The sequence below is a fragment of the Diplotaxodon limnothrissa genome, linkage group LG9 (assembly GCF_057381915.1).
Source record: "Diplotaxodon limnothrissa isolate DT_005_m linkage group LG9, D_limnothrissa_male_GT1.1, whole genome shotgun sequence".
NCBI classification, from domain to species: Eukaryota; Metazoa; Chordata; class Actinopteri; order Cichliformes; family Cichlidae; genus Diplotaxodon; species Diplotaxodon limnothrissa.
In genome coordinates, this window is record NC_140604.1 from 14,633,899 (window position 1) to 14,922,256 (window position 288,358).

At 41.4% G+C, this 288,358-nt stretch overlaps 8 protein-coding genes, 1 long non-coding RNA gene and 1 pseudogene across 14 annotated transcripts in view; 2 read left to right on the forward strand and 8 right to left on the reverse strand.

Annotated features, from left to right (window-relative positions):
- The window catches only part of LOC146625337 (uncharacterized), a 25,255-nt gene extending 25,119 nt beyond the window's left edge, over positions 1 to 136 (reverse strand). The window contains exon 1 of the mRNA XM_085362776.1: positions 119 to 136. Coding sequence (XP_085218902.1) covers positions 119 to 136 — 18 coding nt within the window. The remainder of the gene's footprint in view (positions 1 to 118) is intronic.
- Positions 137 to 19,001: 18,865 nt separating this feature from the next.
- Positions 19,002 to 188,048, reverse strand: LOC146625338 (uncharacterized). 3 transcript variants are annotated; one of them, XM_085362772.1, is made up of 6 exons: positions 83,805 to 83,880; positions 80,947 to 81,052; positions 79,395 to 79,991; positions 55,582 to 56,178; positions 21,430 to 22,026; positions 19,002 to 21,104 (listed from the first exon to the last, which is right to left on the reverse strand). In XM_085362772.1, the coding sequence occupies exons 2-6, from the start codon at positions 80,962 to 80,964 to the stop codon at positions 20,412 to 20,414; spliced, it is 2,502 nt and encodes an 833-aa protein (XP_085218898.1). In that variant the 5' UTR covers positions 80,965 to 81,052; positions 83,805 to 83,880; the 3' UTR covers positions 19,002 to 20,411. The 3 variants fall into 3 exon arrangements, with proteins under 3 accessions (XP_085218898.1, XP_085218900.1, XP_085218899.1); XM_085362773.1 differs by lacking the exons at positions 19,002 to 21,104; positions 21,430 to 22,026; positions 55,582 to 56,178; positions 80,947 to 81,052; positions 83,805 to 83,880 and adding exons at positions 76,964 to 79,069; positions 126,413 to 126,805; positions 181,409 to 181,771; positions 187,920 to 188,048 and having other exon boundaries at positions 79,395 to 79,907; XM_085362774.1 differs by lacking the exons at positions 79,395 to 79,991; positions 80,947 to 81,052; positions 83,805 to 83,880 and adding an exon at positions 57,584 to 57,601.
- On the reverse strand, positions 27,383 to 35,767 carry LOC146625339 (uncharacterized). Of its 3 annotated transcripts, XM_085362779.1 has the most exons (5): positions 29,845 to 30,320; positions 29,419 to 29,510; positions 28,846 to 29,040; positions 28,681 to 28,757; positions 27,383 to 28,424 (listed from the first exon to the last, which is right to left on the reverse strand). In XM_085362779.1, exons 1-5 carry the CDS (start codon positions 29,993 to 29,995, stop codon positions 27,785 to 27,787), a joined length of 1,155 nt encoding a protein of 384 aa, XP_085218905.1. In that variant the 5' UTR covers positions 29,996 to 30,320; the 3' UTR covers positions 27,383 to 27,784. The 3 variants fall into 3 exon arrangements, with proteins under 3 accessions (XP_085218905.1, XP_085218904.1, XP_085218903.1); XM_085362778.1 differs by lacking the exons at positions 29,419 to 29,510; positions 29,845 to 30,320 and adding an exon at positions 32,416 to 35,767 and having other exon boundaries at positions 27,384 to 28,424; XM_085362777.1 differs by lacking the exon at positions 29,419 to 29,510 and having other exon boundaries at positions 27,384 to 28,424; positions 29,845 to 29,932.
- Positions 37,544 to 42,233, forward strand: LOC146625340 (uncharacterized). 2 transcript variants are annotated; one of them, XR_014906505.1, is made up of 4 exons: positions 37,544 to 37,832; positions 40,465 to 41,235; positions 41,351 to 41,467; positions 41,691 to 42,233. It is a non-coding gene; the product is annotated as an uncharacterized LOC146625340 (long non-coding RNA). The 2 variants fall into 2 exon arrangements; XR_014906504.1 differs by having other exon boundaries at positions 40,465 to 41,467.
- LOC146625341 (uncharacterized) lies at positions 83,033 to 94,478 on the reverse strand. The gene is made up of 5 exons (XM_085363224.1): positions 94,311 to 94,478; positions 92,445 to 92,480; positions 91,716 to 92,243; positions 91,208 to 91,394; positions 83,033 to 83,037 (listed from the first exon to the last, which is right to left on the reverse strand). Exons 1-5 carry the CDS (start codon positions 94,326 to 94,328, stop codon positions 83,033 to 83,035), a joined length of 774 nt encoding a protein of 257 aa, XP_085219350.1. The 5' UTR covers positions 94,329 to 94,478.
- Positions 99,761 to 101,625, forward strand: LOC146625342 (E3 SUMO-protein ligase ZBED1-like; annotated as a pseudogene).
- On the reverse strand, positions 169,374 to 178,755 carry LOC146625343 (uncharacterized). Its single transcript, XM_085363225.1, has 4 exons — positions 178,729 to 178,755; positions 178,434 to 178,487; positions 177,759 to 178,026; positions 169,374 to 172,336 (listed from the first exon to the last, which is right to left on the reverse strand). Exons 1-4 carry the CDS (start codon positions 178,753 to 178,755, stop codon positions 170,295 to 170,297), a joined length of 2,391 nt encoding a protein of 796 aa, XP_085219351.1. The 3' UTR covers positions 169,374 to 170,294.
- Positions 188,049 to 205,491: 17,443 nt separating the features above from the next.
- On the reverse strand, positions 205,492 to 210,816 carry LOC146625344 (uncharacterized). The gene is made up of 2 exons (XM_085362164.1): positions 210,450 to 210,816; positions 205,492 to 207,930 (listed from the first exon to the last, which is right to left on the reverse strand). Exons 1-2 carry the CDS (start codon positions 210,814 to 210,816, stop codon positions 205,889 to 205,891), a joined length of 2,409 nt encoding a protein of 802 aa, XP_085218290.1. The 3' UTR covers positions 205,492 to 205,888.
- A 3,240-nt stretch (positions 210,817 to 214,056) lies between these two features.
- On the reverse strand, positions 214,057 to 216,934 carry LOC146625345 (uncharacterized). Its single transcript, XM_085362781.1, has 3 exons — positions 216,677 to 216,934; positions 215,377 to 215,978; positions 214,057 to 214,466 (listed from the first exon to the last, which is right to left on the reverse strand). The coding sequence occupies exons 1-3, from the start codon at positions 216,692 to 216,694 to the stop codon at positions 214,196 to 214,198; spliced, it is 891 nt and encodes a 296-aa protein (XP_085218907.1). The 5' UTR covers positions 216,695 to 216,934; the 3' UTR covers positions 214,057 to 214,195.
- A 34,970-nt stretch (positions 216,935 to 251,904) lies between these two features.
- On the reverse strand, positions 251,905 to 263,425 carry LOC146625346 (uncharacterized). Its single transcript, XM_085362165.1, has 4 exons — positions 263,393 to 263,425; positions 262,147 to 262,719; positions 261,549 to 262,062; positions 251,905 to 254,873 (listed from the first exon to the last, which is right to left on the reverse strand). Exons 1-4 carry the CDS (start codon positions 263,423 to 263,425, stop codon positions 252,826 to 252,828), a joined length of 3,168 nt encoding a protein of 1,055 aa, XP_085218291.1. The 3' UTR covers positions 251,905 to 252,825.
- Positions 263,426 to 288,358: the final 24,933 nt, after the last annotated feature.

The following is a 288,358-nucleotide window of genomic DNA, read 5'->3' on the forward strand; positions in this document are numbered from 1 at the left end:
CAGTTGTAAAGTATTTTGTCTAGTGTCAATTATATCGTCAGTTGTATTGTTATCGCAAATTTTCAAATGTATATCGTGATAAATATTTTTGGTCATATCGCCCTGCTCTGTCTGTCACCTTCTGTGTTGAGCTCATTGTTTCCTCTGTAGTGGCTGAGCTGAGTCCAAGTAGCTGAAAATGTTCCTCTGCTGCTCCGTCAGACTCTTCTCCTGCTGATCAGCTGGGACACAAAACAGATCTTTGTTAGGCTCCACACTGCACTGAAGAGTCAAAGTGTCTCATATGTTCATCTGACAAAAAAACAAATTTTTGCTTCCCGAGGTGGGCAAACAGACACAAAAGGTTTGAGCACCGATACCAAATTTAGCAGTATGCAGACCAGTAGCAGGAGAGACTGAGGCCTGTTATTGGAATCAAATGCCCAGTGAGCCGACACAACGATTTGCACAAGACAAAGACAGCTGTGTTTTATCCTGGAATACATTTATTTTACATTTTCTTGAAATGTTTTTCATTGTAGCACTTTTACCTCACACTAGGAGTGCAACGATACACAAAATTCACAGTTCAGTCGGTTCGATACTTTGGTGTCACGGTTCAATATTTTTTTAGAGACAAAAATTTTCATGCCTTTTTAATTTGTCATTTATTAAAATTATAAATATATATTTTAACTCAAAAGTACAGTTTTTAAATTTAATGTTGCTGAAACAACAAAAAATAAATAAATAAATCTGATTGAGGAATCACTCATCTTTGGAAAGAGAGTTTATTACAGAGAAATGGCTCTTTCCAAAATAAAAGCTATACTATACTCTTCTTCTGGCTATATTCTCAGCAGCATATTAAACATATCAGGTCCCTATAAGGAGAATCATGTGCTAACAGCTGTCTAAATCACTCTGTAAAGTTTGTGGCATGCGTGCTTGTTGTTTTTGTCTGCTTCCACTTGTCTTTGCACTAGGATGATGTCGGCATAAATGTGTAGTCATATTCATTGTGTTCCCACTAGTGCTGTCAGCGTTAATCTCGTTAAAATGACGTTAACGCCACAAATCTCCCTTAACGAGTTACCATGGATCGCCCCGTGCGTGGGGCTGGACGGCGTCAACACATTAACAAGCTAACTGCGCTAACACACTAGTTCCCACCAATTGAGCATTGCGTGGCACAGCCGACATACTGTTTTACTTTTGTCCATGACGCGCTTACCATCAGGGTCATGCTTCACATGAAAATCAAGACAGTTCCAAACACCAGATCTGAATGAGGGTGGGGGAGCTTCAATTTCGGGTAGCATTGAGGCAGTTGCCATGTTGCAACGAGCTTAGCTTCTGTCTTGCTAGCTTGCGCTACGCTCAGTGGATCTGCACTCGACAGTGCAGCCTAGGCGTAGTAGTCGAACGCAGATGCACTGAGCGCTCAACACTAGGGATGGGTATCGTTTAGGTTTTATCCGATACCGGTGCCAAACCGGTACTTTTGAAACCGTGCCGGTGCTTAAACGGTGCTCAAACCGGTGCTTAAAGAATGGAGAACACAAAATTGGTCCAAAAACCTCTCATGTTCAGCTGTTTTTTGTAAAAAGATAACAATTTTAGCCTTTTCTACAGCTATGAGGCATATATGGTATCACACTTGGCTGGAAGCAGTGCTTAAACAATGAAGGAAAAAAAACAAAAAAAAACAAAAACAAAAAAAAAACAAACACACAAACTTTGTCCAAAAACCTCTCATGTTTAACTGTTTTCCACTTTTTCTTTGGTCATTTTAGCCTTTTTGGCCAGGGTGAAGGGAGTATCTGCCATCAAACAAGAAGACAGCCGCATGTAGCTATGATGATGTTTGCTAGTTCACCTTACATGCATTAATGTAATAACGTGGTTAGCCTACTCAACGTGAATTACACACGAACAACATTAAGCTACTCATGCTGAGAACGGCTGCTGCTGCTGCCATCATCTCGAAATATATATATTCTTCCGTGTAAGATGGTGCCGGTGTGCATGGCTCGCCGTCCACGGTTGTCGGATCCACTTTTGCTCTGCGTGTTTCTATTGTTTTCGTCACTTTTATTGAACAACGCTGACTCTCTATTGACCTACGATCGTGAAGCTCTGTTAAATATTCGATTTGCCACAGAGAATTTGGGAAGGACTAACGCTGATGGACAGGACTTTTTTCTACCTCTGCTACTATCTGGAGTACCGCATCACCTGGATTACACCCCTACCACATCTCATAAGAGGAAGCGCTTTAAACGTCGGGGAAAACGTAGCGGGCTACTCGTGAAACTGAAATCATATTTGGCTCTTTCATCTGGCAGTAACAGATTAGTTTCCGAATGCACTCTGACTGAATTCAGACCTTTGCACTGGCGTTTTGTCTCCTGTCGCTTCCTGGAACCTATTGGCACCTGGCTGGTACCTGTTGTCGGCTTGGCTGAAGAGATTCAGCATTCCCGCCTTCTCTTACCTCATCTTCGCTGCGGTGGAGCGAATTCGCGGAATCTTCGGCAACTGAAACAGGTTCCCTGGATGGCTGTCACCGGTCTGACGGACCCTACCAGGTTTGCCCTTGTAATGAAGTTGATTTACCGTTGTTTTTTTGTCATTGATATTTGATCTATTTGTAGTCGACCAGGTGACAACAACAACGTCGAGAAAACATCTATTTATAGTTGACCATCATTCGGCGCTGGCCACCATCAAAAAGCCATCGATCTGTAGTTGAGCGTTAAATTGCATTGCAACTGAGCGCGTATAAAGTACCGGAGAAAGTAGATTTATTGTTCTTTTGTTATCAATGACTTTTGGTCTAGTGCACCAGCTTTAAAAAATCGTGTCGACATGCAATTTATGTATAGTTGACCGGGAAATTAAAGCAGCGATCACTTGGACTATTCTGCAGCACCCCTATCACATTGGTACATCCCTCCAGGTAACCATTGTCTTGTACAGTAGAGGAGGACATTAGATTTACTCTCAGCGGAATTGACCGGAGAAGGCATCAGTTCATGCACTGCACTGGCCTGCACCACGATTAGTATAAGGTAAGAATGAATGAATTTTTTTCTATTCGTTATTTCCACGGTTGCATTTGAATAACAGCAAAAAAAAGAAAGAAAAAAAAGAAAGAAAAAAAAACTCGTTAATGTACAGTTTCGGACAAAATGTGGGAGCCTGAAACTGTGTCTACTTTCATCTTACAATCTGGCAACAAATAAATTGCACTGCAAACAAAGTCTATCAACAAAGAAAACATTTTCGTTTCATACTTTGCTGTTATAATCCCTTACAAAGCTAGCTTTAACGCGTCGAGGATTCCTTTGTTCTTGCCATCGCCTCGACGCTTGACCCAGACTTTCGCTCTGTAGTTGCTTTTTAGCATAGTACTACAAAAAAATTAAATCTGTGATATATAATTGATAAACGTAAAGGTAACTGTATAAATGTGTTCAATGACTTTGTTACTTTTAATGATTGGAGAGCACCCGCTTCAATTCGCACTCAATTCAAACTTTACGTTGCACGCTCACCTAACTTGTGTTTGCACCTTTTGTCCACACGTAAACTGCGTTTTCGTTAACTGAAAACTGAGATTTTTAAAGAAGTGTTAAGGTTCAAATATTGATGAAGGAGAGTACAAACAACCATGGTCCAGAAGATCTTGGTCAAAACAATTGATTTTAATGAATACACGCGTGGGAAGACCAGTGCCTGTTCGCAGACAGGAACGGTTCTCCGACTTAATCAAAGCATACACAGATTTTTATAGCATCAGGGTTTGAATTAATGACGCCCCTTCATACGTCACAGACAGAATATATACATACGTCAAATCAAAAGCACAATGACTTTTAACACGGTTTAAAAGAACGTTGTCTTCTATCTCGTCTGGAACACGAGCCCCACATCCTGCCAGACGCTGTTCCTCTTTCTTGCAGAGACAACAAGAAACTGTTCCTCTTTCCAGAGACAAACATGACCAACTTCTCACCTATAAATGAGTCTAACTAATGTGTGTGCGTATATGTGTATGTCACCTCTTGCCTACTAACGCTCACTAACTGTATGTGTGTCTCGCCCTTAAATGCTCTCTCATCTCACCCGTTGCACTTCTGACCTTTCACCAGAACAGAGGCTCATCCTTATGTGTAACTAGACTTGTAGTCAAGACCGCCTAATCCGAGACCAAGACAAGACCAAGACCAGAGGGTATCGAGACCAAGACAAGACCAAGACCAGAGGGTATCGAGACCAAGACAAGACCAAGAACAAGTTGAGACGAGACCAAGACCGAGACCGAGTCAAGACGAGACCAAGACCAAGACCGAGACCGAGACAAAAAAAGTCTTTAAACTGCAGCCAGATGCTATTCTATGCAGGACACCTTAAACTAGTTTTTTTTAATTAAGCAGCAAGGCAGAACAAAGTCGGGCCTGTATCAAGACACAGGGACTAAACCCCAATTCAACCAGACCCAGAACTGATCCGGAATTAAAACAGGACTACAACAGTTCAAAATCAGGGCCCTATTTCAGGAAGCCGGTTTAGAAAACTCAGAGTGAAAAACGATACTCAGGGTTGAGTAACCCCGAACTGTCCAACTCGGAATATTCGGTTTCAGAAAGGCTGATAACAATTAGTTCAATCAACGCGGAGTTGCTTTAACCTCGAGTTAAGCGCGCGCACGAGGATACATAAAGCCCTGATTAGTGAAGCACAGATTAAGCGAGTCACCATGGAGACGGAGGGAAAGAAGGCGCGGTCAACGTACCTTACAGCGCTTGAGGCCGAAATTCTGATGGCAGCATATGCCGATAACATGCAAATTTTGCAGGAAAAAAGTAACACAGCCACAGCTGCAAAAGAAAGGGAGCATGCATGGCAAAACATAGCCGACAGAGTCAATGCGTGAGTGTTAATTTAAACATTGATCTAGGGATTTCCACCCATTTAACACGTTATTTTATTATATTTTATTTTATTTTTTATCTCATACATTTTATTTTGTGATGTGATGTGAGCGCAGGTGCAACCCAACAGGCCCCAAACGTGCCTGGCAGCAAGTAAAAATGAAATATAAAAATATAGTCCAAACAGGTAAGGTGTAATTGTATTATGAGCCACAGTGCTTGGTCTGTTTGTCCGATGTAAATCAATTGCAGTTAGAGGCTACATTAATTTTCTTTCTGTAAGCACTTATTGAAATTATCTGAGCACATTACAAGTACATATTTGATTACTCTGTATGCTCAAATGTGACCCGTTATAGCCAACAGAAAAAAAGCGGAGGCCCGAAAAACAGGTGGGGGTCCTCCACCACCACCACTCACAGAGGCTGAGCAGTTGGCTTCCACATTTGTGATAATGGGAACACCACAAACAAGTACAGGAGACGTTTCAGTGCAACTGTAACATTCCTGACTGCCCGACAGACGGTAGCCTTGGAAACGTGCTCAGCGTCACCAATATTATACAGAAAGCTCCCGTTTGCAAAAAACCGAAGTGCAATACAAATAATATGTACAGAACTGAGAGAATGTCCGCGATGTGTCACATGAGCAATATTAGGCCTGAGGATGTTATTCAAATGAATTATAGATTGTGCTGACAAACGGTGACGTTCACACAGAAAATCATCAGGAAATGATAAAATGTCCAAACGCGCTCTAATCACTCTCTCCCAGCGGAGAGCTCTGCGGAGAATTTGGGCTTCAACATCTACTGGCTCTTCAAGGAAGGAGCACGCCATGTCTGACACTTCCTACAGTCAGGTTTCCGACACAGAGGCGGAGAACGTCAGGGTTAGTTGAAGTAAACCTGCTAGGGGGCAGGTTAGCTTCACGGAGTGTGTCGTCATAGTAACTCACTCAGGATTAATCTAAACTCGCTTTGTGAAACCGATAACCCAGAGTTTTCGTTAACTCAGGGTATACTTACTCAGAGTTTGCACTAAACCGGCTTCCTGAAATAGGGCCCAGGACTACTGAGGACTTAACCAAGACAGAACCAGAATCAGAACTAGATGATAGTAGCACTAAAAATCATCATAGACCTGCACTACACTTATTTTTTAATTCTACCAAAGTACAATATTTAGATTGAGAAAAGTTTATATAATTATTTAGCCTTGTTGTGCAAACAAGCCTGCATAACTTAATAAATATAGAATTTGAAAAGTAACAAATGGTATCTAAAAAGAAACACTAGGTACTAGATACATGTTCTGATGAGTTTTGGCAAACAACCATTTGACTAACATGTGTGTCTCACCTGCTCTTGTTCCATCTCTGTTCTGTCGTCATTCTCTCTCTCCCTCTCTGCTCCTCTCTCTCCCTCTCTGTTCCTCTCTCTCCCTCTCTGCTCCTCTCTCTCCCTCTCTGCTCCTCTCTCTCCCTCTCTGTTCCTCTCTCTCCCTCTCTGTTCCTCTCTCTCCCTCTCTGTTCCTCTCTCTCCCTCTTTGTGCTGACAAGCCAAACACCAACATCATCAAATATACAGTTGAAACCACATATTTATGTACTCTTCAGATAAAAACACAAACACTTTTTTAATTGTAACATCAAATCAGACTAAATGTTTATTTTTTTAGATTGATAAATATAAAAAACATATTTGTTAACTTTAAGAGTAAAGAGAGAAACTATCTGTATTTCTTAATTGCAAATGGCACCAAATTGTATTCAAAATTGAGCCACACTTATGGAGCTCCACGATTCTTTTCCTGGTGTTTTGGTTGACATCTCTTGATTTTCCCATGTCACAAAAACAGGCTCTGTGTTTTGCCTTATATGCATCCACAGCTGTGCCACCAATTTACTCACATGGACTCTACTAACCTATCAGAAGCTTCTTCAGCTCAGAATCGAATCGTCTGGAGTTTTCTTATTAATTAACAATAAACTTAGTGTATATGTACTCCTAAATTTCATGAAAGTGATTAAAATAGACAGCTCCCTCTTTTTATTCTGACATTTAACTAATTCAAAAGATATTTCAACATTTATTTATCTAAAACAAAAGTTTACTCTAAATTGATGTTTAACAGTAAAAAAAGTTTTTATGTTTTCTCCATAAAGTGTATGTAAATATCTGGTTTCAACTGTGAATATACTGCTGTGTATTGAAATTCCTCTTGTTTTGCATAGATATACTGAACAACATCCAAAGCACAATATATAAAATAACATCTACCTGAGTTTTTTCTTTGAAAGAAGCTCCTTATGTCCATTGTTGTGTTCATCAGTACACAATTGAAACCGATTTAGAGAGTTTGTTTAGCCGTGGAGGGAAACAACTGAAAATATGAAATGTAAGCTAAGACTCTCTAAAAAATCAGCATTGCTGTTCGGCTTTTTATTTATCCATTTGTTGATTCACTCGAAGAGCAAGTAACGCAACCAAGTGATCAGTTTGATATCAATCTTTTGTGATACACCGTCATATTTACATTATTAGTTCAGTACGAATGATTTGCTTTGGTACCTGGTCAAACTTAAGCTCTCCTCTGTCTGCAGCAAACTCGCAGGCAGCAGCTTCTCCCCCCTCGCTCACATGGGTGCTGTGCTCAGTCGCCTAGTGCCTGAGCTCGGATCATACCAAAATTAGGGGGAATTTACGACGGTGCGCTCTGTGCTTCGTGTGTTGTTTTTGTTTTATACAGTTGTCAGTCAGGCATCTAACTAAAAAAATTACACTCCAAAAGACCCCATGCTTCTGAAAAAATGACACGGGCTTAAGCCCAGTAAGCCACCCCCCCCCACTCCGCTGATGGTTGACTCCAAATCTTCCGAACACTATGTCGATTTGAGAACGCAAGACCGAAACAGCGAGACCAAGACCAAGACAAAAGTCCGCCGAGACCAAGACGAGACCAAGACCACGTAAAAGTGGTCTCGAGACATCCAACTCTATGTGTAACAACCTAACTGAAACTATATGTACTATATTGAATAAATGTTCTAATCAAGAACCTCTACTAAAAGCTTAATAAAAGAATATAAAAGTATACCAGACAATTTGAATAACCTAGTAATTCAAATAGCCTCGTCTAACCAGCTCCTCAGAATAACTTGTTTCATTTCTGCAAAGCCTGCAACTTCCTGTCAGCCTGCAACTTAGTCTTTCTGAAAGACACACACACTGTTTAAACATCTGAATGCAATATCAATACTGTCAATTATATTATTAATGCAATGGTAATGATGATGATTATTTAACAATAGCAGTAAAATAATTTCCCTGATCTCCACAGAAGCCTGCTAGGGTGGATATTTTCGAAAACTCCGTTTTAGCATTTACGTGTGGACGAGGAAAACGGAGAAAACGCAGCGTCAAAGGTGTGCGCCTATTTTGACGTCACACTGTGCGCCACGTTTTTGTCTTGGTGCCATGAATTCCTACAATGGCAGACTTAGACAAAATACTGTTAATTTTACTATCTTCAGTGTTTAAATGCTTACATATGCACACGCAGTTACTGTCCCTTCACACATAGGACTCGGTTCAGCTTCTATGAGCCGTCTTTGTATCTAGTTTTCCCTCCTTATTGACATTGTGCCCTATTTTTCCTCTTTTTTTCAGATCTGATTTGGTAACTACCATCCACTTAACAAAAATTAACTTTTTCTAAACAGCCCTCACCACTCCGCAGTCTTCCCCCCAGCCCACTGACAGCGAGCATCATAATGCCCCGCCCAGCTTCCGGCACCTTTCGCCACTCTGGCAGGACACACAAAATGACACAGCTTTGCGATCTCCCCAGCATGAAGAGTCTGATGTCGAGGACTTCCCTATAGATGGTATGCTTTTCAAATTGTTTTAAAGCTGAATCACAATGTCATTGTGCTCTTATCTTCAAAGCACAAATTTATACTCCTGAATGTCATCTTGTTGTGATTTTTTTCTGTAGAGTCCAGAGACTCTGTGAGGCCACTATTACAAGGCAAGTTTGAAAATCTTGGAATTTCAGATTTTACATGGTATAAATGGTAAATGGCCTGTATTTGTACAGCGCTTTAACTAGTCCCTAAGGACCCCAAAGCGCTTTACACATTCAGTCATCCACCCATTCACACACAATTCACACACTGGTGATGGCAGCTACATATACAAATATCAAATATATGTGACAGGCAAAAACTAGCAAACACTTTTAGCAGTTAGAACAACTTATACTTGAATGCAGAATGTTACACCATCATTTATGGATATATTAGTTTTTCGCCTCTCACTGCTTAAGCCATTAATCTTTCTAGAATTGTTCTTTGAAACAGATGCGACCTCACAAAAGATGTTAACTATGCTGTCAGACCGGACCAGAGCAGTTAATGAACTCCGTGAGGAGGTCAGAGCCATCCGCCATCCCTGCTGCAATGAATCGGTAGATGCTGGGGTACTGCCTCTGGATTTGCCCTTGCACAACATTGAGGAGCTAAACAATGCAGAGGCAGCTCTTAGATCACAAGAGGCAAATAAGGCAATGGTAAGTATATAAAGGTTATGTACACTTTGTAACTATAAAGTGTAATAGCTGTCAGATGTGATTTAAATACATAACGACGGCATGTTGATTATACACACAAGCACTTGCATACACATTTAAGACACGAGACACGCTAATTACATCTCTTAAAATGTGTCTATAGGTGAGACGCTTTGCCTTGATTGGAGGGACCACACTGGAGGTGCGAGTCCGCTGTGTAATGGCTTATGCCATTACAAACGAGCCTCGGTACTCAACTGGGCAGGGAAAAAAACCAAGGACCAGACAAAGCAAAAAAGGGCATTTAAAGATACCAAACATGCATCTGCACAGCGCTGTAAGTTTTACCGTTTATTGTAGTTTTATGAGCCTAAAGTGAACAATAAAGGGATCAATTGATCTGCTGGGTGTGTTTCACATTTCCTGTCCAGTTTTTGCTATATTACTTTGTCTTTCTTAATAACAAGACTTTCATGTCCGGTTAATCTGGAGATGGAGTCTTTGGTCTTCAGCTTGTTTAGTCCTCAGGTTGTAGTTTGTACAGCCCGAAGACCCCCATGTTTATTTTGTTTTAAAGGATACACGACACACCATGCTAAGACTTATCACTTTTTCCGCTCATAGCTCTTTGGGAATCAAATGCGGCAGTTTGCAGATTTACGCCTGGTAACTTTCATGTTTATCAGCCTAGGAGTTTACATACTTTCTCCCCGCTGAAGACAGTTAACAAGAGCTTATTCATGTGCTCTAATTCACTTTTTTTGTTTGTGTGTGTATTTTTGTCCTAGATGGCCTGACGCAGCAGTTAGGGGCAAACTCTATGTCCGAGTTTGTCTTTGCACAAGCAGTCCAAAAATGGCTCCGATACGCCCCAGATCGTATGGGTGGCGCAGGACGCACATCATCCATCCGCATCCTGGAGTAAAAATTACAAACTTATGTGAAACTACTGAAAAAAAGAAAAAAGCCGGTCCTGCTATGGGCTGAACCATTTGTTACTGATGGAGGGGGGGGGGGGGGGGGGGGGACACTATGCAATATATTCAGTTTTAACATTTATATTCACAGCTGACTGTAACTACGCTCAAACTGTTAATGCTATCTTATTTTAATAAACAACACTTTCATATGCAAAACTGGGGTGGCACTTGGGGTGGCAAGGGATCATTTTAGGGTGGCCCTTGCCACCCTTCTAGATCCGCTCCCACAATGCATTGCGGCGTGACGTCAGCTTCAAAGCCCTATACCGATGCTTGAGAGCGCGCGTGTGATGCAAGTATGTGTAGAGTGTTGAGCGCGTGATCAGTGGTGAGAAAAACAAATCACGAAACGTGACCTTTCTTTACTCGTGGCTCACTTGCACTTCTAATCTGTTCGTTTGCACACTTACACACACACAGCAGCTGTTTCCTGTTTTGCTACACTCTGGAGAGCCTCGCCTTTAACGGTCTCCTCTCACAGAGAGCAACAGAAAACTTCATTCAGAAAACTTCGAAAAACTCGAGATTGACTGAACTCAGTTCAAAGTTACCTTGACACTTACCTTTAGATGTGAGAGGTAGCGATGGTCCGCTTGAAGCTGACGCTCCGGTGCGTGTGTGAAAAAGATCAACACGCTGCTTCAGAAGCACTTTGTCGAGGCTTGATTCGTTTGGCCAGAGTCACGTGATTAGTGACGTCTGAAGCTTCATTTAGAACGTACTTTTTTACTGAACTTTATTGAACACACAATAAGTATACAACATACAAATAGATGAAGTTTAAGAAAGAACAGAACATGAACATACAAAACCGGGGGTAAAAAAAATAATTATATGAGTACGTGAGTCTCTTTTAAATGTTACCATATAGTGACTGGCTGGGTAACATTTATGAAGAATTTTATATGAGATTTCCTTCACCTTGTTTACAATTAGATATTTATGGGATCATCCAGACGGTCTTCCAGGTGATATCTGGAACATGTTGGTTCCAGTAAGATATTATATATATGGGAGAGACACGATATCTTCTTGGAATAAACTACGTATTCTCTTATTGCTGTTACCAAGTTCCTGTGAAAAGCAGATTTTTCCCACTGCTGACTCAGCTGGATCAGGGAGAGTGACTGAGGTAGATATTGAACTGTCAGTGTTTTTATATAACATTAAAGTACCTGAGGGTATGGCACCAAGCACCATTGAGAATTCCCAAACACTGATGGGAAAATTATATAGTGTAAGGAATTCATTGTAAGTAAGTCGTACTCCCTCTTTATTAACCAGCTGAGCCACCAATAGGATCCCATTTTGGACCCAAGTTTCCAGGAAAAGTGATTTGTTTTGAAATAAAATATCTCTGTTGTTCCAGATGAGTTATATGTGTGGTGAGAAGTTGTGTTTATAAATGAGGGTCCACGCTAAGAGGACCTGCTTATGGTTTTTCCATATAAAATTAAAGAGCATGCGGTCGATGTCTTTACTAATTTTCACGACAGCGTGTACCAGTTCCCACGAATATCCAACAACCTCGCACAGCCATTGAAGTGGAGTGGACCAACATTCCACAGGCCACAATTGACAATCTGATAGACTCCATGCGACGATGTGTTGCACTGCATGAGGCAAATGGTGGTCACACCAGATACTGACCGGTTCTGGGTCCCCAGACCCCCAATAGCGCAAAAAACTGCACATTCCAGGGTGGCCTTTTGTTGTGGGCAGTCTGAGGTACACCTGTGCACTACTCATGATGTCAGATCAGCATCCTGATGTGGCACACCTGTGAGGTGGGATGGATTATCTCAATATGGCAGATGTGCCCACTACCACACATTTGGACTGATTTGTGACCACTGTTTGGGAGGGATGGTTATATTGTGTATCTGGAATGAATTTTAGGTCTCTACATCCATCCCATGGGGAATGGGAGCAGTAACAAAGGTGTTGCGTTTATATTTTTGTTGAGTGTAGATCTAAAACCAGTCTAATGTTATTAGAAATGTGTCTGTTTCTCATAAAGCCTGATTGTGTCTCATCGATAATTGTATCCAAAAACTCTTTAATTCTGTTAGTAAGTACTAAAGCCATAATCTCATAATCATTATTGAGCAGACAGACGGGTCTCCAACTATCAATAAGAAGTAAGTCTTTGTTTGGCTTTGGAATAAGTGTTATGAGACCCTGAGTAAGAGTAGGAGGGAGGGTGTTATTCTCTATACTTTCTATGAAAACCTGCAGTAAGAACGGAGCCAGGAGATTAGAAAATGATGTATAAAACTCTGCAGTTAAACCATCTGTGCCGGGAGATTTGTTGGCCTTAAGTGCAGAAATAGAATTACAAACTTCCTCCACAGTCAGAGGGCTGTCACAGAGACTTCTATCTTCCACAACAATAGTTTTTAGGTTTTTAATATTATTGAGAAACAGTGTTGAGACATCCTCATTATAGTTTGAGTGGTACAGTTTAGTATAGAATTTGGCACAGAAATGTGAAATTTCTCTAGGATTGTCAGAGACAGTGCCATTAATATTTAGTTGGTTTTGGATCTGTATTTTTCAGCCTGAAAAAGCAGAATTTTGTTCTCCCTCCTCCAGCCACCTCTTCCTGGATCTTACAAAAGCACCCTCAGCCTTGCATCGATATATATTAGCGTATTGTCTGTCTTGTTTTAATATTGGTTTAAAATGGAGCACTGTAACAAAAAATAATTTCCCCCAGGGATCAATAAAGTATTCTGATTCTGATTCTGATTCTGATATAAACCGTCCAATTTATTTTGAAGGTCTAGTAAAGTTAATTTATCTTCCTCTGAGATTTCTTCTGGGGATTTCTGGTAATAAGAGGCAATTTTGCTGATCACTTCTTCCTCTTCAGCTTTCCTTGATTTAATAATTTGACTCCCATATCTTCTCAAGAATTTGCATGCTTCAAATTTAAAAAGTTCCCAATTGGTACAAAAGGACTTCTCTCTGTTAGCTTTATTCCATAATGAGCCATTAATTTTATGTTTTTGTCTGATTTTAGATCAATTGTGTCAGTACAGTATGTCAAAATGAGAACATGACTGTAAATTCAGACATGTGAGGTTGTGCTGAAAAGAATGATGCCAAACAAGGCAAAGTAAATCGTTTGTAAAGGTGAAATATGGAGGTAAAATCAAAAGTAGTTAAAAATGGCCAATTATCCCCTGGAGCCCAGAGGGTTAAACGTTTTTTTAAAGTAACGCTATAGTTACTTTTCAAGTAATTCATTACTTTCAGAATCTTGTAACTCAGTTACTAACTAAGTGACTTATTTGAAGAAGTATCTAGTAACTATAATTAATTACTTTTTCAAAATAACTCGCCAACACTGTTTATAAGGAAGTGAATCATTCGCAGGATTTGTGGAGTGTTCTGATGGTGAGAGATAGCAAACCACAGATCGTTCTATTGAGAGATATGGAGCCAGAGAGGCAGAGGAGAGGTTCTGTCGTGTGGGAGTATTTTCAGTATTTTGGTCAGTTTTGGTTGGGTTTGCCAGTTTTGTGTTCTTGTTATTTGTTTTTTTGTGTTTATTTTATCTAAAAATGTAAAAACCTTAAATTGTCAAAACTCTGCTTTTCATAATATAAATATCATGAAATAACTTTACAAAGACTTCCATTTGACTGTTTACATTTAATGTAATAAAAAAATATTTTTAAAGTAATCTCAAATGTTATTCTACAAATGTGCAGCAACTTAATGTGTTTATTCTTTTTAGCTTATAGTCTGTGGAACCCAGGACGACCAGATACCTGCATCTCTACCAGTTTCTGTGCACTCCAGCCTTCTTTTTACAGCACAGTGTTAACTTTATGACCTTTCACAGCACCTCTGGAATCTGGATGGCCGACACCTGACAATCAGGATGAACCGTGTGTTTGGCTGATGTTTGTTTTTCTTTAAGAGTGTTTGTAAAGCACAGCACAGACAGACATGCGAATCGATCAAACTTTTCTACAAAACGTTATACCAGTCCGGGTCAGGAAGGGCGATATAGCACGGACCCGTCAGATGACTACGCCGGATGGAAACATAACCGGAAGCGTCCCAGGGACTTTCCCTTTGACCTTCATCCTGGAACCGACCTTTGACACTTGGATGTTGGCTTAATTTTTACCCAAAGAGAAGTTTGACCCTAACAAAAAAACACGATACTGTGATACTTTGATGTTTTTTTCAAATAATTTGGAGCGAGATTTATGTGACTGTTCATCTAAAATCCAGCAGAGAGTGAAAATACAAGAGCTGCTGCAATCCTCTGCATTAATGATCTCTGTTTCTCTCTTTCTGTGTGTGCATGTGTGTGTGTGCATGTGTGTGTGTGTGCATGTGTGTGTGTGTGTGTGCGTGTGTGCTCACAGAGGGGAGGTCACAACAGGAGTTCCCTGAGTTGACACGTATGAAGCATAAAGTCAGTTTGGAGCAGTTGGTAAACACAGAAGTACATCCAATCTTGACTAAATTTCTTGTTTATCTACTTCATGCACATTGCACGCACAAGAATCCAAATCTCTGTATCACAATGATTTCATTAAAGCCTTATTATTTTATGGGGGCAATATCACATATTACCGTAGATCATTAATAGGGAACAAAAAAGAAGGATCACATCGGCAATGTTGCTGCGAGACAGAAGTCTTGACACGTACTTATAACTTAAACCACAAAAAACTCAGTTACAGCTGGTAAGATTTGTGGTATATACCAGACTATCACAGTCTGCATCTTTACAGGGTTGTTTTCTGCTTTTGTTCACTCCTAGTGTGATTAAAAAACAACAAACACAGAGCCCACTAACTATTAGCCGCTTTCCCCCCTAAACAGTCAGTTGACTGAGAGAAATGCAATCCATTATTGTGAACGCTGAAGGAGATGTGCTCCAAGGTCAAACTTATATTTCCTTAACTTACATCCTATGTTCTGTTTAATTCCGGCATCCCTTCATGGCTTGATGGAAAAAATTGGTTAAACCATTGCTCAACTTATGTCTGAATGATGGCAGATAATTCTGATGAAACTGACCCCGTAAGAACTTTGCAGCTGAGTCGAGGGCTCGTGGAAATAAGGTCAGGAAGTGTCCGGCGTGACTGCGCGTGCGGGCGTCTGACAGACACACTAGTGCAACTCAGAGTGTGAGCAGCAACTCCTGTATACTAAACATAAGAAAAGTAATTTGTAGTGCTTCTCTTTTTTTAAACCGAGATTCCAGGGATCATGCTTATATGGTTTTCTTTTATTCAAAAACAGGTTAGTTTAGCGATCGTGTAACTGTGTCCTTGACCTTTTTACCGGCTTGAGAAGTTGGTTCCCTGGTGCAGATATCTGGGATGGTTCAAACGCCGAGTCTCCAAATGCAAACAAAAGGTTATTTTACACGTTATTTCTTAAATGTGTATAAATGGGATGATGACGATAAAAGTAATAAACAATAAATGTAAATCTGTTTTTTTAACTTTGCAGACTCATTTACCCACTCCAGTGACAGCGATAAAAAAAAAGATCATGACTTTAAAGAGATTATGAACAAAATGCATTACATTTTGTTTTTTGCTACATTAACAACTTTTCCAACTCTGATTCTCTGCAGGACCAACACGGACACCAGTTTAGACTGAAATCCAGTTCCGACGGCACACGCAACATGTTCAAGCTTGCACGGAGGCATCTTTCTTTCAGCTTAACGAGTGAACCGTCAGCTCGTTCAAACACACGTTAAAGTCCGTTTGGCTCGACACCACCGAACAGAGGCAGCAATATAACATAGCTAACATTAACAGTGCAGTGAATCCTGCTTGTGCCGTGATATTCAGGACTGCAAACCGAGCAGCATCACTGACTTTCAGCTTGTTGTGTTTGTGGATATATGACTGACTTTAATTATCCATAAAATCATCACATTCTGTGTAAGATTAAGGTCGACTATTGAACAGCGAATATTTTAAAGGCTTTAAAACCAAGTCAGTACAAACATCACTAATGTCACATAACTTTGCCGACATGTGGCCAACAGTAATGCTTTAATGTTCTTCATTATTAAACATTTGCACATAAATAAGTGACATAGTATTCAGTAAGGCGAGTTTATTTATATAGCACAATTCAACAACAAGGTCATTCAAAGTGCTTTACAGAGACATTAAAAAACAAAAATAAAAAGCATGATTTAAAATTGATTAAAAAGAATTTAAGCTTAAAAGTGTGGATTTGGTGCTTTATTCTATAAAGACACATCTCCTGGATGCACTGGTACGCATCTTCAGTGATGTATCCTAGGGTCATCAGGTGTTTCGGGTCTCTCTCTTTTGGCCACAGCTTGTATGATGTTGGAGACATCCTCATCAAACTTCTGCCACTCGCTCTGGCTGCTGGCTGGGGGCCACTTAATCCGCTGTTGTGGAACTACACTGCTTGGATTGGAAGAGTCCTGTGCATGGAGGGACTGGGCTCTGTGGGGTGCCTCCTGGCCGGGCTCCTCCTGCGTCTCACCAGGTTCAGGACCTGTGCGTTGCACCTCACTCTCCCGCTCCAAACATTTCATTCTAGCCTGATGGACATTTAGGCCACGCTGGTTCTTGCACAGCTTGCCGCAGATACATGTCTTACTCGTAGTCCTTTCCATTGCATTAGTCGTTAACCTTAAGTCCGTCCGATTGGAGACCTCATCCTCCCCCCCCTCTCGGGGTCTCCTGGGGGTATCTTTCTTTAGGGCTTTCCATAGCTTTTTGGGTGCTTTCTCGCGAAAACTGCAGACCGGGATGCTAGCCCACCCTGCCCCTGGAGCCGTCTTTCCGAGCTGTCATCTGTCTCTCCAGTCGTCACCAAACTTTCTTGGTTGTCACCTAGACTCTTCCTAGGCGTCACTGGCTCAGCCAGAGTTTAACTATAAAGACACATCTCCTGGATGCACTGGTACGCATCTTCAGTGATGTATCCTAGGGTCATCAGGTGTTTCGGGTCTCACAACATCATACACCCTCGCCCAGGCGACCCAGCCGGGGGTGATCAGGCCCCGACTTGCGTACCAGTAGCTACCCACGGATCAGCCCTCTTAATCCACAGCCACCTTGTGGCTTTCTCTGCCGCTTCACTCACAGCCTGGATGGCCCTCTTCTTGGCTGCCCCAGCCACGCCCAGCCGGCCTAGGACTTTGCAGAGTGATCGTCCTGCAAAGCCCCTACAACCCACTTCTATGGGCTCATAGAAAGTCTTCCAGCCCCTTCCCCTGCACTCTTGCACTAGTTCCTGGTACTTTCCTCGTTTCCTTTCATTAGCCTCCTCAATCCGCTCTTCCCAGGGCACTGTGAGTTCCAGCATGATCAGCTGTTTTGAGGCCTCAGAAATAATTATCAAGTCTGGCCGGAGTGATGTTTTTGCAATGTTCTGAGGGAACTTTAGTTGTTTACCCAGGTCAGCCTGTAGCTGCCAATCAGAGGCTGTGTTGAGGAGGCCAGTTGTCAAATGTGGGCGCACCTGGGGTTTCTCTCCAGCCTTAATAAAAGAGATTGCCTTCCTCGGAGCATGATGATGCTTGCTGGTGCTGATTGCTGAGGCAATCTTTTCAGCAACTACTCTGAGCACCTGGTCGTGCCGCCAACGATACCGACCATCGGCCAGGGCCCTTGGGCAGCCGTAAGCATAAACCTGCTCGGGAGCAGTACTGTACTGTACTGTACTTCCTCAGGAGGCTGAGGTCTTTTAACATCTGCAGGAAGCTCCTGAGGATGTTTTACCAGTCGGTGGTTGCTGGAGTACTTTTCTATGCTGTGGTGTGCTGGGGGAGCAGCACAGCAAGGACTCATCCAGGCTGGAGAAACTGATCAGGAAGGCTAGCTCTGTGGTCGGCATGAAGCTGGACACTCTGGTGACAGTGGCAGAGAAAAGGACATTAAAGAAACTGATGGACATTATGGAAAATGCCAGGCATCCTCAGCACACGGCCATAAACAATCAGAAGAGTCTGTTCAGTGACAGGTTGCTTCTCCCAAAGACAAGAACTAACAGACTTAAAAACTCCTTTGTCCCACACGCCATCAAACTTTTTAACTCCTCTCTGGAGGGGAGAGGGAGGGGAAACAGGAGGACAAAGGTGGGGGGAACAACTAAGCTGTAGTGCCTCTTCACCTCACTGTGCAATACCTTTTGTGCAATACTTTTGTAAATAGTCAACGGTGCAATAGACTCAATACTTGAAATGTGCAATTCACTTGTATTTTTATTTTTATTCCTATTTATTCTATTTATCCCCTTCGTATATTTTATTTATATTGTCTCTGTATTTATATATATGTGTGTGTGTATAACTCTGTAACTTCTGTCGGTGCTGTGCTTTTTTGGAAATCGAATTTCCCAGAGGAACCCACCCGAGGGATTAATAAAGTTCTATCTTATCTTATCTCTTACTTTATGTAAACAGGATTAGATCGCGGCCATGCAGGTATGTCCGCTTCATTTATACGAAAGCAACAGCGATATTCCACCACTGTTTCACCATAAATAAATAACATCAATGTAACTAAAGATAATGCAGCACTTGATCCTTTTATTGATTTCACACAGATACATACAGGTCATTTCCTAAAAAAGGGAAATGTACTATTAACATTCTATTACGTGTATGTGATTATTACAGATGTAATTCATATTTCAGAGTAGTAATTGTAAATCACTCCGTGTAATCAAGATGAGAGACCACGGCTATAAAAGCGAAGGTGGATTTGGGAAGCCTGTCGCAGCCATGTCCTGTCCGTATACGCAACCAACCCATTGAGGAAGGTGCAAGATTGATAAGGAGAGTCCTCAGAATTCAGCGTATATTGCGGGACAGACAGGATCCTTCAGCTCAGCGTGACAGTGTGCTCATTGAGAGATATCGATATTCCCGTGAGGGTATTATTTACCTAACCAACTTGTTGACAAGGGGGTGCAGGACCACCACCTGTCTTTTTTTGCTCTGCCCTTTTCTTGGTTGCTGTTATGAACAAACTAACAGACTATTACAGGGTCTCTTTCCAAGAGACGAAAAGCAATATAAGAGATAAATATTACCATTCTGTAGAATACTCCTGTATTTCACTTTTATTTGTTCGCATGTTCTAGTGGGTCCTGTTGTGGCTCTAATGTGTAAGGGGATATAATATAACATATTATAATACAATATAATGCCATATAATATTGGATAATATAGTGTAATATAATAAATCTACCCTACCGCCTACTGGTGTTGGCCAGAGGGGCCGATGGCGCGATATGGCAGCCTGGCTTCTGTCAGTCTGCCCCAGGGCAGCTGTGGCTACAACCGTAGCTGCCTCCACCAGTGTGTGAATGTGAGAGTGACTGAATAGTGGCATTGTAAAGCGCTTTGGGTGCCTTGGAAAGCGCTATATAAATCCAATCTATTATTATTATTATTATTATTATTAAATCACCTACGAGTTTAATTTGTCAGCAACTTTCTGCCAGGCCTCTCTCCTTGCTTTTGCAGCCTTTGCAGTGTTCCCTTGCGTTTTAATTAAACTCTGAAACTCCTGAAATCCCTCAATCAAGAGTTCTTGCTCTGCTGCCGAACAATACTGAGCGCGCTCCTTCGACATTTTCGCTGACCACTCAGCGGGTTGCCGATCAATGTTTCTACTATCGATGCGTAGCCCCTTTTACGACACCCAGTGATGTCACATTACTGCGTCCAGCTGTACTAATCGTCAACGGCAGGTGTGTTCGGGGAACCGGATTAGCGAGCTCACGGTTAGCGCGATGGTTTGGTCTTGGATGTGTCATTTGATCTTGGATGTAGTGAGCGACGTACGAAGAACGGGCCCCTGGACAGAGAAAAAAGGACAAAACTGACTCAGTAAAACGACAGAAAATAAGATCCCATGTAAATCTGTATTATGTAGAAGTTCAGCCCAGCAACCAGTTCAGTTCAACACAAGTTTAAATGATTCTATCTGAACTCTGTGGAGCCTGATCTCAAGCTTTTTGAGTCTGACACTGAAACCAGAGGATCTTTCTGTCTCTTCAGATTCACTGTGATCCAGTGATGGGAGTGATTTCAGCCCTGAGTGATCACGCTGATGTTTGCACAGAGCAGACAATGAGGTGAATGTTTGGGCACATTGGTAACAGTGAAACAGTTTATTAGTAACGTGGGATCGTTTGTGTGTGGAGTATGAACTGAGATTCCTGAAGCTCTTGTCACACTGGTCACAGCTGTAGTTTCCTTCCATGTGTGTACGTTCATGAGAGTTACGACCATTTGACTGTGAGAAGCTTTTGTCACAGTGTCTGCACTTGTATGGTTTCTCTCCTGTGTGGACTCGTTTGTGTCTTTTAAGCTCCCTTGCAGTGGTGAAGGATGACCCACACTGATCACAGAGGTGCTTTTTAACCCCACTGTGAATCAGTTCATGTTGTTTTAACTCAGTTGGTGTGGTGAAGCTTCTCCCACATTCTTTGCAGTATTTCAGTTTGTCTCCAGTGTGTCTACGTTGATGTCTTTTTAGGGTGGCTTGCTGACTGAAAGTTTTTCCACAAAGGTCACAACGAAAGTCTTTCCCACCACCACAGTGATGACAGGGTTGAGAACTGGATCCATCTGTGTCGCTCTGCTTCTAAACAAAGACACAAAGACAGTGTAAGTCAGTCCTTCAACATTTTTATCCTGAACGTCGCCTGAAATAAAGAGCATCTCTGCAGACGTCCAATTACATTTGACTGTTTCAGTTAACACACTCAGTTTACTGGGCTGCAATAACTACAATACTACCACCATAATACTACAGTAATACTAAAATCACAACTGACATGAAAATCTGAATAATCACTCAGAGCTGCTTTTCCATGCAGTAGAATTGCTAACATGCTAACACAGTTTAATGAGCAGAGTTGTTCCAAACAGTCAGGCTAAAATGACAAGATAACAATATAAATACATACCTCACAGTAACTGCACTTGTAGAGTCTCTTTCTGGTGTGGATCTGTTGGTGTCGTCTCAGGTCATGTGGAGATTTAAAAGTCTTCTCACACAGGTCACATTTATAAGGTCTCTCCTCAGTGTGGGTAAACATGTGTTGTTTTAACTGTGCATCTGTTGTAAACTCTTTGCCACACTGTTCACAGCAGTACACATCATGTCTGGTGTGAATGCGTAGGTGTATATTTCTGTGCTCTTGCCGGCTGAAAGTTTTTCCACAGATGTCACAGCTGTATGCCTTAATTCCAGAGTGGGTAACTAGATGCTTCTGTAAGCTCCTACTGTGAGTAAAAGCTCTGCCACACTGATCACAGCTGTACGCTTTAACTCCACTGTGGATGAGTTGGTGTTGTTTTAGGGAATCCTTCCAGGAAAAAGACTTTCCACACAAGTCACAGCTGAACGGTCTCTCTCCAGTGTGGATGACCTGATGCTGTTTTAGATTAGCCTTCAAAGTAAAATCCTTCCCACACTCGTCACAGGTGTGTTTTTTCTCTCCCTTTCTTCTGTGAGGTTTGTCGGCCTCCTGAGAGCGCTGACTTCTCGCTCCATGTTGGTCCTGCAGTGACAGAGATACAAACAGAGGCAGTGAGTGAAATGCAGTCGTGGAACAAACTCAACCTTCAAACTCCCTCCATTAACACTAGTTTTAAACCTGAAGGTGGAGTGTGGCACCAAACACCTTAAAGGTCTCTTATCCCCACCTGCTGGTAGTTCTAACACATTACATCCAACCTGCTGTTAAAAATAATTCATGACTGTTCAAACACTAAAATCATGCCCATTCCTGCTGATTGCACGCGCACATGCACACACACTTTTATATTATTTTATAATATAAAAATGTGTGCGTTTCCTATTACATATTTCTTTAATTTTTATAGATTTATACATAATTATTCAGTGATATTAAATCGTATTTTTGTTTATTCAAAAAGAACCCCATTAGCTTCCACAACAGATGTTGCTCATCTTCCGTCAAATACTATCACATAAAATATTATACAATAAAGTGGATTCAAAATATCAACATGATTTGGCTCTTACATCCACAGTGAAGTTTCACAATTGTTAAAATATAAGCAATCAATAATAACAATAATAATAATATCAATAACATTCAGGCACATTACACAAATTTCAAAAACAAATCATCTCTTACAATATTTACAACAACTAAAAGCTCAAAAACGGATCCCAACAAATTGGCGCTTTCACGAGTACGTTTGCTGATAGTAACACCATGTGATTCAGCTAATAACACAGGGATTTCATCATTTGTGAAGCCAGGCTGAAAACACTCAGCAATCTGTGCATTCACGACTGGATGTAATACCGGTAGCTTAGCTGTAGCATTTGTAGCTGAGGGCTTCAGCTTCCGGGTAATGAGGAAATGACGAGGAAATTACTGATTGGCAGCGCTAACTCGAAATTTCGAGTTAATAAATCGAAATTTCGGGTTAATACACTCAACAAAAATATAAATGCAACACCTTTGTTACTGCTCCCATTCCCCATGGGATGGACGTAGAGACCTAAAATTCATTCCAGATACACAATATAACCATCCCTCCCAAACAGTGGTCACAAATCAGTCCAAATGTGTGGTAGTGGGCACATCTGCTATATTGAGATAATCCATCCCACCTCACAGGTGTGCCACATCAGGATGCTGATCTGACATCATGAGTAGTGCACAGGTGTACCTCAGACTGCCCACAACAAAAGGCCACCCTGGAATGTGCAGTTTTGTCTCACAGCAAAATGCCACAGATGCCACAAGCAATGAGGGAGCATGCAATTGGCATGCTGACAGCAGGAATGTCAACCAGATCTTTCGCCCGTGCATTGAATGTTCATTTCTCAACCATAAGCCGTCTCCACAGGCGTTTCAGAGAATATGGCAGCACATCCAACCGGCCTCACAACCGCAGACCTCATGTAACCACACCAGCCCAGGACCTCCACATCCAGCAGGTTCACCTCCAAGATCGTCTGAGACCAGCCACCCAGACAGCTGCTGGAACAATTGGTTTGCACAACCAAACAATTTCTGCACAAACTGTCAGAAACCGTCTCAGGGACGCTCAACTGCATGCCCGTCGTCCTCATCGGGGTCTTGACCTGACTCCAGCTCGTCGCCGTAACAGACTTGTGTGGGCAAATGCTCACATTCGATGGCGTCTGGCACGTTGGAGAGGTGTGCGCTTCACGGATGAATCATGGTTCACATTGTTCAGGGCAGATGGCAGCTGAGAATGTCCCAGTTCTTGCATGGCCAGCATACTCACCGGACATGTCACCCATTGAGCATGTTCGGGATGTGCTTGACCGGCGTATACAACAGCGTGTACCAGTTCCCACGAATATCCAACAACCTCGCACAGCCATTGAAGTGGAGTGGACCAACATTCCACAGGCCACAATTGACAATCTGATAGACTCCATGCGACGATGTGTTGCACTGCATGAGGCAAATGGTGGTCACACCAGATACTGACCGGTTCTGGGTCCCCAGACCCCCAATAGCGCAAAAAACTGCACATTCCAGGGTGGCCTTTTGTTGTGGGCAGTCTGAGGTACACCTGTGCACTACTCATGATGTCAGATCAGCATCCTGATGTGGCACACCTGTGAGGTGGGATGGATTATCTCAATATAGCAGATGTGCCCACTACCACACATTTGGACTGATTTGTGACCACTGTTTGGGAGGGATGGTTATATTGTGTATCTGGAATGAATTTTAGGTCTCTACGTCCATCCCATGGGGAATGGGAGCAGTAACAAAGGTGTTGCGTTTATATTTTTGTTGAGTGTATGTCGAAATTTCAAGTTAATATGTCGAAATTTCGAGAAATTAACTCGAAATTTTGAGTTATGGATCCTTTTTTTTTTTTTTTTTTTTTTTAGTGGCGGAAACGGGCTTCCATAGTTAAGTGTTCATTGAAGTTCTGAATAGTTTGAATAATTCTCTAATGTTATAAGGCAATTTATTCCACTTAAACGTTGCTCTAAAAGTTACTTTTAACTCGAGCATTTACTAAATTGCAGTTTGTTGAAAACTGTGTAATATGATTATGTATTTCATCTGGATACTGCAGCTGAGCAGAAATAAATGTGGTGTGTTTAACAGAATTGCTTTCTTTATAAATACAAGTAGGGCTGCTCAATTAATCGCATTTTAATCACAATTACGATCTGGGCTTTCAGCGATCATTAAAAATGACTGAGCCGATTATTAGCACCTCCCTCGTGCTTTACTCTCGCGCTGCTCCGTGTGGCAAATCGAGCGCACTTCTCTGCATTTCGAACAGACGTCACAACAATTAAGAGGACCGAGGGAAGCTCGGAAAGTTAAGCAGAGCTTATTTGGAAAGAAGAGTGACTGCCGTTGGTTGAAAAGAGAGGTAAAAAAAATAAAACTTCAGTGGTGTGGAAACATTATGGGTTCGCGGAGTCAGACGTGGATCAAGTAGACAGTGTGTAAACTTTGCTACGGTGTCGTAGCTGCACCACAGAGCAACACTGCAAAGTTCACTAAACATAGATGTTTACATTTTTCATTTATTTTTTATATTGCAAACATTTGCGCTGTTATCAGTATTTGCACACTATTTTATATTATTTTTTTAAAGTCATTATTCAATACATTGTTATTGTTAACCCTTTAAAGCCGGTCAGAGCAGCACGCTCCGTTTTGCGTAACTATTTTTAAATCCCTGTAGAACCTGAACCGCGTAAGCTAGCGCAATAATTTTTTTTGCATATGAAACCGGAGGAGTTGTACTTACATCTTATGCCATCAGCTTGTCCTCTGTCACGGTTTCCTTCCACATATAGCTTTGCAAAAATTGCATAAAAAGCACTTGCAGGAACAAAAACATAATATTCCAGAAACACGCTTTGCCGATCCAATCAGCTGTTCATAACACTTCCCACATTGAACAAGACGTCAACGCAAACTATCGCATGTACGTCATTTCCTGCCCGAAACAGGAAGTGACGTCATTTTCGCGGAAAATGAAGTTTTTTACTTGTAGGCCTTAAAAGCCAATACTGATGTTTTTATAAGTCATGTTTAACTCTATACTTTTCTGAATAGTTGCTGGGATGCTTAAAACTCGAATTGCACTGCTTTAAATAGTTTATTTTGATGCACAAGCTGTTTTCTTTGCAAATAGACTACTTGCACTAGGGCATGTGACGTATTTCCGTTTCCAAATAGTACCGCTTGTGCGTTTCCGGTACGTTTGCTTATCTATCGGTAGCTATGCTAATGTCGCTTCAGAATGAGTATAAAAAGGAAAGTATTTAAAACAGAACATTTTCAAAAACAGGAGAAGAAATACTCCGAGCATTGCTGTGTCCCACTTTGATCAGCTTCAGCCAAATTTAATGGCATACTAAGTTTTCATGCCTTTCCGACCCATTCCGACTTGAGAAGACAATGGCCGGTAAACATACGCCGGGATCATTTCACGATCACCTCTCACACCAGGGTCTGCTGCAGACACTTTGCCAGTGATCAACTCATAGAGCCAACAACCCTCGATGGTCGAAGGAGGCTTATTAAAGGTGCTGTACCAACACTTTTTGAGTGGAATGGCTATAAAGTTGAACCACCGCGGCGTAGTGTTTGGGAGAGAACGGAGCGACGCCCTGAACTAGTTCCTCCTGACGATCAAGAAGAGCAAAGTCTTACAAGAGATCATGACTACTGCTCAGTCCCTGAGCCGTCTGCATTGGACATATCTGCATCAGCTGCAGAAGACCTGTCCAAAGACGTGGAGACTCTGAGGAAGGAAATACAGGAGTTACGTGTCCAGCGAGAATTTGGGTTACAGCGTTTTGCTGGCTCCGACACTGACATCCGATTCTATACCAGGTACACCTAAGTTCTATTCAAGCTAACTGTTTAAAATATACCAAGGTCACCATCAGTTAAATTTCGAAAGTTTTTCCAGTCTTAATGAAAACAAAATAGATATTTACTTTTCATCTCTAATCTGTATGCTGGTTCGGTTAGTGACAAGGAACTATTCAAACAATCAGGCATTGCTGAGAAGTTGACTGAAGACATGGCAGTGATGGTAGATAAGGGCTTCCTAATCACTGATTGTTGTAAATGCAAAGTGTACTGCCCACCTTTTCTATCTAAGCAGAAGCAGATGCCAGCATACCAGGTTAAGGAGACGCAGGCCATAGCCAGACTCAGGGTACATGTGGAGCGAGTCATTAGGAGGATCAAACAGAACAAACTTTTTGATAGCATCATTACCATGTCACATGTTTATAATATCAACCAACTGTTTGCAGTGGCATGTATGCTGTCAAATTACCAGAACACAGCATTAGTTAAAAAATGGGTTAAGTGAGACCAGATGGATTTTTCCCAAGACACCAGTGCCAGTAACTTATGGAAAATGACCTGCAGCTGAGGCCACTACAGTTGCATTTCTTCCTTCTCAGCTGACAATACTTGATTACAGAACTGGTACTTGAGTGCTGATAGTTGAGTTTCAGTTATTGATAATTCAAATTCATTGCAAATGTTTAATGTTAATAATACTGTTTAATTATATTACTATATTACTATTCAGATTCAACAAAACTGTTTATCAAAATTATAAAGTAAATCACTAAATCGCTTTAAAATCATAAGTGACATTGAGCTTTTGGAACATCAAAAATACCATTTGTCATTTTCTACAGTTCAGTTGTGTTATTGTCTAAATGTATATCAGTATGCTAGGCATGGAGTTTTAAATACTTACCATGTAAATAAGTTCTGCACAAATTCAACGTTTTAATGTGTGTTTTTAAAAATTAAATTGATGCCATTGCTTAAATAACAGTTTATTGATGTCACATAAAAGTAACATGTAACAACAAAAGAATTCATGAAATATATTGAAAATAAAACATCAGTTATTTTGTTCCAGCCAGCCTGAAGGATCTGTTTTTCTTTTTGCTATGTTTTCACTGTTCATTTTTTCAAACACAGGTATCTTGGCATATATATGTAAAAAAAGAAATAGTCTGCCTTTTCTCTGATTGCATTGTGCACATCTGTATCCATGTATATTCTTTGCACTAGGTAGTCCTCTTGTGCCCACACAACAAAGTCACACCACTGCATCCCACTGATGAGCAGTTGTCCTTGCACTTGCCAGTAATATGCGTGGCTCTTTTTTAGTTTAGGGGTACCACATTCCATCTGCACATATTTGCAGTCAATAAAGTTTTGTACATTGGGACATTTGAATTCGACGAAGCCAAACTGGGGGTATTCATTGGGGTCAAAAACAACACCATCAGGAGATGCAGCAAGCAATGGGGTGAATGACCAGACCACAGGGTGAGTAGTTAACATTCATTAGCCTACTATACTCTGCTGCTATTGCAGGCTCCATCTCAGTTCCTCTCCTCATGTCTGCTGTCTGCCTTGTTCCCTTCAATATACGCTCTGCTAGTGACTCGGCCGAGCTCTGGCCTCTGACGTGACACACCTCCCGAAACCTAGAGGCAGTCACTCTGGGCCTGCGGAGCTGATGCCACTCAGACGAAGAGCTTTGCTCACGTGTAGCTTCCTCTATTTTGTGAGCCATTTCCAGAGTTACAGACAAGCTTTTCAGATGCAGAAGCTCTTCTTCTGAGCACACAAACACACAATCTGATGGCAAGATGTCATACCCCTCCAGAGGCAAGTGCGGTGTTGGTGGTGCATCGCGGTGTAGTGTGATGTACCGGGTTGTCAAAACCGGCTGCTGATATGACAGAACACTGCCCTCCTGCACCAGCCCAAAGGCACTTTCCACAAGGGGCTTGTCAGGTCTCATGTTCATTGTGGTCACAAGTGGCCTGTCCTCAATATTAAATTTTGCATATGCCTCCGTTATTCTGAACAAGCAGGGATCTGGTAACGGACCCACCATGCCTCTGTAGAAGCCACTCCTAAAGAAAACATCAATGACAATAATGTAAAGGAGAAGGTTATTATACTGAACAACAACTAAACTAAAAACTAAAAGGTGTAAAACAGTGGTGCATAAGTTAGAGACTGGGATGTATATGTACATGACTGAGTTAGCCGTCTTCAGAAAGTGTAATGTTGTATGTAAATTAATACCTATTCTGACACATGTATGTATGAAAAAAATAGCAACATACATTTGTAACACGTGAAACCAAATTTTACAAATGTAATTACCGTACTCCAGTCTGGGCCATCCTATTTGGTACCGGCTTAGTGAAGACCATGGAGTTGATGGGTCCTGGCTTCACACCCTAACAGAAGACACATTTACTATGGATGGTGTTGCTGTTCATATGTAAACATGGACTAATTCAAAAACTTTAACCTCATTTAAATTACCACTGTCCGTGGCTTGTGCCATTGCTGTTCAGATTCCGTGCAGCTATGCACAGGGGGGACAACCGGCACTCTGAGTTGTGAGTAGTGTGCTGTTTGGAAGAGCAGTGCCACTGTGTGATTGCACATAACAGCGCCTGCCACACAGGAGCACTGGCTATGTGTCAGTATCACTGGCGATGAATCCAGAAGCTTAATCTAAGAAGAAAGAACGAAAATTAAAAATGTAACATCTTCATGGAAGAGCCGAACAGGAACATAGTTCAGTGTTATGGTTACGCACCCTCCTGAATGCTTAGTGTTTCCTTCTCTTCCTATTAAAACAACTTAACCATGCTTGATAACTGTAATAACTTAGATTGTGTATATTTGCAGTATTAACTTGTTGTCAAATGTTTCTGATCACCCAAACACACGTTGATTTAACTATCTGACTAGTCAAATTAGGAGTGATAAAGCAGGGAGACAAGGAAAACATTCAAGTTGATGGGCCTTTAGGAATGAACTTAACTAATGCTTAAATGAACTGAACCCCACTGAACGGGGATTAACAACTTTGCACAGCTTCCTGCCTACACTTAGTCTGTGTGGTGCCTCACTCTTCCTCATTGACCTGTAGCACAGGGCTCTCACACCGACCTCCCCTGACAACCTGTCTTTATTGGACACTGAATAAAGATACAAGTACCATTAGCATTATTTCTGTATTACTCATTTCAGCATGTCTTAAACATATATATTTTACACTTAGCAAGAGTAGCATTAGGTAGTTAACTACCTCCATAGTTAGCCAACTACCTAACGCCATTATAACAGTGTCTAACTACAAAAGTGACATTAGTTAAGAAAACCTCAACTATAGTTTAGGACGACATAAAACACCGTTTAAGAAAACATGTAATGTAGAGAACTGACATCAAATGAAGGACATAGCGGAGTAACGTAGTGTTTGCATTTGACGTTAGCTAGCGTTTCTTTGTCGGTTAATTTACGTTTTCTTACCTTCGTAGTTGTGTATATATGATGCAGCATATAACTTAAATCCTTTATCTAATTTGCTAGCGGGGGTAGTCGTCACTCTGCAAATCCGATGAACATCGGTGATGTTCAATTTTGGGAGCTCTTGTAGGCAGCGAGTGTAGAACGTCGCCATGGTTTAACCGCACCGGAAGCACTGGGGCAGGACTACATAGAACGCGGAAGTGTTAGTGCAAGTAGTCCATTTGCATCATAGGATTGTTTTTGTTTTTCCTGCAGTATATAAAAATTGCTGTATCTCCAAAATAAAACTATGAAGACACTCAAAATAAATTTCCTGTTGTAAACTATTTTTTGCAACTTTTTTGTATTTAAAGTTTTGAGGGATAAGCTTCTTAAATTTCTCCAAGTAGAAATATATGTAACAAAACAAAAACGATTTTCAATTTTATTTGTAGTTTATTGCACTTTTTTGCAATTAATGTAGTTACTATGGACTTAATGCATACATGTTATTAAAATATGGGCTATAACAGTTGTATTGATGTATAGCAACTTGAAATGCTCCCACAAATGGCACTACAACATGTAAAAAAAAAAAAATATAAGCTCTGGCGGACTTGGTTCTATGGTAGGTCTTCAAGGGTTAAATAAATATCGTCAAATAATCGAGATCTCAATTTCAGTGAAAATAATCGTGATTATCATTTTTGCCATAATCGAGCAGCCCTAAATACAAGTAAGCCATAGAATATTTTAGTCTGTACAGGAAGCCAAGAAAGTTGATTATGCATTTTATCAATATTATTATAGCATGAACATCTTAACACTAATCTGGACGCCTTATTCTGGACTAACAGAAGTCTGTTAAGATCTGTCTTATTAGCTGCTGACCAAATGATTGAACAATACTCCAGATGAGACATTACTAGTGTATTAATGACATCTTTCATAATTGAAGAACTGATACACAAAGAGCATTTCATAGCCATAGCTATGCCATGTCCCATTTTCTTAATACCAGCGTCGATGTGCTGAGACCATGAAAGGTGGTGATTTATGGTAACGCCGAGTAGTTTCATCTGGGTGACGTGTTCTAACACTGGCTATGGAAAGACTCAGTTGTGGGCTGTTGACTAATCTGCTTCTAATTAACAGATTTGGATTTAGATACATTTAAAATCATGTTGTTTTTACTTATCCAGTCAAACACATTCAGCAAATTTTGTTGTGACACGTTGGTCAATTCAGAATTGTCACTGGCTGAATAAAACATGGTGGAATCATTGGCATACCCAAGATTAAGTCAAGACATATTGCAGATCGTCAGTGAAAACTGAATAGAGAAGTGGAGCGAGGCAGCTGCCTTGGGGTAAACCGCAGTTCATAACTGAGAAATAACCATTACAATAAACCTTCTGCTATCTTCTGTCCAAATAACTTTTTTTTCCAGCACAAAGCAGCTGGTGAAAATCCATAACATTTTAGTTTATCAATCAAAAGATCAAAATTTATCAAATCAAATGCAAGAAAAATGTCTGATTGTAACCTAAGGGGTTTTTTTACATTAAGAAAAAGGCACCAAACATCAAACCAAATTAAGCCTAAACAGTAACACATGAAAGTAGAGCAGGTCGATATGACCAAAAATATTTATCACGATATACATTTGGAAATTTGCGATAACGATATAACTGACGATATAATTGACACTAGACAAAATACTTTACAACTCCACAACTTTATTAGTGCAAAAAATCCATCAATGTATTTTCACTTAAACAAGCAGCTGTTTTTTATGTGCATTAAAGTTATATAAAAATTTAACAGTGCAAATGCAAATTGCTTGCTGACAGTTTAACCAAAAGGAATTTCCAGTGGAAATTGGCTGACATTTGCATTGTTAAATTTTTATATAATTTTAATACACATAAAAAACAGCTGCTTGTTTATGGGCTCAAAATGTGGTCATAAATATTTTGTACTTGTAAAAAAGAATTTGTGTGTGCGTAAAAAAGATTTGTGTGCGCGTAAAAAAGATTTGTGTGTGCGTAAAAAAGATTTGTGTGTGCGTAAAAAAGATTTGTGTGCGGACTTAGAAAAAAAACCCCTGCAAGTTACAAGTGCGGATTTTGACCCTATTTTTCTTCCTTTCATCTGATTGTTACATTTGTGATTGACATGACATTGACCAATCAGATGAAAGGAAGAAAAATAGGGTCAAAATCCGCACTTGTAACTTGCAGGGGTTTTTTTTCTAAGTCCGCACACAAATCTTTTTTACGCACACACAAATCTTTTTTACGCACACACAAATCTTTTTTACACATACAAATCTTTTTTACGCACACACAAATCTTTTTTACACATACAAATCTTTTTTACAAGTACAAAATATTTATGACCACATTTTGAGCCCATACTTGTTTAAGTGCAAATACATTGATGGGGTTTTTTTTTGCACTAATAAAGTTGTGGAGTTGTAAAGTATTTTGTCTTGCATCAATTATATCGTCAGTTATATTGTTATCGCAAATTTTCAAATGTATATCGTGATAAATATTTTTGGTCATATTGCCCTGCTCTGTCTGTCACCTTCTGTGTTGAGCTCATTGTTTTCTCTGTAGTGGCTGAGCTGAGTCCAAGTAGCTGAAAATGTTCCTCTGCTGCTCCGTCAGACTCTTCTCCTCCTGCTGATCAGCTGGGACACAAAGCAGATCTTTGTTAGGCTCCACACTGCACTGAAGAGTCAAAGTGTCTCATATGTTCATCTGACAACAAAAAACAAAAGAATTTTGCTTCCCCAAGTGGGCAAACAGACACAAAAGGTTTGAGCACCGATACCAAATTTAGCAGTATGGCAGACCAGTAGCAGGAGAGACTGAGGCCTGTTATTAGAATCAAATGCCCAGTGGGCCGACACACCGATTTGCAACGATACGACTCTTGGTGGCGCTGTCACTTGGTGTTCGCTCGCTCTGCGGTAGAGTATCACTTCCTGTTCCTGCTCAAACACAGTGGTGTTTCTGAGTAGTTTATTTGCTTAGCAATTTAATTAACAACTTTTAAATACATTCTTTTTCATAGTATAATCTTCACGTGCTTCATCCGAAGCACACTTTCTGTGTACTCACTACCTAATTTATAGCCAAAGTATTCACTCACTTTCTCTGTACTGTTTCGCTAGCTTAGCTCGTAGCCGACTCGTTAGCACCATGGCTACTTCACCTGTCCCTCCTGCACTTTCTTGCTCATTGTGTCAGATGTTTAGTTACTCCTCGGCCTCCTTTAGCACTAATGATATCTGTAACAAATGTAGCATATTTGCAGCGCTGGAGGCCAGGATTACTGAATTGGAGACTCGGCTTCGCACCCTTCATTCACCCATAGCTAGTCAGGCCCCTGTAGCTGGTGCAGCCGAAGATAGCGTAGGCCCCGCTAGCTGTTCCCCGGCAGACCCCAAGCAGCTGGGGAAAGAGGGCGGCTGGGTGACGGTGAGGAGGAAGCATAGTCCTAAACAGAAGCTCCAGGTACACCACCAACCCGTTCATGTGTCTAACCGTTTTTCCCCACTCGGCGACACACCCGCCGGGGGTTGAACTCTGGTAATTGGTGATTCTGTTCTCAGACATGTGAAGCTAGAGACACCAGCAACCATAGTCAATTGTCTTCCAGGGGCCAGAGCAGGCGACATTGAAGGAAATTTAAAACTGCTGGCTAAGGGTAAACATAAATTCAGTAAGATCATAATTCACATCAGCAGTAATGACACCCGGTTACACCAATCGGAGGTCACTAAAATCAATATTGAATCGGTGTGCAACTTTGCCAAAACAATGTCGGACTCTGTAGTTTTCTCTGGTCCCCTCCCCAATCAGACCAGGAGTGACATGTTTAGCCACATGTTCTCCTTAAATTGTTGGCTGTCTGAGTGGTGTCCCAGAAATGATGTGGGCTTCATAGATAATTGGCAAACCTTCTGGAGGAAACCTGATCTTGTTAGGAGAGACGGCATCCATCCCACTTTGGATGGAGCAGCTCTCATTTCTAGAAATATGGACAAATTTATTAAACCCCCCAAAATATGACTATCCAGAGTTGGGACCAGGAAGCAGAGTTGCAGTCTTACACGCCTCCCTGCAACTTCTCTCCTCCTGCTACCCCCCCAAAAACCCATCTCCATAGAGACTGTGTCAGCTTCCAAAAAGACAAAAACAAACTAAAAACCAGCAACAAACAACTTAAACATAAACAATCACAAAGAAAGAACAATACAGTATCCACCTCTGAACCAAAGAGTAAAACAGTGAAATGTGGATTATTAAATATTAGGTCTCTCTCCTCCAAGTCTCTGTTAGTACATGACTTAATAATTGATCAACAAATTGATTTACTCTGCCTTACAGAAACCTGGTTGCAGCAGGATGATTATGTTAGTTTAAATAAATCAACACCCCCGAGTCATTCTAACTACCAGAAATCTCGAAGCACAGGCCGAGGGGGCGGTGTGGCAGCAATTTTTCACACTAGCCTATTAATTAATGAAAGACCAAGACAGACTTTTAATTCATTTGAAAGCCTGATGCTTAACATTGTCCACCCCAGCTGTAAAACCAGTCTTACTTGTTATCATCTATCGTCCACCTGGGCCTTACACAGAGTTTGTCTGACTTCTCAGACTTTACATCTAATTTAGTTCTGAGCTCAGATAAAAATAATTATTGTGGGTGATTTTAACATCCATGTAGATGCTAAAAATTACAGCCTCAGCATGGCATTTAATCTGTTATTAGACTCAATTGGCTTCTCTCAAAATGTAAAAGAAGCCACCCACCACTTTAATCACACTCTAGATCTTGTTTTAACATATGGCATAGAAACTGAACATTTAACAGTGTTTCCTGAAAACCCTCTCCTGTCTGATCATTTCCTGATAACATTTACATTTACAATAATTGATTAGACAGCGGTGGAGAGTAGACTTTATCAAAGTAGATGTCTTTCTGAAAGCGCTGTAACTAAGTTTAAGAATATAATCCACCCACTGTTATCATCTTCAATGCCCTGTACCAACATAGAGCAGAGCAGCTATCTGAACGCTACCCCCAACAGAGGTCGATTAACTGCAGGAATGTCTTAAAGACATAAAGACCTGGATGGCCGCTAACTTTCTGCTTCTTAATTCAGATAAAACTGAGGTTATTGTACTCGGCCCTGAAAAGCTTAGAAATATGGTATCTAACCAGATTCTTACTCTGGATGGCATTACCTTGGCCTCCAGTAACGCTGTGAGGAACCTTGGAGTCATTTTTGACCAGGACATGTCCTTCAATGCACATATTAAACAAATATGCAAGACTGCGTTCTTCCATTTGCGCAACATCTCTAAAATTAGAAATATCCTGTCTCAGAGTGACGCTGAAAAACTAGTTCATGCATTTATTACTTCCAGGCTGAACGACTGTAATTCATTATTATCAGGATGTCCAAAAAACTCACTGAAAAGCCTTCAGCTACAGAACAATGGAGATTTCCGTTATATGGTAACGCCTGCAACTCACGTGACGCCCAGAATTGTACAATACGGATGCTCGAGAGCGCGCGTGTGATGCAAGTATGTGTAGAGTGTTGAGCGCGTGATCAGTGTTGAGAAAAACAACTCACGAAACTTGACCTTTCTTTACTCGTGGCTCAATTCCACTTCTAATCTATTCGTTTGCACACTTACACACCCAGCAGCTGTTTCCTGTTTTGCTACACTCTGGAGAGCCTCGCCTTTAACGGTCTCCTCTCACAGAGAGCAACAGAAAACTTCATTCAGAAAACTTCGAAAAACTCGAGATTGACTGAACTCAGTTCAAAGTTACCTTGACACTTACCTTTAGATGTGAGAGGTAGCGATGGTCCGCTTGAAGCTGACGCTCCGGTGCGTGTGTCAGAAAGATTAACTGCTTCAGAAGCACTGTGTCGAGGCTTGATTCGTTTGGCCAGAGTCACGTGATTAGTGACGTCTGAAGCTTCATTTAGAACGTACTTTTTTACTGAACTTTATTGAAACACAATAAGTATACAACATACAAACACATGAAGTTTAAGAAAGAACAGAACATGAACATACAAAACCAGGGGTAAAAAAAATTATTATATGAGTACGTGCAAAAATCAACATATATAAATATTGCTCCTTTTTGTTGGTTGAGTCTGATATTGATTGTATGTACAATTCCATATCCTTATAAAAAAGCAGAAATATGGTGTTTTATTAATAAACTTACATTTATGGATAGAACATTTAGCTAAACGTATTAAGAAATGTATTATAAAAAACATTTATCATTCTTCCTGGTGAACTTAAAGAAACAGAATAAAAACATTTTCCCATCATTAAGAAAACTCCCTTAAAATATGGACAATAACAAAACTGTTAAATTCTTCCAGAATCTCTGTGTAGAGGAACAGTACCAAAAAAGATGTGCTACAGTTTCTGGATGATGCCCACAGAAAGTTCAATTAGTATTTATGTCTCTTTTAAATGTTACCATATAGTGACTGGCTGGGTAACATTTATGAAGAATTTTATATGAGATTTCCTTCACCTTGTTTACAATTAGATATTTATGGGCTCATCCTGACTGTCTTCCAGGTGATATCTGGAACATGTTGGTTCCAGTAAGATATTATATATATGGGAGAGACACGATATCTTCTTGGAATAAACTACGTATTCTCTTATTGCTGTTACCAAGTTCCTGTGAAAAGCAGATTTTTCCCACTGCTGACTCAGCTGGATCAGGGAGAGTGACTGAGGTAGATATTGAACTGTCAGTGTTTTTATATAACATTAAAGTACCTGAGGGTATGGCACCAAGCACCATTGAGAATTCCCAAACACTTACGGGAAATTATATAGTGTAAGGGATTCATTGTAAGTAAGTCGTACTCCCTCTTTATTAACCAGCTGAGCCACCAATAGGATCCCATTTTGGACCCAAGTTTCCAGGAAAAGTGATAATAAAAGAAATAAAATATCTCTGTTGTTCCAGGTGAGTTATATGTGTGGTGAGAAGTTGTGTTTATAAATGAGGGTCCACGCTAAGAGGACCTGCTTATGGTTTTTCCATATAAAATTAAAGAGCATGCGGTCGATGTCTTTACTAATTTTCTTATCCAGATGTAAGGAGAGAGCAGCATATGCCAGTCGGGATATCCCTTCAGCTTTAGTAATTAAAACTCTACCTTTCAGAGATAAATCCCTTTGCAGCCACTGGTTGAACTTTTTTTTGTGTTTCTTTTGTCAAGAAAAACATGTTATTTTACTGTCACTGTGTTATCATTTACATGCACTGTCATTATTTCATCATTACTTCATTAGTCTGTATTACTTATCATCAGCTTATCATCAGTTTATCATGTATCATTTATCAGTTATTTCAGAGCACGCAGAATAAAACACATTCTAGAAAGCAACCAGCTTGGCTGCAGGTCCAGGCAGGCCCAGGTCAGATAAGGATAGTCAACTCTCTTTGGCCTGAACCCACAATTTCACAAAACTACACACTCTACACACTATTGGTTAGGTTCCCAGGAAACATGAGTGGAAACATCTGGTATTAATTCTGGGAAAGTCTTGTTGTTCTGAACATAGAGGAGGTCTGGGAATTGTCCTGACGTCATTAAAGGCTATAAAGCTTTCTGTAAAGAGCAGAAAGGAGAAGACGAAAGATCAAGGCTTCCCCGCACACTGTACGTGTACTGTGTGTGTGTAATAAAACACTTTTTGAACACCTCCGAGGACTCTGTCTGCGCTCCCTGCGGAGGGAGATGGAGCCTGATGTTTTGCAGTGTCTATTTTCACCATTTATAGGTGTTTTAATAAAATATTTTGTGTTGACCCACTCTGGACTTTCAGTCGTAGGTCTCTTCCTCAAAATTCGAACCGCGACACTTTGTATAATCGGAGTGAAGTTTGATGAGCATCTTGACTTTTGGTCTTGGGATATTAACAGTCCTGGGTATGTGACTTCTTTTTTAACAGAAATGTTACAGATAGCATTTGCAGTGCAGCCTTTAATTGCTAGTAATTCACATTTTTTAGATTTAGACATAAACCAGATGCCTCAGAGAAATAAATCACTAATAACACTAAGGGCTGGACGGATTTGATTTGCATTCTTCAAGAAGAGTGGTGTCATCAGCTTGCTGGCTGATGATGAGCTCCTTATCAGCTATGGTGATTCCTTGTATAACAGGTCAAATCTCGGGGTGGAGCCGTTAGTCATTTTAATTGAGCTATTGCCATTTGTGTACAAGGTTTTGAAGCTTTACAGAAAAATGCTAAATTTTTCCAAAGAGTGGAACATAAATTGATGTTCAATTGTATCAAAAGCCTTTTAAAAATCCAGGAAGAGAATGAAGCTATTGTCAGATACCAAATCAGAGTAATCAAGTAGATCTAAAACCAGTCTAATGTCATTAGAAATGTATCTATTTCTTATAAAGCCTGATTGTGTCTCATCGATAATTGTGTCCAAGAACTCTTTAATTCTGTTAGTAAGTACTAAAGCCATAATCTCATAGTCATTATTGAGCAGACAGACGGGTCTCCAACTATCAATAAGAAGTAAGTCTTTGTTTGGCTTTGGAATAAGTGTTATGAGACCCTGAGTAAGAGTAGGAGGGAGGGTGTTATTCTCCATACTTTCTATGAAAGAAAACCTGCAGTAAGAACGCAGCCAGGAGATTAGTAAATGATTTATAAAACTCTGCAGTTGAACCATCTGTGCCAGGAGATTTGTTGGCCTTAAGTGCAGAAATAGAATTACAAACTTCCTCCACAGTCAGAGGGCTGTCACAGAGACTTCTATCTTCCACAACAATAGTTTTTAGGTTTTTAATATTATTGAGAAACAGTGTTGAGACATCCTCATTATAGTTTGAGTTGTACAGTTTAGTATAGAATTTGGCACAGAAATGTGAAATTTCTCTAGGATTGTCAAAGACAGTGCCATTAATATTTAGTTGGTTTTGGATCTGTATTTTTCAAGCCTGAAAAAGCAGAATTTTGTTCTCCCTCCTCCAGCCACCTCTTCCTGGATCTTACAAAAGCACCCTCAGCCTTGCATCGACAAACTGTTGCATATGATTTTAAAATTGTCAATTAATATTTGCATGTAAAATTATGAAATGTGATTCATTAAACATGTTTGTGGTTGTTACAGTAAAATATATAACTTTTTCTACTCGGATTTTATGTTTTTGTCTGATTTTAGATCAATTGTGTCAGTACAGTATGTCAAAATGAGAACATGACTGTAAATTCAGACATGTGAGGTTGTGCTGAAAAGAATGATGCCAAACAAGGCAAAGTAAATCGTTTGTAAAGGTGAAATATGGAGGTAAAATCAAAAGTAGTTAAAATTGGCCAATTATCCCCTGGAGCCCAGAGGGTTAAACGTTTTTTTAAAGTAACGCTATAGTTACTTTTCAAGTAATTCATTACTTTCAGAATCTTGTAACTCAGTTACTAACTAAGTGACTTATTTGAAGAAGTATCTAGTAACTATAATTAATTACTTTTTCAAAATAACTTGCCAACACTGTTTATAAGGAAGTGAGTCATTCGCAGGATTTGTGGAGTGTTCTGATGGTGAGAGATAGCAAACCACAGATCGTTCTATTGAGAGATATGGAGCCAGAGAGGCAGAGGAGAGGTTCTGTCGTGTGGGAGTATTTTCAGTAGATTTTGGTCAGTTTTGGTTGGGTTTGCCAGTTTTGTGTTCTTGTTATTTGTTTTTTTGTGTTTATTTTATCTAAAAATGTAAAAACCTTAAATTGTCAAAAATCTGCTTTTCATAATATAAATATCATGATATAACTTTAGAAAGACTTCCATTTGACTGTTTACATTTAATGTAATAAAAAAATATTTTTAAAGTAATCTTAAATGTTATTCTACAAATGTGCAGCAATTTAATGTGTTTATTCTTTTTAGCTTATAGTCTGTGGAACCCAGGACGACCAGATACCTGCATCTCTACCAGTTTCTGTGCACTCCAGCCTTCTTTTTACAGCACAGTGTTAACTTTATGACCTTTCACAGCACCTCTGGAATCTGGATGGCCGACACCTGACAATCAGGATGAACCGTGTGTTTGGCTGATGTTTGTTTTTCTTTAAGAGTGTTTGTAAAGCACAGCACAGACAGACATGCGAATCGATCAAACTTTTCTACAAAACGTTATACCAGTCCGGGTCAGGAAGGGCGATATAGCACGGACCCGTCAGATGACTACGCCGGATGGAAACATAACCGGAAGCGTCCCAGGGACTTTCCCTTTGACCTTCATCCTGGAACCGACCTTTGACACTTGGATGTTGGCTTAATTTTTACCCAAAGAGAAGTTTGACCCTAACAAAAAAACACGATACTGTGATACTTTGATGTTTTTTTCAAATAATTTGGAGCGAGATTTATGTGACTGTTCATCTAAAATCCAGCAGAGAGTGAAAATACAAGAGCTGCTGCAATCCTCTGCATTAATGATCTCTGTTTCTCTCTTTCTGTGTGTGCATGTGTGTGTGTGCATGTGTGTGTGTGCGTGCGTGCGTGCGTGCGTGTGTGTGTGTGTGCGTGTGTGCTCACAGAGGGGAGGTCACAACAGGAGTTCCCTGAGTTGACACGTATGAAGCATAAAGTCAGTTTGGAGCAGTTGGTAAACACAGAAGTACATCCAATCTTGACTAAATTTCTTGTTTATCTACTTCATGCACATTGCACGCACAAGAATCCAAATCTCTGTATCACAATGATTTCATTAAAGCCTTATTATTTTATGGGGGCAATATCACATATTACCGTAGATCATTAATAGGGAACAAAAAAGAAGGATCACATCGGCAATGTTGCTGGGAGACAGAAGTCTTGACACGTACTTATAACTTAAACCACAAAAAACTCAGTTACAGCTGGTAAGATTTGTGGTATAAACCAGACTATCACAGTCTGCATCTTTACAGGGTTGTTTTCTGCTTTTGTTCACTCCTAGTGTGATTAAAAAACAACAAACACAGAGCCCACTAACTATTAGCCGCTTTCCCCCCTAAACAGTCAGTTGACTGAGAGAAATGCAATCCATTATTGTGAACGCTGAAGGAGATGTGCTCCAAGGTCAAACTTATATTTCCTTAACTTACATCCTATGTTCTGTTTAATTCCGGCATCCCTTCATGGCTTGATGGAAAAAATTGGTTAAACCATTGCTCAACTTATGTCTGAATGATGGCAGATAATTCTGATGAAACTGACCCCGTAAGAACTTTGCAGCTGAGTCGAGGGCTCGTGGAAATAAGGTCAGGAAGTGTCCGGTGTGACTGCGCGTGCGGGCGTCTGACAGACACACTAGTGCAACTCAGAGTGTGAGCAGCAACTCCTGTATACTAAACATAAGAAAAGTAATTTGTAGTGCTTCTCTTTTTTTAAACCGAGATTCCAGGGATCATGCTTATATGGTTTTCTTTTATTCAAAAACAGGTTAGTTTAGCGATCGTGTAACTGTGTCCTTGACCTTTTTACCGGCTTGAGAAGTTGGTTCCCTGGTGCAGATATCTGGGATGGTTCAAACGCCGAGTCTCCAAAGGCAAACAAAAGGTTATTTTACACGTTATTTCTTAAATGTGTATAAATGGGATGATGACGATAAAAGTAATAAACAATAAATGTAAATCTGTTTTTTTAACTTTTCAGACTCATTTACCCACTCCAGTGACAGCGATAAAAAAAAAGATCATGACTTTAAAGAGATTATGAACAAAATGCATTACATTTTGGTTTTTGCTACATTAACAACTTTTCCAACTCTGATTCTCTGCAGGACCAACACGGACACCAGTTTAGACTGAAATCCAGTTCCGACGGCACACGCAACATGTTCAAGCTTGCACGGAGGCATCTTTCTTTCAGCTTAACGAGTGAACCGTCAGCTCGTTCAAACACACGTTAAAGTCCGTTTGGCTCGACACCACCGAACAGAGGCAGCAATATAACATAGCTAACATTAACAGTGCAGTGAATCCTGCTTGTGCCGTGATATTCAGGACTGCAAACCGAGCAGCATCACTGACTTTCAGCTTGTTGTGTTTGTGGATATATGACTGACTTTAATTATCCATAAAATCATCACATTCTCTGTAAGATTAAGGTCGACTATTGAACAGCGAATATTTTAAAGGCTTTAAAACCAAGTCAGTACAAACATCACTAATGTCACATAACTCTGCCGACATGTGGCCAACAGTAATGCTTTAATGTTCTTCATTATTAAACATTTGCACATAAATAAGTGACATAGTATTCAGTAAGGCGAGTTTATTTATATAGCACAATTCAACAACAAGGTCATTCAAAGTGCTTTACAGAGACATTAAAAAACAAAAATAAAAAGCATGATTTAAAATTGATTAAAAAGAATTTAAGCTTAAAAGTGTGGATTTGGTGCTTTATTCTATAAAGACACATCTCCTGGATGCACTGGTACGCATCTTCAGTGATGTATCCTAGGGTCATCAGGTGTTTCGGGTCTCTCTCTTTTGGCCACAGCTTGTATGATGTTGGAGACATCCTCATCAAACTTCTGCCACTCGCTCTGGCTGCTGGCTGGGGGCCACTTAATCCGCTGTTGTGGAACTACACTGCTTGGATTGGAAGAGTCCTGTGCATGGAGGGACTGGGCTCTGTGGGGTGCCTCCTGGCCGGGCTCCTCCTGCGTCTCACCAGGTTCAGGACCTGTGCGTTGCACCTCACTCTCCCGCTCCAAACATTTCATTCTAGCCTGATGGACATTTAGGCCACGCTGGTTCTTGCACAGCTTGCCGCAGATACATGTCTTACTCGTAGTCCTTTCCATTGCATTAGTCGTTAACCTTAAGTCCGTCCGATTGGAGACCTCATCCTCCCCCCCTCTCGGGGTCTCCTGGGGGTATCTTTCTTTAGGGCTTTCCATAGCTTTTTGGGTGCTTTCTCGCGAAAACTGCAGACCGGGATGCTAGCCCACCCTGCCCCTGGAGCCGTCTTTCCGAGCTGTCATCTGTCTCTCCAGCCGTCACCAAACTTTCTTGGTTGTCACCTAGACTCTTCCTAGGCGTCACTGGCTCAGCCAGAGTTTAACTATAAAGACACATCTCCTGGATGCACTGGTACGCATCTTCAGTGATGTATCCTAGGGTCATCAGGTGTTTCGGGTCTCACAACATCATACACCCTCGCCCAGGCGACCCAGCCGGGGGTGATCAGGCCCCGACTTGCGTACCAGTAGCTACCCACGGATCAGCCCTCTTAATCCACAGCCACCTTGTGGCTTTCTCTGCCGCTTCACTCACAGCCTGGATGGCCCTCTTCTTGGCTGCCCCAGCCACGCCCAGCCGGCCTAGGACTTTGCAGAGTGATCGTCCTGCAAAGCCCCTACAACCCACTTCTATGGGCTCATAGAAAGTCTTCCAGCCCCTTCCCCTGCACTCTTGCACTAGTTCCTGGTACTTTCCTCGTTTCCTTTCATTAGCCTCCTCAATCCGCTCTTCCCAGGGCACTGTGAGTTCCAGCATGATCAGCTGTTTTGAGGCCTCAGAAATAATTATCAAGTCTGGCCGGAGTGATGTTTTTGCAATGTTCTGAGGGAACTTTAGTTGTTTACCCAGGTCAGCCTGTAGCTGCCAATCAGAGGCTGTGTTGAGAAGGCCAGTTGTCAAATGTGGGCGCACCTGGGGTTTCTCTCCAGCCTTAATAAAAGAGATTGCCTTCCTCGGAGCATGATGATGCTTGCTGGTGCTGATTGCTGAGGCAATCTTTTCAGCAACTACTCTGAGCACCTGGTCGTGCCGCCAACGATACCGACCATCGGCCAGGGCCCTTGGGCAGCTGCTAAGGAGGTGTTCTAGGGTCCCTCTTCCAGAGCACAGGGGACAGGCAGGTGTCTCGCGCTTTCCCCACAGATGGAGGTTTGCTGGGCTTGGCAGAGTGTCGTATACTGCCTGCACTAGGAATCGGATCCGGTGGAAGTCTGCCTGCATGATGTTTGCCCAGGTGACCTTGCGCTGCAAGGTGCCCTCCCACCTTGTCCATGCTCCCTGCCGCTCAAGGCCTACAGCTCTGCTTACTCGCTCCTCCTCCACACCTGCTCGGACCTCTTCCTGGAGTAGCTGGTGTCTCTCCTTTCCCTGTGCCCTGCTGACCTGGGCCTTTGGGACGTACCCCAAGCCTGCTCCCCCTGTTGCTAAGACCCCCATTAGTGTTTTCTGCCTTAGGCGTGACTCCGCCACCTCAACTGCCTTCTCAGCCTTCCACTTTCTTCCTGTCCTTACCTCAATGCCTGCTGATGCCACCTTGCAGTCTTTAGAATCTCTGTACTGTAGGGCTTCTCGTGTGCGAGCCACCTTGAACTCTTCTGTGAGACCACTGAAGGGTAACTGCACGCTGTTGCTTGTCCCATACAAGGCAGCGCTGGTGAGACTGCGGGGAAGTCCCAGCCACTTACGAAGAAAGCCACTGATCTTTCTTTCAAGGGATTCCACAGTAGTTATTGGAACTGTATAGACAAGCAAGGGCCACAGGATTCGGGGCAGGATGGAATGCTGGTAGATCCAGGCTTTAAATCTTCCAGGCAAGCCGGACTTATCCACCTTAATAAGCCACGCTCCCAGCTCCTCATTTGCCTTCTGAATAGCAGTAGAGTCTTTCAGGCTGGAGTCAAAGAGTTTCCCCAAGCTCTTAACTGGTTGTTCCGTTATGGATGGAATAATGGTTCCTGAAATTGAGAACCGGAACTTGTCCGTCACCTTGCCCTTCTTCAGTACCATCGATCTTGACTTGGAAGGTTTAAAACTCATCCTTGCCCATGAGATGAGTCTCTCAAGACCTTGCAAGATCCACCTACACCCGGGAACTGATGATGTTGTAATGGTGAGGTCATCCATATAGGCTCTGATAGGGGGCTGACGAACACCTGACCTTGTTAACGGCCCTCTGCACTCCACCTCCGCAGCCTTTACCACCATGTTCATTGCCAGGGCAAAGAGCGTAACTGAGATGGTACAGCCTGTTATTATACCTTTTTGGAGTCGGTGCCAGTCTGAAGTAACTGCCCTAGAAGTGACCCTAAGCCTGAAATTGGCGTAATAGTCCAGGATTAGGTCCTTGATCTTGCTGGGGACATGGTGGAGGTGCAAAGCATGCTCAACCAGTTTGTGTGGGATCGACCCATACGCATTAGTTAGGTCCAGCCACAATACAGCTAGGTCGCCTCTCTTCTCATGTGCTTCTCTTATAAGGTGTGTAACTACACCTTATAAGAGGTGTAGTTCAAATGCAATTCAAATGCAATTCAAAATGTAATTCAAATGCAGCTGAGAACAGGTGAGTCTTCAACCTGGATTTAAATAAACTGAGTGTTTCAGCTGATCTGAGGTTTCTGGGAGTTTGTTCCAGATATATGGAGCATAAAATCTGAATGCAGCTTCTCCGTGTCTGGTTCTGACTCTGGGAACTGATAAAAAAAAACGGATTCAGGTGACCTGAGGGATCTGGAAGGTTCATACTGGGTCAGGAGGTCACTGATGTATCTTGGTCCTAAACCATTCAGAGCTTTATAGACCAGCATCAGAACTTCAAAGTCTATCCTCTGACGGACAGGCAGCCAGAGTAAAGACCTCAGAGCTGGACTGATGTGGTCCACTTGTTTGGTCTTAGTGAGGACTCGAGCAGCAGAGTTCTGAATGAGCTGCAGTTGTCTGACTGATTTTTTTAGGTAGACCTGTAAAGATGCTGTTACAATAATCAAGCCTACTAAAGATGAATGCATGGACTAGTTTTTCCAGGTCCTGTTGAGACATCATAACAGTACTTACTTTTAAACGTTTACACTTTGGCTGCTCCGCTTCCACCGTTTTTTTCGGCAAAATTATCCACACCCACCGCCACGCTATGCAATCTGGGATATGTTGGGCCACGAAGTCTACACCGACACATCCTTAGAATTCAGGGAAATGAAGGACACATTTGAGGGCTGCATTTCGAGCAGCCTTCGAATTGGGACAGCCTTCGTCGCGTTGCTGTGACGTAATCGGCCTTAAAACGCGGCCTTTAAGGCTGCAGACCCTGAATTGGGATACAGACCAGGAGTGACATGTTTAGCCACATGTTCTCCTTAAGTTGCTGGTTGTCTGAGTGGTGTCCAAGAAACGATGTGGGCTTCATAGATAATTGGCAAATCTTCTGGAGGAAACCTGGTCTTGTTAGGAGAGACGGCATCCATCCCACTTTGGATGGAGCAGCTCTCATTTCTAGAAATATGGACACATTTATTAAACCCCCTAAAATATGACTATCCAGAGCTGGGACCAGGAAGCAGAGTTGCAGTCTTACACGCCTCTCTGCAGCTTCTCTCCTCCTGAAACGACAGCTTCAACACATAATCTGTTATTAGACTATTAAATATTTCACTTTAATGTTGCAACTACCCAGTCACTTCTGTCTTTAAACAAAATAATATTTTCCAGTTACAGAAATTATGAAATCCAAACTAAAGTGTTACTGTTGCTATATGCATTTACTATAAATAATCAGAATCAGAATCAGAATCAGAAAGGGTTTTATTGCCAAATGTTGAGCAGGTTTACAACATTAGGAAATTGCTGCGGTGCTTCAGTGCAAACATACTGTCATAAAAATATAAAAATAAGAATAAGAATTAAAAGTGCTAAGTGGATAGATACATGATATATACATGAGTGCAGGTGGTGATCGGTGCCAAACATGGAATGATGCAGTGAACACAGCGTAGGGTCATGTGTTAGTGGTGGGAACAGTCGTACGTTTATTGTTCATGTGTCCGACAGCAGAGGGGAAGAAACTGTTCTTATGGCGAGAGGTTCTGGTGCGAATGGACCGGAGCCTCCTGCCTGAGGGGAGCAGGTCAAACAGACTGTGTCCAGGGTGAGAAGGGTCAGCTGAGATCCGAGCTGCACGCCGCAGTGTCCTGGAGGTGTACAGGTCCTGCAGAGATGGGAGTCTGCAGCCAATCACCTTCTCAGCAGAGCGCACAACACGCTGCAGTCTCTGTTTGTCCCTGATAGTGGCTCCAGCGTACCACACGGTGATGGAGGAGGTGAGGATGGACTCGATGATTGCGGTGTAGAACTGCATCATCGTCCGTGTTGGCAGGTTGAATTTCTTCAGCTGCCTCAGGAAGTACATCCTGTGCTGGGCTTTCTTAATGACGGAAGTGATGGTGGGCTCCCACTTCAGGTCCTGGGTGATGGTGGTACCCAGGAAGCGGAACGAGTCCACAGAGGTGATGGGGGTGTCAGTCAGGATGATGGGGGGGAGTGGGGCTGTGTGCTTCCTGAAGTCCACAATAATCTCCACTGTCTTCTGGGCATTCAGCACCAGGTTGTTGTGGCTGCACCAGGACACCAGACGTTCAACCTCCCTCCTGTAGGCAGACTCATCCCCGTCAGAGATGAGTCCAATAACGGTGGTGTCATCTGCAAACTTGATTAGCTTGACAGACTGGTGGGTGGAGGTGCAGCAGTTAGTATACAGGGAGAAGAGCAGAGGAGAAAGAACACAGCCCTGAGGGGAGCCGGTGCTGATGGTCCGGGAGTCCGAGACATTCTTTCCCAGCCTCACGTGCTGCTTCCTGTCCGTCAGGAAGTCAGTGATCCACCGGCAGATGGGATCAGGCACATTCATCTGGGAAAGCTTGTCTCGGAGATGGTCTGGAAGGATGGTGTTGAAGGCAGAGCTGAAGTCCACAAACAGGATCCTGGCGTAGGTTCCTGGGGAGTCCAGATGCTGCAGGATGAAGTGTAGAGCCATGTTGATGGCGTCATCTACAGACCTGTTGGCTCGATGATGGTGCTGACATGAAGGAAGAGAAAGTTACAGGTTGCATCCTTTGAGTTTGTCTCTGTGCCTTTGGGCGATTTTTATGACAGATGTTTCTGTTCAATTCTTAAATCAACTTTTCAAAACACAAACACTATTTTAAAGCTTTTAAAGAGTAAAATATTAATGATAATTATAATAACAGTAATAAAAACAAAAGCTCTCAGATCCATCAAACCAAGCAGCAGAGAGAACGACAAGTGAAGATAAAACTTTAACCTTGTAGACTTCATTATGTTCCAGCTGCTCTACAGACGCTGTGACCTCGAACTTAAGCAGGTCGTAAAGTATGTGCTGCTCAATAACTTCATAATTACACCCTGTGTAATTATGAAGTTATGAATTATGAAGAGCAAAGATATCCTCTAAATCAGCGTAGCACATGTGCAGCTGCTGGGATTCACTTAAGCATTCAGCTCGTCGCTGTTGCAGGTTTTTCTCTCGCTGTTCTGGCTCACAGCGCTGCAAGCACAAAAATAAATATCCCCAAAGGTGTGAAAGGGAGCTAATTAGTAAGAGTATTGTTACTCTCCCCAGGAGTAGTCCAGCAGTAGAAATCAGTCCAATGACAAGGTGTGTAACATCTAGCAGGGTGACAGAAAAACCCAGGGTAACTTCCAAGGACCTCAACGTCTCTCTCACATTGCGTTTTTTAAACATGTTTCCATTTGTCACTTCAGTCTTTACTCTGAAATACAGGAAGAGAAATCATGGCTGAAACAACTTCTCATGAAACCAGGGGTGTGGTCCAACAGTCAGTTTGGTGAGGAACAGGGGTGTCACTAGGTTTTAAGGACAGGGGGGGCTTAACCCCCAAGAGATGTACACGACATGAACGAACGTAGTGAATGAGCACAAAATTTCACAAACAGAAAACAAAGACTGAGAAATTGTTTTCCTACTTTTTTGGACAGATTAAACATCCTAGGCCACCAATAGATCTATTGTTTTATTTCAGTCTGCTTTATAATACAGTACAACAAAAAAACAGAGGAAATGTGTTTGCTGCATCAATAACAAGAAAAAAAACTGAAAATAAAAAAGTACATTTTTCTGGCTGCAATCACCAGTTACTTGGTGGGTGGAAGCATCAAAGAATGACGTCTGTTTTTAAGAGTGGCAAATCGGTCAATCACTCTGTTGTGACTCAGATGCTGAATCGTGTCTTTTTCAATAGACATGACTGCAAGACTGTGAAGTCTTTTCTGACCCATTGTTTGACGCAGCCAGGAGTGCAGCCGACGCAGTGCACTAAAGGACCGTTCGCACGAGCAGCTGCTGACAGGCACTGTTAGGGCAACTTGGATGGTTGCCTTCAGAGAGGGAAACATGTCTGAATCAAGGAGGTTGTACACAGACAACATATTTTTGGGTGGACATCCAGCCTCTGTTTTCCGGGTAAGAAAGTTTCTGGCCACCAGAACCTCCTCTTTTTTCAGGTCAAGTCTGTAGTGCTTTGCAAGTTCATTCAAGTGTGGTTCACTCAAGAAGTTCTCAGATTCAGGACTACATGCCTGGACACCTTTTAGCAGCCCTGCATCTACACTGCAAAATCTTTGATCAAGCTCGCCAACCATCCGATCCACACAAGGGAAAAGTAACTCTCTTTTCAATGTGTCTGAGTTGTTCAATTCAGTGCGTGAACCCACAGTTGCCTCCAGGACAAAATCCTCCATTTTCCTCTGTTTGTGCCTTGTCTTGGCACCTGGTTCAGGGATACTGTGGGTGTTACACAGGGCCTTGGTTTTCTCATACAGCTCTGTAGCAAATGCATCTGAGTGTTTGCCCTTAAGTGTGTCACACACAGCTTGTTTGCAGATAAAAGCTTCTGCCAGGTCTAAAGTCTCTTTCTGCAGGAATTTGTGGAGTCCTTCGGTTACAGACAGAATCGACTAAAACATCAGTAGTGCATAGACTGCTGAGAACTTGTAGAGCTTTGCTCTGAGACCAACAGCTATGGGGGATCCAATTGCAGATAGGCACTCCAAAATGGCAGGCAATGTCTCAAGAACTGCACTGATTGATCGCAACTGACATGCCCAGCGAGTGTTTGAAAGTTGCACAAGCTCAGTTTTTGTCAATCCAAGCTTTGCCTGAGTCTCCATGAACTTATGATGATTGACTAGGGAGGTGCTGAAGAAAGAATACACACACTCCAACAAGCTGAAAAGCTCCACAGCCTCTGGGACAGCCTTGCAAGTATTGCACAAAACCAGGTTGAGTTGATGAGCATAACAATGCACATAGATAGCCTCAGGATGAAGCCTTCTAAAATGTGCTTGTACACATGTAGTAGAATGAGTTGCTGCAGCTGCTTCATCATTTTCCCTCTCTTGGCCTGTTTGCTCTCCTCTCTCTGTAATAACTTGATCTTCCTCTGCCTCTCGATCCATTTGCTGCAGCTCCTCTGTCTCTCCTTGCTCTCTCTGACTTGAACTTGCCTGTTGACCTTTTTCTCCCTCAGCCTCCCCTTCTGCCTCACCCTTCAAGATACATTAAAACATACTGAATTGTAATGTAAATTGCTAATATCATGACTTCTGTTGCTTCCAAATATTTTGAAGTTACAAACATTATATTTTGAGCACGCATGTGACTAAAATGGTTGCAATTTAAAGCCCTGAAAAATATTACTAAATTACTTGAATTGAAGTAATATTAAAATAGAACTCTCAAAAATATGTGAGTCAGGCTAATTTGACTTATATATATCTCTCTCTCTTTGCTCTCTCCACTTTCTAACCTTGACTCTCCTAAATAAAAGCTCAAGTTAAACAGGTCTTATATGTTGTACCGTGACTGAAATGTTTCATATTTCATATCCATATTGAGTCCCATAAAATTCTAATCAGACTGTCTGCATCACAAATGACTCCATCCTTTGACTCACCTCTCCAGCAGACGTCTCTCCCCTCTGCCTCTCTGTGCTCCTCTGCCCTGACTCCTACAGGTTAATGGGGATGGAGTGATTATTATTATTTCCACTGATGATAACCATACCACAGCTCGATTTTTCAGAGCTAAAACGAGTGACAGAAATTAACATTATGCTAAGAATTTAACTTAGTGCGCTAGCCAGGTTTTTATTTATCAAAATGGGGAGCACCTGGTTCATTATTTACATGGGACTCCGCTGTTAGCTGGAGCTAACTAATTGTTACTACCAGCCAGTGATGAAGACTTACTTTCTTGAAAAACTTGCGTATATCCATGATTTCTTGCCGTTTGCCACATGTACGCTAGTGTGTCCGCAGGTGTATACGAGCGGAGTGTAAAGTAGCAGTGAAAACGAGGACTGGATTTTCAGTCATGTGGATGTCCCCTGTGAACAACTGGAACGGATTGGATAACGAAGCACTGACGCTACCTTAACAATGTAAAGCGAAAGGGACCAACCGAGTTATGATCATATTTGTGTGAATAGCGACAGGTTTATATTATTATTTCTTTAGACTCATATTCCTGCATCTTTATATTGAATTTGTCTGCAAGTTCTGTAAAAAAACAAAAATCGAATAAGTTTAAAAAAAAAACAAAAAAACCCCGCCAAATTATTTAGGGGGGCTTAAGAATATTTTAGGGAGGCTTCAGCACCCCTAAAATAGGCCTAACGACGCCACTGGTGAGGAAGGTTCCTAACTGAGAGAAGTGACCCAGAAGTATCTGTGTAGCAGCCACAATGAATCGAGATCATGAGCTTTATTAACTGATCCAAGTCTCTTCTTTCATCTTCTGTATTATTCAGTTTGCATTGGTAATGCCCATTATTGTAATGCTTTTTTAAGATGAGCAAAACTTTATTTTACTTTGGGTTAGCTGGGATAAGTGATGGATGGAGGGAATTTTACTTCAGCCACAGAAATCCTAAACAGGAAGGAGGAGCAGAGTTACAGTGGATCACTATCCAGCAGGGAAACAAGATTTATTTCAATTTCTTGGCAAAGAGTGAGATTTACGCAGTGGGCAAATTAGAGAGATGACACCATCAGATCCCGAGCCCTCCATGTGTTAATCAAGACACTGCTGCTGTGCTACATCCATAAATAATGAATAAATTAGGAGCTAAAGCTAAAAGGACAGTTTATTTGTACCATCTTCATGTGAACACATTCAAGAACATCACAGATGAAAGAAACATTAAAAACTTCCACACTACACAAAGCTAGAAAAATAGTTTCTTCCTATATGTAGAAAAAACAGAAACATCGAACACCTCCAAGACTCTCTTTGAAAGAACTAAAAACCTTTATTCTCATGGTCCAATCATGAGTGAACTCCCCGATGAAGCCTTGTGTGCTAAAACATGTCAGAGTTTGAAAGGTTAAACATGAGTTTCCAAAACGTTTTGCTGGAGAACAATGAACTATTTGACTGAGTTTCAATTATTTACAGACGAGCAAAACCAGGGGTCCGTTCTTCGTACCTCGCTAAGTAAGTTAGCTGGATTTGATTGTTGACGATTTCACGTGATCCTGGATCGTTCGGTTCCCCGAAGCTCATCCGGGACTTGCTGTCATAGCAGCAGGGCCGTAAGCATAAACCTGCTCGGGAGCAGTACTGTACTGTACTGTACTTCCTCAGGAGGCTGAGGTCTTTTAACATCTGCAGGAAGCTCCTGAGGATGTTTTACCAGTCGGTGGTTGCTGGAGTACTTTTCTATGCTGTGGTGTGCTGGGGGAGCAGCACAGCAAGGACTCATCCAGGCTGGAGAAACTGATCAGGAGGGCTAGCTCTGTGGTCGGCATGAAGCTGGACACTCTGGTGACAGTGGCAGAGAAAAGGACATTAAAGAAACTGATGGACATTATGGACAATGCCAGGCATCCTCTGCACACGGCCATAAACAATCAGAAGAGTCTGTTCAGTGACAGGTTGCTTCTCCCAAAGACAAGAACTAACAGACTTAAAAACTCCTTTGTCCCACACGCCATCAAACTGTTTAACTCCTCTCTGGAGGGGAGAGGGAGGAGAAACAGGAGGACAAAGGTGGGGGGAACAACTAAGCTGTAGTGCCTCTTCACCTCACTGTGCAATACCTTTTGTGCAATACTTTTGTAAATAGTCAACGGTGCAATAGACTCAATACTTGAAATGTGCAATTCACTTGTATTTTTATTTTTATTCCTATTTATTCTATTTATCCCCTTTGTATATTTTATTTATATTGTCTCTGTATTTATATATATGTGTGTGTGTATAACTCTGTAACTTCTGTCGGTGCTGTGCTTTTTTGGAAATCGAATTTCCCAGAGGAACCCACCCGAGGGATTAATAAAGTTCTATCTTATCTTATCTTATCTCTTACTTTATGTAAACAGGATTAGATCGCGGCCATGCAGGTATGTCCGCTTCATTTATACGAAAGCAACAGCGATATTCCACCACTGTTTCACCATAAATAAATAACATCAATGTAACTAAAGACAATGCAGCACTTGATCCTTTTATTGATTTCACACAGATACATACAGGTCATTTCCTAAAAAAGGGAAATGTACTATTAACATTCTATTACGTGTATGTGATTATTACAGATGTAATTCATATTTCACAGTAGTAATTGTAAATCACTCCGTGTAATCAAGATGAGAGACCACGGCTATAAAAGCGAAGGTGGATTTGGGAAGCCTGTCGCAGCCATGTCCTGTCCGTATACGCAACCAACCCATTGAGGAAGGTGCAAGATTGATAAGGAGAGTCCTCAGAATTCAGCGTATATTGCGGGACAGACAGGATCCTTCAGCTCAGCGTGACACTGTGCTCATTGAGAGATATCGATATTCCCGTGAGGGTATTATTTACCTAACCAACTTGTTGACAAGGGGGTGCAGGACCACCACCTGTCTTTTTTTGCTCTGCCCTTTTCTTGGTTGCTGTTATGAACAAACTAACAGACTATTACAGGGTCTCTTTCCAAGAGACGAAAAGCAATATAAGAGATAAATATTACCATTCTGTAGAATACTCCTGTATTTCACTTTTATTTGTTCCCATGTTCTAGTGGGTCCTGTTCTGGCTCTAATGTGTAAGGGGATATAATATAACATATTATAATATAATGTAATATAATATTGGATAATATAGTGTAATATAATAAATCTACCCTACCGCCTACTGGTGTTGGCCGGAGGGGCCGATGGCGCGATATGGCAGCCTGGCTTCTGTCAGTCTGCCCCAGAGCAGCTGTGGCTACAACTGTAGCTGCTTCCACCAGTGTGTGAATGTGAGAGTGACTGAATAGTGGCATTGTAAAGCGCTTTGGGTGCCTTGGAAAGCGCTATATAAATCCAATCTATTATTATTATTATTATTAAATCACCTACGAGTTTAATTTGTCAGCAACTTTCTGCCAGCCCTCTCTCCTTGCTTTTGCAGCCTTTGCAGTGTTTCCTTGCGTTTTAATTAAACTCTGAAACTCCTGAAATCCCTCAATCAAGAGTTCTTGCTCTGCTGCCGAACAATACTGAGCGCGCTCCTTCGACATTTTCGCTGACCAATCAGGGGGTTGCCGATCAATGTTTCTACTATCGATGCGTAGCCCCTTTTACGACACCCAGTGATGTCACATTACTGCGTCCAGCTGTACTAATCGTCAACGGCAGGTGTGTTCGGGGAACCGGATTAGCGAGCTCACGGTTAGCGCGATGGTTTGGTCTTGGATGTGTCATTTGATCTTGGATGTAGTGAGCGACGTACGAAGAACGGGCCCCTGGACAGAGAAAAAAGGACAAAACTGACTCAGTAAAACGACAGAAAATAAGATCTCATGTAAATCTGTATTATGTAGAAGTTCAGCCCAGCAACCAGTTCAGTTCAACACAAGTTTAAATGATTCTATCTGAACTCTGTGGAGCCTGATCTCAAGCTTTTTGAGTCTGACACTGAAACCAGAGGATCTTTCTGTCTCTTCAGATTCACTGTGATCCAGTGATGGGAGTGATTTCAGCCCTGAGTGATCACGCTGATGTTTGCACAGAGCAGACAATGAGGTGAATGTTTGGGCACATTGGTAACAGTGAAACAGTTTATTAGTAACGTGGGATCGTTTGTGTTTGGAGTATGAACTGAGATTCCTGAAGCTCTTGTCACACTGGTCACAGCTGTAGTTTCCTTCCATGTGTGTACGTTCATGATTGTTACGACCATTTGACTGTGAGAAGCTTTTGTCACAGTGTCTGCACTTGTATGGTTTCTCTCCTGTGTGGACTCGTTTGTGTGATTTAAGCTCCCATGCAGTGGTGAAGGATGACCCACACTGATCACAGAGGTGCTTTTTAACCCCACTGTGAATCAGTTCATGTTGTTTTAACTCAGTTGATGTGGGGAAGCTACTCCCACATTCTTTGCAGTATTGCAGTTTGTCTCCAGTGTGTCTACGTTGATGTCTTTTTAGGGTGGCTTGCTGACTGAAAGTTTTTCCACAAAGGTCACAACGAAAATCTTTCCCACCACCACAGTGATGACAGGGTTGAGAACTGGATCCATCTGTGTCGCTCTGCTTCTAAACAAAGACACAAAGACAGTGTAAGTCAGTCCTTCAACACTTTTATCCTGAACGTCGCCTGAAATAAAGAGCATCTCTGCAGACGTCCAATTACATTTGACTGTTTCAGTTAACACACTCAGTTTACTGGGCTGCAATAACTACAATACTACCACCATAATACTACAGTAATACTAAAATCATAACTGACATGAAAATCTGAATAATCACTCAGAGCTGCTTTTCCATGCAGTAGAATTGCTAACATGCTAACACAGTTTAATGAGCAGAGTTGTTCCAAACAGTCAGGCTAAAATGACAAGATAACAATATAAATACATACCTCACAGTAACTGCACTTGTAGAGTCTCTTTCTGGTGTGGATCTGTTGGTGTCGTCTCAGGTAATGTGGAGCTTTAAAAGTCTTCTCACACAGGTCACATTTATAACGTCTCTCCTCAGTGTGGATAAACATGTGTTGTTGTAACTGTGAGCCTGTTGTAAACTCTTTGCCACACTGTTCACAGCAGTACACATCATGTCTGGTGTGAATGCGTATGTGTGTATTTCGGGTCTCTATGTGGCTGAAAGTTTTTCCACAGATGTCACAGCTGTATGCCTTAATTCCAGAGTGGGTAACTAGATGCCTCTGTAAGTGGCTACTGTGAGTAAAAGCTCTGCCACACTGATCACAGCTGTACGCTTTAACTCCACTGTGGATGAGATGGTGTTGTTTTAGGGATTCCTTCCAGGAAAAAGACTTTCCACACAAGTCACAGCTGAACGGTCTCTCTCCAGTGTGGATGAGCTGATGCTGTTTTAGATTAGCCTTCAAAGTAAAACCCTTCCCACACTCGTCACAGGTGTGTTTTTTCTCTCCCTTTCTTCTGTGAGGTTTGTCGGCCTCCTGAGAGCGCTGACTTCTCGCTCCATGTTGGTCCTGCAGTGACAGAGATACAAACAGAGGCAGTGAGTGAAATGCAGTCGTGGAACAAACTCAACCTTCAAACTCCCTCCATTAACACTAGTTTTAAACCTGAAGGTGGAGTGTGGCACCAAACACCTTAAAGGTCTCTTATCCCCACCTGCTGGTAGTTCTAACACATTACATCCAACCTGCTGTTAAAAATAATTCATGACTGTTCAAACACTAAAATCATGCCCATCCCTCCTGATTGCACGCGCACATGCACACACACTTTTATATTATTTTATAATTTATATTATAGTGTAGTTTCCTATTACATATTTCTTTAATTTTTATAGATTTATACATAATTATTCAGTGATATTAAATCGTATTTTTGTTTATTTAAAAAGAACCCCATTAGCTTCCACAACAGATGTTGCTCATCTTCCGTCAAATACAATCACATAAAATATTATACAATAAAGTGGATTCAAGATATCCGCATAATTTGGCTCTTACATCCACAGTGAGGTTTCACAATTGTTAAAATATAAGCAATCAATAATAACAATATAATAATAATATCAATAACATTCAGGCACATTACACAAATTTCAAAAACAAATCATCTCTTACAATATTTACAACAACTAAAAGCTCTGTGAATCGGCTTTTAAGTATGGGAGCCCGTTTCCGCCACTAAATAAAAACAAAACAGCTAGTATCCATAAGATGAAATTTTGAGAAATATAACTCGAAATTTTGAGAAAAGTAACTCGAAACTTCGAGTTAGCTCTGCCAATCAAAAATATAGGTGAATGAGGTCGCTTTCTTGTTACCCGGAAGCACATGGCAGAGGAACGTGCACTCAAAAACGGATCCCAACAAATTGGCGCTTTCGCGAGTACGTTTGCTGATAGTAACACCATGTGATTCAGCTAATAACACAGGGATTTCATCATTTGTGAAGCCAGGCTGAAAACACTCAGCAATCTGTGCATTCACGACTGGATGTACTACCGTTAGCTTAGTTGTAACATTTGTAGCTGAGGGCTTCAGCTTCCGGGTAACGAGGAAATGACGTCATTCACATAGATTACTGATTGGCATCACTAACTCGAAATTTAACAGTGCAAATGCAAATTGCTTGCTGAGAGTTTAACCAAAAGGATTTTCCAGAGGAAATTGGCTGACATTTGCTCCAAGGCATTTGTATTTGCACTGTTACATTTTTATATAACTTTAATACACATAAAAAACAGCTGCTTGTTTAAGTAAAAATACATTGATGGGTTTTTTTGCACTAATAAAGTTGTGCAGTTGTAAAGTATTTTGTCTAGTGTCAATTATATCGTCAGTTGTATTGTTATCGCAAATTTTCAAATGTATATCGTGATAAATATTTTTGGTCATATCGCCCTGCTCTGTCTGTCACCTTCTGTGTTGAGCTCATTGTTTCCTCTGTAGTGGCTGAGCTGAGTCCAAGTAGCTGAAAATGTTCCTCTGCTGCTCCGTCAGACTCTTCTCCTGCTGATCAGCTGGGACACAAAACAGATCTTTGTTAGGCTCCACACTGCACTGAAGAGTCAAAGTGTCTCATATGTTCATCTGACAAAAAAACAAATTTTTGCTTCCCGAGGTGGGCAAACAGACACAAAAGGTTTGAGCACCGATACCAAATTTAGCAGTATGCAGACCAGTAGCAGGAGAGACTGAGGCCTGTTATTGGAATCAAATGCCCAGTGAGCCGACACAACGATTTGCACAAGACAAAGACAGCTGTGTTTTATCCTGGAATACATTTATTTTACATTTTCTTGAAATGTTTTTCATTGTAGCACTTTTACCTCACACTAGGAGTGCAACGATACACAAAATTCACAGTTCAGTCGGTTCGATACTTTGGTGTCACGGTTCAATATTTTTTTAGAGACAAAAATTTTCATGCCTTTTTAATTTGTCATTTATTAAAATTATAAATATATATTTTAACTCAAAAGTACAGTTTTTAAATTTAATGTTGCTGAAACAACAAAAAATAAATAAATAAATCTGATTGAGGAATCACTCATCTTTGGAAAGAGAGTTTATTACAGAGAAATGGCTCTTTCCAAAATAAAAGCTATACTATACTCTTCTTCTGGCTATATTCTCAGCAGCATATTAAACATATCAGGTCCCTATAAGGAGAATCATGTGCTAACAGCTGTCTAAATCACTCTGTAAAGTTTGTGGCATGCGTGCTTGTTGTTTTTGTCTGCTTCCACTTGTCTTTGCACTAGGATGATGTCGGCATAAATGTGTAGTCATATTCATTGTGTTCCCACTAGTGCTGTCAGCGTTAATCTCGTTAAAATGACGTTAACGCCACAAATCTCCCTTAACGAGTTACCATGGATCGCCCCGTGTGTGGGGCTGGACGGCGTCAACACATTAACAAGCTAACTGCGCTAACACACTAGTTCCCACCAATTGAGCATTGCGTGGCACAGCCGACATACTGTTTTACTTTTGTCCATGACGCGCTTACCATCAGGGTCATGCTTCACATGAAAATCAAGACAGTTCCAAACACCAGATCTGAATGAGGGTGGGGGAGCTTCAATTTCGGGTAGCATTGAGGCAGTTGCCATGTTGCAACGAGCTTAGCTTCTGTCTTGCTAGCTTGCGCTACGCTCAGTGGATCTGCACTCGACAGTGCAGCCTAGGCGTAGTAGTCGAACGCAGATGCACTGAGCGCTCAACACTAGGGATGGGTATCGTTTAGGTTTTATCCGATACCGGTGCCAAACCGGTACTTTTGAAACCGTGCCGGTGCTTAAACGGTGCTCAAACCGGTGCTTAAAGAATGGAGAACACAAAATTGGTCCAAAAACCTCTCATGTTCAGCTGTTTTTTGTAAAAAGATAACAATTTTAGCCTTTTCTACAGCTATGAGGCATATATGGTATCACACTTGGCTGGAAGCAGTGCTTAAACAATGAAGGAAAAAAAACAAAAAAACAAAAAACAAAAAAAAAACAAACACACAAACTTTGTCCAAAAACCTCTCATGTTTAACTGTTTTCCACTTTTTCTTTGGTCATTTTAGCCTTTTTGGCCAGGGTGAAGGGAGTATCTGCCATCAAACAAGAAGACAGCCGCATGTAGCTATGATGATGTTTGCTAGTTCACCTTACATGCATTAATGTAATAACGTGGTTAGCCTACTCAACGTGAATTACACACGAACAACATTAAGCTACTCATGCTGAGAAGAACGGCTGCTGCTGCTGCCATCATCTCGAAATATATATATTCTTCCGTGTAAGATGGTGCCGGTGTGCATGGCTCGCCGTCCACGGTTGTCGGATCCACTTTTGCTCTGCGTGTTTCTATTGTTTTCGTCACTTTTATTGAACAACGCTGACTCTCTATTGACCTACGATCGTGAAGCTCTGTTAAATATTCGATTTGCCACAGAGAATTTGGGAAGGACTAACGCTGATGGACAGGACTTTTTTCTACCTCTGCTACTATCTGGAGTACCGCATCACCTGGATTACACCCCTACCACATCTCATAAGAGGAAGCGCTTTAAACGTCGGGGAAAACGTAGCGGGCTACTCGTGAAACTGAAATCATATTTGGCTCTTTCATCTGGCAGTAACAGATTAGTTTCCGAATGCACTCTGACTGAATTCAGACCTTTGCACTGGCGTTTTGTCTCCTGTCGCTTCCTGGAACCTATTGGCACCTGGCTGGTACCTGTTGTCGGCTTGGCTGAAGAGATTCAGCATTACCGCCTTCTCTTACCTCATCTTCGCTGCGGTGGAGCGAATTCGCGGAATCTTCGGCAACTGAAACAGGTTCCCTGGATGGCTGTCACCGGTCTGACGGACCCTACCAGGTTTGCCCTTGTAATGAAGTTGATTTACCGTTGTTTTTTTGTCATTGATATTTGATCTATTTGTAGTCGACCAGGTGACAACAACAACGTCGAGAAAACATCTATTTATAGTTGACCATCATTCGGCGCTGGCCACCATCAAAAAGCCATCGATCTGTAGTTGAGCGTTAAATTGCATTGCAACTGAGCGCGTATAAAGTACCGGAGAAAGTAGATTTATTGTTCTTTTGTTATCAATGACTTTTGGTCTAGTGCACCAGCTTTAAAAAATCGTGTCGACATGCAATTTATGTATAGTTGACCGGGAAATTAAAGCAGCGATCACTTGGACTATTCTGCAGCACCCCTATCACATTGGTACATCCCTCCAGGTAACCATTGTCTTGTACAGTAGAGGAGGACATTAGATTTACTCTCAGCGGAATTGACCGGAGAAGGCATCAGTTCATGCACTGCACTGGCCTGCACCACGATTAGTATAAGGTAAGAATGAATGAATTTTTTTCTATTCGTTATTTCCACGGTTGCATTTGAATAACAGCAAAAAAAAGAAAGAAAAAAAAGGAAAAAAAAACTCGTTAATGTACAGTTTCGGACAAAATGTGGGAGCCTGAAACTGTGTCTACTTTCATCTTACAATCTGGCAACAAATAAATTGCACTGCAAACAAAGTCTATCAACAAAGAAAACATTTTCGTTTCATACTTTGCTGTTATAATCCCTTACAAAGCTAGCTTTAACGCGTCGAGGATTCCTTTGTTCTTGCCATCGCCTCGGCGCTTGACCCAGACTTTCGCTCTGTAGTTGCTTTTTAGCATAGTACTACAAAAAAATTAAATCTGTGATATATAATTGATAAACGTAAAGGTAACTGTATAAATGTGTTCAATGACTTTGTTACTTTTAATGATTGGAGAGCACCCGCTTCAATTCGCACTCAATTCAAACTTTACGTTGCACGCTCACCTAACTTGTGTTTGCACCTTTTGTCCACACGTAAACTGCGTTTTCGTTAACTGAAAACTGAGATTTTTAAAGAAGTGTTAAGGTTCAAATATTGATGAAGGAGAGTACAAACAACCATGGTCCAGAAGATCTTGGTCAAAACAATTGATTTTAATGAATACACGCGTGGGAAGACCAGTGCCTGTTCGCAGACAGGAACGGTTCTCCGACTTAATCAAAGCATACACAGATTTTTATAGCATCAGGGTTTGAATTAATGACGCCCCTTCATACGTCACAGACAGAATATATACATACGTCAAATCAAAAGCACAATGACTTTTAACACGGTTTAAAAGAACGTTGTCTTCTATCTCGTCTGGAACACGAGCCCCACATCCTGCCAGACGCTGTTCCTCTTTCTTGCAGAGACAACAAGAAACTGTTCCTCTTTCCAGAGACAAACATGACCAACTTCTCACCTATAAATGAGTCTAACTAATGTGTGTGCGTATATGTGTATGTCACCTCTTGCCTACTAACGCTCACTAACTGTATGTGTGTCTCGCCCTTAAATGCTCTCTCATCTCACCCGTTGCACTTCTGACCTTTCACCAGAACAGAGGCTCATCCTTATGTGTAACTAGACTTGTAGTCAAGACCGCCTAATCCGAGACCAAGACAAGACCAAGACCAGGGGGGTATCGAGACCAAGACAAGACCAAGACCAGAGGGTATCGAGACCAAGACAAGACCAAGAACAAGTTGAGACGAGACCAAGACCGAGACCGAGTCAAGACGAGACCAAGACCAAGACCGAGACCGAGACAAAAAAAGTCTTTAAACTGCAGCCAGATGCTATTCTATGCAGGACACCTTAAACTAGTTTTTTTAATTAAGCAGCAAGGCAGAACAAAGTCGGGCCTGTATCAAGACACAGGGACTAAACCCCAATTCAACCAGACCCAGAACTGATCCGGAATTAAAACAGGACTACAACAGTTCAAAATCAGGGCCCTATTTCAGGAAGCCGGTTTAGAAAACTCAGAGTGAAAAACGATACTCAGGGTTGAGTAACCCCGAACTGTCCAACTCGGAATATTCGGTTTCAGAAAGGCTGATAACAATTAGTTCAATCAACGCGGAGTTGCTTTAACCTCGAGTTAAGCGCGCGCACGAGGATACATAAAGCCCTGATTAGTGGAGCACAGATTAAGCGAGTCACCATGGAGACGGAGGGAAAGAAGGCGCGGTCAACGTACCTTACAGCGCTTGAGGCCGAAATTCTGATGGCAGCATATGCCGATAACATGCAAATTTTGCAGGAAAAAAGTAACACAGCCTCAGCTGCAAAACAAAGGGAGCATGCATGGCAAAACATAGCTGACAGAGTCAATGCGTGAGTGTTAATTTAAACATTGATCTAGGGATTTCCACCCATTTAACACGTTATTTTATTATATTTTATTTTATTTTTTATCTCATACATTTTATTTTGTGATGTGATGTGAGCGCAGGTGCAACCCAACAGGCCCCAAACGTGCCTGGCAGCAAGTAAAAATGAAATATAAAAATATAGTCCAAACAGGTAAGGTGTAATTGTATTATGAGCCATAGTGCTTGGTCTGTTTGTCCGATGTAAATCAATTGCAGTTAGAGGCTACATTAATTTTCTTTCTGTAAGCACTTATTGAAATTATCTGAGCACATTACAAGTACATATTTGATTACTCTGTATGCTCAAATGTGACCCGTTATAGCCAACAGAAAAAAAGCGGAGGCCCGAAAAACAGGTGGGGGTCCTCCACCACCACCACTCACAGAGGCTGAGCAGTTGGCTTCCACATTTGTGATAATGGGAACACCACAAACAAGTACAGGAGACGTTTCAGTGCAACTGTAACATTCCTGACTGCCCGACAGACGGTAGCCTTGGAAACGTGCTCAGCGTCACCAATATTATACAGAAAGCTCCCGTTTGCAAAAAACCGAAGTGCAATACAAATAATATGTACAGAACTGAGAGAATGTCCGCGATGTGTCACATGAGCAATATTAGGCCTGAGGATGTTATTCAAATAAATTATAGATTGTGCTGACAAACGGTGACGTTCACACAGAAAATCATCAGGAAATGATAAAATGTCCAAACGCGCTCTAATCACTCTCTCCCAGCGGAGAGCTCTGCGGAGAATTTGGGCTTCAACATCTACTGGCTCTTCAAGGAAGGAGCACGCCATGTCTGACACTTCCTACAGTCAGGTTTCCGACACAGAGGCGGAGAACGTCAGGGTTAGTTGAAGTAAACCTGCTAGGGGGCAGGTTAGCTTCACGAAGTGTGTCGTCATAGTAACTCACTCAGGATTAATCTAAACTCGCTTTGTGAAACCGATAACCCAGAGTTTTCGTTAACTCAGGGTATACTTACTCAGAGTTTGCACTAAACCGGCTTCCTGAAATAGGGCCCAGGACTACTGAGGACTTAACCAAGACAGAACCAGAATCAGAACTAGATGATAGTAGCACTAAAAATCATCATAGACCTGCACTACACTTATTTTTTAATTCTACCAAAGTACAATATTTAGATTGAGAAAAGTTTATATAATTATTTAGCCTTGTTGTGCAAACAAGCTGCATAACTTAATAAATATAGAATTTGAAAAGTAACAAATGGTATCTAAAAAGAAACACTAGGTACTAGATACATGTTCTGATGAGTTTTGGCAAACAACCATTTGACTAACATGTGTGTCTCACCTGCTCTTGTTCCATCTCTGTTCTGTCGTCATTCTCTCTCTCCCTCTCTGCTCCTCTCTCTCCCTCTCTGCTCCTCTCTCTCCCTCTCTGCTCCTCTCTCTCCCTCTCTGCTCCTCTCTCTCCCTCTCTGCTCCTCTCTCTCCCTCTCTGTTCCTCTCTCCCTCTTTGTGCTGACAAGCCAAACACCAACATCATCAAATATACAGTTGAAACCACATATTTATGTACTCTTCAGATAAAAACACAAACACTTTTTTAATTGTAACATCAAATCAGACTAAATGTTTATTTTTTAGATTGATAAATATAAAAAACATATTTGTTAACTTTAAGAGTAAAGAGAGAAACTATCTGTATTTCTTAATTGCAAATGGCACCAAATTGTATTCAAAATTGAGCCACATTTATGGAGCTCCACGATTCTTTTCCTGGTGTTTTGGTTGACATCTCTTGATTTTCCCATGTCACAGAAACAGGCTGTGTTTTGCCTTATATGCATCCACAGCTGTGCCACCAATTTACTCACATGGACTCTACTAACCTATCAGAAGCTTCTTCAGCTCAGAATCGAATCGTCTGGAGTTTTCTTATTAATTAACAATAAACTTAGTGTATATGTACTCCTAAATTTCATGAAAGTGATTAAAATAGACAGCTCCCTCTTTTTATTCTGACATTTAACTAATTCAAAAGATATTTCAACATTTATTTATCTAAAACAAAAGTTTACTCTAAATTGATGTTTAACAGTAAAAAAAGTTTTTATGTTTTCTCCATAAAGTGTAAATATCTGGTTTCAACTGTGAATATACTGCTGTGTATTGAAATTCCTCTTGTTTTGCATAGATATACTGAACAACATCCAAAGCACAATATATAAAATAACATCTACCTGAGTTTTTTCTTTGAAAGAAGCTCCTTATGTCCATTGTTGTGTTCATCAGTACACAACTGAAACCGATTTAGAGAGTTTGTTTAGCCGTGGAGGGAAACAACTGAAAATATGAAATGTAAGCTAAGACTCTCTAAAAAAATCAGCATTGCTGTTCGGCTTTTTATTTATCCATTTGTTGATTCACTCGAAGAGCAAGTAACGCAACCAAGTGATCAGTTTGATATCAATCTTTTGTGATACACCGTCATATTTACATTATTAGTTCAGTACGAATGATTTGCTTTGGTACCTGGTCAAACTTAAGCTCTCCTCTGTCTGCAGCAAACTCGCAGGCAGCAGCTTCTCCCCCCTCGCTCACATGGGTGCTGTGCTCAGTCGCCTAGTGCCTGAGCTCGGATCATACCAAAATTAGGGGGAATTTACGACGGTGCGCTCTGTGCTTCGTGTGTTGTTTTTGTTTTATACAGTTGTCAGTCAGGCATCTAACTAAAAAAATTACACTCCAAAAGACCCCATGCTTCTGAAAAAATGACACGGGCTTAAGCCCAGTAAGCCACCCCCCCCACTCCGCTGATGGTTGACTCCAAATCTTCCGAACACTATGTCGATTTGAGAACGCAAGACCGAAACAGCGAGACCAAGACCAAGACAAAAGTCCGCCGAGACCAAGACGAGACCAAGACCACGTAAAAGTGGTCTCGAGACATCCAACTCTATGTGTAACAACCTAACTGAAACTATATGTACTATATTGAATAAATGTTCTAATCAAGAACCTCTACTAAAAGCTTAATAAAAGAATATAAAAGTATACCAGACAATTTGAATAACCTAGTAATTCAAATAGCCTCGTCTAACCAGCTCCTCAGAATAACTTGTTTCATTTCTGCAAAGCCTGCAACTTCCTGTCAGCCTGCAACTTAGTCTTTCTGAAAGACACACACACTGTTTAAACATCTGAATGCAATATCAATACTGTCAATTATATTATTAATGCAATGGTAATGATGATGATTATTTAACAATAGCAGTAAAATAATTTCCCTGATCTCCACAGAAGCCTGCTAGGGTGGATATTTTCGAAAACTCCGTTTTAGCATTTACGTGTGGACGAGGAAAACGGAGAAAACGCAGCGTCAAAGGTGTGCGCCTATTTTGACGTCACACTGTGCGCCACGTTTTTGTCTTGGTGCCATGAATTCCTACAATGGCAGACTTAGACAAAATACTGTTAATTTTACTATCTTCAGTGTTTAAATGCTTACATATGCACACGCAGTTACTGTCCCTTCACACATAGGACTCGGTTCAGCTTCTATGAGCCGTCTTTGTATCTAGTTTTCCCTCCTTATTGACATTGTGCCCTATTTTTCCTCTTTTTTTCAGATCTGATTTGGTAACTACCATCCACTTAACAAAAATTAACTTTTTCTAAACAGCCCTCACCACTCCGCAGTCTTCCCCCCAGCCCACTGACAGCGAGCATCATAATGCCCCGCCCAGCTTCCGGCACCTTTCGCCACTCTGGCAGGACACACAAAATGACACAGCTTTGCGATCTCCCCAGCATGCAGAGTCTGATGTCGAGGACTTCCCTATAGATGGTATGCTTTTCAAATTGTTTTAAAGCTGAATCACAATGTCATTGTGCTCTTATCTTCAAAGCACAAATTTATACTCCTGAATGTCATCTTGTTGTGATTTTTTTCTGTAGAGTCCAGAGACTCTGTGAGGCCACTATTACAAGGCAAGTTTGAAAATCTTGGAATTTCAGATTTTACATTGTATAAATGGTAAATGGCCTGTATTTGTACAGCGCTTTAACTAGTCCCTAAGGACCCCAAAGCGCTTTACACATTCAGTCATCCACCCATTCACACACAATTCACACACTGGTGATGGCAGCTACATATACAAATATCAAATATATGTGACAGGCAAAAACTAGCAAACACTTTTAGCAGTTAGAACAACTTATACTTGAATGCAGAATGTTACACCATCATTTATGGATATATTAGTTTTTCGCCTCTCACTGCTTAAGCCATTAATCTTTCTAGAATTGTTCTTTGAAACAGATGCGACCTCACAAAAGATGTTAACTATGCTGTCAGACCGGACCAGAGCAGTTAATGAACTCCGTGAGGAGGTCAGAGCCATCCGCCATCCCTGCTGCAATGAATCGGTAGATGCTGGGGTACCGCCTCTGGATTTGCCCTTGCACAACATTGAGGAGCTAAACAATGCAGAGGCAGCTCTTAGATCACAAGAGGCAAATAAGGCAATGGTAAGTATATAAAGGTTATGTACACTTTGTAACTATAAAGTGTAATAGCTGTCAGATGTGATTTAAATACATAACGACGGCATGTTGATTATACACACAAGCACTTGCATACACATTTAAGACACGAGACACGCTAATTACATCTCTTAAAATGTGTCTATAGGTGAGACGCTTTGCCTTGATTGGAGGGACCACACTGGAGGTGCGAGTCCGCTGTGTAATGGCTTATGCCATTACAAACGAGCCTCGGTACTCAACTGGGCAGGGAAAAAAACCAAGGACCAGACAAAGCAAAAAAGGGCATTTAAAGATACCAAACATGCATCTGCACAGCGCTGTAAGTTTTACCGTTTATTGTAGTTTTATGAGCCTAAAGTGAACAATAAAGGGATCAATTGATCTGCTGGGTGTGTTTCACATTTCCTGTCCAGTTTTTGTTATATTACTTTGTCTTTCTTAATAACAAGACTTTCATGTCCGGTTAATCTGGAGATGGAGTCTTTGGTCTTCAGCTTGTTTAGTCCTCAGGTTGTAGTTTGTACAGCCCGAGGACCCCCATGTTTATTTTGTTTTAAAGGATACACGACACACCATGCTAAGACTTATCACTTTTTCCGCTCATAGCTCTTTGGGAATCAAATGCGGCAGTTTGCAGATTTACGCCTGGTAACTTTCATGTTTATCAGCCTAGGAGTTTACATACTTTCTCCCCGCTGAAGACAGTTAACAAGAGCTTATTCATGTGCTCTAATTCACTTTTTTTGTTTGTGTGTGTATTTTTGTCCTAGATGGCCTGACGCAGCAGTTAGGGGCAAACTCTATGTCCGAGTTTGTCTTTGCACAAGCAGTCCAAAAATGGCTCCGATACGCCCCAGATCGTATGGGTGGCGCAGGACGCACATCATCCATCCGCATCCTGGAGTATGGTCCTGCTATGGGCTGAACCATTTGTTACTGATGGAGGGGGGGGGGGACACTATGCAATGTATTCAGTTTTAACATTTATATTCACAGCTGACTGTAACTACGCTCAAACTGTTAATGCTATCTTATTTTAATAAACAACACTTTCATATGCAAAACTGGGGTGGCACTTGGGGTGGCAAGGGATCATTTTAGGGTGGCACTTGCCACCCTTCTAGATCCGCTCCCACAATGCATTGCGGCGTGACGTCAGCTTCAAAGCCCTATACCGATGCTTGAGAGCGCGCGTGTGATGCAAGTATGTGTAGAGTGTTGAGCGCGTGATCAGTGGTGAGAAAAACAAATCACGAAACGTGACCTTTCTTTACTCGTGGCTCACTTGCACTTCTAATATATTCGTTTGCACACTTACACACACACAGCTGAGGTTTCCTGTTTTGCTACACTCTGGAGAGCCCCGTCTTTAACGGTCTCCTCTCACAGAGAGCAACAGAAAACTTCATTCAGAAAACTTCGAAAAACTCGAGATTGACTGAACTCAGTTCAAAGTTACCTTGACACTTACCTTTAGATGTGAGAGGTAGCGATGGTCCGCTTGAAGCTGACGCTCCGGTGCGTGTGTGAAAAAGATCAACACGCTGCTTCAGAAGCACTTTGTCAAGGCTTGATTCGTTTGGCCAGAGTCACGTGATTAGTGACGTCTGAAGCGTCATTTAGAACGTACTTTTTTACTGAACTTTATTGAAACACAATAAGTATACAACATACAAATAGATGAAGTTTAAGAAAGAACAGAACATGAACATACAAAACCGGGGGTAAAAAAAAATAATTATATGAGTACGTGAGTCTCTTTTAAATGTTACCATATAGTGACTGGCTGGGTAACATTTATGAAGAATTTTACATGAGATCTCCTTCACCTTGTTTACAATTAGATATTTATGGGATCATCCAGACGGTCTTCCAGGTGATATCTGGAACATGTCGGTTCCAGTAAGATATTATATATATGGGAGAGACACGATATATTCTTGGAATAAATTACGTATTCTCTTATTGCTGTTACCAAGTTCCTGTGAAAAGCAGATTTTTCCCACTGCTGACTCAGCTGGATCAGAGAGAGTGACAGAGGTAGATATTGACCTGTCAGTGTTTTTATATAACATTAAAGTACCTGAGGGTATGGCACCAAGCACCATTGAGAATTCCCAAACACTTACGGGAAATTATATAGTGTAAGGAATTCATTGTAAGTAAGTCGTACTCCCTCTTTATTAACCAGCTGAGCCACCAATAGGATCCCATTTTGGACCCAAGTTTCCAGGAAAAGTGATTTATTTTGAAATAAAATATCTCTGTTGTTCCAGATGAGTTATATGTGTGGTGAGAAGTTGTGTTTATAAATGAGGGTCCACGCTAAGAGGACCTGCTTATGGTTTTTCCATATAAAATTAAAGAGCATGCGGTCGATGTCTTTACTAATTTTCACGACAGCGTGTACCAGTTCCCACGAATATCCAACAACCTCGCACAGCCATTGAAGTGGAGTGGACCAACATTCCACAGGCCACAATTGACAATCTGATAGACTCCATGCGACGATGTGTTGCACTGCATGAGGCAAATGGTGGTCACACCAGATACTGACCGGTTCTGGGTCCCCAGACCCCCAATAGCGCAAAAAACTGCACATTCCAGGGTGGCCTTTTGTTGTGGGCAGTCTGAGGTACACCTGTGCACTACTCATGATGTCAGATCAGCATCCTGATGTGGCACACCTGTGAGGTTGGATGGATTATCTCAATATGGCAGATGTGCCCACTACCACACATTTGGACTGATTTGTGACCACTGTTTGGGAGGGATGGTTATATTGTGTATCTGGAATGAATTTTAGGTCTCTACGTCCATCCCATGGGGAATGGGAGCAGTAACAAAGGTGTTGCGTTTATATTTTTGTTGAGTGTAGATCCAAAACCAGTCTAATGTTATTAGAAATGTGTCTATTTCTCATAAAGCCTGATTGTGTCTCATCGATAATTGTATCCAAAAACTCTTTAATTCTGTTAGTAAGTACTAAAGCCATAATCTCATAGTCATTATTGAGCAGACAGACGGGTCTCCAATTATCAATAAGAAGTAAGTCTTTGTTTGGCTTTGGAATAAGTGTTATGAGACCCTGAGTAAGAGTAGGAGGGAGGGTGTTATTCTCTATACTTTCTATGAAAACCTGCAGTAAGAACGCAGCCAGGAGATTAGAAAATGATGTATAAAACTCTGCAGTTGAACCATCTGTGCCAGGAGATTTGTTGGCCTTAAGTGCAGAAATAGAATTACAAACTTCCTCCACAGTCAGAGGGCTGTCACAGAGACTTCTATCTTCCACAACAATAGTTTTTAGGTTTTTAATATTATTGAGAAACAGTGTTGAGACATCCTCATCATAGTTTGAGTTGTACAGTTTAGTATAGAATTTGGCACAGAAATGTGAAATTTCTCTAGGATTGTCAGAGACAGTGCCATTAATATTTAGTTGGTTTTGGATCTGTATTTTTCAAGCCTGAAAAAGCAGAATTTTGTTCTCCCTCCTCCAGCCACCTCTTCCTGGATCTTACAAAAGCACCCTCAGCCTTGCATCGATATATATTAGCGTATTGTCTGTCTTGTTTTAATATTGGTTTAAAATGGAGCACTGTAACAAAAAATAATTTCCCCCAGGGATCAATAAAGTATTCTGATTCTGATTCTGATTCTGATATAAACCGTCCAATTTATTTTGAAGGTCTAGTAAAGTTAATTTATCTTCCTCTGAGATTTCTTCTGGGGATTTCTGGTAATAAGAGGCAATTTTGCTGATCACTTCTTCCTCTTCAGCTTTCCTTGATTTAATAATTTGACTCCCATATCTTCTCAAGAATTTGCATGCTTCAAATTTAAAAAGTTCCCAATTGGTACAAAAGGACTTCTCTGTGTTAGCTTTATTCCATAATGAGCCATTAATTTATTAATCTACATTCTAACCATTTTATCTTTTAGTAAGGAGTTATTCATTATTTCTTCTAAGGAGTCAAGTAATTTATCATTTTCAGATTTATTATTGTAACCATATATATTTGCTGTAATGAAAGTACTGTTATTGTGTCTAATTATTGAACAAAGGTAGTGTCTAGTAGTAGCGACTGCTGTCTCCAGGTAGAAACAGCAGTGATACACCTGCTGCTGTCAGACCTGCAGGTATCAGGCTGTGATGTTTTCCTTTATAGTGGACAGAAATATTTGGAGTGGCACAAATAATTTGTGTGGCATCTTATTGAATGCAGAACAGCTGATTGTTCTGTAAATTGTTTGAAATGGTTATAAAAAAGGGGTAAAAGGTAAATGGCTGCAAAAACTTTGTTGTTTGCAAAACTTTTGCATATGATTTTAAAATTGTCAATTAATATTTGCATGTAAAATTATGAAATGTGATTCATTAAACATGTTTGTGGTTGTTACAGTAAAATATATAACTTTTTCTACTCGGATTTTATGTTTTTGTCTGATTTTAGATCAATTGTGTCAGTACAGTATGTCAAAATGAGAACATGACTGTAAATTCAGACATGTGAGGTTGTGCTGAAAAGAATGATGCCAAACAAGGCAAAGTAAATCGTTTGTAAAGGTGAAATATGGAGGTAAAATCAAAAGTAGTTAAAATTGGCCAATTATCCCCTGGTGCCCAGAGGGTTAAACGTTTTTTTAAAGTAACGCTATAGTTACTTTTCAAGTAATTCATTACTTTCAGAATCTTGTAACTCAGTTACTAACTAAGTGACTTATTTGAAGAAGTATCTAGTAACTATAATTAATTACTTTTTCAAAATAACTTGCCAACACTGTTTATAAGGAAGTGAGTCATTCGCAGGATTTGTGGAGCGTTCTGATGGTGAGAGATAGCAAACCACAGATCGTTCTATTGAGAGATATGGAGCCAGAGAGGCAGAGGAGAGGTTCTGTCGTGTGGGAGTATTTTCAGTAGATTTTGGTCAGTTTTGGTTGGGTTTGCCAGCTTTGTGTTCTTGTTATTTGTTTTTTTGTGTTTATTTTATCTAAAAATGTAAAAACCTTAAATTGTCAAAAATCTGCTTTTCATAATATAAATATCATGATATAACTTTAGAAAGACTTCCATTTGACTCTTTACATTTAATGTAATAAAAAAATATTTTTAAAGTAATCTTAAATGTTATTCTACAAATGTGCAGCAATTTAATGTGTTTATTCTTTTTAGCTTATAGTCTGTGGAACCCAGGACAACCAGATACCTGCATCTCTACCAGTTTCGGTGCACTCCAGCCTTCTTTTTACAGCACAGTGTTAACTTTATGACCTTTCACAGCACCTCTGGAATCTGGATGGCCGACACCTGACAATCAGGATGAACCGTGTGTTTGGCTGATGTTTGTTTTTCTTTAAGAGTGTTTGTAAAGCACAGCACAGACAGACATGCGAATCGATCAAACTTTTCTACAAAACGTTATACCAGTCCGGGTCAGGAAGGGCGATATAGCACGGACCCGTCAGATGACTACGCCGGATGGAAACATAACCGGAAGCGTCCCAGGGACTTTCCCTTTGACCTTCATCCTGGAACCGACCTTTGACACTTGGATGTTGGCTTAATTTTTACCCAAAGAGAAGTTTGACCCTAACAAAAAAACACGATACTGTGATACTTTGATGTTTTTTTCAAATAATTTGGAGCGAGATTTATGTGACTGTTCATCTAAAATCCAGCAGAGAGTGAAAATACAAGAGCTGCTGCAATCCTCTGCATTAATGATCTCTGTTTCTCTCTTTCTGTGTGTGCATGTGTGTGTGTGCATGTGTGTGTGTGTGTGTGTGTGTGTGTGTGTGTGTGTGTGTGTGTGTGCATGTGTGTGTGTGCGTGCGTGCGTGCGTGTGTGTGTGCGTGTGTGCTCACAGAGGGGAGGTCACAACAGGAGTTCCCTGAGTTGACACGTATGAAGCATAAAGTCAGTTTGGAGCAGTTGGTAAACACAGAAGTACATCCAATCTTGACTAAATTTCTTGTTTATCTACTTCATGCACATTGCACGCACAAGAATCCAAATCTCTGTATCACAATGATTTCATTAAAGCCTTATTATTTTATGGGGGCAATATCACATATTACCGTAGATCATTAATAGGGAACAAAAAAGAAGGATCACATCGGCAATGTTGCTGGGAGACAGAAGTCTTGACACGTACTTATAACTTAAACCACAAAAAACTCAGTTACAGCTGGTAAGATTTGTGGTATAAACCAGACTATCACAGTCTGCATCTTTACAGGGTTGTTTTCTGCTTTTGTTCACTCCTAGTGTGATTAAAAAACAACAAACACAGAGCCCACTAACTATTAGCCGCTTTCCCCCCTAAACAGTCAGTTGACTGAGAGAAATGCAATCCATTATTGTGAACGCTGAAGGAGATGTGCTCCAAGGTCAAACTTATATTTCCTTAACTTACATCCTATGTTCTGTTTAATTCCGGCATCCCTTCATGGCTTGATGGAAAAAATTGGTTAAACCATTGCTCAACTTATGTCTGAATGATGGCAGATAATTCTGATGAAACTGACCCCGTAAGAACTTTGCAGCTGAGTCGAGGGCTCGTGGAAATAAGGTCAGGAAGTGTCCGGCGTGACTGCGCGTGCGGGCGTCTGACAGACACACTAGTGCAACTCAGAGTGTGAGCAGCAACTCCTGTATACTAAACATAAGAAAAGTAATTTGTAGTGCTTCTCTTTTTTTAAACCGAGATTCCAGGGATCATGCTTATATGGTTTTCTTTTATTCAAAAACAGGTTAGTTTAGCGATCGTGTAACTGTGTCCTTGACCTTTTTACCGGCTTGAGAAGTTGGTTCCCTGGTGCAGATATCTGGGATGGTTCAAACGCCGAGTCTCCAAATGCAAACAAAAGGTTATTTTACACGTTATTTCTTAAATGTGTATAAATGGGATGATGACGATAAAAGTAATAAACAATAAATGTAAATCTGTTTTTTTAACTTTGCAGACTCATTTACCCACTCCAGTGACAGCGATAAAAAAAAAGATCATGACTTTAAAGAGATTATGAACAAAATGCATTACATTTTGTTTTTTGCTACATTAACAACTTTTCCAACTCTGATTCTCTGCAGGACCAACACGGACACCAGTTTAGACTGAAATCCAGTTCCGACGGCACACGCAACATGTTCAAGCTTGCACGGAGGCATCTTTCTTTCAGCTTAACGAGTGAACCGTCAGCTCGTTCAAACACACGTTAAAGTCCGTTTGGCTCGACACCACCGAACAGAGGCAGCAATATAACATAGCTAACATTAACAGTGCAGTGAATCCTGCTTGTGCCGTGATATTCAGGACTGCAAACCGAGCAGCATCACTGACTTTCAGCTTGTTGTGTTTGTGGATATATGACTGACTTTAATTATCCATAAAATCATCACATTCTCTGTAAGATTAAGGTCGACTATTGAACAGCGAATATTTTAAAGGCTTTAAAACCAAGTCAGTACAAACATCACTAATGTCACATAACTCTGCCGACATGTGGCCAACAGTAATGCTTTAATGTTCTTCATTATTAAACATTTGCACATAAATAAGTGACATAGTATTCAGTAAGGCGAGTTTATTTATATAGCACAATTCAACAACAAGGTCATTCAAAGTGCTTTACAGAGACATTAAAAAACAAAAATAAAAAGCATGATTTAAAATTGATTAAAAAGAATTTAAGCTTAAAAGTGTGGATTTGGTGCTTTATTCTATAAAGACACATCTCCTGGATGCACTGGTACGCATCTTCAGTGATGTATCCTAGGGTCATCAGGTGTTTCGGGTCTCTCTCTTTTGGCCACAGCTTGTATGATGTTGGAGACATCCTCATCAAACTTCTGCCACTCGCTCTGGCTGCTGGCTGGGGGCCACTTAATCCGCTGTTGTGGAACTACACTGCTTGGATTGGAAGAGTCCTGTGCATGGAGGGACTGGGCTCTGTGGGGTGCCTCCTGGCCGGGCTCCTCCTGCGTCTCACCAGGTTCAGGACCTGTGCGTTGCACCTCACTCTCCCGCTCCAAACATTTCATTCTAGCCTGATGGACATTTAGGCCACGCTGGTTCTTGCACAGCTTGCCGCAGATACATGTCTTACTCGTAGTCCTTTCCATTGCATTAGTCGTTAACCTTAAGTCCGTCCGATTGGAGACCTCATCCTCCCCCCCTCTCGGGGTCTCCTGGGGGTATCTTTCTTTAGGGCTTTCCATAGCTTTTTGGGTGCTTTCTCGCGAAAACTGCAGACCGGGATGCTAGCCCACCCTGCCCCTGGAGCCGTCTTTCCGAGCTGTCATCTGTCTCTCCAGTCGTCACCAAACTTTCTTGGTTGTCACCTAGACTCTTCCTAGGCGTCACTGGCTCAGCCAGAGTTTAACTATAAAGACACATCTCCTGGATGCACTGGTACGCATCTTCAGTGATGTATCCTAGGGTCATCAGGTGTTTCGGGTCTCACAACATCATACACCCTCGCCCAGGCGACCCAGCCGGGGGTGATCAGGCCCCGACTTGCGTACCAGTAGCTACCCACGGATCAGCCCTCTTAATCCACAGCCACCTTGTGGCTTTCTCTGCCGCTTCACTCACAGCCTGGATGGCCCTCTTCTTGGCTGCCCCAGCCACGCCCAGCCGGCCTAGGACTTTGCAGAGTGATCGTCCTGCAAAGCCCCTACAACCCACTTCTATGGGCTCATAGAAAGTCTTCCAGCCCCTTCCCCTGCACTCTTGCACTAGTTCCTGGTACTTTCCTCGTTTCCTTTCATTAGCCTCCTCAATCCGCTCTTCCCAGGGCACTGTGAGTTCCAGCATGATCAGCTGTTTTGAGGCCTCAGAAATAATTATCAAGTCTGGCCGGAGTGATGTTTTTGCAATGTTCTGAGGGAACTTTAGTTGTTTACCCAGGTCAGCCTGTAGCTGCCAATCAGAGGCTGTGTTGAGAAGGCCAGTTGTCAAATGTGGGCGCACCTGGGGTTTCTCTCCAGCCTTAATAAAAGAGATTGCCTTCCTCGGAGCATGATGATGCTTGCTGGTGCTGATTGCTGAGGCAATCTTTTCAGCAACTACTCTGAGCACCTGGTCGTGCCGCCAACGATACCGACCATCGGCCAGGGCCCTTGGGCAGCCGTAAGCATAAACCTGCTCGGGAGCCGTACTGTACTGTACTGTACTTCCTAAGGAGGCTGAGGTCTTTTAACATCTGCAGGAAGCTCCTGAGGATGTTTTACCAGTCGGTGGTTGCTGGAGTACTTTTCTATGCTGTGGTGTGCTGGGGGAGCAGCACAGCAAGGACTCATCCAGGCTGGAGAAACTGATCAGGAAGGCTAGCTCTGTGGTCGGCATGAAGCTGGACACTCTGGTGACAGTGGCAGAGAAAAGGACATTAAAGAAACTGATGGACATTATGGACAATGCCAGGCATCCTCTGCACACGGCCATAAACAATCAGAAGAGTCTGTTCAGTGACAGGTTGCTTCTCCCAAAGACAAGAACTAACAGACTTAAAAACTCCTTTGTCCCACACGCCATCAGACTGTTTAACTCCTCTCTGGAGGGGAGAGGGAGGGGAAACAGGAGGACAAAGGTGGGGGGAACAACTAAGCTGTAGTGCCTCTTCACCTCACTGTGCAATACCTTTTGTGCAATACTTTTGTAAATAGTCAACGGTGCAATAGACTCAATACTTGAAATGTGCAATTCACTTGTATTTTTATTTTTATTCCTATTTATTCTATTTATCCCCTTCGTATATTTTATTTATATTGTCTCTGTATTTATATATATGTGTGTGTGTATAACTCTGTAACTTCTGTCGGTGCTGTGCTTTTTTGGAAATCGAATTTCCCAGAGGAACCCACCCGAGGGATTAATAAAGTTCTATCTTATCTTATCTTATCTCTTACTTTATGTAAACAGGATTAGATCGCGGCCATGCAGGTATGTCCGCTTCATTTATACGAAAGCAACAGCGATATTCCACCACTGTTTCACCATAAATAAATAACATCAATGTAACTAAAGATAATGCAGCACTTGATCCTTTTATTGATTTCACACAGATACATACAGGTCATTTCCTAAAAAAGGGAAATGTACTATTAACATTCTATTACGTGTATGTGATTATTACAGATGTAATTCATATTTCAGAGTAGTAATTGTAAATTACTTCGTGTAATCAAGATGAGAGACCACGGCTATAAAAGCGAAGGTGGATTTGGGAAGTCTGTCGCAGCCATGTCCTGTCCGTATACGCAACCAACCCATTGAGGAAGGTGCAAGATTGATAAGGAGAGTCCTCAGAATTCAGCGTATATTGCGGGATAGACAGGATCCTTCAGCTCAGCGTGACAGTGTGCTCATTGAGAGATATCGATATTCCCATGAGGGTATTATTTACCTAACCAACTTGTTGACAAGGGGGTGCAGGACCACCACCTGTCTTTTTTTGCTCTGCCCTTTTCTTGGTTGCTGTTATGAACAAACTAACAGACTATTACAGGGTCTCTTTCCAAGAGACGAAAAGCAATATAAGAGATAAATATTACCATTCTGTAGAATATTCCTATATTTCACTTTTATTTGTTCCCATGTTCTAGTGGGTCCTGTTGTGGCTCTAATGTGTAAGGGGATATAATATAACATATTATAATACAATATAATGCCATATAATATTGGATAATATCGTGTCATATGATAGATCTACCCTACCGCCTACTGGTGTTGGCCAGAGGGGCCGATGGCGCGATATGGCAGCCTGGCTTCTGTCAGTCTGTCCCAGAGCAGCTGTGGCTACAACCGTAGCTGCTTCCACCAGTGTGTGAATGTGAGAGTGACTGAATAGTGGCATTGTAAAGCGCTTTGGGTGCCTTGGAAAGCGCTATATAAATCCAATCTATTATTATTATTATTATTATTATTATTAAATCACCTACGAGTTTAATTTGTCAGCAACTTTCTGCCAGCCCTCTCTCCTTGCTTTTGCAGCCTTTGCAGTGTTCCCTTGCGTTTTAATTAAACTCTGAAACTCCTGAAATCCCTCAATCAAGAGTTCTTGCTCTGCTGCCGAACAATACTGAGCGCGCTCCTTCGACATTTTCGCTGACCAATCAGCGGGTTGCCGATCAATGTTTCTACTATCGATGCGTAGCCCCTTTTACGACACCCAGTGATGTCACATTACTGCGTCCAGCTGTACTAATCGTCAACGGCAGGTGTGTTCGGGGAACCGGATTAGCGCGCTCACGGTTAGCGCGATGGTTTGGTCTTGGATGTGTCATTTGATCTTGGATGTAGTGAGCGACGTACGAAGAGCGGGCCCCTGGACAGAGAAAAAAGGACAAAACTGACTCAGTAAAACGACAGAAAATAAGATCCCATGTAAATCTGTATTATGTAGAAGTTCAGCCCAGCAACCAGTTCAGTTCAACACAAGTTTAAATGATTCTATCTGAACTCTGTGGAGCCTGATCTCAAGCTTTTTGAGTCTGACACTGAAACCAGAGGATCTTTCTGTCTCTTCAGATTCACTGTGATCCAGTGATGGGAGTGATTTCAGCCCTGAGTGATCACGCTGATGTTTGCACAGAGCAGACAATGAGGTGAATGTTTGGGCACATTGGTAACAGTGAAACAGTTTATTAGTAACGTGGGATCGTTTGTGTGTGGAGTATGAACTGAGATTCCTGAAGCTCTTGTCACACTGGTCACAGCTGTAGTTTCCTTCCATGTGTGTACGTTCATGATAGTTACGACCATTTGACTGTGAGAAGCTTTTGTCACAGTGTCTGCACTTGTATGGTTTCTCTCCTGTGTGGACTCGTTTGTGTCTTTTAAGCTCCCTTGTAGTGGTGAAGGATGACCCACACTGATCACAGAGGTGCTTTTTAACCCCACTGTGAATCAGTTCATGTTGTTTTAACTCAGTTGGTGTGGTGAAGCTTCTCCCACATTCTTTGCAGTATTTCAGTTTGTCTCCAGTGTGTCTACGTTGATGTCTTTTTAGGGTGGCTTGCTGACTGAAAGTTTTTCCACAAAGGTCACAACGAAAGTCTTTCCCACCACCACAGTGATGACAGGGTTGAGAACTGGATCCATCTGTGTCGCTCTGCTTCTAAACAAAGACACAAAGACAGTGTAAGTCAGTCCTTCAACATTTTTATCCTGAACGTCGCCTGAAATAAAGAGCATCTCTGCAGACGTCCAATTACATTTGACTGTTTCAGTTAACACACTCAGTTTACTGGGCTGCAATAACTACAATACTACCACCATAATACTACAGTAATACTAAAATCATAACTGACATGAAAATCTGAATAATCACTCAGAGCTGCTTTTCCATGCAGTAGAATTACTAACATGCTAACACAGTTTAATGAGCAGAGTTGTTCCAAACAGTCAGGCTAAAATGACAAGATAACAATATAAATACATACCTCACAGTAACTGCACTTGTAGAGTCTCTTTCTGGTGTGGATCTGTTGGTGTCGTCTCAGGTCATGTGGAGATTTAAAAGTCTTCTCACACAGGTCACATTTATAAGGTCTCTCCTCAGTGTGGGTAAACATGTGTTGTTTTAACTGTGCATCTGTTGTAAACTCTTTGCCACACTGTTCACAGCAGTACACATCATGTCTGGTGTGAATGCGTAGGTGTATATTTCTGTGCTCTTGCCGGCTGAAAGTTTTTCCACAGATGTCACAGCTGTATGCCTTAATTCCAGAGTGGGTAACTAGATGCTTCTGTAAGCTCCTACTGTGAGTAAAAGCTCTGCCACACTGATCACAGCTGTACGCTTTAACTCCACTGTGGATGAGATGGTGTTGTTTTAGGGAATCCTTCCAGGAAAAAGACTTTCCACACAAGTCACAGCTGAATGGTTTCTCTCCAGTGTGGATGACCTGATGCTGTTTTAGATTAGCCTTCAAAGTAAAATCCTTCCCACACTCGTCACAGGTGTGTTTTTTCTCTCCCTTTCTTCTGTGAGGTTTGTCTGCCTCCTGAGAGCGCTGACTTCTCGCTCCATGTTGGTCCTGCAGTGACAGAGATACAAACAGAGGCAGTGAGTGAAATGCAGTCGTGGAACAAACTCAACCTTCAAACTCCCTCCATTAACACTAGTTTTAAACCTGAAGGTGGAGTGTGGCACCAAACACCTTAAAGGTCTCTTATCCCCACCTGCTGGTAGTTCTAACACATTACATCCAACCTGCTGTTAAAAATAATTCATGACTGTTCAAACACTAAAATCATGCCCATTCCTCCTGATCGTACACACACACACACACACACACACACACACACACACACACACACTTACTTTTTCTAGATTTATACATAACCATTCAGTGATAATAAATCCTATGTTTGTCTTATTAGCTGCTGACAAAATGATTGAACAATACTGGTTTTTTTTTACATTAAGGAAAAGGCACCAAACATCAAACCAATTTAAGCCTAAACAGTAACACATGAAAGTAGAGCAGGGCGATATGACCAAAAATATTTATCACGATATACATTTGAAAATTTGTGATAACAATATAACTGACGATGTAATTGACGCGAGACAAAATACTTTACAACTCCACAACTTTATTAGTGCAAAACACCCATCAATATATTTTCACTTAAACAAGCAGCTGTTTTTTATGTGCATTAAAGTTATATAAAAATTTAACAGTGCAAATGCAAATTGCTTGCTGAGAGTTTAACCAAAAGGATTTTCCAGAGGAAATTGGCCGACATTTGCTCCAAGGCATTTGTATTTTCACTGTTAAATTTTTATATAACTTTAATGCACATAAAAAACAGCTGCTTGTTTAAGTGAAAATACATTGATGGGGTTTTTTTGCACTGATAAAGTCGTGGAGTTGTAAAGTATTTTGTCTAGTGTCAGTTTTATCGTCAGCTATATTGTTATCGCAAATTTTCAAATGTATATCGTGATAAACATTTTTGGTCATATCGCCCTGCTCTGTCTGTCACCTTCTGTGTTGAGCTCATTGTTTCCTCTGTAGTGGCTGAGCTGAGTCCAAGTAGCTGAAAATGTTCCTCTGCTGCTCCGTCAGACTCTTCTCCTCCTGCTGATCAGCTGGGACACAAAACAGATCTTTGTTAGGCTCCACACTGCACTGAAGAGTCAAAGTGTCTCATATGTTCAACAAATTTTTGCTTCCCGAGGTGTGCAAACAGACACAAAAGGTTTGAGCACCGATACCAAATTTAGCAGTATGCAGACCAGTAGCAGGAGAGACTGAGGCCTGTTATTAGAATCAAATGCCCAGTGGGCCGACACACCGATTTGCAGCGTTAAGACAAAGACAGCTGTGTTTTATCCTGGAATACATTTATTTTACATTTTCTTGAAATTTTTTCATTATAGCACTTTTACCTCCAACTAGGGGTGCAACGATACACAAAATTAACAGTTCAGTTCTGTTCGATACTTTGGTGTCACGGTTCGATATTTTTTCGATACAAAAAAAAAAGTTCATGCCTTTTTAATTAGTCATTTATTAACATTATAAATATATATTTTAACTCAAAAGTACAGTTTTTAAATTTAATGTTGATGAAACAACAAAAATAAATAAATAAATAAATAAATCTGATTGAGGAATCCCTCATCTTTGGAAAAGAGAGTTTATTACAGAGAAATGGCTCTTTCCAATAAAAGCTATTCTATACGCTTCTTCTGGGCTATACTCTCAGCAGCATATTAAACATATCAGGTCCCCATAAGGAGAATCATGTGCTAACGGCTGCCTAAATGACTCTGGTAACGTTTGTGGCATGTGTGCTTGTTGTTTTTGTCTGCTTCCACTTGTCTTTGCACTAGGATGATGTCGGCATAAATGTGTAGTCATATTCATTGTGTTCCCACTAGTGCTGTCAGCGTTAAACTCGTTAAAATGACGTTAACGCCATAACGCTGCAAATCTCCCTTAACGAGTTACCATGGATCGTGTGCGTGGGGCTGGACGGCATCAACATGTTAACGAGCTAACTGCGCTAACGCACTAGTTCCCACCAATTGAGCATTGCGTGGCACATCGGACATACTGTTTTACTTTTGTCCATGACGCGCTTACCATCAGGGTCATGCTTCACATGAACATCACGATAGTTTCAAACGCCAGATCTGAATGAAGGTGGGGGAGGTTCAATTTCGGGTAGCGTTGAGGCAGTTGCCATATTGCAACGAGCTTGGCTTCTGTCTTGCTAGCTTGCACTGCGCTCAGTGGATCTGCACTCGACAGTGCAGCCTAGGCGGGGTAGTCGAACGCAGATCTACTGAGCGCTCAACACAGACAGCATCGTTGGAAGAAAAGTTGATAAAACAAATAAAAGATTTTGTATTGTTCGATACATATGCATACCGAACCGAAAGCACTTTATCGAACGTATTTGTTTGTTTTGTTTTTTTAAAAACACAATCCCTTCACCTCTTCTACATTCTTATGTTTCTCCCAGAGCAGATCTGAGGGGCAGCCCCTCAGTCATACACATATACTTTTAATCTCACCCTTAAGGGGTGGTCCCCAGGAGTTTCACAGCATGGTTTAGAACAGTGGTTCTCAAACTGTGGTACACATACCACTAGTAGTACTTAGTCTCTCTCTGGTGGTACACGGAAAATCTCAATTTTTTTTTTAAAGACTAAACAATATGTAATTGTGGAGGTATGCAAAGATGACACAAGCATTCCTGGGGCTCTTCTGGGAGAGAGGGTGGACCAGAAAACGTCTCCCCGAGCATGAGTCCTCTATAAAGAGCAGCTTATTGCCAGTGGTTGCGGCCACTCCTGCAAGTGAGTAGTAACCCTTTGCAGCCAGCAACAGTGAATTGGTGAAGCCAGCTGTCGGAGGAAGACTTGAGTGAAGAGGAATCCGCCTTCATCTGTCTCTAGCAAGGACAGTGTGCTCTACATGAGCTCAAGAGCAATACCGTCACCCAGACCCGAGAGAGAGGGGTTTCTCGGTCCGAGGGAGTAGCGCCGTAGACGTGGACAAAATTGTTGGTACCCTTCAGTCAATGAAAGAAGAACTGACCAGGGTGTCACTGCAGTTTGTCACACTGCGCACGCGCAAACACAAATGTCAGCGAAAAAGACGGCACAGCACATGTGTGATCTGGACACAAGCGATGGGAGCACAACTTGTAGAACTTTGGAAAGCTCATTCGAGCCTTTTCGATGTGGCCTCACAAAATTATCACGACCACAACAACCGTGAAAATAGTTGGATCTACACTGCTGCTCAATCACAGCTGCCTGATCAATGTTTTTCATTAGCAATTTAGCAAAGTTGATGGTGGTGGTGTGTCTGTGTGAGTGAAAGACAGAGAGGGAGAGCGAGCGACAGAATTTCCGTTATAACCTTCATTTTATGGACGCACAGTGTGAGCACTCAGGTCGCATCAGAGCATCGGGCCGTATAGTGTGAGACCCTGCACCGTGACCTATGAACTTCTAACCCCTGCGAATCAACGTACAGTTTGAGTAGGAGCTGAATCGCGCGACTGAAAAAAATCGCAGTGTCTGCCCAGCATTAGCCCACGTATACTACGCGATGCACGACGCACGACGAAGGCCAAAATCGGGCCGATCGCCAAAACGGTCGCACGACTCAAAAATCGGCTCAAAATGGGCCAAAAATCGCACAGTGTAAGCCCAGCATAAGCCCAGCATTACACACACCCAGCTGTGGTTTCCTGTTTTGCTACACTCTGGAGAGCCTCGCCTTTAACGGTCTTCTCTCACAGAGAGCAACAGAAAGCGTCCTTCAGAAAACTTCGATAAACTCAAGATTGACTGAACAGTTCAAAGTTACCTTGACACTTACCTTTAGATGTGAGAGGTAGTGATGTGTCGAAGCTTCGAAGCGTGTCGAGTAATCTCGGGGGAATTTTTGTGACGCGCGTATCGAGGCTCGCTTTGATTACGTATGCAGTGACGTTCGAGGCCTCGTGGGCAGTCCGTACCACGTGACTGATTCAGGAACTGGCTCGCCGGTTCGCGCCAGATTCGAAATAAAATGGGCAGCAAAACACAGCTGATTCCCTCATCACGCTGTGTTGTGGAATTGGATTACCTACGTGCTACACAGTCACTTGAGCATTTCTTCTTCGATGGAACCAGCAAGGAAGAGATTTTTTTTCTCTTCTAATAAAGTATGCACACAGTAATAAATATCACAAATGATAAGTACCATAATATAAATAAACAACACTACAGATCCTATAATGTCTTTTAGTTTATTAAAAAGTGGAGCGCCACAAGTTTGTGTCATTATCCAGATGTACATAAGCATGATTACACAGTTACTAGGGGTGGGTTTTGATTATCGATTAAAATCGATTCTAGCTTGGATAACGTGATATTGATTCATTAAAATCCTGAATCGATTTTTAATATAAATTTATTTTGCCCCAAACGCCAGAATCTCAGGTTAAACCTCACTAAATTTCAACAACCACCAAACAGCTAAAACAGTAAATGACAGCAGATACACGTAGGCTATTATGCACAAAGACGTAAACACAAAGCGCGGACCCGCCGACACATCAGAATCAGTGAGATGTGGCCTTTCTCACCCGACGGCACGGACACGGTTAGGGCCGAAATCCGACAGCTCGCTGGTTCTGATCTGTCGGCGGGCCTTGTGTTTTACGCCCTTTTTGCGCTGATTCTGAAGCTGTAGGTTTTACCTCTCCAAACAATATTGACTGAACCAGCAGCAAAAGAAGATCCAAACTACGCTTCACATAAACATAGCCATGAATTCCCTCTGACTTTTGCTATTTTGCTTCCACCACGATAAAATCACACTTCATGCACAGCTCGTGGTCTCTCTCTGTACTCCAAGAACAGTTTCCCGTCTAAAAATCAGTTTTCTGCATTATTCGCTTGCTTGTTATGCACAAGTCTACCGTTGTTTACAGCGCTGTCGGTCGCTGTTTTTTTCCCTTTTACTTACTTCCAAAAAGAAAACCTAATTTCTGCTGTTCAGTAGGCTACTGAACAAATGTAAACTTTTTAAAATTATGCAAAATGCAAAACGCTTAGCCGTGTCTCTAAACCTCTGTAACTTTTCTCTGCTTCACTTCAGCAGCATCAGGTAATGTTCATATGTTGATTAATGGTTTTCTTTCGTTTTTGATCTACTGCAGAATATTTTTATAAAATCGTTTTTCTGTTTTAGCCTCAGCTACTTTGATACAAAGGCATCTGCTGTGATGCTTACACCTTTGATAAAGTCTCGCAAATCTCATCTTTCTTTTTATAGATATAAAAATATGGAAATGTACTGATCCGTGATCTGAATTATAACATTTCTGACTGTCTGAGGAAAAATTTACCCAGATCGGATTGAATCGATTCTAGAAATCAGTGACGATACCCAGCTCTAACAGTTACACAATCATACCAAAACTCTGTCCTGATAGGTTCCACTTTCTCTTTTGTATCAGACATACTGAGACAATATTCGGGATAAATAATCATGAAAACAATTTATTTATTCAGTTTACACGTCACATCATTATAATCACAGAGCTTGTGTCACTTGAATCGTCCACTTGATGGCGAAGTAGAGCAAATGAATCATCACAATGCTTCGAACCATGAGTCGACCAGTTGGATGAAAGCTTCAGTTCATCACGAGGCTTTATATCACCATCACTAGTATTTTGGTCCTAAACCATTCAGAGCTTTATAGACCAGCATCAGAACTTCAAAGTCTATCCTCTGACGGACAGGCAGCCAGAGTAAAGACCTCAGAGCTGGACTGATGTGGTCCACTTTTTTGGTCTTAGTGAGGACTCGAGCAGCAGAGTTCTGAATGAGCTGCAGTTGTCTGACTGATTTTTTAGGTAGACCTGTAAAGATGCTGTTACAGTAATCAAGCCTACTAAAAATGAATGCATGGACTAGTTTTTCCAGGTCCTGTTGAGACATCATAACAGTACTTACTTTTAAACGTTTACTCTTTGGCCGCTCAGCTTCCACCGTTTTTTTCGGCAAAATTATCCACATCGACCGCCGCGCTATGCAATCTGGGATATGTTGGGCCACGAAGTCTACACCGACACATCTTTAAAATTCAGGGAAATGAAGGACACATTTGAGGGCCGCATTTCGAGCAGCCTTTGAATTGGAACAGCCTTCGTCGCGTTGCTGTGACGTAATCAGCCTTAAAATGCGGCCTTTAAGGCTGCAGACCCTGAATTGGGATAAAGCCCAGGGGCCCGTTCTTCGTACGTCGCTCACTACATCCAAGATCAAATGACACATCCAAGACCAAACCATCGCGCTAACCGTGAGCTCGCTAATCCGGTTCCCCGAACACACCTGCTGTTGACGATTAGTACAGCTGGACGCAGTAATGTGACATCACTGGGTGTCGTAAAAGGGGCTACGCATCGATAGTGGAAACATTGATCGGCAACCCTCTGATTGGTCGGCGAAAATGTCGACGGAGCGCGCTCGGCTCGGTATTTTTCGGCAGCAGAGCAAGAACTCTTGATTGAGGGATTTCAGGAGTTTCAGAGTTTAATCAGAACGCAAGGGAACACTGCAAAGGCTGCAAAAGCAAGGAGAGAGGGCTGGCAGAAAGTTGCTGACAAATTAAACTCGTAAGTAATTTAATAATAACAATAATAATGGATTGGATTTATATAGCGCTTTTCAAGGCACCCAAAGCGCTTTACAATGCCACTATTCAGTCACTCTCACATTCACACACTGGTGGAAGCAGCTACAGTTGTAGCCACAGCTGCCCTGGGGCAGACTGACAGAAGCCAGGCTGCCATATCGCGCCATCGGCCCCTCTGGCCAACACCAGTAGGCGGTAGGGTAGATTTATTATATTACACTATATTATCCAATATTATATTACATTATATTATAATATGTTATATTATATCCCCTTTCACATTAGAGCCACAACAGGACCCACTAGAACATGGGAAGAGGTAAAAGTGAAATATAAGAATATTCTACAGAATGGTAATATTTATCACTTATATTGCTTTTCGTTTCTTGGAAAGAGACCCTGAAATAATCTGTTTGTTTATAACAGCAACCAAGAAAAGGGCAGAGCAAAAAAAGACAGGTGGTGGTCCTGCACCCCCTCGTCAACAAGTTGGTTAAGTAAATAATACCCTCACGGGAATATCGATATCTCTCAATGAGCACACTGTCGCGCTGAGCTGAAGGATCCTGTCTATCCCGCAATATACGCTGAATTCTGAGGACTCTCCTTATCAATCTTGCACCTTCCTCAATGGGTGGCTCGCGTATACGGACAGGACATGGCTGCGACAGACTTCCCAAATCCACCTTCGCTTTTATAGCCGTGGTCTCTCATCTTGATTACACGAAGTAATTTACAATTGCTACTCTGAAATATGAATTACATCTGTAATAATCACATACATGTAATAGAATGTTAATAGTACATTTCCCTTTTTTAGGAAATGACCTGTATGTATCTGTGTGAAATCAATAAATGGATCAAGTGCTGCATTGTCTTTAGTTGATGTTATTTATTTATGGTGAAACAGTGGTGGAATATCGCTGTTGCTTTCGTATAAATGAAGCGGACATACCTGCATGGCCGCGATCTAATCCTGTTTACATAAAGTAAGCCTGCTCCCGAGCAGGTTTACGCTTACGGCCCTGCTGCTATGACAGCAAGTCCCGGATGAGCTTCGGGGAACCGAACGATCCAAGATCACGTGAAATCGTCAACAATCAAATCCAGCTAGCCTACTTAGCGAGGTACGAAGAACGGGCCCCAGGAGTGACATGCTTAGCCACATGTTCTCCTTAAGTTGCTGGCTGGCTGAGTGGTGTCCAAGAAACGATGTGGGCTTCATAGATAATTGGCAAACCTTCTGGAGGAAACCTGGTCTTGTTAGGAGAGACGGCATCCATCCCACTTTGGATGGAGCAGCTCTCATTTCTAGAAATATGGACACATTTATTAAACCCCCTAAAATATGACTATCCAGAGCTGGGACCAGGAAGCAGAGTTGCAGTCTTACACGCCTCTCTGCAGCTTCTCTCCTCCTGAAACGACAGCTTCAACACAGCATTTAAGCTGTTGTTAGACTATTAAATATTTCACTTTAATGTTGCAACTACGCACTCACTTCTGTCTTTAAACAAAATATTTTCCAGTTACAGAAATCATGAAATCCAAACTAAAGTGTTACTGTTGCTATATGCATTTACTATAAATAATCGATGATGGTGCTGACATGAAGGAAGAGAAAGTTACAGGTTGCATCCTTTGAGTTTGTCTCTGTGCCTTTGGGCGATTTTTATGACAGATGTTTCTGTTCAATTCTTAAATCAACTTTTCAAAACACAAACACTATTTTAAAGCTTTTAAAGATATTAATGATAATTATAATAACAGTAATAAAAACAAAAGCTCTCAGATCCATCAAACCAAGCAGCAGAGAGAACAAGTGAAGATAAAACTTTAACCTTGTAGACTTCATTATGTTCCAGCTGCTCTACAGACGCTGTGACCTCGAACTTAAGCAGGTCGTAAAGTATGTGCAGCTCAATAACTTCATAATTACACCCTGTGTAATTATGAAGTTATGAATTATGAAGAGCAAAGATATCCTCTAAATCAGCGTTGCACATGTGCAGCTGCTGGGATTCACTTAAGCATTCGGCTCGTCGCTGTTGCAGATTTTTCTCTCGCTGTTCTGGCTCACAGCGCTGCAAGCACAAAAATAAATATCCCCAAAGGTGTGAAAGGGAGCTAATTAGTAAGAGTATTGTTAATCTCCCCAGGAGTAGTCCAGCAGTAGAAATCAGTCCAATAACAAGGTGTGTAACATCTAGCAGGGTGACAGAAAAACCCAGGGTAACTTCCAAGGACCTCAACGTCTCTCTCACATTGCGTTTTTTAAACATGTTTCCATTTGTCACTTCAGTCTTTACTCTGAAATACAGGAAGAGAAATCATGGCTGAAACAACTTCTCATGAAACCAGGGGTGTGGTCCAACAGTCAGTTTTGGTGAGGAAGGCTCCTAACTGAGAGAAGTGACCCAGAAGTATCTGTGTAGCAGCCACAATGAATCAAGATCATGAGCTTTATTAACTGATCCAAGTCTCTTCTTTCATCTTCTGTATTATTCAGTTTGCATTGGTAATGCCCATTATTGTAATGCTTTGTTAGTTCAGTTCAGTTCAGTTCATTTTTATTTCAAACATTTCAAACATGTGCCTTCACAATCATTACAAAATATCATTCCATTATTTGTTTGAAAAGGAGTAGGCTGAAGTATTTACTTATTTGTCCCTACCCCCTCAAGTTTTACCTCTCATTCATTTAATTTTTTTTGTCTTAAATTAAACAAACAACATATGAAACATATGAAGTAAAACAAAACATAACATACATAAATCAAAACAAGAAATTAGCAAGCCCCACCACAGTATAGTTTCTTTCATATGAAAAATACAAAATGTGTATATTTGCAGATACACAAGTTATGGAAAAACAACAAACCAAAACAAAACAAAATAACAAAAAAGAACCGCAACACCATTACCAGCAACATTACCGTCCTGGGTTAACCCCGTTTTCTTCATTCTTATACTTATTTAAAATTAGGTTTTTATATTTTACTTTAAACTGTTTTATGTTTTGACTGTCTTTTATTTCTTCTGTTAGACTGTTCCATAATTTAACTCCTGCAACTGAGATAGACATAGTTCTTAAAGTTGTTCTAGCACTTTGTATTCTTAAATTCCATTTCCCTCTTAAGTTATACCCACCTTCTCTTTCTATGAACAATTTACAGATTTCTTTGGGAAGCAATTTATTTCTTACTTTATACATTATCTGCGCTGTTTTAAGCTTCACCAAGTCTTGGAATTTGATAGCTTGCATTTTGACAAAGAGTGCATTTGTATGGTCCCTGTACCCTACATTATTTATTAATCTAATGGCCCTTTTCTGTATTATAGTTATTGTTTGTATGTTACTTTTTTAAGATGAGCAAAACTTTATTTTACTTTGGGTTAGATGGGATGAGTGATGGATGGAGGGAATTTTACTTCAGTCACAGAAATCCTAAACAGGAAGGAGGAGCAGAGTTACAGTGGATCACTATCCAGCAGGGAAACAAGATTTATTTCAATTTCTTGGGCAAAGAGTGAGATTTACGCAGTGGGCAAATTAGGGAGATGACACCATCAGATCCCGAGCCCTCCATGTGTTAATCAAGAAACTGCTGCTGTGCTACATCCATAAATAATGAATAAATTAGGAGCAGAAGCTAAAAGGACAGTTTATTTGTACCATCTTCATGTCAACACATTCAAGAACATCACAGATGAAAGAAACATTAAAAACTTCCACACTACATAAAGCAAGAAAAATAGTTTCTTCCTTTCTGTAGAAAAAACAGAAACATCAAACACCTCCAAGACTCTCTTTGAAAGAACTAAAAACCTTTATTCTCATGGTCCAATCATGAGTGAACTCCCCGATGAAGCCTTGTGTGCTAAAACATGTCAGAGTTTAAAGGTTAAACATGAGTTTCCAAAACGTTTTGCTGGAGAACAATGAACTATTTGACTGAGTTTCAATTATTTACAGACGAGCAAAACCAGGACAGAGAAAAAAGGACAAAACTGACTCAGTAAAACGACAGAAAATAAGATCCCATGTAAATCTGTATTATGTAGAAGTTCAGCCCAGCAACCAGTTCAGTTCAACACAAGTTTAAATGATTCTATCTGAACTCTGTGGAGCCTGATCTCAAGCTTTTTGAGTCTGACACTGAAACCAGAGGATCTTTCTGTCTCTTCAGATTCACTGTGATCCAGTGATGGGAGTGATTTCAGCCCTGAGTGATCACGCTGATGTTTGCACAGAGCAGATAATTTAGTGAATGTTTGGGCACATTGGTAACAGTGAAACAGTTTATTAGTAACGTGGGATCGTTTGTGTGTGGAGTATGAACTGAGATTCCTGAAGCTCTTGTCACACTGGTCACAGCTGTAGTTTCCTTCCATGTGTGTACGTTCATGATTGTTACGATTACCTGAATCTGAGAAGCTTCTGTCACAGTGTCTGCACTTGTATGGTTTCTCTCCTGTGTGGACTCGTTTGTGTCTTTTAAGCTTAAATGCAGTGGTGAAGGATGACCCACACTGATCACAGAGGTGCTTTTTAACCCCACTGTGAATCAGTTCATGTGTTTTTAATCCACCTGATGTGGGGAAGCTTCTCCCACATTCTTTGCAGTATTTCAGTTTGTCTCCAGTGTGTCTACGTTGATGTCTTTTTAGGTCAGCTTGGCAACTGAAAGTTTTTCCACAGAGGTCACAACGAAAGTCTTTCCCACCACCACAGTGATGACAGGGTTGAGAACTGGATCCATCTGTGTCGCTTTGCTTCTAAACAAAGACACAAAGACAGTGTAAGTCAGTCCTTCAACACTTTTATCCTGAACGTCGCCTGAAATAAAGAGCATCTCTGCAGACGTCCAATTACATTTGACTGTTTCAACACACTCAGTTTACTGGGCTGCAATAACTACAATACTACCACCATAATACTACAGTAATACTAAAATCATAACTGACATGAAAATCTGAATAATCACTCAGAGCTGCTTTTCCATGCAGTAGAATTGCTAACATGCTAACACAGTTTAATGAGCAGAGTTGTTCCAAACAGTCAGGCTAAAATGACAAGATAACAATATAAATACATACCTCACAGTAACTGCACTTGTTGAGTCTCTTTCTGGTGTGGATCTGTTGGTGTAGTCTCAGGTAATGTGGAGCTTTAAAAGTCTTCTCACACAGGTCACATTTATAAGGTCGTCCCTCAGTGTGGATAAACATGTGTCGTTTTAACTGTGTGTCTGTAGCAAAGTATTTGCCACACTGTTCACAGCAGTACACATCATGTCTGGTGTGAATGCGTAGGTGTCTATTTAGGAACCCTCTCTGGCTGAAAGTTTTTCCACAGATGTCACAGCTGTATGCCTTAATTCCAGAGTGGGTAACTAGATGACTCTGTAAGTTGCTACTGCAATTAAAAGCTCTGCCACACTGATCACAGCTGTACGCTTTAACTCCACTGTGGATGAGTTGGTGTCTTTTTAGGTAACGCTTCAAGGAAAAAGACTTTCCACACAAGTCACAGCTGAACAGTCTCTCTCCAGTGTGAATGACCTGATGCTGTTTTAGTTTATCCTTCCTAGCAAACTCCTTCCCACACTCGTCACAGCTGTATGCCTTAATTCCAGAGTGGGTAAGTAGATGATTCTGTAAGTTCCAACTGTGAGTAAAAGCTCTGCCACACTGATCACAGCTGAACGGTCTCTCTCCAGTGTGGATGACCTGATGACGTTTTAGATTAGCCTTCAAAGTAAAATCCTTCCCACACTCGTCACAGGTGTGTTTTTTCTCTCCCTTTCTTCTGTGAGGTTTGTCGGCCTCCTGAGAGCGCTGACTTCTCGCTCCATGTTGGTCCTGCAGTGACAGAGATACAAACAGAGGCAGTGAGTGAAATGCAGTCGTGGAACAAACTCAACCTTCAAACTCCCTCCATTAACACTAGTTTTAAACCTGAAGGTGGAGTGTGGCACCAAACACCTTAAAGGTCTCTTATCCCCACCTGCTGGTAGTTCTAACACATTACATCCAACCTGCTGTTAAAAATAATTCATGACTGTTCAAACACTAAAATCATGCCCATCCCTCCTGATTGTACACACACACACACACACACACACACACACACACACACACACACACACACACATAAACAGACGCAAACTTTTATATTATTTTATAATTTATTTTATAGTGTTGTTTCCTATTACATATTTCTATAATTTGTATAGATTTATACATAATTATTCAGCGATAATAAATCTTATGTTTGTTTATTCAAAAAGAACCCCATTAGCTTCCATGTTGCTCGTCTTCCGTCAAATACAATCACATAAAATATTATACAATAAAGTGGATTCAAAATATCCACATGATTTGGCTCTTACATCCACAGTGAAGTTTCACAATTGTTAAAATATAAGCAATCAATAATAATAATAATATCAATAACATTGAGGCACATTACACAATTTTAAAAAACAAACCATCTCTTACAATATTTACAACAACTAAAAGCTCTTTAAATCAGCTTTTAAATGTTCATTGAAGTTTTGAATAGTTTGAATAATTCTCTAATTTTATAAGGCAATTTATTCCACTTAAAAGTTGCTCTAAATATAACAGTTTTACAAAAAGTTACTTTTAACTCGAGCATTTACTAAATTGCAGTTTGTTGAAAACTGTGTAATATCATTATGTATTTCATCTGGATACTGCAGCTGAGCAGAAATAAATGTGGTGTGTTTAAGAGAATTGCTTTCTTTATAAATACAAGTAAGCCATAGAATATTTTAGTCTGTACAGGAAGCCAAGAAAGTTGATTATGCATTTTATCAATATTATTATAGCATGAACATCTTAATACTAATCTGGACGCTTTATTCTGGACTAACTGAAGTCTGTTAAGATCTGTCTTATTAGCTGCTGACCAAATGATTGAACAATACTCCAGATGAGACATTACTAGTGCATTAATGACATCTTTCATAACTGAAGAAGTGATACACAAAGAGCATTTCATAGCCATAGCTATGCCTTGTCCCATTTTCTTAATAACAGAGTCGATGTGCTGAGACCATGAAAGGTGGTGATTTATGGTAACTTCTTATGAGCACCTGCAATCGTTCTGGTGCTGTGACATAAAAACAAACGCTGACCCGAGACTCTGGCACACAGTTTTGCCTCTTTTGCTCATTTTAATGTGTGATTAGTGCACAATCAGGGTGCCTTTCATGTAGGGCTGGGCTATATCATACCGTTGACGGTAATACCGGTATAATGTTGGGCAACGATAAGAAAATGAAATATCACGATAGAATATGGGTAAAACGCGCATGCGCAGTGCTTTTGTTTTCATACGCACATGGAGGAAAAAACATGGCGGTGACGGAGAATTAGATGGGTGAAAGCGGATCGTTGAATGAAACAGATGAACCAGAATTGGTTTGTAAAAATGCTTCAACTTCAGTGGTGTGGAACTGGTTTAGCTTTCGTACGTCAGATACACAACAAACTCTATTTGTGGTAGGACATGCTAGCAGGCCGTCGTTATTACCGTGTTTTTTGTGGAGTTGTAAAGTATTTTGTCTAGTGTCAATTATATCATCTGCTACATCGTTATCGCAAATTTTCAAACGTATATCGTGATAAATATTTTTGGTCATATCGCCCTGCTCTGTCTGTCACCTTCTGTGTTGAGCTCATTGTTTTCTCTGTAGTGGCTGAGCTGAGTCCAAGTAGCTGAAAATGTTCCTCTGCTGCTCCGTCAGACTCTTCTCCTCCTGCTGATCAGCTGGGACACAAAACAGATCTTTGTTAGGCTCCACACTGCACTGAAGAGTCAAAGTGTCTCATATGTTCATCTGACAAGTAAAAGAACACATTTGTTTCCCGAGGTGGGAAACTTATTGGAAACAAACACAAAAGGCTTGAGCACCGATACCTGGCATTGCTGGCATTGCATCTTTCAATGCCAGCAATGGCAGGTATCAGTGCTCAAGCAAAGACAACTAACCTCCACCACTATTTTTTCATACGGGCAACCGCCCGTATCAAAAACCGCTACTGTGTGTGTCACAAGTTAATCTGGCTGTAGGCTATGGTACTTGGCCAGAGGTTGCGCTGGTTGACTTGACTCCATTTGAGTGCACAAAAAGTAAATTGCACGCTTTAGTTGTGAAGCGAAATTGAAAATCGCCCGTATCAAAAACCGCTACTGCCTATACTACTGTGCTTTGATGTCGCTCGTAAAGGTGAAACGTTTGAGAACCACTGCTACAGAACAATGGAGATTTCCGTTATATGGTAAAGCCTGCAACTCACGTGATGCCCAGAATTGTACAATCCGATTGTTAAGTGATGACGGGACGAATCCTACTTCCGGGCCTAAAGTAGTCTGCGTTTAATATGGCTTTTGTGTTGTTAACATGTTTAATTAGATTAGATTAGATTAGATAGAACTTTATTAATCCCTCGGGTGGGTTCCTCTGGGACATTCGATTTCCAAAAAAAGCACAGCACCGACAGAAGTTACAGAGTTACAGAATATTATATATATATACACACACACACACACACACACACACACACACACACACACACACACATATATATAAATACAGAGACAATATAAATAAAATATACGAAGGTATACGAATATACGAATGTTATGTATTTTCTTCTATTTGATCTCAAAAAGCTCCTAAAACATTCAGTGATCACTGTTGACCTCCCTCGGCTTTTATTACCGCTAATCATTTATTTAAGCTCAGTTTTTAAAACCTTAGGATGTAACTACAGCCCAGCCCATACAGCAGTATATGAATGACTAACCTCGTATTGTGGATGGATTAGGGCTGGGCGATATATCGAGTTTTTAAAAAATATCGATATATTTTCATACGAGATATAAGATGTGACAATATTGTTTATATCGATATAGTCTATGTTATGTTATAATTATACTTGTGGAGCCGCAGGTTTGCCTCTCTTTCGTCCACTTTTGTCTCTACGCAATGTTACTCTGCCTTGCCTCTCATTCACTGAACACAACTCCGCCTCCCTCATTGCTTCACCTGCAGGCAATGACAAGATGAAAGCGGAAAATCTCCGTTAGCGAGTTACCGTGCGTGGGGCTGGACGGCGTCAACGTGTTAGCGAGCTAACCGCGCTAGCGAGCTAACCGCGCTAACGACATGCAGCCCGGAGGGGCTGCACGGCCTAAAATCCTTTCATTTTCTCAAAAATCGTCAGTGCGCCTTATGTATGAATTCTGGTTGTGCTTACTGACCGCGAACCGATTTTATGTGGTACACAGCGCTCAGCAATCTGTCAAAAAATGTTTTAATATGACTTTGCTAAGCTACGGAGCTGCACCGCTTGATGGATTGTCGGAGGATTACGGCTACCGGGGAGGAGCCTCGCGGAGTGATACGTACTGTGTGTGTATAAGGACCACAAATGGCACCTGTTCAGAGACGTGGTGCAGCTGTGAAATCTGTCTCTTTGTTATTATGCTCAGCGTCTATTAGTTTACATTTTGACTGCACAATTGTGAGTTTTTTGTTATGCACAAAAACAACATTGTTTTCTTTTATTTATGGACCATGATTATTTAATAAATGCTGATAATTTATTTTTAAGTAATTTCTTCATGTACATCTACGCTGTATGTAAATAAAAGTGCCCGTGTGACATCTGGGACACAGTGTGACTAAGAACTCTCTTTTTGTTCTCAACTTATGGCTTTAAAAAAAATATCAAGATATATATCTTATATCGCCATCCAGCTAAAAAATATCGAGATATGAATTTTGGGTCATATCGCCCAGCCCTAGGATGGATTATCTCAGTTGTTCTCCTGGCTGAAGTTTGGTCGTTTTACAGCATCCTGCCATGCGATTACATTTGTTCCTGACCACCGAGTACACTCACATTAACTTTTATCGAGTGGAAAAAAAGTTAGCTTGTTTATATTATGCTAACATGGCTGTGTTGCTAGCGGTCACGTAGCACATCATTATATACCAGCTAGCCAAACTTCAGTAACCCTACAAACGTCACTGCTGTTAATTTTCCTGTCTTCATTTATGCTGGAAGTGATAGCAGAGCTGTACGTTTTAATTTGTTTCCAAAACCCCGCAGTCAGGACATACTGGATTTAGATAGAAGCTAGCGAGCTAACTCCCTGCTAACTTCTAACTAGTGATGTGACGTTCTGTATCGAGGCTTTGAAGCGTGTGTCGAGTAATGGAGGGGGCGTTTCCGCGAAGCGCGTTGTCACTACCCGATCCGTAATAAACACTAGAGAATCAAAAAACCTAAAAGACAAAATTGATGGCATGTCCAAAACACTAAATCATTGGTTGACGAGAGATATTACAATTTTTGGACACAATCTATTATCCAAATCAGAGGGCGTCTCAAAGATGGTTTATCCAGCATACTCACTATACATTACCCTATACCCTAACTCTATAATCTATCAATTCATTTGGCGCAATAAAACACATTACATTAAAAAATCACAACTTGTCAAAGATTACGCTAAAGGTGGTATAAAGTCAATTGATTTTCAATCAATGGTTGGAGTATTTAAAATAAACTGGATAAAAGCCTTCCTCTTGAAACCTGACTCCATATGGTTCCATATCCCAAAAAATATTTTCAAAAAGATGGGAGGGTTGGATTTTCTCCTGAAATGTGATTTTGATATATTGAAGTTGCCTGTGAAACTGTCAGAATATCATAAGCAGGTCTTGTCTTATTGGAAGATGGTGTTTGCCCATAACTTTTCACCACATTGCTCCACCTTGTGGAATAACAGAACAATTACAATTAATAAGAAGTCATTGTTTATTAAAGAGTGGTTTGAAAAAAACATAATCTTTATAACAGACTTACTTGATGAAAGGGGTCAGTTTCTCTCAGTGGGTGTTTTTAATGCTAAGTTTAACATTCAGTGTTCCCTTAGAGAATATGACAAGGTTTGTAAGGCAATCCCCTTACCTCTGTTGAGTTTGATTCAAGGTTATTTGTATTACTCTAAGGCACAAATTAGTCTACCTTCTTTACATCTAAACCAGATTCCTTTGACGGATAAAAACTGTAATAATAAAACCATGAACAAGATATTTAAAAACAAATTATTTCACGACTTTAACAGTAACACAAAACTAAAAGGGAGTAATGTTAAAATAACGAACAAATATACGCACTTTTTAAAATGGCCTATCCCCCCCAAAGTCAAAGAAATGCAATTTAAAATAATTAATGGATATTACCCAGCAGCTGAAATGCTTAAAAAAAGGTTTGGGTTTGAGGTAGAGCCATGTGGATTTTGTTCACAAAATGCGGAAAGTATTGATCATTTGTTTTTTTCCTGCTCAGTAACAACTGACTTCTGGCAAGATCTAGTAGACTGGTTGAGTATAAGAATAGATGGGATGACCCCACTGACTCTAACACAAGTTTTATTTAATAATGGTGATCCATCTAAGGAACTGTCCATGCTACACAAGGTGGTGATAATTATGGGCAAATACCACATACACAAATGCAAATGGCAAAGTAAAAGACCTTCCCTAACTGTACTGAAAATTGAATTAAAATCTTTTTTGTCATCTTTAGAATTACTGAGGGATTCATGTAAAGAGGCTGCTTTGATATGCGACAATGGGACTCAATCTCTATCCTTTTAATGATTGTTTTTTGGTGTACTAAGTAAGCCACATGTATGTTAAAGTGTTCGCAGAAAGGAAACTGTTATATGTCATAAAAATGGCCTTCATATATTTATGTATATGTATATATGTGTTTTGTTTTTGTTTTGTTTTTTTTGTTTTTGTTTTGTTTTTTTTTCGTTTGGTTTCTTATTCAACCTTTTCGAGATGTTGTTGCACAAATGTTGTCTCCCAACGAGAGATTGTAATATGTGCATAAATTTAATTAAAGTATTAAAAAACAAAAAATAAAATAAAAATAAAATAAAAATAAAATAAAAAAAGAGAAAAAAACAACAAAAAAAAAAAACTACCCGATCCGTACCGGAAACCCGATCGGTACCCCGCATGCGCGAAAGGTTTCTACTTCCGGTCGTAGCGTTTTACGATAGTTATGGGTCAGAGTATCTGTTAAGATGTTAAGAATAACAAGTATATCTTAAAATGTTTGCAATAATGAAGCATTTCAGTACAATGTAGACAAAAACGAAAAATAAAAAGAAAGTTACGGATCAGGACTCCCCGATCCTTACTGCGCGTGTGTAAAGTCTGACCGTACAAATCGGGTCAACCCGATCCGTACCGCGCATGTGCAGATGTTTTCTTCTTCTTCTGTTCGTTTAATGGCAGTTTACTCCCCAGTGTACGAGGATACCGCCACCTGCTGACGGAGCGAATAAACCCTATTATAAACTGAATTATCGTCATTACAAACGTGTGTTAAATTTGATTTAGTGATAGTCGAGTGTGTTTATGCTTGTCTGTGAGGAGAGGATTGTTGGAATAGTGATGATGATGTGCGCTATCACTGTCAATTGTCAGTAAACACTTAATCTGGCTGATGAATCTACACGTGAGATATTACAAAGTCTGCATTATTAACTCTGTAATTAGGCGCCATTCTTCTTATTTTACGGCGCTGTTGCTCAATCGGGGGACACTCTCTGTTGAGGAGAAAAGCATGAATTTCTTTGTATACGAATTATCCATTGTTTAAATGTCCCGGGCAGTCGAAAAGGAGGCAGAGCTGTTGAGAAATGCTATGAGCTAACTGGGCGCTAACCGTATCATTCAAATATATTGAATGTCACAATGTTGGCAAAGAGAGGAAGTGACGTAAGATTTGCGCATGCGGGGTACCGATCGGGTTTCCGGTACGGATCGGGTAGTGACACGCGTATCGAGGCTTGCTTCATTTATGGAAGGAGCTGAAAATGATGACGTCCGAAGCCTCGCTGCCCGGCTGTACCACGTGACTGGTTCAGGAAGCGGCTCGAACTTTGCCGCGAGCTATGACAGCGATATAAACCCCTCAGACCCCATTCAAAATGTGGGCGTTTGATGGAGAGTTGCGGTTAGTGAGAGTTAGAGACAGTTTAGAGGTTTAGGAGAGTGAGGAGAGAAAGTCAGGAGAGAATGGAGCCAGCTACAAAGAGAAGGATATCCTCCCCTGTGTGGGAACATTTTGAGCTTATATCTCCCAACAAGGTATGTAAATTTCCACAGAAGATGTATTTTCATAATACTGATGGTGCAATAAAAAATATGTTAAGCTGTCTGTACTTTTGTACAAGGTGAAGTGTTTGCTATGTGCCAGGGAGCTGGGATATAACAACAACACCTCATCCATGCTTAGGCACTACAGAGCTTTGCATGAGAATAAGGGGGACACCGATTGTGGAGCAAGACCAGGTGAGCCATCAAATCCAATGATAATATAGCATGCAGTAATGTTACTAAATGATATAACAATATTATACAACTGTTATAAGTTACGTGTGTGATATTTATATTTGTGCTTTATCTTTATTGTCTTTCCTCAGGAGAACAATCTCAAATAGATGAAGACCTGGTTAGCACGGTGATTGAGGACTCCCAGCCATTTAGCATTGTGGAGGACAAAGGATTCAAAAGATTTGTTAAGTCATTAAATCCTAGCTATGTTCTCCCCACTAAAAAGGTCATAAAAGCAGTGAAGATTTCGTTTCTACAGAGTTAAATGTGAACAGGCAGGACTGAGGCTCAAAGCCTCAGTGTGTAGCTACACTACACACTGCTTCACAGCCACGTCGTACTTTAGAACAAAATGTTTTTACTTTCCTTTAGGCCCTGAAAGTCATGGTGGAGGCCAGGTACCAGGAGATGAAGGAGAAAGCTAAGGCCAGCGTTGAGAAGGCAGCAGCTGTGAGTCTGACATCAGATATGTGGACCTCCATCAACACAGAGGCCTATCTTGCAGTCACCTGCCATTTTGTTGATGAGTCCAGCACATTAAACACCGTTGTTTTAGGAGTGTAATATTTTCCTAATGCACACACTGCAGAAAACATTGCACAGGTGAAAGGCTCACTCATGGCAGAATGGGCAATTACTGACAAAGTCACATGCCTAGTAACAGATGGGGCTGCCAATATGGGGGCTTGTGCAAGGGAGCTAAGACTTAAACATGCCATATGCATAGCTCACACCCTGAACTTACTGGTGAAGAAGGCCCTTGACCAGACCCCTGAGCTCTCTGACATCCGAGCCAAGTCCAGGAAGATCATGGGATATTTCAGGAGCAGTACCTCTGCAAAGGTAAGTTCTTAAGTGGCCTATGTCATCTGAGGAATTTGGTATAATTTCAGCGTGTCTGGTTGTCCTAGCACCATTTAACGATGCAACCACTGAGCTCTCTCAGGAAAAAAGGGTGTCTGGGTCAAAGGTCATACCTTTGCTCACTATGCTGGATCATTGCCTCAATGAACAAATGGAAAAACCACCATCCATTGGATCTTCCCTGGCTCAGAAGCTTAGGATGCTATTGAGAGAGAAGCTAGATAAAATACAGACCATGAGCATTATGTTCCTTGCGACACTGCTGGACCCAAGGTTCAGAAAACTCGGGTTTCTCAGCCCTGCAAGAGCTAGCGAAGCAGAAAAAAGACTGAAAGCAGAATGTGCTTCTGTAATGAGGGCCTCCACCACCTCTTCCTCCGCACCACCACCACAGCCATCAACGTCACAATCTGTTGAGGCTGTTTCCCACGGTACCATTGTTATTGCATTTTAGTTGCATTTATAGAAACTGAATGTTGGGTTTTCCACTGTATCTATTATTGTATGATCTACTGTACAATATAATGCGCCGTGAGGCGACTGTTGTTATTTGGCACTATAGACATAACATTGAATTGAAAATTGAATTGGTAGTATCTCATAAGACTCTCCTTTTTGTTTAGGTAACAACTTGCGGCGTCGCCTGGATGAGAGTGTCAGGCAGACACAGACACAAAATGTGACAGCAGACGCAAATATTGAGGTCCAACGGTACATGATGGAGCCAAATATTGGAAGGCTGGAGGACCCCCTTAAATACTGGGAGAGACAGAAATATGTCTACCCTCACTTATATAAGTTAGCACTGACATACCTGTGTACCCCTGCCTCATCTGTGCCCTGTGAGCGAGTGTTTTCAAAGGCAGGGGAAATATTGTCCAGAAAAAGAAATCGCCTACGACCTGCCACAGTGGAGAAACTGTTGTTTTTAAATAAAAACCAATGATGTGTCCCCTAAACACTAATCACTGTCCTTGCCTCAATGTTACAAAAGCACAACCACTGTCCACACCTCACCTCACAGCATATGATCATTTCCATTTTAGGCATTTCCAAATAATCATTTTCCATACTGCCAGCATAAATATACACAGTATACTGCCATCCCTACAATATAGATGTTTTACACACTCCTTTTGTTGTTGACATTTACAGGCTGTGTGCAAAATGCCACACTCTTCAAATTCATGCCAACTAATATTTTTACATCCAGTAGGTGTCCTGCTAGAGCAAATGAAGCTTCAAGAAACTTCGCGTTGGGGTGAACCAATTGGATGAAAAGCTTCAGTGCTTCATGAGGCTTCATCTGCCCATCACTACTTCTAACTCCGTTAAATGTCATAAATTCCGTTTTTATGGATGCCTGGATGTTAAACTCAATTGTTACACCTGGTGGAGCAGAACGCTGATCATTTTATTAAAGATGAAAGACTTAAGACAGTTTTTCAACTCTCAGTAATGCCACAGTGATCGTTTGATATATGGACCTGCAGCGGAGTTTAGGTCCAGACACGGCTAGTGACGTCAGACTGAAAAACCGGATACTGATGCTCGAGAGCGCGCGTGTGATGCAAGTATGTGTAGAGTGTTGAGCGCGTGATCAGTGTTGAGAAAAACAACTCACGAAACTTGACCTTTCTTTACTCGTGGCTCACTTGCACTTCTAATATATTCGTTTGCACACTTACACACACCCAGCTGTGGTTTCCTGTTTTGCTACACTCTGGAGAGCCTCGTCTTTAACGGTCTCCTCTCACAGAGAGCAACAGAAAACTTCATTCAGAAAACTTCGAAAAACTCGAGATTGACTGAACTCAGTTCAAAGTTACCTTGACACTTACCTTTAGATGTGAGAGGTAGCGATGGTCCGCTTGAAGCTGACGCTCCGGTGCGTGTGTGAAAAAGACCAACACTAGTGATGTGCGAATCACTCAGGACTCGCTCACCCCCTCCCTCGTGGCTCACAGCTTCTTCTTCTTCCTGGTTGGCAACCAATGTTAAGGCGCATTACCGCCCCCTGGCTCACAGCGCAGTGGACATTTAGATGAGAAAATATATATTTGACACACTTAAGGAAAATACTAATAAAATACAAATAAACAAAATAAATGTTTATTAAGCAATTTTGATAAGAAATTGCTTAATTTTAGAAATATTTTTGCTCTTTGTTCTCTATAAAATAGTTGGGTTTTTTTTGGTTTTTTTAATCATTCATCTTAGCAGTGGGATTTACATGAAAAGGGAAACAAATTAAGTTTGAGTGAAAATGTAAAATTTTTGCACTCTCTGGTCAACTGACTCAGTGAATCAAATGACTCAACACATCCGATTCACTTTGATGAGTGACTCATTAACACTCGATTCAGTAAAAAGAATCAAATTTAGCATCACTAATCAACACGCTGCTTCAGAAGCACTGTGTGCAGGCTTGATTCGTTTGGCTAGAGTCACGTGTTTAGTGACGTCTGAAGCTTCATTTAGAATGTACTTTTTTTTTTTTAATTGAACTTTATTGAACACACAATAAGTATACAACATACAAACAGATGAAGTTTACGAAAGAACAGAACATGAACATACAAATCAGGGGTAAATAAATTATCATATGAGTACACGAAAAAATCAGCATATATAAATATTGTTCTGTGAGCCTTTTTGTTGGTTGAGTCTGATATTGATTGTATGTACTATTCCATATCCTTATAAAAAGGCAGAAATATGGTGTTTTATTAATAAACTTACATTTATGGATAAAAAATTTAGCTAAAAGTATGAAAAAATTTATTATAAAAAACATTTATCATTCTTCCTGGAGAACTTAAAGAAAAAGAATAGAACATTTTCCCATCATTAAGAAAACTCCCTTAAAATATGGACAATAACAAAACTGTTAAATTCCTTCCAGAATCTCTGTGTAGAGGAACAGTACCAAAAAGGATGTGTCACAGTTTCTGGATGATCCCCACAGAAAGTTCAATTAGTATTTATGTGTCTTTTAAATGTTACCATATAGTGACTGGCTGGGTAACATTTATGAAGAATTTTACATGAGATCTCCTTCACCTTGTTTACAATTAGATATTTATGGGATCATCCAGTCTGTCTTCCAGGTGATATCTGGAACATGTCGGTTCCAGTAAGATATTATATATATGGGAGAGACACGATATCTTCTTGGAATAAACTACGTATTCTCTTATTGCTGTTACCAAGTTCCTGTGAAAAGCAGATTTTTCCCACTGCTGACTCAGCTGGATCAGGGAGAGTGACTGAGGTAGATATTGACCTGTCAGTGTTTTTATATAACATTAAAGTACCTGAGGGTATGGCACCAAGCACCATGGAGAATTCCCAAACGCTGCTTGGAAAATTATATAGTGTAAGGGATTCATTGTAAGTAAGTCGTACTCCCCCTTTATTAACCAGCTGAGCCACCAATAGGATCCCATTTTGGATCCAGGTTTCCAGGAAAAGTGATAATAAAAGAAATAAAATATCTCTGTTGTTATGGTTTTTCCATATAAAATTAAAGAGCATGCGGTCAATGTCTTTACTAATCTTCTTATCCAGATGTAAGGAGAGAGCAGCATATGCCAGTTGGAATATCCCTTCAGCTTTAATAATTAACACTCTACCTTTCAGAGATAAATTCCTTTGCAGCCACTGGTTGAACTTTTTTCATGTTTTTTGTAGAGATGGACCGATCCGATATTACGTATCGGTATCGGTCCGATACTGACCTAAATTACTGGATCGGATATCGGAGAAAAATAAAAAATGTAATCCGATCCATTAAATATCACGAAAGCACCTCACAAAACTTGCAACACGCCGTAACTCACCTCAGAACGTTAGCACGTCGGAGCAGTATGCATCACGTGATAGAGCGGCTGTGGCATGCGGGACCTGTCGGTGGTCTGGATAGCATGTGGAGCTTCGCTAGCAACCTGGCATTTCATCTCCGACAAAGTTATCCCCGAGAGAAGTAAAGCAAGTGTGTAAGTCCATCTCTGAATGTTTGTAAAGCATTCCTGCGTTAAGCTTAACGAGCGACTGCCTCTCGCTCTCCGGCTGCTACTTCAATCGTGAAACTGCTTAAATGATCAGCTGATCGGCTTTTCTGTTGCGAGTCTGTCTCTCTTGTTTGTTTTTGGCCCACTTTGCACCAGAAAGAGGAAACCAGCGGCTGAACAACAGCAGCACGTTTAAGCTTGATCAGCTGTTGTTAGAATTTATTTAATATTTCTTTCTACACCAGGATCTTTTTCTACGTAGCTGACGCTGGTAACTGTGCAGGGGCGGATCTAGCAAAGTTTAGCCAGGGGGGCCGATAGGGCATGAACAGGGAAAAGGGGGCACAAAGACATACTTTTCTTTCTTATTCTCATTTAAAATGTCTAGCTTTTAATAAATAATTATCTGACACACAAAGTTTTAATTTGATGTAAAATGAATAGAAGTCAATTACTGTATATAGTGACTATTAAGTCTAATATATATACCCTAGTAAGCTATAGTACTTTTTCCTTTGTGAAGGTACCATCTGTGCAGTCTGCAATTTTGTTGAAGAAAGATGTTGAATCTATTTAATATTTCTTGAAAAATAATTGATTTCTGTGCATTTTTTTCACACTGCATCAAATTAAGGTTGATTACGTCGATTAAGCATCATGAGGTGGAGCGTGAGGGGTGGTTCCCTATTTTTTATTTATTTATTTTTGTTGTTGCTGGGAGTTGGAACCCTATTAGTTAGGTTGCTTAATATTTACGCTAAGTACTCTTTAAAATACCAGAATAGGGAGGATGGTGTAGGTTTAAGTTTATTAGATTGATCAGTGTTGCTGAACTATGAAATATTTTTTTTGTATACAGGTATAACAGAATAGCTTTAGTGTAGTTGTTGTTTTAAACTTGAGTATGAACTTGCAGACTTGCAAAATGCAGCAAGATATTTTAAAAAACAGTTTTGTTGATTAAAAAACACTATATCGGATTCATATCGGTATCGGCAGATATCCAAATTTATGATATCGGTATCGGTATCGGACATAAAAAAGTGGTATCGTGCCATCTCTAGTTTTTTGTATAATCGGATTGAAGTTTGACGAGCATCTTGACTTTTGGTCTTTGGATATTAACAGTCCTGGGTATGTGACTTCTTGTTTAACAAGATGGCGCCGGTGAGGTCGGCTGCCGTCACGACTGCTCCGACCACCTTTTCTTTGTCTTTGTTTTTTAAGTTAGTTTTCAGCGTTTCTAAATCGGCAAAATCATCACCATTGGATACATTAGGTATGACAGAGACACTCTTGTTTCTATTGGTATAACAATGTACTCACAATTCGAAGTTTTTGACTCCGGATCCGAGCTGGCCGAGTGAGATCTTGAGGGAGAACAAAGGACGGCCTCGAGGGAAACGAGCCGGCGTCAGGAACAGGCTGAGAGCTCGTGCACACCGCACACCTCTGCCTAGCATCCTGCTCGCCAACGTCCAGTCACTGGAGAACAAGCTTGATGACCTCGGGGCCAGGATAGAGAGACATTTGGGACTGCAATCTCCTCTGCTTCATCGAGACATGGCTGAAGCCAGCCGGCCAAGTTCTTCTCGGTTCACTGCATGGACAGGACACGGGACTCGGGGAAGTCAAGGGGAGGCGGCGTGTGTTTAATGGTGAACAACAATTGGTGCAACAGTGCAAACGCTGTTCCTCTCACACGCTCCTGCACACCAAATCTGGAACTACTGTCCATCATGTGTCGTACTTTTTATCTACCTCGAGAATTTACATCTGTCATTATAAGTCCCGTTTATATTCCACCACAAGCGGACACGGTCACCGCCTTATGCGAGCTGTATGAGGCATTCACACAGCACCAGACACAACACTGGGATGCTGCGCTTATTGTGATGGGGGACTTTAATAGCGCCAACCTCAAACGCGCAGCGCCGAACTTTTATCAACACATCACCTGCCCCACCAGAGGTGAAATGACACTGGACCACTGCTACACTACGGTCAAGGACGGCTAAAAGGCACAATCCCGCCCTCCGTTTGGCAAATCCGATCACGCCGCCATCTTCCTCATGCCAAAATACAAACAAAGGCTGAAACAGGAAGTTCCGGTTCAGAGGAAGGTCGCGCGCTGAACGGATCAATCGGTGGCCGCGTTACAGGACGCACTCGATGACGCAGACTGGGGCATGTTCAGAAACAGCTCCGACGATGACGTCAACGTGTTTACGGAAGCGGTTGTGGGATTCATCGGGAAACTAGCGGATGATACCGTGGAGACAAAGACTATCACAACGTTTCCCAACCAGAAGCCGTGGGTGGATAAAACCATCCGCGACGCTCTGAGATCCCGCACCGCTGCCTACAACACGGGACTCACGACGGGGGACATGGACCCGTACAAAGCCGCGTCATATAACGTGCGGAGGGCGGTGAAAGAGGCGAAGCAGCGCTACGGGAGGAAACTAGAGTCACAACTCCAACAGAGTGACTCTAGGAGCCTGTGGCAGGGACTAAGGACAATAACGGATTATAAAGCACCAACAACCGGTATGACGAACGCGGCCGTGACTGCAGCTAAGGACTCCAACGATGCTAGTGCTAGCGGCGCTAATAACTGCAGACAGGAAGATACTGCCAGCACCGGAAACGTGCTCGTCATCTCCGAGCATGAAGTAAGGAGAGCCTTCAAGAGAGTGAACACCAGGAAAGCAGCAGGACCAGACGGCATCCCAGGTCGTATCCTCAGAGACTGCGCATACCAGCTAGCTCCTGTGTTCACTGAGATATTCAACATCTCTTTATCTCAGTCGGTGATCCCCACATGCTTCAAAGAGTCCATCGTTGTTCCTGTCCCGAAGAAACCCCACCCTGCTTCTCTCAATGACTATCGCCCTGTAGCCCTCACCTCAGTAGTGATGAAGTGCTTTGAACGCCTGGTCAGAGACTTCATCATTTCTTCACTACCAGACACACTGGACCCACTACAGTTCGCTTACCGTCCAAATCGTTCCACAGACGATGCCATCTCTCATCTCCTCCACACATCACTCACTCACTTGGACACTAGAAGGGGGAATTATGTTAAAATGCTCTTCATAGCTCTGCATTTAATACCATAATTCCCTCCACACTCACCACCAAGCTGGAGCATCTGGGACTCAGCTCATCTATGTGTCTGTGGATCTCCAACTTCCTAACTGGCAGACCACAGGCAGTAAGGATGGGCGGACATGTCTCAGCCTCCACCACTCTCAGCACTGGAGCCCCCCAGGGGTGTGTTCTGAGCCCCCTGCTGTACTCTCTGTACACATATGACTGTGTGGCCACTACCAGCTACACCACCATCATCAAGTTTGCTGACGACACCGTCGTGGTGGGCCTGATCTCTGATAACAACGAGACGGCCTACCTGAAGGAGATTAGGAATCTGGAGAACTGGTGCCAGAGGAACAACCTCCTTCTAAACGTCAGTAAGACAAAGGAGCTGATAGTGGACTTCAGCACTAAGCAGGAGAGGAACTACCAGACCCCCGTCATCAACGAGTGCCCAGTGGAGAGAGTGGACAGCTTCAAATACCTCGGAGTTCACATCACACAGGACCTGTCATGTTCCTGTCACATCAACACCGTGGTGAAAAAGGCCCGACAGCGTCTCTACCACCTCAGACGCTTGAGAGGCTTCCAACTGCCCTCCAAGGTGCTCGGGAACTTTTACTCCTGCACCATAGAGAACATCCTGACGGGAAACATCTTAACCTGGTTCGGGAACAGCACCATGCAGGACAGACGAGCTCTACAGAGGGTTGTGCGGTCAGCTGAGCGCAACATCCGCTCCGAGCTCCCTGACCTGCACTCAATCTACAGCAGGCGGTGCTGGACCAAGGCCAGGAAGATCGTGAAGGACCTCAGCCATCCCAACAACAGACTGTTCTCTCTGTTGAGGTCAGGAAAGTGATTCCGCTCCCTGAAGACCAACACAGAGAGACTGAGGAGGAGCTTCTTCCCGCAGGTGATACGGTCTCTCAATCACACCACCACACAGTACTGACCCACACATGGTTCTTACACACACTGGACATTCTGGACATTGTTTTCACTTCATCACTTAAATCACTTTAAGCATATTTGCACTGCACAAGACACTAAATAATGTGGTTTGCACAACACTGGTCATTATATTCTTCATTTCCAGTTAATACTTGTACAGCTGCTGTTATTGTGTATATGATATTTATATTTCTTCATACATTCTTATATATTTCTATACTGTGTATTGTGTATTTTGTTGTACAGTTAGGCTACGTTCACACTGCAGGCGAAAGCGCATCAAATCCGATTTTTTTGACCCTATGCGACCCATATCGATCATGCTATGACAGTGTGAACGCCACAAATCCGATATTTTCAAATCCGATCTGGGTCACTTTCGTATGTGGTACTGAATCCGATACATATCAGATGTTTTAGAAAGCGACTGCTGTGTGAACGATCAAGTCGCATTAAATCCGTCTTTTACGTCACCGACAAGAGACAGATGCCAATTATCACCTCCAGAAAGGCGCCCGAGAAGACATCGCGAACGCTTCCTGTCCACCCAGTGTAGATGTCAGTGAAACTATTGGGAAGACGACGTGAACATTTTATTTATACTGTATAATCTGCAGATTCTGACAGAAATCTGCATAGCCTTTGAAGCACCGCTCCTCTCTAAAACAGCAATAAGGATCATTATTAGGCCATATGTAAATAACAAAATAACTTAAAGCAAAAATTGGGAAACGTAAAGTCTGAAGTCTTTATATTAATGGCCATCAGTCAAACAATACTGTTTGCTCTGGGTCTAAACAGAGCGCGTTGTGTGTGACGCCTTCTTTTGCGCATGCGGGCCGCTTTGAGGGTTCACACTAGAGCGCGTTTGCTGTCGCATTTTAGTTGTAGTGTGAACGAGCAGACAGAAAAATCAGATTTGATCAAAAAATCGGAATTGAGCATTAAGACCTGCAGTGTGAATGTAGCCTTATTTTATTTTCAACTTTAATTTATATATTTTATCTTATTCCTTCCTAGTTAAATTTACCCTTTTTAATTTTCATATTTATTTCCTATCTTATTCATGGCCTTTTCTTTTTTTTCTTTAGGTCACGAGCAGTTGTCTAAGCATTTCACTGCATATCGTACTGTGTATGACTGTGTACGTGACAAATAAAATTTTTATTTGAATTTGAACAGAAATGTTACAGATAGCATTTGCAGTGCAGTCTTTTATTGCTAGTAATTCATATTTTTTTAGATTTAGACATAAACCAGATGCCTCAGAGAAATCACTAATAACACTACGGGCTGGACGGATTTGATTTGCATTCTTCAAGAAGAGTGTGGTGTCATCAGGTAGCTGGCTGATGACAGCAAGCTCCTTATCAGCTATGGTGATTCCTTGTATAACAGGGGTTGTGGATAGGCGTAGCTTTGGGTCACGTGGCGTCGGTAGTAATAGTGATTGCTATATCACCTGTTCACGGCCCGAGGGAAATTTTGTGAATGAGTGGGTGATGGGGGAAGTCGACTTTTGCTGACCGCTCAAGCTCAGAATGTTTTTGATCACTGTTTTTCTACGGATTTTAAGGATTTGATAACAAATAAAGGAGTTTTAACCTGGAACTTTGACTTACGTTTTAAACAGCGGGCGCGTCAACATTATTCCCCTATTCAGCTGCTCGGCGACTCAAAGGCTTGACAGTCGCCAATCAGTCGTCAATATTTGTCAGCAAAATGTGCGACGGCAATGGAGCCTCCTGCAATCAGCACTGAATAAACGCCGACGCGAGCTCACACACCGCCGCCACTACACCCATAAAATCGGCTAGTCTGACAGATAAGGAGAAGACGACGGTGGTATGTAAACGGTGTTTTTGTGCTCCGTGTTGTCTGTTTAAACGCAGTTTGGATTCTGACCATATGAAGATGTTTTTGTGAAACGCCCACCGCTACGTTTGCTGTTGGATTTGGTGTGTGTGTGTGCTTTGATTCGAAGCATCATGTCGAGGTGTGTGACCTGCAGAAGGTTTCATGGAGCTGCAGGCCAGCAGCAGATGGCTGAATTGCCTGAAAGCAGAGTGACCCCTGAGAAACCCCCATTTAGCTTTGTTGGAGTAGACTATTTTGGTCCATTTGAAGTGAAGCGTGGGAGAAGTCTTGTAAAGCGGTATGGTGTTATTTTTACTTGTTTGGTATTTAGAGCAGTACATATTGAGGTTGCCTCATCTCTTGACACTGACTCTTTCATTAACGCCTTACGACGTTTCATCACTAGATGAGGTCAGGTACAAGAACTGCGCTCAGACAATGGGACTAACTTTGTGGGCGCAGAGCGCGAGCTGAGACGAGCTATGGAACAGTGGAATCAGGAAAAGATCTCTGATGCTGTGTCTTTGAAGGGAGTGAAATGGATCTTTAATCCTCCAACTGGATCGCATCATGGCGGAGCATGGGAGCGGTTGATTCGTTCTGTCAGAAAGGTCCTTAATTCCACTCTCCAAACACAGCATTTGGACGAGGAAGGGCTCCAAACTGCTCTTTGTGAAGTGGAGTCAATCCTCAACAGTAGACCCATTACGCTGGAATCCACCGATCCAAATGATTTGGAAGCCTTAACACCAAACCATCTCCTTCTTCTCAACTCCAACCCGTCTTTACCACCTGGCCTGTTCCGGAGGGACGATCTCTACGCACGTAAACGATGGAGGCAAGTTCAATATATATCTGACCGGTTTTGGAAAAGATGGACTAAAGAGTACTTGCCACAACTTCAGCAACACCAGAAATGGGGAAGGATTAAACGCAACTTTGTTCCTGGAGATGTGGTCCTTATAGTGGATGATTCTGCACCTCGTGGTTCCTGGATCATTGGGAGAGTCACCGGAGATGCACCAGATGAAAAGGGGCTTGTGCGTCAGGTCTGGATTAAGACCCCAACCAGCCATGTGTGCAGACCTGTCACAAAGATATGCCTTCTTCAGGAGGCCTCTGACCCATGACGATGACATTTTTGACACAGTGTGACATAACTAACTTTGAATTGACTTTAATGTTATGAGATGTACATCACAGACTGACTATATTTAGGCTAAGTGCTGGTAACCTCTGGCCTATGACTGACTCATGTGCAAACAGAAGAAAAGAAGAGAAGAAATGAGAAAATAACTTTGGTGGACTTTTGAGTATGTTATGTTGTCTCACTGGGTGTCTGTGATGTGATGAAGTGTGTCTGTGATGTGATGAAGTGTGTGTCGTGAGTTATGGTGTTGGATGTGTAATTATTACTGTAAAAATGAATAATTAGGGGCCGGAATGTTGTGGATAGGCCTAGCTTTGGGTCACGCGGTGTCAGTAATAGTAATAGTGATTGCTATATCACCTGTTCACGGCCCGAGGGAATTTTTGTGAATGAGTGGATGATGGGGGAAGTCAACTTTTGCTGACCGCTCAAGCTTAGAATGTTTTTGATCACTGTTTTTCTACGGATTTTAAGGATTTGATAACAAATAAAGGAGTTTTAACCTGGAACTTTGACTTACGTTTTAAACAGTGGGCGCATCAACATTATTCCCCTATTCAGCTGCTCGGCGACTCAAAGGCTTGACAGTCGCCAAAAACAGGTTTTGATAGCTTTATAGAAAAATGTCAAAATTTTTTCAAAGAGTGGAAAATAAATTGATGTTCAATTGTATCAAAAGCCTTTTAAAAATCCAGGAAGAGAATGAAGCTATTGTCAGATACCAAATCAGAGTAATCAAGTAGATCTAAAACCAGTCTAATGTTATTAGAAATTTGTCTATTTCTCATAAAGCCTGATTGTGTCTCATCGATAATTGTGTCCAAAAACTCTTTAATTCTGTTAGCAAGTACTAAAACCATAATCTCATAGTCATTATTGAGCAGACAGATCGGTCTCCAATTATCAATAAGAAGTAAGTCTTTGTTTGGCTTTGAAATAAGTGTTATGAGACCCTGAGTAAGAGTAGGAGGGAGGGTGTTATTCTCTATACTTTCTATGAAAACCTGCAGTAAGAACGCAGCCAGGAGATTAGAAAATGATTTATAAAACTCTGCAGTTAAACCATCTGTGCCAGGAGATTTGTTGGCCTTAAGTGCAGAAATAGAATTACAAACTTCCTCCACAGTCAGAGGGCTGTCACAGAGACTTCTATCTTCCACAACAATAGTTTTTAGGTTTTTAATATTATTGAGAAACAGTGTTGAGACATCCTCATTATAGTTTGAGTTGTACAGTTTAGTATAGAATTTGGCACAAAACTTTGAAATTTCTCTAGGATTGTCAGAGACAATGCCATTAATATTTAGTTGATTTTGGATCTGTATTTTTCAAGCCTGAAAAAGCAGAATTTTGTTCGCCCTCCTCCAGCCACCTCTTCCTGGATCTTACAAAAGCACCCCCAGCCTTGTGTCGATATAAACTGACCAATTTATTTTGAAGGTCTAGTAAAGTTAATTTATCTTCCTCTGAGATTTCTTCTGGGGATTTCTGGTAATAACGCACATGGAAAAGATATATATAAATCTTATAAAGTTTGTATCTGTCTTGTGTGAAACTTGTATGAAAAGCATACAATAGTGAAAACAGATACAAGATCCATAGAAAAATTATATAAATGAAACTTGTATGTTTTGGATACTTACAAAAACAATATATGAAAGTGGCCACTTTCATGAGTAAATCATATAAGCCTTATATGATTCACTATATGAAGTAGGCCACATCTTATGCAAGTCTTTTGAATTTGCATGCTTCAAATTTAAAAAGTTCCCAATTGGTACAAAAAGACTTCTCTGTGTTAGCTTTATTCCAATAATGAGCCATTAATTTATTAATCTGCATGTTAACCATTTTATCTTTTAGTAAGGAGTTATTTCACTTCCAATGAGAATTTATAAGGTATATTATCCAGTGTGAGCATTTGGATGTTAATGTGAATTGCTCTATGATCAGTGAGGGGGTGGCGAGTATATTAACAGTAATATTATCTCTTGGGTCTGGGTTCTGTTTCCCCCTCTGGGGGCGAGGGTACCTGGACCCGGGGTATAGAGTATGTTTGGGGAGTGTGATTGTGTGTACATGTCCATTTATGTCAGTCCTTACGTTGGGTGAGTGCTGAGTGTTTGTATATGTGTGCAGGAGGGTGGGAACGCATGTTTGTGTCTGTGTGTGCCTGTTTGTCTGTGTCTATATGTCAGGTCGGGTCTTAGAATCCACCTCTCTGGGAACTCCCAGGCCCTCCAAGGCCTATCTCCCCTCACCACACTCCCTGACGGTGACTGATGCCCTCAGGGGTCGGTGCATTGGTAGTTCTTGGTGTCCGGGGCTGGGCACTCAGGTATGTACCGGCTCACTCCCGGTGGCTACCTGGCGGGGCCTGGCGCCTGTTTCTCGGTCAGGCCTCCTCTGGGGTGCGGGGGGCCCTCGGGCCTCCGGCCTCTGGGCCTGCGGCTCGGTTCACTCTGGCACAGCTGGCTGCCGGCAGAGCCGGCGGGCATGCCGGTGCAGCCCCCTCTAGCTTCTGCTCGGTGGCTACTGGGTGACGCCTCGTCTGGGGATCCTCAGCCCTTCCCATGAGGGTGGCACGGATGCCCCTCCGGTGGTCCTCCTTGGGCTCTCGCACTCTGGGGCCTCTGGATGTCTGGGGCCTGGATCTCCTCCATGCCTGCTTCATGCCCTGGGGGACGGGGCTATGGCTCGCTACATCCTCTTGCAGACCATTACATGTGGAAACCATTTGAATACAAGCGCGCTGATCCACACAGGTATGCACACGGGTGTTCACTGCTCGTAGACTTAAATTACACCTTTCTTGGCTGCTACTTCAAAGCACATTGTGCGCTGTCTGTCCTGCGTGCTGCACAACAACATTGAATTTTTAGTATTTACTGCTGTTTACACTTAGCTAGATTAATACGATGGTGTTGTGTTTAGTATGTTGCTTTGGTTTTTTTTTTTTTTTTTCTTGTTTTCTATTCTTCTCCTCTCAACAGGTGATCCAGGAGATTTTTTTTCTCCCCCCCTTTCTCACTGTCCCTCTCCCCTTCTGTTTTTCTTTTCCTTCCTCTTTCTCTCTCCCTTTCCTATCCCTCACTCATGTCTGTCCCGTCTGTAACATCTGAAAATAAAATAAAATAAATAATAAAAACAAAGGTCGATCAAATGGACCAATACGGCAATGCCACGATGATCCATTTGGCAAAGTAAATCCATTGGGTATCCTTGTTGGTCTTCAGACAACAATTCTGATGGCTAAAGAACCAAATGGGACAGGCAAAAAAACCCAAAAAACCAAAAAACAGTAATATTATCTTTATCAATGCAGTAAGAAACAAGCCAGAAATCAATACATGATTGCCTGGATCCTGTCTTATTGCTCCAGGTAAAAAGTCTATCATCTGGAAATTTTTCTCTCCAAATAATCATGACATAAAATTTTGCCATGAAATTTTTTAAGTTTGCACTGTATGAAGATTGCTGCCCTGGAGACCATCTATCTACTGCATTATCTAAAGAGATGTTAAAGTCTCCACCAATTAAGAGGATTGAATTTGGGTATTTGGAGAGACAGAAATTAATTCTTTCTTCTAAGGAGTCAAGTAATTTATCATTTTCAGTTTTATTATTGTAACCATATATATTTACTGTAATGAAAGTACTGTTACTGTGTCTAATTATTGAACAAAGGTAGTGATTGTCCTAGGTGTTGGGAAGGTTCCTTTTAAAATGTATTCCATTACAGAATACAGAATACATGCCCCAAAATGTATTCTGTAACGTATTCCGTTGCATTACTCAATGACAGTAACGTATTCTGAATACTTTGGATTACTTAATATATTATCATGCTTTTACAACTACATGAATGTGCTATTGCTGTGATTTATTACTGTTTCTCAAGGTCCGAACCATAGTAAAGGGACCTCTGGCTAATACGTCGGGTTCGTGTCGGGTTCGTGTCGGGTTGGTAGCTGAAAACTAGCTTTACTTTGTTGTCTGGATCAACTTTGCTTGCAAGGGACAGAGAGAGGCGTTGAAAGGCTGCTCCAACGGAACTTATTGTTTCGGAGGAAAACACGAACACGGTGTACAGTTGAGTCTTAATAGCTTACTTACAACTGGGCTCGTCAGGCACTCTTCTTGGCTGCAGTGGTTATTATTATATTTACATGCTTCCAGCTCCCGTTTTTGCTCGATGACAGCTCGTACTTTTCCACTCGCCTTTTTCTCCCTCCCTCGCTCACAGACACATAACGAGTATGGCAGTCCATTCTCCCTGCAGCACGGACTACACTGCCCATGATGCTACATTCTTCAGAGCAGTAGCATTCTGTCTATTAGCTTAGCACAACAACAACAACAAAAAGGCGCTCTCTCACCCAGGAAACATGCAGAGAGAGAGCGTCACCCTGTAACCATGGCAACCGTAACGCTGCCGCCTGGAACAACAGAACGTAGCTGTCAAACAAAACCCAAACAGTCCTGACCTGCGACAATATGAAACAGGAAAGTAATCCATTTATTTCAACAAAGTAACTGTATTCTAAATACCACCTTTTTAAACTGTAACTGTAACGGAATACAGTTACTCATATTTTGTATTTTAAATACGTATAGGCGGTATATGTATTCCATTACTCCCCAACAATGATTGTCCTGCAGCTAGGGGGATGTTTTGGCTGCTTTCCATACAGCATCCCTGTAGACGTGGGAGGTGAACTGCACAATGATGCCTCTGGGTCTGGTGCTATTTTGGCGCTTGGCTCCAAGTCGGTGTCGATGGCATCAGGCAGCCTGTGATTTTGTTCTGCCAGAACAGATCGGCATATCTCTATCACCTTTCCCCTTACGCCCTCTTTCTCAGTCTCCTTGACTCCATGTAGTCTGAGATTCCAACTCCTGGAATATCTTTCCAGCTCAGATATTCTCTGATGGCCGTTGTCCACCCGGCCTTCCTCTTTAGTGACTTTTTTTTCCAGGTCGCGAACTTTCCCCTTCATGTCTTTCATTTCCGCGCACACGAGACCAATCGTCTTTTTGAGACCCTCAATCTTTATCGTATTATCTCTCACCATGCTCTCGATGTTATCAGACCTGGTGTTTATTAGTGCCGATAAACTGGAAATTATCTGGTTTACATCAACTGGGTCAGAGCTGCGTTCGTACATCACCTTCTTCAGAGCTGGTGATTTAAGAGGTTAAGAGGGAGAGGTGGGAACTCATTCATTTCCTCTTTGGCTAACGTGAGTGTTACTGCAGTAGCTGCGTAGTTATGGCGGCTATCCATTAGCACGTTGCTGGGCGTAGCATTCTCCTTGTTAGCATTCTCAGGCGTTGTCTTAGACTTGGAACTGTCCAGACCCCTTTTTGCTTCTTTCTGATTTGGCATTTTTCTGCTTCTTTCCTTATGATTGTTGTATCTTCCCTTGTTTAGTGAATTGTTAGTGTTAGCAGCATAAATTTGAGGTTTTACCATTGCTCACAAATTTTCTGTGCAGAAATCGGTAGAGAGCATCTATTCACTCCACCATCTTGGCACAACGCCCCATTTAGAACGTACCTGATTCAGTGGTTTATAAGCAGCTAACGGCATTACTTTTTTCAGTAACGAGTAATATAACTAATTACTATTTCTATCGTTACAACGCCGTTACCGTTACTAACAAGAAAATGCGGTGCGGTCACGTTACTGTTTTTCAACAAACAGACGGTTGAAGCTGTGTTCATCTTACTGCATCTGATATCTGTGATTCCTGTGGTGGTGAAAGAGAGAAGGTGACATGAAAGGAAAAAGAAGAAGCACCATTAGACAGATATACACAGTGTCTTTTTATTACCTATATTATAATCCTCACACTTTTGCTAGAAAGTCACTGTTGGTTTAACTCTGGTTATAATGTAAGTACAACTGATATATTTGTTGCACTGTCTGCTGTCTTCTTGACCAGATTACCTATAAAAAATACATTTATAATGTCAACAAGATTGTTTTTGAACTGGATAAATAAAGGATATATAAAAGTCACTGCCAACAACTGATTGCAGCTTCTACCTTGTTACAGGAATGTTGCTGGTGGCTCAAAGTGACTTGATATCATTAATGAGGAATACATTTGACACATGTTTCACGTATTATAGACCAACAAGTTATTTATAACAGGTTAAATACAAGCAATCAGTTTAGGGCAAAAACCGGAAATCAGTTCTTGGTAGACGATCATTTTATGGCGCAACATCGGTCATTCTTACGCATCAGAATCAGAATCGTGTTTATTGGCCAAGTATATGCGCAGACACATACAGGGAATTTGGTTCCGGCAGATGGAGGCTCTCAAGCACAGCAATGTAAATCACGCACACACACACACACACGCACACGCACACACACACACACACACACGTACGTGTCTATATGCACACACATTACACATACATACACATACATACACAAAGCTGTGTAAACCAACTATAAATAACTAATCTAAACTTATATACATAAAATACAGAAATGAAATGAGGTGGAATGAATACTACAGAATGTACATAAGGTGCAGTTGCAGTCTGGCAGTGGGAGCAGTGTGACAGGTCAACCGTTAAGAAGGGAGATGGCGAGGGGAAAGAAACTGTTCCTGTGTCGGGTGGTCCTGGTCTGCAGGCTTCTGTACCGTCTGCCAGAGGGCAGCAGATCAAAAAATCTGTGTCCAGGGTGTGAGGGGTCTGTGATGATTTTCCCTGCCTGTTTTCTGGTTCTTGAGAGGTACAGATCCTGGACGGAGGGCAGGGGGGGCGCCGATGATCCTTTCTCCTGCCCGTACATGTACTGTATCATATAAAATATATAAACTAAATATCTTTGAAACGTATAGAATCTAATCTTTTGTTTGATTGTTTTTTTACATAGCACTTTATCCGACTGTTGTCTGCTCCAGAGTTACAAGTATTATACTAATAATATAGCATTTAACCATCTCCTTGTCATGGTCCTGAGTCTGCCGACTCAGTGTTTTGTGTTTCTTTATGCTTTTGTTTATTCTGAGTATGTATTGTGTTATGATTTGCCATTTGTTAGGTTTCTGTTCTGTTCCGATCTCTCCCAGGTGTGTTGCCCTCCTGTCTCTCATTTCCTAATTACCTGGTGTGTGTATTTATACTGAGTGTCTGCCTGTGCTCCTCGTCCCGTTGTCTGTGTTTCTCCGTGAGTCTTCTGTGCTACTCAACATCTGCTCTGTATTTTTCCATGTCTCTCTGCCCAGCATTCTTCATCTGCCCCCTCTGTACATCTCCCGCTGTCCTTGTGTTTTTCAGGTTTGTTTGTTAGTTTTTCCCAGTTTAGGGTTATGTTCAGTTCTGCCCCCACCTTTGTTATTTTCGCTGTAAATAAATCTCCATTCGCATCTCCACTGCCATCTGCATCTTGGGTCCACCACATGACTGCTGCCCCAGCCGTGACACTCCTGCTTGCATATATCTGAAAACATCTTAGTGGTGTGGCAGCCACGATTGAGCCAGCCCTGCAAACCCTGTGGATGGACGATGCAGTGGACAGTGGGAGGAAGCATCCTAAAGCTCTCTTTGCAGACTGTGTGATTCTCCACTCGCACACCAGAAAAGACAAACCGCAGGTCTCAGTTGCAGCACCCCATCCATGTCTGATCTTGCTCAGGCAGATTCAGCAACACTGTCAGAGATTTCCTGTAATCTATTACAGTTGTTCAAAAAACGGTCCAGGAACAGGTTGATCCTGTGTGAACAACTGTAAATATTGTTTTTCCATCTTTACATACTGTGTATTTGAAATATTCTTATTTAATTGTTATTGTTATTTACTTTATTGCTATCAAATAAATATCCATGTAATATTCTTCCAAGTTAGCGTTACGTTCATACATGTTAAAAATGCCTGTAAATCAAATTGAATTCAGTGACAATTACTTTGTTTGAATCAATTTATTAATAACATAAAACCTTTTAACTAATGCAACACATATAACAATGTAACAAATATATTCAAATAAATAAATTTCTCAATACATAACTCATTTGGGAACTAATCTTTCTAGAAGTGAAAACAGTCTGTCCATCCTCTCCCTGCTCTCCTCTCCTCAGCCTCGTTTAGTACCAGGCCACAGGAGTTAAGGCTTCAGTATGAAATTTATGTATTTCAGGCTTTTTATCATTAACTCGGTTTCCCCGGGTCTTTTCCCGTGTTGTAGTCGTTACCATAGCGACCAGAGAGCATTAAGCGGCAGAGAGGAGGATTTTACTCTCAATGTTGGCGCATTTTCAGGAGGACGCTGCTAATAAAGTTACACAATTAAACAGTGTGTTTACGTTTATTATTATAATTACAAAATACCACAGTTTTTGTCTTGGTTGGATCATTTTATGTGGTTGTATTTATCCGCGATACCTTAAAGGCCGGTCCGTGTCCGACATAAACCGGTCTGTGGCGCACAAAAGGTTGGGGACCGCTGCTGTACAGCATGAGGGTTAATAGGACCGTACTCATATGAATATGATGTGTAAATTGATTTATTCTTCTTGATTCATTCTCAATCATCCAGGAAAGTAAATCTCCAAAAAGTTGATTCTGTTCATCTGGACGTTGCATTTTGTGGGAGAAACGTTTCGTCACTCATCCAAGTGACTTCTTCAGTCTCAGCTGACTGCAGGTTTCCCCAATCTTATAAACAGAAACCAGCCCACTGAAGGAAAAATGGGCTGGGAGGTTCCTTAATCTTAATTATGCAAATTCTCATGACCATTGATCAACCACTGACCAAAACCCACTGATCAATGAATACTGATCAATGTCCATGAGTACCATTCACAGAGAGTTGGGGAATGGCTGCAATCACAGCATTGTAAGATGGCGAAAGATGTACCCTTAGGCCCCCTCCTCGATTCAGAGATGGTCTTTCCCTGTTCACGTAAATGGCCTCCTTGACTCCGCCCTCAAACCAGCGTTCCTCCCTGTCCAAGATGTGTACATCCTCATCATTGAAAGAGTGTCCACTGGCCTGTAGGTGTAAATAGACTGCAGAGTCCCGGCCTGACGAGGCCGCTCTTCTGTGTTGTGCCATCTGCTTCGCCAGAGGTTGTTTAATTTCCCCGATGTATAAATCCTGGCAATCCTCCTGGCACTTAACAGCGTACACTATATTACTCTGTTTGTGTCGAGGGACCCGATCCTTAGGGTGGACCAATTTTTGGCACAGCGTCTTTTGAGGTTTAAAAGCCACAGAGACCCGGTGTTTAGAAATATGCGTCTCAACTGCTCTATACTCCTGACACATATGGGATCACTACAGGCTTTCGCTTAGGCAGCGGTTGTCCTTCTCTCCTGGATTGGCCGGAGCTTTCTTTAGGTGTCTTTCCCGCTTTGACAAAAGTGCAGCTGGGATAACCACATTTACTCAGGGCCTTCTTGATGTGCTGTTCATCTGCCTCCCTGGCCGCTGAGTCAGTGGGGATGGTGTTCGCTCTGTGTTGTAGCGTCCTGATGACACCCAGTTTGTGCTCCAGTGGATGATGAGAGTCAAACCTTAGATACTGATCCATATGTGTAGGTTTACGATACACGTCAGCTTTTAGATGTCCCCCATTACTGATGGAAATCTCACAGTCTAAGAAGGCTAACCTGCCACTTTTCATATCCTCCCTGGTGAATTTGATGTGTCGGTCCACCAAGTAAATGTGATCTGTGAATTGTGGTACGTCCTGAGAGTTGATTTAAATCATGGTTTACTGTTTGGTCTTTGTTCGCCACAACATATCACCAATTCGAATATAATTTGATATATGAAATATTGAATAATGAATAATGAATGATGCTCATAGTCAGTAAAAGGTAAACTGGGTGCATTTTTTGGACAGAGATTCACTTTTAAAGTGTATGTATAATATAATACAGACATACATGAAAAAAATACACTCCAAAAATAGAAGAGTGTACAAAATATTATTACAAAAATTTGAAAAATTGAGACACCATGGCCTATGGTACAATGTATACAATGTATTAAAAGATCTTTACTGCAGATACTACTATGGCCCTGCAGATTTTTTCTTTTCTTTTAACCTATGTCGCCTCACCTTGAGGTTGGTAAACCTGTCTATCACATTTTGGTGGTCAAGTCTCTCAAGCATCTCTTTCTCAGATGACATCACAGCCAGGTGCTGGAGTCTGCTTTGACCCATGGTCCTTCTCAGCCAGGTATGGAGCTGACGCAAGAGACTAAATGACCTCTCACAGCTACAGCTGCTAACTGGGTTTGTTAGGGCAACCTGAATAACAGTTTTCAGTGTGGGGAAGATCGGATTATCCAGAAGACTGTACAATGTTAACATATCTGGAATGACACCAGCCTCACTCTTGAGCTTCAAAAAGTTTTTGGCAAAGTTTTTTCCTCTGACTGAATTTCAATATAGTAATGCAGTGCCAGGGCTGACAACCCAGTTTGTTTTGCAGATTCTGTATAACAGCTTTAATATAGGGAGAACACAACTTCCAGATTGTAAAATTAGTTTTTTTTTTTTCTTTTTCTGTTTTGCCTGTTAGTATTCCCCGTCTGTTTTCTTACCTGGTTCTTCCTGACCTTGTACTTTCTCCTCAGGTTCCCCTCTTTCCTCTCTCCCTCTTTGGACTGACAGTCATACACAAATAGATTGTATTCAATCAGATAAAAAAAAAAAAAAATACTATTAAGAGTACTAAGAAAAACGTCCTCTCTCAATGTACTTTCAACCAAAAGACAAATAACCAAACCACATGTACGTACATCTAATAAAGGATATAAATATTGAAACACTGATCCAACATTATCCTTTATTAAGGGATAATTTGACCTTACACCTTTACCTAAATGTAGCTTCTTTTTTTGAATAAACTTCCTCATATCCATTATGAACCAGGCTGTCTCTCTGCACGCACGCACGCACGCACGCACGCACGCACGCACGCACGCACGCACACAAAACAGGAGTTATAAGGTTAATGGGAATCCAGTCAGTTAGCTAGTTAGTACCTTGGGTTAAATATCAGCACATGCAATATGACAAAATAACCAGTTTCTCTCATTACATTTCAAACAGGACAGTGGTACAGCAGCAGGCTACGGACAATGTTACGTTTTAGATTTTAAACAGGCTATAAATTTTAATACAGAGCAGGATGGATTGTAGGGTAGCAACACAGATGTAAAACAATGTATTAGTTTTTTAAGCCGTTCACCGAGTCCACGTCAAGATGCCATTCATTTAAGAGTTTATTAATTTTTGGAATTTAAATTGTGCTAACTTCAATGCAGTACCATTAAAAATAAAACATATTAGAACTCATTTTTGTTGGACACAAGAACAACTTAAGCATATTTTTCGGGAGCTGAACTAGGGCTTACAAGTTTGTTGTGCGTGTTGTAAATCCAGAGCAAAGATATCCTCTAAATCAGTGGAGCACATGTGCAGCTGCTGGGATTCACTTAAGCATTCGGCTCGTTGCTGTTGCAGATTTTTCTCTCGCTGTTCTGGCTCACAGCGCTGCAAGCACAAAAATAAATATCCCCAAAGGTGTGAAAGGGAGCTAATTAGTAAGAGTATTGTTACTCTCCCCAGGAGTAGTCCAGCAGTAGAAATCAGTCCAATAACAAGGTGTGTAACATCTAGCAGGGTGACAGAAAAACCCAGGGTAACTTCTAAGGACCTCAACGTCTCTCTCACATTGCGTTTTTTAAACATGTTTCCATTTGTCACTTCAGTCTTTACTCTGAAATACAGGAAGAGAAATCATGGCTGAAACAACTTCTCATGAAACCAGGGGTGTGGTCCAACAGTCAGTTTTGGTGAGGAAGGCTCCTAACTGAGAGAAGTGACCCAGAAGTATCTGTGTAGCAGCCACAATGAATCAAGATCATGAGCTTTATTAACTGATCAAAGTCTATTCTTTTATCTTCTGTATTATTCAGTTTGCACTGGTAATGCCCATTATTGTAATGCTTTTTTAAGATAAGCAAAACTTTCTTTTACTTTGGGTTAGCTGGGATAAGTGATGGATGGAGGGAATTTTACTTCAGCCACAGAAATCCTAAACAGGAAGGAGGAGCAGAGTTACAGTGGATCACTATCCAGCAGGGAAACAAGATTTATTTCAATTTCTTGGCCATGAGTGAGATTTACTAAGTGGGCAAATTAGTGAGATGATACCGTTCCAGAGTGATCTATTAATAGTGCACCAATTTACATTCAGAGATGCATGCAGCCAGTTCATTTCAGCATTAACCGGCTTTCTACCAACAGCAGCACAAAAACAGCAGATTTGATCATGGAGACACTGAATCTGCTAAACTAATTAAAACATTGTAAGTTCAGGTCTTCAGTTTACGTTTCTTTGTGAAAACAGCACAGCAAAGGAGACTCTGTGACGTTTTGATATAAGGGATAAATCTTCTGAACAAACCTGCTGGGACTGTGTGAGGTCCTGAGGCTAAGAGTAAGGATTTATCCACAGGAGAGCTGCGTTCTTACAAACCATCCCACTGTGTAAACCTGACATCTGTGGAACAGCTGAGCTGTATGATGTGTACAAGGACACAAAACATTATTTACCATCAGATCCCGAGCCCTCCATGTGTTAATCAAGACACTGCTGCTGTGCTACATCCATAAATAATGAATAAATTAGGAGCTAAAGCTAAAAGGACAGTTTATTTGTACCATCTTCATGTCAACACATTCAAGAACATCACAGATGAAAGAAACATTAAAAACTTCCACACTACATAAAGCAAGAAAAATAGTTTCTTCCTTTCTGTAGAAAAAACAGAAACATCAAACACCTCCAAGACTCTCTTTGAAAGAACTAAAAACCTTTATTCTCATGGTCCAATCATGAGTGAACTCCCCGATGAAGCCTTGTGTGCTAAAACATGTCAGAGTTTAAAGGTTAAACATGAGTTTCCAAAACGTTTTGCTGGAGAACAATGAACTATTTGACTGAGTTTCAATTATTTACAGACGAGCAAAACCAGGACAGAGAAAAAAGGACAAAACTGACTCAGTAAAACGACAGAAAATAAGATCCCATGTAAATCTGTATTATGTAGAAGTTCAGCCCAGCAACCAGTTCAGTTCAACACAAGTTTAAATGATTCTATCTGAACTCTGTGGAGCCTGATCTCAAGCTTTTTGAGTCTGACACTGAAACCAGAGGATCTTTCTGTCTCTTCAGATTCACTGTGATCCAGTGATGGGAGTGATTTCAGCCTTGAGTGATCACGCTGATGTTTGCACAGAGCAGACAATGAGGTGAATGTTTGGGCACATTGGTAACAGTGAAACAGTTTATTAGTAACGTGGGATCGTTTGTGTTCGGAGTATGATCTGAGATTCCTGAAGCTCTTGTCACACTGGTCACAGCTGTAGTTTCCTTCCATGTGTGTACGTTCATGCTTGTTACGATTACATGAATCTGAGAAGCTTTTGTCACAGTGTCTGCACTTGTATGGTTTCTCTCCTGTGTGGACTCGTTTGTGTGTTTTAAGCTCACCTGCAGTGGTGAAGGATGACCCACACTGATCACAGAGGTGCTTTTTAACCCCACTGTGAATCAGTTCATGTCGTTTTAAGTGATGTGATGTGGTGAAGCTTCTCCCACATTCTTTGCAGTATTTCAGTTTGTCTCCAGTGTGTCTACGTTGATGTCTTTTGAGGGTGTCTCGTCGACTGAAAGTTTTTCCACAAAGGTCACAATGAAAGTCTTTCCCACCACCACAGTGATGACAGGGTTGAGAACTGGATCCATCTGTGTCGCTCTGCTTCTAAACAAAGACACAAAGACAGTGTAAGTCAGTCCTTCAACATTTTTATCCTGAACGTCGCCTGAAATAAAGAGCATCTCTGCAGACGTCCAATTACATTTGACTGTTTCAGTTAACACACTCAGTTTACTGGGCTGCAATAACTACAATACTACCACCATAATACTACAGTAATACTAAAATCATAACTGACATGAAAATCTGAATAATCACTCAGAGCTGCTTTTCCATGCAGTAGAATTGCTAACATGCTAACACAGTTTAATGAGCAGAGTTGTTCCAAACAGTCAGGCTAAAATGACAAGATAACAATATAAATACATACCTCACAGTAACTGCACTTGTTGAGTCTCTTTCTGGTGTGGATCTGTTGGTGTCGTCTCAGGTAATGTGGAGATTTAAAAGTCTTCTCACACAGGTCACATTTATAAGGTCGTCCCTCAGTGTGGGTAAACATGTGTTGTTGTAACTGTGTGTCTGTAGCAAAGTATTTGCCACACTGTTCACAGCAGTACACATCATGTCTGGTGTGAATGCGTAGGTGTGTATTTCGGTTCCCTATCTGGCTGAAAGTTTTTCCACAGATGTCACAGCTGTATGCCTTAATTCCAGAGTGGGTAACTAGATGATTCTGTAAGCTGCTACTGTGAGTAAAAGCTCTGCCACACTGATCACAGCTGTACGCTTTAACTCCACTGTGGATGAGTTGGTGTGTTTTTAGGGAACGCTTCAAGGAAAAAGACTTTCCACACAAGTCACAGCTGAACGGTCTCTCTCCAGTGTGGATGACCTGATGCTGTTTTAGTTTATCCTTCCTAGCAAACTCCTTCCCACACTCGTCACAGCTGTATGCCTTAATTCCAGAGTGGGTCACTAGATGATTCTGTAAGTTGCTACTGTGAGTAAAAGCTCTGCCACACTGATCACAGCTGTACCCTTTAACTCCACTGTGGATGAGATGGTGTTGTTTTAGGGAATCCTTCCAGGAAAAAGTCCTTCCACACAAGTCACAGCTGAACGGTCTCTCTCCAGTGTGGATGACCTGATGCTGTTTTAGATGACCCTTCAAAGTAAAACCCTTCCCACACTCGTCACAGGTGTGTTTTTTCTCTCCCTTTCTTCTGTGAGGTTTGTCGGCCTCCTGAGAGCGCCGACTTCTCGCTCCATGTTGGTCCTGCAGTGACAGAGATACAAACAGAGGCAGTGAGTGAAATGCAGTCGTGGAACAAACTCAACCTTCAAACTCCCTCCATTAACACTAGTTTTAAACCTGAAGGTGGAGTGTGGCACCAAACACCTTAAAGGTCTCTTATCCCCACCTGCTGGTAGTTCTAACACATTACATCCAACCTGCTGTTAAAAATAATTCGTTCCTCTCAGTTCCCATCTAGACCTTATCATGACTTTGATAACCTTCTATTGCCTCCGCCCTCATTACAGGGCCTGATCTCCTGTTTGTATGGGAGAATATGTTCCTTTGGCAACTCTTCAATCTCGGCTATTAAATTGGCATGGGAGCAGGATCTGGGGTGTGTGATTCAGGATGACTCTTGGGATAAAATTCTTTACCGGGTCCATGGCTCCTCATTCTGTGCCAAACATGGGCTGATTCAATGTAAGATTCTGCACCGTGTACATTGGACTAAGGCCAGACTAGCTCAAATATACCCCAATCTTAGCCCTGACTGCGACCGTTGTCATCAAACACCTGCCTCTTTAATGCATATGTTTTGGTCATGTTCATCCCTCAAACAATACTGGATTAATATTTTCTTGATTTTATCTAAGATCATCCAGCTAACCCTCCAACCTGTGCCCTTAACTGCTTTGTTTGGGGTTCTTCCTGATTCAGTTGCCTTGCCGACGCCTCAAGCGGATCTGGTCGCATTTCTCACCTTATTGGCAAGACGCAGAATATTGCTATGTTGGAAGTCCCCTTCTGCCCCATCCTGGGAAATCTGGATCAGAGACGTTCTGCATTTTAGCAAACTCGAAAAGATTAAATTCACCCTGCGCGGGTCTACGGCCAAATTTTTTAAGACCTGGCAACCCTTTTTTGATCATGTTCAGACTTTGCGGTCTCGCAATGCTCCCAATTAGCCAGCTCAGACTCTATCATATTTTATTTTTTCTTATCTTATGTTCAAGTAAGAGGCCTAAGTTTAAGTATATGGATTCTATTGTGCCTGCGTTCTATGATGGTATTTATTTAACTACTTTATACATATTTCTTTTCTCTAACAGAATTGATTTATCCCTATAACTAAGTTGACCATTTATCATGTGTGGGTTTTTTTTTTTGTTTTTTTGTTTTTTTGTTTGTGCGTTTTGGTTTTTATGTGTCTGTGTGGAGGTGGGGGTTTTGGATACTCTCCACATCTCCCTTGTACACTCAGGAACTGTTGTCTTGTACCCTAGGGTTTGTTACTAGTATTATTAGATTGGATTTTTTCCTTTTTCTGTTTGTACACCCACTGGTACTGCTATAATTATGAGGTGGGAGTGTATGTCTTATATTGCTTTATGTTCTTTAAAAAGAAAACGGCATATTGTTCAATTTGTCTTTTGTAAAAGTCGATGCAAAAACTTTAATAAAAATATCAGGCTGGAAAATAAATAAATAAATAAATAAATAAATAAATAAATAAATAAATAATAATAATAATAATAATTCGTGACTGTTCAAACACTAAAATCATGCCCATCCCTCCTGATTGTGTACACACACACACACACACACACACACACACACACGTTGTTTCTAATGCATATTTCTATAGTTTGTATAGATTTATACATAATTATTCAGTGATAATAAATCCTATGTTTGTTTATTTGTTTATTCAAAAAGAACCCCATTAGCTTCCATGTTGCTCGTCTCACGTCAAATACTCACATAAAATATTATACAATAAAGTGGATTCAAGATATCCACATAATTTGGCTCTTACATCCACAGTGAGGTTTCACAATTGTTAAAACATAAGCAATCAATAATAATAATAATAATAATAATAATAATAATAATAATATCAATAACATTGAGACACATTGCACAAATTTCAAAAACAAACCATCTCTTACAATATTTACAACTAAAAGTTCTGTAAATCAGCTTTTAAATGTTCATTGAAGTTTTGAATAGTTGCTAATTCTCTAATTTTATAAGACAATTTATTCCACTTCAAAATTGCTCTAACTATAACAGTTTTACAAAAGTTACTTTTAACTCGAGCATTTACTAAATTGCAGTTTGTTGAAAACTGTAATATGATTATGTATTTCATCTGGATACTGCAGCTGAGCAGAAATAAATGTGGTGTGTTTAACAGAATTGCTTTCTTTATAAATACAAGTAAGCCATAGAATATTTTAGCCTGGAAGCCAAGAAAGTTCATTATGCATTTTATCAATATTAGTGTAGTATGAACATCTTTTTTTTTTTTTTTTGCCTGTCCCGTTTGGCTCTTTTGCCATCAGAATTATTGTCTAAAGGCAAAGAAAGATGCCCAACGGATTTACTTTACCAAATTGACCATCCCAGCCTTGCCGTAATGGTCCATTTGATTCACCTTTTATTGTTTATTTTATTTTCACAGACTTGACTGGGGGAAAGAAGGGGAGAAAGAAAGAGGGAAAGAGAAACAGCTGAGAAGAGGGACGGGGGAGAAGGGCAAAAGACAAAAACCAACAGAACGGGCAGGAAAAAAAAAATGCATATATCAATCACCTGGATCACCTGCTGAGAAAGAAAAAAGAAAACAAGCAGAAGAGAACAAGAGTAATAGAAAAAACAACATCACAATGATATATGGGAATATGACAGTAAATACTAAATGTTAAACATTATTGTGCAGCTCATAAGATCAACAGAACACAGTGTGCTTTGAGGTAGGAGCCAAAAAGGGTGTAGTTTGTGGGTGTGATCACCCGTGTGTACACCTGTGAGCATGGACGCGCTTGTTTTTTTTAAAAGGTTCCTTCATGTAATGATCTGCTAGAGGGGGGGGGGGCACAGCCCCGTCATCCAGGGCATGAAGCAGGTATGGAGGAGATCAAAACTCCAGACATCCAGAGGCCCCCAGAACACAAGAGACCAAGGAAGACCAACAGAGGGGCAGCCGTGCCACTGTCCCAGAAAGAGCTGAGGAGAGTCCCAGATGAGGGCTCACTCAGCAGCCGCGGAGCAGAAGCCAGGGGGAGTTGCAGTGACGCGCCCGTGAGCTCCGCCGGCAGCCAGCCGTGCCTGAGTGACCGAGCACCAGGCCGAGAGGCCGGGGGCACCCCACCTCCGAAGTGGCCCGAGCGAGCCCCAGGCTCCAAGCCCCGATAAGCGGCCGCCAAGGAGTGAGCTGGTGTGTACCTGGACGCCCATCCCCGGACACAAAGAACCACCAACACACCGACACCTGAGGGAGTCCGCCACTGGCAGGGGAAGTGGTGGTGGGTGGAGATAGGCCTCCAAACCTTGGAGGGCCTGAGATGTCCCCAGAGAGGTGGCGTCTGATACCCAACCTGACATATAGACACAGACATACAGGCACACACAGACACAAACATCCATTCCCACCCTCATGCTCTCATATGCACTCACTCCACACTCAACCAACGTGCAGACAGACATAAAGAGACGCTGTACACACGATCACACTCCCCAAGCGTACTCTACGAACCGGGTCTAGGTACCCTTGCCCCTGGAGGGGGGAACTGCACCCAGACCCAGGTGGTGTTACCCTTTTCCCTGCGGTGGGGAGAGGCAGACCGCCCCGACTCCGCAGCAGCAGGGAGGCCCCATACTCCAGACCCCAGTTGGATGGCCAACTCCTCCTTCTAGCCCCCCCGCTCCAGCAGGCCGCAGAGAATGGGGGTGAGAGAAGACTCCAAAACCTCCCTCCACCCGCTCATTGTAGTGTTGATGCATGTGTGTTCTAAGGTGCATTTAAAACCCAGGAGGGCATGGAGCTACCTGCCAGAGAGCAGCAGGTAAGCGCATAGTCCCTCCTGCTAGCCCTCAATGTCTACGTGTATTTAAAATTGAGAGGTGGGCAACGACGCCAGGGGTGAGGTGTACACCCTGATGGTAATTTGGAATCCGTGTAGCGTGCCCACCCCCAAGATCCTATATGTATGTGTAATGAGAGTGTGAGTAATGTGAATGTCTAAGTTGTGGGATAAAATTGAGGCAGAGGCAGCCAGAAGGGGACAGGGGGGGGGGGGGGGGGGGGGGGGGTAGCCTCCTCTGCACCCTGGTGACACACCCCTACTCCAAGGCCCTGCATGTGTGGGTGGTTGTGGTGGAGCGGGAAGAGGGAGGCAGCTGGAGATGGGGAGGGAAGGAAGGGAGGGGCAAGTGACCCCGCTGACCCCAGTAGGCACCCCCATACGGTAATACCGGTATAATGATGGGAAACAATAAGAAATTCAAATATTACGATAGAATATGGGTAAAACACGCTTGCGCAGTGCTTTTGTTTTCACACACACATGGAGGAAAAAGCATGGCGGTGACGGAGAATGAGAAGGGTGAAAGCGAATCGTTGAATGAAACAGATGAACCAGAATTGGTTTGTAAAAATGCTTCAACTTCAGTGGTGTGGAACTGGTTTAGCTTTCGTCCTTCAGATACACAACAAAGCACTATTTGTGGTAGAGCATGCTAGCAGGCCGTCGTTATTACCGTGTTTTTTGGAAAATACGGCACACTTAAAATCAATCCTTTCATTTTTCTGAAAGTCGACGGTGCCCCTTATAATCCTGTGTGTCTTATGTAGGAATTGTTGTTTACCAAACTGTTGTTGGAAGAAGTTGCTGTTGGAGGCGGTTTTGGTACCATTCTTTATTCATGGCTGTGTTTTGGGGCAAAATTGTGAGTGAGCCCACTCCCTTGGATGAGAAGCAACCCCACACATGAATGGTCTCAGGATGCTTTGCTGTTGGCCTGACACAGGACGGATGGTAGCGCTCACCTTTTCTTCTCCAGACAAGACTTTTTCCAGATGCCCCAAACAATCGGAAACAGGCTTCATCCGAGAATATGACTTTGCCCCAGTCCTCAGCAGTCCATTGGACCATACTTTCTGTGGAAGATCAATCTGCCCCTGATGTTTTTTTGGGGGGAGAGAAGGGGCTTCTTGCTGCCCCTCTTGACACCAGGCCATCTTCCAAAAGTCTTCGCCTCACTGTGCGTGCAGATGCGCTCACACCTGCCTGCTGCCATTCCTGAGCAAGCTCCGCACTGGTGACACTCTGATCCCGCAGCTGAATCGTGTTTAGGAGACGATCCTGGTGCTTGCAGGACTTTCTTGGATGTGCTGAAGCCTTAACAAGTATTGAACCTCTTTCCTTGAAGTTCTTGATGATCCTATAAATTGTTGATTTAGATGCAATCTTAGTAGCCACAATATTCTTGCCTGTGAAGCCATTTTTATGCAACACAATGATGGCTGCACGCGTTTCTTTGCAGGTCACCATGGTTTACAATGGAAGAACAATAATTTCAAGCACCACCCTCCTTTTAACATGTCAGGTCTGCCATTCTAACCCAATCAGCCTGACATAGGCTGTATCCCAATTCAGGGTCTGCAGCCTTAAAGGCCGCATTATAAGGCCGATTGCGTCACAGCGACAGTGAGGCTGTCCCAATTCAAAGGCTGCTCGAAATGCAGCCTCAAATGCGTCCTTGATTTCCCTGAATTTTAAGGATGGGTCGGTGTAAACTTCATGCCCCAACATATACCAGACTTCATAGCGCGGCGGTGGATGTGGATAAGTTTGCCGAAAAAACTGCGAGTAAACTTTTAAAAGTGAGTACTGAATATTATTTCACTTATTTATGTGCAAATGTTGAATAATGAAGAACATTAAAACATTACTGTTGGCCACATGTTGGCAAAGTTATGTGACATTAGTGATGTTTGTACTAACTTGGTTTTAAAGCCTTTACTTTAAAATATTCACTGTTCAATAGTCGACCTTAATCTTACAGAGAATGTGATGATTTTGTGGATAATTAAAGTCAGTCATATATACACAAACACAACAAGCTGAAAGTCAGTGATGCTGCTCGGTTTGCAGTCCTGAATATCACGGCACAAGCAGGATTCACTGCACTGTTAATGTTAGCTATGTTATATTGCTGCCTCTGTTCGGTGGTGTCGAGCCAAACGCACTTTAACGTGTGTTTGAACGAGCTGACGGTTCACTCGTTAAGCTGAAAGAAAGATGCTTTAATCACAGGAGTCACACATGTGTCCACTGCACCATCTGGGAACTCTTCTTGTGTAGCACTCGTAATAACACAAACACTAAATCCTCCTTCTCTTGTGCTGTTTTGTAGCAGTGTATACACCTGAGACTGTCACCTGTCTGTCTGTCCTGCACTCTCTCTCTTTCTCTCTGATTGTGGAATAAAAGTATGAACATGTGTTTATAAGTTACACTTGTGTTTGAATCCTGCAGCTTATCACACATTTGATTTCCATGTGTGACAACTGCAAGTGTCCAGAGTGAGGACAGACTGAGGGACCCACTGCTGACCCATCTGTGAGGCTTTGCACCCCTGATGATCCACCAAGACAAACTCAGCAATGTGTGAGGAAGAGGAGGAGGAAGAGCCAGCAGCAGCTGACAGATGGAGAGAATAGACAGACTGTTCCCTGTTTGTGAAGGACTGCTAGGAAAGTTTAACATAACTAATTGTCTGTCCTGAATCAGTCTTATTAGGTAATGTTCAAATAATTGTATCATTCCAGTGTTTTCAGTGTGGGAGAAAGTACTCAGGGCCTTCAAGTTACACACTATGAAAGGCAGAAACAAGTTTAATATTCAGAAACCTAAAAGTATGTATCAGCAGCAGAATGGAGCTAAAAATAAATGTTTGTTTCAGTTCTATGAAGCTTTGAGTATTTTGGATCAGTAGCACTGCTGTGTTTGTTGCATCATATTGCTGTAATTGTTTATATGCTTTATATATTCTGAGGTAAGTTGATCTATAGTGTTACATCATATTCTACAAGGATGTTATGTGTTTGTATACTTTCTGCCCAGTTTGACCCATTTAGCAGAAGTCAGCCTGTTTAAGGCTCTGATATCTATTCTGTATGACTTAAAGCAGTTATGACATGGTCTGATTTTCTCACCCAATAAAGGAATATTTCATATCAGTCTACTCTTCATTCTATCAGACACAGTTACCACAGCTCGTACATTTGCTTTTTACACATATATGTAAGCATTGAGCCAAATTTAGTAATGCCAACAAATTAAAGAAACAATATTTGTCTCTTATATATGATACATCTATATATACACTGTCAAAGATACTTGTCTTTGAGTGAAGTGATTAACATAATAACTATATTATTGGCCATATTATAGTTACGTTACCAAAGTGAGATGACTTTAGTCTCATGAACAACATTAGCTAATTGTTATTTACCAGCTAAACTTAAAATGACTGTTCAGTACAGAAATGAAGCCCAACAATCATGTCCAAGAATACCACTTTCCCATCATCTAGATGTTTATACCATAAATTATCTGTAATATGATTAGAGCTGAGCTGGTAAAATGACCAGCTTGGTTCAGTGAAGAAAAATGTCTGATTGTAACCTGAGGGTTTTTTTACATTAAGAAAAAGGCACCAAACATCAAACCTATTTAAGCCTAAACAGTAACAACATGAAAGTAGAGCAGGGCGATATGACCAAAAATATTTATCACGATATACATTTGAAAATTTGTGATAACAATATAACTGACGATATAATTGAGGCGAGACAAAATACTTTACAAATCCACAACTTTATTAAAAATCCCATCAATGTAATTTCACTTAAACAAGCAGCTGTTTTTATGTGTATTAAAGTTATATAAATTTTTAACAGTGCAAATGCAAATTGCTTGCTGACAGTTTAACCAAAAGGATTTTCCAGAGGAAATTGGCCGACATTTGCTCCAAGGCATTTGTATTTGCACTGTAAAATTTTTATATAACTTTAATGCACATAAAAAACAGCTGCTTGTTTAAGTGAAAATACATTGATGGGATTTTTAATAAAGTTGTGGAGTTGTAAAGTATTTTGTCTAGTGTCAATTTTATCGTCAGCTATATTGTTATCGCAAATTTTCAAATGTATATCGTGATAAATATTTTTGGTCATATCGCCCTGCTCTGTCTGTCACCTTCTGTGTTGAGCTCATTGTTTCCTCTGTAGTGGCTGAGCTGAGTCCAAGTAGCTGAAAATGTTCCTCTGCTGCTCCGTCAGACTCTTCTCCTCCTGCTGATCAGCTGGGACACAAAACAGATCTTTGTTAGGCTCCACACTGCACTGAAGAGTCAAAGTGTCTCATATGTTCAACAAATTTTTGCTTCCCGAGGTGTGCAAACAGACACAGAAGGTTTGAGCACCGATACCAAATTTAGCAGTATGCAGACCAGTAACAGGAGAGACTGAGGCCTGTTATTAGAATCAAATGCCCAGTGGGCCGACACACCGATTTGCAGCGTTAAGACAAAGACAGCTGTGTTTTATCCTGGAATACATTTATTTTACATTTTCTTGAAATGTTTTTCATTATAGCACTTTTACCTCCAACTAGGGGTGCAACGATACACAAAATTCACAGTTCAGTTCTGTTCGATACTTTGGTGTCACGGTTCGATATTTTTTCGATACAAAAAAAAAAAGTTCATGCCTTTTTAATTAGTCATTTATTAACATTATAAATATATATTTTAACTCAAAAGTACAGTTTTTAAATTTAATGTTGATGAAACAACAAAAATAAATAAATAAATAAATCTGATTGAGGAATCGCTCATCTTTGGAAAAGAGAGTTTATTACAGAGAAATGGCTCTTTCCAAAATAAAAGCTATTCTATACGCTTCTTCTGGGCTATACTCTCAGCAGCATATTAAACATATCAGGTCCCCATAAGGAGAATCATGTGCTAACGGCTGCCTAAATGACTCTGGTAACGTTTGTGGCATGTGTGCTTGTTGTTTTTGTCTGCTTCCACTTGTCTTTGCACTAGGATGATGTCGGCATAAATGTGTAGTCATATTCATTGTGTTCCCACTAGTGCTGTCAGCGTTAAACTCGTTAAAATGACGTTAACGCCATAACGCTGCAAATCTCCCTTAACGAGTTACCATGGATCGTGTGCGTGGGGCTGGACGGCATCAACATGTTAACGAGCTAACTGCGATAACGCACTAGTTCCCACCAATTGAGCATTGCGTGGCACATCGGACATACTGTTTTACTTTTGTCCATGACGCGCTTACCATCAGGGTCATGCTTCACATGAACATCACGATAGTTTCAAACGCCAGATCTGAATGAAGGTGGGGGAGGTTCAATTTCGGGTAGCGTTGAGGCAGTTGCCATATTGCAACGAGCTTGGCTTCTGTCTTGCTAGCTTGCGCTGCGCTCAGTGGATCTGCACTCGACAGTGCAGCCTAGGTGGGGTAGTCGAACACAGATCTACTGAGCGCTCAACACAGACAGCATCATTGGAAGAAAAGTTGATAAAACAAATAAAAGATTTTGTATTGTTCGATACATATGCATACCGAACCGAAAGCACTTTATCGAACGTATTTGTTTGTTTTGTTTTTTTAAAAACACACTCCCTTCACCTCTTCTACATTCTTATGTTTCTCCCAGAGCAGATCTGAGGGGCAGCCCCTCAGTCATACACATATACTTTTAATCTCACCCTTAAGGGGTGGTCCCCAGGAGTTTCACAGCATGGTTTAGAACAGTGGTTCTCAAACTGTGGTACACATACCACTAGTAGTACTTAGTCTCTCTCTGGTGGTACACGGAAAACCTCAATTTTTTTTTTAAAGACTAAACAATATGTAATTGTGGAGGTATGCAAAGATGACACAAGCGTTCCCGGGGCTCTTCTGGGAGAGAGGGTGGACCAGAAAACGTCTCCCCGAGCATGAGTCCTCTATAAAGAGCAGCTTATTGCCAGTGGTTGCGGCCACTCCTGCAAGTGAGTAGTAACCCTTTGCAGCCAGCAACAGTGAATTGGTGAAGCCAGCTGTCGGAGGAAGACTTGAGTGAAGAGGAATCCGCCTTCATCTGTCTCTAGCAAGGACAGTGTGCTCTACATGAGCTCAAGAGCAATACCGTCACCCAGACCCGAGAGAGAGGGGTTTCTCGGTCCGAGGGAGTAGCGCCGTAGACGTGGACAAAATTGTTGGTACCCTTCAGTCAATGAAAGAAGAACAGACCAGGGTGTCACTGCAGTTTGTCACACTGCGCACGCGCAAACACAAATGTCAGCGAAAAAGACGGCACAGCACATGTGTGATCTGGACACAAGCGATGGGAGCACAACTTGTAGAACTTTGGAAAGCTCATCCGAGCCTTTTCGGTGTGGCCTCACAAAATTATCACGACCACAACAACCGTGAAAATAGTTGGATCTACACTGCTGCTCAATCACAGCTGCCTGATCAATGTTTTTCATTAGCAATTTAGCAAAGTTGATGGTGGTGGTGTGTCTGTGTGAGTGAAAGACAGAGAGGGAGAGCGAGCGACAGAATTTCCGTTATAACCTTCATTTTATGGACGCACAGTGTGAGCACTCAGGTCGCATCAGAGCATCGGGCCGTATAGTGTGAGACCCTGCACCGTGACCTATGAACTTCTAACCCCTGCGAGTCAACGTACAGTTTGAGTAGGAGCTGAATCGCGCGACTGAAAAAAATCGCAGTGTCTGCCCAGCATTACCCCACGTATACTACGCGATGCACGACGCACGATGAAGGCCAAAATCGGGCCGATCGCCAAGACGGTCGCACGACTCAAAAATCGGCTCAAAATGGGCCAAAAATCGCACAGTGTAAGCCCAGCATAAGCCCAGCATTACACACACCCAGCTGTGGTTTCCTGTTTTGCTACACTCTGGAGAGCCTCGCCTTTAACGGTCTTCTCTCACAGAGAGCAACAGAAAGCGTCCTTCAGAAAACTTCGATAAACTCAAGATTGACTGAACAGTTCAAAGTTACCTTGACACTTACCTTTAGATGTGAGAGGTAGTGATGTGTCGAAGCTTCGAAGCGTGTCGAGTAATCTCGGGGGAATTTTTGTGAAGCGCGTATCGAGGCTCGCTTTGATTACGTATGCAGTGACGTTCAAGGCCTCGTGGGCAGTCCGTACCACGTGACTGATTCAGGAACTGGCTCGCCGGTTCGCGCCAGATTCGAAATAAAATGGGCAGCAAAACACAGCTGATTCCCTCATCACGCTGTGTTGTGGAATTGGATTACCTACGTGCTACATAGTTACTTGAGCATTTCTTCTTCGATGGAACCAGCAAGGAAGAGATTTTTTTTCTCTTCTAATAAAGTATGCACACAGTAATAAATATCACAACTGATAAGTACCATAATATAAATAAACAACACTACAGATCCTATAACCTGACTTATGTCTTTTAGTTTATTAAAAAGTGGAGCGCCACACAGTTTGTGTCATTATCCAGATGTACATAAGCATGATTACACAGTTACTAGGGGTGGGTTTTGATTATCGATTAAAATCGATTCTAGCTTGGATAACGTGATATTGATTCATTAAAATCCTGAATCGATTTTTAATATAAATTTATTTTGCCCCAAACGCCAGAATCTCAGGTTAAACCTCACTAAATTTCAACAACCACCAAACAGCTAAAACAGTAAATGACAGCAGATACACGCACTGGCGTGCACAGATAGAGACGAGGTGGTGCTGAAGCACTTGCCCTTTTGCCCTCAGTCCAAAAAAGTGCCCTTTTGAAAGACGTGATTTTTTTTTTTTTTTAAAGCTGCGCGATTTAAAAAGGTGTGAAAATAATGGCTTGATTTGTGCCCCTTCTTCAAAGACACCCGAACCCTGTCGCTTTTTCACTGTCACCGTGTCACGTGAACACGCTCGCAGTTCATTTGTTGTGAGGCGTGTAGCAGCGGCATGACATAGGAGTACTTGGAGTAGGCATAGTAGGCTAACTATAGCGACTGGGAGCCACGGCGGACAACACGGCAGCTCTTTCCCTTCCCAACCAGTCAGGTAACCCATGAATCGAGTGAAATTATTCTGTTTGCCCTCTAAGACCAACCTGCAATTGTTTTGTTGTGAAGTAGCCTGTCAGAAACTGCACATGACAAACTTTGCCAGCTTACCCCTCCATCCATCCATATGGATAAACAAAAAAACGACACATTTAAAATGTAACCTAAACCATTTAGGCAACCCCACTCTCCATCAATTCTGACCTTTTTGCATACACTATTGAAAATATCACGTTATGCTATAGGCTACATGCCGTTAGGCAGAGGGCTCTTTTGAGCCCATTTTTCGTTACAAATTTTAGGATGATCTCACGGAAATCTGTGAATAAATACAAAGTTTTCAAACTGAAGTCAGTGACGGGAAGACATCACACTTTTTAGAGATGGAACTGCAGAAAAACCTAAAACCTTGACATGATTATGAATAATAGAATTATGGACGTTTCTCCGTTTTTGTGGATTAGCCTTTCCATAACTAACATCAACTACTGTCCTACTTTGGTAAGATTGAAATTAATGTCTTTGACTGTCTTTAGTAGGTGTCTCCTGTGAGAAAGTTAGAACACCGTCCAACTGTCTAAAGATGCAGTCTTTAGCCTAACTGGTTGTTACTGACTCAGCGATGCTCGCAGACATTTACGCACTGTGTTGTGACCTGATTGTGACAGAACAGTGACGTTGTTATTGGTAGTTTGAAGGGTACGGTGTTGGGGGTGGTGCATGTTAAAAGTTTTGAGAAGCACTGGTTAGACATGTTAATTTTTTTTTGGTGTAACATATTGGCAACATTAACACATTAATTTGCTAAAGGAAAAATAGGCAGTTCCCAATTGCCTGTGAAAACGACCATTCTGCCCTGTTCTTGTAATGACCACAGTCAGTCTTATTCGTTCTCATACATTTTGGTCTATTTATTTACTAATTTCAGCAAGCATAATGCCTAGAGAGGCAGGAAAGAGAGGCTGAGAAAGGAGAAAGAAAGGGATCTACAACAGGCAGCCCAGGGAAGCAGTTCTCTGCTCTCCTGGATGAAAGCAAAGGAAAATGAAGATGAAAGGTCAGAGTCAAGGGCAGAGTCAGGTTCTATTTTAATGTTTTAATGTAACCTGCTCCTTGCAGTTAATTCTATTGAAAAATCTTAAAAGCTGTTCACACTTAGTTTTTAATGAACTTAATCAGCAGGCATTGAGCTAACTATTATTTTGTACCTACGAAAGTTATTTCTATGTTACAAGACTTGCAGTATGGGTTATTATTAAAACTATCTGTTTAAGCTTATTATTATGATAAATAATAATACTATTATTATTATTATTGTTCCATTGTAGTCAGTCACAGCAGGGAAGCAGCTCTATGCCATCTACCAGCATAGCAGAAGAGGGAGATATAGAAACAGATGAAGCCGCGACCAATGCAGCAACAGGTTCAGTTAGGCCTACAGACACTGATGTAGTGCTCTCTGAAGACCACAATGAGGAAGAACAGATCGATCACATAATGTCAAAGTTAGCAGCTTTATAATACCCAACAGATCCAACACACATCCATACATTTAAAATAAAGCGCAATGACAGATACGTTTCAATGTGCTGCAATGTGGGCCCATGTCAGCCTGATATACCTTACCCAAAAACTGAGGGGAGATCATTCCAGAAACAGTGGTTTTCTGCTAATGTGTGGCTGGAATACTCACCCACTGCTAATTCAATGCATTGTTTTAGTTGTCGGCTTTTCCTCTCGGATGAAAAATATAAAAGCAGAACAGCCTGGACAACTGATGGCATCAGAAAGTGGAGTACTGCTCTTGAAAAAATCAAACAACACTCCAGCGCAGAGATGCACATGACAAGCATGGTTAGATGGATCAATTTCCAGAAAAAGGCCCTTCAGTCTGCATTTGATGTTTCAGACGTAAAAGGGGTGGAAGTTAGAGAGCGAGAGAGGCAGACAAACAAAGAAATCCTGACAAGATTAATTGACCTAACAGTGTATCTTGCACGTCAGGGACAAGCATTCCGAGGTCATGATGAGAATGAGTCCAGTGATAACCGTGGCAATTTTCATGAATTAGTCAATGTATTTTCCCGCTACGATAGTGTGCTGAAAATGCATTTGGAAAAAATTGCCACAGTTAAAGCCACCAAGACAAGGCCCCAGGTGTCACTGCTTTCCAACAGAAGTCAAAATGACATCATTGCAGCACTAGGAACTTACATCAGGAAGGAGATACAACGTGAAATAAAAGAGGCTGAAATGTATTCCATTCTACTTGATGAAACCTCTGATGTTTCACACAAAGAGCAAGTGTCATTTGTTGTGCGATATTTTCATCATATGCAAATAAAGGAGAGATTCATCGAAGTGTGCAATGTTGATACAACTACAGGCCAGGAGCTGGAGAATACAGTGTTCTTGCTTCTGCAAAAGAATGGCCTAGAGATGAAGAACATGTATGGTCAAGGCTATGATGGAGCAGCCAACATGAGTGGCATGTATAAAGGTCTCCAAGCTAGAATCCGTGCACACAATGAGAAGGCCCTCTATGTGCACTGCAAAGCCCATTGCCTCAATTTGGTACTAGTGGAGGCATCAAAGTCCAGCAAGCATTTTGTGACATTTTTCAACTTGGTGGAGAAATTGTATGCCTTTTGCTCAGGCTCCCCAAAGCGTCATGCTGCCTTGGTCAAATTTCAGGAGTCTCTCTTTCCTGGACAACGTGTTATGGAGCTCCAGCAGCTGTCAGATACTCGATGGGCTTGCAGGGAAAAAGCACTGAAGGCACTTCAGAGAAATTTGAAAGCCATTTTGATGCTCCTTGATGACATCAGTGACAGTGACCCACCTAACCTGGCCCAAGGTGATGCTCAGATGTACAGAAATGCCATTAATTTTATGTTCATTCTCTGCATGGAAATCACCACACCAGTATTCGAAGTCACTGCTTTGGCATCAGATTCTCTGCAGGAAGAAGGGTTGGACCATTCCACTGCCTACAAGGTAATTGATGGTGTGCTTCACACATTGCAAACCATGAGGTCTGAGGAGAAATTTGGAGAGATATTTAGATGTGCATCAGAGAAGGCAGAGAGTTTCAACATTCCAGTACCTACCGTGGTGCCTGGTCAGGAGAGAAAGCGGAAAGTTCCAGTGCGTTTCCAACACAGCACCACAGTGTCTCAAGTAGGTGCTCAGTTTGAGTCAGTGGAGGCATATTTCAGGAGTGGTGTATATTTCACCTTTCTGGACATCATGACTGGGGAACTGAACAGGAGGTTCAAAGGGGACAATACTGGAAGCCCAACGGCCAGAATCATTCAGTCCTTCCAGCCCTTAACTGTGCATGCTAACTGGGTAGGCCCACCAAACCCAGAAGCCATTGAATCCTCTGTGAATTCTATGGAGAAGATGAGGACCAGCTCAAAACAGAATTAAAGGTCTTCCACTCCAGCTTTAGTTCAAAAGACCTCAGAGAAATATTTCTGATACTGAGGGAAAACAATGGCCAGCTGATCTTTCCTGCCTTTGTCAAAATGATTCAGATCTACGCAACACTACCAGTGACAACTGCGACAGTTGAAAGATCTTTTTCAAAGCTAAAAATAATCAAAAATAAACTAAGAAGTTTGTGTGGAGAAGAAAGGTTGTCTGATCTCCTCTTGTTGGCCATTGAGAAAGATGTGGAGATCAATTACAACGAGGTCATCAACATCTACAAAGACATGGCACCAAGAAGGATGCTTCTTTAGAGCAGTACACTCCATTTAATGGACACTTGAGAATATGTATGTATATAGTTTAGAGTTGGATACAGATTTTATCTTTTTGTGGTGTGATTTTTGATTTTTAGAGAATGTTTTGAAATAAAAGTCAAATTGCATTTAACCTGTGCGATTTTTTTATTATAAAAAGAAAAGGTTTTCCACATATGCAAAAAGTGCCCTTTTTTCCCCCTGGAGCACTTGCCCCCCAAAATGTCTGTGCACGCCACTGGATACACGTAGGCTATTATGCACAAAGACGTAAACACAAAGCGCGGACCCGCCGACACATCAGAATCAGTGAGATGTGGCCTTTCTCACCCGACGGCACGGACACGGTTAGGGCCGAAATCCGACAGCTCGCTGGTTCTGATCTGTCGGCGGGCCTTGTGTTTTATGCCCTTTTTGCGCTGATTCTGAAGCTGTAGGTTTTACCTCTCCAAACAATATTGACTGAACCAGCAGCAAAAGAAGATCCAAACTACGCTTCACATAAACATAGCCATGAATTCCCACTGACTTTTGCTATTTTGCTTCCACCACGATAAAATCACACTTCATGCACAGCTCGTGGTCTCTCTCTGTACTCCAAGAACAGTTTCCCGTCTAAAAATCAGTTTTCTGCATTATTCACTTGCTTGTTATGCACAAGTCTACCGTTGTTTACAGCGCTGTCGGTCGCTGTTTTTTTCCCTTTTACTTACTTCCAAAAAGAAAACCTAATTTCTGCTGTTCAGTAGGCTACTGAACAAATGTAAACTTTTTAAAATTATGCAAAATGCAAAACGCTTAGCCGTGTCTCTAAACCTCTGTAACTTTTCTCTGCTTCACTTCAGCAGCATCAGGTAATGTTCATATGTTGATTAATGGTTTTCTTTCGTTTTTGATCTACTGCAGAATATTTTTATAAAATCGTTTTTCTGTTTTAGCCTCAGCTACTTTGATACAAAGGCATCTGCTGTGATGCTTACACCTTTGATAAAGTCTCGCAAATGTCATCTTTCTTTTTATAGATATAAAATTATGGAAATGTACTGATCCGTGATCTGAATTATAACATTTCTGACTGTCTGAGGAAAAATTTACCCAGATCGGATCGAATCGATTCTAGAAATCAGTGACGATACCCAGCTCTAACAGTTACACAATCATACCAAAACTCTGTCCTGATAGGTTCCACTTTCTCTTTTGTATCAGACATACTGAGACAATATTCGGGATAAATAATCATGAAAACAATTTATTTATTCAGTTTAGCGGTTTACACGTCACATCATTATAATCACAGAGCTTGTTTCACTTGAATCGTCCACTTGATGGCGAAGTAGAGCAAATGAATCATCACAATGCTTCGAACCATGAGTCGACCAGTTGGATGGAAAGCTTCAGTTCATCACGAGGCTTTATATCACCATCACTAGTATTTTGGTCCTAAACCATTCAGAGCTTTATAGACCAGCATCAGAACTTCAAAGTCTATCCTCTGACGGACAGGCAGCCAGAGTGAAGACCTCAGAGCTGGACTGATGTGGTCCACTTTTTTGGTCTTAGTGAGGACTCGAGCAGCAGAGTTCTGAATGAGCTGCAGTTGTCTGACTGATTTTTTAGGTAGACCTGTAAAGATGCTGTTACAGTAATCAAGCCTACTAAAGATGAATGCATGGACTAGTTTTTCCAGGTCCTGTTGAGACATCATAACAGTACTTACTTTTAAAAGTTTACTCTTTGGCCGCTCCGCTTCCACCGTTTTTTTCGGCAAAATTATCCACATCCACCGCCGCGCTATGCAATCTGGGATATGTTGGGCCACGAAGTCTACACCGACACATCCTTAAAATTCGGGGAAATGAAGGAAACATTTGAGGGCCGCATTTCGAGCAGCCTTTGGGATACAGCCCAGGAGTGACATGTTTAGCCACATGTTCTCCTTAAGTTGCTGGCTGTCTGAGTGGTGTCCAAGAAACGATGTGGGCTTCATAGATAATTGGCAAATCTTCTGGAGGAAACCTGGTCTTGTTAGGAGAGACGGCATCCATCCCACTTTGGATGGAGCAGCTCTCATTTCTAGAAATATGGACACATTTATTAAACCCCCTAAAATATGACTATCCAGAGCTGGGACCAGGAAGCAGAGTTGCAGTCTTACACGCCTCTCTGCAGCTTCTCTCCTCCTGAAACGACAGCTTCAACACATAATCTGTTATTAGACTATTAAATATTTCACTTTAATGTTGTAACTACGCACTCACTTCTGTCTTTAAACAAAATAATATTTTCCAATTACAGAAATTATGAAATCCAAACTAAAGTGTTACTGTTGCTATATGCATTTACTATAAATAATCGATGATGGTGCTGACATGAAGGAAGAGAAAGTTACAGGTTGCATCCTTTGAGTTTGTCTCTGTGCCTTTGGGCGATTTTTATGACAGATGTTTCTGTTCAATTCTTAAATCAACTTTTCAAAACACAAACACTATTTTAAAGCTTTTAAAGAGTAAAATATTAATGATAATTATAATAACAGTAATAAAAACAAAAGCTCTCAGATCCATCAAACCAAGCAGCAGAGAGAACAACAAGTGAAGATAAAACTTTAACCTTGTAGACTTCATTATGTTCCAGCTGCTCTACAGACGCTGTGACCTCGAACTTAAGCAGGTCGTAAAGTATATGCAGCTCAATAACTTCATAATTACACCCTGTGGTATTTAGGCAGCAGAACAACTAAGAATAACAACTACAAATAATGTTTTTAGGTTTCTGTTGTACTGCAAGGTTCTGTACAGGAGAAACAAACCAAGAGCAAATATTACGTCGCATTTAATTTAGAAATCAGTCCAATGACAAGGTGTGTAACATCTAGCAGGGTGACAGAAAAACCCAGGGTAACTTCTAAGGACCTCAACGTCTCTCTCACATTGCGTTTTTTAAACATGTTTCCATTTGTCACTTCAGTCTTTACTCTGAAATACAGGAAGAGAAATCGTGACTGAAACAATTTCTCATGAAACCAGGGGTGTGGTCCAACAGTCAGTTTTGGTGAGGAAAGCTCCTAACTGAGAGAAGTGACCCAGAAGTATCTGTGTAGCAGCCACAATGAATCAAGATCATGAGCTTTATTAACTGATCAAAGTCTCTTCTTTCATCTTCTGTATTATTCAGTTTGCATTGGTAATGCCCATTATTGTAATGCTTTGTTAAGATGAGCAAAACTTTCTTTTACTTTGGGTTAGCTGGGATAAGTGATGGATGGAGGGAATTTTACTTCAGTCACAGAAATCCTAAACAGGAAGGAGGAGCAGAGTTACAGTGGATCACTATCCAGCAGGGAAACAAGATTTATTTCAATTTCTTGGCCATGAGTGAGATTTACTAAGTGGGCAAATTAGGGTGACGATACCGTTCAAGAGTGATCTATTAATAGTGCACCAATTTACATTCAGAGATGCACGCAGCCAGTTCAACCAGTGACGTTTTGGTATAAGGGATAAATCTTCTGACCGAACCTGCTGGGACTGTGTGAGGTCCTGAGGCTAAGAGTAAGGATTTATCCACAGGAGAGCTGCGTTCTTACAAACCATCCCACTGTGTAAACCTGACATCTGTGGAACAGCTGAGCTGTATGATGTGTACAAGGACACAAAACATTATTTACCATCAGATCCCGAGCCCTCCATGTGTTAATCAAGAAACTGCTGCTGTGCTACATCCATAAATAATGAATAAATTAGGAGCTGAAGCTAAAAGGACAGTTTATTTGTACCATCTTCATGTCAACACATTCAAGAACATCACAGATGAAAGAAACATTAAAAACTTCCACACTACATAAAGCAAGAAAAATAGTTTCTTCCTTTCTGTAGAAAAACAGAAACATCAAACACCTCCAAGACTCTCTTTGAAAGAACTAAAAATCTTTATTCTCATGGTCCAATCATGAGTGAACTCCCCGATGAAGCCTTGTGTGCTAAAACATGTCAGAGTTTTAAAGGTTAAACATGAGTTTCCAAAACGTTTTGCTGGAGAACAATGAACTATTTGACTGAGTTTCAATTATTTACAGACGAGCAAAACCAGGACAGAGAAAAAAGGACAAAACTGACTCAGTAAAACGACAGAAAATAAGATCCCATGTAAATCTGTATTATGTAGAAGTTCAGCCCAGCAACCAGTTCAGTTCAACACAAGTTTAAATGATTCTATCTGAACTCTGTGGAGCCTGATCTCAAGCTTTTTGAGTCTGACACTGAAACCAGAGGATCCTTCTGTCTCTTCAGATTCACTGTGATCCAGTGATGGGAGTGATTTCAGCCCTGAGTGATCACGCTGATGTTTGCACAGAGCAGACAATGAGGTGAATGTTTGGGCACATTGGTAACAGTGAAACAGTTTATTAGTAACGTGGGATCGTTTGTGTTCGGAGTATGAACTGAGATTCCTGAAGCTCTTGTCACACTGGTCACAGCTGTAGTTTCCTTCCATGTGTGTACGTTCATGCCTGTTACGATGACCTGAATCTGAGAAGCTTCTGTCACAGTGTCTGCACTTGTATGGTTTCTCTCCTGTGTGGACTCGTTTGTGTCTTTTAAGCTTATTTGTAGTGGTGAAGGATGACCCACACTGATCACAGAGGTGCTTTTTAACCCCACTGTGAATCAGTTCATGCCGTTTTAAGTCACCTGATGTGGTGAAGCTTCTCCCACATTCTTTGCAGTATTTCACTTTGTCTCCAGTGTGTCTACGTTGATGTATTTTTAGGTCAGCTTGGCAACTGAAAGTTTTTCCACAAAGGTCACAATGAAAGTCTTTCCCACCACCACAGTGATGACAGGGTTGAGAACTGGATCCATCTGTGTCGCTCTGCTTCTAAACAAAGACACAAAGACAGTGTAAGTCAGTCCTTCAACATTTTTATCCTGAACGTCGCCTGAAATAAAGAGCATCTCTGCAGACGTCCAATTACATTTGACTGTTTCAGTTAACACACTCAGTTTACTGGGCTGCAATAACTACAATACTACCACCATAATACTACAGTAATACTAAAATCATAACTGACATGAAAATCTGAATAATCACTCAGAGCTGCTTTTCCATGCAGTAGAATTGCTAACATGCTAACACAGTTTAATGAGCAGAGTTGTTCCAAACAGTCAGGCTAAAATGACAAGATAACAATATAAATACATACCTCACAGTAACTGCACTTGTAGAGTCTCTTTCTGGTGTGGATCTGTTGGTGTTGTCTCAGGTAACGTGGAGCTTTAAAAGTCTTCTCACACAGGTCACATTTATAAGGTCTCTCATCCGTGTGGCTAAACATGTGTTGTTGTAACTGTGTGTAAGTTACAAACTGTTTTCCACACTGTTCACAGCTGTACACATCATGTCTGGTGTGAATGCGTAGGTGTATATTTCGGTGCTCTTGCCGGCTGAAAGTTTTTCCACAGATGTCACAGCTGTATGCCTTAATTCCAGAGTGGGTAACTAGATGCCTCTGTAAGCTGCTACTGTGAGTAAAAGCTCTGCCACACTGATCACAGCTGTACGCTTTAACTCCACTGTGGATGAGTTGGTGGTTTTTTAGAGCAACCTTCCAGGAAAAAGACTTTCCACACAAGTCACAGCTGAACGGTCTCTCTCCAGTGTGGATGACCTGATGCTGTTTTAGATTACCCTTCTCAGTAAAACCCTTCCCACACTCGTCACAGGTGTGTGTTTTCTCTCCCTTTCTTCTGTGAGGTTTGTCGGCCTCCTGAGAGCGCTGACTTCTGGCTCCATGTTGGTCCTGCAGTGACAGAGATACAAACAGAGGCAGTGAGTGAAATGCAGTCGTGGAACAAACTCAACCTTCAAACTCCCTCCATTAACACTAGTTTTAAACCTGAAGGTGGAGTGTGGCACCAAACACCTTAAAGGTCTCTTATCCCCACCTGCTGGTAGTTCTAACACATTACATCCAACCTGCTGTTAAAAATAATCCATGACTGTTCAAACACTAAAATCATGCCCATCCCTCGTGATTGCACGCGCACATGCACACACACTTTTATATTATTTTATAATTTATATTATAGTGTAGTTTCCTATTACATATTTCTTTAATTTTTATAGATTTATACATAATTATTCAGTGATATTAAATCGTATTTTTGTTTATTTAAAAAGAACCCCATTAGCTTCCACAACAGATGTTGCTCATCTTCCGTCAAATACTATCACATAAAATATTATACAATAAAGTGGATTCAAGATATCCACATGATTTGGCTCTTACATCCACAATGAGGTTTCACAATTGTTAAAATATAAGCAATCAATAATAACAATATAATAATAATATCAATAACATTCAGGCACATTACACAAATTTCAAAAACAAATCATCTCTTACAATATTTACAACAACTAAAAGCTCTGTGAATCGGCTTTTAAGTATGGAAGCCCGTTTCCGCCACTAAATAAAAACAAAACAGCTAGTATCCATAAGTTGAAATTTTGAGAAATATAACTCGAAACTTCGAGTTAGCTCTGCCAATCAAAAATATAGGTGAATGAGGTCGCTTTCTTGTTACCCGGAAGCACATGGCAGAGGAACGTGCACTCAAAAACGGATCCCAACAAATTGGCGCTTTCGCGAGTACGTTTGCTGATAGTAACACCATGTGATTCAGCTAATAACACAGGGATTTCATCATTTGTGAAGCCAGGCTGAAAACACTCAGCAATCTGTGCATTCACGACTGGATGTAAGCTTAGTTGTAGCATTTGTAGCTGAGGGCTTCAGCTTCCGGGTAACGAGGAAATGACGTCATTCACATATATTACTGATTGGCAGCGCTAACTCGAAATTTCGAGTTAATAACTCAAAATTTTGAGAAAAGTAACTTGAAATTTTGAGTTATGGATCCTTTTTTTTTTTTTTAGTGGCGGAAATGGGCTTCCATAGTTAAGTGTTCATTGAAGTTTTGAATAGTTTGAATAATTCTCTAATTTTATAAGGCAATTTATTCCACTTAAACGTTGCTCTAAATGTAACAGTTTTACAAAAAGTTACTTTTAACTCGAGCATTTACTAAATTGCAGTTTGTTGAAAACTGTGTAATATGATTATGTATTTCATCTGGATACTGCAGCTGAGCAGAAATAAATGTGGTGTGTTTAAGAGAATTGCTTTCTTTATAAATACAAGTAAGCCATAGAATATTTTAGTCTGTACAGGAAGCCAAGAAAGTTGATAATACATTTTATCAATATTATTATAGTATGAACATCTTAACACTAATCTGGACGCTTTATTCTGGACTAACTGAAGTCTGTTAAGATCTGTCTTATTAGCTGCTGACCAAATGATTGAACAATACTCCAGATGAGACATTACTAGTGCATTAATGACATCTTTCATAATTGAAGTGATACAGAAAGAGCATTTCATAGCCATAGCTATGCCTTGTCCCATTTTCTTAAAAACAATCGATGTGCTGAGACCATGAAAGGTGGTGATTTATGGTAACGCCGAGTAGTTTCATCTGGGTGACGTGTTCTAACACTGGCTATGGAAAGACTCAGTTGTGGGCTGTTGACTAATCTGCTTCTAATTAACATAGATTTGGATTTAGATACATTTAAAATCATGTTGTTTTTACTTATCCAGTCAAACACATTCAGCAAATTTTGTTGTGACACGCTGATCAGTTCAGAGTTGTCACTGGCTGAATAAAACAAGGTGGAATCATTGGCATACCCAAGATTAAGCCAAGACATATTGCAGATCATCAGTGAAAACTGAATAGAGAAGTGGAGCGAGCCAGCTGCCTTGGGGTAAACCGCAGTTCATAACTGAGAAATAACCATTGTTAGATTTGTATTGTTGATTGTCATTTATGCTTAGAAATATTTAACCATATATGCTTAGAGGTGTATAATCATTTGTAGATTGAAAGAATGTCTCATCCTAGGAGGTCTGTAACAGCTCTGTGTAGCATGAAGGGGGAGTGCGTTCACTCCCTCTACAGAGTGTTCCGGCGTAGATCACACCTCCTAGGAGAGGTCATATCTTTTCTTATTGATTTATGGTATAGCAAGCACACGTATATCTGTTTAAGTATAAGAGCCTTTTGTTCAGATGGACCGCTAGACTCCTGGCACCAGCTTTGGGGAGTCTTCACAGGGTCACATCTGGATCTCACACACACACACACACACACACACACATACACACACACACACATACACCCACATACACAGGCAAGGTACTCTTTGTGTGTATGTAGACGTCATATGTTAATGAACCGATGCATATTCATGTAACCTCAATAAAAGAACAGTGGTACGGGAGAGCGGGCGAGAGCAACTGGGGTCAAGCGAAGGAACGGCGTTTGTCCGGTCTCTCCCGTGCACGAGTACCATGAAGAACTTTGCCTACTTGTGTCTTGCTTTGCAGTGTAATTATATTGTCCTCAACGTTCCAGCGGATAGGTTCAAGCTACAAACCTATCAACCATTACAATAAACCTTCTGCTATCTTCTGTCCAAATAATTTTTTTCCAGCACAAAGCAGCTGGTGAAAATCCATAACATTTTAGTTTATCAATCAAAAGATCAAAATTTATCAAATCAAATGCAAGAAAAATGTCTGATTGTAACCTAAGGGGTTTTTTTTACATTAAGGAAAAGGCACCAAACATCAAACCAATTTAAGCCTAAACAGTAACACATGAAAGTAGAGCAGGGCGATATAACCAAAAATATTTATCACGATATACATTTGAAAATTTGCGATAACAATATAACTGACGATATAATTGAGGCGAGACAAAATACTTTACAACTCCACAACTTTATTAGTGCAAAAAAATCCATCAATATATTTTCACTTAAACAAGCAGCTGTTTTTTATGTGTATTAAAGTTATATAAAAATGTAACAGTGCAAATGCAAATTGCTTGCTGAGAGTTTAACCAAAAGGATTTTCCAGAGGAAATTGGCTGACATTTGCATTTGCACTGTTAAATTTTAATACACATAAAAAAAAAAAAAGCTGCTTGTTTACGGGCTCAAAATGTGGTCATAAATATTTTGTACTTGTAAAAAAGATTTGTGCGTGCGTAAAAAAGATTTGTGCGTGCGTAAAAAAGATTTGTGTGCGGACTTAGAAAAAAAACCCCTGCAAGTTACAAGTGCGGATTTTGACCCTATTTTTCTTCCTTTCATCTGATTGGTCAATCACAAATGTAACAATCCAATCAGAGAACAGATGGGTTTGGCTGTCGGAGGGGCGCTTTTTTTGAACTGCAGGTCTTTGAAGGGAATAAATGCCCTTTTACATGCCAACCCAGCGTTTTCCTTCATCACCACGAAAGAAATCTGATTGACCAATCAGATGAAAGGAAGAAAAATAGGGTCAAAATCCGCATTTGTAACTTGCAGGGGTTTTTTTTCTAAGTCCGCACACAAATCTTTTTTACGCACACACAAATCTTTTTTACGCACACACAAATTCTTTTTACACATACAAATCTTTTTTACAAGTACAAAATATTTATGACCACATTTTGAGCCCATAGTTCTTTAAGTGCAAATACATTGATGGGGTTTTTTTTTGCACTAATAAAGTTGTGGAGTTGTAAAGTATTTTGTCTTGCATCAATTATATCATCAGTTATATTGTTATCGCAAATTTTCAAATGTATATCGTGATAAATATTTTTGGTCATATCGCCCAGCTCTGTCTGTCACCTTCTGTGTTGAGCTCATTGTTTCCTCTGTAGTGGCTGAGCTGAGTCCAAGTAGCTGAAAATGTTCCTCTGCTGCTCCGTCAGACTCTTCTCCTGCTGATCAGCTGGGACACAAAACAGATCTTTGTTAGGCTCCACACTGCACTGAAGAGTCAAAGTGTCTCATATGTTCATCTGACAAAAAAACAAATTTTTGCTTCCCGAGGTGGGCAAACAGACACAAAAGGTTTGAGCACCGATACCAAATTTAGCAGTATGCAGACCAGTAGCAGGAGAGACTGAGGCCTGTTATTGGAATCAAATGCCCAGTGAGCCGACACAACGATTTGCAGCGTTAAGACAAAGACAGCTGAGTTTTATCCTGGAATACATTTATTTTACATTTTCTTGAAATGTTTTTCATTGTAGCACTTTTACCTCACACTAGGAGTGCAACGATACACAAAATTCACAGTTCAGTCGGTTCGATACTTTGGTGTCACGGTTCAATATTTTTTTAGAGACAAAAATTTTCATGCCTTTTTAATTTGTCATTTATTAAAATTATAAATATATATTTTAACTCAAAAGTACAGTTTTTAAATTTAATGTTGATGAAACAACAAAAATAAATAAATAAATAAATCTGATTGAGGAATCACTCATCTTTGGAAAAGAGAGTTTATTACAGAGAAATGGCTCTTTCCAAAATAAAAGCTATACTATACTCTTCTTCTGGCTATATTCTCAGCAGCATATTAAACATATCAGGTCCCTATAAGGAGAATCATGTGCTAACAGCTGTCTAAATCAGTCTGTAAAGTTTGTGGCATGCGTGCTTGTTGTTTTTGTCTGCTTCCACTTGTCTTTGCACTAGGATGATGTCGGCATAAATGTGCAGTCATATTCGTTGTGTTCCCACTAGTGCTGTCAGCGTTAATCTCGTTAAAATGACGTTAACGCCACAAATCTCCCTTAACGAGTTACCATGGATCGCCCCGTGTGTGGGGCTGGACGGCGTCAACACATTAACAAGCTAACTGCGCTAACACACTAGTTCCCACCAATTGAGCATTGCGTGGCACAGCCGACATACTGTTTTACTTTTGTCCATGACGCGCTTACCATCAGGGTCATGCTTCACATGAAAATCAAGACAGTTCCAAACACCAGATCTGAATGAGGGTGGGGGAGCTTCAATTTCGGGTAGCATTGAGGCAGTTGCCATGTTGCAACGAGCTTAGCTTCTGTCTTGCTAGCTTGCGCTACGCTCAGTGGATCTGCACTCGACAGTGCAGCCTAGGCGTAGTAGTCGAACGCAGATGCACTGAGCGCTCAACACTAGGGATGGGTATCGTTTAGGTTTTATCCGATACCGGTGCCAAACCGGTACTTTTGAAACCGTGCCGGTGCTTAAACGGTGCTCAAACCGGTGCTTAAAGAATGGAGAACACAAAATTGGTCCAAAAACCTCATGTTCAGCTGTTTTTTGTAAAAAGATAACAATTTTAGCCTTTTCTACAGCTATGAGGCATATATGGTATCACTCTTGGCTGGAAGCAGTGCTTAAACAATGAAGGAAAAAAAACAAAAAAACAAAAAACAAAAAAAAAAACAAACACACAAACTTTGTCCAAAAACTTCTCATGTTTAACTGTTTTCCACTTTTTCTTTGGTCATTTTAGCCTTTTTGGCCAGGGTGAAGGGAGTATCTGCCATCAAACAAGAAGACAGCCGCATGTAGCTATGATGATGTTTGCTAGTTCACCTTACATGCATTAATGTAATAACGTGGTTAGCCTACTCAACGTGAATTACACACGAACAACATTAAGCTACTCATGCTGAGAAGAACGGCTGCTGCTGCTGCCATCATCTCGAAATATATATATTCTTCCGTGTAAGATGGTGCCGGTGTGCATGGCTCGCCGTCCACGGTTGTCGGATCCACTTTTGCTCTGCGTGTTTCTATTGTTTTCGTCACTTTTATTGAACAACGCTGACTCTCTATTGACCTACGATCGTGAAGCTCTGTTAAATATTCGAATTGCCACAGAGAATTTGGGAAGGACTAACGCTGATGGACAGGACTTTTTTCTACCTCTGCTACTATCTGGAGTACCGCATCACCTGGATTACACCCCTACCACATCTCATAAGAGGAAGCGCTTTAAACGTCGGGGAAAACGTAGCGGGCTACTCGTGAAACTGAAATCATATTTGGCTCTTTCATCTGGCAGTAACAGATTAGTTTCCGAATGCACTCTGACTGAATTCAGACCTTTGCACTGGCGTTTTGTCTCCTGTCGCTTCCTGGAACCTATTGGCACCTGGCTGGTACCTGTTGTCGGCTTGGCTGAAGAGATTCAGCATTCCCGCCTTCTCTTACCTCATCTTCGCTGCGGTGGAGCGAATTCGCGGAATCTTCGGCAACTGAAACAGGTTCCCTGGATGGCTGTCACCGGTCTGACGGACCCTACCAGGTTTGCCCTTGTAATGAAGTTGATTTACCGTTGTTTTTTTGTCATTGATATTTGATCTATTTGTAGTCGACCAGGTGACAACAACAACGTCGAGAAAACATCTATTTATAGTTGACCATCATTCGGCGCTGGCCACCATCAAAAAGCCATCGATCTGTAGTTGAGCGTTAAATTGCATTGCAACTGAGCGCGTATAAAGTACCGGAGAAAGTAGATTTATTGTTCTTTTGTTATCAATGACTTTTGGTCTAGTGCACCAGCTTTAAAAAATCGTGTCGACATGCAATTTATGTATAGTTGACCGGGAAATTAAAGCAGCGATCACTTGGACTATTCTGCAGCACCCCTATCACATTGGTACATCCCTCCAGGTAACCATTGTCTTGTACAGTAGAGGAGGACATTAGATTTACTCTCAGCGGAATTGACCGGAGAAGGCATCAGTTCATGCACTGCACTGGCCTGCACCACGATTAGTATAAGGTAAGAATGAATGAATTTTTTTCTATTCGTTATTTCCACGGTTGCATTTGAATAACAGCAAAAAAAAGAAAGAAAAAAAAGGAAAAAAAAACTCGTTAATGTACAGTTTCGGACAAAATGTGGGAGCCTGAAACTGTGTCTACTTTCATCTTACAATCTGGCAACAAATAAATTGCACTGCAAACAAAGTCTATCAACAAAGAAAACATTTTCGTTTCATACTTTGCTGTTATAATCCCTTACAAAGCTAGCTTTAACGCGTCGAGGATTCCTTTGTTCTTGCCATCGCCTCGGCGCTTGACCCAGACTTTCGCTCTGTAGTTGCTTTTTAGCATAGTACTACAAAAAAATTAAATCTGTGATATATAATTGATAAACGTAAAGGTAACTGTATAAATGTGTTCAATGACTTTGTTACTTTTAATGATTGGAGAGCACCCGCTTCAATTCGCACTCAATTCAAACTTTACGTTGCACGCTCACCTAACTTGTGTTTGCACCTTTTGTCCACACGTAAACTGCGTTTTCGTTAACTGAAAACTGAGATTTTTAAAGAAGTGTTAAGGTTCAAATATTGATGAAGGAGAGTACAAACAACCATGGTCCAGAAGATCTTGGTCAAAACAATTGATTTTAATGAATACACGCGTGGGAAGACCAGTGCCTGTTCGCAGACAGGAACGGTTCTCCGACTTAATCAAAGCATACACAGATTTTTATAGCATCAGGGTTTGAATTAATGACGCCCCTTCATACGTCACAGACAGAATATATACATACGTCAAATCAAAAGCACAATGACTTTTAACACGGTTTAAAAGAACGTTGTCTTCTATCTCGTCTGGAACACGAGCCCCACATCCTGCCAGACGCTGTTCCTCTTTCTTGCAGAGACAACAAGAAACTGTTCCTCTTTCCAGAGACAAACATGACCAACTTCTCACCTATAAATGAGTCTAACTAATGTGTGTGCGTATATGTGTATGTCACCTCTTGCCTACTAACGCTCACTAACTGTATGTGTGTCTCGCCCTTAAATGCTCTCTCATCTCACCCGTTGCACTTCTGACCTTTCACCAGAACAGAGGCTCATCCTTATGTGTAACTAGACTTGTAGTCAAGACCGCCTAATCCGAGACCAAGACAAGACCAAGACCAGGGGGGTATCGAGACCAAGACAAGACCAAGACCAGGGGGGTATCGAGACCAAGACAAGACCAAGACCAGAGGGTATCGAGACCAAGACAAGACCAAGACCAGGGGGGTATCGAGACCAAGACAAGACCAAGACCAGAGGGTATCGAGACCAAGACAAGACCAAGAACAAGTTGAGATGAGACCAAGACCGAGACCGAGTCAAGACGAGACCAAGACCAAGACCGAGACCGAGACAAAAAAAGTCTTTAAACTGCAGCCAGATGCTATTCTATGCAGGACACCTTAAACTAGTTTTTTTAATTAAGCAGCAAGGCAGAACAAAGTCGGGCCTGTATCAAGACACAGGGACTAAACCCCAATTCAACCAGACCCAGAACTGATCCGGAATTAAAACAGGACTACAACAGTTCAAAATCAGGGCCCTATTTCAGGAAGCCGGTTTAGAAAACTCAGAGTGAAAAACGATACTCAGGGTTGAGTAACCCCGAACTGTCCAACTCGGAATATTCGGTTTCAGAAAGGCTGATAACAATTAGTTCAATCAACGCGGAGTTGCTTTAACCTCGAGTTAAGCGCGCGCAGGAGGATACATAAAGCCCTGATTAGTGGAGCACAGATTAAGCGAGTCACCATGGAGACGGAGGGAAAGAAGGCGCGGTCAACGTACCTTACAGCGCTTGAGGCCGAAATTCTGATGGCAGCATATGCCGATAACATGCAAATTTTGCAGGAAAAAAGTAACACAGCCTCAGCTGCAAAACAAAGGGAGCATGCATGGCAAAACATAGCTGACAGAGTCAATGCGTGAGTGTTAATTTAAACATTGATCTAGGGATTTCCACCCATTTAACACGTTATTTTATTATATTTTATTTTATTTTTTATCTCATACATTTTATTTTGTGATGTGATGTGAGCGCAGGTGCAACCCAACAGGCCCCAAACGTGCCTGGCAGCAAGTAAAAATGAAATATAAAAATATAGTCCAAACAGGTAAGGTGTAATTGTATTATGAGCCATAGTGCTTGGTCTGTTTGTCCGATGTAAATCAATTGCAGTTAGAGGCTACATTAATTTTCTTTCTGTAAGCACTTATTGAAATTATCTGAGCACATTACAAGTACATATTTGATTACTCTGTATGCTCAAATGTGACCCGTTATAGCCAACAGAAAAAAAGCGGAGGCCCGAAAAACAGGTGGGGGTCCTCCACCACCACCACTCACAGAGGCTGAGCAGTTGGCTTCCACATTTGTGATAATGGGAACACCACAAACAAGTACAGGAGACGTTTCAGTGCAACTGTAACATTCCTGACTGCCCGACAGACGGTAGCCTTGGAAACGTGCTCAGCATCACCAATATTATACAGAAAGCTCCCGTTTGCAAAAAACCGAAGTGCGATACAAATAATATGTACAGAACTGAGAGAATGTCCGCGATGTGTCACATGAGCAATATTAGGCCTGAGGATGTTATTCAAATGAATTATAGATTGTGCTGACAAACGGTGACGTTCACACAGAAAATCATCAGGAAATGATAAAATGTCCAAACGCGCTCTGATCACTCTCTCCCAGCGGAGAGCTCTGCGGAGAATTTGGGCTTCAACATCTACTGGCTCTTCAAGGAAGGAGCACGCCATGTCTGACACTTCCTACAGTCAGGTTTCCGACACAGAGGCGGAGAACGTCAGGGTTAGTTGAAGTAAACCTGCTAGGGGGCAAGTTAGCTTCACGGAGTGTGTCGTCATAGTAACTCACTCAGGATTAATCTAAACTCGCTTTGTGAAACCGATAACCCAGAGTTTTCGTTAACTCAGGGTATACTTACTCAGAGTTTGCACTAAACCGGCTTCCTGAAATAGGGCCCAGGACTACTGAGGACTTAACCAAGACAGAACCAGAATCAGAACTAGATGATAGTAGCACTAAAAATCATCATAGACCTGCACTACACTTATTTTTTAATTCTACCAAAGTACAATATTTAGATTGAGAAAAGTTTATATAATTATTTAGCCTTGTTGTGCAAACAAGCCTGCATAACTTAATAAATATAGAATTTGAAAAGTAACAAATGGTATCTAAAAAGAAACACTAGGTACTAGATACATGTTCTGATGAGTTTTGGCAAACAACCATTTGACTAACATGTGTGTCTCACCTGCTCTTGTTCCATCTCTGTTCTGTCGTCATTCTCTCTCTCCCTCTCTGCTCCTCTCTCTCCCTCTCTGCTCCTCTCTCTCCCTCTCTGCTCCTCTCTCTCCCTCTTTGTGCTGACAAGCCAAACACCAACATCATCAAATATACAGTTGAAACCACATATTTATGTACTCTTCAGATAAAAACACAAACACTTTTTTAATTGTAACATCAAATCAGACTAAATGTTTATTTTTTTAGATTGATAAATATAAAAAACATATTTGTTAACTTTAAGAGTAAAGAGAGAAACTATCTGTATTTCTTAATTGCAAATGGCACCAAACTGTATTCAAAATTGAGCCACATTTATGGAGCTCCACGATTCTTTTCCTGGTGTTTTGGTTGACATCTCTTGATTTTCCCATGTCACAGAAACAGGCTGTGTTTTGCCTTATATGCATCCACAGCTGTGCCACCAATTTACTCACATGGACTCTACTAACCTATCAGAAGCTTCTTCAGCTCAGAATCGAATCGTCTGGAGTTTTCTTATTAATTAACAATAAACTTAGTGTATATGTACTCCTAAATTTCATGAAAGTGATTAAAATAGACAGCTCCCTCTTTTTATTCTGACATTTAACTAATTCAAAAGATATTTCAACATTTATTTATCTAAAACAAAAGTTTACTCTAAATTGATGTTTAACAGCAAAAAAAGTTTTTATGTTTTCTCCATAAAGTGTATGTAAATATCTGGTTTCAACTGTGAATATACTGCTGTGTATTGAAATTCCTCTTGTTTTGCATAGATATACTGAACAACATCCAAAGCACAATATATAAAATAACATCTACCTGAGTTTTTTCTTTGAAAGAAGCTCCTTATGTCCATTGTTGTGTTCATCAGTACACAATTGAAACCGATTTAGAGAGTTTGTTTAGCCGTGGAGGGAAACAACTGAAAATATGAAATGTAAGCTAAGACTCTCTAAAAAATCAGCATTGCTGTTCGGCTTTTTATTTATCCATTTGTTGATTCACTCGAAGAGCAAGTAACGCAACCAAGTGATCAGTTTGATATCAATCTTTTGTGATACACCGTCATATTTACATTATTAGTTCAGTACGAATGATTTGCTTTGGTACCTGGTCAAACTTAAGCTTTCCTCTGTCTGCAGCAAACTCGCAGGCAGCAGCTTCTCCCCCCTCGCTCACATGGGTGCTGTGCTCAGTCGCCTAGTGCCTGAGCTCGGATCATACCAAAATTAGGGGGAATTTACGACGGTGCGCTCTGTGCTTCGTGTGTTGTTTTTGTTTTATACAGTTGTCAGTCAGGCATCTAACTAAAAAATTACACTCCAAAAGACCCCATGCTTCTGAAAAAATGACACGGGCTTAAGCCCAGTAAGCCACCCCCCCCCCCCCCCCCCCACTCCGCTGATGGTTGACTCCAAATCTTCCGAACACTATGTCGATTTGAGAACGCAAGACCGAAACAGCGAGACCAAGACCAAGACAAAAGTCCGCCGAGACCAAGACGAGACCAAGACCACGTAAAAGTGGTCTCGAGACATCCAACTCTATGTGTAACAACCTAACTGAAACTATATGTACTATATTGAATAAATGTTCTAATCAAGAACCTCTACTAAAAGCTTAATAAAAGAATATAAAAGTATACCAGACAATTTGAATAACCTAGTAATTCAAATAGCCTCGTCTAACCAGCTCCTCAGAATAACTTGTTTCATTTCTGCAAAGCCTGCAACTTCCTGTCAGCCTGCAACTTAGTCTTTCTGAAAGACACACACACTGTTTAAACATCTGAATGCAATATCAATACTGTCAATTATATTATTAATGCAATGGTAATGATGATGATTATTTAACAATAGCAGTAAAATAATTTCCCTGATCTCCACAGAAGCCTGCTAGGGTGGATATTTTCGAAAACTCCGTTTTAGCATTTACGTGTGGACGAGGAAAACGGAGAAAACGCAGCGTCAAAGGTGTGCGCCTATTTTGACGTCACACTGTGCGCCACGTTTTTGTCTTGGTGCCATGAATTCCTACAATGGCAGACTTAGACAAAATACTGTTAATTTTACTATCTTCAGTGTTTAAATGCTTACATATGCACACGCAGTTACTGTCCCTTCACACATAGGACTCGGTTCAGCTTCTATGAGCCGTCTTTGTATCTAGTTTTCCCTCCTTATTGACATTGTGCCCTATTTTTCCTCTTTTTTTCAGATCTGATTTGGTAACTACCATCCACTTAACAAAAATTAACTTTTTCTAAACAGCCCTCACCACTCCGCAGTCTTCCCCCCAGCCCACTGACAGCGAGCATCATAATGCCCCGCCCAGCTTCCGGCACCTTTCGCCACTCTGGCAGGACACACAAAATGACACAGCTTTGCGATCTCCCCAGCATGCAGAGTCTGATGTCGAGGACTTCCCTATAGATGGTATGCTTTTCAAATTGTTTTAAAGCTGAATCACAATGTCATTGTGCTCTTATCTTCAAAGCACAAATTTATACTCCTGAATGTCATCTTGTTGTGATTTTTTTCTGTAGAGTCCAGAGACTCTGTGAGGCCACTATTACAAGGCAAGTTTGAAAATCTTGGAATTTCAGATTTTACATTGTATAAATGGTAAATGGCCTGTATTTGTACAGCGCTTTAACTAGTCCCTAAGGACCCCAAAGCGCTTTACACATTCAGTCATCCACCCATTCACACACAATTCACACACTGGTGATGGCAGCTACATATACAAATATCAAATATATGTGACAGGCAAAAACTAGCAAACACTTTTAGCAGTTAGAACAACTTATACTTGAATGCAGAATGTTACACCATCATTTATGGATATATTAGTTTTTCGCCTCTCACTGCTTAAGCCATTAATCTTTCTAGAATTGTTCTTTGAAACAGATGCGACCTCACAAAAGATGTTAACTATGCTGTCAGACCGGACCAGAGCAGTTAATGAACTCCGTGAGGAGGTCAGAGCCATCCGCCATCCCTGCTGCAATGAATCGGTAGATGCTGGGGTACCGCCTCTGGATTTGCCCTTGCACAACATTGAGGAGCTAAACAATGCAGAGGCAGCTCTTAGATCACAAGAGGCAAATAAGGCAATGGTAAGTATATAAAGGTTATGTACACTTTGTAACTATAAAGTGTAATAGCTGTCAGATGTGATTTAAATACATAACGACGGCATGTTGATTATACACACAAGCACTTGCATACACATTTAAGACACGAGACACGCTAATTACATCTCTTAAAATGTGTCTATAGGTGAGACGCTTTGCCTTGATTGGAGGGACCACACTGGAGGTGCGAGTCCGCTGTGTAATGGCTTATGCCATTACAAACGAGCCTCGGTACTCAACTGGGCAGGGAAAAAAACCAAGGACCAGACAAAGCAAAAAAGGGCATTTAAAGATACCAAACATGCATCTGCACAGCGCTGTAAGTTTTACCGTTTATTGTAGTTTTATGAGCCTAAAGTGAACAATAAAGGGATCAATTGATCTGCTGGGTGTGTTTCACATTTCCTGTCCAGTTTTTGCTATATTACTTTGTCTTTCTTAATAACAAGACTTTCATGTCCGGTTAATCTGGAGATGGAGTCTTTGGTCTTCAGCTTGTTTAGTCCTCAGGTTGTAGTTTGTACAGCCCGAAGACCCCCATGTTTATTTTGTTTTAAAGGATACACGACACACCATGCTAAGACTTATCACTTTTTCCGCTCATAGCTCTTTGGGAATCAAATGCGGCAGTTTGCAGATTTACGCCTGGTAACTTTCATGTTTATCAGCCTAGGAGTTTACATACTTTCTCCCCGCTGAAGACAGTTAACAAGAGCTTATTCATGTGCTCTAATTCACTTTTTTTGTTTGTGTGTGTATTTTTGTCCTAGATGGCCTGACGCAGCAGTTAGGGGCAAACTCTATGTCCGAGTTTGTCTTTGCACAAGCAGTCCAAAAATGGCTCCGATACGCCCCAGATCGTATGGGTGGCGCAGGACGCACATCATCCATCCGCATCCTGGAGTATGGTCCTGCTATGGGCTGAACCATTTGTTACTGATGGAGGGGGGGGGGGGGGGGGGCGCTATGCAATATATTCAGTTTTAACATTTATATTCACAGCTGACTGTAACTACGCTCAAACTGTTAATGCTATCTTATTTTAATAAACAACACTTTCATATGCAAAACTGGGGTGGCACTTGGGGTGGCAAGGGATCATTTTAGGGTGGCACTTGCCACCCTTCTAGATCCGCTCCCACAATGCATTGCGGCGTGACGTCAGCTTCAAAGCCCTATACCGATGCTTGAGAGCGCGCGTGTGATGCAAGTATGTGTAGAGTGTTGAGCGCGTGATCAGTGGTGAGAAAAACAAATCACGAAACTTGACCTTTCTTTACTCGTGGCTCACTTGCACTTCTAATCTATTCGTTTGCACACTTACACACACACCCAGCTGTGGTCTCCTGTTTTGCTACACTCTGGAGAGCCTCGCCTTTAACGGTCTCCTCTCACAGAGAGCAACAGAAAACTTCATTCAGAAAACTTCGAAAAACTCGAGATTGACTGAACTCAGTTCAAAGTTACCTTGACACTTACCTTTAGATGTGAGAGGTAGCGATGGTCCGCTTGAAGCTGACGCTCCGGTGCGTGTGTGAAAAAGATCAACACGCTGCTTCAGAAGCACTTTGTCAAGGCTTGATTCGTTTGGCCAGAGTCACGTGATTAGTGACGTCTGAAGCGTCATTTAGAACGTACTTTTTTACTGAACTTTATTGAAACACAATAAGTATACAACATACAAACAGATGAAGTTTAAGAAAGAACAGAACATGAACATACAAAACCGGGGGTAAAAAAAAATAATTATATGAGTACGTGAGTCTCTTTTAAATGTTACCATATAGTGACTGGCTGGGTAACATTTATGAAGAATTTTACATGAGATCTCCTTCACCTTGTTTACAATTAGATATTTATGGGATCATCCAGACGGTCTTCCAGGTGATATCTGGAACATGTTGGTTCCAGTAAGATATTATATATATGGGAGAGACACGATATCTTCTTGGAATAAACTACGTATTCTCTTATTGCTGTTACCAAGTTCCTGTGAAAAGCAGATTTTTCCCACTGCTGACTCAGCTGGATCAGGGAGAGTGACTGAGGTAGATATTGACCTGTCAGTGTTTTTATATAACATTAAAGTACCTGAGGGTATGGCACCAAGCACCATTGAGAATTCCCAAACACTGATGGGAAAATTATATAGTGTAAGGGATTCATTGTAAGTAAGTCGTACTCCCTCTTTATTAACCAGCTGAGCCACCAATAGGATCCCATTTTGGATCCAAGTTTCCAGGAAAAGTGATTTATTTTGAAATAAAATATCTCTGTTGTTCCAGATGAGTTATATGTGTGGTGAGAAGTTGTGTTTATAAATGAGGGTCCACGCTAAGAGGACCTGCTTATGGTTTTTCCATATAAAATTAAAGAGCATGCGGTCGATGTCTTTACTAATTTTCACGACAGCGTGTACCAGTTCCCACGAATATCCAACAACCTCGCACAGCCATTGAAGTGGAGTGGACCAACATTCCACAGGCCACAATTGACAATCTGATAGACTCCATGCGACGATGTGTTGCACTGCATGAGGCAAATGGTGGTCACACCAGATACTGACCGGTTCTGGGTCCCCAGACCCCCAATAGCGCAAAAAACTGCACATTCCAGGGTGGCCTTTTGTTGTGGGCAGTCTGAGGTACACCTGTGCACTACTCATGATGTCAGATCAGCATCCTGATGTGGCACACCTGTGAGGTGGGATGGATTATCTCAATATGGCAGATGTGCCCACTACCACACATTTGGACTGATTTGTGACCACTGTTTGGGAGGGATGGTTATATTGTGTATCTGGAATGAATTTTAGGTCTCTACATCCATCCCATGGGGAATGGGAGTAGTAACAAAGGTGTTGCGTTTATATTTTTGTTGAGTGTAGATCCAAAACCAGTCTAATGTTATTAGAAATGTGTCTGTTTCTCATAAAGCCTGATTGTGTCTCATCGATAATTGTATCCAAAAACTCTTTAATTCTGTTAGCAAGTACTAAAACCATAATCTCATAGTCATTATTGAGCAGACAGATGGGTCTCCAATTATCAATAAGAAGTAAGTCTTTGTTTGGCTTTGGAATAAGTGTTATGAGACCCTGAGTAAGAGTAGGAGGGAGGGTGTTATTCTCTATACTTTCTATGAAAACCTGCAGTAAGAACGGAGCCAGGAGATTAGAAAATGATGTATAAAACTCTGCAGTTGAACCATCTGTGCCAGGAGATTTGTTGGCCTTAAGTGCAGAAATAGAATTACAAACTTCCTCCACAGTCAGAGGGCTGTCACAGAGACTTCTATCTTCCACAACAATAGTTTTTAGGTTTTTAATATTATTGAGAAACAGTGTTGAGACATCCTCATCATAGTTTGAGTTGTACAGTTTAGTATAGAATTTGGCACAGAAATGTGAAATTTCTCTAGGATTGTCAGAGACAGTGCCATTAATATTTAGTTGGTTTTGGATCTGTATTTTTCAAGCCTGAAAAAGCAGAATTTTGTTCTCCCTCCTCCAGCCACCTCTTCCTGGATCTTACAAAAGCACCCTCAGCCTTGCATCGATATATATTAGCGTATTGTCTGTCTTGTTTTAATATTGGTTTAAAATGGAGCACTGTAACAAAAAATAATTTCCCCCAGGGATCAATAAAGTATTCTGATTCTGATTCTGATTCTGATATAAACCGTCCAATTTATTTTGAAGGTCTAGTAAAGTTAATTTATCTTCCTCTGAGATTTCTTCTGGGGATTTCTGGTAATAAGAGGCAATTTTGCTGATCACTTCTTCCTCTTCAGCTTTCCTTGATTTAATAATTTGACTCCCATATCTTCTCAAGAATTTGCATGCTTCAAATTTAAAAAGTTCCCAATTGGTACAAAAGGACTTCTCTGTGTTAGCTTTATTCCATAATGAGCCATTAATTTATTAATCTGCATTCTAACCATTTTATCTTTTAGTAAGGAGTTATTCATTATTTCTTCTAAGGAGTCAAGTAATTTATCATTTTCAGATTTATTATTGTAACCATATATATTTGCTGTAATGAAAGTACTGTTATTGTGTCTAATTATTGAACAAAGGTAGTGTCTAGTAGTAGCGACTGCTGTCTCCAGGTAGAAACAGCAGTGATACACCTGCTGCTGTCAGACCTGCAGGTATCAGGCTGTGATGTTTTCCTTTATAGTGGACAGAAATATTTGGAGTGGCACAAATAATTTGTGTGGCATCTTATTGAATGCAGAACAGCTGATTGTTCTGTAAATTGTTTGAAATGGTTATAAAAAAGGGGTAAAAGGTAAATGGCTGCAAAAACTTTGTTGTTTGCAAAACTTTTGCATATGATTTTAAAATTGTCAATTAATATTTGCATGTAAAATTATGAAATGTGATTCATTAAACATGTTTGTGGTTGTTACAGTAAAATATATAACTTTTTCTACTCGGATTTTATGTTTTTGTCTGATTTTAGATCAATTGTGTCAGTACAGTATGTCAAAATGAGAACATGACTGTAAATTCAGACATGTGAGGTTGTGCTGAAAAGAATGATGCCAAACAAGGCAAAGTAAATCGTTTGTAAAGGTGAAATATGGAGGTAAAATCAAAAGTAGTTAAAAATGGCCAATTATCCCCTGGAGCCCAGAGGGTTAAACGTTTTTTTAAAGTAACGCTATAGTTACTTTTCAAGTAATTCATTACTTTCAGAATCTTGTAACTCAGTTACTAACTAAGTGACTTATTTGAAGAAGTATCTAGTAACTATAATTAATTACTTTTTCAAAATAACTTGCCAACACTGTTTATAAGGAAGTGAGTCATTCGCAGGATTTGTGGAGTGTTCTGATGGTGAGAGATAGCAAACCACAGATCGTTCTATTGAGAGATATGGAGCCAGAGAGGCAGAGGAGAGGTTCTGTCATGTGGGAGTATTTTCAGTAGATTTTGGTCAGTTTTGGTTGGGTTTGCCAGTTTTGTGTTCTTGTTATTTGTTTTTTTGTGTTTATTTTATCTAAAAATGTAAAAACCTTAAATTGTCAAAACTCTGCTTTTCATAATATAAATATCATGAAATAACTTTACAAAGACTTCCATTTGACTGTTTACATTTAATGTAATAAAAAAATATTTTTAAAGTAATCTCAAATGTTATTCTACAAATGTGCAGCAACTTAATGTGTTTATTCTTTTTAGCTTATAGTCTGTGGAACCCAGGACGACCAGATACCTGCATCTCTACCAGTTTCTGTGCACTCCAGCCTTCTTTTTACAGCACAGTGTTAACTTTATGACCTTTCACAGCACCTCTGGAATCTGGATGGCCGACACCTGACAATCAGGATGAACCGTGTGTTTGGCTGATGTTTGTTTTTCTTTAAGAGTGTTTGTAAAGCACAGCACAGACAGACATGCGAATCGATCAAACTTTTCTACAAAACGTTATACCAGTCCGGGTCAGGAAGGGCGATATAGCACGGACCCGTCAGATGACTACGCCGGATGGAAACATAACCGGAAGCGTCCCAGGGACTTTCCCTTTGACCTTCATCCTGGAACCGACCTTTGACACTTGGATGTTGGCTTAATTTTTACCCAAAGAGAAGTTTGACCCTAACAAAAAAACACGATACTGTGATACTTTGATGTTTTTTTCAAATAATTTGGAGCGAGATTTATGTGACTGTTCATCTAAAATCCAGCAGAGAGTGAAAATACAAGAGCTGCTGCAATCCTCTGCATTAATGATCTCTGTTTCTCTCTTTCTGTGTGTGCATGTGTGTGTGTGCATGTGTGTGTGTGCGTGCGTGCGTGCGTGTGTGTGTGCGTGTGTGCTCACAGAGGGGAGGTCACAACAGGAGTTCCCTGAGTTGACACGTATGAAGCATAAAGTCAGTTTGGAGCAGTTGGTAAACACAGAAGTACATCCAATCTTGACTAAATTTCTTGTTTATCTACTTCATGCACATTGCACGCACAAGAATCCAAATCTCTGTATCACAATGATTTCATTAAAGCCTTATTATTTTATGGGGGCAATATCACATATTACCGTAGATCATTAATAGGGAACAAAAAAGAAGGATCACATCGGCAATGTTGCTGGGAGACAGAAGTCTTGACACGTACTTATAACTTAAACCACAAAAAACTCAGTTACAGCTGGTAAGATTTGTGGTATAAACCAGACTATCACAGTCTGCATCTTTACAGGGTTGTTTTCTGCTTTTGTTCACTCCTAGTGTGATTAAAAAACAACAAACACAGAGCCCACTAACTATTAGCCGCTTTCCCCCCTAAACAGTCAGTTGACTGAGAGAAATGCAATCCATTATTGTGAACGCTGAAGGAGATGTGCTCCAAGGTCAAACTTATATTTCCTTAACTTACATCCTATGTTCTGTTTAATTCCGGCATCCCTTCATGGCTTGATGGAAAAAATTGGTTAAACCATTGCTCAACTTATGTCTGAATGATGGCAGATAATTCTGATGAAACTGACCCCGTAAGAACTTTGCAGCTGAGTCGAGGGCTCGTGGAAATAAGGTCAGGAAGTGTCCGGCGTGACTGCGCGTGCGGGCGTCTGACAGACACACTAGTGCAACTCAGAGTGTGAGCAGCAACTCCTGTATACTAAACATAAGAAAAGTAATTTGTAGTGCTTCTCTTTTTTTAAACCGAGATTCCAGGGATCATGCTTATATGGTTTTCTTTTATTCAAAAACAGGTTAGTTTAGCGATCGTGTAACTGTGTCCTTGACCTTTTTACCGGCTTGAGAAGTTGGTTCCCTGGTGCAGATATCTGGGATGGTTCAAACGCCGAGTCTCCAAATGCAAACAAAAGGTTATTTTACACGTTATTTCTTAAATGTGTATAAATGGGATGATGACGATAAAAGTAATAAACAATAAATGTAAATCTGTTTTTTTAACTTTGCAGACTCATTTACCCACTCCAGTGACAGCGATAAAAAAAAGATCATGACTTTAAAGAGATTATGAACAAAATGCATTACATTTTGTTTTTTGCTACATTAACAACTTTTCCAACTCTGATTCTCTGCAGGACCAACACGGACACCAGTTTAGACTGAAATCCAGTTCCGACGGCATACGCAACATGTTCAAGCTTGCACGGAGGCATCTTTCTTTCAGCTTAACGAGTGAACCGTCAGCTCGTTCAAACACACGTTAAAGTCCGTTTGGCTCGACACCACCGAACAGAGGCAGCAATATAACATAGCTAACATTAACAGTGCAGTGAATCCTGCTTGTGCCGTGATATTCAGGACTGCAAACCGAGCAGCATCACTGACTTTCAGCTTGTTGTGTTTGTGGATATATGACTGACTTTAATTATCCATAAAATCATCACATTCTCTGTAAGATTAAGGTCGACTATTGAACAGCGAATATTTTAAAGGCTTTAAAACCAAGTTAGTACAAACATCACTAATGTCACATAACTTTGCCGACATGTGGCCAACAGTAATGCTTTAATGTTCTTCATTATTAAACATTTGCACATAAATAAGTGACATAGTATTCAGTAAGGCGAGTTTATTTATATAGCACAATTCAACAACAAGGTCATTCAAAGTGCTTTACAGAGACATTAAAAAACAAAAATAAAAAGCATGATTTAAAATTGATTAAAAAGAATTTAAGCTTAAAAGTGTGGATTTGGTGCTTTATTCTATAAAGACACATCTCCTGGATGCACTGGTACGCATCTTCAGTGATGTATCCTAGGGTCATCAGGTGTTTCGGGTCTCTCTCTTTTGGCCACAGCTTGTATGATGTTGGAGACATCCTCATCAAACTTCTGCCACTCGCTCTGGCTGCTGGCTGGGGGCCACTTAATCCGCTGTTGTGGAACTACACTGCTTGGATTGGAAGAGTCCTGTGCATGGAGGGACTGGGCTCTGTGGGGTGCCTCCTGGCCGGGCTCCTCCTGCGTCTCACCAGGTTCAGGACCTGTGCGTTGCACCTCACTCTCCCGCTCCAAACATTTCATTCTAGCCTGATGGACATTTAGGCCACGCTGGTTCTTGCACAGCTTGCCGCAGATACATGTCTTACTCGTAGTCCTTTCCATTGCATTAGTCGTTAACCTTAAGTCCGTCCGATTGGAGACCTCATCCTCCCCCCCTCTCGGGGTCTCCTGGGGGTATCTTTCTTTAGGGCTTTCCATAGCTTTTTGGGTGCTTTCTCGCGAAAACTGCAGACCGGGATGCTAGCCCACCCTGCCCCTGGAGCCGTCTTTCCGAGCTGTCATCTGTCTCTCCAGTCGTCACCAAACTTTCTTGGTTGTCACCTAGACTCTTCCTAGGCGTCACTGGCTCAGCCAGAGTTTAACTATAAAGACACATCTCCTGGATGCACTGGTACGCATCTTCAGTGATGTATCCTAGGGTCATCAGGTGTTTCGGGTCTCACAACATCATACACCCTCGCCCAGGCGACCCAGCCGGGGGTGATCAGGCCCCGACTTGCGTACCAGTAGCTACCCACGGATCAGCCCTCTTAATCCACAGCCACCTTGTGGCTTTCTCTGCCGCTTCACTCACAGCCTGGATGGCCCTCTTCTTGGCTGCCCCAGCCACGCCCAGCCGGCCTAGGACTTTGCAGAGTGATCGTCCTGCAAAGCCCCTACAACCCACTTCTATGGGCTCATAGAAAGTCTTCCAGCCCCTTCCCCTGCACTCTTGCACTAGTTCCTGGTACTTTCCTCGTTTCCTTTCATTAGCCTCCTCAATCCGCTCTTCCCAGGGCACTGTGAGTTCCAGCATGATCAGCTGTTTTGAGGCCTCAGAAATAATTATCAAGTCTGGCCGGAGTGATGTTTTTGCAATGTTCTGAGGGAACTTTAGTTGTTTACCCAGGTCAGCCTGTAGCTGCCAATCAGAGGCTGTGTTGAGAAGGCCAGTTGTCAAATGTGGGCGCACCTGGGGTTTCTCTCCAGCCTTAATAAAAGAGATTGCCTTCCTCGGAGCATGATGATGCTTGCTGGTGCTGATTGCTGAGGCAATCTTTTCAGCAACTACTCTGAGCACCTGGTCGTGCCGCCAACGATACCGACCATCGGCCAGGGCCCTTGGGCAGCTGCTAAGGAGGTGTTCTAGGGTCCCTCTTCCAGAGCACAGGGGACAGGCAGGTGTCTCGCGCTTTCCCCACAGATGGAGGTTTGCTGGGCTTGGCAGAGTGTCGTATACTGCCTGCACTAGGAATCGGATCCGGTGGAAGTCTGCCTGCATGATGTTTGCCCAGGTGACCTTGCGCTGCAAGGTGCCCTCCCACCTTGTCCATGCTCCCTGCCGCTCAAGGCCTACAGCTCTGCTTACTCGCTCCTCCTCCACACCTGCTCGGACCTCTTCCTGGAGTAGCTGGTGTCTCTCCTTTCCCTGTGCCCTGCTGACCTGGGCCTTTGGGACGTACCCCAAGCCTGCTCCCCCTGTTGCTAAGACCCCCATTAGTGTTTTCTGCCTTAGGCGTGACTCCGCCACCTCAACTGCCTTCTCAGCCTTCCACTTTCTTCCTGTCCTTACCTCAATGCCTGCTGATGCCACCTTGCAGTCTTTAGAATCTCTGTACTGTAGGGCTTCTCGTGTGCGAGCCACCTTGAACTCTTCTGTGAGACCACTGAAGGGTAACTGCACGCTGTTGCTTGTCCCATACAAGGCAGCGCTGGTGAGACTGCGAGGAAGTCCCAGCCACTTACGAAGAAAGCCACTGATCTTTCTTTCAAGGGATTCCACAGTAGTTATTGGAACTGTATAGACAAGCAAGGGCCACAGGATTCGGGGCAGGATGGAATGCTGGTAGATCCAGGCTTTAAATCTTCCAGGCAAGCCGGACTTATCCACCTTAATAAGCCACGCTCCCAGCTCCTCATTTGCCTTCTGAATAGCAGTAGAGTCTTTCAGGCTGGAGTCAAAGAGTTTCCCCAAGCTCTTAACTGGTTGTTCCGTTATGGATGGAATAATGGTTCCTGAAATTGAGAACCGGAACTTGTCCGTCACCTTGCCCTTCTTCAGTACCATCGATCTTGACTTGGAAGGTTTAAAACTCATCCTTGCCCATGAGATGAGTCTCTCAAGACCTTGCAAGATCCACCTACACCCGGGAACTGATGATGTTGTAATGGTGAGGTCATCCATATAGGCTCTGATAGGGGGCTGACGAACACCTGACCTTGTTAACGGCCCTCTGCACTCCACCTCCGCAGCCTTTACCACCATGTTCATTGCCAGGGCAAAGAGCGTAACTGAGATGGTACAGCCTGTTATTATACCTTTTTGGAGTCGGTGCCAGTCTGAAGTAACTGCCCTAGAAGTGACCCTAAGCCTGAAATTGGCGTAATAGTCCAGGATTAGGTCCTTGATCTTGCTGGGGACATGGTGGAGGTGCAAAGCATGCTCAACCAGTTTGTGTGGGATCGACCCATACGCATTAGTTAGGTCCAGCCACAATACAGCTAGGTCGCCTCTCTTCTCATGTGCTTCTCTTATAAGGTGTGTAACTACACCTTATAAGAGGTGTAGTTCAAATGCAATTCAAATGCAATTCAAAATGTAATTCAAATGCAGCTGAGAACAGGTGAGTCTTCAACCTGGATTTAAATAAACTGAGTGTTTCAGCTGATCTGAGGTTTCTGGGAGTTTGTTCCAGATATATGGAGCATAAAATCTGAATGCAGCTTCTCCGTGTCTGGTTCTGACTCTGGGAACTGATAAAAAAAACGGATTCAGGTGACCTGAGGGATCTGGAAGGTTCATACTGGGTCAGGAGGTCACTGATGTATCTTGGTCCTAAACCATTCAGAGCTTTATAGACCAGCATCAGAACTTCAAAGTCTATCCTCTGACGGACAGGCAGCCAGAGTAAAGACCTCAGAGCTGGACTGGTGTGGTCCACTTGTTTGGTCTTAGTGAGGACTCGAGCAGCAGAGTTCTGAATGAGCTGCAGTTGTCTGACTGATTTTTTTAGGTAGACCTGTAAAGATGCTGTTACAATAATCAAGCCTACTAAAAATGAATGCATGGACTAGTTTTTCCAGGTCCTGTTGAGACATCATAACAGTACTTACTTTTAAACGTTTACACTTTGGCTGCTCCGCTTCCACCGTTTTTTTCGGCAAAATTATCCACACCCACCGCCGTGCTATGCAATCTGGGATATGTTGGGCCACGAAGTCTACACCGACACATCCTTAGAATTCAGGGAAATGAAGGACACATTTGAGGGCCGCATTTCGAGCAGCCTTCGAATTGGGACAGCCTTCGTCGCGTTGCTGTGACGTAATCGGCCTTAAAACGCGGCCTTTAAGGCTGCAGACCCTGAATTGGGATACAGACCAGGAGTGACATGTTTAGCCACATGTTCTCCTTAAGTTGCTGGTTGTCTGAGTGGTGTCCAAGAAACGATGTGGGCTTCATAGATAATTGGCAAATCTTCTGGAGGAAACCTGGTCTTGTTAGGAGAGACGGCATCCATCCCACTTTGGATGGAGCAGCTCTCATTTCTAGAAATATGGACACATTTATTAAACCCCCTAAAATATGACTATCCAGAGCTGGGACCAGGAAGCAGAGTTGCAGTCTTACACGCCTCTCTGCAGCTTCTCTCCTCCTGAAACGACAGCTTCAACACATAATCTGTTATTAGACTATTAAATATTTCACTTTAATGTTGCAACTACCCAGTCACTTCTGTCTTTAAACAAAATAATATTTTCCAGTTACAGAAATTATGAAATCCAAACTAAAGTGTTACTGTTGCTATATGCATTTACTATAAATAATCAGAATCAGAATCAGAATCAGAAAGGGTTTTATTGCCAAATGTTGAGCAGGTTTACAACATTAGGAAATTGCTGCGGTGCTTCAGTGCAAACATACTGTCATAAAAATATAAAAATAAGAATAAGAATTAAAAGTGCTAAGTGGATAGATATATACATGATATATACATGAGTGCAGGTGGTGATCAGTGCCAAACATGGAATGATGCAGTGAACACAGCGTAGGGTCATGTGTTAGTGGTGGGAACAGTCGTACGTTTATTGTTCATGTGTCCGACAGCAAAGGGGAAGAAACTGTTCTTATGGCGAGAGGTTCTGGTGCGAATGGACCGGAGCCTCCTGCCTGAGGGGAGCAGGTCAAACAGACTGTGTCCAGGGTGAGAAGGGTCAGCTGAGATCCGAGCTGCACGCCGCAGTGTCCTGGAGGTGTACAGGTCCTGCAGAGATGGGAGTCTGCAGCCAATCACCTTCTCAGCAGAGCGCACAACACGCTGCAGTCTCTGTTTGTCCCTGATAGTGGCTCCAGCGTACCACACGGTGATGGAGGAGGTGAGGATGGACTCGATGATTGCGGTGTAGAACTGCATCATCGTCCGTGTTGGCAGGTTGAATTTCTTCAGCTGCCTCAGGAAGTACATCCTCTGCTGGGCTTTCTTGATGACGGAAGTGATGGTGGGCTCCCACTTCAGGTCCTGGGTGATGGTGGTACCCAGGAAGCGGAACGAGTCCACAGAGGTGATGGGGGTGTCAGTCAGGATGATGGGGGGGAGTGGGGCTGTGTGCTTCCTGAAGTCCACAATAATCTCCACTGTCTTCTGGGCATTCAGCACCAGGTTGTTGTGGCTGCACCAGGACACCAGACGTTCAACCTCCCTCCTGTAGGCAGACTCATCCCCGTCAGAGATGAGTCCAATAACGGTGGTGTCATCTGCAAACTTGATTAGCTTGACAGACTGGTGGGTGGAGGTGCAGCAGTTAGTATACAGGGAGAAGAGCAGAGGAGAAAGAACACAGCCCTGAGGGGAGCCGGTGCTGATGGTCCGGGAGTCCGAGACATTCTTCCCCAGCCTCACGTGCTGCTTCCTGTCCGTCAGGAAGTCAGTGATCCACCGGCAGATGGGATCAGGCACATTCATCTGGGAAAGCTTGTCTCGGAGATGGTCTGGAAGGATGGTGTTGAAGGCAGAGCTGAAGTCCACAAACAGGATCCTGGCGTAGGTTCCTGGGGAGTCCAGATGCTGCAGGATGAAGTGTAGGGCCATGTTGATGGCGTCATCTACAGACCTGTTGGCTCGATGATGGTGCTGACATGAAGGAAGAGAAAGTTACAGGTTGCATCCTTTGAGTTTGTCTCTGTGCCTTTGGGCGATTTTTATGACAGATGTTTCTGTTCAATTCTTAAATCAACTTTTCAAAACACAAACACTATTTTAAAGCTTTTAAAGAGTAAAATATTAATGATAATTATAATAACAGTAATAAAAACAAAAGCTCTCAGATCCATCAAACCAAGCAGCAGAGAGAACGACAAGTGAAGATAAAACTTTAACCTTGTAGACTTCATTATGTTCCAGCTGCTCTACAGACGCTGTGACCTCGAACTTAAGCAGGTCGTAAAGTATGTGCAGCTCAATAACTTCATAATTACACCCTGTGTAATTATGAAGTTATGAATTATGAAGAGCAAAGATATCTTCTAAATCAGCGTAGCACATGTGCAGCTGCTGGGATTCACTTAAGCATTCGGCTCGTCGCTGTTGCAGGTTTTTCTCTCGCTGTTCTGGCTCACAGCGCTGCAAGCACAAAAATAAATATCCCCAAAGGTGTGAAAGGGAGCTAATTAGTAAGAGTATTGTTACTCTCCCCAGGAGTAGTCCAGCAGTAGAAATCAGTCCAATGACAAGGTGTGTAACATCTAGCAGGGTGACAGAAAAACCCAGGGTAACTTCCAAGGACCTCAACGTCTCTCTCACATTGCGTTTTTTAAACATGTTTCCATTTGTCACTTCAGTCTTTACTCTGAAATACAGGAAGAGAAATCATGGCTGAAACAACTTCTCATGAAACCAGGGGTGTGGTCCAACAGTCAGTTTTGGTGAGGAACAGGGGCGTCACTAGGTTTTAAGGACAGGGGGGGCTTAACCCCCAAGAGATGTACACGACATGAACGAACGTAGTGAATGAGCACAAAATTTCACAAACAGAAAACAAAGACTGAGAAATTGTTTTCCTACTTTTTTGGACAGATTAAACATCCTAGGCCACCAATAGATCTATTGTTTTATTTCAGTCTGCTTTATAATACAGTACAACAAAAAAACAGAGGAAATGTGTTTGCTGCATCAATAACAAGAAAAAAAACTGAAAATAAAAAAGTAAATTTTTCTGGCTGCAATCACCAGTTACTTGGTGGGTGGAAGCATCAAAGAATGACGTCTGTTTTTAAGAGTGGCAAATCGGTCAATCACTCTGTTGTGACTCAGATGCTGAATCGTGTCTTTTTCAATAGACATGACTGCAAGACTGTGAAGTCTTTTCTGACCCATTGTTTGACGCAGCCAGGAGTGCAGCCGACGCAGTGCACTAAAGGACCGTTCGCACGAGCAGCTGCTGACAGGCACTGTTAGGGCAACTTGGATGGTTGCCTTCAGAGAGGGAAACATGTCTGAATCAAGGAGGTTGTACACAGACAACATATTTTTGGGTGGACATCCAGCCTCTGTTTTCCGGGTAAGAAAGTTTCTGGCCACCAGAACCTCCTCTTTTTTCAGGTCAAGTCTGTAGTGCTTTGCAAGTTCATTCAAGTGTGGTTCACTCAAGAAGTTCTCAGATTCAGGACTACATGCCTGGACACCTTTTAGCAGCCCTGCATCTACACTGCAAAATCTTTGATCAAGCTCGCCAACCATCCGATCCACACAAGGGAAAAGTAACTCTCTTTTCAATGTGTCTGAGTTGTTCAATTCAGTGCGTGAACCCACAGTTGCCTCCAGGACAAAATCCTCCATTTTCCTCTGTTTGTGCCTTGTCTTGGCACCTGGTTCAGGGATACTGTGGGTGTTACACAGGGCCTTGGTTTTCTCATACAGCTCTGTAGCAAATGCATCTGAGTGTTTTCCCTTAATTGTGTCACACACAGCTTGTTTGCAGATAAACGCTTCTGCCAGGTCTAAAGTCTCTTTCTGCAGGAATTTGTGGAGTCCTTCGGTTACAGACAGAATCGACTAAAACATCAGTAGTGCATAGACTGCTGAGAACTTGTAGAGCTTTGCTCTGAGACCAACAGCTATGGGGGATCCAATTGCAGATAGGCACTCCAAAATGGCAGGCAATGTCTCAAGAACTGCACTGATTGATCGCAACTGACATGCCCAGCGAGTGTTTGAAAGTTGCACAAGCTCAGTTTTTGTCAATCCAAGCTTTGCCTGAGTCTCCATGAACTTATGATGATTGACTAGGGAGGTGCTGAAGAAAGAATACACACACTCCAACAAGCTGAAAAGCTCCACAGCCTCTGGGACAGCCTTGCAAGTATTGCACAAAACCAGGTTGAGTTGATGAGCATAACAATGCACATAGATAGCCTCAGGATGAAGCCTTCTAAAATGTGCTTGTACACCTCCAATCATGTCATTCTGGGATGTTGGTGAGATATACTGTGCATTTGATGGGGGATTATGTTTTTGAAGAAAAGCATCAAACTCCTTCAAAAGCTCCATGCACGCAAGAAAATTCCCTCTGTTTAGGCTGTCTTCACCTTCATCATGGCCACGAAAAGGGAGTCCCTGTCTCCCTAACATAGAGGTGACTGCAACAATTCGTCTGAGATACTCTCTTCTTTCGACTATCTCACTCACATTTGCAGTTGCTATCACCTGTGCAACGTTTCCCTGTTTGCTAGTTCCCTGGTAGCTTTTCCATGTAACAACACTGTCCTTATGTGTTTGTGCCATCTCATGCTTGCCAAAGATGACTAAAGCTTTCTTCCAGTTCTTGCAACCGCTACTGACCAAACTATCATGTTTGATGTTTTTGCCAAACACTCTACATGGGAAGCAGAAAGCTGCATTCTGGTTGACTGAATATTCTAACCAGTTGTGCTTTTCAAACCAGCTGTGGTTAAATGCCCGCTTCTGTGTACCAAAAGTATCAGCTGGATAGCTCTTCAGCTTCACCTGTCTGGGCCTTGTGTCTTTGTCACCTAAATCAAACCCTGTAGTAGAATGAGTTGCTGCAGCTGCTTCATCATTTTCCCTCTCTTGGCCTGTTTGCTCTCCTTTCTCTGTAATAACTTGATCTTCCTCTGCCTCTCGATCCATTTGCTGCAGCTCCTCTGTCTCTCCTTGCTCTCTCTGACTTGAACTTGCCTGTTGACCTTTTTCTCCCTCAGCCTCCCCTTCTGCCTCACCCTTCAAGATACATTAAAACATACTGAATTGTAATGTAAATTGCTAATATCATGACTTCTGTTGCTTCCAAATATTTTGAAGTTACAAACATTATATTTTGAGCACGCATGTGACTAAAATGGTTGCAATTTAAAGCCCTGAAAAATATTACTAAATTACTTGAATTGAAGTAATATTAAAATAGAACTCTCAAAAATATGTGAGTCAGGCTAATTTGACTTATATATATATATCTCTCTTTGCTCTCTCCACTTTCTAACCTTGACTCTCCTAAATAAAAGCTCAAGTTAAACAGGTCTTATATGTTGTACCGTGACTGAAATGTTTCATATTTCATATCCATATTGAGTCCCATAAAATTCTAATCAGACTGTCTGCATCACAAATGACTCCATCCTTTGACTCACCTCTCCAGCAGACGTCTCTCCCCTCTGCCTCTCTGTGCTCCTCTGCCCTGACTCCTACAGGTTAATGGGGATGGAGTGATTATTATTATTTCCACTGATGATAACCATACCACAGCTCGATTTTTCAGAGCTAAAACGAGTGACAGAAATTAACATTATGCTAAGAATTTAACTTAGTGCGCTAGCCAGGTTTTTATTTATCAAAATGGGGAGCACCTGGTTCATTATTTACATGGGACTCCGCTGTTAGCTGGAGCTAACTAATTGTTACTACCAGCCAGTGATGAAGACTTACTTTCTTGAAAAACTTGCATATATCCATGATTTCTTGCCGTTTGCCACATGTACGCTAGTGTGTCCGCAGGTGTATACGAGCGGAGTGTAAAGTAGCAGTGAAAACGAGGACTGGATTTTCAGTCATGTGGATGTCCCCTGTGAACAACTGGAACGGATTGGATAACGAAGCACTGACGCTACCTTAACAATGTAAAGCGAAAGGGACCAACCGAGTTATGATCATATTTGTGTGAATAGCGACAGGTTTATATTATTATTTCTTTAAACTCATATTCCTGCATCTTTATATTGAATTTGTCTGCAAGTTCTGTAAAAAAACAAAAATCGAATAAGTTTAAAAAAAAAACAAAAAAAACCCCGCCAAATTATTTAGGGGGGCTTAAGAATATTTTAGGGAGGCTTCAGCACCCCTAAAATAGGCCTAACGACGCCACTGGTGAGGAAGGTTCCTAACTGAGAGAAGTGACCCAGAAGTATCTGTGTAGCAGCCACAATGAATCGAGATCATGAGCTTTATTAACTGATCCAAGCCTCTTCTTTCATCTTCTGTATTATTCAGTTTGCATTGGTAATGCCCATTATTGTAATGCTTTTTTATGATGAGCAAAACTTTATTTTACTTTGGGTTAGCTGGGATAAGTGATGGATGGAGGGAATTTTACTTCAGCCACAGAAATCCTAAACAGGAAGGAGGAGCAGAGTTACAGTGGATCACTATCCAGCAGGGAAACAAGATTTATTTCAATTTCTTGGCAAAGAGTGAGATTTATGCAGTGGGCAAATTAGAGAGATGACACCATCAGATCCCGAGCCCTCCATGTGTTAATCAAGACACTGCTGCTGTGCTACATCCATAAATAATGAATAAATTAGGAGCAGAAGCTAAAAGGACAGTTTATTTGTACCATCTTCATGTGAACACATTCAAGAACATCACAGATGAAAGAAACATTAAAAACTTCCACACTACACAAAGCTAGAAAAATAGTTTCTTCCTATATGTAGAAAAAACAGAAACATCGAACACCTCCAAGACTCTCTTTGAAAGAACTAAAAACCTACGAAGAACGGGCCCCTGGACAGAGAAAAAAGGACAAAACTGACTCAGTAAAACAACAGAAAATAAGATCCCATGTAAATCTGTATTATGTAGAAGTTCAGCCCAGCAACCAGTTCAGTTCAACACAAGTTCAAATGATTCTATCTGAACTCTGTGGAGCCTGATCTCAAGCTTTTTGAGTCTGACACTGAAACCAGAGGATCTTTCTGTCTCTTCAGATTCACTGTGATCCAGTGATGGGAGTGATTTCAGCCCTGAGTGATCACGCTGATGTTTGCACAGAGCAGACAATGAGGTGAATGTTTGGGCACATTGGTAACAGTGAAACAGTTTATTAGTAACGTGGGATCGTTTGTGTTCGGAGTATGAACTGAGATTCCTGAAGCTCTTGTCACACTGGTCACAGCTGTAGTTTCCTTCCATGTGTGTACGTTCATGATAGTTACGACCATTTGACTGTGAGAAGCTTTTGTCACAGTGTCTGCACTTGTATGGTTTCTCTCCTGTGTGGACTCGTTTGTGTGATTTAAGCTTATTTGTAGTGGTGAAGGATGACCCACACTGATCACAGAGGTGCTTTTTAAACCCACTGTGAATCAGTTCATGTCGTTTTAAGTCAGTTGATGTGGTGAAGCTTCTCCCACATTCTTTGCAGTATTTCAGTTTGTCTCCAGTGTGTCTACGTTGATGTATTTTTAGGGTGGCTTGCTGACTGAAAGTTTTTCCACAAAGGTCACAATGAAAGTCTTTCCCACCACCACAGTGATGACAGGGTTGAGAACTGGATCCATCTGTGTCGCTCTGCTTCTAAACAAAGACACAAAGACAGTGTAAGTCAGTCCTTCAACACTTTTATCCTGAACGTCGCCTGAAATAAAGAGCATCTCTGCAGACGTCCAATTACATTTGACTGTTTCAGTTAACACACTCAGTTTACTGGGCTGCAATAACTACAATACTACCACCATAATACTACAGTAATACTAAAATCATAACTGACATGAAAATCTGAATAATCACTCAGAGCTGCTTTTCCATGCAGTAGAATTGCTAACATGCTAACACAGTTTAATGAGCAGAGTTGTTCCAAACAGTCAGGCTAAAATGACAAGATAACAATATAAATACATACCTCACAGTAACTGCACTTGTTGAGTCTCTTTCTGGTGTGGATCTGTTGGTGTTCTCTCAGGTAATGTGGAGCTTTAAAAGTCTTCTCACACAGGTCACATTTATAAGGTCGTCCCTCAGTGTGGATAAACATGTGGCGTTGTAACTGTGTGTCTGTTGTAAAGTATTTGCCACACTGTTCACAGCAGTACACATCATGTCTGGTGTGAATGCGTAGGTGTATATTTCGTTTCCCTCTCTGGCTGAAAGTTTTTCCACAGATGTCACAGCTGTACGCCTTAATTCCAGAGTGGGTAACTAGATGATTCTGTAAGTGGCCACTTTGAGTAAAAGCTCTGCCACACTGATCACAGTTGTGTGCTTTAACTCCACTGTGGATGAGTTGGTGGTTTTTTAGAGCACTCTTCCAGGAAAAAGACTTTCCACACAAGTCACAGCTGAACGGTCTCTCTCCAGTGTGGATGACCTGATGCTGTTTTAGTTTAGCCTTCAGAGCAAAATCCTTCCCACACTCGTCACAGCTGTATGCCTTAAGTCCAGAGTGGGTAACTAGATGCCTCTGTAAGTTGCTACTGTGAGTAAAAGCTCTGCCACACTGATCACAGCTGTACGCTTTAACTCCACTGTGGATGAGTTGGTGTGTTTTTAGGTTACCCTTCCAGGAAAAAGACTTTCCACACAAGTCACAGCTGAACGGTCTCTCTGCAGTGTGGATGACCTGATGACGTTTTAGTTCAGCCTTGATAGTAAAATCCTTCCCACACTCGTCACAGGTGTGTTTTTTCTCTCCCTTTCTTCTGTGAGGTTTGTCGGCCTCCTGAGAGCGCTGACTTCTCGCTCCATGTTGGTCCTGCAGTGACAGAGATACAAACAGAGGCAGTGAGTGAAATGCAGTCGTGGAACAAACTCAACCTTCAAACTCCCTCCATTAACACTCGTTTTAAACCTGAAGGTGGAGTGTGGCACCAAACACCTTAAAGGTCTCTTATCCCCACCTGCTGGTAGTTCTAACACATTACACCCAACCAGCTGTTAAAAATAATTCATGACTGTTCAAACACTAAAATCATGCCCATCCCTCCTGATTGCACGCGCACATGCACACACACTTTTATATTATTTTATAATTTATATTATAGTGTAGTTTCCTATTACATATTTCTTTAATTTTTATAGATTTATACATAATTATTCAGTGATATTAAATCGTATGTTTGTTTATTTAAAAAGAACCCCATTAGCTTCCACAACAGATGTTGCTCATCTTCCGTCAAATACTATCACATAAAATATTATACAATAAAGTGGATTCAAAATATCCACATGATTTGGCTCTTACATCCACAGTGAGGTTTCACAATTGTTAAAATATAAGCAATCAATAATAATAATAATATCAATAACATTCAGGCACATTACACAAATTTCAAAAACAAATCATCTTAAGTATGGAAGCCCGTTTCCGCCACTAAATAAAAACAAAACAGCTAGTATCCATAAGATGAAATTTTGAGAAATATAACTCGAAATTTTGAGAAAAGTAACTCAAAACTTCGAGTTAGCTCTGCCAATCAAAAATATAGGTGAATGAGGTCGCTTTCTTGTTACCCGGAAGCACATGGCAGAGGAACGTGCACTCAAAAACGGATCCCAACAAATTGGCGCTTTCGCGAGTACGTTTGCTGATAGTAACACCATGTGATTCAGCTAATAACACAGGGATTTCATCATTTGTGAAGCCAGGCTGAAAACACTCAGCAATCTGTGCATTCACGACTGGATGTAATACCGTTAGCTTAGTTGTAGCATTTGTAGCTGAGGGCTTCAGCTTCCGGGTAACGAGGAAATGACGTCATTCACATAGATTACTGATTGGCATCACTAACTCGAAATTTCGAGTTATGGATCCTTTTTTTTTTTTTTTTAGTGGCGGAAACGGGCTTCCACAGTTAAGTGTTCATTGAAGTTTTGAATAGTTTGAATAATTCTCTAATTTTATAAGGCAATTTATTCCACTTAAACGTTGCTCTAAATGTAACAGTTTTACAAAAAGTTACTTTTAACTCGAGCATTTACTAAATTGCAGTTTGTTGAAAACTGTGTAATATGATTATGTATTTCATCTGGATACTGCAGCTGAGCAGAAATAAATGTGGTGTGTTTAACAGAATTGCTTTCTTTATAAATACAAGTAAGCCATAGAATATTTTAGTCTGTACAGGAAGCCAAGAAAGTTGATTATGCATTTTATCAATATTAGTATAGCATGAACATCTTAACACTAATCTGGACGCTTTATTCTGGACTAACTGAAGTCTGTTAAGATCTGTCTTATTAGCTGCTGACCAAATGATTGAACAATACTCCAGATGAGACATTACTAGTGCATTAATGACATCTTTCATAATTGAAGAAGTGATACAGAAAGAGCATTTCATAGCCATAGCTATGCCTTGTCCCATTTTCTTAAAAACAATTGATGTGCTGAGACCATGAAAGGTGGTGATTTATGGTAACGCCGAGTAGTTTCATCTGGGTGATGATTTCTAACACTGGCTATGGACAGACTCAGTTGTGGGCTGTTGACTAATCTGCTTCTACAGTGGGGCAAAAAAGTATTTAGTCAGCCACCGATTGGGCAAGTTCCCCCACTTAAAATGATGACAGAGGTCAGTAATTTGCACCAGAGGTACACGTCAACTGTGAGAGACAGAATGTGAAAAAAAAAAATCCATGAATTCACATGGTAGGATTTGTAAAGAATTTATTCGTAAATCAGGGTGGAAAATAAGTATTTGGTCAATAACAAAAATACAACTCAATACTTTGTAACATAACCTTTGTTGGCAATAACAGAGGTCAAACGTTTACTATAGGTCTTTACCAGGTTTGCACACACAGTAGCTGGTATTTTGGCCCATTCCTCCATGCAGATCTTCTCGAGAGCAGTGATGTTTTGGGGCTGTCGCCGAGCAACACGGACTTTCAACTCCCGCCACAGATTTTCTATGGGGTTGAGGTCTGGAGACTGGCTAGGCCACTCCAGGACTTTCAAATGCTTCTTACGGAGCCACTCCTTTGTTGCCCGGGCGGTGTGTTTTGGATCATTGTCATGTTGGAAGACCCAGCCTCGTTTCATCTTCAAAGTTCTCACTGATGGAAGGAGGTTTTGGCTCAAAATCTCACGATACATGGCCCCATTCATTCTGTCCTTAACACGGATCAGTCGTCCTGTCCCCTTGGCAGAAAAACAGCCCCATAGCATGATGTTTCCACCCCCATGCTTCACAGTAGGTATGGTGTTCTTGGGATGCAACTCAGTATTCTTCGTCCTCCAAACACGACGAGTTGAGTTTATACCAAAAAGTTCTACTTTGGTTTCATCTGACCACATGACATTCTCCCAATCCTCTGCTGTATCATCCATGTGCTCTCTGGCAAACTTCAGACGGGCCTGGACATGCACTGGCTTCAGCAGCGGAACACGTCTGGCACTGCGGGATGTGATTCCCTGCCGTTGTAGTGTGTTACTGATGGTGACCTTTGTTACTTTGGTCCCAGCTCTCTGCAGGTCATTCACCAGGTCCCCCCGTGTGGTTCTGGGATCTTTGCTCACCGTTCTCATGATCATTTTGACCCCACGGGATGAGATCTTGCGTGGAGCCCCAGATCGTGGGAGGTTATCAGTGGTCTTGTATGTCCACGCTATTCTTTTAAACAGATTGAAACACATGGTGGGCCTCTCTGGTGCTGTACACAACTGGTTCACTTCCTATCTCTCTGACAGATCTTTTATGGTGAGTATGGATACATGCTCCTCTAAGATCCATAAAATGACATGTGGTGTGCCTCAAGGGTCGGTTCTAGGCCCTGTACTTTTTAATTTGTATATGCTCCCTCTCGGCAGTGTCATCAGGAGGCATGGAGTGAACTTCCACAGTTACGCTGATGACACGCAGCTGTACATCTCCGTGTCTCCTGATGACACCAGACCAATGGATGCCCTTTTTAACTGTATCTTAGATATAAGATCTTGGATGGCAGAAAACTTTTTACAGCTTAACCAGGACAAGACTGAAGTTTTAATCGTCGGTCCTGAGGCTCAGAGAGAGAAACTCTTGTCTAAATTAGAGGCATTTTCACTATGTCCTTCGCTACAAGTGAAAAACCTGGGTGTTATTTTCGACTCCGAGCTTGGTTTTATCCCACATGTTAAACATGTAACCAAAATTGGATTTTATCATCTAAAAAATATAGCCAGAGTCCGCCCTATTCTCTCTCGGGCCAACACGGAGATGCTGATGCATGCTTTCATTACCAGTCGCATTGATTACTGTAATGCCCTGCTCTCTGGTCTTCCTAAGAAGAATATTTCAACTTTACAACTTTTGCAAAACTCGGCAGCTCGTGTGCTGACGAAGACCAGAGGGCGGGCCCACATTACACCGGTTTTAGAATCGCTGCACTGGCTCCCCGTGTGTTTCAGGATCGATTTTAAAGTTCTTTTATTGGTTTTTAAATGTCTTAATGGTCTTGGGCCTTCTTATCTCTCAGATCTGCTTTTACCATACGAACCCTCGCGGACCCTGAGGTCCTCTGGTACTGGCCTTTTGATTGTCCCTAAAGTCAGGACACATACTCACGGAGAGGCAGCTTTTCAGTGGTATGGTCCTCGTCTGTGGAACAGCCTGCCGGAGGAGCTCAGGGCCGCAGAGAACGTACATGTTTTTAAGAACAGGCTCAAGACCCACCTTTTTAATTTAGCTTTTACTTAGCGTTTATTTATTTTATGCTTATTTATTCTATCCTGTTATTCTATTATTAATTTAGGATTTACCTAATATTTTTTGATTTTATTCTTATTCATTTTTTAATCTTCTTACTCTATTGATATTTATATTGTATCCTGTTCTTATTTATTTTATCATTTTACCCTGAATATATCGTATTGTGTCATATCTCCAGTGTTTCCTCGGAGGGCGCTCTCTGCACCGGGGCTGTGATTGACCGTGGCTGCTGGGTCTCTGGGGGTCCTCTCAGCCTGGCTGGGGGGCTCCTTGGCCTCCCTCCTGCTGTGTGCCCAGCCTGGAGGCTGCGGTCTGTGACCGGCTCCCGGTGCAGACGGCTCCCTGTTATAGTGTTTCCTCACTTGGCTCATGCGAGCCCAGCCCAATTTTTACTCTTTAAGTGTGCGCGTGTGTGTATGTGTGTGTGGGTGGGGGTGGGGGTGGGGGGGGGGGGGTGGGGGAGATATATGTGTATTGAGAGTGTGGGGAGTGAGTTGGAGGGTGGGGTGGGCTGCTTTTAACTATGTAAAGCACTTTGTGCTACATTTTTTTTGTATGAAAAGTGCTTTATAAATAAAGATTGATTGATTGATTGATTGATTGATGTCTTCCATTTTCTGATGATTGCTCCCACAGTTGATTTTTTCACACCAAGCTGCTTGCCTATTGTAGATTCACTCTTCCCAGTCTGGTGCAGGTCTACAATACTTTTCCTGGTGTCCTTCGAAAGCTCTTTGGTCTTGGCCATGGCGGAGTTTGGAGTCTGACTGTTTGAGGCTGTGGACAGGTGTCTTTTATACAGATGATGAGTTCAAACAGGTGCCATTCATACAGGTAACGAGTGGTGGACAGAAAAGCTTCTTACAGAAGACGTTACAGGTCTGTGAGAGCCAGAGATTTTCCATGTTTGAGGTGACCAAATACTTATTTTCCACCCTGATTTACGAATAAACTCTTTACAAATCCTACCATGTGGATTCATGGATTTTTTTTCCCACATTCTGTCTCTCACAGTTGAAGTGTACCTCTGGTGCAAATTACTGACCTCTGTCATCATTTTAGGTGGGGGAACTTGCACAATCGGTGGCTGACTAAATACTTTTTTGCCCCACTGTAATTAACATAGATTTGGATTTAAATACATTTAAAATCATGTTGTTTTTACTTATCCAGTCAAACACATTCAGCAAATTTTGTTGTGACACGCTGATCAGTTCAGAATTGTCACTGGCTGAATAAAACAAGGTGGAACCTTTGGCATACCCAAGATTAAGCCAAGACATATTGCAGATCGTCAGTGAAAACTGAATAGAGAAGTGTAGCGAGGCAGCTGCCTTGGGGTAAACCGCAGTTCATAACTGAGAAATAACCATTACAATAAACCTTCTGCTAACTTCTGTCCAAATAACTTTTCATCCAGCACAAAGCAGCTGGTGAAAATCCATAACATTTTAGTTTATCAATCAAAAGATCATCATTTATCAAATCAAATGCAGCACTAAAGTCCAAGAATACCACTTTCCCATCATCTAGATGTTTATACCATAAATTATCTGTCATATGATTAGAGCTGAGCTGGTAAAATGACCAGCTTGGTTCAGTGAAGAAAAATGTCTGATTGTAACCTGAGGGTTTTTTTACATTAAGAAAAAGGCAGCAAACATCAAACCTATTTAAGCCTAAACAGTAACACATGAAAGTAGAGCAGGGCGATATGACCAAAAATATTTATCAGGATATACATTTGAAAATTTGTGATAACGATATAACTGACGATATAATTGAGGCGAGACAAAATACTTTACAACTCCACAACTTTATTAGTGCAAAAAATCCCATCAATGTATTTTCACTTAAACAAGCAGCTGTTTTTTATGTGCATTAAAGTTATATAAAAATTTAACAGTGCAAATGCAAATTGCTTGCTGAGAGTTTAACCAAAAGGATTTTCCAGAGGAAATTGGCTGACATTTGCTCCAAGGCATTTGTATTTGCACTGTTACATTTTTATATAACTTTAATGCACATAAAAAACAGCTGCTTGTTTAAGTAAAAATACATTGATGGGTTTTTTTTGCACTAATAAAGTTGTGCAGTTGTAAAGTATTTTGTCTAGTGTCAATTATATCATCAGTTGTATTGTTATCGCAAATTTTCAAATGTATATCGTGATAAATATTTTTGGTCATATCGCCCTGCTCTGTCTGTCACCTTCTGTGTTGAGCTCATTGTTTCCTCTGTAGTGGCTGAGCTGAGTCCAAGTAGCTGAAAATGTTCCTCTGCTGCTCCGTCAGACTCTTCTCCTCCTGCTGATCAGCTGGGACACAAAACAGATCTTTGTTAGGCTCCACACTGCACTGAAGAGTCAAAGTGTCTCATATGTTCATCTGACAAAAAAACAAATTTTTGCTTCCCGAGGTGGGCAAACAGACACAAAAGGTTTGAGCACCGATACCAAATTTAGCAGTATGCAGACCAGTAGCAGGAGAGACTGAGGCCTGTTATTGGAATCAAATGCCCAGTGAGCCGACACACCGATTTGCAGCGTTAAGACAAAGACAGCTGTGTTTTATCCTGGAATACATTTATTTTACATTTTCTTGAAATGTTTTTCATTGTAGCACTTTTACCTCACACTAGGAGTGCAACGATACACAAAATTCACAGTTCAGTCGGTTCGATACTTTGGTGTCACGGTTCAATATTTTTTTAGAGACAAAAATTTTCATGCCTTTTTAATTTGTCATTTATTAAAATTATAAATATATATTTTAACTCAAAAGTACAGTTTTTAAATTTAATGTTGATGAAACAACAAAAATAAATAAATAAATAAATCTGATTGAGGAATCACTCATCTTTGGAAAAGAGAGTTTATTACAGAGAAATGGCTCTTTCCAAAATAAAAGCTATACTATACTCTTCTTCTGGCTATATTCTCAGCAGCATATTAAACATATCAGGTCCCTATAAGGAGAATCATGTGCTAACAGCTGTCTAAATCAGTCTGTAAAGTTTGTGGCATGCGTGCTTGTTGTTTTTGTCTGCTTCCACTTGTCTTTGCACTAGGATGATGTCGGCATAAATGTGCAGTCATATTCGTTGTGTTCCCACTAGTGCTGTCAGCGTTAATCTCGTTAAAATGACGTTAACGCCACAAATCTCCCTTAACGAGTTACCATGGATCGCCCCGTGTGTGGGGCTGGACGGCGTCAACACATTAACAAGCTAACTGCGCTAACACACTAGTTCCCACCAATTGAGCATTGCGTGGCACAGCCGACATACTGTTTTACTTTTGTCCATGACGCGCTTACCATCAGGGTCATGCTTCACATGAAAATCAAGACAGTTCCAAACACCAGATCTGAATGAGGGTGGGGGAGCTTCAATTTCGGGTAGCATTGAGGCAGTTGCCATGTTGCAACGAGCTTAGCTTCTGTCTTGCTAGCTTGCGCTACGCTCAGTGGATCTGCACTCGACAGTGCAGCCTAGGCGTAGTAGTCGAACGCAGATGCACTGAGCGCTCAACACTAGGGATGGGTATCGTTTAGGTTTTATCCGATACCGGTGCCAAACCGGTACTTTTGAAACCGTGCCGGTGCTTAAACGGTGCTCAAACCGGTGCTTAAAGAATGGAGAACACAAAATTGGTCCAAAAACCTCATGTTCAGCTGTTTTTTGTAAAAAGATAACAATTTTAGCCTTTTCTACAGCTATGAGGCATATATGGTATCACTCTTGGCTGGAAGCAGTGCTTAAACAATGAAGGAAAAAAAACAAAAAAACAAAAAACAAAAAAAAAAACAAACACACAAACTTTGTCCAAAAACTTCTCATGTTTAACTGTTTTCCACTTTTTCTTTGGTCATTTTAGCCTTTTTGGCCAGGGTGAAGGGAGTATCTGCCATCAAACAAGAAGACAGCCGCATGTAGCTATGATGATGTTTGCTAGTTCACCTTACATGCATTAATGTAATAACGTGGTTAGCCTACTCAACGTGAATTACACACGAACAACATTAAGCTACTCATGCTGAGAAGAACGGCTGCTGCTGCTGCCATCATCTCGAAATATATATATTCTTCCGTGTAAGATGGTGCCGGTGTGCATGGCTCGCCGTCCACGGTTGTCGGATCCACTTTTGCTCTGCGTGTTTCTATTGTTTTCGTCACTTTTATTGAACAACGCTGACTCTCTATTGACCTACGATCGTGAAGCTCTGTTAAATATTCGAATTGCCACAGAGAATTTGGGAAGGACTAACGCTGATGGACAGGACTTTTTTCTACCTCTGCTACTATCTGGAGTACCGCATCACCTGGATTACACCCCTACCACATCTCATAAGAGGAAGCGCTTTAAACGTCGGGGAAAACGTAGCGGGCTACTCGTGAAACTGAAATCATATTTGGCTCTTTCATCTGGCAGTAACAGATTAGTTTCCGAATGCACTCTGACTGAATTCAGACCTTTGCACTGGCGTTTTGTCTCCTGTCGCTTCCTGGAACCTATTGGCACCTGGCTGGTACCTGTTGTCGGCTTGGCTGAAGAGATTCAGCATTCCCGCCTTCTCTTACCTCATCTTCGCTGCGGTGGAGCGAATTCGCGGAATCTTCGGCAACTGAAACAGGTTCCCTGGATGGCTGTCACCGGTCTGACGGACCCTACCAGGTTTGCCCTTGTAATGAAGTTGATTTACCGTTGTTTTTTTGTCATTGATATTTGATCTATTTGTAGTCGACCAGGTGACAACAACAACGTCGAGAAAACATCTATTTATAGTTGACCATCATTCGGCGCTGGCCACCATCAAAAAGCCATCGATCTGTAGTTGAGCGTTAAATTGCATTGCAACTGAGCGCGTATAAAGTACCGGAGAAAGTAGATTTATTGTTCTTTTGTTATCAATGACTTTTGGTCTAGTGCACCAGCTTTAAAAAATCGTGTCGACATGCAATTTATGTATAGTTGACCGGGAAATTAAAGCAGCGATCACTTGGACTATTCTGCAGCACCCCTATCACATTGGTACATCCCTCCAGGTAACCATTGTCTTGTACAGTAGAGGAGGACATTAGATTTACTCTCAGCGGAATTGACCGGAGAAGGCATCAGTTCATGCACTGCACTGGCCTGCACCACGATTAGTATAAGGTAAGAATGAATGAATTTTTTTCTATTCGTTATTTCCACGGTTGCATTTGAATAACAGCAAAAAAAAGAAAGAAAAAAAAGAAAGAAAAAAAAAACTCGTTAATGTACAGTTTCGGACAAAATGTGGGAGCCTGAAACTGTGTCTACTTTCATCTTACAATCTGGCAACAAATAAATTGCACTGCAAACAAAGTCTATCAACAAAGAAAACATTTTCGTTTCATACTTTGCTGTTATAATCCCTTACAAAGCTAGCTTTAACGCGTCGAGGATTCCTTTGTTCTTGCCATCGCCTCGGCGCTTGACCCAGACTTTCGCTCTGTAGTTGCTTTTTAGCATAGTACTACAAAAAAATTAAATCTGTGATATATAATTGATAAACGTAAAGGTAACTGTATAAATGTGTTCAATGACTTTGTTACTTTTAATGATTGGAGAGCACCCGCTTCAATTCGCACTCAATTCAAACTTTACGTTGCACGCTCACCTAACTTGTGTTTGCACCTTTTGTCCACACGTAAACTGCGTTTTCGTTAACTGAAAACTGAGATTTTTAAAGAAGTGTTAAGGTTCAAATATTGATGAAGGAGAGTACAAACAACCATGGTCCAGAAGATCTTGGTCAAAACAATTGATTTTAATGAATACACGCGTGGGAAGACCAGTGCCTGTTCGCAGACAGGAACGGTTCTCCGACTTAATCAAAGCATACACAGATTTTTATAGCATCAGGGTTTGAATTAATGACGCCCCTTCATACGTCACAGACAGAATATATACATACGTCAAATCAAAAGCACAATGACTTTTAACACGGTTTAAAAGAACGTTGTCTTCTATCTCGTCTGGAACACGAGCCCCACATCCTGCCAGACGCTGTTCCTCTTTCTTGCAGAGACAACAAGAAACTGTTCCTCTTTCCAGAGACAAACATGACCAACTTCTCACCTATAAATGAGTCTAACTAATGTGTGTGCGTATATGTGTATGTCACCTCTTGCCTACTAACGCTCACTAACTGTATGTGTGTCTCGCCCTTAAATGCTCTCTCATCTCACCCGTTGCACTTCTGACCTTTCACCAGAACAGAGGCTCATCCTTATGTGTAACTAGACTTGTAGTCAAGACCGCCTAATCCGAGACCAAGACAAGACCAAGACCAGGGGGGTATCGAGACCAAGACAAGACCAAGACCAGGGGGGTATCGAGACCAAGACAAGACCAAGACCAGAGGGTATCGAGACCAAGACAAGACCAAGACCAGGGGGGTATCGAGACCAAGACAAGACCAAGACCAGAGGGTATCGAGACCAAGACAAGACCAAGAACAAGTTGAGATGAGACCAAGACCGAGACCGAGTCAAGACGAGACCAAGACCAAGACCGAGACCGAGACAAAAAAAGTCTTTAAACTGCAGCCAGATGCTATTCTATGCAGGACACCTTAAACTAGTTTTTTTAATTAAGCAGCAAGGCAGAACAAAGTCGGGCCTGTATCAAGACACAGGGACTAAACCCCAATTCAACCAGACCCAGAACTGATCCGGAATTAAAACAGGACTACAACAGTTCAAAATCAGGGCCCTATTTCAGGAAGCCGGTTTAGAAAACTCAGAGTGAAAAACGATACTCAGGGTTGAGTAACCCCGAACTGTCCAACTCGGAATATTCGGTTTCAGAAAGGCTGATAACAATTAGTTCAATCAACGCGGAGTTGCTTTAACCTCGAGTTAAGCGTGCGCACGAGGATACATAAAGCCCTGATTAGTGGAGCACAGATTAAGCGAGTCACCATGGAGACGGAGGGAAAGAAGGCGCGGTCAACGTACCTTACAGCGCTTGAGGCCGAAATTCTGATGGCAGCATATGCCGATAACATGCAAATTTTGCAGGAAAAAAGTAACACAGCCTCAGCTGCAAAACAAAGGGAGCATGCATGGCAAAACATAGCCGACAGAGTCAATGCGTGAGTGTTAATTTAAACATTGATCTAGGGATTTCCACCCATTTAACACGTTATTTTATTATATTTTATTTTATTTTTTATCTCATACATTTTATTTTGTGATGTGATGTGAGCGCAGGTGCAACCCAACAGGCCCCAAACGTGCCTGGCAGCAAGTAAAAATGAAATATAAAAATATAGTCCAAACAGGTAAGGTGTAATTGTATTATGAGCCATAGTGCTTGGTCTGTTTGTCCGATGTAAATCAATTGCAGTTAGAGGCTACATTAATTTTCTTTCTGTAAGCACTTATTGAAATTATCTGAGCACATTACAAGTACATATTTGATTACTCTGTATGCTCAAATGTGACCCGTTATAGCCAACAGAAAAAAAGCGGAGGCCCGAAAAACAGGTGGGGGTCCTCCACCACCACCACTCACAGAGGCTGAGCAGTTGGCTTCCACATTTGTGATAATGGGAACACCACAAACAAGTACAGGAGACGTTTCAGTGCAACTGTAACATTCCTGACTGCCCGACAGACGGTAGCCTTGGAAACGTGCTCAGCGTCACCAATATTATACAGAAAGCTCCCGTTTGCAAAAAACCGAAGTGCAATACAAATAATATGTACAGAACTGAGAGAATGTCCGCGATGTGTCACATGAGCAATATTAGGCCTGAGGATGTTATTCAAATGAATTATAGATTGTGCTGACAAACGGTGACGTTCACACAGAAAATCATCAGGAAATGATAAAATGTCCAAACGCGCTCTGATCACTCTCTCCCAGCGGAGAGCTCTGCGGAGAATTTGGGCTTCAACATCTACTGGCTCTTCAAGGAAGGAGCACGCCATGTCTGACACTTCCTACAGTCAGGTTTCCGACACAGAGGCGGAGAACGTCAGGGTTAGTTGAAGTAAACCTGCTAGGGGGCAGGTTAGCTTCACGGAGTGTGTCGTCATAGTAACTCACTCAGGATTAATCTAAACTCGCTTTGTGAAACCGATAACCCAGAGTTTTCGTTAACTCAGGGTATACTTACTCAGAGTTTGCACTAAACCGGCTTCCTGAAATAGGGCCCAGGACTACTGAGGACTTAACCAAGACAGAACCAGAATCAGAACTAGATGATAGTAGCACTAAAAATCATCATAGACCTGCACTACACTTATTTTTTAATTCTACCAAAGTACAATATTTAGATTGAGAAAAGTTTATATAATTATTTAGCCTTGTTGTGCAAACAAGCCTGCATAACTTAATAAATATAGAATTTGAAAAGTAACAAATGGTATCTAAAAAGAAACACTAGGTACTAGATACATGTTCTGATGAGTTTTGGCAAACAACCATTTGACTAACATGTGTGTCTCACCTGCTCTTGTTCCATCTCTGTTCTGTCGTCATTCTCTCTCTCCCTCTCTGCTCCTCTCTCTCCCTCTCTGCTCCTCTCTCTCCCTCTCTGCTCCTCTCTCTCCCTCTCTGCTCCTCTCTCTCCCTCTCTGCTCCTCTCTCTCCCTCTTTGTGCTGACAAGCCAAACACCAACATCATCAAATATACAGTTGAAACCACATATTTATGTACTCTTCAGATAAAAACACAAACACTTTTTTAATTGTAACATCAAATCAGACTAAATGTTTATTTTTTTAGATTGATAAATATAAAAAACATATTTGTTAACTTTAAGAGTAAAGAGAGAAACTATCTGTATTTCTTAATTGCAAATGGCACCAAATTGTATTCAAAATTGAGCCACACTTATGGAGCTCCACGATTCTTTTCCTGGTGTTTTGGTTGACATCTCTTGATTTTCCCATGTCACAGAAACAGGCTGTGTTTTGCCTTATATGCATCCACAGCTGTGCCACCAATTTACTCACATGGACTCTACTAACCTATCAGAAGCTTCTTCAGCTCAGAATCGAATCGTCTGGAGTTTTCTTATTAATTAACAATAAACTTAGTGTATATGTACTCCTAAATTTCATGAAAGTGATTAAAATAGACAGCTCCCTCTTTTTATTCTGACATTTAACTAATTCAAAAGATATTTCAACATTTATTTATCTAAAACAAAAGTTTACTCTAAATTGATGTTTAACAGTAAAAAAAGTTTTTATGTTTTCTCCATAAAGTGTATGTAAATATCTGGTTTCAGCTGTGAATATACTGCTGTGTATTGAAATTCCTCTTGTTTTGCATAGATATACTGAACAACATCCAAAGCACAATATATAAAATAACATCTACCTGAGTTTTTTCTTTGAAAGAAGCTCCTTATGTCCATTGTTGTGTTCATCAGTACACAATTGAAACCGATTTAGAGAGTTTGTTTAGCCGTGGAGGGAAACAACTGAAAATATGAAATGTAAGCTAAGACTCTCTAAAAAATCAGCATTGCTGTTCGGCTTTTTATTTATCCATTTGTTGATTCACTCGAAGAGCAAGTAACGCAACCAAGTGATCAGTTTGATATCAATCTTTTGTGATACACCGTCATATTTACATTATTAGTTCAGTACGAATGATTTGCTTTGGTACCTGGTCAAACTTAAGCTCTCCTCTGTCTGCAGCAAACTCGCAGGCAGCAGCTTCTCCCCCCTCGCTCACATGGGTGCTGTGCTCAGTCGCCTAGTGCCTGAGCTCGGATCATACCAAAATTAGGGGGAATTTACGACGGTGCGCTCTGTGCTTCGTGTGTTGTTTTTGTTTTATACAGTTGTCAGTCAGGCATCTAACTAAAAAATTACACTCCAAAAGACCCCATGCTTCTGAAAAAATGACACGGGCTTAAGCCCAGTAAGCCACCCCCCCCCCACTCCGCTGATGGTTGACTCCAAATCTTCCGAACACTATGTCGATTTGAGAACGCAAGACCGAAACAGCGAGACCAAGACCAAGACAAAAGTCCGCCGAGACCAAGACGAGACCAAGACCACGTAAAAGTGGTCTCGAGACATCCAACTCTATGTGTAACAACCTAACTGAAACTATATGTACTATATTGAATAAATGTTCTAATCAAGAACCTCTACTAAAAGCTTAATAAAAGAATATAAAAGTATACCAGACAATTTGAATAACCTAGTAATTCAAATAGCCTCGTCTAACCAGCTCCTCAGAATAACTTGTTTCATTTCTGCAAAGCCTGCAACTTCCTGTCAGCCTGCAACTTAGTCTTTCTGAAAGACACACACACTGTTTAAACATCTGAATGCAATATCAATACTGTAAATTATATTATTAATGCAATGGTAATGATGATGATTATTTAACAATAGCAGTAAAATAATTTCCCTGATCTCCACAGAAGCCTGCTAGGGTGGATATTTTCGAAAACTCCGTTTTAGCATTTACGTGTGGACGAGGAAAACGGAGAAAACGCAGCGTCAAAGGTGTGCGCCTATTTTGACGTCACACTGTGCGCCACGTTTTTGTCTTGGTGCCATGAATTCCTACAATGGCAGACTTAGACAAAATACTGTTAATTTTACTATCTTCAGTGTTTAAATGCTTACATATGCACACGCAGTTACTGTCCCTTCACACATAGGACTCGGTTCAGCTTCTATGAGCCGTCTTTGTATCTAGTTTTCCCTCCTTATTGACATTGTGCCCTATTTTTCCTCTTTTTTTCAGATCTGATTTGGTAACTACCATCCACTTAACAAAAATTAACTTTTTCTAAACAGCCCTCACCACTCCGCAGTCTTCCCCCCAGCCCACTGACAGCGAGCATCATAATGCCCCGCCCAGCTTCCGGCACCTTTCGCCACTCTGGCAGGACACACAAAATGACACAGCTTTGCGATCTCCCCAGCATGCAGAGTCTGATGTCGAGGACTTCCCTATAGATGGTATGCTTTTCAAATTGTTTTAAAGCTGAATCACAATGTCATTGTGCTCTTATCTTCAAAGCACAAATTTATACTCCTGAATGTCATCTTGTTGTGATTTTTTTCTGTAGAGTCCAGAGACTCTGTGAGGCCACTATTACAAGGCAAGTTTGAAAATCTTGGAATTTCAGATTTTACATGGTATAAATGGTAAATGGCCTGTATTTGTACAGCGCTTTAACTAGTCCCTAAGGACCCCAAAGCGCTTTACACATTCAGTCATCCACCCATTCACACACAATTCACACACTGGTGATGGCAGCTACATATACAAATATCAAATATATGTGACAGGCAAAAACTAGCAAACACTTTTAGCAGTTAGAACAACTTATACTTGAATGCAGAATGTTACACCATCATTTATGGATATATTAGTTTTTCGCCTCTCACTGCTTAAGCCATTAATCTTTCTAGAATTGTTCTTTGAAACAGATGCGACCTCACAAAAGATGTTAACTATGCTGTCAGACCGGACCAGAGCAGTTAATGAACTCCGTGAGGAGGTCAGAGCCATCCGCCATCCCTGCTGCAATGAATCGGTAGATGCTGGGGTACTGCCTCTGGATTTGCCCTTGCACAACATTGAGGAGCTAAACAATGCAGAGGCAGCTCTTAGATCACAAGAGGCAAATAAGGCAATGGTAAGTATATAAAGGTTATGTACACTTTGTAACTATAAAGTGTAATAGCTGTCAGATGTGATTTAAATACATAACGACGGCATGTTGATTATACACACAAGCACTTGCATACACATTTAAGACACGAGACACGCTAATTACATCTCTTAAAATGTGTCTATAGGTGAGACGCTTTGCCTTGATTGGAGGGACCACACTGGAGGTGCGAGTCCGCTGTGTAATGGCTTATGCCATTACAAACGAGCCTCGGTACTCAACTGGGCAGGGAAAAAAACCAAGGACCAGACAAAGCAAAAAAGGGCATTTAAAGATACCAAACATGCATCTGCACAGCGCTGTAAGTTTTACCGTTTATTGTAGTTTTATGAGCCTAAAGTGAACAATAAAGGGATCAATTGATCTGCTGGGTGTGTTTCACATTTCCTGTCCAGTTTTTGTTATATTACTTTGTCTTTCTTAATAACAAGACTTTCATGTCCGGTTAATCTGGAGATGGAGTCTTTGGTCTTCAGCTTGTTTAGTCCTCAGGTTGTAGTTTGTACAGCCCGAAGACCCCCATGTTTATTTTGTTTTAAAGGATACACGACACACCATGCTAAGACTTATCACTTTTTCCGCTCATAGCTCTTTGGGAATCAAATGCGGCAGTTTGCAGATTTACGCCTGGTAACTTTCATGTTTATCAGCCTAGGAGTTTACATACTTTCTCCCCGCTGAAGACAGTTAACAAGAGCTTATTCATGTGCTCTAATTCACTTTTTTTGTTTGTGTGTGTATTTTTGTCCTAGATGGCCTGACGCAGCAGTTAGGGGCAAACTCTATGTCCGAGTTTGTCTTTGCACAAGCAGTCCAAAAATGGCTCCGATACGCCCCAGATCGTATGGGTGGCGCAGGACGCACATCATCCATCCGCATCCTGGAGTAAAAATTACAAACTTATGTGAAACTACTGAAAAAAAGAAAAAAGCCGGTCCTGCTATGGGCTGAACCATTTGTTACTGATGGAGGGGGGGGGGGGGGACGACGACGCTATGCAATATATTCAGTTTTAACATTTATATTCACAGCTGACTGTAACTACGCTCAAACTGTTAATGCTATCTTATTTTAATAAACAACACTTTCATATGCAAAACTGGGGTGGCACTTGGGGTGGCAAGGGATCATTTTAGGGTGGCACTTGCCACCCTTCTAGATCCGCTCCCACAATGCATTGCGGCGTGACGTCAGCTTCAAAGCCCTATACCGATGCTTGAGAGCGCGCGTGTGATGCAAGTATGTGTAGAGTGTTGAGCGCGTGATCAGTGGTGAGAAAAACAAATCACGAAACGTGACCTTTCTTTACTCGTGGCTCACTTGCACTTCTAATCTGTTCGTTTGCACACTTACACACACACAGCTGTGGTCTCCTGTTTTGCTACACTCTGGAGAGCCTCGCCTTTAACGGTCTCCTCTCACAGAGAGCAACAGAAAACTTCATTCAGAAAACTTCGAAAAACTCGAGATTGACTGAACTCAGTTCAAAGTTACCTTGACACTTACCTTTAGATGTGAGAGGTAGCGATGGTCCGCTTGAAGCTGACGCTCCGGTGCGTGTGTGAAAAAGATCAACACACTGCTTCAGAAGCACTTTGTCGAGGCTTGATTCGTTTGGCCAGAGTCACGTGATTAGTGACGTCTGAAGCTTCATTTAGAACGTACTTTTTTACTGAACTTTATTGAACACACAATAAGTATACAACATACAAACAGATGAAGTTTAAGAAAGAACAGAACATGAACATACAAAACCAGGGGTAAAAAAAATAATTATATGAGTACGTGAGTCTCTTTTAAATGTTACCATATAGTGACTGGCTGGGTAACATTTATGAAGAATTTTATATGAGATTTCCTTCACCTTGTTTACAATTAGATATTTATGGGATCATCCAGACTGTCTTCCAGGTGATATCTGGAACATGTTGGTTCCAGTAAGATATTATATATATGGGAGAGACACGATATATTCTTGGAATAAACTACGTATTCTCTTATTGCTGTTACCAAGTTCCTGTGAAAAGCAGATTTTTCCCACTGCTGACTCAGCTGGATCAGGGAGAGTGACAGAGGTAAATATTGAACTGTCAGTGTTTTTATATAACATTAAAGTACCTGAGGGTATGGCACCAAGCACCATTGAGAATTCCCAAACACTGATGGGAAAATTATATAGTGTAAGGAATTCATTGTAAGTAAGTCGTACTCCCTCTTTATTAACCAGCTGAGCCACCAATAGGATCCCATTTTGGACCCAAGTTTCCAGGAAAAGTGATTTGTTTTGAAATAAAATATCTCTGTTGTTCCAGATGAGTTATATGTGTGGTGAGAAGTTGTGTTTATAAATGAGGGTCCACGCTAAGAGGACCTGCTTATGGTTTTTCCATATAAAATTAAAGAGCATGCGGTCGATGTCTTTACTAATTTTCACGACAGCGTGTACCAGTTCCCACGAATATCCAACAACCTCGCACAGCCATTGAAGTGGAGTGGACCAACATTCCACAGGCCACAATTGACAATCTGATAGACTCCATGCGACGATGTGTTGCACTGCATGAGGCAAATGGTGGTCACACCAGATACTGACCGGTTCTGGGTCCCCAGACCCCCAATAGCGCAAAAAACTGCACATTCCAGGGTGGCCTTTTGTTGTGGGCAGTCTGAGGTACACCTGTGCACTACTCATGATGTCAGATCAGCATCCTGATGTGGCACACCTGTGAGGTTGGATGGATTATCTCAATATGGCAGATGTGCCCACTACCACACATTTGGACTGATTTGTGACCACTGTTTGGGAGGGATGGTTATATTGTGTATCTGGAATGAATTTTAGGTCTCTACATCCATCCCATGGGGAATGGGAGCAGTAACAAAGGTGTTGCGTTTATATTTTTGTTGAGTGTAGATCTAAAACCAGTCTAATGTTATTAGAAATGTGTCTGTTTCTCATAAAGCCTGATTGTGTCTCATCGATAATTGTATCCAAAAACTCTTTAATTCTGTTAGCAAGTACTAAAACCATAATCTCATAGTCATTATTGAGCAGACAGATGGGTCCCCAATTATCAATAAGAAGTAAGTCTTTGTTTGGCTTTGGAATAAGTGTTATGAGACCCTGAGTAAGAGTAGGAGGGAGGGTGTTATTCTCTATACTTTCTATGAAAACCTGCAGTAAGAACGGAGCCAGGAGATTAGAAAATGATGTATAAAACTCTGCAGTTGAACCATCTGTGCCAGGAGATTTGTTGGCCTTAAGTGCAGAAATAGAATTACAAACTTCCTCCACAGTCAGAGGGCTGTCACAGAGACTTCTATCTTCCACAACAATAGTTTTTAGGTTTTTAATATTATTGAGAAACAGTGTTGAGACATCCTCATCATAGTTTGAGTTGTACAGTTTAGTATAGAATTTGGCACAGAAATGTGAAATTTCTCTAGGATTGTCAGAGACAGTGCCATTAATATTTAGTTGGTTTTGGATCTGTATTTTTCAAGCCTGAAAAAGCAGAATTTTGTTCTCCCTCCTCCAGCCACCTCTTCCTGGATCTTACAAAAGCACCCTCAGCCTTGCATCGATATATATTAGCGTATTGTCTGTCTTGTTTTAATATTGGTTTAAAATGGAGCACTGTAACAAAAAATAATTTCCCCCAGGGATCAATAAAGTATTCTGATTCTGATTCTGATTCTGATATAAACCGTCCAATTTATTTTGAAGGTCTAGTAAAGTTAATTTATCTTCCTCTGAGATTTCTTCTGGGGATTTCTGGTAATAAGAGGCAATTTTGCTGATCACTTCTTCCTCTTCAGCTTTCCTTGATTTAATAATTTGACTCCCATATCTTCTCAAGAATTTGCATGCTTCAAATTTAAAAAGTTCCCAATTGGTACAAAAGGACTTCTCTCTGTTAGCTTTATTCCATAATGAGCCATTAATTTATTAATCTACATTCTAACCATTTTATCTTTTAGTAAGGAGTTATTCATTATTTCTTCTAAGGAGTCAAGTAATTTATCATTTTCAGATTTATTATTGTAACCATATATATTTGCTGTAATGAAAGTACTGTTATTGTGTCTAATTATTGAACAAAGGTAGTGTCTAGTAGTAGCGACTGCTGTCTCCAGGTAGAAACAGCAGTGATACACCTGCTGCTGTCAGACCTGCAGGTATCAGGCTGTGATGTTTTCCTTTATAGTGGACAGAAATATTTGGAGTGGCACAAATAATTTGTGTGGCATCTTATTGAATGCAGAACAGCTGATTGTTCTGTAAATTGTTTGAAATGGTTATAAAAAAGGGGTAAAAGGTAAATGGCTGCAAAAACTTTGTTGTTTGCAAAACTTTTGCATATGATTTTAAAATTGTCAATTAATATTTGCATGTAAAATTATGAAATGTGATTCATTAAACATGTTTGTGGTGGTTACAGTAAAATATATAACTTTTTCTACTCGGATTTTATGTTTTTGTCTGATTTTAGATCAATTGTGTCAGTACAGTATGTCAAAATGAGAACATGACTGTAAATTCAGACATGTGAGGTTGTGCTGAAAAGAATGATGCCAAACAAGGCAAAGTAAATCGTTTGTAAAGGTGAAATATGGAGGTAAAATCAAAAGTAGTTAAAATTGGCCAATTATCTCCTGGAGCCCAGAGGGTTAAACGTTTTTTTTTTTTTAAGTAACGCTATAGTTAGTTTTCAAGTAATTAATTACTTTTAGAATCCTGTAACTCAGTTGCTAAGTTACTTATTTGAAGAAGTATCTAGTAACTATAATTAATTACTTTTTCAAAATAACTTGCCAACACTGTTTATAAGGAAGTGAGTCATTCGCAGGATTTGTGGAGTGTTCTGATGGTGAGAGATAGCAAACCACAGATCGTTCTATTGAGAGATATGGAGCCAGAGAGGCAGAGGAGAGGTTCTGTCGTGTGGGAGTATTTTCAGTAGATTTTGGTCAGTTTTGGTTGGGTTTGCCAGTTTTGTGTTCTTGTTATTTGTTTTTTTGTGTTTATTTTATCTAAAAATGTAAAAACCTTAAATTGTCAAAAATCTGCTTTTCATAATATAAATATCATGATATAACTTTAGAAAGACTTCCATTTGACTGTTTACATTTAATGTAATAAAAAAATATTTTTAAAGTAATCTTAAATGTTATTCTACAAATGTGCAGCAATTTAATGTGTTTATTCTTTTTAGCTGATAGTCTGTGGAACCCAGGACGACCAGATACCTGCATCTCTACCAGTTTCGGTGCACTCCAGCCTTCTTTTTACAGCACAGTGTTAACTTTATGACCTTTCACAGCACCTCTGGAATCTGGATGGCCGACACCTGACAATCAGGATGAACCGTGTGTTTGGCTGATGTTTGTTTTTCTTTAAGAGTGTTTGTAAAGCACAGCACAGACAGACATGCGAATCGATCAAACTTTTCTACAAAACGTTATACCAGTCCGGGTATAGCACGGACCCGTCAGATGACTACGCCGGATGGAAACATAACCGGAAGCGTCCCAGGGACTTTCCCTTTGACCTTCATCCTGGAACCGACCTTTGACACTTGGATGTTGGCTTAATTTTTACCCAAAGAGAAGTTTGACCCTAACAAAAAAACACGATACTGTGATACTTTGATGTTTTTTTCAAATAATTTGGAGCGAGATTTATGTGACTGTTCATCTAAAATCCAGCAGAGAGTGAAAATACAAGAGCTGCTGCAATCCTCTGCATTAATGATCTCTGTTTCTCTCTTTCTGTGTGTGTGTGCATGTGTGTGTGTGCATGTGTGTGTGTGCATGCGTGTGTGTGTGTGTGCGTGTGTGCTCACAGAGGGGAGGTCACAACAGGAGTTCCCTGAGTTGACACGTATGAAGCATAAAGTCAGTTTGGAGCAGTTGGTAAACACAGAAGTACATCCAATCTTGACTAAATTTCTTGTTTATCTACTTCATGCACATTGCACGCACAAGAATCCAAATCTCTGTATCACAATGATTTCATTAAAGCCTTATTATTTTATGGGGGCAATATCACATATTACCGTAGATCATTAATAGGGAACAAAAAAGAAGGATCACATCGGCAATGTTGCTGCGAGACAGAAGTCTTGACACGTACTTATAACTTAAACCACAAAAAACTCAGTTACAGCTGGTAAGATTTGTGGTATAAACCAGACTATCACAGTCTGCATCTTTACAGGGTTGTTTTCTGCTTTTGTTCACTCCTAGTGTGATTAAAAAACAACAAACACAGAGCCCACTAACTATTAGCCGCTTTCCCCCCTAAACAGTCAGTTGACTGAGAGAAATGCAATCCATTATTGTGAACGCTGAAGGAGATGTGCTCCAAGGTCAAACTTATATTTCCTTAACTTACATCCTATGTTCTGTTTAATTCCGGCATCCCTTCATGGCTTGATGGAAAAAATTGGTTAAACCATTGCTCAACTTATGTCTGAATGATGGCAGATAATTCTGATGAAACTGACCCCGTAAGAACTTTGCAGCTGAGTCGAGGGCTCGTGGAAATAAGGTCAGGAAGTGTCTGGCGTGACTGCGCATGCGGGCGTCTGACAGAAACACTAGTGCAACTCAGAGTGTGAGCAGCAACTCCTGTATACTAAACATAAGAAAAGTAATTTGTAGTGCTTCTCTTTTTTTAAACCGAGATTCCAGGGATCATGCTTATATGGTTTTCTTTTATTCAAAAACAGGTTAGTTTAGCGATCGTGTAACTGTGTCCTTGACCTTTTTACCGGCTTGAGAAGTTGGTTCCCTGGTGCAGATATCTGGGATGGTTCAAACGCCGAGTCTCCAAATGCAAACAAAAGGTTATTTTACACGTTATTTCTTAAATGTGTATAAATGGGATGATGACGATAAAAGTAATAAACAATAAATGTAAATCTGTTTTTTTAACTTTGCAGACTCATTTACCCACTCCAGTGACAGCGATAAAAAAAAAGATCATGACTTTAAAGAGATTATGAACAAAATGCATTACATTTTGTTTTTTTGCTACATTAACAACTTTTCCAACTCTGATTCTCTGCAGGACCAACACGGACACCAGTTTAGACTGAAATCCAGTTCCGACGGCACACGCAACATGTTCAAGCTTGCAGGGAGGCATCTTTCTTTCAGCTTAACGAGTGAACCGTCAGCTCGTTCAAACACACGTTAAAGTCCGTTTGGCTCGACACCACCGAACAGAGGCAGCAATATAACATAGCTAACATTAACAGTGCAGTGAATCCTGCTTGTGCCGTGATATTCAGGACTGCAAACCGAGCAGCATCACTGACTTTCAGCTTGTTGTGTTTGTGGATATATGACTGACTTTAATTATCCATAAAATCATCACATTCTCTGTAAGATTAAGGTCGACTATTGAACAGCGAATATTTTAAAGGCTTTAAAACCAAGTTAGTACAAACATCACTAATGTCACATAACTTTGCCGACATGTGGCCAACAGTAATGCTTTAATGTTCTTCATTATTAAACATTTGCACATAAATAAGTGACATAGTATTCAGTAAGGCGAGTTTATTTATATAGCACAATTCAACAACAAGGTCATTCAAAGTGCTTTACAGAGACATTAAAAAACAAAAATAAAAAGCATGATTTAAAATTGATTAAAAAGAATTTAAGCTTAAAAGTGTGGATTTGGTGCTTTATTCTATAAAGACACATCTCCTGGATGCACTGGTACGCATCTTCAGTGATGTATCCTAGGGTCATCAGGTGTTTCGGGTCTCTCTCTTTTGGCCACAGCTTGTATGATGTTGGAGACATCCTCATCAAACTTCTGCCACTCGCTCTGGCTGCTGGCTGGGGGCCACTTAATCCGCTGTTGTGGAACTACACTGCTTGGATTGGAAGAGTCCTGTGCATGGAGGGACTGGGCTCTGTGGGGTGCCTCCTGGCCGGGCTCCTCCTGCGTCTCACCAGGTTCAGGACCTGTGCGTTGCACCTCACTCTCCCGCTCCAAACATTTCATTCTAGCCTGATGGACATTTAGGCCACGCTGGTTCTTGCACAGCTTGCTGCAGATACATGTCTTACTCGTAGTCCTTTCCATTGCATTAGTCGTTAACCTTAAGTCCGTCCGATTGGAGACCTCATCCTCCCCCCCTCTCGGGGTCTCCTGGGGGTATCTTTCTTTAGGGCTTTCCATAGCTTTTTGGGTGCTTTCTCGCGAAAACTGCAGACCGGGATGCTAGCCCACCCTGCCCCTGGAGCCGTCTTTCCGAGCTGTCATCTGTCTCTCCAGTCGTCACCAAACTTTCTTGGTTGTCACCTAGACTCTTCCTAGGCGTCACTGGCTCAGCCAGAGTTTAACTATAAAGACACATCTCCTGGATGCACTGGTACGCATCTTCAGTGATGTATCCTAGGGTCATCAGGTGTTTCGGGTCTCACAACATCATACACCCTCGCCCAGGCGACCCAGCCGGGGGTGATCAGGCCCCGACTTGCGTACCAGTAGCTACCCACGGATCAGCCCTCTTAATCCACAGCCACCTTGTGGCTTTCTCTGCCGCTTCACTCACAGCCTGGATGGCCCTCTTCTTGGCTGCCCCAGCCACGCCCAGCCGGCCTAGGACTTTGCAGAGTGATCGTCCTGCAAAGCCCCTACAACCCACTTCTATGGGCTCATAGAAAGTCTTCCAGCCCCTTCCCCTGCACTCTTGCACTAGTTCCTGGTACTTTCCTCGTTTCCTTTCATTAGCCTCCTCAATCCGCTCTTCCCAGGGCACTGTGAGTTCCAGCATGATCAGCTGTTTTGAGGCCTCAGAAATAATTATCAAGTCTGGCCGGAGTGATGTTTTTGCAATGTTCTGAGGGAACTTTAGTTGTTTACCCAGGTCAGCCTGTAGCTGCCAATCAGAGGCTGTGTTGAGAAGGCCAGTTGTCAAATGTGGGCGCACCTGGGGTTTCTCTCCAGCCTTAATAAAAGAGATTGCCTTCCTCGGAGCATGATGATGCTTGCTGGTGCTGATTGCTGAGGCAATCTTTTCAGCAACTACTCTGAGCACCTGGTCGTGCCGCCAACGATACCGACCATCGGCCAGGGCCCTTGGGCAGCTGCTAAGGAGGTGTTCTAGGGTCCCTCTTCCAGAGCACAGGGGACAGGCAGGTGTCTCGCGCTTTCCCCACAGATGGAGGTTTGCTGGGCTTGGCAGAGTGTCGTATACTGCCTGCACTAGGAATCGGATCCGGTGGAAGTCTGCCTGCATGATGTTTGCCCAGGTGACCTTGCGCTGCAAGGTGCCCTCCCACCTTGTCCATGCTCCCTGCCGCTCAAGGCCTACAGCTCTGCTTACTCGCTCCTCCTCCACACCTGCTCGGACCTCTTCCTGGAGTAGCTGGTGTCTCTCCTTTCCCTGTGCCCTGCTGACCTGGGCCTTTGGGACGTACCCCAAGCCTGCTCCCCCTGTTGCTAAGACCCCCATTAGTGTTTTCTGCCTTAGGCGTGACTCCGCCACCTCAACTGCCTTCTCAGCCTTCCACTTTCTTCCTGTCCTTACCTCAATGCCTGCTGATGCCACCTTGCAGTCTTTAGAATCTCTGTACTGTAGGGCTTCTCGTGTGCGAGCCACCTTGAACTCTTCTGTGAGACCACTGAAGGGTAACTGCACGCTGTTGCTTGTCCCATACAAGGCAGCGCTGGTGAGACTGCGGGGAAGTCCCAGCCACTTACGAAGAAAGCCACTGATCTTTCTTTCAAGGGATTCCACAGTAGTTATTGGAACTGTATAGACAAGCAAGGGCCACAGGATTCGGGGCAGGATGGAATGCTGGTAGATCCAGGCTTTAAATCTTCCAGGCAAGCCGGACTTATCCACCTTAATAAGCCACGCTCCCAGCTCCTCATTTGCCTTCTGAATAGCAGTAGAGTCTTTCAGGCTGGAGTCAAAGCGTTTCCCCAAGCTCTTAACTGGTTGTTCCGTTATGGATGGAATAATGGTTCCTGAAATTGAGAACCGGAACTTGTCCGTCACCTTGCCCTTCTTCAGTACCATCGATCTTGACTTGGAAGGTTTAAAACTCATCCTTGCCCATGAGATGAGTCTCTCAAGACCTTGCAAGATCCACCTACACCCGGGAACTGATGATGTTGTAATGGTGAGGTCATCCATATAGGCTCTGATAGGGGGCTGACGAACACCTGACCTTGTTAACGGCCCTCTGCACTCCACCTCCGCAGCCTTTACCACCATGTTCATTGCCAGGGCAAAGAGCGTAACTGAGATGGTACAGCCTGTTATTATACCTTTTTGGAGTCGGTGCCAGTCTGAAGTAACTGCCCTAGAAGTGACCCTAAGCCTGAAATTGGCGTAATAGTCCAGGATTAGGTCCTTGATCTTGCTGGGGACATGGTGGAGGTGCAAAGCATGCTCAACCAGTTTGTGTGGGATCGACCCATACGCATTAGTTAGGTCCAGCCACAATACAGCTAGGTCGCCTCTCTTCTCATGTGCTTCTCTTATAAGGTGTGTAACTACACCTTATAAGAGGTGTAGTTCAAATGCAATTCAAATGCAATTCAAAATGTAATTCAAATGCAGCTGAGAACAGGTGAGTCTTCAACCTGGATTTAAATAAACTGAGTGTTTCAGCTGATCTGAGGTTTCTGGGAGTTTGTTCCAGATATATGGAGCATAAAATCTGAATGCAGCTTCTCCGTGTCTGGTTCTGACTCTGGGAACTGATAAAAAAAACGGATTCAGGTGACCTGAGGGATCTGGAAGGTTCATACTGGGTCAGGAGGTCACTGATGTATCTTGGTCCTAAACCATTCAGAGCTTTATAGACCAGCATCAGAACTTCAAAGTCTATCCTCTGACGGACAGGCAGCCAGAGTAAAGACCTCAGAGCTGGACTGGTGTGGTCCACTTTTTTGGTCTTAGTGAGGACTCGAGCAGCAGAGTTCTGAATGAGCTGCAGTTGTCTGACTGATTTTTTTAGGTAGACCTGTAAAGATGCTGTTACAATAATCAAGCCTACTAAAAATGAATGCATGGACTAGTTTTTCCAGGTCCTGTTGAGACATCATAACAGTACTTACTTTTAAACGTTTACACTTTGGCCGCTCCGCTTCCACCGTTTTTTTCGGCAAAATTATCCACACCCACCGCCGTGCTATGCAATCTGGGATATGTTGGGCCACGAAGTCTACACCGACACATCTTTAAAATTCAGGGAAATGAAGGACACATTTGAGGGCCGCATTTCGAGCAGCCTTCGAATTGGGACAGCCTTCGTCGCGTTGCTGTGACGTAATCGGCCTTAAAACGCGGCAGACCCTGAATTGGGATACAGCCCAGGAGTGACATGTTTAGCCACATGTTCTCCTTAAGTTGCTGGCTGTCTGAGTGGTGTCCAAGAAACGATGTGGGCTTCATAGATAATTGGCAAATCTTCTGGAGGAAACCTGGTCTTGTTAGGAGAGACGGCATCCATCCCACTTTGGATGGAGCAGCTCTCATTTCTAGAAATATGGACACATTTATTAAACCCCCTAAAATATGACTATCCAGAGCTGGGACCAGGAAGCAGAGTTGCAGTCTTACACGCCTCTCTGCAGCTTCTCTCCTCCTGAAACGACAGCTTCAACACATAATCTGTTATTAGACTATTAAATATTTCACTTTAATGTTGCAACTACGCGGTCACTTCTGTCTTTAAACAAAATAATATTTTCCAGTTACAGAAATTATGAAATCCAAACTAAAGTGTTACTGTTGCTATATGCATTTACTATAAATAATCGATGATGGTGCTGACATGAAGGAAGAGAAAGTTACAGGTTGCATCCTTTGAGTTTGTCTCCGTGCCTTTGGGCGATTTTTATGACAGATGTTTCTGTTCAATTCTTAAATCAACTTTTCAAAACACAAACACTATTTTAAAGCTTTTAAAGAGTAAAATATTAATGATAATTATAATAACAGTAATAAAAACAAAAGCTCTCAGATCCATCAAACCAAGCAGCAGAGAGAACAACAAGTGAAGATAAAACTTTAACCTTGTAGACTTCATTATGTTCCAGCTGCTCTACAGACGCTGTGACCTCGAACTTAAGCAGGTCGTAAAGTATGTGCAGCTCAATAACTTCATAATTACACCCTGTGTAATTATGAAGTTATGAATTATGAAGAGCAAAGATATCCTCTAAATCAGCGTAGCACATGTGCAGCTGCTGGGATTCACTTAAGCATTCGGCTCGTCGCTGTTGCAGATTTTTCTCTCGCTGTTCTGGCTCACAGCGCTGCAAGCACAAAAATAAATATCCCCAAAGGTGTGAAAGGGAGCTAATTAGTAAGAGTATTGTTACTCTCCCCAGGAGTAGTCCAGCAGTAGAAATCAGTCCAATGACAAGGTGTGTAACATCTAGCAGGGTGACAGAAAAACCCAGGGTAACTTCCAAGGACCTCAACGTCTCTCTCACATTGCGTTTTTTAAACATGTTTCCATTTGTCACTTCAGTCTTTACTCTGAAATACAGGAAGAGAAATCATGGCTGAAACAACTTCTCATGAAACCAGGGGTGTGGTCCAACAGTCAGTTTTGGTGAGGAACAGGGGCGTCACTAGGTTTTAAGGACAGGGGGGGCTTAACCCCCAAGAGATGTACACGACATGAACGAACGTAGTGAATGAGCACAAAATTTCACAAACAGAAAACAAAGACTGAGAAATTGTTTTCCTACTTTTTTGGACAGATTAAACATCCTAGGCCACCAATAGATCTATTGTTTTATTTCAGTCTGCTTTATAATACAGTACAACAAAAAAACAGAGGAAATGTGTTTGCCGCATCAATAACAAGAAAAAAAACTGAAAATAAAAAAGTAAATTTTTCTGGCTGCAATCACCAGTTACTTGGTGGGTGGAAGCATCAAAGAATGACGTCTGTTTTTAAGAGTGGCAAATCGGTCAATCACTCTGTTGTGACTCAGATGCTGAAGCGTGTCTTTTTCAATAGACATGACTGCAAGACTGTGAAGTCTTTTCTGACCCATTGTTTGACGCAGCCAGGAGTGCAGCCGACGCAGTGCACTAAAGGACCGTTCGCACGAGCAGCTGCTGACAGGCACTGTTAGGGCAACTTGGATGGTTGCCTTCAGAGAGGGAAACATGTCTGAATCAAGGAGGTTGTACACAGACAACATATTTTTGGGTGGACATCCAGCCTCTGTTTTCCGGGTAAGAAAGTTTCTGGCCACCAGAACCTCCTCTTTTTTCAGGTCAAGTCTGTAGTGCTTTGCAAGTTCATTCAAGTGTGGTTCACTCAAGAAGTTCTCAGATTCAGGACTACATGCCTGAACACCTTTTAGCAGCCCTGCATCTACACTGCAAAATCTTTGATCAACCTCGCCAACCATCCGATCCACACAAGGGAAAAGTAACTCTCTTTTCAATGTGTCTGAGTTGTTCAATTCAGTGCGTGAACCCACAGTTGCCTCCAGGACAAAATCCTCCATTTTCCTCTGTTTGTGCCTTGTCTTGGCACCTGGTTCAGGGATACTGTGGGTGTTACACAGGGCCTTGGTTTTCTCATACAGCTCTGTAGCAAATGCATCTGAGTGTTTTCCCTTAATTGTGTCACACACAGCTTGTTTGCAGATAAACGCTTCTGCCAGGTCTAAAGTCTCTTTCTGCAGGAATTTGTGGAGTCCTTCGGTTACAGACAGAATCGACTAAAACATCAGTAGTGCATAGACTGCTGAGAACTTGTAGAGCTTTGCTCTGAGACCAACAGCTATGGGGGATCCAATTGCAGATAGGCACTCCAAAATGGCAGGCAATGTCTCAAGAACTGCACTGATTGATCGCAACTGACATGCCCAGCGAGTGTTTGAAAGTTGCACAAGCTCAGTTTTTGTCAATCCAAGCTTTGCCTGAGTCTCCATGAACTTATGATGATTGACTAGGGAGGTGCTGAAGAAAGAATACACACACTCCAACAAGCTGAAAAGCTCCACAGCCTCTGGGACAGCCTTGCAAGTATTGCACAAAACCAGGTTGAGTTGATGAGCATAACAATGCACATAGATAGCCTCAGGATGAAGCCTTCTAAAATGTGCTTGTACACCTCCAATCATGTCATTCTGGGATGTTGGTGAGATATACTGTGCATTTGATGGGGGATTATGTTTTTGAAGAAAAGCATCAAACTCCTTCAAAAGCTCCATGCACGCAAGAAAATTTCCTCTGTTTGGGCTGTCTTCACCTTCATCATGGCCACGAAAAGGGAGTCCCTGTCTCCCTAACATAGAGGTGACTGCAACAATTCGTCTGAGATACTCTCTTCTTTCGACTATCTCACTCACATTTGCAGTTGCTATCACCTGTGCAACGTTTCCCTGTTTGCTAGTTCCCTGGTAGCTTTTCCATGTAACAACACTGTCCTTATGTGTTTGTGCCATCTCATGCTTGCCAAAGATGACTAAAGCTTTCTTCCAGTTCTTGCAACCGCTACTGACCAAACTATCATGTTTGATGTTTTTGCCAAACACTCTACATGGGAAGCAGAAAGCTGCATTCTGGTTGACTGAATATTCTAACCAGTTGTGCTTTTCAAACCAGCTGTGGTTAAATGCCCGCTTCTGTGTACCAAACGTATCATGTGGATAGCTCTTCAGCTTCACCTGTCTGGGCCTTGTGTCTTTGTCACCTAAATCAAACCCTGTAGTAGAATGAGTTGCTGCAGCTGCTTCATCATTTTCCCTCTCTTGGCCTGTTTGCTCTCCTCTCTCTGTAATAACTTGATCTTCCTCTGCCTCTCGATCTATTTGCTGCAGCTCCTCTGTCTCTCCTTGCTCTCTCTGACTTGAACTTGCCTGTTGACCTTTTTCTCCCTCAGCCTCCCCTTCTGCCTCACCCTTCAAGATACATTAAAACATACTGAATTGTAATGTAAATTGCTAATATCATGACTTCTGTTGCTTCCAAATATTTTGAAGTTACAAACATTATATTTTGAGCACGCATGTGACTAAAATGGTTGCAATTTAAAGCCCTGAAAAATGTTACTAAATTACTTGAATTGAAGTAATATTAAAATAGAACCCTCAAAAATATGTGAGTCAGGCTAATTTGACTTATATACATATCTCTCTCTTTGCTCTCTCCACTTTCTAACCTTGACTCTCCTAAATAAAAGCTCAAGTTAAACAGGTCTTATATGTTGTACCGTGACTGAAATGTTTCATATTTCATATCCATATTGAGTCCCATAAAATTCTAATCAGACTGTCTGCATCACAAATGACTCCATCCTTTGACTCACATCTCCAGCAGACGTCTCTCCCCTCTGCCTCTCTGTGCTCCTCTGCCCTGACTCCTACAGGTTAATGGGGATGGAGTGATTATTATTATTTCCACTGATGATAACCATACCACAGCTCGATTTTTCAGAGCTAAAACGAGTGACAGAAATTAACATTATGCTAAGAATTTAACTTAGTGCGCTAGCCAGGTTTTTATTTATCAAAATGGGGAGCACCTGGTTCATTATTTACATGGGACTCCGCTGTTAGCTGGAGCTAACTAATTGTTACTACCAGCCAGTGATGAAGACTTACTTTCTTGAAAAACTTGCGTATATCCATGATTTCTTGCCGTTTGCCACATGTACGCTAGTGTGTCCGCAGGTGTATACGAGCGGAGTGTAAAGTAGCAGTGAAAACGAGGACTGGATTTTCAATCATGTGGATGTCCCCTGTGAACAACTGGAACGGATTGGATAACGAAGCACTGACGCTACCTTAACAATGTAAAGCGAAAGGGACCAACCGAGTTATGATCATATTTGTGTGAATAGCGACAGGTTTATATTATTATTTCTTTAGACTCATATTCCTGCATCTTTATATTGAATTTTTCTGCAAGTTCTGTAAAAAAACAAAAATCGAATAAGTTAAAAAAAAACAACAAAAAAAACCCCGCCAAATTATTTAGGGGGGCTTAAGAATATTTTAGGGAGGCTTCAGCACCCCTAAAATAGGCCTAACGACGCCACTGGTGAGGAAGGTTCCTAACTGAGAGAAGTGACCCAGAAGTATCTGTGTAGCAGCCACAATGAATCGAGATCATGAGCTTTATTAACTGATCCAAGTCTCTTCTTTCATCTTCTGTATTATTCAGTTTGCATTGGTAATGCCCATTATTGTAATGCTTTTTTACGATGAGCAAAACTTTATTTTACTTTGGGTTAGCTGGGATAAGTGATGGATGGAGGGAATTTTACTTCAGCCACAGAAATCCTAAACAGGAAGGAGGAGCAGAGTTACAGTGGATCACTATCCAGCAGGGAAACAAGATTTATTTCAATTTCTTGGCAAAGAGTGAGATTTATGCAGTGGGCAAATTAGAGAGATGACACCATCAGATCCCGAGCCCTCCATGTGTTAATCAAGACACTGCTGCTGTGCTACATCCATAAATAATGAATAAATTAGGAGCTGAAGCTAAAAGGACAGTTTATTTGTACCATCTTCATGTCAACACATTCAAGAACATCACAGATGAAAGAAACATTAAAAACTTCCACACTACACAAAGCTAGAAAAATAGTTTCTTCCTATATGTAGAAAAAACAGAAACATCGAACACCCCCAAGACTCTCTTTGAAAGAACTAAAAACCTACGAAGAACGGGCCCCTGGACAGAGAAAAAAGGACAAAACTGACTCAGTAAAACAACAGAAAATAAGATCCCATGTAAATCTGTATTATGTAGAAGTTCAGCCCAGCAACCAGTTCAGTTCAACACAAGTTCAAATGATTCTATCTGAACTCTGTGGAGCCTGATCTCAAGCTTTTTGAGTCTGACACTGAAACCAGAGGATCTTTCTGTCTCTTCAGATTCACTGTGATCCAGTGATGGGAGTGATTTCAGCCCTGAGTGATCACGCTGATGTTTGCACAGAGCAGACAATGAGGTGAATGTTTGGGCACATTGGTAACAGTGAAACAGTTTATTAGTAACGTGGGATCGTTTGTGTTCGGAGTATGAACTGAGATTCCTGAAGCTCTTGTCACACTGGTCACAGCTGTAGTTTCCTTCCATGTGTGCACATTCATGCCTGTTACGACTACCTGAATGTGAGAAGCTTTTGTCACAGTGTCTGCACTTGTATGGTTTCTCTCCTGTGTGGACTCGTTTGTGTGATTTAAGCTCCCTTGCAGTGGTGAAGGATGACCCACACTGATCACAGAGGTGCTTTTTAACCCCACTGTGAATCAGTTCATGTTTTTTTAACTCACTTGGTGTGGTGAAGCTTCTCCCACATTCTTTGCAGTATTGCAGTTTGTCTCCAGTGTGTCTACGTTGATGTATTTTTAGGGTCTTTTGCTGACTGAAAGTTTTTCCACAAAGGTCACAACGAAAGTCTTTCCCACCACCACAGTGATGACAGGGTTGAGAACTGGATCCATCTGTGTGGCTCTGCTTCTAAACAAAGACACAAAGACAGTGTAAGTCAGTCCTTCAACATTTTTATCCTGAACGTCGCCTGAAATAAAGAGCATCTCTGCAGACGTCCAATTACATTTGACTGTTTCAGTTAACACACTCAGTTTACTGGGCTGCAATAACTACAATACTACCACCATAATACTACAGTAATACTAAAATCATAACTGACATGAAAATCTGAATAATCACTCAGAGCTGCTTTTCCATGCAGTAGAATTGCTAACATGCTAACACAGTTTAATGAGCAGAGTTGTTCCAAACAGTCAGGCTAAAATGACAAGATAACAATATAAATACATACCTCACAGTAACTGCACTTGTAGAGTCTCTTTCTGGTGTGGATCTGTTGGTGTCCTCTCAGGTAACGTGGAGCTTTAAAAGTCTTCTCACACAGGTCACATTTATAAGGTCGTCCCTCAGTGTGGGTAAACATGTGTTGTTGTAACTGTGCATCTGTTGTAAACTCTTTGCCACACTGTTCACAGCAGTACACATCATGTCTGGTGTGAATGCGTAGGTGTGTATTTCTGTGCTCTTGCCGGCTGAAAGTTTTTCCACAGATGTCACAGCTGTATGCCTTAATTCCAGAATGGGTAACTAGATGCCTCTGTAAGCTCCTACTGCAATTAAAAGCTCTGCCACACTGATCACAGCTGTACGCTTTAACTCCACTGTGGATGAGTTGGTGTTGTTTTAGGGAATCCTTCCTGGAAAAAGACTTTCCACACAAGTCACAGCTGAACAGTCTCTCTCCAGTGTGAATGACCTGATGACGTTTTAGTTCAGCCTTCTCAGTAAACTCCTTCCCACAATCGTCACAGCTGTACGCTTTAACTCCACTGTGGATGAGATGGTGTTGTTTTAGGGAACTCTTCAAGGAAAAAGACTTTCCACACAAGTCGCAGCTGAACGGTCTCTCTCCAGTGTGGATGACCTGATGCTGTTTTAGATTAGCCTTCAAAGTAAAATCCTTCCCACACTCGTCACAGGTGTGTTTTTTCTCTCCCTTTCTTCTGTGAGGTTTGTCGGCCTCCTGAGAGCGCTGACTTCTCGCTCCATGTTGGTCCTGCAGTGACAGAGATACAAACAGAGGCAGTGACTGAAATGCAGTCGTGGAACAAACTCAACCTTCAAACTCCCTCCATTAACACTAGTTTTAAACCTGAAGGTGGAGTGTGGCACCAAACACCTTAAAGGTCTCTTATCCCCACCTGCTGGTAGTTCTAACACATTACATCCAACCTGCTGTTAAAAATAATTCATGACTGTTCAAACACTAAAATCATGCCCATCCCTCCTGATTGTACACACACACACACACACACACACACACACTTTTTCTAGATTTATACATAACCATTCAGTGATAATAAATCCTATGTTTGTCTTATTAGCTGCTGACAAAATGATTGAACAATACTGGTTTTTTTTTTTACATTAAGGAAAAGGCACCAAACATCAAACCTATTTAAGCCTAAACAGTAACAACATGAAAGTAGAGCAGGGCGATATGACCAAAAATATTTATCACGATATACATTTGAAAATTTGTGATAATAATATAACTGACGATGTAATTGACGCGAGACAAAATACTTTACAACTCCACGACTTTATCAGTGCAAAAAAACCCCATCAAAGTCGTGGAGTTGTAAAGTATTTTGTCTAGTGTCAATTTTATCGTCAGCTATATTGTTATCGCAAATTTTCAAATGTATATCGTGATAAATATTTTTGGTCATATCGCCCTGCTCTGTCTGTCACCTTCTGTGTTGAGCTCATTGTTTCCTCTGTAGTGGCTGAGCTTTGTCCAAGTAGCTGAAAATGTTCCTCTGCTGCTCCGTCAGACTCTTCTCCTCCTGCTGATCAGCTGGGACACAAAACAGATCTTTGTTAGGCTCCACACTGCACTGAAGAGTCAAAGTGTCTCATATGTTCAACAAATTTTTGCTTCCCGAGGTGTGCAAACAGACACAAAAGGTTTGAGCACCGATACCAAATTTAGCAGTATGGCAGACCAGTAGCAGGAGAGACTGAGGCCTGTTATTAGAATCAAATGCCCAGTGGGCCGACACACCGATTTGCAGCGTTAAGACAAAGACAGCTGTGTTTTATCCTGGAATACATTTATTTTACATTTTCTTGAAATGTTTTTCATTATAGCACTTTTACCTCCAACTAGGGGTGCAACGATACACAAAATTCACAGTTCAGTTCTGTTCGATACTTTGGTGTCACGGTTCGATATTTTTTCGATACAAAAATAAAAAGTTCATGCCTTTTTAATTAGTCATTTATTAACATTATAAATATATATTTTAACTCAAAAGTACAGTTTTTAAATTTAATGTTGATGAAACAACAAAAATAAATAAATAAATAAATCTGATTGAGGAATCACTCATCTTTGGAAAAGAGAGTTTATTACAGAGAAATGGCTCTTTCCAAAATAAAAGCTATTCTATACGCTTCTTCTGGGCTATACTCTCAGCAGCATATTAAACATATCAGGTCCCCATAAGGAGAATCATGTGCTAACGGCTGCCTAAATGACTCTGGTAACGTTTGTGGCATGTGTGCTTGTTGTTTTTGTCTGCTTCCACTTGTCTTTGCACTAGGATGATGTCGGCATAAATGTGTAGTCATATTCATTGTGTTCCCACTAGTGCTGTCAGCGTTAAACTCGTTAAAATGACGTTAACGCCATAACGCTGCAAATCTCCCTTAACGAGTTACCATGGATCGCCCCGTGCGTGGGGCTGGACGGCATCAACATGTTAACGAGCTAACTGCGATAACGCACTAGTTCCCACCAATTGAGCATTGCGTGGCACATCGGACATACTGTTTTACTTTTGTCCATGACGCGCTTACCATCAGGGTCATGCTTCACATGAACATCACGATAGTTTCAAACGCCAGATCTGAATGAAGGTGGGGGAGGTTCAATTTCGGGTAGCGTTGAGGCAGTTGCCATATTGCAACGAGCTTGGCTTCTGTCTTGCTAGCTTGCGCTGCGCTCAGTGGATCTGCACTCGACAGTGCAGCCTAGGCGGGGTAATCGAACACAGATCTACTGAGCGCTCAACACAGACAGCATCGTTGGAAGAAAAGTTGATAAAACAAATAAAAGATTTTGTATTGTTCGATACATATGCATACCGAACCGAAAGCACTTTATCGAACGTATTTGTTTGTTTTGTTTTTTTAAAAACACACTCCCTTCACCTCTTCTACATTCTTATGTTTCTCCCAGAGCAGATCTGAGGGGCAGCCCCTCAGTCATACACATATACTTTTAATCTCACCCTTAAGGGGTGGTCCCCAGGAGTTTCACAGCATGGTTTAGAACAGTGGTTCTCAAACTGTGGTACACATACCACTAGTAGTACTTAGTCTCTCTCTGGTGGTACACGGAAAACCTCAATTTCTTTTTTAAAGACTAAACAATATGTAATTGTGGAGGTATGCAAAGATGACACAAGCATTCCTGGGGCTCTTCTGGGAGAGAGGGTGGACCAGAAAACGTCTCCCCGAGCATGAGTCCTCTATAAAGAGCAGCTTATTGCCAGTGGTTGCGGCCACTCCTGCAAGTGAGTAGTAACCCTTTGCAGCCAGCAACAGTGAATTGGTAAAGCCAGCTGTCGGAGGAAGACTTGAGTGAAGAGGAATCCGCCTTCATCTGTCTCTAGCAAGGACAGTGTGCTCTACATGAGCTCAAGAGCAATACCGTCACCCAGGCCCGAAAGAGAGGGGTTTCTCGGTCCGAGGGAGTAGCGCCGTAGACGTGGACAAAATTGTTGGTACCCTTCAGTCAATGAAAGAAGAACTGACCAGGGTGTCACTGCAGTTTGTCACACTGCGCACGCGCAAACACAAATGTCAGCGAAAAAGACGGCACAGCACATGTGTGATCTGGACACAAGCGATGGGAGCACAACTTGTAGAACTTTGGAAAGCTCATCCGAGCCTTTTCGGTGTGGCCTCACAAAATTATCACGACCACAACAACCGTGAAAATAGTTGGATCTACACTGCTGCTCAATCACAGCTGCCTGGTCAATGTTTTTCATTAGCAATTTAGCAAAGTTGATGGTGGTGGTGTGTCTGTGTGAGTGAAAGACAGAGAGGGAGAGCGAGCGACAGAATTTCCGTTATAACCTTCATTTTATGGACGCACAGTGTGAGCACTCAGGTCGCATCAGAGCATCGGGCCGTATAGTGTGAGACCCTGCACCGTGACCTATGAACTTCTAACCCCTGCGAGTCAACGTACAGTTTGAGTAGGAGCTGAATCGCGCGACTGAAAAAAATCGCAGTGTCTGCCCAGCATTAGCCCACGTATACTACGCGATGCACGACGCACGATGAAGGCCAAAATCGGGCCGATCGCCAAAACGGTCGCACGACTCAAAAATCGGCTCAAAATGGGCCAAAAATCGCACAGTATAAGCCCAGCATTACACACACCCAGCTGTGGTTTCCTGTTTTGCTACACTCTGGAGAGCCTCGCCTTTAACGGTCTTCTCTCACAGAGAGCAACAGAAAGCGTCCTTCAGAAAACTTCGATAAACTCAGGATTGACTGAACAGTTCAAAGTTACCTTGACACTTACCTTTAGATGTGAGAGGTAGTGATGTGTCGAAGCTTCGAAGCGTGTCGAGTAATCTCGGGGGAATTTTTGTGACGCGCGTATCGAGGCTCGCTTTGATTACGTATGCAGTGACGTTCGAGGCCTCGTGGGCAGTCCGTACCACGTGACTGATTCAGGAACTGGCTCGCCGGTTCGCGCCAGATTCGAAATAAAATGGGCAGCAAAACACAGCTGATTCCCTCATCACGCTGTGTTGTGGAATTGGATTACCTACGTGCTACACAGTTACTTGAGCATTTCTTCTTCGATGGAACCAGCAAGGAAGAGATTTTTTTTCTCTTCTAATAAAGTATGCACACAGTAATAAATATCACAACTGATAAGTACCATAATATAAATAAACAACACTACAGATCCTATAATGTCTTTTAGTTTATTAAAAAGTGGAGCGCCACACAGTTTGTGTCATTATCCAGATGTACATAAGCATGATTACACAGTTACTAGGGGTGGGTTTTGATTATCGATTAAAATCGATTCTAGCTTGGATAACGTGATATTGATTCATTAAAATCCTGAATCGATTTTTAATATAAATTTATTTTGCCCCAAACGCCAGAATCTCAGGTTAAACCTCACTAAATTTCAACAACCACCAAACAGCTAAAACAGTAAATGACAGCAGATACACGCACTGGCGTGCACAGATAGAGACGAGGTGGTGCTGAAGCACTTGCCCTTTTGCCCTCAGTCCAAAAAAGTGCCCTTTTGAAAGACGTGATTTTTTTTTTTTTTTAAAGCTGCGCGATTTAAAAAGGTGTGAAAATAATGGCTTGATTTGTGCCCCTTCTTCAAAGACACCCGAACCCTGTCGCTTTTTCACTGTCACCGTGTCACGTGAACATGCTCGCAGTTCATTTGTTGTGAGGCGTGTAGCAGCGGCATGACATAGGAGTACTTGGAGTAGGCATAGTAGGCTAACTATAGCGACTGGGAGCCACGGCGGACAACACGGCAGCTCTTTCCCTTCCCAACCAGTCAGGTAACCCATGAATCGAGTGAAATTATTCTGTTTGCCCTCTAAGACCAACCTGCAATTGTTTTGTTGTGAAGTAGCCTGTCAGAAACTGCACATGACAAACTTTGCCAGCTTACCCCTCCATCCATCCATATGGATAAACAAAAAAACGACACATTTAAAATGTAACCTAAACCATTTAGGCAACCCCACTCTCCATCAATTCTGACCTTTTTGCATACACTATTGAAAATATCACGTTATGCTATAGGCTACATGCCGTTAGGCAGAGGGCTCTTTTGAGCCCATTTTTCGTTACAAATTTTAGGATGATCTCACGGAAATCTGTGAATAAATACAAAGTTTTCAAACTGAAGTCAGTGACGGGAAGACATCACACTTTTTAGAGATGGAACTGCAGAAAAACCTAAAACCTTGACATGATTATGAATAATAGAATTATGGACGTTTCTCCGTTTTTGTGGATTAGCCTTTCCATAACTAACGTCAACTACTGTCCTACTTTGGTAAGATTGAAATTAATGTCTTTGACTGTCTTTAGTAGGTGTCTCCTGTGAGAAAGTTAGAACACCGTCCAACTGTCTAAAGATGCAGTCTTTAGCCTAACTGGTTGTTACTGACTCAGCGATGCTCGCAGACATTTACGCACTGTGTTGTGACCTGATTGTGACAGAACAGTGACGTTGTTATTGGTAGTTTGAAGGGTACGGTGTTGGGGGTGGTGCATGTTAAAAGTTTTGAGAAGCACTGGTTAGACATGTTAATTTTTTTTTGGTGTAACATATTGGCAACATTAACACATTAATTTGCTAAAGGAAAAATAGGCAGTTCCCAATTGCCTGTGAAAACGACCATTCTGCCCTGTTCTTGTAATGACCACAGTCAGTCTTATTCGTTCTCATACATTTTGGTCTATTTATTTACTAATTTCAGCAAGCATAATGCCTAGGAAAGAGAGGCTGAGAAAGGAGAAAGAAAGGGATCTACAACAGGCAGCTCAGGGAAGCAGTTCTCTGCTCTCCTGGATGAAAGCAAAGGAAAATGAAGATGAAAGGTCAGAGTCAAGGGCAGAGTCAGGTTCTATTTTAATGTTTTAATGTAACCTGCTCCTTGCAGTTAATTCTATTGAAAAATCTTAAAAGCTGTTCACACTTAGTTTTTAATGAACTTAATCAGCAGGCATTGAGCTAACTATTATTTTGTACCTACGAAAGTTATTTCTATGTTACAAGACTTGCAGTATGGGTTATTATTAAAACTATCTGTTTAAGCTTATTATTATGATAAATAATAATACTATTATTATTATTATTGTTCCATTGTAGTCAGTCACAGCAGGGAAGCAGCTCTATGCCATCTACCAGCATAGCAGAAGAGGGAGATATAGAAACAGATGAAGCCGCGACCAATGCAGCAACAGGTTCAGTTAGGCCTACAGACACTGATGTAGTGCTCTCTGAAGACCACAATGAGGAAGAACAGATCGATCACATAATGTCAAAGTTAGCAGCTTTACAATACCCAACAGATCCAACACACATCCATACATTTAAAATAAAGCGCAATGACAGATACGTTTCAATGTGCTGCAATGTGGGCCCATGTCAGCCTGATATACCTTACCCAAAAACTGAGGGGAGATCATTCCAGAAACAGTGGTTTTCTGCTAATGTGTGGCTGGAATACTCACCCACTGCTAATTCAATGCATTGTTTTAGTTGTCGGCTTTTCCTCTCGGATGAAAAATATAAAAGCAGAACAGCCTGGACAACTGATGGCATCAGAAAGTGGAGTACTGCTCTTGAAAAAAATCAAACAACACTCCAGCGCAGAGATGCACATGACAAGCATGGTTAGATGGATCAATTTCCAGAAAAAGGCCCTTCAGTCTGCATTTGATGTTTCAGACGTAAAAGGGGTGGAAGTTAGAGAGCGAGAGAGGCAGACAAACAAAGAAATCCTGACAAGATTAATTGACCTAACAGTGTATCTTGCACGTCAGGGACAAGCATTCCGAGGTCATGATGAGAGTGAGTCCAGTGATAACCGTGGCAATTTTCATGAATTAGTCAATGTATTTTCCCGCTACGATAGTGTGCTGAAAATGCATTTGGAAAAAATTGCCACAGTTAAAGCCACCAAGACAAGGCCCCAGGTGTCACTGCTTTCCAACAGAAGTCAAAATGACATCATTGCAGCACTAGGAACTTACATCAGGAAGGAGATACAACGTGAAATAAAAGAGGCTGAAATGTATTCCATTCTACTTGATGAAACCTCTGATGTTTCACACAAAGAGCAAGTGTCATTTGTTGTGCGATATTTTCATCATATGCAAATAAAGGAGAGATTCATCGAAGTGTGCAATGTTGATACAACTACAGGCCAGGAGCTGGAGAATACAGTGTTCTTGCTTCTGCAAAAGAATGGCCTAGAGATGAAGAACATGTATGGTCAAGGCTATGATGGAGCAGCCAACATGAGTGGCATGTATAAAGGTCTCCAAGCTAGAATCCGTGCACACAATGAGAAGGCCCTCTATGTGCACTGCAAAGCCCATTGCCTCAATTTGGTACTAGTGGAGGCATCAAAGTCCAGCAAGCATTTTGTGACATTTTTCAACTTGGTGGAGAAATTGTATGCCTTTTGCTCAGGCTCCCCAAAGCGTCATGCTGCCTTGGTCAAATTTCAGGAGTCTCTCTTTCCTGGACAACGTGTTATGGAGCTCCAGCAGCTGTCAGATACTCGATGGGCTTGCAGGGAAAAAGCACTGAAGGCACTTCAGAGAAATTTGAAAGCCATTTTGATGCTCCTTGATGACATCAGTGACAGTGACCCACCTAACCTGGCCCAAGGTGATGCTCAGATGTACAGAAATGCCATTAATTTTATGTTCATTCTCTGCATGGAAATCACCACACCAGTATTCGAAGTCACTGCTTTGGCATCAGATTCTCTGCAGGAAGAAGGGTTGGACCATTCCACTGCCTACAAGGTAATTGATGGTGTGCTTCACACATTGCAAACCATGAGGTCTGAGGAGAAATTTGGAGAGATATTTAGATGTGCATCAGAGAAGGCAGAGAGTTTCAACATTCCAGTACCTACCGTGGTGCCTGGTCAGGAGAGAAAGCGGAAAGTTCCAGTGCGTTTCCAACACAGCACCACAGTGTCTCAAGTAGGTGCTCAGTTTGAGTCAGTGGAGGCATATTTCAGGAGTGGTGTATATTTCACCTTTCTGGACATCATGACTGGGGAACTGAACAGGAGGTTCAAAGGGGACAATACTGGAAGCCCAACGGCCAGAATCATTCAGTCCTTCCAGCCCTTAACTGTGCATGCTAACTGGGTAGGCCCACCAAACCCAGAAGCCATTGAATCCTCTGTGAATTCTATGGAGAAGATGAGGACCAGCTCAAAACAGAATTAAAGGTCTTCCACTCCAGCTTTAGTTCAAAAGACCTCAGAGAAATATTTCTGATACTGAGGGAAAACAATGGCCAGCTGATCTTTCCTGCCTTTGTCAAAATGATTCAGATCTACGCAACACTACCAGTGACAACTGCGACAGTTGAAAGATCTTTTTCAAAGCTAAAAATAATCAAAAATAAACTAAGAAGTTTGTGTGGAGAAGAAAGGTTGTCTGATCTCCTCTTGTTGGCCATTGAGAAAGATGTGGAGCTCAATTACAACGAGGTCATCAACATCTACAAAGACATGGCACCAAGAAGGATGCTTCTTTAGAGCAGTACACTCCATTTAATGGACACTTGAGAATATGTATGTATATAGTTTAGAGTTGGATACAGATTTTATCTTTTTGTGGTGTGATTTTTGATTTTTAGAGAATGTTTTGAAATAAAAGTCAAATTGCATTTAACCTGTGCGATTTTTTTATTATAAAAAGAAAAGGTTTTCCACATATGCAAAAAGTGCCCTTTTTTCCCCCTGGAGCACTTGCCCCCCAAAATGTCTGTGCACGCCACTGGATACACGTAGGCTATTATGCACAAAGACGTAAACACAAAGCGCGGACCCGCCGACACATCAGAATCAGTGAGATGTGGCCTTTCTCACCCGACAGCACGGACACGGTTAGGGCCGAAATCCGACAGCTCGCTGGTTCTGATCTGTCGGCGGGCCTTGTGTTTTACGCCCTTTTTGCGCTGATTCTGAAGCTGTAGGTTTTACCTCTCCAAACAATATTGACTGAACCAGCAGCAAAAGAAGATCCAAACTACGCTTCACATAAACATAGCCATGAATTCCCTCTGACTTTTGCTATTTTGCTTCCACCACGATAAAATCACACGTCATGCACAGCTCGTGGTCTCTCTCTGTACTCCAAGAACAGTTTCCCATCTAAAAATCAGTTTTCTGCATTATTCGCTTGCTTGTTATGCACAAGTCTACCGTTGTTTACAGCGCTGTCGGTCGCTGTTTTTTTCCCTTTTACTTACTTCCAAAAAGAAAACCTGATTTCTGCTGTTCAGTAGGCTACTGAACAAATGTAAACTTTTTAAAATTATGCAAAATGCAAAACGCTTAGCCGTGTCTCTAAACCTCTGTAACTTTTCTCTGCTTCACTTCAGCAGCATCAGGTAATGTTCATATGTTGATTAATGGTTTTCTTTCGTTTTTGATCTACTGCAGAATATTTTTATAAAATCATTTTTCAGTTTTAGCCTCAGCTACTTTGATACAAAGGCATCTGCTGTGATGCTTACACCTTTGATAAAGTCTCGCAAATGTCATCTTTCTTTTTATAGATATAAAATTATGGAAATGTACTGATCCGTGATCTGAATTATAACATTTCTGACTGTCTGAGGAAAAATTTACCCAGATCGGATCGATTCTAGAAATCAGTGACGATACCCAGCTCTAACAGTTACACAATCATACCAAAACTCTGTCCTGATAGGTTCCACTTTCTCTTTTGTATCAGACATACTGAGACAATATTCGGGATAAATAATCATGAAAACAATTTATTTATTCAGTTTAGCGGTTTACACGTCACATCATTATAATCACAGAGCTTGTTTCACTTGAATCGTCCACTTGATGGCGAAGTAGAGCAAATGAATCATCACAATGCTTCGAACCATGAGTCGACCAGTTGGATGAAAGCTTCAGTTCATCACGAGGCTTTATATCACCATCACTAGTATTTTGGTCCTAAACCATTCAGAGCTTTATAGACCAGCATCAGAACTTCAAAGTCTATCCTCTGACGGACAGGCAGCCAGAGTAAAGACCTCAGAGCTGGACTGGTGTGGTCCACTTTTTTGGTCTTAGTGAGGACTCGAGCAGCAGAGTTCTGAATGAGCTGCAGTTGTCTGACTGATTTTTTAGGTAGACCTGTAAAGATGCTGTTACAGTAATCAAGCCTACTAAAGATGAATGCATGGACTAGTTTTTCCAGGTCCTGTTGAGACATCATAACAGTACTTACTTTTAAACGTTTACTCTTTGGCCGCTCCGCTTCCACCGTTTTTTTCGGCAAAATTATCCACATCCACCGCCGCGCTATGCAATCTGGGATATGTTGGGCCATGAAGTCTACACCGACACATCTTTAAAATTCAGGGAAATGAAGGACACATTTGAGGGCCGCATTTCGAGCAGCCTTTGAACTGGAACAGCCTTCGTCGCGATTCTGTGACGTAATCGGCCTTAAAACGCGGCCTTTAAGGCTGCAGACCCTGAACTGGGATAAAGCCCAGGAGTGACATGTTTAGCCACATGTTCTCCTTAAGTTGCTGGCTGGCTGAGTGGTGTCCAAGAAACGATGTGGGCTTCATAGATAATTGGCAAACCTTCTGGAGGAAACCTGGTCTTGTTAGGAGAGACGGCATCCATCCCACTTTGGATGGAGCAGCTCTCATTTCTAGAAATATGGACACATTTATTAAACCCCCTAAAATATGACTATCCAGAGCTGGGACCAGGAAGCAGAGTTGCAGTCTTACACGCCTCTCTGCAGCTTCTCTCCTCCTGAAACGACAGCTTCAACACATAATCTGTTATTAGACTATTAAATATTTCACTTTAATGTTGCAACTATGCGGTCACTTCTGTCTTTAAACAAAATAATATTTTCCAGTTACAGAAATCATGAAATGCAAACTAAAGTGTTACTGTTGCTATATGCATTTTATATAAATAATTGATGATGGTGCTGACATGAAGGAAGAGAAAGTTACAGGTTGCATCCTTTGAGTTTGTCTCTGTGCCTTTGGGCGATTTTCAGAAGGACAGATGTGTCTGTTCAATTCTTAAATCCATTTTTTCAAACACAAACACTATTTTAAAGCTTTTAAAGAGTAAAATAATAATGATAATAATAATAACAGTAATAAAAACAAAAGCTCTCAGATCCATCAAACCAAGCAGCAGAGAGAACAACAAGTGAAGATAAAACTTTAACCTTGTAGACTTCATTATGTTTCAGCTGCTCTACAGACGCTGTGACCTCGAACTTAAGCAGGTCGTAAAGTATGTGCAGCTCAATAACTTCATAATTACACCCTGTGGTATTTAGGCAGCAGAACAACTAAGAATAACAACTACAAATAATGTTTTTAGGTTTCTGTTGTACTGCAAGGTTCTGTACAGGAGAAACAAACCAAGAGCAAATATTACGTCGCATTTAATTTAGAAATCAGTCCAATAACAAGGTGTGTAACATCTAGCAGGGTGACAGAAAAACCCAGGGTAACTTCTAAAGACCTCAATGTCTTTCCCACATTGCGTTTTTTAAACATGTTTCCATTTGTCACTTCAGTCTTTACTCTGAAATACAGGAAGAGAAATCATGGCTGAAACAATTTCTCATGAAACCAGGGGTGTGGTCCAACAGTCAGTTTGGTGAGGAAGGTTCCTAACTGAGAGAAGTGACCCAGAAGTATCTGTGTAGCAGCCACAATGAATCAAGATCATGAGCTTTATTAACTGATCAAAGTCTATTCTTTCATCTTCTGTATTATTCAGTTTGCATTGGTAATGCCCATTATTGTAATGCTTTGTTAAGATGAGCAAAACTTTATTTTACTTTGGGTTAGCTGGGATAAGTGATGGATGGAGGGAATTTTACTTCAGCCACAGAAATCCTAAACAGGAAGGAGGAGCAGAGTTACAGTGGATCACTATCCAGCAGGGAAAAAATGATTCATTTCAATTTCTTGGTCATGAGTGAGATTTACTAAGTGGGCAAATTAGGGTGACGATACCGTTCAAGAGTGATCTATTAATAGTGCACCAATTTACATTCAGAGATGCATGCAGCCAGTTCAACCAGGAGACTCGGTGACGTTTTGATATAAGGGATAAATCTTCTGACCAAACCTGCTGGGACTGTGTGAGGTCCTGAGGCTAAGAGTAAGGATTTATCCACAGGAGAGCTGCGTTCTTACAAACCATCCCACTGTGTAAACCTGACATCTGTGGAACAGCTGAGCTGTATGATGTGTACAAGGACACAAAACATTATTTACCATCAGATCCCGAGCCCTCCATGTGTTAATCAAGAAACTGCTGCTGTGCTACATCCATAAATAATGAATAAATTAGGAGCTAAAACTAAAAGGACAGTTTATTTGTACCATCTTCATATGAACACATTCAAGAACATCACAGATGAAAGAAACATTAAAAACTTCCACACTACATAAAGCAAGAAAAATAGTTTCTTCCTTTCTGTAGAAAAAACAAAAACATCAAACACCTCCAAGACTCTCTTTGAAAGAACTAAAAACCTTTATTCTCATGGTCCAATCATGAGTGAACTCCCCGATGAAGCCTTGTGTGCTAAAACATGTCAGAGTTTAAAGGTTAAACATGAGTTTCCAAAACGTTTTGCTGGAGAACAATGAACTATTTGACTGAGTTTCAATTATTTACAGACGAGCAAAACCAGGACAGAGAAAAAAGGACAAAACTGACTCAGTAAAACGACAGAAAATAAGATCTCATGTAAATCTGTATTATGTAGAAGTTCAGCCCAGCAACCAGTTCAGTTCAACACAAGTTTAAATGATTCTATCTGAACTCTGTGGAGCCTGATCTCAAGCTTTTTGAGTCTGACACTGAAACCAGAGGATCTTTCTGTCTCTTCAGATTCACTGTGATCCAGTGATGGGAGTGATTTCAGCCCTGAGTGATCACGCTGATGTTTGCACAGAGCAGACAATGAGGTGAATGTTTGGGCACATTGGTAACAGTGAAACAGTTTATTAGTAACGTGGGATCGTTTGTGTGTGGAGTATGAACTGAGATTCCTGAAGCTCTTGTCACACTGGTCACAGCTGTAGTTTCCTTCCATGTGTGTACGTTCATGATAGTAACGATTACCTGAATCTGAGAAGCTTTTGTCACAGTGTCTGCACTTGTATGGTTTCTCTCCTGTGTGGACTCGTTTGTGTGTTTTAAGCTTACATGCAGTGGTGAAGGATGACCCACACTGATCACAGAGGTGCTTTTTAACCCCACTGTGAATCAGTTCATGCCGTTTTAATGCACCTGATGTGGTGAAGCTTCTCCCACATTCTTTGCAGTATTTCAGTTTGTCTCCAGTGTGTCTACGTTGATGTGTTTTTAGGGTGGCTTGCTGACTGAAAGTTTTTCCACAAAGGTCACAACGAAAGTCTTTCCCACCACCACGGTGATGACAGGGTTGAGAACTGGATCCATCTGTGTCGCTCTGCTTCTAAACAAAGACACAAAGACAGTGTAAGTCAGTCCTTCAACACTTTTATCCTGAACGTCGCCTGAAATAAAGAGCATCTCTGCAGACGTCCAATTACATTTGACTGTTTCAGTTAACACACTCAGTTTACTGGGCTGCAATAACTACAATACTACCACCATAATACTACAGTAATACTAAAATCATAACTGACATGAAAATCTGAATAATCACTCAGAGCTGCTTTTCCATGCAGTTGAATTGCTAACATGCTAACACAGTTTAATGAGCAGAGTTGTTCCAAACAGTCAGGCTAAAATGACAAGATAACAATATAAATAATACCTCACAGTAACTGCACTTGTTGAGTCTCTTTCTGGTGTGGATCTGTTGGTGTAGTCTCAGGTAATGTGGAGCTTTAAAAGTCTTCTCACACAGGTCACATTTATAAGGTCTCTCCTCAGTGTGGATAAACATGTGTTGTTGTAACTGTGTGTGTGTTATAAACTCTTTGCCACACTGTTCACAGCAGTACACATCATGTCTGGTGTGAATGCGTAGGTGTATATTTCGTTTCCCTCTCTGGCTGAAAGTTTTTCCACAGATGTCACAGCTGTATGCCTTAATTCCAGAGTGGGTAACTAGATGACTCTGTAAGTTGCTACTGTGAGTAAAAGCTCTGCCACACTGATCACAGCTGTACGCTTTAACTTCACTGTGGATGAGATGGTGTCCTTTTAGGTAACGCTTCAAGGAAAAAGACTTTCCACACAACTCACAGCTGAACGGTCTCTCTCCAGTGTGGATGACCTGATGCTGTTTTAGTTTATCCTTCCTAGCAAACTCCTTCCCACACTCGTCACAGCTGTATGGCTTAATTCCAGAGTGGGTAAGTAGATGCTTCTGTAAGCTGCTACTGTGAGTAAAAGCTCTGCCACACTGATCACAGCTGTACGCTTTAACTCCACTGTGGATGAGTTGGTGTTGTTTTAGGGAATCCTTCCAGGAAAAAGACTTTCCACACAAGTCACAGCTGAACGGTCTCTCTCCAGTGTGGACGACCTGATGGTGTTTTAGATTAGCCTTCAAAGTAAAATCCTTCCCACACTCGTCACAGGTGTGTTTTTTCTCTCCCTTTCTTCTGTGAGGTTTGTCGGCCTCCTGAGAGCGCTGACTTCTCGCTCCATGTTGGTCCTGCAGTGACAGAGATACAAACAGAGGCAGTGAGTGAAATGCAGTCGTGGAACAAACTCAACCTTCAAACTCCCTCCATTAACACTAGTTTTAAACATGAAGGTGGAGTCTGGCACCAAACACCTTAAAGGTCTCTTATCCCCACCTGCTGGTAGTTCTAACACATTACATCCAAACTGCTGTTAAAAATAATTCATGACTGTTCAAACACTAAAATCATGCCCATCCCTCCTGATTGCACGCGCACATGCACACACACTTTTATATTATTTTATAATATAAAAATGTGTGCGTTTCCTATTACATATTTCTTTAATTTTTATAGATTTATACATAATTATTCAGTGATAATAAATCCTATGTTTGTTTATTTGTTTATTCAAAAAGAACCCCATTAGCTTCCACAACAGATGTTGCTCATCTTCCGTCAAATACTATCACATAAAATATTATACAATAAAGTGGATTCAAGATATCCACATAATTTGGCTCTTACATCCACAGTGAGGTTTCACAATTGTTAAAATATAAGCAATCAATAATAATAATAATAATAATAACATTCAGGCACATTACACAAATTTCAAAAACAAATCATCTCTTACAATATTTACAACAACTAAAAGCTCTGTGAATCGGCTTTTAAGTATGGAAGCCCGTTTCCGCCACTAAATAAAAACAAAACAGCTAGTATCCATAAGATGAAATTTTGAGAAATATAACTCGAAATTTCGAGTTAGCTCTGCCAATCAAAAATATAGGTGAATGAGGTCGCTTTCTTGTTACCCGGAAGCATATGGCGCAGAGGAACGTGCACTCAAAAACGGATCCCAACAAATTGGCGCTTTTGCGAGTACGTTTGCTGATAGTAACACCATGTGATTCAGCTAATAACACAGGGATTTCATCATTTGTGAAGCCAGGCTGAAAACACTCAGCAATCTGTGCATTCACGACTGGATGTAATACCGGTAGCTTAGCTGTAGCATTTGTAGCTGAGGGCTTCAGCTTCCGGGTAACGAGGAAATGACGAGGAAATTACTGATTGGCAGCGCTAACTCGAAATTTCGGGTTAATACACTCAACAAAAATATAAACGCAACACCTTTGTTACTGCTCCCATTCCCCATGGGATGGACGTAGAGACCTAAAATTCATTCCAGATACACAATATAACCATCCCTCCCAAACAGTGGTCACAAATCAGTCCAAATGTGTGGTAGTGGGCACATCTGCTATATTGAGATAATCCATCCCACCTCACAGGTGTGCCACATCAGGATGCTGATCTGACATCATGAGTAGTGCACAGGTGTACCTCAGACTGCCCACAACAAAAGGCCACCCTGGAATGTGCAGTTTTTTGCGCTATTGGGGGTCTGGGGACCCAGAACCGGTCAGTATCTGGTGTGACCACCATTTGCCTCATGCAGTGCAACACATCGTCGCATGGAGTCTATCAGATTGTCAATTGTGGCCTGTGGAATGTTGGTCCACTCCACTTCAATGGCTGTGCGAGGTTGTTGGATATTCGTGGGAACTGGTACACGCTGTCGTATACGCCGGTCAAGCACATCCCGAACATGCTCAATGGGTGACATGTCCGGTGAGTATGCTGGCCATGCAAGAACTGGGACATTCTCAGCTGCCATCTGCCCTGAACAATGTGAACCATGATTCATCCGTGAAGCGCACACCTCTCCAACGTGCCAGACGCCATCGAATGTGAGCATTTGCCCACACAAGTCTGTTACGGCGACGAGCTGGAGTCAGGTCAAGACCCCGATGAGGACGACGGGCATGCAGTTGAGCGTCCCTGAGACGGTTTCTGACAGTTTGTGCAGAAATTGTTTGGTTGTGCAAACCAATTGTTCCAGCAGCTGTCTGGGTGGCTGGTCTCAGACGATCTTGGAGGTGAACCTGCTGGATGTGGAGGTCCTGGGCTGGTGTGGTTACATGAGGTCTGCGGTTGTGAGGCCGGTTGGATGTGCTGCCATATTCTCTGAAACGCCTGTGGAGACGGCTTATGGTTGAGAAATGAACATTCAATGCACGGGCGACAGATCTGGTTGACATTCCTGCTGTCAGCATGCCAATTGCACGCTCCCTCATTGCTTGTGGCATCTGTGGCATTTTGCTGTGAGACAAAACTGCACATTCCAGGGTGGCCTTTTGTTGTGGGCAGTCTGAGGTACACCTGTGCACTACTCATGATGTCAGATCAGCATCCTGATGTGGCACACCTGTGAGGTGGGATGGATTATCTCAATATAGCAGATGTGCCCACTACCACACATTTGGACTGATTTGTGACCACTGTTTGGGAGGGATGGTTATATTGTGTATCTGGAATGAATTTTAGGTCTCTACGTCCATCCCATGGGGAATGGGAGCAGTAACAAAGGTGTTGCGTTTATATTTTTGTTGAGTGTATGTCGAAATTTCAAGTTAATATGTCGAAATTTCGAGAAATTAACTCGAAATTTTGAGTTATGGATCCTTTTTTTTTTTTTTTTAGTGGCGGAAACGGGCTTCCATAGTTAAGTGTTCATTGAAGTTCTGAATAGTTTGAATAATTCTCTAATGTTATAAGGCAATTTATTCCACTTAAACGTTGCTCTAAAAGTTACTTTTAACTCGAGCATTTACTAAATTGCAGTTTGCTGAAAACTGTGTAATATGATTATGTATTTCATCTGGATACTGCAGCTGAGCAGAAATAAATGTGGTGTGTTTAACAGAATTGCTTTCTTTATAAATACAAGTAGGGCTGCTCAATTAATCGCATTTTAATCACAATTACGATCTGGGCTTTCAGCGATCATTAAAAATGACTGAGCCGATTATTAGCACCTCCCTCGTGCTTTACTCTCGCGCTGCTCCGTGTGGCAAATCGAGCGCACCTCTCTGCATTTCGAACAGACGTCACAACAATTAAGAGGACCGAGGGAAGCTCGGAAAGTTAAGCAGAGCTTATTTGGAAAGAAGAGTGACTGCCGTTGGTTGAAAAGAGAGGTAAAAAAAATAAAACTTCAGTGGTGTGGAAACATTATGGGTTCGCGGAGTCAGACGTGGATCAAGTAGACAGTGTGTAAACTTTGCTACGGTGTCGTAGCTGCACCACAGAGCAACACTGCAAAGTTCACTAAACATAGATGTTTACATTTTTCATTTATTTTTTATATTGCAAACATTTGCGCTGTTATCAGTATTTGCACACTATTTTATATTATTTTTTTAAAGTCATTATTCAATACATTGTTATTGTTAACCCTTTAAAGCCGGTCAGAGCAGCACGCTCCGTTTTGCGTAACTATTTTTAAATCCCTGTAGAACCTGAACCGCGTAAGCTAGCGCAATAATTTTTTTTGCATATGAAACCGGAGGAGTTGTACTTACATCTTATGCCATCAGCTTGTCCTCTGTCACGGTTTCCTTCCACATATAGCTTTGCAAAAATTGCATAAAAAGCGCTTGCAGGAACAAAAACATAATATTCCAGAAACACGCTTTGCCGATCCAATCAGCTGTTCATAACACTTCCCACATTGAACAAGACGTCAACGCGAACTATCGCATGTACGTCATTTCCTGCCCGAAACAGGAAGTGACGTCATTTTCGCAGAAAATGAAGTTTTTTACTTGTAGGCCTTAAAAGCCAATACTGATGTTTTTATAAGTCATGTTTAACTCTATACTTTTCTGAATAGTTGCTGGGATGCTTAAAACTCGAATTGCACTGCTTTAAATAGTTTATTTTGATGCACAAGCTGTTTTCTTTGCAAATTTGCATCATAGGATTGTTTTTTGTTTTTCCTGCAGTATATAAAAATTGCTGTATCTCCAAAATAAAACTATGAAGACACTCAAAATAAATTTCCTGTTGTAAACTATTTTTTGCAACTTTTTTGTATTTAAAGTTTTGAGGGATAAGCTTCTTAAATTTCTCCAAGTAGAAATATATGTAACAAAACAAAAACGATTTTCAATTTTATTTGTAGTTTATTGCACTTTTTTGCAATTAATGTAGTTACTATGGACTTAATGCATACATGTTATTAAAATATGGGCTATAACAGTTGTATTGATGTATAGCAACTTGAAATGCTCCCACAAATGGCACTACAACATGTAAAAAAAAAATATAAGCTCTGGCGGACTTGGTTCTATGGTAGGTCTTCAAGGGTTAAATAAATATCGTCAAATAATCGAGATCTCAATTTCAGTGAAAATAATCGTGATTATCATTTTTGCCATAATCGAGCAGCCCTAAATACAAGTAAGCCATAGAATATTTTAGTCTGTACAGGAAGCCAAGAAAGTTGATTATGCATTTTATCAATATTATTATAGCATGAACATCTTAACACTAATCTGGACGCCTTATTCTGGACTAACTGAAGTCTGTTAAGATCTGTCTTATTAGCTGCTGACCAAATGATTGAACAATACTCCAGATGAGACATTACTAGTGTATTAATGACATCTTTCATAATTGAAGAACTGATACAGAAAGAGCATTTCATAGCCATAGCTATGCCTTGTCCCATTTTCTTAAAAACAATCGATGTGCTGAGACCATGAAAGGTGGTGATTTATGGTAACGCCGAGTAGTTTCATCTGGGTGACGTGTTCTAACACTGGCTATGGAAAGACTCAGTTGTGGGCTGTTGACTAATCTGCTTCTAATTAACATAGATTTGGATTTAAATACATTTAAAATCATGTTGTTTTTACTTATCCAGTCAAACACATTCAGCAAATTTTGTTGTGACACGTTGGTCAATTCAGAATTGTCACTGGCTGAATAAAACATGGTGGAATCATTGGCATACCCAAGATTAAGCCAAGATATATTGCAGATCGTCAGTGAAAACTGAATAGAGAAGTGGAGCGAGGCAGCTGCCTTGGGGTAAACCGCAGTTCATAACTGAGAAATAACCATTACAATAAACCTTCTGCTATCTTCTGTCCAAATAACTTTTTTTTCCAGCACAAAGCAGCTGGTGAAAATCCATAACATTTTAGTTTATCAATCAAAAGATCAAAATTTATCAAATCAAATGCAAGAAAAATGTCTGATTGTAACCTAAGGGGGTTTTTTACATTAAGAAAAAGGCACCAAACATCAAACCAATTTAAGCCTAAACAGTAACACATGAAAGTAGAGCAGGGCGATATGACCAAAAATATTTATCACGATATACATTTGGAAATTTGCGATAACGATATAACTGACGATATAATTGACACTAGACAAAATACTTTACAACTCCACAACTTTATTAGTGCAAAAAATCCATCAATGTATTTTCACTTAAACAAGCAGCAGTTTTTTTATGTGCATTAAAGTTATATAAAAATGTAACAGTGCAAATGCAAATTGCTTGCTGACAGTTTAACCAAAAGGCATTTCCAGTGGAAATTGGCTGACATTTGCATTTGCACTGTTAAATTTTTATATAATTTTAATACACATAAAAAACAGCTGCTTGTTTATGGGCTCAAAATGTGGTCATAAATATTTTGTACTTGTAAAAAAGAATTTGTGTGTGCGTAAAAAAGATTTGTATGCGTAAAAAAGATTTGTGTGTGCGTAAAAAAGATTTGTGTGTGGACTTAGAAAAAAAACCCCTGCAAGTTACAAGTGCGGATTTTGACCCTATTTTTCTTCCTTTCATCTGATTGTTACATTTGTGATTGACATGACATTGACCAATCAGATGAAAGGAAGAAAAATAGGGTCAAAATCCGCACTTGTAACTTGCAGGGGTTTTTTTTCTAAGTCCACACACAAATCTTTTTTACGCACACACAAATCTTTTTTACGCATACAAATCTTTTTTACAAGTACAAAATATTTATGACCACATTTTGAGCCCATACTTGTTTAAGTGCAAATACATTGATGGGGTTTTTTTTGCACTAATAAAGTTGTGGAGTTGTAAAGTATTTTGTCTTGCATCAATTATATCGTCAGTTATATTGTTATCGCAAATTTTCAAATGTATATCGTGATAAACATTTTTGGTCATATCGCCCTGCTCTGTCTGTCACCTTCTGTGTTGAGCTCATTGTTTTCTCTGTAGTGGCTGAGCTGAGTCCAAGTAGCTGAAAATGTTCCTCTGCTGCTCCGTCAGACTCCTCCTGCTGATCAGCTGGGACACAAAACAGATCTTTGTTAGGCTCCACACTGCACTGAAGAGTCAAAGTGTCTCATATGTTCATCTGACAACAAAAAACAAAAAAATTTTGCTTCCCCAAGTGGGCAAACAGACACAAAAGGTTTGAGCACGGATACCAAATTTAGCAGTATGGCAGACCAGTAGCAGGAGAGACTGAGGCCTGTTATTAGAATCAAATGCCCAGTGGGCCGACACACCGATTTGCAACGATAAGACTCTTGGTGGCGCTGTCACTTGGTGTTCGCTCGCTCTGCGGTAGAGTATCACTTCCTGTTCCTGCTCAAACACAGTGGTGTTTCTGAGTAGCTTATTTGCTTAGCAATTTAATTAACAACTTTTAAATACATTCTTTTTCATAGTATAATCTTCACGTGCTTCATCCGAAGCACACTTTCTGTGTACTCACTACCTAATTTATAGCCAAAGTATTCACTCACTTTCTCTGTACTGTTTCGCTAGCTTAGCTTAGCTCGTAGCCGACTCGTTAGCACCATGGCTACTTCACCTGTCCCTCCTGCACTTTCTTGCTCATTGTGTCAGATGTTTAATTACTCCTCGGCCTCCTTTAGCAGTAATGATATCTGTAACAAATGTAGCATATTTGCAGCTCTTGAGGCCAGGATTACTGAATTGGAGACTCAGGAGGCTTCGCACCCTTCATTCACCCATAGCTAGCCAGGCCCCTGTAGCTGGTGCAGCCGAAGATAGCGTAGGCCCCGCTAGCTGTTCCCCGGCAGACCCCAAGCAGCTGGGGAAAGAGGGCGGCTGGGTGACGGTGAGGAGGAAGCATAGTCCTAAACAGAAGCCCCAGGTACACCACCAACCCGTTCATGTGTCTAACCGTTTTTCCCCACTCGGCGACACACCCGCCGGGGGTCGAACTCTGGTAATTGGTGATTCTGTTCTCAGACATGTGAAGCTAGAGACACCAGCAACCATAGTCAATTGTCTTCCAGGGGCCAGAGCAGGCGACATTGAAGGAAATTTAAAACTGCTGGCTAAGGGTAAACGTAAATTCAGTAAGATCATAATTCACATTAGCAGTAATGACACCCGGTTACACCAATCGGAGGTCACTAAAATCAATATTGAATTGGTGTGCAACTTTGCCAAAACAATGTCGGACTCTGTAGTTTTCTCTGGTCCCCTCCCCAATCAGACCAGGAGTGACATGTTTAGCCGCATGTTCTCCTTAAATTGCTGGCTGTCTGAGTGGTGTCCCAGAAATGATGTGGGCTTCATAGATAATTGGCAAACCTTCTGGAGGAAACCTGATCTTGTTAGGAGAGACGGCATCCATCCCACTTTGGATGGAGCAGCTCTCATTTCTAGAAATATGGACAAATTTATTAAACCCCCCAAAATATGACTATCCAGAGTTGGGACCAGGAAGCAGACTTGCAGTCTTACACGCCTCTCTGCAGCTTCTCTCCTCCTGCTACCCCCCCAAAAACCCATCTCCATAGAGACTGTGTCAGCTTCCAAAAAGACAAAAACAAACTAAAAACCAGCAACAAACAACTTAAACATAAACAATTACAAAGAAAGAACAATACAGTATCCACCTCTGAACCAAAGAGTAAAACAGTGAAATGTGGATTATTAAATATTAGATCTCTCTCCTCAGAGTCCCTGTTAGTACATGACTTAATAATTGATCAACAAATTGATTTACTCTGCCTTACAGAAACCTGGTTGCAGCAGGATGATTATGTTAGTTTAAATGAATCAACACCCCCGAGTCATTCTAACTACCAGAAATCTCGAAGCACAGGCCGAGGGGGCGGTGTGGCAGTAATTTTTCACACTAGCCTATTAATTAATGAAAGACCAAGACAGACTTTCAATTCATTTGAAAGCCTGATGCTTAACATTGTCCACCCCAGCTGTAAAACCAGTCTTACTTGTTATCATCTATCGTCCACCTGGGCCTTACACAGAGTTTCTGTCTGATTTCTCAGACTTTACATCTAATTTAGTTCTGAGCTCAGATAAAAATAATTATTGTGGGTGATTTTAACATCCATGTAGATGCTAAAAATTACAGCCTCAGCAGACTCAATTGGCTTCTCTCAAAATGTAAAAGAAGCCACCCACCACTTTAATCACACTCTAGATCTTGTTTTAACATATGGCATAGAAACTGAACATTTAACAGTGTTTCCTGAAAACCCTCTCCTGTCTGATCATTTCCTGATAACATTTACATTTACAATAATTGATTACACAGCGGTGGAGAGTAGACTTTATCAAAGTAGATGTCTTTCTGAAAGCGCTGTAACTAAGTTTAAGAATATAATCCACCCACTGTTATCATCTTCAATGCCCTGTACCAACATAGAGCAGAGCAGCTATCTGAACGCTACCCCCAACAGAGGTCGATTAACTGCAGGAATGTCTTAAAGACATAAAGACCTGGATGGCCGCTAACTTTCTGCTTCTTAATTCAGATAAAACTGAGGTTATTGTACTCGGCCCTGAAAAGCTTAGAAATATGGTATCTAACCAGATTCTTACTCTGGATGGCATTACCTTGGCCTCCAGTAACGCTGTGAGGAACCTTGGAGTCATTTTTGACCAGGACATGTCCTTCAATGCACATATTAAACAAATATGCAAGACTGCGTTCTTCCATTTGCGCAACATCTCTAAAATTAGAAATATCCTGTCTCAGAGTGACGCTGAAAAACTAGTTCATGCATTTATTACTTCCAGGCTGCACTACTGTAATTCATTATTATCAGGATGTCCAAAAAACTCACTGAAAAGCCTTCAGCTACAGAACAATGGAGATTTCCGTTATATGGTAACGCCTGCAACTCACGTGACGCCCAGAATTGTACAATACAGATGCTCGAGAGCGCGCGTGTGATGCAAGTATGTGTAGAGTGTTGAGCGCGTGATCAGTGGTGAGAAAAACAAACCACGAAACTTGACCTTTCTATACTTGTGGCTCACTTGCACTTCTAATATATTCGTTTGCACACTTACACACACAGCTGTGGTTTCCTGTTTTGCTACACTCTGGAGAGCCTCGCCTTTAACGGTCTCCTCTCACAGAGAGCAACAGAAAACTTCATTCAGAAAACTTCGAAAAACTCGAGATTGACTGAACTCAGTTCAAAGTTACCTTGACACTTACCTTTAGATGTGAGAGGTAGCGATGGTCCGCTTGAAGCTGACGCTCCGGTGCGTGTGTGAAAAAGATCAACACACTGCTTCAGAAGCACGTGTCGAGGCTTGATTCGTTTGGCCAGAGTCACGTGATTAGTGACGTCTGAAGCTTCATTTAGAACGTACTTTTTTACTGAACTTTATTGAAACACAATAAGTATACAACATACAAACACATGAAGTTTAAGAAAGAACAGAACATGAACATACAAAACCGGGGGTAAAAAAAATTATTATATGAGTACGGGCAAAAATCAACATATATAAATATTGCTCCTTTTTGTTGGTTGAGTCTGATATTGATTGTATGTACAATTCCATATCCTTATAAAAAAGCAGAAATATGGTGTTTTATTAATAAACTTACATTTATGGATAGAACATTTAGCTAAACGTATTAAGAAATGTATAATAAAAAACATTTATCATTCTTCCTGGTGAACTTAAAGAAACAGAATAAAAACATTTCCCCATCATTAAGAAAACTCCCTTAAAATATGGACAATAACAAAACTGCTAAATTCTTCCAGAATCTCTGTGTAGAGGAACAGTACCAAAAAAGATGTGTCACAGTTTCTGGATGATCCCCACAGAAAGTTCAATTAGTATTTATGTGTCTTTTAAATGTTACCATATAGTGACTGGCTGGGTAACATTTATGAAGAATTTTATATGAGATTTCCTTCACTTTGTTTACAATTAGATATTTATGGGATCATCCAGACTGTCTTCCAGGTGATATCTGGAACATGTCGGTTCCAGTAAGATATTATATATATGGGAGAGACATGATATCTTCTTGGAATAAACTACGTATTCTCTTATTGCTGTTACCAAGTTCCTGTGAAAAGCAGATTTTTCCCACTGCTGACTCAGCTGGATCAGGGAGAGTGACTGAGGTAGATATTGAACTGTCAGTGTTTTTATATAACATTAAAGTACCTGAGGGTATGGCACCAAGCACCATTGAGAATTCCCAAACACTTACGGGAAATTATATAGTGTAAGGGATTCATTGTAAGTAAGTAGTGCTCCCTCTTTATTAACCAGCTGAGCCATCAATAGGATCCCATTTTGGACCCAAGTTTCCAGGAAAAGTGATAATAAAAGAAATAAAATATCTCTGTTGTTCCAGATGAGTTATATGTGAGGTGAGAAGTTGTGTTTATAAATGAGGGTCCACGCTAAGAGGACCTGCTTATGGTTTTTCCATATAAAATTAAAGAGCATGCGGTCGATGTCTTTACTAATTTTCTTATCCAGATGTAAGGAGAGAGCAGCATATGCCAGTCGGGATATCCCTTCAGCTTTAGTAATTAAAACTCTACCTTTCAGAGATAAATCCCTTTGCAGCCACTGGTTGAACTTTTTTTTGTGTTTCTTTTGTCAAGAAAAACATGTTATTTTACTGTCACTGTGTTATCATTTACATGCACTGTCATTATTTCATCATTACTTCATTAGTCTGTATTACTTATCATCAGCTTATCATCAGTTTATCATGTATCATTTATCAGTTATTTCAGAGCACGCAGAATAAAACACATTCTAGAAAGCACCAGCTTGGCTGCAGGTCCAGGCAGGCCCAGGTCAGATAAGGATAGTCAACTCTCTTTGGCCTGAACCCACAATTTCACAAAACTACACACTCTACACACTATTGGTTAGGTTCCCAGGAAACATGAGTGGAAACATCTGGTATTAATTCTGGGAAAGTCTTGTTGTTCTGAACATAGAGGAGGTCTGGGAATTGTTCTGACGTCATTAAAGGCTATAAAGCTTTCTGTAAAGAGCAGAAAGGAGAAGACGAAAGATCAAGGCTTCCCCGCACACTGTACGTGTACTGTGTGTGTGTAATAAAACACTTTTTGAACACCTCCGAGGACTCTGTCTGCGCTCCCTGCGGAGGGAGATGGAGCCTGATGTTTTGCAGTGTCTATTTTCACCATTTATAGGTGTTTTAATAAAATATTTTGTGTTGACCCACTATGGACTTTCAGTCGTAGGTCTCTTCCTCAAAATTCGAACCGCGACACTTTGTATAATCGGAGTGAAGTTTGATGAGCATCTTGACTTTTGGTCTTGGGATATTAACAGTCCTGGGTATGTGACTTCTTTTTTAACAGAAATGTTACAGATAGCATTTGCAGTGCAGCCTTTAATTGCTAGTAATTCACATTTTTTAGATTTAGACATAAACCAGATGCCTCAGAGAAATCACTAATAACACTAAGGGCTGGACGGATTTGATTTGCATTCTTCAAGAAGAGTGGTGTCATCAGCTTGCTGGCTGATGATGAGCTCCTTATCAGCTATGGTGATTCCTTGTATAACAGGTCAAATCTCGGGGTGGAGCCGTTAGTCATTTTAATTGAGCTATTGCCATTTGTGTACAAGGTTTTGAAGCTTTACAGAAAAATGCTAAATTTTTCCAAAGAGTGGAACATAAATTGATGTTCAATTGTATCAAAAGCCTTTTAAAAATCCAGGAAGAGAATGAAGCTATTGTCAGATACCAAATCAGAGTAATCAAGTAGATCTAAAACCAGTCTAATGTCATTAGAAATGTATCTATTTCTTATAAAGCCTGATTGTGTCTCATCGATAATTGTATCCAAGACCTCTTTAATTCTGTTAGTAAGTACTAAAATCATAATCTCATAGTCATTATTGAGCAGACAGACGGGTCTCCAATTATCAATAAGAAGTAAGTCTTTGTTTGGCTTTGGAATAAGTGTTATGAGACCCTGAGTAAGAGTAGGAGGGAGGTTTTTATTCTCTATACTTTCTATGAAAACCTGCAGTAAGAACGGAGCCAGGAGATTAGAAAATGATTTATAAAACTCTGCAGTTGAACCATCTGTGCCAGGAGATTTGTTGGCCTTAAGTGCAGAAATAGAATTACAAACTTCCTCCACAGTCAGAGGGCTGTCACAGTGACTTCTGTCTTCCACAACAATAGTTTTTAGGTTTTTAATATTATTGAGAAACAGTGTTGAGACATCCTCATTATAGTTTGAGTTGCACAGTTTAGTATAGAATTTGGCACAGAAATGTGAAATTTCTCTAGGATTGTCAGAGACAATGCCATTAATATTTAGTTGATTTTGGATCTGTATTTGTCAAGCCTGAAAAAGCAGAATTTTGTTCTCCCTCCTCCAGCCACCTCTTCCTGGATCTTACAAAAGCACCCTCAGCCTTGCATCGACAAACTGTTGCATATGATTTTAAAATTGTCAATTAATATTTGCATTTAAAATTATGAAATGTGATTCATTAAACATGTTTGTGGTGGTTACAGTAAAATATATAACTTTTTCTACTCGGATTTTATGTTTTTGTCTGATTTTAGATCAATTGTGTCAGTACAGTATGTCAAAATGAGAACATGACTGTAAATTCAGACATGTGAGGTTGTGCTGAAAAGAATGATGCCAAACAAGGCAAAGTAAATCGTTTGTAAAGGTGAAATATGGAGGTAAAATCAAAAGTAGTTAAAAATGGCCAATTATCCCCTGGAGCCCAGAGGGTTAAACGTTTTTTTAAAGTAACGCTATAGTTACTTTTCAAGTAATTCATTACTTTCAGAATCTTGTAACTCAGTTACTAACTAAGTGACTTATTTGAAGAAGTATCTAGTAACTATAATTAATTACTTTTTCAAAATAACTCGCCAACACTGTTTATAAGGAAGTGAGTCATTCGCAGGATGTGTGGAGCGTTCTGATGGTGAGAGATAGCAAACCACAGATCGTTCTATTGAGAGATATGGAGCCAGAGAGGCAGAGGAGAGGTTCTGTCGTGTGGGAGTATTTTTGGTAGATTTTGGTCAGTTTTGGTTGGGTTTGCCAGTTTTGTGTTCTTGTTATTTGTTTTTTTGTGTTTATTTTATCTAAAAATGTAAAAACCTTAAATTGTCAAAAATCTGCTTTTCATAATATAAATATCATGATATAACTTTAGAAAGACTTCCATTTGACTGTTTACATTTAATGTAATAAAAAAATATTTTTAAAGTAATCTTAAATGTTATTCTACAAATGTGCAGCAATTTAATGTGTTTATTCTTTTTAGCTTATAGTCTGTGGAACCCAGGACGACCAGATACCTGCATCTCTACCAGTTTCTGTGCACTCCAGCCTTCTTTTTACAGCACAGTGTTAACTTTATGACCTTTCACAGCACCTCTGGAATCTGGATGGCCGACACCTGACAATCAGGATGAACCGTGTGTTTGGCTGATGTTTGTTTTTCTTTAAAAAAAACCAAAAACCCGTGTCCTCTTAATCCTTGGCTTAATTTAATTAAACTTTCCTAAACTACCTTTATCTTATGTATCACAATGCAATTTTATTTTCTAAAAGTAAATTCATATTTCGTCCACACACAAACCATCTTCCACTGTTTAACGAGACCAACTGGACCAGGTTAAAACAGCATGCTGCTTTTATTCTTTTAAACACGCTGACAGCCTCCTGCAGCTCTGACGAACAGAAGCTTTAAGTTATCTTTAAATAATGTTATTTTCACAACAAGATTTTATTTCCATCAGTTTACCTTGTAATCTCTAAATAGAAAGGTTCTATAAATAAGGAATCACCATAGATCAAGTGTGTATAATAAAATAATATACATATGGAAAAAATCAGGTTGAAAATGCAGCTGTGGTTTTTGATGAAGTCACTGCTAAAGCTGCATTGAAAGCCTTGTTTCCCTCAGGGATGGTCATGTATCCAACATGACCGTGAGCCAGATCTGTCTCCTACGCATACATGCTTGCAGAGCTGTGAGGTTTTAAGAAGTGATGTACAGCATGGAGACGCTTGTTCGGGAGAGTGTTGAGTTGATGAATCTGGTTTTGTCAGACAAGTTTAAGGAATGTTTTATTTATTTTTTTATTTTTTTGGAAAGTGAGAGAGCACAAAACAAATTGCCATGTACTCCAGGACCCAAGAAAAATGAGTGGTCATCAGAAGGTGACATGTGGCAGGAGGGTGAGTGATTTATCCAGAACTCGGGAGCTGGAATCCAAAGATACATTTCCTTTTGAGGCACTGGGCTGGGACAGAAGAAGAAAGAGTCAAGAGCCATGACTAGAATCTGTTCAGATCTCAGCAGATGAATCGATTAGCGTTGCATAAGAAGCTTTTAGTTTGTTTTTTTTAAACGCAGAAACTAGTCAACGTGGACCCAGGGCAGAGAAAGTCCGAACTCAGGATTACTACAGACTTCTGAATAGGAGGAGCCAGTGTTGTGCAAGCTGACCCTTTTCAAAAAGCTCAAAAATCTGCTTGTGTAGATTAAAAAGAACAATGTGGTGCCTGCAGTTTCTGATTATTGCCGGGGTCTTAAAAGCTTTCCCGTTTATGAAAGAACTTCAGAAACATAAGTTTCTGTTCAAAGTATCCAACTGTTGAAATTAGGTAAATTTATTCGTGTATAAAGTTTTGGGCTACTTTTATCTTTGGTAACAAGATTGAACGTTTGACCTTCTCGTTGCTTTTCTCCTTCACCTTCCTCCTATTAGCCATTGTTTTTGTGTAGGTTTATTCTTTTACTCTAATTTATTGGACTCCGTGTGGGAGTTTTCCAATATTTTGCAATAAACAAGCTCCCTGCATACAAAACAGTTGGAGATGAGTTCAGGGTATTCGTGTTGTGCTAGGGGTGGAGATGACCGTCTCACATTGATTTTCTCTGAGTCTGGAGGAGAGTTTTTGTGGCCTCAGTTGTAGGCTGCAAAGACCAGCATCGCTCTGACTCTTCTAACTCTGCCTGCCAATTGTTTACATATTTGACATAACTTCTGCTGTTGTGCCTCCAGGCACCTGCTGCGCAGCTCAAAATGCCTCGCCAGGGGCAGCGTATCCAATAGCTGCTCTGTCAGTCTGCATCTGCTTGATAACACAAGAAATTACAGCTTTCTGTCCGTCTGCCTTCCTGAGTGAGATTTCTGTGCTTTGACAGGCAGTGGACAGACTGCAGAGCTGTTTACTGTGTTTTCATGGCAAAAGAAGCTTGTCTCACCTTGTCCTGAACATCATCTGAATGTGGAGCTGACTTTTACTATTTTGAAAAGGCCATGCATCGCTGAGATAGCATGCTTTAACCAAGTTAATGAATTTATATGTATTACACTATTAAAATGACCCAGTAAGCATGCAGAATATACTGTAGAGGATTTCGTTTCCATGTTAAATCCTACATACTAGAGAAAAATCTAGAAAATAAGGTTAAAAATAAATAAAACTACAGTACTATTTGTTTTGCCCCCCCTTAAAAACAATCCTTAAACTTGTGCTATTGTTGTCAACGCATTGATTATTTTAAGTTTGAGTCCAACATGTAGCTTTTCTTACCACTCCAAACATTGTCCTGTTTACTCAGTCCTCATGCTGAGTGTTTAGAGCCACATATTCGTGCTCCCAAGTAACATTCGGAGATAAAATATCAGAATTTCAGGAGCTGGGCCACGCCTCCAAACTTGACCCTTCCAGTTCTTATCTATGTATCACCCCCGATTTCTACAAGCTGTTCTCGTTCTCATGCCCCACCCTCCCTTACATACAACAATCTTGTTTGTAAGGCATCTTAAACTGCACTGAATGTCACATGGTTGCTGATACGTCTCCAGGCCTGTGTAAGTGGGACCTACTGTGGGGAATAGAGTCCACCTACTAATTGCCCCCAAAATGAGAAACTTCAGTTTACAAAACAGACAAAAAGACAAACCAATTTACTCCTTTTTGAATTGATTTTTTTTATTCTTTTTTTTTATTTTTTTTATTTTTTTAAAGAATCACAATCTTTTATTTCAGCTATAGAGAAATTCAATATAAGGATATGTTGTGTCGCTCACTGCTGTTACAATACAAATCAGTGGAATATATATGATAAACGAATGTGCAATGGTTACTCGTCGTGGTGTCGTCTGTTTCCTCCACAGAGCCTACAGATTTAACCATGTGTAAAACCAGTGTGAACCACAATCAGGAAAACAATTTTGTGCTCATTGTCACTCATTTTTTGTTCCTGAACCCTGGAGCTGTCTTGACCTTTCTGCACGTTCACAGACAATTCTTGCTTTTACTCCTTTTTGCTCTCTATGTACTTGGACAAAACTTCCTCGAACTTGGATCACTGCTTCTCGCACATCTTGAGCTCCTTTTCAAGAGCACCAACTCTCTGCGGTAATTGAGAGGTTTGTTTCTTCTTTTCTTTTAGAGTGATTTCAAGTTCTTTCTGCACAGTAACGGCAGTCTGAGAGTATATCTCCCAGACGGCAGTCCTTTGAGCTCATCTACCCTCTGCAGGAGCTTGTCTCGGCGCTGCTCAGAGAGAGCTTCATGTTTAAACTTTGCTCCACTGTACTGATTTTCCATAGCCTTTAATTTAGCTGTGAGATTTGCGTTCTCCATCTTTAGTGTCTCCATGTCATAGAGAAGATGCTCTGCAGATTTAGAAGTGCTCTCCACTTTCATTTCTAACTTTTTATATTCTTTAGAAAACCGAGATTTCTCTTTCTTAACAGCTTCCTCAAGTTCTCTGCGAGCCGCTTTCTCTTCATCGAGATCGTTTTGCATAAGCTCCCTCTCATTTTTGAGAAACTCAACTTCGTCTCGCAGGGTCTGGTTTTCAGAAGACAGGTCCTGATTTTCGGAGGTCAGTCGATTCAGTTTTTGTGTTTTAGCGTGCTCCTGGGAGACAATGGAGTCGTAGCTCCTCTGGAGTGCAGAGTTCTTCTCTTGTTCTTTCTGCACAGTATCTCTCTCAGACTGCCGTCCTTTGAGCTCATCTACCACCTGCAGGAGCTTGTCTCGGCGCTGCTCAGAGAGAGCTTCATGTTTAAACTTTGCTCCACTGTACTGATTTTCCATAGCGTCTAATTTAGCTGTGAGATTTGCGTTCTCCATCTTTAGTGTCTCCATGTCATAGAGAAGATGCTCTGCAGATTTAGAAGTTCTTCTCCTGCAACGTGGAGGCAGTGGAGGCAGCGCTGTCACTTTCATTTCTAACTTTTTATATTCTTTAGAAAACCGAGATTTGTCTTCCTTAACAGGTTCCTCAAGTTCTCTGCGAGCCGCTTTCTCTTCATCGAGATCTTTTTGCATAAGCTCCCTCTCATTTTTGAGAAACTCAACTTCGTCTCGCAGGGTCTGGTTTTCAGAAGACAGGTCCTGATTTCCAGAGTTCTTCTCTTGTTCTTTCTGGACATCTGATGCCCACTTGTTAACGTTTTCCTGCAGCCTTAAAATCATGGTGTCCTTGGCCTCGATATCATCCTGGAGCTTTTGGACTTTGAGGCGCAGAAACTGTATTTCATTGTTTTTTTCTAGGTTTTGTTTCTGCTGCTCAGTGAGACGATCCTCTAGTGCCTTAATATCAGCGGCCTCTGCATTTTCATTTCCATGTTTAAGTGAGGAGATCATCAGATCTTTGTGGAGTTTCTTGATCGTCTTCTTGTCCTCATCACTGTTAGCCATCATTTGACTAATTCTGGTTTTAAGGTCCTCAGTGCTGCTCCGGTATTCTTTCTGTGACTTCTTTAGATCAGCCACTTTTGTCTTCATGCGTTTCAGTTCTTCACGCTCTTTTTTCACAGCTTTTTCAAGACGATCATTTTCCTCTTGCAGCTTTTTAAAGGCTTCATCCTGTTGAGATTTAGCCTCTTTTTCTATTTCTAACTCCTTTTGGAGAGCAAGCTTGTCTTCTTCCAGTTGTTTGAGACAAGTCTGAGTCTTCTTAGACTTTTCAGGACCATCGTACTGTGGAAAGCGAAAACAATTATCGTGTTGTTGAATATGTCAAACAATTTGTACAGAATAGAAATATGTAGCTTTGTTCATAGTTAAATATTTATATTTTTCTAGCATGTTTGTTCAGTTTAAAATTAATTTGCCAAAGCAGGCGGTGGCTGGATGTGAGTAAAAAATTCAAACATTCTCATCAGGGTGTTTTCATTTTCTTAAGACAAGAGAATTGCCTTTAAATAATAAAGCAAAACAACTATTTTCTTAGCATGTGTCTTCAGTTGGTCATTAATGTGTGTGTGTGTGTGTGTGTGTACGTTGGGTATTCATATCTTGTGGGGACATCTTATTGACGTAATGCTTTCCCTACCCCCTAACCCTAACCATGAAACACACAAGGATATGTGCGCACATGCAGACACACACACACACAAACAAACCTCTCCAAAATCATATTCATATCCCATTTCAGAGTTGTCCACTGAAACAGGGTCTTCCTGAAAACCAGCAGCTCCCTCAGATTCCTCTTTGAATTCCTCTTCGAAGTGGTCGTGAGCAGACGAGTCTCCGGCCTCTTTCCTGGGGGCGTCCCAAAAATCACCAGATTTCTCAGACTCTTTGCTTTTTTCTGCTTTGTTTTCAAATTCTGACTTCTCTTTTTCAAATTTGTAGAGATGATCAGATTTCTCCTCTTCCGAATCACTCTCACAGTCTTCTTCAATGTCATCACTCTCACAGTTCTCTTCAATGTCATCTATAATTTCTTCCTCAATTTCATCATCATCGTCTTGGTCAAAAGATTTGCCGCCACCACTCCACTGAAAATTCGTTGTGGAGGAAAAAAGTACGTCTACGCTTTTGCTGCTCATTCTCTTAGATGAAAACGGCTCCTTTGTAATAATTTCCTCTGAATGTCGCTGGGTTAAAAACTTGGCTCTCTGAGCAACACGAACGGTAACTTGTGGTAATGCAGTCAGCGTGTGCCTGTATCTACTATCACATGCAGAATAGAGTTGCAGCAGAACGAGGAGAGAGGCGTCTATTTCGAATAATAATAACACGTTGTCATCACGGGCCAGTGTTGCCATTCTACTCGGCATTCAAACATGTTTACATTCTAAACAGTCGCTCTTTGGAGTCTTGGTTCACCTTTAAGAGTGTTTGTAAAGCACAGCACAGACAGACATGCGAATCGATCAAACTTTTCTACAAAACGTTATACCAGTCCGGGTCAGGAAGGGCGATATAGCACGGACCCGTCAGATGACTACGCCGGATGGAAACATAACCGGAAGCGTCCCAGGGACTTTCCCTTTGACCTTCATCCTGGAACCGACCTTTGACACTTGGATGTTGGCTTAATTTTTACCCAAAGAGAAGTTTGACCCTAACAAAAAAACACGATACTGTGATACTTTGATGTTTTTTTCAAATAATTTGGAGCGAGATTTATGTGACTGTTCATCTAAAATCCAGCAGAGAGTGAAAATACAAGAGCTGCTGCAATCCTCTGCATTAATGATCTCTGTTTCTCTCTTTCTGTGTGTGCATGTGTGTGTGTGCATGTGTGTGTGTGCGTGCGTGCGTGCGTGCGTGCGTGCGTGCGTGCGTGCGTGCGTGCGTGTGTGTGTGTGCGTGTGTGCTCACAGAGGGGAGGTCACAACAGGAGTTCCCTGAGTTGACACGTATGAAGCATAAAGTCAGTTTGGAGCAGTTGGTAAACACAGAAGTACATCCAATCTTGACTAAATTTCTTGTTTATCTACTTCATGCACATTGCACGCACAAGAATCCAAATCTCTGTATCACAATGATTTCATTAAAGCCTTATTATTTTATGGGGGCAATATCACATATTACCGTAGATCATTAATAGGGAACAAAAAAGAAGGATCACATCGGCAATGTTGCTGGGAGACAGAAGTCTTGACACGTACTTATAACTTAAACCACAAAAAACTCAGTTACAGCTGGTAAGATTTGTGGTATATACCAGACTTTCACAGTCTGCATCTTTACAGGGTTGTTTTCTGCTTTTGTTCACTCCTAGTGTGATTAAAAAACAACAAACACAGAGCCCACTAACTATTAGCCGCTTTCCCCCCTAAACAGTCAGTTGACTGAGAGAAATGCAATCCATTATTGTGAACGCTGAAGGAGATGTGCTCCAAGGTCAAACTTATATTTCCTTAACTTACATCCTATGTTCTGTTTAATTCCGGCATCCCTTCATGGCTTGATGGAAAAAATTGGTTAAACCATTGCTCAACTTATGTCTGAATGATGGCAGATAATTCTGATGAAACTGACCCCGTAAGAACTTTGCAGCTGAGTCGAGGGCTCGTGGAAATAAGGTCAGGAAGTGTCCGGCGTGACTGCGCGTGCGGGCGTCTGACAGACACACTAGTGCAACTCAGAGTGTGAGCAGCAACTCCTGTATACTAAACATAAGAAAAGTAATTTGTAGTGCTTCTCTTTTTTTAAACCGAGATTCCAGGGATCATGCTTATATGGTTTTCTTTTATTCAAAAACAGGTTAGTTTAGCGATCGTGTAACTGTGTCCTTGACCTTTTTACCGGCTTGAGAAGTTGGTTCCCTGGTGCAGATATCTGGGATGGTTCAAACGCCGAGTCTCCAAATGCAAACAAAAGGTTATTTTACACGTTATTTCTTAAATGTGTATAAATGGGATGATGACGATAAAAGTAATAAACAATAAATGTAAATCTGTTTTTTTAACTTTGCAGACTCATTTACCCACTCCAGTGACAGCGATAAAAAAAAGATCATGACTTTAAAGAGATTATGAACAAAATGCATTACATTTTGTTTTTTGCTACATTAACAACTTTTCCAACTCTGATTCTCTGCAGGACCAACACGGACACCAGTTTAGACTGAAATCCAGTTCCGACGGCATACGCAACATGTTCAAGCTTGCACGGAGGCATCTTTCTTTCAGCTTAACGAGTGAACCGTCAGCTCGTTCAAACACACGTTAAAGTCCGTTTGGCTCGACACCACCGAACAGAGGCAGCAATATAACATAGCTAACATTAACAGTGCAGTGAATCCTGCTTGTGCCGTGATATTCAGGACTGCAAACCGAGCAGCATCACTGACTTTCAGCTTGTTGTGTTTGTGGATATATGACTGACTTTAATTATCCATAAAATCATCACATTCTCTGTAAGATTAAGGTCGACTATTGAACAGCGAATATTTTAAAGGCTTTAAAACCAAGTTAGTACAAACATCACTAATGTCACATAACTTTGCCGACATGTGGCCAACAGTAATGCTTTAATGTTCTTCATTATTAAACATTTGCACATAAATAAGTGACATAGTATTCAGTAAGGCGAGTTTATTTATATAGCACAATTCAACAACAAGGTCATTCAAAGTGCTTTACAGAGACATTAAAAAACAAAAATAAAAAGCATGATTTAAAATTGATTAAAAAGAATTTAAGCTTAAAAGTGTGGATTTGGTGCTTTATTCTATAAAGACACATCTCCTGGATGCACTGGTACGCATCTTCAGTGATGTATCCTAGGGTCATCAGGTGTTTCGGGTCTCTCTCTTTTGGCCACAGCTTGTATGATGTTGGAGACATCCTCATCAAACTTCTGCCACTCGCTCTGGCTGCTGGCTGGGGGCCACTTAATCCGCTGTTGTGGAACTACACTGCTTGGATTGGAAGAGTCCTGTGCATGGAGGGACTGGGCTCTGTGGGGTGCCTCCTGGCCGGGCTCCTCCTGCGTCTCACCAGGTTCAGGACCTGTGCGTTGCACCTCACTCTCCCGCTCCAAACATTTCATTCTAGCCTGATGGACATTTAGGCCACGCTGGTTCTTGCACAGCTTGCCGCAGATACATGTCTTACTCGTAGTCCTTTCCATTGCATTAGTCGTTAACCTTAAGTCCGTCCGATTGGAGACCTCATCCTCCCCCCCTCTCGGGGTCTCCTGGGGGTATCTTTCTTTAGGGCTTTCCATAGCTTTTTGGGTGCTTTCTCGCGAAAACTGCAGACCGGGATGCTAGCCCACCCTGCCCCTGGAGCCGTCTTTCCGAGCTGTCATCTGTCTCTCCAGTCGTCACCAAACTTTCTTGGTTGTCACCTAGACTCTTCCTAGGCGTCACTGGCTCAGCCAGAGTTTAACTATAAAGACACATCTCCTGGATGCACTGGTACGCATCTTCAGTGATGTATCCTAGGGTCATCAGGTGTTTCGGGTCTCACAACATCATACACCCTCGCCCAGGCGACCCAGCCGGGGGTGATCAGGCCCCGACTTGCGTACCAGTAGCTACCCACGGATCAGCCCTCTTAATCCACAGCCACCTTGTGGCTTTCTCTGCCGCTTCACTCACAGCCTGGATGGCCCTCTTCTTGGCTGCCCCAGCCACGCCCAGCCGGCCTAGGACTTTGCAGAGTGATCGTCCTGCAAAGCCCCTACAACCCACTTCTATGGGCTCATAGAAAGTCTTCCAGCCCCTTCCCCTGCACTCTTGCACTAGTTCCTGGTACTTTCCTCGTTTCCTTTCATTAGCCTCCTCAATCCGCTCTTCCCAGGGCACTGTGAGTTCCAGCATGATCAGCTGTTTTGAGGCCTCAGAAATAATTATCAAGTCTGGCCGGAGTGATGTTTTTGCAATGTTCTGAGGGAACTTTAGTTGTTTACCCAGGTCAGCCTGTAGCTGCCAATCAGAGGCTGTGTTGAGAAGGCCAGTTGTCAAATGTGGGCGCACCTGGGGTTTCTCTCCAGCCTTAATAAAAGAGATTGCCTTCCTCGGAGCATGATGATGCTTGCTGGTGCTGATTGCTGAGGCAATCTTTTCAGCAACTACTCTGAGCACCTGGTCGTGCCGCCAACGATACCGACCATCGGCCAGGGCCCTTGGGCAGCTGCTAAGGAGGTGTTCTAGGGTCCCTCTTCCAGAGCACAGGGGACAGGCAGGTGTCTCGCGCTTTCCCCACAGATGGAGGTTTGCTGGGCTTGGCAGAGTGTCGTATACTGCCTGCACTAGGAATCGGATCCGGTGGAAGTCTGCCTGCATGATGTTTGCCCAGGTGACCTTGCGCTGCAAGGTGCCCTCCCACCTTGTCCATGCTCCCTGCCGCTCAAGGCCTACAGCTCTGCTTACTCGCTCCTCCTCCACACCTGCTCGGACCTCTTCCTGGAGTAGCTGGTGTCTCTCCTTTCCCTGTGCCCTGCTGACCTGGGCCTTTGGGACGTACCCCAAGCCTGCTCCCCCTGTTGCTAAGACCCCCATTAGTGTTTTCTGCCTTAGGCGTGACTCCGCCACCTCAACTGCCTTCTCAGCCTTCCACTTTCTTCCTGTCCTTACCTCAATGCCTGCTGATGCCACCTTGCAGTCTTTAGAATCTCTGTACTGTAGGGCTTCTCGTGTGCGAGCCACCTTGAACTCTTCTGTGAGACCACTGAAGGGTAACTGCACGCTGTTGCTTGTCCCATACAAGGCAGCGCTGGTGAGACTGCGAGGAAGTCCCAGCCACTTACGAAGAAAGCCACTGATCTTTCTTTCAAGGGATTCCACAGTAGTTATTGGAACTGTATAGACAAGCAAGGGCCACAGGATTCGGGGCAGGATGGAATGCTGGTAGATCCAGGCTTTAAATCTTCCAGGCAAGCCGGACTTATCCACCTTAATAAGCCACGCTCCCAGCTCCTCATTTGCCTTCTGAATAGCAGTAGAGTCTTTCAGGCTGGAGTCAAAGAGTTTCCCCAAGCTCTTAACTGGTTGTTCCGTTATGGATGGAATAATGGTTCCTGAAATTGAGAACCGGAACTTGTCCGTCACCTTGCCCTTCTTCAGTACCATCGATCTTGACTTGGAAGGTTTAAAACTCATCCTTGCCCATGAGATGAGTCTCTCAAGACCTTGCAAGATCCACCTACACCCGGGAACTGATGATGTTGTAATGGTGAGGTCATCCATATAGGCTCTGATAGGGGGCTGACGAACACCTGACCTTGTTAACGGCCCTCTGCACTCCACCTCCGCAGCCTTTACCACCATGTTCATTGCCAGGGCAAAGAGCGTAACTGAGATGGTACAGCCTGTTATTATACCTTTTTGGAGTCGGTGCCAGTCTGAAGTAACTGCCCTAGAAGTGACCCTAAGCCTGAAATTGGCGTAATAGTCCAGGATTAGGTCCTTGATCTTGCTGGGGACATGGTGGAGGTGCAAAGCATGCTCAACCAGTTTGTGTGGGATCGACCCATACGCATTAGTTAGGTCCAGCCACAATACAGCTAGGTCGCCTCTCTTCTCATGTGCTTCTCTTATAAGGTGTGTAACTACACCTTATAAGAGGTGTAGTTCAAATGCAATTCAAATGCAATTCAAAATGTAATTCAAATGCAGCTGAGAACAGGTGAGTCTTCAACCTGGATTTAAATAAACTGAGTGTTTCAGCTGATCTGAGGTTTCTGGGAGTTTGTTCCAGATATATGGAGCATAAAATCTGAATGCAGCTTCTCCGTGTCTGGTTCTGACTCTGGGAACTGATAAAAAAAACGGATTCAGGTGACCTGAGGGATCTGGAAGGTTCATACTGGGTCAGGAGGTCACTGATGTATCTTGGTCCTAAACCATTCAGAGCTTTATAGACCAGCATCAGAACTTCAAAGTCTATCCTCTGACGGACAGGCAGCCAGAGTAAAGACCTCAGAGCTGGACTGGTGTGGTCCACTTGTTTGGTCTTAGTGAGGACTCGAGCAGCAGAGTTCTGAATGAGCTGCAGTTGTCTGACTGATTTTTTTAGGTAGACCTGTAAAGATGCTGTTACAGTAATCAAGCCTACTAAAAATGAATGCATGGACTAGTTTTTCCAGGTCCTGTTGAGACATCATAACAGTACTTACTTTTAAACGTTTACTCTTTGGCCGCTCCGCTTCCACCGTTTTTTTCGGCAAAATTATCCACACCCACCGCCGTGCTATGCAATCTGGGATATGTTGGGCCACGAAGTCTACACCGACACATCTTTAAAATTCAGGGAAATGAAGGAAACATTTGAGGGCCGCATTTCGAGCAGCCTTTGGGATACAGCCCAGGAGTGACATGTTTAGCCACATGTTCTCCTTAAGTTGCTGGTTGTCTGAGTGGTGTCCAAGAAACGATGTGGGCTTCATAGATGATTGGCAAATCTTCTGGAGGAAACCTGGTCTTGTTAGGAGAGACGGCATCCATCCCACTTTGGATGGAGCAGCTCTCATTTCTAGAAATATGGACACATTTATTAAACCCCCTAAAATATGACTATCCAGAGCTGGGACCAGGAAGCAGAGTTGCAGTCTTACACGCCTCTCTGCAGCTTCTCTCCTCCTGAAACGACAGCTTCAACACATAATCTGTTATTAGACTATTAAATATTTCACTTTAATGTTGCAACTACGCACTCACTTCTGTCTTTAAACAAAATAATATTTTCCAGTTACAGAAATTATGAAATCCAAACTAAAGTGTTACTGTTGCTATATGCATTTACTATAAATAATCGATGATGGTGCTGACATGAAGGAAGAGAAAGTTACAGGTTGCATCCTTTGAGTTTGTCTCCGTGCCTTTGGGCGATTTTTATGACAGATGTTTCTGTTCAATTCTTAAATCAACTTTTCAAAACACAAACACTATTTTAAAGCTTTTAAAGAGTAAAATATTAATGATAATTATAATAACAGTAATAAAAACAAAAGCTCTCAGATCCATCAAACCAAGCAGCAGAGAGAACAACAAGTGAAGATAAAACTTTAACCTTGTAGACTTCATTATGTTCCAGCTGCTCTACAGACGCTGTGACCTCGAACTTAAGCAGGTCGTAAAGTATGTGCAGCTCAATAACTTCATAATTACACCCTGTGGTATTTAGGCAGCAGAACAACTAAGAATAACAACTACAAATAATGTTTTTAGGTTTCTGTTGTACTGCAAGGTTCTGTACAGGAGAAACAAACCAAGAGCAAATATTACGTCTCATTTACACCCGAGCACGAAGAGCCATCAAAATTTAGCAAATTGAATCATCTTTGTTTAGATGCAAGAAGAATCATATGGAAATGAAAAAGTATAAATATAAATCCAGAGCAAAGATATCCTCTAAATCAGCGTTGCACATGTGCAGCTGCTGGGATTCACTTAAGCATTCGGCTCGTCGCTGTTGCAGGTTTTTCTCTCGCTGTTCTGGCTCACAGCGCTGCAAGCACAAAAATAAATATCCCCAAAGGTGTGAAAGGGAGCTAATTAGTAAGAGTATTGTTACTCTCCCCAGGAGTAGTCCAGCAGTAGAAATCAGTCCAATGACAAGGTGTGTAACATCTAGCAGGGTGACAGAAAAACCCAGGGTAACTTCCAAGGACCTCAACGTCTCTCTCACATTGCGTTTTTTAAACATGTTTCCATTTGTCACTTCAGTCTTTACTCTGAAATACAGGAAGAGAAATCGTGGCTGAAACAATTTCTCATGAAACCAGGGGTGTGGTCCAACAGTCAGTTTTGGTGAGGAAGGTTCCTAACTGAGAGAAGCGACCCAGAAGTATCTGTGTAGCAGCCACAATGAATCAAGATCATGAGCTTTATTAACTGATCAAAGTCTCTTCTTTCATCTTCTGTATTATTCAGTTTGCATTGGTAATGCCCATTATTGTAATGCTTTGTTAAGATGAGCAAAACTTTCTTTTACTTTGGGTTAGCTGGGATAAGTGATGGATGGAGGGAATTTTACTTCAGCCACAGAAATCCTAAACAGGAAGGAGGAGCAGAGTTACAGTGGATCACTATCCAGCAGGGAAACAAGATTTATTTCAATTTCTTGGCAAAGAGTGAGATTTATGCAGTGGGCAAATTAGAGAGATGACACCATCAGATTCCGAGCCCTCCATGTGTTAATCAAGACACTGCTGCTGTGCTACATCCATAAATAATGAATAAATTAGGAGCTAAAGCTAAAAGGACAGTTTATTTGTACCATCTTCATGTGAACACATTCAAGAACATCACAGATGAAAGAAACATTAAAAACTTCCACACTACACAAAGCAAGAAAAATAGTTTCTTCCTATATGTAGAAAAAACAGAAATATCGAACACCTCCAAGACTCTCTTTGAAAGAACTAAAAACCTTTATTCTCATGGTCCAATCATGAGTGAACTCCCCGATGAAGCCTTGTGTGCTAAAACATGTCAGAGTTTGAAAGGTTAAACATGAGTTTCCAAAACGTTTTGCTGGAGAACAATGAACTATTTGACTGAGTTTCAATTATTTACAGACGAGCAAAACCAGGGGTCCGTTCTTCGTACCTCGCTAAGTAAGTTAGCTGGATTTGATTGTTGACGATTTCACGTGATCCTGGATCGTTCGGTTCCCCGAAGCTCATCCGGGACTTGCTGTCATAGCAGCAGGGCCGTAAGCATAAACCTGCTCGGGAGCAGTACTGTACTGTACTGTACTTCCTCAGGAGGCTGAGGTCTTTTAACATCTGCAGGAAGCTCCTGAGGATGTTTTACCAGTCGGTGGTTGCTGGAGTACTTTTCTATGCTGTGGTGTGCTGGGGGAGCAGCACAGCAAGGACTCATCCAGGCTGGAGAAACTGATCAGGAGGGCTAGCTCTGTGGTCGGCATGAAGCTGGACACTCTGGTGACAGTGGCAGAGAAAAGGACATTAAAGAAACTGATGGACATTATGGACAATGCCAGGCATCCTCTGCACACGGCCATAAACAATCAGAAGAGTCTGTTCAGTGACAGGTTGCTTCTCCCAAAGACAAGAACTAACAGACTTAAAAACTCCTTTGTCCCACACGCCATCAAACTGTTTAACTCCTCTCTGGAGGGGAGAGGGAGGAGAAACAGGAGGACAAAGGTGGGGGGAACAACTAAGCTGTAGTGCCTCTTCACCTCACTGTGCAATACCTTTTGTGCAATACTTTTGTAAATAGTCAACGGTGCAATAGACTCAATACTTGAAATGTGCAATTCACTTGTATTTTTATTTTTATTCCTATTTATTCTATTTATCCCCTTTGTATATTTTATTTATATTGTCTCTGTATTTATATATATGTGTGTGTGTATAACTCTGTAACTTCTGTCGGTGCTGTGCTTTTTTGGAAATCGAATTTCCCAGAGGAACCCACCCGAGGGATTAATAAAGTTCTATCTTATCTTATCTTATCTCTTACTTTATGTAAACAGGATTAGATCGCGGCCATGCAGGTATGTCCGCTTCATTTATACGAAAGCAACAGCGATATTCCACCACTGTTTCACCATAAATAAATAACATCAATGTAACTAAAGATAATGCAGCACTTGATCCTTTTATTGATTTCACACAGATACATACAGGTCATTTCCTAAAAAAGGGAAATGTACTATTAACATTCTATTACATGTATGTGATTATTACAGATGTAATTCATATTTCAGAGTAGTAATTGTAAATCACTCCGTGTAATCAAGATGAGAGACCACGGCTATAAAAGCGAAGGTGGATTTGGGAAGTCTGTCGCAGCCATGTCCTGTCCGTATACGCAACCAACCCATTGAGGAAGGTGCAAGATTGATAAGGAGAGTCCTCAGAATTCAGCGTATATTGCGGGACAGACAGGATCCTTCAGCTCAGCGTGACAGTGTGCTCATTGAGAGATATCGATTTTCCCGTGAGGGTATTATTTACCTAACCAACTTGTTGACAAGGGGGTGCAGGACCACCACCTGTCTTTTTTTGCTCTGCCCTTTTCTTGGTTGCTGTTATGAACAAACTAACAGACTATTACAGGGTCTCTTTCCAAGAGATGAAAAGCAATATAAGAGATAAATATTACCATTCTGTAGAATACTCCTGTATTTCACTTTTATTTGTTCCCATGTTCTAGTGGGTCCTGTTGTGGCTCTAATGTGTAAGGGGATATAATATAACATATTATAATACAATATAATGCCATATAATATTGGATAATATCGTGTCATATGATAGATCTACCCTACCGCCTACTGGTGTTGGCCAGAGGGGCCGATGGCGCGATATGGCAGCCTGGCTTCTGTCAGTCTGTCCCAGAGCAGCTGTGGCTACAACCGTAGCTGCCTCCACCAGTGTGTGAATGTGAGAGTGACTGAATAGTGGCATTGTAAAGCGCTTTGGGTGCCTTGGAAAGCGCTATATAAATCCAATCTATTATTATTATTATTATTATTATTAAATCACCTACGAGTTTAATTTGTCAGCAACTTTCTGCCAGCCCTCTCTCCTTGCTTTTGCAGCCTTTGCAGTGTTCCCTTGCGTTTTAATTAAACTCTGAAACTCCTGAAATCCCTCAATCAAGAGTTCTTGCTCTGCTGCCGAACAATACTGAGCGCGCTCCTTCGACATTTTCGCTGACCACTCAGCGGGTTGCCGATCAATGTTTCTACTATCGATGCGTAGCCCCTTTTACGACACCCAGTGATGTCACATTACTGCGTCCAGCTGTACTAATCGTCAACGGCAGGTGTGTTCGGGGAACCGGATTAGCGAGCTCACGGTTAGCGCGATGGTTTGGTCTTGGATGTGTCATTTGATCTTGGATGTAGTGAGCGACGTACGAAGAACGGGCCCCTGGACAGAGAAAAAAGGACAAAACTGACTCAGTAAAACGACAGAAAATAAGATCCCATGTAAATCTGTATTATGTAGAAGTTCAGCCCAGCAACCAGTTCAGTTCAACACAAGTTCAAATGATTCTATCTGAACTCTGTGGAGCCTGATCTCAAGCTTTTTGAGTCTGACACTGAAACCAGAGGATCTTTCTGTCTCTTCAGATTCACTGTGATCCAGTTATGGGAGTGATTTCAGCCCTGAGTGATCACGCTGATGTTTGCACAGAGCAGACAATGAGGTGAATGTTTGGGCACATTGGTAACAGTGAAACAGTTTATTAGTAACGTGGGATCGTTTGTGTGTGGAGTATGAACTGAGATTCCTGAAGCTCTTGTCACACTGGTCACAGCTGTAGTTTCCTTCCATGTGTGTACGTTCATGAGAGTTACGACCATTTGACTGTGAGAAGCTTTTGTCACAGTATCTGCACTTGTATGGTTTCTCTCCTGTGTGGACTCGTTTGTGTGATTTAAGCTCCCTTGCAGTGGTGAAGGATGACCCACACTGATCACAGAGGTGCTTTTTAACCCCACTGTGAATCAGTTCATGTTGTTTTAACTCAGTTGATGTGGTGAAGCTTCTCCCACATTCTTTGCAGTATTTCAGTTTGTCTCCAGTGTGTCTACGTTGATGTGTTTTTAGGGCAACTTGCCAACTGAATGTTTTTCCACAGACGTCACAACGAAAGTCTTTCCCACCACCACAGTGATGACAGGGTTGAGAACTGGATCCATCTGTGTCGCTCTGCTTCTAAACAAAGACACAAAGACAGTGTAAGTCAGTCCTTCAACATTTTTATCCTGAATGTCGCCTGAAATAAAGAGCATCTCTGCAGACGTCCAATTACATTTGACTGTTTCAGTTAACACACTCAGTTTACTGGGCTGCAATAACTACAATACTACCACCATAATACTACAGTAATACTAAAATCATAACTGACATGAAAATCTGAATAATCACTCAGAGCTGCTTTTCCATGCAGTTGAATTGCTAACATGCTAACACAGTTTAATGAGCAGAGTTGTTCCAAACAGTCAGGCTAAAATGACAAGATAACAATATAAATACATACCTCACAGTAACTGCACTTGTAGAGTCTCTTTCTGGTGTGGATCTGTTGGTGTTCTCTCAGGTAACGTGGAGCTTTAAAAGTCTTCTCACACAGGTCACATTTATAACGTCTCTCCTCAGTGTGGGTAAACATGTGTTGTTGTAACTGTGCATCTGTTGTAAACTCTTTGCCACACTGTTCACAGCAGTACACATCATGTCTGGTGTGAATGCGTAGGTGTATATTTCTGTGCTCTTGCCGGCTGAAAGTTTTTCCACAGATGTCACAGCTGTATGCCTTAATTCCAGAGTGGGTAACTAGATGCCTCTGTAAGCTCCTACTGCAATTAAAAGCTCTGCTACACTGATCACAGCTGTACGCTTTAACTCCACTGTGGATGAGTTGGTGTTGTTTTAGGGAACTCTTCAAGGAAAAAGACTTTCCACACAAGTCGCAGCTGAACGGTCTCTCTCCAGTGTGGATGACCTGATGCTGTTTTAGATTACCCTTCTCAGTAAACTCCTTCCCACACTCGTCACAGCTGTATGCCTTAATTCCAGAGTGGGTAACTAGATGCTTCTGTAAGTTGCTACTGTGAGTAAAAGCTCTGCCACACTGATCACAGCTGTACGCTTTAACTCCACTGTGGATGAGTTGGTGTTTTTTTAGGGAACTCTTCAAGGAAAAAGACTTTCCACACAAGTCGCAGCTGAACGGTCTCTCTCCAGTGTGGATGACCTGATGCTGTTTTAGATTACCCTTCTCAGTAAACTCCTTCCCACATTCGTCACAGCTGTATGCCTTAATTCCAGAGTGGGTAACTAGATGCCTCTGTAAGCTCCTACTGCAATTAAAAGCTCTGCCACACTGATCACAGCTGTACGCTTTAACTCCACTGTGGATGAGTTGGTGTTGTTTTAGGGAACTCTTCAAGGAAAAAGACTTTCCACACAAGTCGCAGCTGAACGGTCTCTCTCCAGTGTGAATGACCTGATGACGTTTTAGTTCAGCCTTCTCAGTAAACTCCTTCCCACACTCGTCACAGCTGTATGCCTTAATTGCAGAGTGGGTAAGTAGATGCCTCTGTAAGCTGCTACTGCGTGTAAAAGCTCTGCCACACTGATCACAGCTGTATGCCTTAATTCCAGAGTGGGTAACTAGATGCTTCTGTAAGTTGCTACTGTGAGTAAAAGCTCTGCCACACTGATCACAGCTGTACGCTTTAACTCCACTGTGGATGAGATGGTGTTGTTTTAGGGATTCCTTCCAGGAAAAAGACTTTCCACACAAGTCACAGCTGAACGGTCTCTCTCCAGTGTGGATGACCTGATGCTGTTTTAGATTAGCCTTCAAAGTAAAATCCTTCCCACACTCGTCACAGGTGTATGTTTTCTCTCTCTTTCTTGGTTGAGGTTTGTCGGCCTCCTGAGAGCGCTGACTTCTCGCTCCATGTTGGTCCTGCAGTGACAGAGATACAAACAGAGGCAGTGAGTGAAATGCAGTCGTGGAACAAACTCAACCTTCAAACTCCCTCCATTAACACTAGTTTTAAACCTGAAGGTGGAGTGTGGCACCAAACACCTTAAAGGTCTCTTATCCCCACCTGCTGGTAGTTCTAACACATTACACCCAACCAGCTGTTAAAAATAATTCATGACTGTTCAAACACTAAAATCATGCCCATCCCTCCTGATCGTACACACACACACACACACACACACACACACACACTTACTTTTTCTAGATTTATACATAACCATTCAGTGATAATAAATCCTATGTTTGTCTTATTAGCTGCTGACAAAATGATTGAACAATACTGGGTTTTTTTTACATTAAGGAAAAGGCACCAAACATCAAACCTATTTAAGCCTAAACAGTAACACATGAAAGTAGAGCAGGGCGATATGACCAAAAATATTTATCACGATATACATTTGAAAATTTGTGATAACAATATAACTGACGATGTAATTGACGCGAGACAAAATACTTTACAACTCCACAACTTTATTAGTGCAAAACACCCATCAATATATTTTCACTTAAACAAGCAGCTGTTTTTTTATGTGCATTAAAGTTATATAAAAATTTAACAGTGCAAATGCAAATTGCTTGCTGAGAGTTTAACCAAAAGGATTTTCCAGAGGAAATTGGCCGACATTTGCTCCAAGGCATTTGTATTTGCACTGTTAAATTTTTATATAACTTTAATGCACATAAAAAACAGCTGCTTGTTTAAGTGAAAATACATTGATGGGGTTTTTTTGCACTAATAAAGTCGTGGAGTTGTAAAGTATTTTGTCTAGTGTCAATTTTATCGTCAGCTATATTGTTATCGCAAATTTTCAAATGTATATCGTGATAAATATTTTTGGTCATATCGCCCTGCTCTGTCTGTCACCTTCTGTGTTGAGCTCATTGTTTCCTCTGTAGTGGCTGAGCTGAGTCCAAGTAGCTGAAAATGTTCCTCTGCTGCTCCGTCAGACTCTTCTCCTCCTGCTGATCAGCTGGGACACAAAACAGATCTTTGTTAGGCTCCACACTGCACTGAAGAGTCAAAGTGTCTCATATGTTCAACAAATTTTTGCTTCCCGAGGTGGGCAAACAGACACAAAAGGTTTGAGCACCGATACCAAATTTAGCAGTATGCAGACCAGTAGCAGGAGAGACTGAGGCCTGTTATTAGAATCAAATGCCCAGTGGGCCGACACACCGATTTGCAGCGTTAAGACAAAGACAGCTGTGTTTTATCCTGGAATACATTTATTTTACATTTTCTTGAAATGTTTTTCATTATAGCACTTTTACCTCCAACTAGGGGTGCAACGATACACAAAATTCACAGTTCAGTTCTGTTCGATACTTTGGTGTCACGGTTCGATATTTTTTCGATACAAAAAAAAAAAGTTCATGCCTTTTTAATTAGTCATTTATTAACATTATAAATATATATTTTAACTCAAAAGTACAGTTTTTAAATTTAATGTTGATGAAACAACAAAAATAAATAAATCTGATTGAGGAATCACTCATCTTTGGAAAAGAGAGTTTATTACAGAGAAATGGCTCTTTCCAAAATAAAAGCTATTCTATACGCTTCTTCTGGGCTATACTCTCAGCAGCATATTAAACATATCAGGTCCCCATAAGGAGAATCATGTGCTAACGGCTGCCTAAATGACTCTGGTAACGTTTGTGGCATGTGTGCTTGTTGTTTTTGTCTGCTTCCACTTGTCTTTGCACTAGGATGATGTCGGCATAAATGTGCAGTCATATTCATTGTGTTCCCACTAGTGCTGTCAGCGTTAAACTCGTTAAAATGACGTTAACGCCATAACGCTGCAAATCTCCCTTAACGAGTTACCATGGATCGTGTGCGTGGGGCTGGACGGCATCAACATGTTAACGAGCTAACTGCGATAACGCACTAGTTCCCACCAATTGAGCATTGCATGGCACATCGGACATACTGTTTTACTTTTGTCCATGACGCGCTTACCATCAGGGTCATGCTTCACATGAACATCACGATAGTTTCAAACGCCAGATCTGAATGAAGGTGGGGGAGGTTCAATTTCGGGTAGCGTTGAGGCAGTTGCCATATTGCAACGAGCTTGGCTTCTGTCTTGCTAGCTTGCGCTGCGCTCAGTGGATCTGCACTCGACAGTGCAGCCTAGGCGGGGTAGTCGAACACAGATCTACTGAGCGCTCAACACAGACAGCATCGTTGGAAGAAAAGTTGATAAAACAAATAAAAGATTTTGTATTGTTCGATACATATGCATACCGAACCGAAAGCACTTTATCGAACGTATTTGTTTGTTTTGTTTTTTTAAAAACACACTCCCTTCACCTCTTCTACATTCTTATGTTTCTCCCAGAGCAGATCTGAGGGGCAGCCCCTCAGTCATACACATATACTTTTAATCTCACCCTTAAGGGGTGGTCCCCAGGAGTTTCACAGCATGGTTTAGAACAGTGGTTCTCAAACTGTGGTACACATACCACTAGTAGTACTTAGTCTCTCTCTGGTGGTACACGGAAAACCTCAATTTTTTTTTTAAAGACTAAACAATATGTAATTGTGGAGGTATGCAAAGATGACACAAGCGTTCCCGGGGCTCTTCTGGGAGAGAGGGTGGACCAGAAAACGTCTCCCTGAGCATGAGTCCTCTATAAAGAGCAGCTTATTGCCAGTGGTTGCGGCCACTCCTGCAAGTGAGTAGTAACCCTTTGCAGCCAGCAACAGTGAATTGGTGAAGCCAGCTGTCGGAGGAAGACTTGAGTGAAGAGGAATCCGCCTTCATCTGTCTCTAGCAAGGACAGTGTGCTCTACATGAGCTCAAGAGCAATACCGTCACCCAGACCCGAGAGAGAGGGGTTTCTCGGTCCGAGGGAGTAGCGCCGTAGACGTGGACAAAATTGTTGGTACCCTTCAGTCAATGAAAGAAGAACTGACCAGGGTGTCACTGCAGTTTGTCACACTGCGCACGCGCAAACACAAATGTCAGCGAAAAAGACGGCACAGCACATGTGTGATCTGGACACAAGCGATGGGAGCACAACTTCAAAGTCAAAGTCAACTTTATTTGTCGATTCTGCCACATGTACAGGACATACAGAGAATAGAAATTGCGTTACTCTCAATCCCTAGATAAATAGCAAATGAACATTTAAATATATTTAAATATAAAAGTGATTAAAAATGCAAGTAAAATAATTAAAAAGTAAAAATTTAAATAAATACAATTTTACATATAACAAGAAAGCTATACAATATACAATATAATGGGTAAGTGACATTGAGTGTAAACCAGGCAGAGTAGTGCAAATAGGCAAATAGTGCAAATGGAGATTTAGTAGTGTACGGTAAGAGAAAGTGTAACAACAAAGTCTTATGAGGTAATGGCAGTCCAATGCTCCACAAAGTGACTGGTAACTGGTGCAGGCCAGTGAGTGAGTCAGAGAGTGTGTGTGTTTGTGTGTGTGTGACAGAGTTCAGTGAGACCGTGGAGGAGAGAGGGGAGAGGGGGCAGAATCGGGAGGGAGTTAAGCTTCCTGACAGCCTGATGGATGAAGCTGTCCTTCAGCCTGCTGGTCCTGGCCTGGAGACTCCGCAGTCTCCTCCCCGACGGCAGCAGCTTGAAGAAGCTTTGCATTGGGTGCGTGGGATCAGCCGCTATGCAAAGGGCTTTTTTAGTGAGACGGGTGCTGTAAATGTCCTGGAGGGAGGGGAGAGAGACACCAATGATCCTCTCTGCAGCTCTCACTATGCGTTGGAGGGTTCTATGACAGGACGCATTGCAGGCTCCAAACCACACAGTGATGCAGCTCGACAGGATGCTCTCGATGGTGCCTCTGTAGAAAGTGTACATGATGGGGGCTGGTGCTCCTGCTCTTCTTAGTTTGCGGAGAAAGAAGAGACGCTGCTGTGATTTCTTGGCCAGTGCTGTGGTGTTGTACGTCCAGGAGAGATCCTCTGTGATGTGCACACCCAAGAACTTGGTGCTGCTCACTCTCTCCACAGACGCTCCGTCAATGGTCAGAGGAGCATGTTGGGTGTGCATTCTCCTGAAGTCCACAACAATCTCCTTCGTCTTCTCCACATTCAGAGAGAGATTGTTGTCAGCACACCACGTGGCCAGGCATCTCACCTCACTTCTGTAGTCGGTCTCATCCCTGTTGCTAATGAGACCCACCACCGTTGTGTCGTCCGCAAACTTGATGAAGAGGTTGGAGCTGTATGATGGAGTGCAGTCATGGGTCAGCAGAGTGAAGAGGAGGGGGCTCAGCACACATCCCTGCGGGGCCCCCGTGTTTAAAATGATGGTGCTGGATGTATTACTGCCGACCCGTACTGCTTGAGGTCTTCCGGTGAGGAAATCCAACAGCCAGTTGCACAGTGAGGTGTTGAGCCCCAGCTGGACCAGTTTTTGAATGAGCTGTTGGGGGATTATGGTGTTGAATGCTGAACTGAAATCTATGAACAGCATTCGAACATATGAGTCATTTTTGTCCAGGTGTGTGAGTGCCGAGTGGAGTGCAGTGGAGATGGCATCATCGGTTGAGCGGTTGGGCCGATACGCAAACTGGAAGGGATCCAGGGAGGGGGGCAGGACAGTCTTGATGTGTTGCATGACTAGTCGTTCGAAGCACTTCATCAGGATGGGAGTAAGTGCAACAGGACGGTAGTCATTAAAGCAGGAGGGAGATGACTTTTTTGGAACCGGAATGATTGTGGTGGCTTTAAAACATGTGGGGACGACAGCCTGGATGAGTGATATGTTGAAGATGTCTGTGAAGACATCAGTGAGTTCCACTGCACAGTAGCTCAGTACACGACCAGGAATGTTGTCAGGACCCGGAGCTTTACGTGCATTGATCCTGCTGAGGGATCTCCTCACGCTGTCCGGTGACAGAGTCATCACCTGGTCTTGTAGAACTTTGGAAAGCTCATTCGAGCCTTTTCGATGTGGCCTCACAAAATTATCACGACCACAACAACGGTGAAAATAGTTGGATCTACACTGCTGCTCAATCACAGCTGCCTGATCAATGTTTTTCATTAGCAATTTAGCAAAGTTGATGGTGGTGGTGTGTCTGTGTGAGTGAAAGACAGAGAGGGAGAGCGAGCGACAGAATTTCCGTTATAACCTTCATTTTATGGACGCACAGTGTGAGCACTCAGGTCGCATCAGAGCATCGGGCCGTATAGTGTGAGACCCTGCACCGTGACCTATGAACTTCTAACCCCTGCGAGTCAACGTACAGTTTGAGTAGGAGCTGAATCGCGCGACTGAAAAAAATCGCAGTGTCTGCCCAGCATTACCCCACGTATACTACGCGATGCACGACGCACGATGAAGGCCAAAATCGGGCCGATCGCCAAAACGGTCGCACGACTCAAAAATCGGCTCAAAATGGGCCAAAAGTCGCACAGTGTAAGCCCAGCATAAGCCCAGCATTACACACACCCAGCTGTGGTTTCCTGTTTTGCTACACTCTGGAGAGCCTCGCCTTTAACGGTCTTCTCTCACAGAGAGCAACAGAAAGCGTCCTTCAGAAAACTTCGATAAACTCAAGATTGACTGAACAGTTCAAAGTTACCTTGACACTTACCTTTAGATGTGAGAGGTAGTGATGTGTCGAAGCTTCGAAGCGTGTCGAGTAATCTCGGGGGAATTTTTGTGAAGCGCGTATCGAGGCTCGCTTTGATTACGTATGCAGTGACGTTCAAGGCCTCGTGGGCAGTCCGTACCACGTGACTGATTCAGGAACTGGCTCGCCGGTTCGCGCCAGATTCGAAATAAAATGGGCAGCAAAACACAGCTGATTCCCTCATCACGCTGTGTTGTGGAATTGGATTACCTACGTGCTACATAGTTACTTGAGCATTTCTTCTTCGATGGAACCAGCAAGGAAGAGATTTTTTTTCTCTTCTAATAAAGTATGCACACAGTAATAAATATCACAACTGATAAGTACCATAATATAAATAAACAACACTACAGATCCTATAATGTCTTTTAGTTTATTAAAAAGTGGAGCGCCACACAGTTTGTGTCATTATCCAGATGTACATAAGCATGATTACACAGTTACTAGGGGTGGGTTTTGATTATCGATTAAAATCGATTCTAGCTTGGATAACGTGATATTGATTCATTAAAATCCTGAATCGATTTTTAATATAAATTTATTTTGCCCCAAACGCCAGAATCTCAGGTTAAACCTCACTAAATTTCAACAACCACCAAACAGCTAAAACAGTAAATGACAGCAGATACACGTAGGCTATTATGCACAAAGACGTAAACACAAAGCACGGACCCGCCGACACATCAGAATCAGTGAGATGTGGCCTTTCTTACCCGACGGCACGGACACGGTTAGGGCCGAAATCCGACAGCTCGCTGGTTCTGATCTGTCGGCGGGCCTTGTGTTTTACGCCCTTTTTGCGCTGATTCTGAAGCTGTAGGTTTTACCTCTCCAAACAATATTGACTGAACCAGCAGCAAAAGAAGATCCAAACTACGCTTCACATAAACATAGCCATGAATTCCCTCTGACTTTTGCTATTTTGCTTCCACCACGATAAAATCACACTTCATGCACAGCTCGTGGTCTCTCTCTGTACTCCAAGAACAGTTTCCCGTCTAAAAATCTGTTTTCTGCATTATTCGCTTGCTTGTTATGCACAAGTCTACCGTTGTTTACAGCGCTGTCGGTCGCTGTTTTTTTCCCTTTTACTTACTTCCAAAAAGAAAACCTAATTTCTGCTGTTCAGTAGGCTACTGAACAAATGTAAACTTTTTAAAATTATGCAAAATGCAAAACGCTTAGCCGTGTCTCTAAACCTCTGTAACTTTTCTCTGCTTCACTTCAGCAGCATCAGGTAATGTTCATATGTTGATTAATGGTTTTCTTTCGTTTTTGATCTACTGCAGAATATTTTTATAAAATCGTTTTTCTGTTTTAGCCTCAGCTACTTTGATACAAAGGCATCTGCTGTGATGCTTACACCTTTGATAAAGTCTCGCAAATGTCATCTTTCTTTTTATAGATATAAAATTATGGAAATGTACTGATCCGTGATCTGAATTATAACATTTCTGACTGTCTGAGGAAAAATTTACCCAGATCGGATCGATTCTAGAAATCAGTGACGATACCCAGCTCTAACAGTTACACAATCATACCAAAACTCTGTCCTGATAGGTTCCACTTTCTCTTTTGTATCAGACATACTGAGACAATATTCGGGATAAATAATCATGAAAACAATTTATTTATTCAGTTTAGCGGTTTACACGTCACATCATTATAATCACAGAGCTTGTTTCACTTGAATCGTCCACTTGATGGCGAAGTAGAGCAAATGAATCATCACAATGCTTTGAACCATGAGTCGACCAGTTGGATGGAAAGCTTCAGTTCATCACGAGGCTTTATATCACCATCACTAGTATTTTGGTCCTAAACCATTCAGAGCTTTATAGACCAGCATCAGAACTTCAAAGTCTGTCCTCTGACGGACAGGCAGCCAGAGTAAAGACCTCAGAGCTGGACTGATGTGGTCCACTTTTTTGGTCTTAGTGAGGACTCGAGCAGCAGAGTTCTGAATGAGCTGCAGTTGTCTGACTGATTTTTTAGGTAGACCTGTAAAGATGCTGTTACAGTAATCAAGCCTACTAAAAATGAATGCATGGACTAGTTTTTCCAGGTCCTGTTGAGACATCATAACAGTACTTACTTTTAAACGTTTACTCTTTGGCCGCTCCGCTTCCACCGTTTTTTTCGGCAAAATTATCCACATCCACCACTGCGCTATGCAATCTGGGATATGTTGGGCCACGAAGTCTACACCGACACATCTTTAAAATTCGGGGAAATGAAGGAAACATTTGAGGGCCGCATTTCGAGCAGCCTTTGGGATACAGCCCAGGAGTGACATGTTTAGCCACATGTTCTCCTTAAGTTGCTGGCTGTCTGATTGGTGTCCAAGAAACGATGTGGGCTTCATAGATAATTGGCAAATCTTCTGGAGGAAACCTGGTCTTGTTAGGAGAGACGGCATCCATCCCACTTTGGATGGAGCAGCTCTCATTTCTAGAAATATGGACACATTTATTAAACCCCCTAAAATATGACTATCCAGAGCTGGGACCAGGAAGCAGAGTTGCAGTCTTACACGCCTCTCTGCAGCTTCTCTCCTCCTGAAACGACAGCTTCAACACATAATCTGTTATTAGACTATTAAATATTTCACTTTAATGTTGCAACTACGCACTCACTTCTGTCTTTAAACAAAATAATATTTTCCAATTACAGAAATTATGAAATCCAAACTAAAGTGTTACTGTTGCTATATGCATTTAATATAAATAATCGATGATGGTGCTGACATGAAGGAAGAGAAAGTTACAGGTTGCATCCTTTGAGTTTGTCTCTGTGCCTTTGGGCGATTTTTATGACAGATGTTTCTGTTCAATTCTTAAATCAACTTTTCAAAACACAAACACTATTTTAAAGCTTTTAAAGAGTAAAATATTAATGATAATTATAATAACAGTAATAAAAACAAAAGCTCTCAGATCCATCAAACCAAGCAGCAGAGAGAACAACAAGTGAAGATAAAACTTTAACCTTGTAGACTTCATTATGTTCCAGCTGCTCTACAGACGCTGTGACCTCGAACTTAAGCAGGTCGTAAAGTATGTGCAGCTCAATAACTTCATAATTACACCCTGTGGTATTTAGGCAGCAGAACAACTAAGAATAACAACTACAAATAATGTTTTTAGGTTTCTGTTGTACTGCAAGGTTCTGTACAGGAGAAACAAACCAAGAGCAAATATTACGTCGCATTTAATTTAGAAATCAGTCCAATAACAAGGTGTGTAACATCTAGCAGGGTGACAGAAAAACCCAGGGTAACTTCTAAGGACCTCAACGTCTCTCTCACATTGCGTTTTTTAAACATGTTTCCATTTGTCACTTCAGTCTTTACTCTGAAATACAGGAAGAGAAATTGTGGCTGAAACAATTTCTCATGAAACCAGGGGTGTGGTCCAACAGTCAGTTTGGTGAGGAAGGTTCCTAACTGAGAGAAGTGACCCAGAAGTATCTGTGTAGCAGCCACAATGAATCAAGATCATGAGCTTTATTAACTGATCAAAGTCTCTTCTTTCATCTTCTGTATTATTCAGTTTGCATTGGTAATGCCCATTATTGTAATGCTTTGTTAAGATGAGCAAAACTTTCTTTTACTTTGGGTTAGCTGGGATAAGTGATGGATGGAGGGAATTTTACTTCAGCCACAGAAATCCTAAACAGGAAGGAGGAGCAGAGTTACAGTGGATCACTATCCAGCAGGGAAACAAGATTTATTTCAATTTCTTGGTCATGAGTGAGATTTACTAAGTGGGCAAATTAGGGTGACGATACCGTTCAAGAGTGATCTATTAATAGTGCACCAATTTACATTCAGAGATGCATGCAGCCAGTTCAACCAGGAGACTCGGTGACGTTTTGGTATAAGGGATAAATCTTCTGACCGAACCTGCTGGGACTGTGTGAGGTCCTGAGGCTAAGAGTAAGGATTTATCCACAGGAGAGCTGCGTTCTTACAAACCATCCCACTGTGTAAACCTGACATCTGTGGAACAGCTGAGCTGTATGATGTGTACAAGGACACAAAACATTATTTACCATCAGACCCCGAGCCCTCTATGTGTTAATCAAGAAACTGCTGCTGTGCTACATCCATAAATAATGAATAAATTAGGAGCTAAAACTAAAAGGACAGTTTATTTGTACCATCTTCATGTCAACACATTCAAGAACATCACAGATGAAAGAAACATTAAAAACTTCCACACTACATAAAGCTAGAAAAATAGTTTCTTCCTTTATGTAGAAAAAACAGAAACATCAAAAACCTCCAAGACTCTCTTTGAAAGAACTGAAAACCTTTATTCTCATGGTCCAATCATGAGTGAACTCCCCGATGAAGCCTTGTGTGCTAAAACATGTCAGAGTTTTAAAGGTTAAACATGAGTTTCCAAAACGTTTTGCTGGAGAACAATGAACTATTTGACTGAGTTTCAATTATTTACAGACGAGCAAAACCAGGACAGAGAAAAAAGGACAAAACTGACTCAGTAAAACGACAGAAAATAAGATCCCATGTAAATCTGTATTATGTAGAAGTTCAGCCCAGCAACCAGTTCAGTTCAACACAAGTTTAAATGATTCTATCTGAACTCTGTGGAGCCTGATCTCAAGCTTTTTGAGTCTGACACTGAAACCAGAGGATCTTTCTGTCTCTTCAGATTCACTGTGATCCAGTTATGGGAGTGATTTCAGCCTTGAGTGATCACGCTGATGTTTGCACAGAGCAGACAATGAGGTGAATGTTTGGGCACATTGGTAACAGTGAAACAGTTTATTAGTAACGTGGGATCGTTTGTGTTCGGAGTATGAACTGAGATTCCTGAAGCTCTTGTCACACTGGTCACAGCTGTAGTTTCCTTCCATGTGTGTACGTTCATGCTTGTTACGATGACCTGATTGTGAGAAGCTTTTGTCACAGTGTCTGCACTTGTATGGTTTCTCTCCTGTGTGGACTCGTTTGTGTTTTTTAAGTTGACCTGCAGTGGTGAAGGATGACCCACACTGATCACAGAGGTGCTTTTTAACCCCACTGTGAATCAGTTCATGTTGTTTTAAGTGATGTGATGTGGTGAAGCTTCTCCCACATTCTTTGCAGTATTTCAGTTTGTCTCCAGTGTGTCTACGTTGATGTCTTTTTAAGCTCCTTTCATGGCTGAAAGTTTTTCCACAGAGGTCACAACGAAAGTCTTTCCCACCACCACGGTGATGACAGGGTTGAGAACTGGATCCATCTGTGTCGCTCTGCTTCTAAACAAAGACACAAAGACAGTGTAAGTCAGTCCTTCAACATTTTTATCCTGAACGTCGCCTGAAATAAAGAGCATCTCTGCAGACGTCCAATTACATTTGACTGTTTCAGTTAACACACTCAGTTTACTGGGCTGCAATAACTACAATACTACCACCATAATACTACAGTAATACTAAAATCATAACTGACATGAAAATCTGAATAATCACTCAGAGCTGCTTTTCCATGCAGTAGAATTGCTAACATGCTAACACAGTTTAATGAGCAGAGTTGTTCCAAACAGTCAGGCTAAAATGACAAGATAACAATACAAATACATACCTCACAGTAACTGCACTTGGAGAGTCTCTTTCTGGTGTGGATCTGTTGGTGTGTATTTCGGTGCCCTCCCTGGCTGAAAGTTTTTCCACAGATGTCACAGCTGTATGCCTTAATTCCAGAGTGGGTGACTAGATGACTCTGTAAGCTCCTACTGCAATTAAAAGCTCTGCCACACTGATCACAGCTGAACGGTCTCTCTCCAGTGTGAATGACCTGATGACGTTTTAGTTCAGCCTTCTCAGTAAACTCCTTCCCACACTCGTCACAGCTGTATGCCTTAATTCCAGAGTGGGTAACTAGATGCCTCTGTAAGCTCCTACTGCAATTAAAAGCTCTGCCACACTGATCACAGCTGTACGCTTTAACTCCACTGTGGATGAGATGGTGTTGTTTTAGGGATTCCTTCCAGGAAAAAGACTTTCCACACAAGTCACAGCTGAACGGTCTCTCTCCAGTGTGGATGACCTGATGCTGTTTTAGATTAGCTTTCAAAGTAAAATCCTTCCCACACTCGTCACAGGTGTGTTTTTTCTCTCCCTTTCTTCTGTGAGGTTTGTCGGCCTCCTGAGAGCGCTGACTTCTCGCTCCATGTTGGTCCTGCAGTGACAGAGATACAAACAGAGGCAGTGAGTGAAATGCAGTCGTGGAACAAACTCAACCTTCAAACTCCCTCCATTAACACTAGTTTTAAACCTGAAGGTGGAGTGTGGCACCAAACACCTTAAAGGTCTCTTATCCCCACCTGCTGGTAGTTCTAACACATTACATCCAACCTGCTGTTAAAAATAATTCATGACTGTTCAAACACTAAAATCATGCCCATCCCTCCTGATTGTACACACACACACACACACACACACTTACTTTTTCTAGATTTATACATAACCATTCAGTGATAATAAATCCTATGTTTGTCTTATTAGCTGCTGACAAAATGATTGAACAATACTGGTTTTTTTTTACATTAAGGAAAAGGCACCAAACATCAAACCTATTTAAGCCTAAACAGTAACACATGAAAGTAGAGCAGGGCGATATGACCAAAAATATTTATCACGATATACATTTGAAAATTTGTGATAACAATATAACTGACGATGTAATTGACGCGAGACAAAATACTTTACAACTCCACAACTTTATTAGTGCAAAACACCCATCAATATATTTTCACTTAAACAAGCAGATGTTTTTTTTATGTGCATTAAAGTTATATAAAAATTTAACAGTGCAAATGCAAATTGCTTGCTGACAGTTTAACCAAAAGGATTTTCCAGAGGAAATTGGCTGACATTTGCTCCAAGGCATTTGTATTTGCACTGTTAAATTTTTATATAACTTTAATGCACATAAAAAACAGCTGCTTGTTTAAGTGAAAATACATTGATGGGGTTTTTTTGCACTGATAAAGTCGTGGAGTTGTAAAGTATTTTGTCTAGTGTCAATTTTATCGTCAGCTATATTGTTATCGCAAATTTTCAAATGTATATCGTGATAAACATTTTTGGTCATATCGCCCTGCTCTGTCTGTCACCTTCTGTGTTGAGCTCATTGTTTCCTCTGTAGTGGCTGAGCTGAGTCCAAGTAGCTGAAAATGTTCCTCTGCTGCTCCGTCAGACTCTTCTCCTCCTGCTGATCAGCTGGGACACAAAACAGATCTTTGTTAGGCTCCACACTGCACTGAAGAGTCAAAGTGTCTCATATGTTCAACAAATTTTTGCTTCCCGAGGTGTGCAAACAGACACAAAAGGTTTGAGCACCGATACCAAATTTAGCAGTATGGCAGACCAGTAGCAGGAGAGACTGAGGCCTGTTATTAGAATCAAATGCCCAGTGGGCCGACACACCGATTTGCAGCGTTAAGACAAAGACAGCTGTGTTTTATCCTGGAATACATTTATTTTACATTTTCTTGAAATGTTTTTCATTATAGCACTTTTACCTCCAACTAGGGGTGCAACGATACACAAAATTCACAGTTCAGTTCTGTTCAATACTTTGGTGTCACGGTTCGATATTTTTTCGATACAAAAATAAAAAGTTCATGCCTTTTTAATTAGTCATTTATTAACATTATAAATATATATTTTAACTCAAAAGTACAGTTTTTAAATTTAATGTTGATGAAACAACAAAAATAAATAAATAAATAAATATGATTGAGGAATCACTCATCTTTGGAAAAGAGAGTTTATTACAGAGAAATGGCTCTTTCCAAAATAAAAGCTATTCTATACGCTTCTTCTGGGCTATACTCTCAGCAGCATATTAAACATATCAGGTCCCCATAAGGAGAATCATGTGCTAACGGCTGCCTAAATGACTCTGGTAACGTTTGTGGCATGTGTGCTTGTTGTTTTTGTCTGCTTCCACTTGTCTTTGCACTAGGATGATGTCGGCATAAATGTGTAGTCATATTCATTGTGTTCCCACTAGTGCTGTCAGCGTTAAACTCGTTAAAATGACGTTAACGCCATAACGCTGCAAATCTCCCTTAACGAGTTACCATGGATCGTGTGCGTGGGGCTGGACGGCATCAACACGTTAACGAGCTAACTGCGATAACGCACTAGTTCCCACCAATTGAGCATTGCGTGGCACATCGGACATACTGTTTTACTTTTGTCCATGACGCGCTTACCATCAGGGTCATGCTTCACATGAACATCACGATAGTTTCAAACGCCAGATCTGAATGAAGGTGGGGGAGGTTCAATTTCGGGTAGCGTTGAGGCAGTTGCCATATTGCAACGAGCTTGGCTTCTGTCTTGCTAGCTTGCGCTGCGCTCAGTGGATCTGCACTCGACAGTGCAGCCTAGGCGGGGTAGTCGAACACAGATCTACTGAGCGCTCAACACAGACAGCATCGTTGGAAGAAAAGTTGATAAAACAAATAAAAGATTTTGTATTGTTCGATACATATGCATACCGAACCGAAAGCACTTTATCGAACGTATTTGTTTGTTTTGTTTTTTTAAAAACACACTCCATTCACCTCTTCTACATTCTTATGTTTCTCCCAGAGCAGATCTGAGGGGCAGCCCCTCAGTCATACACATATACTTTTAATCTCACCCTTAAGGGGTGGTCCCCAGGAGTTTCACAGCATGGTTTAGAACAGTGGTTCTCAAACTGTGGTACACATACCACTAGTAGTACTTAGTCTCTCTCTGGTGGTACACGGAAAACCTCAATTTTTTTTTTAAAGACTAAACAATATGTAATTGTGGAGGTATGCAAAGATGACACAAGCGTTCCCGGGGCTCTTCTGGGAGAGAGGGTGGACCAGAAAACGTCTCCCTGAGCATGAGTCCTCTATAAAGAGCAGCTTATTGCCAGTGGTTGCGGCCACTCCTGCAAGTGAGTAGTAACCCTTTGCAGCCAGCAACAGTGAATTGGTGAAGCCAGCTGTCGGAGGAAGACTTGAGTGAAGAGGAGTCCGCCTTCATCTGTCTCTAGCAAGGACAGTGTGCTCTACATGAGCTCAAGAGCAATACCGTCACCCAGACCCGAGAGAGAGGGGTTTCTCGGTCCGAGGGAGTAGCGCCGTAGACGTGGACAAAATTGTTGGTACCCTTCAGTCAATGAAAGAAGAACTGACCAGGGTGTCACTGCAGTTTGTCACACTGCGCACGCGCAAACACAAATGTCAGCGAAAAAGACGGCACAGCACATGTGTGATCTGGACACAAGCGATGGGAGCACAACTTGTAGAACTTTGGAAAGCTCATCCGAGCCTTTTCGGTGTGGCCTCACAAAATTATCACGACCACAACAACCGTGAAAATAGTTGGATCTACACTGCTGCTCAATCACAGCTGCCTGATCAATGTTTTTCATTAGCAATTTAGCAAAGTTGATGGTGGTGGTGTGTCTGTGTGAGTGAAAGACAGAGAGGGAGAGCGAGCGACAAAATTTCCGTTATAACCTTCATTTTATGGACGCACAGTGTGAGCACTCAGGTCGCATCAGAGCATCGGGCCGTATAGTGTGAGACCCTGCACCGTGACCTATGAACTTCTAACCCCTGCGAGTCAACGTACAGTTTGAGTAGGAGCTGAATCGCGCGACTGAAAAAAATCGCAGTGTCTGCCCAGCATTAGCCCACGTATACTACGCGATGCACGACGAAGGCCAAAATCGGGCCGATCGCCAAAACGGTCGCACGACTCAAAAATCGGCTCAAAATGGGCCAAAAATCGCACAGTATAAGCCCAGCATAAGCCCAGCATTACACACACCCAGCTGTGGTTTCCTGTTTTGCTACACTCTGGAGAGCCTCGCCTTTAACGGTCTTCTCTCACAGAGAGCAACAGAAAGCGTCCTTCAGAAAACTTCGATAAACTCAAGATTGACTGAACAGTTCAAAGTTACCTTGACACTTACCTTTAGATGTGAGAGGTAGTGATGTGTCGAAGCTTCGAAGCGTGTCGAGTAATCTCGGGGGAATTTTTGTGAAGCGCGTATCGAGGCTCGCTTTGATTACGTATGCAGTGACGTTCGAGGCCTCGTGGGCAGTCCGTACCACGTGACTGATTCAGGAACTGGCTCGCCGGTTCGCGCCAGATTCGAAATAAAATGGGCAGCAAAACACAGCTGATTCCCTCATCACGCTGTGTTGTGGAATTGGATTACCTACGTGCTACACAGTTACTTGAGCATTTCTTCTTCGATGGAACCAGCAAGGAAGAGATTTTTTTTTCTCTTCTAATAAAGTATGCACACAGTAATAAATATCACAACTGATAAGTACCATAATATAAATAAACAACACTACAGATCCTATAATGTCTTTTAGTTTATTAAAAAGTGGAGCGCCACACAGTTTGTGTCATTATCCAGATGTACATAAGCATGATTACACAGTTACTAGGGGTGGGTTTTGATTATCGATTAAAATCGATTCTAGCTTGGATAACGTGATATTGATTCATTAAAATCCTGAATCGATTTTTAATATAAATTTATTTTGCCCCAAACGCCAGAATCTCAGGTTAAACCTCACTAAATTTCAACAACCACCAAACAGCTAAAACAGTAAATGACAGCAGATACACGTAGGCTATTATGCACAAAGACGTAAACACAAAGCGCGGACCCGCCGACACATCAGAATCAGTGAGATGTGGCCTTTCTTACCCGACGGCACGGACACGGTTAGGGCCGAAATCCGACAGCTCGCTGGTTCTGATCTGTCGGCGGGCCTTGTGTTTTACGCCCTTTTTGCGCTGATTCTGAAGCTGTAGGTTTTACCTTTCCAAACAATATTGACTGAACCAGCAGCAAAAGAAGATCCAAACTACGCTTCACATAAACATAGCCATGAATTCCCTCTGACTTTTGCTATTTTGCTTCCACCACGATAAAATCACACTTCATGCACAGCTCGTGGTCTCTCTCTGTACTCCAAGAACAGTTTCCCGTCTAAAAATCAGTTTTCTGCATTATTCACTTGCTTGTTATGCACAAGTCTACACAGCAAATTCAAAAGTGTTAAATGTTTTGGTGTTAATAGTCTTCTTGCAAAAGTTGAGTTAATTTTACTCTAAGCAGAGTCACATTCTTTTAATGTAACTCTGAGGTGTAAAATGATAGTAGTTAAAATCGAGTGTTAAAAATGAGTGTTTCTATGTCAAATCTGGAGGTGTTACAATGGAAACATTAACTCTTGACCTCTTAACTCTGAACTCCTAGAGGGGCTATGACACCAACAGAGTAAATTCACAGACTCCGCCCCCAGCACGGCTTCAATCGAAGCTGAAGTGAAGCCGTTTCAGAACATTTTGCTCTACATATTTGAGTTGTTTGCCATGCTTGGTAAGTCATTTTTTCAAAGATTGTTTCAATTATTATTATGAGCTTTTACTTCTGTGGCTCTTTGGAGTTGAGACAAAGCTGTGTGGAAGGCAGTAGCCATGTTGCTCGGTGATAGCATAATATTCTGTTTTAGCTAGCTGAAAGATATTGTTTGCGGGCAAATACCACAGCCTTGAAAAAAAGCTTGCATGTGAATTTTCAGTCAAACTTTTGGTCAAATACACCTAAAACAATGTCTAGAATGTGAAATGTTGGTATAATGGTGCTACTTGAAGCCTGAAAACGATCGCCCATAAAAAAAAAAACGAGCAAACAGCAGTAGCAGACGTCCTGACTGGATTCTACGGTAGCATAGATCCCTCCAGAGTTTTGTGCACACGGTTTAGGTAAAAATGAAAAAGGTTGAGGTTTTACATTTAGTTCAGTATTACCTGTTGCCTGTGTCTTTGTCTTTTGGGAAAATACTTTACACAAGTAATGGCTCAAAGAGGATTCCTTTTTTTTTTTTTTTTTTTTTACTGTGCTGCAATTGTTTACTGGATTATTTGTGCCGTTAATTAGTGTCAACTAATTTTTTATTCAATCTCCGCACAGGATATGCTTGTGAAGATGGAATATGAGGGAGAGCAGAAGTGCGTTGAAGTTCCACAAAGGGATGAATGAAGGACATGCATATTGTATTGAAGAAATAAGTGATGAGAATGCTGTTATTTACATTTACCATGTCAGACCTTTTGATAAACAAAATTCTAATGAAAGTGAGAACATGTATACTGTTACATCTTTCAGAAAATGTTTTGATATTGTGGTGCACAGTTCAGAATAAATGTTTTTCAAAAACCATTGCATCTTTTTAGTAAATGTTTATTTCCAAAAGAAATTTCTAGAAGTTCAGAACAGTAAAATTCCTGCTTTTTAGAATGAATTAGAAGATAACTCTTACGTAGTTAAACTAAAATACTCTTTGAGAGTTAATATATAAACTCTTAACACCCAGTGTTAAATTATCAACTCCAGACAGATTTGGTGTTTAACACTAAATCAGAGTTAATGTACCAACTCTCCAAAAAGAGTTAAATTAACACTCTCTGGTGTGGACCCATATAGACACTTTAATAGTGTTGAAATCAAATCCGAAAGTGTTAATTTGGACATGCTGGATTTGCTGTCTACCGTTGTTTACAGCGCTGTCGGTCGCTGTTTTTTTCCCTTTTACTTACTTCCGAAAAGAAAACCTAATTTCTGCTGTTCAGTAGGCTACTGAACAAATGTAAACTTTTTAAAATTATGCAAAATGCAAAACGCTTAGCCGTGTCTCTAAACCTCTGTAACTTTTCTCTGCTTCACTTCAGCAGCATCAGGTAATGTTCATATGTTGATTAATGGTTTTCTTTCGTTTTTGATCTACTGCAGAATATTTTTATAAAATCGTTTTTCTGTTTTAGCCTCAGCTACTTTGATACAAAGGCATCTGCTGTGATGCTTACACCTTTGATAAAGTCTCGCAAATCTCATCTTTCTTTTTATAGATATAAAAATATGGAAATGTACTGATCCGTGATCTGAATTATAACATTTCTGACTGTCTGAGGAAAAATTTACCCAGATCGGATCGAATCCATTCTAGAAATCAGTGACGATACCCAGCTCTAACAGTTACACAATCATACCAAAACTCTGTCCTGATAGGTTCCACTTTCTCTTTTGTATCAGACATACTGAGACAATATTCGGGATAAATAATCATGAAAACAATTTATTTATTCAGTTTAGCGGTTTACACGTCACATCATTATAATCACAGAGCTTGTTTCACTTGAATCGTCCACTTGATGGCGAAGTAGAGCAAATGAATCATCACAATGCTTCGAACCATGAGTCGACCAGTTGGATGGAAAGCTTCAGTTCATCACGAGGCTTTATATCACCATCACTAGTATTTTGGTCCTAAACCATTCAGAGCTTTATAGACCAGCATCAGAACTTCAAAGTCTATCCTCTGACGGACAGGCAGCCAGAGTAAAGACCTCAGAGCTGGACTGGTGTGGTCCACTTGTTTGGTCTTAGTGAGGACTCGAGCAGCAGAGTTCTGAATGAGCTGCAGTTGTCTGACTGATTTTTTAGGTAGACCTGTAAAGATGCTGTTACAGTAATCAAGCCTACTAAAAATGAATGCATGGACTAGTTTTTCCAGGTCCTGTTGAGACATCATAACAGTACTTACTTTTAAACGTTTAATCTTTGGCCGCTCCGCTTCCACCGTTTTTTTCGGCAAAATTATCCACATCCACCGCCGCGCTATGCAATCTGGGATATGTTGGGCCACGAAGTCTACACCGACACATCTTTAAAATTCAGGGAAATGAAGGACACATTTGAGGGCCGCATTTCGAGCAGCCTTTGAATTGGAACAGCCTTCGTCGCGATGCTGTGACGTAATCGGCCTTAAAACGCGGCCTTTAAGGCTGCAGACCCTGAACTGGGATACAGCCCAGGAGTGACATGTTTAGCCACATGTTCTCCTTAAGTTGCTGGCTGTCTGAGTGGTGTCCAAGAAACGATGTGGGCTTCATAGATGATTGGCAAATCTTCTGGAGGAAACCTGGTCTTGTTAGGAGAGACGGCATCCATCCCACTTTGGATGGAGCAGCTCTCCTTTCTAGAAATATGGACACATTTATTAAACCCCCTAAAATATGACTATCCAGAGCTGGGACCAGGAAGCAGAGTTGCAGTCTTACACGCCTCTCTGCAGCTTCTCTCCTCCTGAAACGACAGCTTCAACACATAATCTGTTATTAGACTATTAAATATTTCACTTTAATGTTGCAACTACGCAGTCACTTCTGTCTTTAAACAAAATAATATTTTCCAGTTACAGAAATTATGAAATCCAAACTAAAGTGTTACTGTTGCTATATGCATTTAATATAAATAATCGATGATGGTGCTGACATGAAGGAAGAGAAAGTTACAGGTTGCATCCTTTGAGTTTGTCTCCGTGCCTTTGGGCGATTTTTATGACAGATGTTTCTGTTCAATTCTTAAATCAACTTTTCAAAACACAAACACTATTTTAAAGCTTTTAAAGAGTAAAATATTAATGATAATTATAATAACAGTAATAAAAACAAAAGCTCTCAGATCCATCAAACCAAGCAGCAGAGAGAACAACAAGTGAAGATAAAACTTTAACCTTGTAGACTTCATTATGTTCCAGCTGCTCTACAGACGCTGTGACCTCGAACTTAAGCAGGTCGTAAAGTATGTGCAGCTCAATAACTTCATAATTACACCCTGTGGTATTTAGGCAGCAGAACAACTAAGAATAACAACTACAAATAATGTTTTTAGGTTTCTGTTGTACTGCAAGGTTCTGTACAGGAGAAACAAACCAAGAGCAAATATTACGTCTCATTTACACCCGAGCACGAAGAGCCATCAAAATTTAGCAAATTGAATCATCTTTGTTTAGATGCAAGAAGAATCATATAGAAATGAAAAAGTATAAATATAAATCCAGAGCAAATATATCCTCTAAATCAGCGTAGCACATGTGCAGCTGCTGGGATTCACTAAAGCATTCGGCTCGTCGCTGTTGCAGGTTTTTCTCTCGCTGTTCTGGCTCACAGCGCTGCAAGCACAAAAATAAATATCCCCAAAGGTGTGAAAGGGAGCTAATTAGTAAGAGTATTGTTACTCTCCCCAGGAGTAGTCCAGCAGTAGAAATCAGTCCAATAACAAGGTGTGTAACATCTAGCAGGGTGACAGAAAAACCCAGGGTAACTTCTAAGGACCTCAACGTCTCTCTCACATTGCGTTTTTTAAACATGTTTCCATTTGTCACTTCAGTCTTTACTCTGAAATACAGGAAGAGAAATCATGGCTGAAACAACTTCTCATGAAACCAGGGGTGTGGTCCAACAGTCAGTTTTGGTGAGGAAGGTTCCTAACTGAGAGAAGTGACCCAGAAGTATCTGTGTAGCAGCCACAATGAATCAAGATCATGAGCTTTATTAACTGATCAAAGTCTCTTCTTTCATCTTCTGTATTATTCAGTTTGCATTGGTAATGCCCATTATTGTAATGCTTTTTTAAGATGAGCAAAACTTTCTTTTACTTTGGGTTAGCTGGGATAAGTGATGGATGGAGGGAATTTTACTTCAGCCACAGAAATCCTAAACAGGAAGGAGGAGCAGAGTTACAGTGGATCACTATCCAGCAGGGAAACAAGATTTATTTCAATTTCTTGGCAAAGAGTGAGATTTACGCAGTGGGCAAATTAGGGAGATGACACCATCAGATCCCGAGCCCTCCATGTGTTAATCAAGACACTGCTGCTGTGCTACATCCATAAATAATGAATAAATTAGGAGCTAAAGCTAAAAGGACAGTTTATTTGTACCATCTTCATGTGAACACATTCAAGAACATCACAGATGAAAGAAACATTAAAAACTTCCACACTACATAAAGCAAGAAAAATAGTTTCTTCCTTTCTGTAGAAAAAACAGAAACATCAAACACCTCCAAGACTCTCTTTGAAAGAACTAAAAACCTTTATTCTCATGGTCCAATCATGAGTGAACTCCCCGATGAAGCCTTGTGTGCTAAAACATGTCAGAGTTTAAAGGTTAAACATGAGTTTCCAAAACGTTTTGCTGGAGAACAATGAACTATTTGACTGAGTTTCAATTATTTACAGACGAGCAAAACCAGGACAGAGAAAAAAGGACAAAACTGACTCAGTAAAACGACAGAAAATAAGATCCCATGTAAATCTGTATTATGTAGAAGTTCAGCCCAGCAACCAGTTCAGTTCAACACAAGTTTAAATGATTCTATCTGAACTCTGTGGAGCCTGATCTCAAGCTTTTTGAGTCTGACACTGAAACCAGAGGATCTTTCTGTCTCTTCAGATTCACTGTGATCCAGTGATGGGAGTGATTTCAGCCCTGAGTGATCACGCTGATGTTTGCACAGAGCAGACAATGAGGTGAATGTTTTGGCACATTGGTAACAGTGAAACAGTTTATTAGTAACGTGGGATCGTTTGTGTTTGGAGTATGAACTGAGATTCCTGAAGCTCTTGTCACACTGGTCACAGCTGTAGTTTCCTTCCATGTGTGTACGTTCGTGCCTGTTACGACTACTTGAATCTGAGAAGCTTTTGTCACAGTGTCTGCACTTGTATGGTTTCTCTCCTGTGTGGACTCGTTTGTGTCTTTTAAGCTTATTTGTAGTGGTGAAGGATGACCCACACTGATCACAGAGGTGCTTTTTAACCCCACTGTGAATCAGTTCATGTTGTTTTAACTCAGCTGATGTGGTGAAGCTTCTCCCACATTCTTTGCAGTATTGCAGTTTGTCTCCAGTGTGTCTACGTTGATGTCTTTTTAGGGTGGCTTGCTGACTGAAAGTTTTTCCACAAAGGTCACAACGAAAGTCTTTCCCACCACCACGGTGATGACAGGGTTGAGAACTGGATCCATCTGTGTCGCTCTGCTTCTAAACAAAGACACAAAGACAGTGTAAGTCAGTCCTTCAACATTTTTATCCTGAACGTCGCCTGAAATAAAGAGCATCTCTGCAGACGTCCAATTACATTTGACTGTTTCAGTTAACACACTCAGTTTACTGGGCTGCAATAACTACAATACTACCACCATAATACTACAGTAATACTAAAATCATAACTGACATGAAAATCTGAATAATCACTCAGAGCTGCTTTTCCATGCAGTAGAATTGCTAACATGCTAACACAGTTTAATGAGCAGAGTTGTTCCAAACAGTCAGGCTAAAATGACAAGATAACAATATAAATACATACCTCACAGCAACTGCACTTGGAGAGTCTCTTTCTGGTGTGGATCTGTTGGTGTAGTCTCAGGTAACGTGGAGCTTTAAAAGTCTTCTCACACAGGTCACATTTATAAGGTCTCTCATCCGTGTGGCTAAACATGTGTTGTTGTAACTGTGTGTAAGTTACAAACTGTTTTCCACACTGTTCACAGCTGTACACATCATGTCTGGTGTGAATGCGTAGGTGTATATTTCGGTGCCCTCTCTGGCTGAAAGTTTTTCCACAGATGTCACAGCTGTATGCCTTAATTCCAGAGTGGGTAACTAGATGCTTCTGTAAGTGGCCACTTTGAGTAAAAGCTCTGCCACACTGATCACAGCTGTACGCTTTAACTCCACTGTGGATGAGTTGGTGGTTTTTTAGAGCAACCTTCCAGGAAAAAGACTTTCCACACAAGTCACAGCTGAACGGTCTCTCTCCAGTGTGGATGACCTGATGCTGTTTTAGATTAGCCTTCAAAGTAAAATCCTTCCCACACTCGTCACAGGTGTGTTTTTTCTCTCCCTTTCTTCTGTGAGGTTTGTCGGCCTCCTGAGAGCGCTGACTTCTCGCTCCATGTTGGTCCTGCAGTGACAGAGATACAAACAGAGGCAGTGAGTGAAATGCAGTCGTGGAACAAACTCAACCTTCAAACTCCCTCCATTAACACTAGTTTTAAACCTGAAGGTGGAGTGTGGCACCAAACACCTTAAAGGTCTCTTATCCCCACCTGCTGGTAGTTCTAACACATTACATCCAACCTGCTGTTAAAAATAATTCATGACTGTTCAAACACTAAAATCATGCCCATCCCTCCTGATTGCACGCGCACATGCACACACACTTTTATATTATTTTATAATTTATATTATAGTGTAGTTTCCTATTACATATTTCTTTAATTTTTATAGATTTATACATAATTATTCAGTGATATTAAATCGTATTTTTGTTTATTTAAAAAGAACCCCATTAGCTTCCACAACAGATGTTGCTCATCTTCCGTCAAATACAATCACATAAAATATTATACAATAAAGTGGATTCAAGATATCCGCATAATTTGGCTCTTACATCCACAGTGAGGTTTCACAATTGTTAAAATATAAGCAATCAATAATAACAATATAATAATAATATCAATAACATTCAGGCACATTACACAAATTTCAAAAACAAATCATCTCTTACAATATTTACAACAACTAAAAGCTCTGTGAATCGGCTTTTAAGTATGGAAGCCCGTTTCCGCCACTAAATAAAAACAAAACAGCTAGTATCCATAAGATGAAATTTTGAGAAATATAACTCGAAATTTTGAGAAAAGTAACTCGAAACTTCGAGTTAGCTCTGCCAATCAAAAATATAGGTGAATGAGGTCGCTTTCTTGTTACCCGGAAGCACATGGCAGAGGAACGTGCACTCAAAAACGGATCCCAACAAATTGGCGCTTTCGCGAGTACGTTTGCTGATAGTAACACCATGTGATTCAGCTAATAACACAGGGATTTCATCATTTGTGAAGCCAGGCTGAAAACACTCAGCAATCTGTGCATTCACGACTGGATGTAATACCGTTAGCTTAGCTGTAGCATTTGTAGCTGAGGGCTTCAGCTTCCGGGTAACAAGGAAATGACGTCATTCACATATATTACTGATTGGCAGCGCTAACTCGAAATTTCGAGTTAATAACTCAAAATTTTGAGAAAAGTAACTTGAAATTTTGAGTTATGGATCCTTTTTTTTTTTTTAGTGGCGGAAATGGGCTTCCATAGTTAAGTGTTCATTGAAGTTTTGAATAGTTTGAATAATTCTCTAATTTTATAAGGCAATTTATTCCACTTAAACGTTGCTCTAAATGTAACAGTTTTACAAAAAGTTACTTTTAACTCGAGCATTTACTAAATTGCAGTTTGTTGAAAACTGTGTAATATGATTATGTATTTCATCTGGATACTGCAGCTGAGCAGAAATAAATGTGGTGTGTTTAACAGAATTGCTTTCTTTATAAATACAAGTAAGCCATAGAATATTTTAAGTCTGTACAGGAAGCCAAGAAAGTTGATTATGCATTTTATCAATATTAGTATAGTATGAACATCTTAACACTAATCTGGACGCCTTATTCTGGACTAACTGAAGTCTGTTAAGATCTGTCTTATTAGCTGCTGACCAAATGATTGAACAATACTCCAGATGAGACATTACTAGTGCATTAATGACATCTTTCATAATTGAAGTGATACAGAAAGAGCATTTCATAGCCATAGCTATGCCTTGTCCCATTTTCTTAAAAACAATCGATGTGCTGAGACCATGAAAGGTGGTGATTTATGGTAACGCCGAGTAGTTTCATCTGGGTGACGTGTTCTAACACTGGCTATGGAAAGACTCAGTTGTGGGCTGTTGACTAATCTGCTTCTAATTAACATAGATTTGGATTTAGACACATTTAAAATCATGTTGTTTTTACTTATCCAGTCAAACACATTCAGCAAATTTTGTTGTGACACGCTGATCAGTTCAGAATTGTCACTGGCTGAATAAAACAAGGTGGAATCATTGGCATACCCAAGATTAAGCCAAGACATATTGCAGATCATCAGTGAAAACTGAATAGAGAAGTGGAGCGAGCCAGCTGCCTTGGGGTAAACCGCAGTTCATAACTGAGAAATAACCATTGT

Coding starts and splice junctions, on each gene's coding strand:
- LOC146625345 (XM_085362781.1), bottom strand. Junction 214,467..215,376: donor TGTGAACAGTGTGGCAAAGA/GTTTACAACAGA, acceptor GTGTGACAAGAG/CTTCAGGAATCTCAGTTCAT.
- LOC146625344 (XM_085362164.1), bottom strand. CDS start 210,816: ATGGTTGGCGAGGTTGATCAAAGATTTTGCAGTGTAGATGCAGGGCTG. Junction 207,931..210,449: donor CTGGCTGCGTCAAACAATGG/GTCAGAAAAGAC, acceptor TATAAGGTGTAG/TTACACACCTTATAAGAGAA.
- LOC146625339 (XM_085362779.1), bottom strand. CDS start 29,995: ATGGCGACGTTCTACACTCGCTGCCTACAAGAGCTCCCAAAATTGAAC. Junction 29,511..29,844: donor ATATATACACAACTACGAAG/GTAAGAAAACGT, acceptor ATCTTTATTCAG/TGTCCAATAAAGACAGGTTG. Junction 28,425..28,680: donor ATGGCCCAGACTGGAGTACG/GTAATTACATTT, acceptor TGTTTTCTTTAG/GAGTGGCTTCTACAGAGGCA.
- LOC146625343 (XM_085363225.1), bottom strand. CDS start 178,755: ATGGATATATGCAAGTTTTTCAAGAAA. Junction 178,488..178,728: donor TATGCAAGTTTTTCAAGAAA/GTAAGTCTTCAT, acceptor ATTAACCTGTAG/GAGTCAGGGCAGAGGAGCAC. Junction 172,337..177,758: donor CTATCCAGCTGATACTTTTG/GTACACAGAAGC, acceptor TATAAGGTGTAG/TTACACACCTTATAAGAGAA.
- LOC146625341 (XM_085363224.1), bottom strand. Junction 92,244..92,444: donor GAAGTCAGCGCTCTCAGGAG/GCCGACAAACCT, acceptor TCTGGAATTAAG/GCATACAGCTGTGACGAGTG. Junction 91,395..91,715: donor ACAAGTGCAGTTACTGTGAG/GTATGTATTTAT, acceptor GTCTTTGTTTAG/AAGCAAAGCGACACAGATGG.
- LOC146625338 (XM_085362772.1), bottom strand. Junction 56,179..79,394: donor ACAAGTGCAGTTACTGTGAG/GTATGTATTTAT, acceptor CTGTCACTGCAG/GACCAACATGGAGCGAGAAG. Junction 22,027..55,581: donor ACAAGTGCAGTTACTGTGAG/GTATGTATTTAT, acceptor CTGTCACTGCAG/GACCAACATGGAGCGAGAAG.
- LOC146625346 (XM_085362165.1), bottom strand. CDS start 263,425: ATGTCGGCCAATTTCCTCTGGAAAATCCTTTTG. Junction 262,063..262,146: donor TCATCCACAGTGGAGTTAAA/GCGTACAGCTGT, acceptor TCTGGAATTAAG/GCATACAGCTGTGACGAATG. Junction 254,874..261,548: donor TGGAATTAAGGCATACAGCT/GTGACATCTGTG, acceptor ACCTCTTATAAG/GTGTAGTTACACACCTTATA.